The sequence below is a fragment of the Schistocerca nitens genome, chromosome 1 (assembly GCF_023898315.1).
Source record: "Schistocerca nitens isolate TAMUIC-IGC-003100 chromosome 1, iqSchNite1.1, whole genome shotgun sequence".
In the NCBI taxonomy this organism is placed as follows: domain Eukaryota; kingdom Metazoa; phylum Arthropoda; class Insecta; order Orthoptera; family Acrididae; genus Schistocerca; species Schistocerca nitens.
The window spans coordinates 45,952,517-46,240,874 of NC_064614.1; the positions used below are offsets into that span (position 1 = coordinate 45,952,517).

A 288,358-nucleotide genomic window follows, 5' to 3' on the forward strand; every position below is an offset into this window, starting at 1 on the left:
AAAAGACTTCCTGACACGTAAATCTATACTCAATGTTAACAAATTTCTCTTCTTCAGAAACGCCTTCCTTGCCATAGCCAGTCTACATTTTATATCCTCTCTACTTCGACCATCATCAGTTACTTTGCTCCCCATATAGCAAAATTCATTAACTACTTTAAGCGTCTCATTTACTAATCTAATACCCTCAGCATCACCAGATTTAATTCGAATACATTACATTAACCTCGTTTTGGTTTTCTTCATGTTCATCTTATATCGTCCTTTCAAGACCCTGTCCATTCCATTCAGCTGCTCTTCCAGGTCCTTTGCTGTCTCTGACAAAATTACAATGTCATCGTCGAACGTCAAAGGTTTAATTTCTTCTCCATGGATTTTGATTCCTACTCCAAATTTATCTTTTGTTTCCTTTACTGCTTGCTCAATATACAGATTGAATAACATCGGGGATAGGCTACAACCCTATCTCACTCCCTTCCCAACCACTGTTTCCCTTTCATGTCCCTCGACTCTTATAACTGCCATCTGGTTTCTGTACAAATTGTAAATAGCCTTCCGCCCCCTGTATTTTACCCCTGCCACCTTCATAGTTTGAAAGAGAGTATCTCGTAATATAAGTTAAAAGTAAATGCTAAGCGTAAGTGTAACCAATTCCATTTGCTCGGCGCCAAGGTTTGCCGTGATAATCCAGTGGACGGATGTGAAACGTATGGCGCTTTCGGTGCTCCACAATATGCTAATGGATACGCTCCGAAGTGCCGCCACAAGGGGAACCCATCCATTCAGCGCGGGAATGCAGTCGGCCGCTGTGTCGGCGGCAGAGGCTGCTGCAGGTCTGAATATGTCGAACAGGCGCGGCCGTCAGGAAACACACCGCTGCGCGGGGACCATCATCTATCACCGAGATGTATGCCGGCGCGCCGGGCCGCGCCGCGCTGGCGCAATCGCTATTACATGTAGCCCCAATAACGACGCGCCGAGCCGGCCGGCCATTAAAGCCCGCGGGGATGACGCCATTGTAACCGCAGCCGCGCTATCACGCGGCCGTAATGTCATTCTGTCGATAACACAGCGAATCAGGCGCGCGGGTCGGAAAGAAGCGGCTCACCTCGTCACAATTCGCGTAATAGAAATCGATCTGCCGCCAATGGCGCTGTTGACTGTGGCCACCTCGGAGCTCTGTTGTCCGCCATAGGACTTGTGGTATCCGATTCACTCGATCGCTCCGTTCAATGCACGTGAAAAAAGCAGTCATGTTTGCGACAACTGGTAACATGCGCAGATATTGTGGAGGTTTGTGTCACAACTCGCCGAACACACGGTCTCAAAGACTCAAGCCACTGTCGGAAGACGGAAAGGGGCGGCTGATATGCAGAGTAGAGAGTACGTATGCTGCTTTGAGCTACATTCTCCCAGGTAGCAGACAAGATAGAGCCATAATGAGATTTTCACTCTGCAGCGGAGCGTGCGCTGATATGAAACTTCCTGGCAGATTACAACTGTGTGCCGGACCGATACTCGAACTCGGGACCTTTTTCTTTCGCAGGCAAGTGCTCTACCATCTGAGCTACCCAAGCACGACTGACGCGTCCTCCTCACAGCTTTGCTTCTGCCAGTGTCTCGTCTCCTACCTTCCAGACTTCACAGAAGCTCTCCTGCGAACCTTGCAGAACTAGCACTCCTGGAAGAAACGATATTGCGGAGACATGGCTTAGCCACAGCCTAGGGGATGTTTCCGGAATGAGATTTTCACTCTGCAGCGGAGCGTGCGCTGATATGAAACTTCCTGGCAGATTAAAACTGTGTGCCGGACCGAGACTCGAACTCGGGACCTTTGCCTTTCGCGGGCAAGTGCTCTACCATCTGAGCTACCCAAGTACGACTCATGCCCCGTCCTCACAGCTTTACTTCTGCCAGTGTCTCGTCTCCTACCTTCCAAACTTCATAGAAGCTCTCCTGCGAACCTTGCAGAACTAGCACTCCTGGAAGACAGGCTATTGCGGAGACATGGCTTAGCCACAGCCTAGAGGATGTTTCCAGAATGAGATTTTCGCTCTGCAGCGGAGTGTGCGCTGATATGAAACTTCCTGGCAGATTAAAACTGTGTGCCGGACCTAGACTCGAACGCGAGACCTTTGCCTTTTTCAAGAAAGTACTCTACCATCTGAGCTACCCAAGTACGACTCATGCCCCGTCCTCACAGCTTTACTTCTGCCAGTGTCTCGTCTCCTACCTTCCAAACTTCATAGAAGCTCTCCTGCGAACCTTGCAGAACTAGCACTCCAGGAAGACAGGCTATTGCGGAGACATGGCTTAGCCACAGCCTAGAGGATGTTTCCAGAACGCGATTTTCACTCTGCAGCGGAGTGTGCGCTGATATGAAACTTCCTGGCAGATTAAAACTGTGTGCCGGACCGAGACTCGAACACGGGACCCTTTCCTTTCGCAGGCAAGTGCTCTACCATCTGAGCTACCTAAGCACGACTCACAGCCGATTCTCACAGCTTTACGCCTGCCAGTGTCGCGTCTTCTACCTTCCAAACATCGTAGAAGCTCTCCTGCGTACCTTGCAGAACTAGCACTCCTGGAAGAAAGGATATTGCGGAGACATGGCTTAGCCACAGCCTAGGGGATGTTTCATAATAGATTATGGCAAACAGTTTGTCAATCCGTGCGACAGAAACACTCACAGAACACCATTCTAGAGTTAAACCTGAGATCATGGAATGTAAGTGGATAAAGCCAGAGACGGAATTTTGCAGACGTTTTCTCGATGTGATGATGTCTGAGAACTATGTAGAAGCTTTGCTGGTGTAGTGTGGGTACGTACCCACGTCAAACTTAAGAGCGAGGTCTCATGCCGTCCTATGATACGAGAGAATTTCACAAACTAAGTGACACATTGTTCTACCTGACTACGTGACTTCTGTTGAATGCAGCACTATACTCCAAAGTGACAGATTTACATTAATCTATGTTTCAATATTATCATCAAGTCTCTGTAAATTGTGATAGGAACATTCTAAAATTCCTTCACTTCCCCGACAGTAGAAATCCACTCCTTGGTCATGGAGCCGTTGCGGAAGTGCTGTGTTGTGTGTGGCGCGTGCCCCCGGACTCCAACCGCGTGTTGATGTAGTCGACGCCGTAGAGCTGCTACTGCCACAGCTGTCGCGGCAGAGTAGAGACACGATGAGATATAACGTCAGTCCCCGTAGATTAACGGGAGAAAAAAACCTGAAAAACTTCCGAAAGGGCGTTCCTCGCGTAGTCGTTGTATCTCAATTACAAGTCCGCAGCGTTTCCACTTAGGCGAACTCGTATAATTGATGCTTTTTATTATTAATATTGTATTGTTAATTGCCCGGATTTGCATTAGTTATTAATTCTTCTCTCGTTCGCATACCACACACCACTGATTGCGAGGAAATATTTGAGTTAACAGTATTTTTCTTACGCTGTTGTCTCGTTGCTATGGAATTGTTGTGCTGGTATGCAGCGAGATCCAGAGATACTCTTTGATTCAGTCTTTGTAAGACTGCGTCGTAATACGAAAATATTTTAAAGTTCACTTCTCAACTAATGACGTGAATATTTTCACTTCAATGAAATAGTTTCTCATGAGTGGTCGTTGATTTAGTCATTTAGTCATTTAACGATGCAATCCACACCGGGTATCTAACTGGTAACGAAAACTTTATTGTTATTTTGCCACTAAATACTTATAACTCCCGCACCACACGCACACGGAATAGTTTAGTTAAGTCAGTCAGATTGAGTTATAGTTTCTTGGCAATTACCACAACTCAACACTTTAGCGTAATTGTTTTATCTTCATGATGTCGTGTACTTGGGTCGTGCTCGAGACTAATTGCGTGTATTCTTTCATAGGATGTTCACTTCTCCTTAAGGTCCAACTAATTTAAAGTCAAGTCCAATGTTCAATAATTCCGTTATTAGATTTCAATTAACCCGTAGTGCACGGTTAAATGAGTCTATCTGTTCCTGTCTCAGTTCATAAAATCAGTTTCTTAAGCAGTGAATCCCGTCACGCAACAAACACTTCTAAACTCGAAAACAATCTCGTTACGATTCGTAATCTCAATAATTCAGATCAGAACTGCTCTCGTACGTCTGAACTGGATGAGTTCTAGCAAGCGACTTCTTCTGTGGAAGAGCATTGTAGGCGCATTGAATTTCTTCGTTGCGCTTACAACTCTCTTCCACATAAAAGTTATCTCTGATGACATTACTTTGGACTTAACTTTTGAGATATTAATTTCACATTTGTCACATGGATATTTGTCCATTGCTGAAATACGATGTTTCTTCTTTCTCTTTCGCTTACAAATATGCTCAGTGGTGTACAATGTAGTCGTTGACAAAACCCGTTCCTGTTAGCTCATCAGCAAAGATGTCGTAACTGCCAAGATAGCTTTCCCTACTTCATGTTCTTTCTTTATTGACTTTAAGGTGGTCGTTGTGGCGTTACAGTGTGAACATCTTCGTAGTTGTACAATCTGTTTCCCCCTTGGTGTTTTTCAGCCTCCCGAAAAGATTGAAATCATAGGGTGCACGACATAGCCTTCTGGATCACGTTCAACTTGTTTGCAACATTTTGTTATAGGTTCCTTGCACACTGCGTTTTCTTTAATGCATACAGGAGTGACGAAGAAATGCTGTTCATGAACACAGAATTCAGATATTAATTTATTCTACATCTAATATCAGATAGTAAAAATAATATATAACTTTGTTGCTGTAGTTGCAGCTTCATTTGCTAACAGTAGATTTGAACGTAGAAATACACTATGTGACCAAAAGTATCCGGACACCTGGCTCAAAACAATATGAAGATGTGCTCGATCGTGTTGAAATATGCAATCGCCATCCCCGAATTGCTCTTCAACATTGGGAAGCAAGAAGGTGCTTAAAACATCAATATAGGCCTGTGCTGTGATAGTGCCACGCAAAACAAGAAGGGGTGCAAGCCCGCTCCAAGAAAAACAAGACGCTGGCAGATGACGTTCACCGGACATCCGCCGTAACCACACCCTGCAGTCGGATCGCCACATTGTGTACCGTGATTCGTCACTACACACAACATTTTTCCACTGCTCAACAGTTCAATGTTTACCCTCCTTACACCAAACGAGACGTCGTTTGCCATTTACCCTGCGTGATGTGTGGCTTATGAGCAGCCGCTCGACCACGAAATCCAAGTTTTATCACTTCCCCCCTAACTGTCATAGTACTTGCAGTGGACCCTGAGGCAGTTTGGAATTCCTGTGTGATGCTCTGGATAGATGTCTGCCTGTTACACATTACGACCCTCTTCAACTGTCGCCGGTCTCTGTCAGTCAACAGACTAGGTCGGCCTGTACGCTTTTGTGCTGTAGGTGCCCCTTCACGTTTCCACTTCTCTATGACATCGGAAACAGTGGATCTAGGGATGTTTAGGAGTGTGTAAATCTCGCGTAGAGATGTATGACACAAGTGACACACTATCACCTGACCACGTTCGAAGTCCGTGAATTCTGCGGAGATCCCCATTTTGCACTCTCATAATGCCTAATGACTACTGAGATCGTTGATATGGAATACCTGGCAGTAAGTGGCAACAAAATGCACCTAATATTAAAAACGTATGTTTTCGGTGGTGTTTGGACAGTTTTGGTCACATAGTGTATACACAGATACGGAAGATTTATAAATCTGTCACTCTTCCGTACAATATCCATTCAGTACATCACAAGCCCTGACCACTATGTAAGTCTATTAATGCTATTCAGTTGGCAAACTCACAAAATGGGGTCAGTACATGAACGTTAGAACTTAAGCACACCCGTCTCTGGACCTCCAGAGAGGGGATGCTTGCATCTCGTTTCTGTGACGTCATCGTTCGTGGCAGCGCCCTCTTGTGCCGCGGTGGCGGCTATAGGAAACGTGGCCGCGTAACTGGCGGCGCTCGTATTTGGAAGTGCGGCCAACCCGGTAGCGGACGATTCCGCACATTTCGCTGTGGGTGAACGCGATGTTGCATTTGGTACAAATATCGCCACAAGTGTAGAGTGAATCTGTGATCAATTTAGACGTTTTTCCCACAGGCATCATACTGTTCCGCGTACTTCATCTTTGGAGCGCGTTTCCAGCTGCCACGCTGTTTCGCTCCCACATTGTGATGCGCCTGTTATCCGTGCCGTAGTGGACCTGTGTCTGCAGGAAACCCTGGACGTGCACTCTCTTCTGACCATGCGACACTCTTGTTGAGCGATGGTCTTACCGTGGGACGATGTGTGTAACTTTGTTCTTGAAGTCCCTACGTGTAAGGACGCTGTAGCTCGAATTGAAAAGACAGATACTTGTAATTGTCACAGGATGACAGTATAATAGTGCACAAAAGTCTTCGAGATTAGGGAGTGGGATTCAGATCATGTTCACGTGGTACTCTATTCTGTTCTGATCTGTGAAAGTCATGCAGCAACAACTGTTATTGAGAGTAACTTCTGCCTACGATAAACAACAGCAGTGGCGGGACGTGGAGGTCAGGTGACTGGACTTTTATTGACATTTACCGTAGGGAGCCCTTATTTTCCCTTTGTCATCAGTATTCTGACTATTTTGATACGGACAGCCACGAATACCTCTCCTGCACCAACCTGTTCATCTCAGAGCACCACTTGCAGAAAACGTCCTCAGTTATGCGTATGTTTTCGGATAGGGTCCGCCTTTAGCAAAATACGATTTTGTTTTTTAACTCCAACATGTTTCACTGCAGTTGCAGCATCTTCAGAGGGCTGTTAAAGATAATAATGTTCTTTAATGTTTGTATACATGTAACTATTGGTTTTTGAATCGTAGATACAGATATTTAAAAAAACGCATAAAATTATGAATTCATACCTTTTTACCACATATTGTGGTTTTTCTGATGTACTGTGTTTCTACAGTGACTGTTTTGTTCCACAGTTTGTCAGCTGCAACCACTTACACCTTAAAGTAGATAAATTGTTGAAACCAAACTTACGATTTGAAAATTGTTATTTCTATGCCTGAAATTAATTAATTCTGTGTGTGTGTGTGTGTGTGTGTGTGTGTGTGTGTGTGTGTGTGTGTGTGTGTGCGTGTGTGTGTGCGTGTCTGTGTGCGTGTGTGAGAGAGAGAGAGAGAGAGAGAAGAGAGACAGATAGAGAGAGAAAGAGAGAATAGGTTTGAGGGTTTTTCATGATTATTATTACAAGTACATTTTTGTGTGGGAGTGTGTGGGAGAAAAAGAGAGAGAGAGAGACAGACAGACAGAGAGAAAGAGCGAGTGTGACAGTAGGTTTGAGGATTTTGTGTGTGTGTGTGTGTGTGTGTGTGTGTGTGTGTTTGTGTATGGGATGGGGGGTTGGGAGAGGGGTGAGAGCTCTATAGGTTTTCTTGTCTAATAATTCTTTGAGGGCAAAGAACAGAGTTCCATTGCAGAGAGCTGTATATTCATTTATCACTTGTTTTGCTTCCACTGTGACTTTTTGTATCTGATAATTTTCTTCAATTATTAGTTTTTGTGGGGGGCTGTTGTTGCAGTCGAGAATTTTCAAATCTGTATTGATGTTTGTTGGGTTATGTTTCTTGTCCATAAGGTGTTCAGCAAATGTGGAATGACAGCTGTTACTTTTTAATGCGCTTCTGTGTTCTGTGTATCTGGTATTAAAATTTCAGCTTGTTTGGCCTATATAAACTGATTTGCAGTCCTGACATGGTAGTCAGTCTGTGCGTGTTGGTTGAGCTTAGTTTTCTCTGTGTTGAGTAGTGTGTCCTGTAGGCTATTTTTACCACTTGTTTTTTGAGTATGTTGCCTATTCTGTGGACTGCTTTGTTGTTGTAGCTGAGAGTGAACCATTGAACCATTTGTTTGTCATTGTGGGTCTTTCTTGGTGTGTTTGTAAGTTCATGAGAAGGCGTTTGTTTTTGTATGTTGGATGTCCTTTTTAATTTTGTTTTAATTTTGTGGTTCAGTTTGTCTACAGTGTTTGTGTCATATCCATTCTCTACTGCTATTTGTCTATAATAATAATTTGTCTATAATAATAATAATAATGAAAAACCCTCAAACCTGCTCTCTCTCTCTCTCTCTCTCTCTCTCTCTCTCTCTCTCTCTCTCACACACACACACACACACACACACACACACACAAATGCACAGACACCTCTGAAAGATTCCAAATGACCGCCAGGAACACCTTCAACTGTTCCACTGTTAGCCATCTTGTTTTTACACCTTCAATTGTTCCACTGTCCGCCATGTTTGTTTTTACAGCTGGTAAACAGTGAAACAGTGACAGTGACAGTAACAGTGACAGCTCAGAATATGATGTTTGACAGTGATGAAGATGAGAATAAAGAAATGTAAGTGAAACATAATGTAAACACACACACACACACACTGGTGATCTCTCGGCCATTTTCTGTGTCACAACTTCCCATTTGCTTTCCTGAAAAACCTAGTCAGCATCCCTCTATAATGAGTGAGATGTTGAGCTCAGAAAGAAGAAGAGGCGTTAGTACTGTGCTATGCATAGCTTGGGGGTAAGTTTTTCTAGAAGAATAAAAAAGAAGGAAAAAAAGCGCAGTGTGAAAGTGTTATGTGGAATGCTAAATTTTTTATAATCATTATTATTATTTATTTCTATAACATGTTTTTTACCATACCCCTACTCAGTTTTATCTAAGTAATTCAATGTATAAAATGTATTGCACAACAGGTACTTTGTAAAATTGTTCAAATGGCTCTGAGCACTATGGGACTCAACTGCTGTGGTCATAAGTCCCCTAGAACTTGGAACTACTTAAACCTAACTAACCTAAGGACATCACACACATCCATGCCCTAGGCAGGATTCGAACCTGCGACCGTAGTGGTCGTGCGGTTCCAGACTGTAGCGCCTTTAACCGCTCGGCCACTCCGGCCGGCGGTACTTTATAGCTACCTTTTTAAATAAGTTTATTTTTACAGCTTCTTTAATCTCTTATGGTAATTTATTGTACAGTTTTATTCCTTGGTAGAAAATGCTGTTTTGAGTTTTATATTCATCTTTTGTTGGTAAATGTAAGCTGAGTCTAGCTCTTGTTCCATGGTCATGGACAGAGCTGTTTGTGCAATAATTGCCAATATTATTTTTGATGTATACAACTGACTGGTATTTATAAAAGAAGGGTTTGCTGTTGTAACGTAATATAACAGGACGTTAAGACCTTGATTTCAATGGACAGATAGCACTTTTTCTTTTTCAAAATGACAAAGGCGGCTTTATAGTGTGATAGGCTATTCTTCCAAAATATGTTGTAAAGTTCTCGCATTATCCGCTGGGATGCGAACGGTACTCATATACACTGAAGAGCATGCGGATATGCCTAACAGAATCATCCAGCTAGCATACTTCCTCACTGCTGCAATTTTAGAAGAAAAAAGGACTCCAACGGCCACAACGTGAATTTCACTACTCTCGTGTAACGGCTTCTCAGTTTACTTCTCGGTGAATAGGTGCCGTGCTACGCTTCTTTCTGAAAATAAACACATAACTGGTCCCTTGTATGTGCAATGTGTTCCAATTATCAATAGCTTACTTGCATCACCAACACAACACTCTCTCGTAATGATTTTCTTTCAGTTAAAGGTTATAATTGAATTTTAACGGAAGAGAAGCAGATTGCAATCTGATTAACGAAAGGGAGGAAATGATTGATTACTTATATATATATTTTTTCTGGTATCCAATTAATTATCGTTCACTCGTCATCTGCAATCTGTCGAAAAGTTTATCGATGCAAATTGCTCTTTCCTTCTTAAAATTTCACAGCAAAACCCTTTTCTGTGTCCATTATCTCACATACCATTTTCATTATCATTCCTGAAGAAGACATTACATTTCCTTTCTCCACCCAAAAAGTAAGAACGTACCTAATAATAAACAATTTTAATTTTACAACGCAGTATCAAAGAATAATTATCGTTTGTATAACTACACCTATGCCGAAAATTAAAAACAAACTCGCTGGCGCTGTTTAGTTGTCTCACTTCCTCACATGCAACATTTTTGTCTTCATTCTTCGCTTCTTTCTAATTCTCCTAATTCTCCACAGACAATGATTCTCTCTTTTTTCGTAGAATCCATATTTCCGTTATTTTGCGTCATGAAAACTAAAAAACAAAAATGAGCTGCTTATCTCTCCTTACTTACGCAATTTAAAAACATTTTACTCAACTGATATTTCACTTGTATGTTGTGAGAAATTATTTGCTTCTTCTTGGAGGCGAAAACCACACAGCTTGCAAACGAAAATCGCGTGAAAAAATACAGGGGGGGGGGGGGGGGGGGGGGAAGCGTTCCCTTACAAACTTTATGGGTAGGAGGCAAAAGAATATTCACAGTTTCTGTCCCGAAAGACTGTTACTGAAGTTATCCCGAGATGTACGCCATCTTTCTTAGAGTATATGACTGTTATCCTGTTTTGGCGTACCCATTGTATTACCCCTTCCTCAGTTAAACAAACCTGTCATCAATCGTACTGTCTTTCTTTTTGTATACGCTCGACGTCTCCTTTGAGTCCGGCCTGACACAGATCTCATACTCTTGAGAACTATTTCAGTACTGGTAGCACGGGTGTGCGGTCCCTTTATTAAATAAATTTCCCCTCCCCAGCACACGTCCCACGAACAGCGAACTATAATTTTTCATTTCGCGACTGCCCAAATTTGAATTTCTGTGCATCTACGTTCCTAAACGGTTACAAAGGTCAACCATTACCAGTTGTAGTTTAACCCTATGCCCCGTGGCCTAGGGGTAGCGTCTTTGATTCATAATCAAAACGTCTTCGGTCCCGGGTTCGATCCCCCCCCCCCCCCCCGCCACTGCCTAAATTTTGATAAATAATCAGCATTGGCAGCCGAAGACTTCCGGCATAAGAAGTCAGCCTCATTCTGCCAACGGCCTTGTCAAAGAGGGCGGAGGAGCGGATAGATGTTCAGGGCACTCTCTTGTCCTAGGGGTGGGAAATCGCCCCTAAAGGCGGAAGAATCAGCAATCATCAACGACATGAGGATGCAGAAGGCAATGGAAACCACTGCATTAAAGACACGTAATGTGTATCCACAGGACATGTGGCCTGTAACTGAAGAAGTGTCATGATGATCTCTCCATTGGCAAAAGATTCCGGAATAGTCCCCCATTCGAATCTCCGGAAGGGGACTGCCAAGGGGGAGGTTACCATGAGAAAAAGACTGAATAATCAACGAAAGGATAACGTTCTACGAGTCGGGGCGTGGAATGTCAGAAGCTTGAACGTGGTAGGGAAACTAGAAAATCTGAAAAGGGAAATGCAAAGGATCAATCTAGATATAGTAGGGGTCAGTGAAGTGAAGTGGAAGGAACACAAGGATTTCTGGTCAGACGAGTATCGGGTAATATCAACAGCAGCAGAAAATGGTATAACAGGATTCGTTATGAATATAGGTAGGGCAGAGGGTGTGTTACTGTGAACAGTTCAGTGACCGGGTTGTTCTAATTAGAATCGACAGCAGACCAACACCGACAACCATAGTTCAGGTATACATGCCGACGTCGCAAGCTGAAGATGAACAGATAGAGAAAGTGTATGAGGATATTGAAAGGGTAATGCAGTATGTAAAGGGGGACGAAAATCTAATAGTCATGGGCGACTGGAATGCAGTTGTAGGAGAAGGAGTAGAAGAGAAGGTTACAGGAGAATATGGGCTTGGGACGAGGAATGAAAGAGGAGAAAAACTAATTGAATTCAGTAACAAGTTTCAGCTAGTAATAGCGAATACCCTGTTCAAGAATCACAAGAGGAGGAGGTATACTTGGAAAAGGCCGGGAGATACGGGAAGATTTCAATTAGATTACATCATGGTCAGGCAGAGATTCCGAAATCAGATACTGGATTGTAAGGCGTACGCAGGAGCAGATATAGACTCAGATCACAATATAGTAGTGATGAAGAGTAGGCTGAATTTCAAGACATTAGTCAGGAAGAATCAATACGCAAAGAAGTGGGATACGGAAGTACTAAGGAATGACGAGATACGTTTGAAGTTCTCTAACGCTATAGATACAGCAATAAGGAATAGCGCAGTAGGCAGTACAGTTGAAGAGGAATGGACATCTCTAAAAAGGGCCATCACAGAAGTTGGGAAGGAAAACATAGGTACAAAGAAGGTAGCTGCGAAGAAACCATGGGTAACAGAAGAAATACTTCAGTTGATTGATGAAAGGAGGAAGTACAAACATGTTTCGGGAAAATCAGGAATACAGAAATACAAGTCGCTGAGGAATGAAATAAATAGGAAGTGCAGGGAAGCTAAGACGAAATGGCTGCAGGAAAAATGTGAAGACATCGAAAAAGATATGATTGTCGGAAGGACAGACTCAGCATACAGGAAAGTCAAAACAACCTTTGGTGACATTAAAAGCAACGGTGGTAACATTAAGAGTGCAACGGGATTTCCACTGTTAAATGCAGAGGAGAGAGCAGATAGGTGGAAAGAATACATTGAAAGCCTCTATAAGGGTGAAGATTTGTCTGATGTGATAGAAGAAGAAACAGGAGTCGATTTAGAAGAGATAGGGGATCCAGTATTAGATTCGGAATTTAAAAGAGCTTTGGAGGACTTACGGTCAAATAAGGCAGAAGGGATAGATAATATTCCATCAGAATTTCTAAAATAATTGGGGGAAGTGGCAACAAAACGACTATTCACGTTGGTGTGTAGAATATATGAGTCCGGCGACATACCATCTGCCTTTCGGAAAAGCATCATCCACACAATTCCGAAGACGGCAAGAGCTGACAAGTGCGAGAACTATCGCACAATCAGCTTAACAGCTCATGCATCGAAGCTGCTTACAAGAATAATATACAGAAGAATGGAAAAGAAAATTGAGAATGCGCTAGGTGACGATCAGTTTGGCTTTAGGAAAAGTAAAGGGACGAGAGAGGCAATTCTGACGTTACGGCTAATAATGGAAGCAAGGCTAAAGAAAAATCAAGACACTTTCATAGGATTTGTCGACCTAGAAAAAGCGTTCGACAATATAAAATGGTGCAAGCTGTTCGAGATTCTGAAAAAAGTACGGGTAAGCTATAGGGAGAGACGGGTCATATACAATATGTACAACAACCAAGAGGGAATAATAAGAGTGGACGATCAAGAACCAAGTGCTCGTATTAAGAAGGGTATAAGACAAGGCTGTAGCCTTTCGCCCCTACTCTTCAATCTGTACATTGAGGAAGCAATGATGGAAATAAAAGAAAGGTTCAGGAGTGGAATTAAAATACAAGGTGAAAGGATATCAATGATACGATTCGCTGATGACATGGCTATCCAGAGCGAAATTGAAGAAGAATTAAATGATCTGATGAACGGAATGAACAGTCTAATGAGTACACAGTATGGTTTGAGAGTAAATCGGAGAAAGACGAAGGTAATGAGAAGTAGTAGAAATGAGAACAGCGAGAAACTTAACATCAGGATTGATGGTCACGAAGTCAATGAAGTTAAGGAATTCTGCTACCTAGGCAGTAAAATAACCAATGACGGACGGAGCAAGGAGGACATCAAAAGCAGACTCGCTATGGCAAAAAAGGCATTTCTGGCCAAGAGAAGGTTACTAGTATCAAATACCGGCCTTAATTTGAGGAAGAAATTTCTGAGGATGTACGTCTGGAGTACAGCATTGTATGGTAGTGAAACATGGACTGTGGGAAAACCGGAACAGAAAGAGAATCGAAGCATTTGAGATGTGGCGCTATAGACGAATGTTGAAAATTAGGTGGACTGATAAGGTAAGGAATGAGGAGGTTCTACGCAGAATCGGAGAGGAAAGGAATATGTGGAAAACACTGATAAGGAGAAGGGACAGGATGATAGGACATCTGCTAAGACATGAGGGAATGACTTCCATGGTACTAGAGGGAGCTGTAGATGGTAAAAACTGAAGAGGAAGACAGATATTGGAATATGTCAAGCAAATAATTGAGGACGTAGGTTGCAAGTGCTACTCTGAGATGAAGAGGTTAGCACAGGAAAGGAATTAGTGGCGGGCCGCATCAAACCAGTCAGTAAACTGATGACCAATAAAAAGGTTGCCCATATAAAGTCTTACAAGGACAACAGAAGTTTAATATTCATTATTTCGTATAATCATAGACCAGATTTAAAACACTGTAATAATATAATGATTGAGAGGTATGATCTTAACACGATAAGACGAAATTACCTTTAGAAACGGTTGTTATGTCATGTGATAGCGTAACTTACGGCGCACAAATTACCAGACGTCAGGCACAACGTCTTTATCAAACTTTGGCTACTAACTCAATTCTTGACACACGTACCACTGAATGTACACTGCTGGCCATTAAAATTGCTACACCAAGAAGAAATGCAGATGATAAACGGGTATTCATTGGACAAATATATTATACTAGAACTGACATTTGATTACATTTTCACGCGATTTGAGCCGGCCGCGGTGGTCTCGCGGTTCTAGGCGCGCAGTCCGGAACCGTGGGACTGCTAAGGTCACAGGTTCGAATCCTGCCTCGGGCATGGATGTGTGTGATGTCCTTAGGTTAGTTAGGTTTAAGTAGTTCTAAGTTCTAGGGGACTGATAACCATAGCAGTTGAGTCCCATAGTGCTCAGAGCCATTTGAGCCACGCGATTTGGGTGCATAGATCCTGACAAATCAGTACCCAGAACAACCACCTCTGGCCGAAACAATAGCCTTGATACGACTGGGTATTGAGTCAAACAGAGCTTGGATGGCGTGTACAGGTACAGCTGCCCATGCAGCTTCAACACGATACCACAGTTCATCAAGAGTAGTGACTGGCGTATTGTGACGAGCCACTTGCTCGGCCACCATTGATGAAACGTTTTCAGTTGGTGAGAGATCTGGAGAATGTGCTGGCCAGAGCAGCAGTCTAACATTTTCTGTATCCAGAAAGGCCCGTACAGGACCTGCAACGTGCGGTCGTGCATGATCCCGATGAAATTTAGGGTTTCGCAGGGATCGTAGCACATCTGAAATGCAACGTCCACTTTTCAAAGTGCGGTCAATGCGAACAAGAGGTGACCGAGACGTGTAACCAATGCACCCCATACCATCACGCCGGGTGATACGCCAGTATGGAGATGACGAATACACGCTTCCAATGTGCGTACACCGCGATGTCGCCAAACACGGATTCGATCATCATGATGCTGTAAACAGAACCTGGATTCATCCGAAAAAATGACGTTTTGCCATTCGTGCACCCAGGTTCGTCGTTGAGTACACCATAGCAGGCACTCCTGTCTGTGAGGCAGCGTCAAGGGTAACCGCAGCCAAGGTCTCCGAGCTGATAGTCCATTCTGCTGGAAACGTCGTCGAACTATTCGTGCAGATGGTTGTTGTCTTGCAAATGTCCCCATATGTTGACTCAGGGATCGAGACGTGGCTACACGATCCGTAACAGTCATGCGGATAAGATGCCTGTCATCTCGACTGCTAGTGATACGAGGCCGTTGGGATCCAGCACGGCGTTCCGTATTACCCTCCTGAACCCACCCATTCCATATTCTGCTAACAGTCATTGGATCTCGAGCAACGCGAGCAGCAATGTCGCGATACGATAAACCGCAATAGCGATAGGCTACAGTCCGAGCTTCATCAAAATCGGAAACGTGATGGTACGCATTTCTCCTCCGTACACGAGGCATCACAACAACGTTTCGCCAGGCAAAGCCAGTCAACTGCTGTTTGTGTATGAGAAATCGGTTGGAAACTTTCCTCATGTCAGTACGTTGTAGGTGTCGCCACCGGTGAGAACTTTGTGTGAATGCTCTGAAAAGCTAATCATTTGCATATCACAGCATCTTCTTCCTGTCGGTTAATTTTCGCGTCTGTAGTACGTCACCTTCGTGGTGTAGCGATTTTAATGGCCAGTAGTGTACAATATACCTTTCGTGTCAACAGGTATGACAACAATTTTATAAGAAGGGCAGCCAAAGACGACCGGAATAAAACAAGGCAAGAAGGCAAGGAAGAGAAGTTTCTCCTAGTGCACTTAGCATATGTGAAGGGTGCCAGAGAACGATCACGCAACGTCCTCCGCTAATAAAGTTTCAAAGCGATTCCCCGCAGAAGCCTCAGGAGCCACAACACAATTGGTTTCAGTTATATGAATGTGTGATGTGTGTTCTCTCGGACATGTCCCAAAAGAATAGACACCACGCATTCATATAATTGATTCGCCTGGACGGCAATGGACCCACCTTCTTCAGTGCAGATGCACGTGTACGTCGGACCTCCTGCAGGGATCTCAGAGTAGCGAGCTTGGAGGAACTGAACGTCCCGGATGAAGCAGTGGTTAACGCACCTGCCTAGTAAGCAGGAGCATCCGGGTTTGAATCCCGATTCGGTACATATTTTCAATCGTCGTCACTGATTCCGCGTAATGTTCCGATGAAGCTGACATCAGTAATCCCTTTCCTTCACTATCTCCCCCCTCCAACCTCAACTTACATACAGTAGGTTCAAATGGTTCAAATGGCTCTGGGCACTATGGGACTTAACATCTATGGTCATCAGTCCCCTAGAACTTAGAACTACTTAAACCTAACTAATCTAAGGACACCACACACATCCATGCCCGAGGCAGGATTCGAACCTGCGACCGTAGGGGTCACGCGGTTCCAGACTGAAGCGCCTAGAACCCCACGGCCACACCGGCCGGCCATACAGTAGGTTTAGTCGAGGATGCAGTGAACAGCGCATGGGTAGCAGAACATGCACAGCTCAGTAATGGAAAAGACGGATAGTCAACGACCTCCGTCCTCTCCTCTTCCTTGCTTCATGACTATCTTATTGTATTCTAGGGCCAATATAGTTCTACATCTGTGACGTTTTGCCACCGATTGTCTGCAATAAAGAGGAACATCTTTACTGCTGCAAAATCCGTCTTCCCCTGACGAAGGCCGTTGTAATGAGTATGAAATGTCGATGAGTATGGCGGCGAACTTGTGAAGGGTCCTACTGTGTCTCGGCTACTTGCCAACCAGGCATACACGGGCACCCAGGCATCGTCTACCGCAACCAGGCAAGTGCATGCAGGCCAATCACCGACCCGCTCTCGCCTCGCAATTTTAGTTAATTTTTCGAACAAAAACCACTTAAACAAATACTATTTTAAAGTGTTTTATACAATGATGCTGTACTACAGCCAGAAGAATTTTAATCATTATGACACCGGTCACAGAAACCTACGAAGGTATGGGGCTCAGAACGCCTTTGTAACAAAGGACGCGACATTAGAGAAACCAGATGGTAATATTACACTGTCGGTGTGCATTTTCTGAGTGAGCCATACGCTTTATTCCAACTTTCCAGCTTTCAGATAAATTTTCGGACCAAGGCAAGTTTTTATCACTTCCTTGGGTAACTGCTTATTCAAGATCGGTATCAATGTAAAGATTAGTCGTCTTGCACTGGTTTGAAATAACCTGTCGACAACAAAAGTGTTCGACAAAGTGTCCAGAAAGGAAGTTTGATACATCCCTGTCCACTAAAAATGCCCAGAACGTCAATTTGATGTTCTTATGAAATACCAAAAAGTCCGTCACAGATGCAATATACTCCCATCGTCAACAATACCCAGCACAGCAATCTCTGCCGCGCGGGATTAGCTGAGCGGCCTATGGCGCTGCAGTCATGGATTGTAAGGCTGGTCCCGGCGGAGGTTCGAGTCCTCCCTCGGGCATGGGTGTGTGTGTTTGTCCTTAGGATAATTTAGGTTAAGTAGTGTGTATGCTTAGGGACTGATCACCTTAGCAGTTACGTCCCATAAGATTTCACACACATTTGAACATTTGAACAACAACTTCTGAGATGTCTCTCGTTCTAAACGAAAGCTTGTTAAAATTGTAATTACACGAGATGATTTGCATTTCCCGCTACGAAAATGTGTTTTCCACGTTTCCCCCAAAATTTCCTGTCAGCGACATTCCAACTGTGTTAAAATATTGATAATTAGTCGCACTTCATTACCTTATTTCCTATTAGACCCTTTTGATTATAGCCACTACAACCATCGCTTTACAGAACACGTCGATTTTCTTCCATCCTCGTCGGTATCCTGCCTGAGGGGTGGTCTTCACATGTAACTCTCCGTGCAGTCCTGCCATTTGCTACCTTCTTTTCCTCCTAATTGTTTCCTATCCTTATGCTATCCACTATCTGGTATCTGCTTCTTCTTCTTCTTCTTCTTCTTCTTCTTCTTCTTCTTCTTCTCCTTCTATTCAACGTTCCAATCCGAGCATGGATTAATAAAGAGTCTCTTCTCATCCAGGGTCCAAGTTAGCTGTGCTTCCTCTTCCTGATTAGCTTTAAAATTTCTCTCTCTGTCCCCATCTTCTCAGCACCTGATTTCTCACTTTTTCTTCAGTCTGTATAATCAATTGACAATGAACGATTTATATTTCATCTCTTGTGGCCCCACCGTCCCCTGCCAATTAAACAACAATAGTCAATCATCTTCCACCATTGTTTTTGTGAGTGCAGTGTGACTGTCTTTAGAAAGAAATTTCTCTCCTGGGATTGCGTTGGGTTGTTTGGGGGAAGAGACGAAACAGCGAGGTCATCGGTCTCATCGGATTAGGGAAGGATGGGGAAGGAAGTCGGCCGTGCCCGTTCAAAGGAACCATCCCGGGATTTGTCTGGAGCGATTTAGGGAAATCACGGTAAACCTAAATCAGGATGGCCGGACGCGGGATTGAACCGTCGTCCTCCCGAATGCGAGTCCAGTGTGCTAACCACTGCGCCACCTCGCTTGGTTCTCCTGGGAATCCCCGTCACTGCAATGTGAAGATGCAGATTAGTTGAGCTGGTTTCGAAGCATTAAGTACCTGTGCAGAATGTATGTAATGTGAATACACTCGTTAACGCAGAAAATCTGATGGCTAGCAAGACCTGTTCCACGCAACAAATTCGTGTTAATTTCTGAAGCAAATCTCTTCGCGTTCAGGCACTCTGCAGCTGATCGGAGGCAGAAGCTGTTGATCGCCGTTCCGTGCTCGATGGGGTGGAAGACCCTAGCTGCGTCCATTATTGAGGCGGACATAAGCGGCCGCCCAGCTGTTTGTCGGGGGCGGTGCGTGGGTGGCGCGAGTAGCGTGGGCGGCGGGGATGGCGGGGGCGGCGAAGACTGTCCCGTGCCTGCGTGCACCTGCCGCCCCCGCAACTCCCGACCTCTCCCCCTACACACGACGCTCTGCTGGGGCAGCGCTTCGCCAGGGCGGAAGCGGATTAATCAGGACAGGCGGTGCGACACAGTAGCGGTCCAAAGCTCTCTTCCGCCTGCAGTCCCGGGCATCACGGAACCACCGCACGGACTACAGCGCAGCGCTTCCGTGTCTGATGTTTCAACTCGACGGTGTTCTGCCTCCAGACATCTTTTTTCATAGCTAAAACGGGAAACATGGCGTTCACTGAATATGATGTATTCGGAGATGGTACGCCGTACGGTCCTGCCTTCTTTCATCTACATCTACATCTACATCTATACTCCGCAAGCCACCCACCGGTGTGCACTTTACGTGCCACTGTCATTACCTCCCTTTACTGTTCCAGTCGTGTATGGTTCGCGGGAAGAACGACTGCCGGAAATTCGTGATCTCCTCGGCAGTTATAAGTAGGGGGAAGCAATATATTCGATACCTCATCCAGAATCGCACCCTCTCGAAACCTGGACAGGAAGCTACACCGCGATGCAGAACGCCTCTCTTGCAGAGTCTGCCACTTGAGTCTGCTAAACATCTCCGTAACGCTATCACGCTTACCAAATAACCCTCTGACGAAACGCGCCGCTCTTCTTTGGATCTTCTCTATCTCCTCTGTCAACCCGAACCTGGTACGGATCCCACACTGATGAGCAATACTCAAGTATAGGTCGAACGAGTGTTTTGTAAGCCACGTCCTTTGTTGATGGACTACATTTCCTAAGGACTCTCCCAATGTATCTCAACCGGGCACCCGCCTTACCAACAATTAATTTTACATGATAATTCCACTTGAAATCGTTTCGTACGCATACTCCAAGATATTTTACAGAAGTAACACCTACTAGTGTTTGTTCCGCTATCATATAATCATATAATAAAGGATGCTTCTTTCTATGTATTCGCAAAACGTTACATTTGCCTATATTAAGGGTCAGTTGCCACTCCCTGCACCAAGTGCCTATCCGCTGCTGATTTTCCTGCATTTCGCTGCAATTTTCTAATGCTGCAACTTCTCTGTATACTACAGCATCATCCGCGAAAAGCCACACCGAACGTCCGACACTATCTACTAGGTCATTTATATATATTGTGAAAAGCAATGGTCCCATAACACTCCCCTGTGGCACGCCAGAGGTTACTTTAACGTCTGTAGACGTCTCTCCATTGATAACAACATGCTGTGTTCTATTTGCTAAAAACTCTTCAATCCAGCCACACAGCTGGTCTGATATTCCGTAGGCTCTTACCTTGTTTATCAGGCGACAGTGCGGAACTGTATCGAACGCCTTCCGGAAATCAAGGAAAATGGCATCTACGTGGGAGCCTGTATCTAATATTTTCTGGGTCTCATGAACAAATAAATTGAGTTGGGTCTCACACGATCGCTGTTTCCGGAATCCATGTTGATTCCTACAGAGTAGATTCTGGGTTTCCAGAAATGACATGATACGCGAGCAGAAAACATGTTCTAAAATTCTACAACAGATCGATGTCAGAGATATAGGCCCATAGATTTGCACGTCTGCTCGATGACCCTTCTTGAAGACTGGAACTACCTGTGCTCTTTTCCAATCATTTGGAACCTTCCGTTCCTCTAGAGACTTGCGGTACACGGCTGTTAGAAGGGGGGCAAGTTCTTTCGCGTACTCTGTGTAGAATCGAGTTGGTATCCCGTCAAGAGTGATGGCTGGGTGTTGTGTGATGTCCTTAGGTTAGTTAGGTTTAAGTAGTTCTAAGTTCTAGGGGACTGATGACCATAGATGTGAAGTCCCACAGTGCTCAGAGCCGTTATCCCGTCAAGTCCAGTGGACTTTCCTCTGTTGAGTGATTTCAGTTGCTTTTCTATTCCTTAGGCACTTATTTCGATGTCAGCCATTTTTTCATTGGAGCGAGGATTTAGAGAAGGAACTGCAGTGCAGTCTTCCTCTGTGAAACATCTTTGGAAAAAGGTGTTTAGTATTTCAGCTTTACGCGTGTCATCCTCTGTTTCAATGCCATTATCATCCCATAGTGTCTGGATATGCTGTTTGATCCACTTACTGATTTTACGTAAGACCAGAACTTCCTAGGATTTTCTGTCAAGTCGGTACATAGAATTTTACTTTAGAATTCACTGAACTCTTCACGCATAGCACTCTTTACGCTAATTTTGACATCGTTTAACTTCTGTTTGTCTGAGAGGTTTTGGCTGCGTTTAAATTTGCAGTGAAGCTCTCTTTACCTTTCGCAGTAGTTTCCTAACTTTGTTGTTGAAACACGGTGGGTTTTTCCCGTCCCTCGCAGTTTTACTCGGCACGTACCTGTCTAAAACGCATTTTACGATTGCCTTGAACTTTTTCCATAAACACTCAACATTGTCAGTGTCGGAACAGAAATTTTCGTTTTGATCTGTTAGGTAGTCTGAAATCTGCCTCCTATTACTCTTTCTAAACAGATAAACCTTCCTCCATTTTTTGTTTGTAGCATCTAAAATACAGTGAGCGACAAAAAATGGAAGCACTCGGAAAGGAGGTGGAAGCTTGATGTAAAATGGTTCAAATGGCTCTGAGCACTATGGGACTCAACATCTTAGGTCATAAGTCCCCTAGAACTTAGAACTACTTAAACCTAACTAACCTAAGGACATCACACACACCCATGCCCGAGGCAGGATTCGAACCTGCGACCGTAGCAGTCCCTCGGTTCCGGACTGCAGCGCCAGAACCGCTATACCACCGCGGCCGGCGCTTGATGTAAGTTCCAAGAGTTGAGAGGATATGTGATGTTATTTAAATGACTACACAATCGAGTCAAATTTACAAAGCACTTGGCAACCTGAGTCCACTAATCAGTATGACGCTGCACCACCTCTGGACTGGATGCAGGCACTCACTCAGTTGGGGATAGTGTCACAAAGTTGTTGTGTCCTCTCCTGAGATAAGCTGGCTCTCAACTGTTGTAAGTAGGGCTTGACATCTTGTACACTACACTGGCATGGAGTTGACATCGGAGCTGGTCCCATTCATGATCGAAGAGAGGTGGAAGGGTCTTGTTGGCCATAAAATACCTCATCACGAAGGAAACAGTTTATGAAGAGAGTTACCATGTATCGATGAACACGGTCCACCTCGGCACTGCTGCACGAGAGGTAAGTCATGAGGACACAAGATACTCATGGCACTTCAGTAGCTATTAGGTATGACCTGAAGGCATGCCATTTGCATCTCCACATCATGACGCCAATAGTAACACCACTGTGCCTCTTGTAATAGGATGACCGGAATGGATGACGTTGTCTGGGTTGTAGGGCGTGGCTGGGAAGGAGAAGGTGGCTGTTTTGAGCAATCTTCCTCTTTATTGTTGGTTCTTCCAATACATTTTGCAGTAGGTCAGCCCCACCGCTTGTGTTGTGGTGGAGACGTGCTGATGCGAGCAGCCCGGGGAACGCGACGCCATGCTCGGTCAGCGGCTGCGCAGGCAGTAGGAGTTTAGCAGCACGAGGCCCGGCGCAGCCCACCTCCTGCAGTCAAGGCGGCTCGTGACGACGCCGGGAGTCGCCGGTGCAGCAGCGGGCAACGCCCTTCACTGGCCGGTCCTCGGGGACAGCTTCACTGATGACGACGACGTAACAGCGTCCGAACGCCCAATCGGTCGAACCGATGCCGACGACCACCTCTGATGCCCTTAAATAGTGCAGACCGCTGCTGAATCCGCCGGTTACGCGGCGACGGGTTTATTAGAATGTTCTCGATGAGTTGGCTAACGCAATCGCGCACTGAAACACACTAAATCACAATTTCGCACCATATTTCCTAAAAATAACCCCTAGTCCTCTACATTCTCAAAAACTTCGCAAGAATCGAACCTGACATGGCCAATAATGGTGCATACCAGAATGGATAGGCTCTCAGGCAGACAAAGAACAATAGTTTTATTAACAGTAACATCCTCGTAAATAAACTTCACAGTTCTTTCTTGATGACAGAGAAGAGTTAAACACTTGAAAATAGCAATTAACACTTGTTGAAAATAAACACTCCCGATTGAATAAATCAATTCGGAATAGTCTGTCTTGATGATGATGATATTTGGTTTGTGGGGCGCTCAACTGTGCAGTCATCAGCGCCCGTACAAGGTCCCAATTTTTTCACAGGCTTCCTAGTAGACAAACAACGAGACCTTTAAAAAACAGTAACAGCCTCTTAAATAAAATTCATAGTACTTCCTCGATGCAAAGAAGAGTTAAACACTTGAAAATAACAATTAACTCTTGCTGAAAATAAACTCTTCCCATCAGATAAGTCAATTCCTAATAGTCTGTCTTGGTGATGATGATGTTTAGTTTGTGGGGCTCACAACTGTGCCGTCATCAGCGCCCGTACAAAGTCCCAATTTTTTCATAGTCGAATTTTTTTCACAGTTCAGTCTATCCACTGTCACGAATGACGAGGATCACGATGAAATGATGAGGGCACCACAAACACCGAGTCCCCAGGCAGAGAAAATCCCCAACCCGGCCAGGAATCGAACCCGGGACCCCGTGATCCAGAGGTAGCAACGCTACCCACTTTTTTTTTTTTTGTCTGGTAATGTTCGTCTGAGCGGATTAGACCACGAGCTGCGGACAGTCTGTCTTGGTGAATCAACAGTTCAAGGAAAAGTCCAGAAGATCTAAGTCCGAAGGACTATGCTGTAGAATGACCATCTCAGGATACAAATACTATACGAGTACTTAGCCATGATACTGCGTCCGGGATGCTCGACCGTTGAGACCAAATCATGATGGTGATGACGAGAACACTGGCGACTCCAATTTGCTATGCAGGAGGCATTCGCTGAGAGACGACCTGGCTGCACCTCGCCCTAAGATCTGGCCTGGAGCTGCACAGTGTTTCACGGAGAGACTTTGATTGAGGTACCGTGGCAGCGGTCAGCGCAGTTGCCCAGAGAGCTCACGACGTGGACTGGTTTGACGGCTGGGAACAAACTGCCTTTCGTTGGTTGTGCCCTGACGTAAAGACTGTCGCGGCGTACATACATGGCGTGACCTGTTTGATGGTCCGTAACATCGTGGAGGTGAATGGTGCCCGAGACTGAGGAGCCGTGGTTATGTTGTTGTTGTCCGAAAAACTAGCTAAAATTGCGAGGCGAGTGTAGATCGGCGTTTGGCTTGCATGTACTTGGCTGGTTGAGGCGGACAACGCCTGTAGCTAGACCACCCACTGGATACGGATGTATGCCTGGTTGCCCCTTCTAACAGCAGTGTACCGCAAGTCTCTAGAGGAACGGAAGGTTCCAAATGATTGAAAAAGAGCACAGGTAGTTCCAGTCTTCAAGGAGGGTCATCGAGCAGATGTGCAAATCTATGGGCCTATATCTCTGACATCGATGTGTTGTAGAATTGTAGAACATCTTTTCTGCTCGCGTAGCCGATACACAGTAGGACCATTCCCAAGGTCGCCGCCATACTCACCGACGGTCATTTGAGTTACTGGAGAACTGGGCATAGTGCGGCACCATTCATCAGGACTCCATGCTTCTCACTCATGGCGCCACTCCAAATGCAGTCCTTTCGGTCGCCGTGTTAACGACAGTCTAAGCATAAGACGGTTATTCTCTAGTCCAGCTGAAAAGGTTATTATCGACTAAAGTCTCTGTTATGTGCACGTGTTACGGAAAAACGTTACGAACTTATGCACATCCAAAAATAGCCATGATTGGCACGTCAAAAAACAGCCATGGTTCACAGCATTGCATGGTATATGAATATTATAAAATTGTGGTAAACACTCATGGCTCGCTATTCAGCGCCTTCGTTACCACACTATGAACAGTGCAAAATCTTTCCGATCTCGTTACCTTACAATATCCTGTGTGATCGTCTGTGCTATCCTGCCACATATGAATCCGAACACTGTTCGGGTAACTCACGATGAGTGAAGTATTGTATTGTATTGTATGGTAAATGGGGTCCTAGAAACGACGGAGAGGCTCCGTCCCCGCTGCAGCCGCAGTGGTCCACAACCCCACGACGACTACCGCAGTCCACTTCACCCCTCCGCCGCCCCACACCGAACCACTCTTGCAGGGTTATTGCACTTTTTGGCCCCCTGTGGACCCCCCCCTCCCCCCCCCCCCCAGGGAAAGACTCACACCAGACGAGTGTAACCCCTGTATTTGCGTGGTAGGGCAACGGTGGTTCAAATGGTTCAAATGGCTCTGAGCACTATGCGACTCAACTTCTGAGGTCATCAGTCGCCTAGAACTTAGAACTACTTAAGCCTAACTAACCTAAGCACATCACACACATCCATGCTCGAGGCAGGATTCGAACCTGCGACCCTAGCGGTCGCACGGTTCCAGACTGTAGCGCCTAGAACCGCTCCGCCACTCCGGCCGGCGAGGCAGATGGGAAACCGCCTAACAACCATCCACAGAGTGGTCGGCTTACCGGGCCTCGACACAAGTCCGCGGGGCTGACTCGTGCCGGGGACCAGGCGCACCTTCCCAATCCGGAAAGCCGTGCGTTAGACCGAACGGCTAACCTGGCGGGCTGAGTGAAGTATTAGAATCAAGTAATGTCTTCCCTAGACAGCCTATCAAGAGCACAAGTAAAAACTGCAAACAAGGGCAGTGCGCCTGTATGGTCTGGCATTATCGTGCTGAAGGGAAGGCTGCTCCATGTCTGGACGAACTCTTTGAATTCTTCCTTTCAGAAACTGGAGCGCAGCATGCTCTACCGAGCGAGGTGACGCAGTACCTACCACACTGGACTCGCATACTGGAGGACCACGGTTCAAACCCGCGTCCAGCCTTCCTGATTTAGGTTTTCCGTGATTTCCCTAAATGGGTTCAGGCAAATGCCGGGATGGTTCCTGTCAAAGGAACTTCCCTAATCCGATGGCACCTATGACCTCGCTGTCTGGTCCCGTTCACCCGAATCAACAAACCAGCACGCTCTTCCTCACACACGCAGAGTTAATTACGTCACGCACCGCCGTGTTACACTCTGTAGTTCGGAGCCCTCTAGCGACAGAGTGCAGCAACTTGCGTCAGCGAAGTGGTAAAGGCGACCCAGTAGAGCACATGGCATGTAATACCCCGACCGATATTTAGAACAAAAAAAAAATTCGGAGGCATTAGTTTTGAGCACACCGTCTTAGAAGCTTTTGAAATGTGGCGTTCTACAAAAATTTTGAAAATTAGACTGGTAGAGCGAATAACTAGTGAATAGGTACTGAATCGAATTGGGAAAGAAATTGTGGTATAATATGATTGGGTCGATTGTTCGGATGCATTCCGAGATATGAATGGTCATTTATGAACAGAAGGGAGTGTCGGGATGAAAATTGCAGCACGAGTCAAAGGTTTGAATACAGCGAATGTGTTTAAATGGATGTAGGTTTCAGGTGTTGCGAAGAGAGGAACAGACTCGCAGAGGATAGACTACACTACTGGCCATTAAAAATGATACACCAAGAAGAAATGCAGATGATAAACGGGTATTCATTGGACAAATATATTATACAAGAACTGACATGTGATTGCATTTTCACACAATTTGGGTGCATAGATCCTGAGAAATCAGTACCCAGAACAACCACCTCTGGCCGTAATAACGGCCTTGATACATCTGGGCATTGAGTCAAACAGAACTTGTATGGCGTGTACAAGTAAAGCTGCCCATGCAGCTTGAACACGGTACCACAGTTCTTCAAGAGTAGTGACTGGCGTATTGTGACAAGCCAGTTGCTCGGCCACCATTGACCAGACATTTTCAGTTGGTGAGAGATCTGGAGAATGTGCTGGCCAGGGCAGCAGTCGAACACTTTCTGTATCTAGAAAGGCCCGTAATGGACCTGCAACTTGCGGTCGTGCATTATCCTGCTGAAATGTAGGGTTTCGCAGGGATCGAATAAAGGGTAGAGCCACGGGTCGTAACACATCAGAAATGTAACGTCCACTGTTCAAAGTGCCGTCAGTGCCAACAAGAGGTGACCGAGACGTGTAACCAATGGCACCCCATACCATCACGCTGGGTGATACGCCACTATGGCGATGACGACTACACGCTTCCAATGTGCGTTCACCGCGATGTCGCCAAACACGGATGTGACCATCATGATGCTGTAAACAGAATCTGGATTCATCCGAAAAAATGACTTTTTGCCATTCGTGCACCCAGTTTCGTCGTTGAGTACACCATCGCAGGCACTCCTGTTTGTGATGCAGCTTCAAGGGTAACCGCAGCCATGGTCTCCGAGCCGATAGTCCGTGCTGCTGCAAACGTCGTTGAACTGTTCGTGCAGATGATTGTTGTCTGCAGACGTCCCCATCTGCTGACTCAGGGATCGAGACGTGACTGCACGATCCGTTACAGCCATGCGGATAAGATGCCTGTCATCTCGAATGCTAGTGGTACGAGGCCGTTCCAGCACGACGTTCCGTATTACCCTCCTGAACCCACCGATTCCATATTATGCTAACAGTCTTTGGATATCGACCAAAGCGAGCAGCAATGTCGCGATACGATAAACCGCAATCGCGATAGGCTACAATCTGACCTTTATCAAAGTCCGAATCGTGATGGTACGCATTTCTCCTCCTTACACGAGGCATCAAAACAACGTTTCACCAGGCAACGCCAATCAACTGCTGTTTGTGTATGAGAAATCGGTTGGAAACAATCCTCATGTCAGCACGTTGTAGCTGTCAGCATCAGCGCCAACCTTGTGTGAATGCTCTGAAAAGCTAATCATTTGCATGTCACAGCATCTTCTTCCTGTCGGTTAAATTTCGCGTCTGTAGCACGTCAACTTCGTGGTGCAGCAATTTTAATGGCCAGTAGTGTAGGATCGAGAACTACACCAAACAAGACTACGGATTGAGCAACGCAATAACTAAATGAGACAGTGAACCAAAAGGTGTGCAACAGCGTACTAAAAAATATTTTACTGCATTTCACACGTAGTCATATTATTTTGGTCAAACACAGAGCTCCTCACGGGCTGCATACAGCACGGTATTTCCAGACGCAGACGAGTTATTCCGCCCCCACGTTTGGCCACGCACGCAGCAGACACGGCTGAAGTTTGTGGCGGCCGGGATAGCCGCCTGTCCCGCCCCCACCCTCACCCCCGCATCCCACATGCCATTCTTGGACGCCGAACGGAACGCGCGCGACTTATCGATTGCCTGCTTTAAAGCGCTCGACTTCCACGCGATCCGTTACGTGCTCTCGCCTGCTACAGCGCTACCGTAAACACGGCAGGAATGTATCCGTAGTGAGACGTTCATTTGGAGGTCAAAGTAAATCTTCTACAGCAGTCATCGACGTCTAGTAGTTCCGAATTATTAGAAAACGGTTCTTCTTCATATCTAGACTAGAACTTGTTTCGGGCCTCTTCCTCTCTTCAGAACACCTGAAATCTACGTTCATTTAAACACGTTGGCTGTATTCAAGCCTTAGACTCGTGCAGCAGTTTTCACCCCGATACTCCCTACCATTCCCAAAATGATCATTCATGCTTCGGAATCCATACAAACAACATGCCTATCTACATATACATACGTAATTCACAAACTACCTAATGATGCATGGCGTAAGAGTACCCTTCCTGATGTGCTCGCTAATGGAACAAGAGGAAAACGAACCTCTATACTTCTCCGTAGGAGACCTAATTTCTCTTATCTTATCTTATCTTCGCGATGCCCACTCGAAGTGTATGTTGACGGCAGTAGTATCGTCTTACATTCAGCCAAAGATGCTGATTCTCCAAGTTTTCTCAGTAGTCTTTTGCAAGAACAACGTCGTCTCCCTTCCAGAGATTCCCATTTCACTTCGCGAAACATTTCCGTATTATTCGCGTTTTGATGGAACCTACCGGTAACAAATCTAGCAGCACATCACTGAATTGCTTCGAAGTCTTGCTTTAATCCGACCTAGTGCTCGATCAGAATTCAAGAATGAATCGCATTAGTGTTCCATAAACAACTCTCTTTACAGAAGAAATACACTTTCTTAGAATTCTCTACCTACCTTACATGCTCGTTCCATTTCATATCGATTGCAAAACACCGCCTAGATATTTAATCGACGTGACTTCGTCAGGCAGCACACAATGACGGTGCAGTCGAACATTACAGGAGAGTTCGTCATACACTACTGGCCATTAAAATTGCTACACCACGAAGATGATGTGCTACAGACGTGAAATTTAACCGACAGGAAGAAGATGCTATGATGTGCAAATGATTAGCTTTTCAGAGCATTCACACAAGGTTGGCGCCGGTGGCGGCACATACAACATGCTGACATGAGGAAAGTTTCCAACCGATTTCTCATACACAAACAGAAGTTGACCGGCGTTGCCTGGTCAAACGTTGTTATGATGCCTCGTGTAAGGAGGAAAAATGCGTACCATCACGTTTCCGACTTTGATAAAGGTCGGATTGTAGCCCATCGCGATTGTGGTTCATCGTATCGCGACATTGCTGTTCGCGTTGGTCGAGATCCAATGACTGTTAGCAGAATATGGAATCGGTGGGTTCAGGAGGGTAATACGGTACGCCGGGCTCGATCCCAACGGCCTCGTATTGAAACGTCCCCTTAGAAAAATTATACATGACTGTGCTTAAACTGACACACAATATTTTAGACGCAACGCAGTCTGACTTTCTAAAAAATCCCTACAAAAGAATGGCCCTGACAAACATTAACCTATACCTTTCACAAATCACTTACCTCACAAAAATCTTCGTTACTCGAACTACTGCAATACAGCGAGCGCCACTACTGCCAGCTAAGTAAAAGATTCAAACTACTGAAGGCACTAACTACTGATAGGTATAGTTAGCAAATGAAAGATTTTGATAGAGAACAAACAATTTATTTACCTCAATAGTGTTCAAAAGTCATAATATATATAGCAGTTCATGGCATACAGTCTTACAAATTTACTGTCTCTGTCCAAAACTCCGCCATCTCACTCCCCACATCCACTACTGCTGGCGGCTCACCTCCAACCGCGCAACGCTACGCGCTGTTAACAGCCAACAGCCCAACACTACAATAGCGAATATTACAACAATGCCACCCAGCCACAGACTGCCCACAGAACAGCCAGTGATTTTCATACAGAGCGCTACATGGCGTTACCAATATAAAAACCTAAACAGCCTACTTACATAGCCCCCATGCTCCCCACAAAAAATTTTACAAATTGTTTTGGGCAGTGGCCAACACAGATTTGAAAAAAAATTTTATAATTACAATAATAAAGATATCAAATGCACACACTTATTGATACAATGTTGGTCAAAAGCTAAAATTTTCTCACAGTCCATAAAGACAGTCCTGATTGTTCATCACAGTAAAATTGCAGTGTTTTTCTCAATGTCTGAGCAGTAAAAGAAAATGCACACGGAAGTAGTGGATTTCCAGTCAGTCTTGAAGAAGTAGTGTTGTCCTTCCAACGGAAAGACAGTGCTGACTCTCGACATGCAGACAGGTAATGGGCCACAACAGAGCAAACCCACCGCAGAGTCAGTCGAAGTTTTGAAGAATATTGGTAGGTAGGTCATCACAGAGCAGACCTACTGTAGTCCTGGTAGATAGTATGGTATTGGTGGGCCACCAGCGGTGCAGACCCACTGCAGTCCTGGTAGAGATTGTGGTATTGGTGGGCCACCATAGGTGCAGACCCACTGCAGTCCTTGTAGAAATAATGGTATTGGTGGGTCATCAAAGATGCAGACCCACTATAGTCCTTGTAGAGATGGCCAACAGCCATCTGTTGCGACTGTGCAGGTGCACAATCACCATCGAAGACTCTTGCGGAGAATACAGCAAGTCCATAAACCACCACTTGTGCAGTCACAAAGTTTTTGAATTGTTCTTAGAACCAGCAATGCTGTTAACCAGTCCCTTGCTGAATTATTAACATACGTGCAAGCACAAACAGTCCCAACTTCTCACATATTGTCCATATACTATGACCAACAGAAATGTGTGCAGTGAAATGTAACTTACAAGTTACTTAATTTGATGAACTGGTGTCAATTACAATTTTATAACATAAGAATACAATAACAAAGGTACAAAATACATCATTAAAGAACATAACAATACAGATAACATTTTTAGTAAAACAGGCTTTACAAAAGAATAGAAACAAACATGTACATCAGTGACATAAGTACATACATAAAAGATCAGAATAACTTTTGAAACATCAACTTCACACATGAGCAACAAAACAGAATAAATAATGTCTAAACATCTTTACAAAGTAAATAACACAGTATTAGAAAAATTCTACAACATATCTCTTATCAGATAAACACATAAAGACAGGAAAAACACAAATACACAAGAGTACACAAACACATACCAGAATAACACAGGAGGAAAGGACAGGGTTTGTTTTCAGTGTAACATTTGGTACCGCAGTCCAACCCAAAACTTCATTCCATAGATCTTTCGTCTTATTTCAACATTTGTTTCCACCAAAAAAATCCTATCCAAGCATGCTTTATGTATTTATATGTACACATATTTCTTACCTCATTATTTGTTTTCCATTATCTTACCTCAACATTTATTTCCAAGAAAATCCTACCTAAACCTATTGTCCCTAAACACTACTTTTTTGTTCATATCCTCTTTCAAAATACTTTTTTGGCCAAACCATTTCCTTATAGCTTCTCAATGCATTTCTTCCAATTCATCACAACTCGTTCTCTTATATAGCCTACCCCATCTTAAGCTAACTTAAATCTACTGAGCTCAGATGCTAAACTAAGGGACGAGGCAATGCAGCAGCACAAAACAATTAATACAAACAGCAATGAAAAAAAATTCAAATTGGCAAAGCAAGCAGCATAAATTAGCAAAGCAAATGCAATATTACAACTAATATAAGGCAATGCGCAGCAAACAAGAAAAATAAATCCGTAGTAAAACTGGCTTAACAGAGTAATACATAGTGAAATTCAGTAGCACTATGCCTGGCAAACAGCAGCAGCAAATGCAATAACTTATACCTAAATATGACAAAGCTCAAGCAGAAAGAATGTTACACTATAATGGCCATGTCTAATACCTATGTCACATCTTAACACTAGAGTGATGCATCACCTTTACTTACTGTACCAAAAATGTACCAAGTCATTGACAAAAATTATCTATGCACTTACCGTGAAGGGAAATGTCTTTTTGTGCTCCCTCGTTTTTTTTTGTTTTGGAAATGATCATTAAATTATTTATTTACTGGATCTGTAGGCATAAAATATCTATATTAGTACATCTATAAAATTTTATTTTAACCAATGCTGCAGTGCAGCTAGAAAATAGATATTAAACAAAATAGGCAAAGCAAGGCGTGAAACGTCATTCACTAGCCATATGGCATTTCATAATGCAGTAAACAATCTTTCAACTAGCAAGACAATAGATGTGAAACGCTTCACACCATTTCATGAGGCATTTTAGTAAATATCATAAATTACGAGCTCTACAGTGTAATCATGTTTTCAAGTTTGAGCGTGTCGTATTTGCGATGCTTTCCACAAAGAACTGTCAATAGCGAGGTTAACATCTCTTTTTTTCTCCACCTGTGCCTCTGAAAGGCACACACTAATGGCTTTTTTCCAGGCGTCTGTCGCGCAGCTGGGTGCCCATGACGCATTACGTGAAGGTGGTCACTTAACTTTCTTACCGAAATATTTACGACACCAGTTTCCGCTACAGTGACAGTCTCATATAAAAATATTTCATAAGTCAAGAATTTGCGTTACAAACCTGTAGAAACAAAATCCTATTGTTATAACAATGTCCAAAAAATTTTCGTCGGCATTGTAATACATTCACGCATTTACATACATTTCATAACTCTTAAAGCACGATTCTTGGTTTCCAACAACCTTTTTCACAAACCAGAGTCCCTAACCACTACTCATTATTCCTTACCTTTTTCATCGACACTTCTTCAATATTTTATGATAACAGATACGTAGCATAATCAAATAACTCATATAGCATCAGCTTATTGATCATAAACATACCGCAACAGCATAATACACATAGTCATCGTAATAATATCATAACACCTCAGTCAACTCTCAAAATCGTCGTAGCTTCCTCCAATAATTTCAAAACCTAAAAAAAAATTCTCTGCTCATGTCAAAAGTGTCATCTGCCTCAAACATACTTTAAAAATCATGATCCCATACCAAATACATCATTCAAAGATGTCATAGTATCACAATGGTTCTGAAAAAATATGAAGAGTTTACAAAGTACATACAAAATACAGTTTCTTAAGTGTGAAGTTATCCAACTGCGTAATTGTGTAAACATCTGTCACTGACATAGTAAAAAAAAATGTTTGTTTCTCTGTTAAATAATCAGGTAGCTGTGTAATTCTGTGTTGGAGAAATATGTAACCGATGTGTAAAGTTGTATAAGCAAATACCATATTAGCTAGGGCTCCTTGTGCTTGCCACACACATGGTACACAAAGTAAGCGTGTACCCCCCTGAGGATTAATGTAATTATACCCTCAGGTGTTACAGATTACAGCAATGGAATGAAATGTATCACGGAAAACTTTCTTTGTAATTCAAAAATCTTAAAAAATAAATGGTTTAAGTACAAAATTAATCACTCAAATGCGTGTCCTGTAGCGCTAAATGTGCGTCTAGCTGTAAGATAATTCTGTGGAAGTGCCGTAGTTATCGTCCTCTGTAAGCAAAGTTCTGCTGAAGTCAATGTACTTACCTCATCATAAACAAAAGTGAAATGCTTTGCGTATATATATCGTAGTTATTACGTACCTTACCATGATCAAGAAAGTACTATAATGTGACATATTGTTGTGCTACGAAAAAGGCTGTCTCATTGTAGCTATACCACAAAAGTTACTACTAAAATATTTTTTACTTTCCAGAATAATACAGAAGAACTGTGCAAATATAAAACAGATACACCGCAAAAGTAACAATGTAAATTGTCACTCATTAGTAGCATTGTGATAAAATGGTGTAGCTGTCACATAAACTAACCACTGTGTCATCTGGTATCTCACAGAAAGTACTTTAAACCCAGAATGTATTTTCAAGTAAACCAAAATGTTGCATTAAATTCTCATTAGCAGTACCAGTATGTGTCCTAAGTATGTAAGCCTGATAGTCATTACGTAATCGTGCAGCTAACAAGCAAGAATGTACAAATACAACACTGTGTCGTCTGTTCACTATAACAATGCATTCGTAATTTCTGTTTAAATATGTTCTCTTGGTTCTTGACTGGATATTTTTCAAACATTGTTGTATGTTAACAGTTTCTTAAGTCTGACAAAGCATACTAGATATGTAAAGTGAAAAGTTATATGGCAAAGACAAAGTTAAAAAGCAGATTATCTTTCAATAAACGGTTTTACATGTGAAATGTGGTGCAATTCTTTACTGCTCCTAGTACGCAGAGTTTCAACTTCAACGCAATTATCATGTGGTATACGTCAGATTCTGTAAGGTCCACTGTAAACTAGAAAGAATTTGTGGCTCAAGTGTTTCTTCTTATGTGACAATGAATGAGCTTTAATGAGAACTTTCTGACCAATGTATAATTTCTTTGCATTTGCTTTACCGTGTAGTTTTCTCCTTTTGTCTGCTGCAGATCTTATATTTTTAATAGCCAAATCAATTATGTCCTTGTGTCGAAGTTTACGTGTATTCGAGAAAGGTACAAGCTCTCTGATTCTGTTCGGTGGTTCTTCATTATTCAGTACAAGAGTAGGTGGTAAAGCAGTGGAGTCATGAGGCATTTCATTCAGCACATTTTGAAATAAGTGTAAATATCTGTCCCAATGCTGATGCTTTCTGTGACAATAAAGTCTGCCAAGCTTATTGATTTCTTTCATAATTCGTTCAGACGGGTTACAATGTGGTGAGTACAATGAAATAAACACAAGTTTGATTTTATGATTCCGAAGCATGCGTGACCAAACAGCAGATCTGAATTGCGGTCCGTTATCTGAAATGACTTTAGCAACGTGGCCAACTTCACGTAAGAAATTTTTAACAAAGGCGTTGGATACAGACCGTCCAGTGGTTTTACGTAACGGAGTGAAAGAAACAAATTTTGAAGTAAGTTCAACAGCGACTACAACGTACGAAAATCCATTAGATGTTCTGACAAGGGGTCCCAAGAGATCAACAGCAGCAAATTCTTTTAATTTAGAAGGAATGATAGGAAACAACGGAGCACGATGTGAGACAGTAGATGGTTTAGCCGTTTGACAAAGTTTAAATAGACAAGACTCTTCGAATTCTCTTTTCCATATTGTTAAAATAACAAGTCGTTCGAAGAATATGACAACATTTTCGTGGACCAAAATGTGCGTAGCTGAAATGAACGTACCAAATGAGCTTATTAACAAAATCGTCTGGAATGCAAAGTACCCATAGCTTGTCATCAACAGCGCCGCGTTTGAAGAGTATGTTGTTTCTAACCAGATAATAATGCCGAATCTGAGTGTGCGTCTTTTCATGCCATTTACTTTTCATGTCTTTCCAAATCGGATGTTTATCTTGCTCATGAGCAATCTCCTTTAAAGATGTGGTGATGAAGTTTTCAAAGGCGACTTTCTGAATGTAAAGAATACTGAAATTTTTCTCGAGGTTGCCTTCTGTGTTACTTTTCTCAAGCCCCGTCAGTGCGCATGACAGTGCGTCCGCAACAATGTTCTCCTTGCCGGGAATGTTGTCTATTGTGAAGTGGAATTCTTGCAGAAACAATGCCCAACGTTTTAACCTGCCATGATTTAATTTTGAAGACATAAGAAATTGTAATGCACGATGATCACTGTATACTTTTACGTGCTTACCAGAAAGAAAGAAACGGAATTTGTTAAATGCCCAAACGATAGCTAAAGCTTCTAATTCAGTAACGGAATAATTTTTTTCAGATTTTGTTAGCACTCGGCTAACAAAAGCAATGGTTTTCTGAACAGTAGTGTCATTTCCTGTGGTTTCTTGAAATAAATGGGCACCAAGACCGACTTTAGAAGAATCCGTGCTAAGGCAGAAATCTTGTGACAGATCTGGATGAGCTAGTATTGGCGCGTTAAGTAGCGATTCTTTCAAAGAATTGAATTCCAACTGTGCTTGTTCGTCCCAGCTCCAAATAGTATTTTTTCCAGTGAGAGAACAAAGTTTTGGTGTAACTAGAATTTTCATATTCAGAAAACGACGGTAAAAATTTACGAGACCTAGAAAACTGCGGACTTGTTTTTTGTGGATGGAACTGTAATGGTTCTGATTGCTTCTAACTTTTCAGGATTCGGCCGAATGCCTTCAGAAGAAATAATATTTCCCAAAAACCTCACCTGTAATTCCAGATTCTGCAAAAATACGTAACAAACTGTTGAGGATGCGATTATGTTGTTCCCATGAGGCTTCTGCTATTAGAATATCATCCACATATAAGGTGATGTGACGTTTTAAGAAATCAGGTAATATGGAATTTAGCCCGTGAATGAACGCTGCCGAAGAAATGTTCAAACCAAAAGGAAGTTTCCGAAATTGATAACAAACGCCGAAACACAGAAAAGCTGTGTATTTTCTACATTCTGGATGAAGTACAAATCTGATAAAAGCTGGATCTGAGATCGATAAAAGACAACATTTTTACACCATTACAATTTTGAAGAAGTTCTTCCATTGTTTGCGGCCTGTCTGTTTCAGGAATGATGATAGTACTGATTTGTCTCGAATTCAAGACAAGCCTGCTCGATCCATTTTTCTTCTCAACAACATGTAACGAATTGTTGTATGAGCTTACTGCAGGCTCAATAATGCCCTCCTCAAGCATAGATTGTATTTCTGTTCTAACACGGTCCCTATAATGTGCTGGAATTACGTATGGTCTAACACAAAATTTAGTATGTTCACGAACACGAAATTGGTATTGAAATCCCTTGATTGTTCCTGTTTTGTGAGTAAAAACTGTGGAATGTGCTTGTAAAATCTCAAAAAGGTCCTGCCTATCAGTGACGTTACAGTTGTCAATTGTTTGAATTTTATTCTGAAATAACTCATTAGTATCAAATATGTCGTCAATATTATCCCTGTGCCGGCCGAAGTGGCCGTGCGGTTAAAGGCGCTGCAGTCTGGAACCGCGAGACCGCTACGGTCGCAGGTTCGAATCCTGCCTCGGGCATGGATGTTTGTGATGTCCTTAGGTTAGTTAGGTTTAACTAGTTCTAAGTTCTAGGGGACTAATGACCTCAGCAGTTGAGTCCCATAGTGCTCAGAGCCATTTGAACCATTTTTTTATTATCCCTGTCAGTACTTGCAGAGTGATTGTTAGTGTCTAGTTCCGTCGAAAATTACGAACTGATGTCTGACAGGAGGTAAAGCCGATTAATTTCTTCGTCATGGTTTGAGAGCCAATCTTCAAATTTCAAAGCTACTGACTTACCTTCTTTCTCTAAACTTATTTCAGCATCGTGAAAGTTTAAGATTGCTTTGTATTCATTCAAAAAGTCTACCCCCAATATAATTTCCGTCGACAATAATGGAACAATAAGAAAGTTCATAGAGAAGCTGTGGCTTTGACAAAAGAATTCTAAGTTGGTTTGCTGGCGTACATCTACACTTTTTCCAAAGATTGCACCTTGTAATTTAATCCTACATAACGGAAGTGTGGGGCAATCGTTCGATTTGTTGCATTTGCTAAAGGCTCTTTCACTAATTACTGAAATGGGACTGCCAGAGTCAAGTACTGCCGTAAATTTTACGTCATTTACTGTAATGTGAATCACAGGATATGCAATGTTGTTATGTTTTACGTCGTGTTCCTGGAGTAAGACGTCCCTAATGTCTTCCATTTTTACGTAATTACTAACTACGGCAGCTGCGTCGTCAGTTTCAGAAGTACGTTTTGTGGCTGCCAGCGGTATGAGTCATTGCCTATTGCCTCTTTGTTGGCGCGAGTCGTTATTGGGATTTGGAGACCTAACTTCTACAAATTCACCTTGTCGAGAGGGCCCTGCCCTGTTTGAATTTCGCCAGTTCTGATGCAATTCAGGCCTGTCGTTACGATCATATCGTCTGTCGTCATGTCGGTAGATTCCAGTTTCTTTCTTGTCGGTCACGTGGTGGAGAATTTCTCCCGGAATCGTAACTGTGCGCTGGACCGTTACGTCTAAAGTTATTCTGTCTCCCTTGATAATAATTATTTTGGTTCCCATATTGTCTGTTTCTCTGGTTGTCTCTGTGACGGCCACTACTGCGGAGAGGTGATCTTTCCCTATAATTATTACTACTCTGCCAACGGTTATCATACGGGTGGGCCGGCCGCGGTGGTCTAGCGGTTCTAGGCGCTCAGTCCGGGACCGCGCGACTGCTGCGGTCGCAGGTTCGAATCCTGCCTTGGGCATGGGTGTATGTGATTTCCTTAGGTTAGTTAGGTTTAACTAGTTCTAAGTTCTAGGGGACTAATGACCTCAGGAGTTGAGTCCCATAGTGCTCAGAGCCATTTTTTATCATACGGGTGGTGTCTGTTTTGGTCACGATTTGTATTGTGAGAATAGCCTTGTCGTGTCCAGTTATTATTTATTTCATCGCGGAATTGCGACGGATGTGACCTGTAATTGTTGTGTTCATGTTTTCGCGTTCCGCGATTGTCAATGTCAATTTCTAATTCTTGTAAGAGTCCCTGAAAAGCTTCAATGTCGTCTTTGCAACGTCCTGCCAAAATAATATGTCGTAAATGTTCAGGTAATTTGATTAAGCAAATGCGGATGAGTTCTGAGGGCTGTATGGGTTTGACAGGTACTGATTATTGTGCAACATGTCTTCAAAATATTTCACAAGACTGGAAAATTCAGATTGTTCGAAATGTTTCATCATTAAGATGCTATGTTTTACTCGGTCTTGTTTAGCTTGAGACCAATATGCTGAGAGGAAGGCATGATAAAATTCTCCTTCACTGTGGCAATCGTGAATGACCGATCGCATTCTTACAGCTGGTTCATTCTCTAAATAGCCACACATAAATTCTAATCTGTGCTCTAATGACCAGTTGGGAGGAAAACAATGAGAGAATTGATGAAGCCACGCTTGTGGATGAATGTCGTTGCCGGAATTCTTAAATGTTTTGAATTTACGTGTAGTAATAAACAGCTTATAGTCAAAATTATCATGTCGGCGAGTCGCATATCGGTCATTGTTACGTCGTGTCGGCGGTTCCATCTCAAAATTCGGTGCACTTTGCCAATATCTTTCATAATTTCCGAAATGCCCTGTGTTATTATTTTGTGACTTTTCCGTATTTCTAAGTTCCTCTTCCCGTGTTGGAGCGCGAGTGTCCTCTGAAATATGTAATTCTTGTATTACTTGTGCCAACTGATCTTTTACTTCCTGAATTTCTGTTTTGTACTCTGTATTGATTTGATTTTGATTTTGTTTGAGTTTTCTAATTTGTTCATACTCTTCAGTGTCAGTGAAGGCTACAGGTCTTGTGTCATTCAGATCATCATCTACCTTCGTAGATAAATTATTTAGCTGATCCGAAAGTTCAACTACTTTCTCTGATAATGAACTAATTTCCTCCATGTGTCTTTCTGAACCAATTTTCAGAGTATCTACTGTGTCCTTTAAGTTTTCTTGAGTTTTTGCAAGTTGCGTAACCGAATCGGTAAATGCAACTGAGTCAATTTTAGCTTCCAAAGTCTCATGACTTTCATGAACAATAGTTTGCAGTTCTTTTATGGCTGCTTCGTGATTTTGTAATGCATTTTCATGCAGCGAAAAAATAGGTTGAAAATGCTCACAAATCTGTGTTTTACGTCATTACAGACTTTTTGCCATTTCGATTCAATGTTATGTAACTCAGTAGTTAAATCTTCACGTGTTTGTTCAAGTGTGGTGTCTAACTTTTGAAGCTTTTGCTGTGTTTGTCTCTGATTTTGTTCCATTGTGTCTAACTTTTGAAGCTTTTGCTGTGTTTGTCTCTGGTTTTGTTCCATTGTGTCTAACTTTTGAAGATTTTGTTCCATTATGTCTAACTTTTAAAGCTTTTGTCCCATTTGTTGCATTAATTGTAATAACAATGCACTGGTGTCTGAAACATGTTCCTCAGTGCTATTCGGCAATGCATTTGAACCGGCAATATTCGCAGTTTGAAAAGCAGAAAATGTGTCTTGACTTATTTGAGAAAACGGTGAGGACACAAAACCTGAATCTACAGTATTTGCAAGATTGTGTCCTGTCATTTCGGATTCCTGAGGCAAGCTGTTGCCGACCGATCGATCGATAATGCTTCCCTGTTCACTAATTGTTTCACTGTCCACACCATTATTTGCAGCCCGCTCCATTTCCCTATGCACAATTACCAAATTACTACTTTGAACATTAGTTAATTCATTACTCGGTGGCGCTAACACACTGCTTTCGTCTTCACTGTCATTTCTCAGTTTACCTTGTAGCCTAGTATTACGTTTTTCACACGCCATTATTGTCACAATAACACAGAAAAGCACAATTGGAAGAGTAAAATAACAAAACACATTAACATAGCACTGAAAATAATATCTAGTTAATTGCAAGCGCAGCTGCGAAATACTTGGTGCAAATCTACATGCGTGCCACAACTGTTTTAGTGTACAAGAATGAAAGACTGCAGCTACAAAGGAGATTCTCTCTACAATTACGTGCTAGCAATGAACAAAATCTACACTAATTACACAAACTACAAGAAAAAATCAGAAGATTCCAGTGAGGTACCCTCGGCTAAGGGTCGACATATGAAACGTCCCCTTAGAAAAATTATACATGACTGTGCTTAAACTGACACACAATATTTTAGGCGCAACGCAATCTGACTTTCTAAAAAATCCCTACAAAAGAATAGCCCTGACTAACATTAACCTATACCTTTCACAAATCACTTACCTCACAAAAATCTTCGTTACTCGAACTACTGCAATACAGCGAGCGCCACTACTGCCAGCTAAATAAAAGGTTCAAACTACTGAAGGCACTAACTACTGACAGGCATAGTTAGTAAATGAAAGATTTTGATAGAGAACAAACAATGTATTTACCTCAATAGTGTTCAAAAGTCATAACATATATATCAGTTCATGGCATCCAGTCTTACAAATTTACTGTCTCTGTCCAAAACTCCGTCATCTCACTTCCCACATCCACTACTGCTGGCGGCTCACCTCCAACTGCGCAACGCTACGCGCTGTTAACAGCCAACTGCCCAACACTACAATAGCGAATATTACAACTATGCCACAAAGCCACAGACTGCCCACAGCACTGCCAGTGATTTTCATACAGAGCGCTACATGGCGTTACCAATATAAAAACCTAAACAGCCTACTTACCGTATCACTAGCAGTCGAGATGACAAGCATCTTATCCGCATGGCTGTAACGGATCGTGCAGCCACGTCTCGATCCCTGAGTCAACAGATGGGGACGTTTGCAAGACAACAACCATCTGTACGAACAGTTCGACGACGTTTGCAGCAGCATGGACTATCAGCTCGGATACCACGGCTGCGGTTACCCTTGACGCTGCTTCATAGACAGGAGCGCCTGCGATGGTGTACTCAACGACAAACCTGCGTGCACGAATGGCAAAACGTCATTTTTTCGGATGAATCCAGGTTCTGTTTACAGCATCATGATGGCCGCATCCGTGTTTGGCGACATCACTGTGAACGCACATTGGAAGCGTGTATTCGTCATCGCCATACTGGCATATCACCCGGCGTGATGGTATGGGGTGTCATTGGTTACATGTCTCGGTTACCTCTTGTTCGCATTGACGCCACTTTGAACAGTGGACGTTACATTTCTGATGTGTTACGACCCGTGGCTCTACCCATCGTTCGATCCCTGTGAAACCCTACATTTCAGCAGGATAATTCACGACCGCATGTTGCAGGTCCTGTTCGGGCCTTTCTGGATACAGAAAATGTTTGACTGTTGTCCTGGTGGCACATTCTCCAGATTTCTCACCAATTGAAAAGTCTGGTCGATGTGGTGGAGCAACTTGCTCGTCGCAATACGCCAGTCACTACTCTTGATGAACTGTGGTATCGTGTTGAAGCTGCATGGGCAGCTGTACCTGTACACGCCATCCAGGCTCTGTTTGACTCAATGCCCAGGCGTATCAAGGCCGTTATTACGGCCAGAGGTGGTTGTCCTGGGTACTGGTTTCTCAGGATCTATGCACCCAAACTGCGTGAAAATGTAATCACATGTCAGTTCTAGTACAATATACACTCCTGGAAATTGAAATAAGAACACCGTGAATTCATTGTCCCAGGAAGGGGAAACTTTATTGACACATTCCTGGGGTCAGATACATCACATGATCACACTGACAGAACCACAGGCACATAGACACAGGCAACAGAGCATGCACAATGTCGGCACTAGTACAGTGTATATCCACCTTTCGCAGCAATGCAGGCTGCTATTCTCCCATGGAGACGATCGTAGAGATGCTGGATGTAGTCCTGTGGAACGGCTTGCCATGCCATTTCCATCTGGCGCCTCAGTTGGACCAGCGTTCGTGCTGGACGTGCAGACCGCGTGAGACGACGCTTCATCCAGTCCCAAACATGCTCAATGGGGGACAGATCCGGATCTTGCTGGCCAGGGTAGTTGACTTACACCTTCTAGAGCACGTTGGGTGGCACGGGATACATGCGGACGTGCATTGTCCTGTTGGAACAGCAAGTTCCCTTGCCGGTCTAGGAATGGTAGAACTGTTGAGTGCTACTTAAGTAAATAAATTAGTGAAATCAAAGTGAACTAGAAATTAGAATATAAATGAAAAAACTTGGTTTAGTTTAGAGAGTTACATACTCGCAAACAGCGGGCCGAACAGCAGAACAGAAGAAACAATGACCATGAAGTCAGCAACTTCCACATAAGCGGGCGCTGTCGATTCAGCCGTCAGGGCATCGCCCGACCGGCTCACGTGTTTCTCAGTTGTCGTATGTGAGCAAAGGCCCTCGCCTACATCCCAAGAGCCAATGACCGACGTTAAGAAGATTCTTCGAGAAGCTTGTCAACGTGACAGAAGAGGCAATGACCGGCTCACGTGTTTCTCAGCCGTCACGTGTGATCAAAGGCCCTCGCCTACATTCCAAGAGCCAATGACCGACGTTAAGAAGATTCTTCGAGAAGCTTTTCAACGTGACAGACGAGGCAATGACCGTGAAGTCGTTCACCTCCAGTAAACTGAAGTGAATAAATACGCAAGACGCAGTGGGCCAGACAGATGAAGCCGGAGACGGAGTCGAAGACGGAGACAGACGAAGACGGAGACGGGGGCGGAGACGAAGACGAAGACGAGAGACGAAGGAAGAAAAGAAGAGTAGCAGTAGTTTTCAGTCAGTTTCGGTGCTGAAGACCGTCATGCAAGAAGAGTCTGCATCATGCACAGACGAACCAAGCCCGCTGCTGTAATGGAATAGCAAGCAGCCGCCGTAGCGCCAGAAGACAGAAGTTAAAAGGTATTTGAAGTCTGGTTTTTACATACCCGGGTGACTCGTGAGGACGGGAAGGAGACGGCCTCACATCAGTAGTCACCTGTGAGCTGGGATGAAGACCTGACGGCCGAAGACTGGCAAGCGGGAGTCCGTGGTTCGAGTCCGCCACACTGGCCTTCCCCCGCCGTGCCGCTCCGCTGGTCGACGCACAACACACGCGGCCGCATAGAGAAGAGAAACACTGGGACGCGACACCCAAGATATCATCCGATGCACGATTTCGCTCGCAATAATTAAACGGGCCACCTCGCGCTGCGCTTCTCCAGTCAACTGAGCGAGACAGCGACACGAGATACACACCGCTACGCGTAATCAGACGCCGCCGCCGCCGCCGCCGCCGCCGCTGCCGCAGCAGAAGACTTCACAAACGACACAGCTGCCGCTCTCCGAACCAGAATATTCCGTAAGATACAGTTGTACAAATCTTCAATTTCTACCTGATGTTAAAGAACGCGGGACTTTGCAATATTTTGAACCCTCACGTGGACTCATTCACTTTCTCACTGGTCATGGACCCTATCCGACATATCTATGTCGGTTCGGGAAAAGGGCAACCCCCGAGTGTGACTGTGGCGCGGCGGAGGGAACTCCTGATCATGTGATTTTCGAGTGCCCTCTCTTCAACGACGTGGCGACTGCACTCAGAGACAGACTACCCTACAATGAGACATACAATCTACTAAGACAGGAAGACACTTTCCGTATCTTGAATGCGCTGGCGGAAGAGGTATCGCGAAAGGTCTTAATAGAATACTTGAGGGATCAAGAAGAATAGATATAGAACTCTCAACCAACCGATTATGACCTGGTCCCAGTCCCATACCGCCTGTGCGTGGAATGGCCGACTCCCTTCAGTTGGAAACCGCCACGCATAGGATCAGGGGGATGGGATCTTTTGCACCGATTACGACAAAGCACTGATTATGACGTAGGGTAAGCTAGTTGTAGTAGGACGTAATTAGAATATTAACATAGGAAGCTGCAGCGATTACTAACCTTGGCCGGCCCGGTGCCAGGGGCATGCTCCCCGGGGTTAGCTCGAGGAGCCTGGCCACTCCAAGTAGGTTTATATAATTGCTGGCACACCTGTGACGCTGCAGTTAGTAGTTATTTCTAGGTTAGAAGTAGGTAATAACTAAACTGCCCATTGTTGTTGTAGGAGACTAACCCACCTTAGGAATTAAATAGTAGCTCACTAACAAAAAATTGTAATCTAAGCTGCAAAAAATTCTTCAATCTATGTAACAATAAAAGGCCCACTAATCATGTAAGGAAGTGGGTCACATATGTATAATTACTATTGTATTATTGATATGTCAATAAAGATTTATTTTTTTTTTAAAAAAAAAAAAAAAAATCTTCAATAAAAGTTATCTTATGTAAAAATGATGTTTCATTCGACCTCATACCCGAGCCAAGGAAGAACCCACCCTGCCCACATGTTGTTAAGAGAGAAAAGTTAATTTATTTAATATTTTCACCCTGACAGAATGCTTTAGAATGCTCATCCTGACAATTGACTTGCATCAAAAGAGAAAACCCAGTTACATTTAGTGACAGAAGTGTCACATTTAGTAACACAATTGTTACATTTGATGTCAGAAGCCGTTAAAGTTGTTACATTTGGTGTCAGAGAAAAAACCCTTGGCTCAATATGAGGTGTGAATGACAGTCACTGAAGGTTCACAGTTAGTATTGTTTAATGTGTGAAAGTATAGAGGTTTGCACAGCAGTCGTAATATTTTCTTTATTTTGAAGGGTATTCTCTCTCATAATTTTATGAGTTTGTCGAAAATATTTAAACATCTTTTGAATTCAGTGTGGTAATATTGTGTAACTAATAGTTTGTAAAATGATGACACGAAATCGTACAAAGTCAGAGTCAGCACCACAAGCGGTTTCTACTGAGGAAGCTATTCAGATCTTAGTTAATCAGATAGAACAGCTTAAAAGTGATAATAATGCATTATTTAAACAGTTGAGTGAGGTTAGGCAAGCCAGTTCAATCCCTCCCACCCTAGATTCCTCAGCAGCAGCCTTAGTAACTCCTTTTTCAGGTAAACCTGGCGAGGACATAACAGCCTTTTTTGATGATTTAGTAGCAGCTGGAAATTTAGGATCATGGTCAGATGAACAGCTCTTACAAATGACAAAGTTAAGATTGACAGGAGAGGCTAAAGCACACGTCTTATACCATGAAGAATTACGGAATGCTCTAACATTTGAGGAATTGAAGAAAGGATTGCTTAAACGTTTTCAAAAACAGAACAGCTGTAGATTTTATAGGGAACAGTTAAACACTATCACTCAGAGGCAAAACGAGTCGTTAGAAAGTTTTGTAGATAGGATTAGAAAAGTTAATATTAACACCTATCAGTTGACAACTAGTGATGAAGCAAATAAAGTTATTTTACAAGAGGCAGAAAATAGAGCTCTGGATACATTTTTACGTGGGTTGCCTCCTGAAACGTCCCGTAGTGTCAGGGCAGAGTTTCCTAAAAATTTAGCGGAAGCTGTATCTGTGGCGACAGCTTTCGAAGAAATAGACATTGCCACCAGATACAAGGAGAAGCGAAATGTATTTTCAGCAGGAGTACGATGTTTTAGGTGCGATCGACAGGGACATATAGCAAAAAACTGCAGACAACCTCAATGCACTAATTGTCATAGAATAGGTCACACATTCAAGGAATGCAGGTCTAAGAAAGTGTTTGGAAATAGAAATCAGTTAAACTCAAACGGGAATGTCGGAGCCGCCGCCAGGCGTTCCCAATAAAATTTCATGCCATTAAGGCGAATGTGAAGGCGGAATGCTGGTTATCTGCTACCATACAGGATAAACAGGCAAGGATACTAGCGGATACAGGTGCAAACGTATCAATAGTAAGTAATGAATGTATTGGAGAAAAGAAATATGACCCTCCAAGGTATAGATTGAGTGGAGTAGGAGGAGGTACAGTGAAGTCATTAGGATGTACATCACTGATTTTCTATATTCACGGTGTACAATTTAAGGAAGATGTAGAGGTGGTAACAAAAGTAACTGACGGGTACGACGCGATCCTAGGACTGGATTTCCTGAATAAACATCACGCTAAAATCGACCTCAGACAGCAAACTGTCGAACTTAGCGGAATAGTGTTTCAGCTAGGTGACACCGCTGCAAAGGGCCCTCTGCCGCAAGATTTCCCTAACCGGAAGGCGAAATCAACTATACTGCGTGCAACGTCCTTGAAGGTTGATTCGCGGGATCAGATACCGTCTGGCTCAGGAAAACTTTTGTGGATGACCGTTGACCCCGAAGTACCTACAGATACAGTGTGTCTAATAGAGCCATTAGAGGAAAATGAGGAATTAGATATATCACATTGTTTTGTACGTAGAAGTGTTGTACGGGTTCAAGACGTTGAGGGAGAAAGAAAAGTACCGGTACATATTGACAATTTCGGAGTGGAGGACAAAGAGTTGCATAAGGGAATATTAGTAGCTACAGTCAGTACTTTTGAAGAAGAAGATTTCATTTGGTCAGATATTAATGATGGTCAGAAACCAAACGCCTATAAAACCGCATTACGCCAGAAGATTCAGCATTTGCAAGGAAAGGATAGAGACACGATAGAAGCAGTTTTAGTTGAGTTTCAAGATTTATTTAATGCAGAAGGTCCACTGCCAGCAACAGATATCACACAGCATAGGATCCCAACAGGAAATAGCCCCCCAGTTTATAGGAAGCCTTATAGAGTTTCGCATCACTTACAGCCAGTACTGGATGAATTTATAGAACAGCATCTAAAAGATGGAATTATAGAATATTCTGATTCGCCTTATAATTCAAATATCGTAATTATTCCAAAGAAGTCTCCCGACGGTACGAAACGATATAGATTTTGTTGTGACTACAGACACCTTAACAAACAAACTATCTCAGATGTTTATCCTCTTCCAAACATTACGGATATCATTGACAGTTTGGGTAACAGTAAATACTTTTCAACAATCGATCTACGTAGCGGATATCATCAATTGGAAGTTGCACCTGAAGATAGGCATAAAACAGCATTTTCTACCCCTGGAGGCCATTGGCAATTTAAAAGAATGCCTTTCGGTTTGAAAAATGCACCAGCAACTTTTCAAAGACTACTCGATGGAGTATTGCGAGGACTCAAAACTCAGCAATGTTGTGTATATCTAGACGATATTATTGTATTCTCCAAAGACATTAATGAACATGCTGTGCGTCTGCGTAATGTTTTTCAGAGACTTAGAAAAGCTAAATTAACATTAAATATGGAAAAATGTACTTTTGCATTGACAGAGGTTACATACCTAGGGCATGTCATTAGTGAAAAAGGAATTAAAACAGATCCTCGATTAATTTCGGCAGTTAAGGACTTCCCAACACCACAACGCGTTAAGGAGGTACAAAGTTTCATTGGTCTCGCATCGTACTACCGGAAATATGTTCAAAATTTCGCTGAAATTGCCCGACCCTTAACCCAATTATTGAAAAAGGGTGCAAAATTTCATTGGTCTGAAGATTGTGAATTAGCATTTCAAACCCTTAAAGATAAGTTAACACACAGTCCAGTATTAGCCTACCCAGATTATAATAAATAATTTATTTTATCCTGTGACGCAAGTGGTCATTCAGTAGGAGTTGTTTTGAGTCAGAATATTAATGGCGCGGAACACCCCATAGCCTACGCTTCGAGACAACTAACAACGGCAGAAAGAAATTATTCCACAACGGAGAAAGAATTGTTAAGTGTTATTTATGGTATCAAATACTTTAAATGCTACTTGTATGGCAGGAAATTCAAGGTTATTACAGACCACGCAGCTTTAAAATGGTTGCTTGGATTAAAGGATCCATCTAGTCGTCTTACGCGTTGGGCCCTATGTCTTTCCGAAATGGATTTCGAAGTTATCCATAAACCAGGCAAAAAACACACAAATGCAGATTGTCTAAGTCGGAAAATAGCACTTTTGGAAGCAACAGGCCGAGATACTGAGGACTGGAGAAAGGCACAAGATGAGGATACAGAATGCAAAAAATACGCAACTCAAAAACAATTTTGCTTTGAAGATGGTGTATTATGCCGTAAAACAAAACTTGGACCGCGAATTGTTGTTCCCCAACACCTTAGACAAGAAATAATGGCAGAGGCCCACGATCATATCCTTGCAGGACACGGTGGACAGCGGACAACCGAAAGACGTGTAGCAGAGCGATTTTGGTGGCAAACCAGAAAGCAGGATGTTGCGCAGTACGTTCGTAATTGCATTGCGTGCGCACAACGAGCAGAACTTTCTCGTTCAAAAATACCCTTACAGAGGCTCCCCGAAGCTTCATGTCCATTTCAAATCTGCGGAATCGATCTCTACGGGCCATTTCATAAAACACCTGCTGGTAATAAGTATGTTCTTACAATTATAGATCACTTTTCACGCTATCTAGCTATGGTGAGTCTCCCAGATCAGCAAGCAAATACAGTTGCCCAAGCTTTAGTTAACAACTGGATACTTAAATTTGGCGTACCTGAAGCTATTATCACAGATCAGGGATCTAATTTTATGTCTGAACTAATGAAACAGCTATGCCACTTGCTAAAAATACGTAAATTACGCACAACTCCGTTACACCCTCAGTGCAACGGGCGCACAGAAAGAGTTCATCGGACAGTTGGCAAGATGCTTAGTTATTATATTAACGAACAACATTCTAATTGGGATACGTATTTACCAATAATCGTGTCGGTATACAACGCCAAAACGCATGAAGCAACTGGCATGTCACCTTATGAAGTGGTCTATGGGAGAAAAATGCCGTCCCCTTTTGATGTAATCAGGCAGAAAAACGGAAAAGTCGGAGAAACAGTAAGAGATTTCAGTCGAATGATGAAGGATGTATGGAAAAAGGTTCAAAAATCTAATGCAAAGGCTTTGGAACGACAGGAAAGATTAGGTAATACCCAAGCTAAATATCCAAATTACAAAATAGGTCAGTGGGTTATGGTTTCAACTCCTTATATTGCGAGAGGAAAAACGAAGAAATTTGTAACAAACTACAGAGGTCCTTACCAAATTATTGAGATCACGTCACCAGTCAACGTTAAATTGCAACTGCCCACCCGAACTACCATTGTGCATGCAAGTCGTTTAAAACCTTTCAAGGGCGCTCCAGATGTAATTCCTTCAACAATAGTGTCTGCTTTTCCGAAGGGTGGAGGAAGTACCCGAAAAGGAAAAAGAGTGGCCACGCCAGCACAGCATACAGACATGGCACCATACAATCTTCGACCAAGAGTGCGAATGTCCTAGTGGAATCTTAGTAGACTGTAGTATACATATGTAAATAATTAATAAATGATAATGGTTTCTTTTTTAAGAAAGAAAAGTTGAACGTAGAAACATGTAGATCTTGTAGTTAACAATGTATTCCTTCATTTCTTTGTTTTTGTTTTTACGAGATTGGTAGGTTCATAACCATGTTGTTTGCTTTTTTCAGAAAACGCCATGCAAGCATTTCCTACACAAAACCTGTCCTACCTCAATGACTCCCTTGACAGTTCCCTTCTGAAGTCATTAGATATGTTCATAAACTCACAGCAAGGCAAAATTGATGCCAATGTTATGATGCAACATGTTTTAAAATTAAAAGGTGAACACAAAACTAAAATTATAATGCTAGGAACGGGTATATCTGGAACCTTTGTGTTGGTGTTTCTGCTTTGTACAGTTTTCTTTTATTTAAGACGAAAAAATGAGCCAAATAATAATATACCACTTCATCAAATCGCTGTTAATTGGATACCACACTCTTAACTGGCGTACTTCAGTAGTTACTTTTGAGCATTAGTGTATTAATTTTGTTTATTGTACTTCATTCTTTATTAAACAGACTCATGTTAAAATAAACAATACTATAGAATAAATATTCTTGCATTCGTATAGGGTAGATTAAACAGGTGTTGCTAGGTAACTTTCAAAGTGAATAATCTATTTTTGTTATTCATTGTCATAAAGATTTGTTACACTTATTACAACCATTTCTGTGTAAACTATGTGATTCATGAGCGTACATTGCTTTGTAAAGTGATAAAGTATTTTCAACATACTTAATGTGAAACGTGTGTAATATTCTAAGTCGAGAGTTTTCATTGCTTGTGTTAGTGCTTTTGCCGTGTGAAGAGTGGAGGAATGTTGAGTGGTAAATTCGAGGGCGAATTTCTCCGAAGGGTGGAGGAATGTTGAGTGCTACTTAAGTAAATAAATTAGTGAAATCAAAGTGAACTAGAAATTAGAATATAAATGAAAAAACTTGGTTTAGTTTAGAGAGTTACATACTCGCAAACAGCGGGCCGAACAGCAGAACAGAAGAAACAATGACCATGAAGTCAGCAACTTCCACATAAGCGGGCGCTGTCGATTCAGCCGTCAGGGCATCGCCCGACCGGCTCACGTGTTTCTCAGTTGTCGTATGTGAGCAAAGGCCCTCGCCTACATCCCAAGAGCCAATGACCGACGTTAAGAAGATTCTTCGAGAAGCTTGTCAACGTGACAGAAGAGGCAATGACCGGCTCACGTGTTTCTCAGCCGTCACGTGTGATCAAAGGCCCTCGCCTACATTCCAAGAGCCAATGACCGACGTTAAGAAGATTCTTCGAGAAGCTTTTCAACGTGACAGACGAGGCAATGACCGTGAAGTCGTTCACCTCCAGTAAACTGAAGTGAATAAATACGCAAGACGCAGTGGGCCAGACAGATGAAGCCGGAGACGGAGTCGAAGACGGAGACAGACGAAGACGGAGACGGGGGCGGAGACGAAGACGAAGACGAGAGACGAAGGAAGAAAAGAAGAGTAGCAGTAGTTTTCAGTCAGTTTCGGTGCTGAAGACCGTCACGCAAGAAGAGTCTGCATCATGCACAGACGAACCAAGCCCGCTGCTGTAATGGAATAGCAAGCAGCCGCCGTAGCGCCAGAAGACAGAAGTTAAAAGGTATTTGAAGTCTGGTTTTTACATACCCGGGTGACTCGTGAGGACGGGAAGGAGACGGCCTCACATCAGTAGTCACCTGTGAGCTGGGATGAAGACCTGACGGCCGAAGACTGGCAAGCGGGAGTCCGTGGTTCGAGTCCGCCACACTGGCCTTCCCCCGCCGTGCCGCTCCGCTGGTCGACGCACAACACACGCGGCCGCATAGAGAAGAGAAACACTGGGACGCGACACCCAAGATATCATCCGATGCACGATTTCGCTCGCAATAATTAAACGGGCCACCTCGCGCTGCGCTTCTCCAGTCAACTGAGCGAGACAGCGACACGAGATACACACCGCTACGCGTAATCAGACGCCGCCGCCGCCGCCGCCGCCGCCGCTGCCGCAGCAGAAGACTTCACAAACGACACAGCTGCCGCTCTCCGAACCAGAATATTCCGTAAGATACAGTTGTACAAATCTTCAATAAAAGTTATCTTATGTAAAAATGATGTTTCATTCGACCTCATACCCGAGCCAAGGAAGAACCCACCCTGCCCACATGTTGTTAAGAGAGAAAAGTTAATTTATTTAATATTTTCACCCTGACAGAATGCTTTAGAATGCTCATCCTGACAATTGACTTGCATCAAAAGAGAAAACCCAGTTACATTTAGTGACAGAAGTGTCACATTTAGTAACACAATTGTTACATTTGATGTCAGAAGCCGTTATAGTTGTTACAGAACGATGGGTTCGATGACGGTTTGGATGTACCGTGCACTATTCAGTGTCCCCTCGACGATCACCAGTGGTGTACGCCCAGTGTAGGAGATCGCTTCCCACACCATGATGCCGGGTGTTGGCCCTGTGTGCCTCGGTCGTATGCAGTCCTGATTGTGGCGCTCACCTGCACGGCGCCAAACACGCATACGACCATCATTGGCACCAAGGCAGAAGCGACTCTCATCGCTGAAGACGACACGTCTCCATTCGTCCCTCCATTCACGCCTGTCGCGACACCACTGGAGGCGGGCTGCACGATGTTGGGGCGTGAGCGGAAGACGGCCTAACGGTGTGCGGGACCGTAGCCCAGCTTCATGGAGACGGTTGCGAATGGTCCTCGCCGATACCCCAGGAGCAACAGTGTCCCTAATTTGCTGGGAAGTGGCGGTGCGGTCCCCTACGGCACTGCGTAGGATCCTACGGTCTTGGCGTGCATCCGTGCGTCGCTGCGGTCCGGTCCCAGGTCGACGGGCACGTGCACCTTCCGCCGACCACTGGCGACAACATCGATGTACTGTGGAGACCTCACGCCCCACGTGTTGAGCAATTCGGCGGTACGTCCACCCGGCCTCCCGCATGCCCACTATACGCCCTCGCTCAAAGTCCGTCAACTGCACATACGGTTCACGTCCACGCTGTCGCGGCATGCTACCAGTGTTAAAGACTGCGATGGAGCTCCGTATGCCACGGAAAACTGGCTGACACTGACGGCGGCGGTGTCCGGAGCAAGTATGGTGGGTCTGACACACCGGTGTCAATGTGTTCTTTTTTCCATTTCCAGGAGTGTATTTGTCCTACGAACATCCATTAATCATCTGCATTTCTTCTTGGTGCAGCAATTTTAATGGCCAGTAGTGTACTGATCTGCATTAAGCCACTTTACACATCTTGAGCAAGCTGCCATTCATCACACCAAATACAAATTCTTTCCATATCATCCTCTGTCTACTCTACAGTCGCTCAACGGTGACCGTTTACCGTACACCACAGCGTCATCAGTAATCAGTTGCTCAAAATGGTTCAAATGGCTCTGAGCACTATGGGACTCAACTGCTGAGGTCATTAGTCCCCTAGAACTTAGAACTAGTTAAACCTAACTAACCTAAGGACATCACAAACATCCATGCCCGAGGCAGGATTCGAACCTGCGACCGTAGCGGTCTTGCGGTTCCAGACTGCAGCGCCTTTAACCGCACGGCCACTTCGGCCGGCTAATCAGTTGCAAATTGGTGCTCACTCTGTTCGTCAAATCATTAAAATATATAGAGAACAACAACGGTCCTATCACATTTTCCTGGGGAACTCCATAATACATCTTCGAGTAACTTACGTATCTGAGGATGCTCTGGCCTTCGTAACAGTCTGCAATGTGACACTGCGCTAAAGAGCTTTCCGGAAATCTAGGAATATGGTATCTGTCCGTTGCTCTTCATCCATGTTTGGCAGGACATCTAACGAGAAAAATGCTAGCTGATTTTCGCACGAGCAATGCTTTCTAAATACACACATCAAAACAAGTTTTGCATCACTCCGGTTCCCAGAATTCCTGAAGATAGACGTTGACTGTGGATATTGTATCACAGACACAGTCCCTTTGACTGTTCAGAGATGTCACTAAACCCCCTCAAAGATGTAAACAACCTTGCATGAGCAGCGCCTATTAGACGGAGGGGGTACGACAGCTCTCAACAAGGGAAGTGTCCAGGCGTCTCGGAGTGAACCAAAGCGGTGTTGTTTGGACATGGAGGGGATGGAGTGAGACAGTAACCGTCGATGACATGCCTCGCATAGGCCGCCTAAGGGCTACTATTGCAGTGGATGACCGCTGCCTACGGATTACGGCTTGGAGGAATCCTGTCACCAACGCCACCATGTTGAATAATGCTTTTCGTGCAGCCACAGTACATCGTGTTATGACTCAAACTGTACACAATAGGATGCATGATGCGCAACTTCACTCCCGACGTCCATGGCGAGGTCCGTCTTTGCAACCACGACACCGTGCACCGGGGTACAGATAGGCCCAACAACAATTTGAATGGACCGCTCAGAATTGGCGTCACGTTCTCTTCACCGAGGCGGGCCGCTGTTGCCGAGCGGTTCTAGGCGCCTCAGTCCGGAACCGCGCTACTGCTACGGTCGCAGGTTCAGCCCTGCCTCGGGAATGGATGTGTGTAATGTCCTTAGGTTAGTTAGGTTTAAGTAGTTCTAAGTCAAGTGGACTGATGACCTCATATGTTAATTCCCATAGTGCTTAGAGCCATTTGAACAATTTTCTCTTCACCGATGAATGTCGCATATTCCTTCAACCAGACAGCCGTCGGAGACACGTTTGAAGGCAACCCGGTCAGGCCGAACGCCTTAGGCACACTGTCCAGCGAGTGAAGCAAGGTGAAGGTTCGCTGCTGTTTCGGGATGGCACTATGTGGGGCCGACATACGCCTCTGGTGGTCATGGTAGGCGCCATAATGGCTGTAAGACACGTGAATGCCATCCTGCCACCAATAGTGCAACCATATCGGCAGCATATTGACGAGGCATTCGTCTTCATGTACAACAATTCGCGCCCCCATCGTGCATATCTCGTAACAGACTTCCTTCAGGATAACGACGTCCCTCGACTAGAGTGGCCAGAATGTTTTCCAAACATGAACCCTATAGAACATTCCTGGGATAGTTTATGGACGACGTGGCCCACCAAACACTCTAAGGGATCTACTCCGAATCGCCGTTGAGGAGTGGGACAATCTGGACCAACAGTGCCTTGATGAACTTGTGGGTATCATGCCACGACGAATACAGGCATGCATCAATGCAAAGGACGTGCTACTGGGTGTTAGAGGTACTCATGTGTACAGCAATCTGGACCACCACCTCTGAAGGTCTCGCTGTCTTGTGGTACAACATAGAATGTATGGTTTTCATGAGCAATAAAAAGGGCGGAAATGATGTATATGTTGATCTCTATTCCAATTTTCTGTACAGGTTTCGGAACTCTCGGAACCGAGGTGATACACAACTTTTTTTGGTGTGTATATATGCCGATTTGCGAACAGGAGCTTTTCTGTGTCAAGGAAATTTATTATATTCGAACATAAAGTGTGCTCAATAATTCTGCGGCAAATCGACAGTAAGGATATGGGGCTGTAATTTTGCGGGTCCATTCACTTACCTGTCTTACACACAGGAATGACCCCAGTCGCTTCGGGGTTTCTGCCGGCCGACAGTTTCACGATAAATGCTGAAACGTCCCATTAGAAAAATTAATGAATTACTGTGCTGAATATGAAACGTCCCCTTAGAAAATTTAATGAATTACTGCGCTGTAAAAACTTTTCCATTATTTGATTTTCAAACAGCTGAGCAGAACTGAACGTACTCAGACATTTCGCTCTTTACCTATTCTGATCAACACTAAACTCACACAAATTTATTTTTAGCGCAACGCAATCTGACTTTCAATAATCCCTACAAAAGAATGGCCCAGACTAACATTAACCTATACCTTTCACAAATCACTTACCTCACAAAAATCTTCGTTACTCGAACTACTGCAATACAGCGAGCACCATTACTGCCAGCTGAATAAAAGATTCAAACTACTGAAGGCAGTAACTACTGATAGGCATAGTTAGCAAATGAAAGATTTTGATAGAGAACAAACAATGTATTTACCTTAATAGTGTTCAAATGTCGTAATATATATAGCAGTTCATGACATCCAGTCTCACAAATTTACTGTCTCTGATGGACACACGTCCAGATCATCCGCTCTCAAAACTCCGCCATCTCTCTCCCCACATCCACCACTGCCGGCGGCTCACCTCCAACTGTGCAACGCTACGCGCTGTTAACAGCCAACTGCCCAACGCTACAATAGTATATACTCCAACAATGCAAACCAATCACAGCCTTCACACAGCACAGTCAGTGATTTTCATATAGAGCGCTATGTGGCGTTACCAACATAAAAACCTAAACAGCCTTCTTACAATGCAAACTAAGTAAGGGGGCAACACGGAAGAGTCCTCTGTGTAAAACCGAACTGGGATTCCATGCCTACCTGGCGGCTTATTAGTTTTCAACTTTGAGTCGCTTCTGAACGCCATGATATTTCCATGTCATCCATGCTGCAGTCTGTTCGATGGTATCTTTTTACGACCCTACAGCATGAATGATTTCCTAAACAAGAAATTTAGAACTTCAGCTTTCCTTTTGCTGTCTTCTCTTGCCACACCAGACTGTTCGACGAGTGACGAAACAGTAACCTTCGACCCGCTTGATGATCTTACATAGGAACAGAATATTCTTAGGTTATCGAAAAGATCTTTCGCTAACGTATTGCAGTGGATGTTGTTGTATGCTTTGCCGGCCGGAGTGGCCGTGCGGTTCTAGGCGCTACAGTCTGGAACCGAGCGACCGCTACGGTCGCAGGTTCGAATCCTGCCTCGAGCATGGATGTGTGTGATGTTCTTAGGTTAGTTAGGTTTAATTAGTTCTAAGTTCTAGGCGACTGATGACCTCAGAAGTTAAGTGGCATAGTGCTCAGAGCCATTTTGTTGTATGCTTTGCTCATCTACCGTTTTATAAAGCACGAATTTCCTGAAAATTTTGCCTGTCGATATTGCCGCGTTGTTTTTTTTAACTAAGAGAGCAACAATTTCTGTTTCCTGTTGTTATTAAACCAGTGTCACTTTGCATTAATTTTAAAATTGTGAACTGTCATACTACAATGAAAGACTTCATCACAAGTCTTTGGACATACAACATATGACTATAAATGTCCCGGTACTAAGGATACAGTAGTCAAGTTCTCTGGTCTCCAGGTGGGTGTCAGTTACACTACGACGTTCCGACAAGTGTCGTAGTGGTGAAGATGATGAGCGTGACACTAGTCGAAACTCCATGGTATCTCAACCAAATCAACCAAGACCTTTCTATCAGCAGTACACCCCGAGAAAGTCTATATTCACATGGCAGACATTGGCTAACCTGGTTACAACATATATAAGGCATTGTAATGTCGTGGTTCAGGAGTTCTCTTAGCTGTCCGTTCATTAGAGAACGTTGCACAGTGGTACCGGAGAGATCCTGATGTTGGCTGAAAGGTTAAAACACGCCAGCCGGGCACGGCACACATGCGCTATGTTACTTAAACATCAGATTGTGATTGCCACTCCGTGCCATGTATAAATTCACAAGCAAGATATTCAGCAATAAGGGTCAGCTCACTGTAGGCGAATGTTATTCTGCAAGCTGGAGTGATTTTCGTCTGTGAATAGAATGTACCTCAATTATACAATGTTCAGTTTGAATTCTTGCGGCCTGCGCGCCAAGGAGACCTTCGCAGCCAGGTAAGGGATATGAGGCCAGCCAAGAACGTAATTCTGCAGCTGCTTGCTTCTAGCCAATAGGGCTGCCCAAATCATCAGCGAACCGCCGCCACATTTCATTCTTGGGGCGTAAATCAGGGCAGAAGTTGGGAACAATATGAAACAAGAGTCAGATACGAAATTTTCAGTCTGAGGCGGAGTGTGCGCTGATATGAAACTTCGTGGCAGATTAAAACTGTGTGCCGGAGCGAGACTCGAACTCAGAACCTTTGCCTTTCGCGAGCAAGTGCAGCTCTCGTCCTCTTATTTTTTATTTTTCGTCACCGCCCCCTTCAGTTACTGTCTGTCACGATCACGCAACACATTTTCGTCGGTGTTGTCACCTAGCGCATGATATTTCTCCGGTTTCGCTGAATGCGGAACAAGACTTCAATACGGTGCTCTCGGAGACGGAAGCCCAAACTATTTTTTTCTTTTAATCATCAGTCTTCTGACTGGTTTGATAATTCGATTCTCTTCTGTTCTGGTTCTCCATAGTCCATGTTTCATTACCATACGGTGCTTTGCTCAAAACTTACATTCTTAGAAATTTTTTCCGCAAATTATGGCCTACGTTTGATACTAGTAAACTTCTCATCGTCAGGAAAGTTCGTTTTTTCAGTGCTAGTCTACTTCTTATGTCCTCCTTGCCCCGTCTGTCATGCGGTATTTTGCTGCTTAGGTAGCAAAATTCCTTACCTTCGCCTATTTTGTGATTCCCCGTTCTGATGTTCTCGCTGTTCTTATTTCTGCTGCTTCTCATTACTATCGTCTTTCTTCAGTTTACCTTCAATCCATATTCTACTCATTAGACTGTTCCTTCCAATCAACAGATACTGTAATTAGTTTTCACTTTTAGGAAGATAGAAAAGTCATCCGCGAATCTTATTATTGACACAGTATGTGATCAAAAGTATCCGGACACTTGGCTGAAAATGACGTACAAGTTCGTGGCGTCCTCCATCGGTAATGATGCAATTAAGTATGATGTTGGCCAACCCTTTACCTTGATGACAACTTCCACTCTCGAAGGCATACGTTCAATCAAGTGCTGGAAGGTTTCTTGGGGAATGGCACTCCATTTTTCACGGAGTGCTGCACTGAGGAGAGGTATCGATGTCGGTCGGTGAGGCCTGGCACGAAATCGGCGTTCCAAAACATCCCAAAGATGTTCTATAGGGACGTTATTGTCGTGTAACCACTCCGCCACAGGCCGCGCATTACTAACAGGTGCCGGCCTTGGTGGCCGAGCGGTTCTAGGCGCTACAGTCTGGAACCGCGCGACCGCTATGGTCGCAGGTTCGAATCCTGCCTCGGGGATGGATGTGTGTGATGTCCTTAAGTTAGTTAGGTTTAAGTAGTTCTAAGTTCTAGGGGACTGATGACCTTAGACGTTAAGTCCCATAGTGCTCGGAGCCATTTTTGAACCATTAACAGGTGCTCGATTGTGTTGAAAGATGCAATCGCCATCCCCAAATTGCTCTTCAACAGTGGGAAGCAAGAAGGTGCTTAAAACATCGATGTTCAATGTAGGTCTGTGCTGTGTGATAGTGCCACACAAAACAACAAGAGGTGCAAGCCCCCTCCATGAAAAACACGACCACACCATAACACCACCGTCTCCGAATTTTACTGTTGGCACTACACACTGGCAGATGACGTTCACCGGGCATTCGCCATATCCACACCCTGCCATCGGATCGCCACATTGAGTACCGTGATTCGTCACTACACCCAACGTTTTTCCACTGTTCAGTCGTCCAATGTTTAAGCTCCTTACACCAAACGAGTCGTAGTTTGGGATTTACCGGCGTGATGTGTGGTTTATGAGCAGCCGCTTGACCATTAAATCCAAGTTGTCTCACCTCCCGCGTAAATTAAATAGTACTTGCAGGGACCCTGATGCTGTTTGGAATCCCTGTGTGATGGTCTGGATAGATATATGGCAATTACACACTACGACGCTCTTCAACCGTCGGCGGTCTCTGTCAGTCAACAGACGAGGTCAGCTTGTACGTATGTGTGCTGTATGTATCCTTTCACGTTTCCACTTCACTATTACGTCGGAAACAGTGGACCTAGGGATGTTTAGGAGTGTGGAAATCTCGCGTGCAAACATATGACTCAAATGACAGACAATCACCTGACCACGTTCGAAGTCCATGAGTTCCGCGTAGCGCCCCATTCTGCTCTCTCACGATGTCCAGTGACTACAGAGGTCGCTGATGTTGAGTACCTGGCAGTAGGTGGCAGCACAATGCACCTAATACGAAAAATCTATGTTTTGTTTCTGGGTGTCCGGATACTTTTGATCGCATAGTGTATCCTTTCACCTTGAATTTTAATTCCACTCTTGAACCTCTCTTTTATTTTTGCCATTGCTTCTTGAATGTGTAGATTGAACAGTAGGGGCGGAAGACTATACCCCTTTTAATCTGAGCACTTCGTTGTTGGTCTTCCTGTCTTATTGTTACCTGTTGGTGCTACATGTGCATCTACACAGATACTCAGCAAGCCACAGTACGACAATTAATCATTTCCTTTCCTGTTCCTCTCGCAAAAAAGAGGAAAACCGACAATCTATATGCCTCCGTATGAGATCTAATTTCTCGTAACATATCTGCATGGTCCTTACTTGCTTGGTGCAGGCAGTAGAATCGTTCTTCAGTCAGCTTCAAATGTCATTTCTCTAAATTTTCTCAGTAGCTTTCTTCAACAACATCTACATCTAGAACTACATGGTTACTCTGCAATTCACACTTAAGTGCCTGGCAGAGGGTTCATCGAACCATTTTCATACTACTTCTCTACCATTCCACTCTCGAATGGCGCGTGGGAAAAAGGAACATCTAAATCTTTCCGTTCGAGCTCTGATTTCTCTACATGGTTACTCTGCAATTCACACTTAAGTGCCTGGCAGAGGGTTCATCGAACCATTTTCATTCTACTTCTCCACCATTCCACTCTCGAATGGCGCGTGGGAAAAAGGAAAGTCGTGTTCCCTGCGGACATTCCTATTTGAGTTCCCGAACCGTATTGTACATTACCCCCGTTCCCTATTGCTTACTCCTATTTTTCTCAGATTTTTGAATAACTTCCACCATTTTACATAGTCGAACACTTTTTCCAGGTTGACAAACACTTGTCTTGATTTTCGTCTTGCTTCGATTCGCAACCGCAACGTCAGAACAGCCTCTATGGTCTCTTTTTGGCTTTCCTGGCGCCAGATTGATCATCATCCTTTCCAGTTTTCTGTATGTTACTCTTGTTAATAACTCGGACGCGTGAGCTGTTATGCTGATTGTGTGATGATTCTCGCACTTGTTGACGTATTATGTGGATGACGTTTTTCCAAAATCGCCAGTTTTATACATTCTAAATACTAACATCTTTAGTCGTTTTTGCATACTTTCTCTACTTATTTTAGAAATTTCTGTGGAATGTTATCCATCCCTTCTCCCTCATTTAATTTGAGTCGTTCTAAGCTCTTTTAAATTTTGGTTCTAATACCGGATACGCTATCTCTTCCATGTCGACTCCTGTTTCTTCTTCTATTATGTCACCAGACAATTCATCCCTCTCGTAGAGTCCTTCAGCGTACTCCCGACACCCATCTGCTCTCTCCTCTGCATTTAACAGTGAAATTACCCTTCCACTCATAATGTTATCACCCTTGCTTTTAATTTCATTGAAGGCTGTTTTGACTTTTCCATTTGCTGAGTCAGGACTTCCGATTTCTTCACATTCTTCATGCTATCATTTCACCTTAGCTTCCCTGCACGTTCTATTTATTTCATTTCTACGTGACTTGTATTTTTGTTTTCCTGAATTTCACTGAACGTTTTTACTTCCTTTCTTCGTCGATCAGCCGAAGCATTTCTTTTGTTACCTATGGTCTCTTCGCAGTTACCTTTACAGTGTCTACGTTTTTCTTTCCAACTTCTGTGATTTCTGTGTTTTGAGATGTCCATTCCACTTTTTCACTGAAGTGCCTACCGAACTAATTTTGACAACAAAATTAAAGGATCACTTTTGCGAAACCCCATAATTATTTCCCATTGCGAAGCACAATTTTTTTAAAGGTGCCTACAACCTTCCTCTGTTATGGTGAAAAAGCGTCATGCCCTGTGATGCTTCAAGCAACAAGGTGTCGACTCACGCGTAAAAAAGCCACAACTCAGAAGTCCATGTGAGTTGTAATGTAGGTTAACGATGTGCCAATGGCACCAAATTTCACCACAATTCTGCTCAACGCCACTGTGGACTCACGGGGTGGGAAGGTGGTCACCCCCTCTTCCCCCCCCCCCCCCCTGTAATGCACAATTCATCCTTTCTTTTGACGCCTGTGCGAGGGACGTTAGAGCCGCGACACCCATCGTTGCGAAAATATTTCTGACACACTGCCGTTCAGAATCGACACGAGAAGGCCTCAGAGCGTAGCATAAAGGTCGTCAACGAAACCATCCTGCCCTTTAGGGCGTTGATTCACACATATTTCGCGGTCGGAAACGATAGTTCGCAGTGCGATGATCAACAGAACGATGTTCTTTATAAATTTGGCCACTGCTGCCACCCCCTGGACGTTTCAGCCAAACACTATGCAAATTGCGGGGTTTCAACCCTACTGAACGTGATCTCGCTCCTTTGAAGGGTAGCATGACAGCAGTTTTCACTGTGCAGCACGGGGTGAAACCGCTCAAAACTATTCGACGAAATTTGAACGTGACCCTAAGCAGAAAAGTGTTTAATGCTTTTTCGTCCTTCGTTTTTCGCGCCCTCTTGTGGCGTGATCACGGAACGGTTCGACATTGACACAAGCGATGGCTAACTGAAAAGTAATGCTTCCACTTTCGTAACTCTTCAACAGTTGGCAGAATTGGTATGCGGCAGGTACTGGCTTGTTCCGTAGACTCTTCTCTACAGCTCCAGTTGGTGGGAAGCCTTAGCACTGAACGGTTCTGTTGCTACAGTGTAAAGTATGGAACCCTAAGCAAACGGTCGGTCAATGCGATTTAAGCAACGTGCAGTCATTGAATTCTTGACAGCAGAAGGCGTCACCCCAAAGGAGATTCGTCAGACAGAAAGTAGTTCATTGTACTTGTATTGATATGAAAAAGTACTGTGCTTCGTTGGGTGAGTAAGTTTAAAGATGTTGAGGCGGGAACATCTGACAAAGACTTGGACGTCCTGTGACAGCAACCAGCGAGTTTCACAAGCAGAATGTTGACAGATTAATTCAGGACGATCGTCGTATCACTCATAGAGAAATTGCAAGCACAATCGGCATTTCACAAGAGCGAGTGGGTCACATTATTGCTTTTCTTGGCTATCGGAAGATCCGTGCACGATTGGTACCTCGGATGCTGACTCCTGAAATGAAAGTGCACAGACTTGAAATTTGTCAGGAACTCCTCTCACGTTACGAGAATGAAGGTGACGCCTTTCTACATTCAACTGTGACAGGAGACGAAACGTGGGTACACCATTACGACCCGGAGGCGAAACGTCACTCTATGGAATATCGACACAAGGACTCGCTCCAGAAAAAGAAATTCAAGACGCAGCTCTCAGCTGGAAAAATCATGGCCACAGTGTTCTAGGATGTAGATGGTGTTATCCATGTTGAGTTCCTTGATCGTGGAACAACAATAAATTCAGAACGTTACACCACGACGCTGCGAACTCTGAAATCACGGCTAACAAGGGCCGGAAAGGAAAAGGGAAATGTTTTCCTGCAGCAAGACAATGACAGACTACACTCTTCACGTGCCACCACAGCAGAATTTCACCACCGAACGGCATCCTCAATACAGTCCAGATTTAGCACCGTCTGACTTCCACCTGTTCCCAATAATGAAAGACGATCTGCGGAGACATTATTATGCTTCTCATGAAGACGTTGAGAGAACTGTAAGAGTGTGGTTGCGGAACCAGAGTGTCAACTTCTTCCGTGACGACTTCAGAAAACTTGTACATCGTTGGCAGAAATGTATGCAATCGGCAGATGATTATATGGAAAAGTGAATATTGGTAATTAATGATCACATTCTAAGGATTAGTTCCGTGTTTCATTTATTAAAATACACTACTGGCCATTAAAATTTCTACACCAAGAAGAAATGCAGATGATAAACGGGTATTCATTGGACAAATATATTATACTAGAACAGACATGTGATTACATTTTCACGCAATTTGGGTGCATAGATCCTGAGAAATCAGTAACCAGAAGAACCACCTCTGGCCGTAATAAAGGCCTTGATACGCCTGGGCATTGAGTCAAACAGAGCTTGGATGGAGTGTATAGGCACAGCTGCCTATGCAGCATCAACACGATACCACAGTTCATCAAGAGTAGTGACTGGCGTATTGTGAGGAGCCAGTTGCTCGGCCACCATTGACCAGACGTTTTCAGTTGGTGAGAGATCTGGAGAATGTGCTGGCCAGGGCAGCAGTCGAATATTTTCTGTATCCAGAAAGGCCCGTACAGGACCTGCAACACGCGGTCGGACATTATCCTGCTGAAATGTATGGTTTCGCAGCCGTCAAATGAAAGATAGAGCCACGGGTCGTAACACATCTGAAATGTAACATCCACTGTTCAAAGTGCCCTCAATGCGAACAAGAGGTGACCGAGACGTGCAACCGATGGCACCCCATACCATCACGCCGGGTGATACGCCAGTATGGCGATGACGAATACACGCTTCCAATGTGCGTTCACCGCGACCATCATGATGCAATAAACAGAACCTGGATTCATCCGAAAATATGACGTTTTGCCATTCGTGCACCCGGGTTAGTCACTGAGTACACCATCGCAGGAGCTCCTGTCTGTGATGCAGCGTCAAGGGTAACCGCAGCCATGGTCTCCGTGCTGATAGTCCACGCTACTGCAAACGTCGTCGAACTGTTCGTGCAGATGGTTGTTGTCTTGCAAACGTCCCCATCTGTTGACTCAGGGATCGAGACGTGGCTGCGCGATCCGTTACAGCCATGCGGATAAGATGCCTGTCATCTCGACTGCTAGTGATACGAGGCCGTTGGGATCCAGCAGGGCGTTGCGTATTACCCTCCTGAACCCACCGATCCCATATTCTGGTAACAGTCATTGGATCTTGACCAACGCGAGCAGCAATGTCGCGATACGATAAACCGCAATCGCGATAGACTACAATCCGACCTTTATCAAAGTCCGAAACGTGATGGTACTCATTTCTCCTCCTTACACGAGGCATCACAACAACGTTTCACCAGGCAACGCTGGTCAACTGCTGTTTGTGTATGAGAAATCGGTTGGAAGCTTTCCTCGTGGCAGCACGTTGTAGGTGTCGCCACCGACGCCAACCTTGTGTGAATGCTCTGAAAAGCTAATCATTTGAATATCACAGCATCTTCTTCCTGTCGATTCGAGTTCGCGTCTGTAGCACGTCATCTTCGTGGTGTAGCAGTTTTAATGGCCAGTAGTGTATTCCCTTACAAACCCAGCTAGCGAAAGTGCAGGCATTACTGTTCAATTCAACCCTCATAAAATTATGATGTGTCCCACTAAGACCACCCACTTCGGCAACATCTTCAGTGCCGCCTTTGAACTTTTGCTTATCACGTTGAAAATGTACCCGCTAGAGGCTTCGAAAAACTAAATTCCGGTTTGAGGCCCATAGGACCGCGTGGTGCCATCCATCCACCATGCCATCCTGTGCCATACGCCGTCATTCGGATGCGGCATGGAGGGTATGGGGGTCAGTGCAACGCCCTTCCAGCAGTTGGCTTTTCCTCCAGACATTGGAGCCGCTATTTCACATTCACATACCTACAAAATTGGCATCACGAGGCTGTGTGGATCCTGTTCCAATCCTCGCAGAAAGGAAAAGTCCCTGGCAGTACCCGGAATTAAAAGTGGGTCCTCTGCATAGCAATTAGACACAGTGACCACTGAAATTTCTGAAAATATGTTGGTGTTGACCGGCCCAGGCGAGGCGTAAAGCTTTGTGTCGTTCAGTCACGAAGGGTACACGAGTGGGCCTTCGGCTCCGAAAGACCACATCGATGATGTTTCGTTGAATGTTTCACACGCTAACACTTGTTGATGGCCCAGCATTGAAATCTGTAGCAGTTCGCGGAAAGATTGCACTTCTGTCACGTTGAACGATTCTCTTCAGTCATCGTTGGTCCCGTTCCGGAAACAGCGATCGTGTGAGACCCAACTCGCTTTATTTGTTCATGAGACCCAGAAAATATTAGATACAGGCTCCCAGGTAGATGCTATTTTTCTTGACTTCCGGAAGGCGTTCGATACAGTTCCGCACTGTCGCCTGATAAACAAAGTAAGAGCCTACGGAATATCAGACCAGCTGTGTGGCTGGATTGAAGATTTTTTAGCAAACAGAACACAGCATGTTGTTATCAATGGAGAGACGTCTACAGACGTTAAAGTAACCTCTGGCGTGCCACAGGGGAGCGTTATGGGACCATTGCTTTTCACAATATATATAAATGACCTAGTAGATAGTGTCGGAAGTCCCATGCAGCTTTTCGCGGATGATGCTGTAGTATAAAGAGAAGTTGCAGCATTAGAAAATTGTAGCGAAATGCAGGAAGATCTGCAGCGGATAGGCACTTGGTGCAGGGAGTGGCAACTGACCCTTAACATAGACAAATGTAATGTATTGCCAATACATAGAAAGAAGGATCCTTTATTGTATGATTATATGATAGCGGAACAAACACTGGTAGCAGTTACTTCTGTAAAATATCTGGGAGTATGCGTGCGGAACGATTTGAAGTGGAATGATCATATAAAATTAATTGTTGGTAAGGCGGGTACCAGGTTGAGATTCATTGGGAGAGTCCTTAGAAAATGTAGTCCATCAACAAAGGAGGTGGCTTACAAAACACTCGTTCGACCTGTACTTGAGCATTGCTCATCAGTGTGGGATCCGTACCAGATCGGGTTGACGGAGGAGATAGAGAAGATCCAAAGAAGAGCGGCGCGTTTCGTCACAGGGTTATTTGGTAACCGTGATAGCGTTACGTAGATGTTTAACAAACTCAAGTGGCAGACTCTGCAAGAGAGGCGCTCTGCATCGCGGTGTAGCTTGCTCGACAGGTTTCGAGAGGGTGCGTTTCTGGATGAGGTATCGAATATATTGCTTCCCCCTACTTATACCTCCCGAGGAGATCACGAATGTAAAATTAGAGAGATTAGAGCGCGCACGGAGGCTTTCAGACAGTAGTTCTTCCCGCGAACCATACGCTACTGGAACAGGAAAGGGAGGTAATGACAGTGGCACGTAAAGTGCCCTCCGCCACACACCATTGGGTGGCTTGCGGAGTATAAATGTTGATGTAGATGTAGATGTAGATCTTTTCCCGGCCGCGGCAATGTCGGAGATTTGTTGTTTTACCGGTTTCCTAATATTCACGGTACACTCGTGAAATAGTCGTACGGGAAAATCCCCACTTCATCGATCCCTTGGAGAAGCTGTGTTCCATCGCTCGTGCGCCGACTATAACCCCACGTTAAGACTCACTTAAATCTTTATAACCTGTCATTGTAGCAGCAGTAACCGATCTAACAACTGCACCAGACACTTGTTGTCTTATATAGGCTTTACCAACCGCAGCACCGTATTCTGCCTGTTTACATATCTCTGTATTTTAACGGGCATGTCTATACCAGTTTCTTCGGCGCTTCAGTGTAGAATATACAAGGTAACAGATACTATTATACTGGCTGTCAAATAAAAGGTCAGCATTAACAAATCATCTAGCATAATTAAACATGGACAAACCCAAAGTAACGGGGCTGATGATGTGTTATTTCCTTTCGCCACATCGAAATTAAACACATACCCAGTTTGTAGTTGCCATACACCTCTTTATTACAAACACATGCTCTTAATGAAATTAACAGTAACAACGATTATAATAAAAAGCACCTGCCCTACAGAACCACCAGCAGGACTCAGATTAAAACATTAATCCATTTAAGTCCGATCGACACACATCTTTCAAAATTTACTCAACCAATTTTAACTAATTAAAACAACGTTCATAAAACCACCATTCATCAAATATAACTGACATAACTGACTCACACAAACCTTTTAACATGCTTCATGACTTACATAGAAACTGGCTTTCACATATCTAATATCAAATTCTAAAATTGTTTCCAACAACTAAGACAACTTCCATGAACTGATCTTAAGCAATTCTAACAAATTAAAAGCATTAACTGATTAATACACTCAACTAGGCCTCTTTAGTATTACTTACTGGTACGAGGTTGACAATTCATCCCCAGAATATAATAATAGCATATTAAATAGTCTTAGAATGGGCCGTTTCAATTTTACGTTGAAAATTAGTGATGGTCTCGAGCAGACCGGAAGGTTCAAACAGATACAGGAGATTCACGGACCAGAAGGTGAAGTAGAACTAGAAGCTTCCGGAAAACCACAACGCTTCACCGGAAAGACGGAATTGCAGGACACTAACAACGCAACCATAGACACCAATCCAGTTCCTTAAATTTCCCACTTCCACCGTGATACCCCGATCGGAGTTTGCTCGCGTAGACCACTGCTAATTATCTGAAACATAAACACATCGGCGGCAGACAACATTCTGGCGCATCAGATACACAAGACATATCTTCCCAACTGGTTATAAATAAACCTTTAATTACACACGGCACAAAATGAACCCAAGCAGAACTAACCTACGTGACTAATTGCCCAGTAACGGCTCTTACATTTTGAAGAGCCATTTCTCTAGAACAAACAAATAAAATAATAACATAGAAAAAGGGAACAGGGAAAATTATTTCGGCCATCTCGTGAACGCCAGGCACAGACTTACGCACTACTGGGTATGACCTCTAGCCACGCATTGAGCACGGCTTCACGTCTATTTGGTGTGCGTAGCTACCACTCCCTTAAATGCCGTCATCATATCAGGTGGCCAGAACAATTACAGTGACAAGTAACTGAAACAATCAAGAGAGTTTTCAGTGCACTCGGGTATTCAATTACACTGCTGGCCACCGTAAATGCAACACCAAGAAAAGAGGTAGCACAACAAAATTTATTTTGTAGATAACATGTTGACCAAGTATCAAATGATTACGTTTACAGACGTCTGTGACATGTGGTTCCTGCCAGAATCAGTAGCCAGAGTAACCGCCATTGTTGGAGATCACCGCTGCCACACGTCTCGGCATTGAGTCAAAGAGACGTTGGATGTGTTCCTGGGGTACAGCAGCCCAAGCATCTTCCACACGTTGCCAAAGATCATCTGGTGTGGCAGCTGGGGATGTAATCTGGGTCACTCGTTGAGCAACCGTGGACCACATGTTTTCTATCGGCGAAAGATCCGGAGAGCGAGCCGGCCAGGGAAGAAATTCAGTCTGGTTATTGACGAAGAACCTTTGGACAATGCGTGCCACGTGTGGTCGCGCATTATCCTGTTGAAATATGGCTGTGGCCGAGCCCTGAAGGTAAGGAAGGACAACTGGCTCCAGCACCTCGGATATGAAGCGCCGGCTATTTAAAGTACCGGCAATGCGTACTAGAGGCGTGCGAAAGTAATATCCAATACCGCCCCATACCATAATACCCGGTGCAAGATCAGTGTGGCGGTGCATAATGCAGCTGTCCAGCATGCTCTCTCCACGGTGTCTCCACACTCGAATCCGACCATCGTGGTGCTGCAGACAGAAGCGTGCCTCGTCAGTAAAGACAACGTCATTCCATTCTGCCGTCCACATCCGTCTGTCATCACACCATTGGCGACGGAGACGTCTGTGGTTCTGCGTCAATGGTAGACGAAGCAATGGACGTTTTGCGGACAGACCACTCTGCTGTAAACGGCGTCGAATGGTACGCGCAGACACTGGATGATGCGTTACAGGCGCAATGTGCTGTGCTATGGTTCGGGATGTCACTGAGCGATCCGTCACTGTCACGCGCACAATTTGCCTATCAGCACGTGCAGTGGTGCACCGAGGTGAATGCGATCGACCACGTCGGTCCGTCGTACCCTCCTGCATCCAACGGTCACATATCCACATTACCGTTGTTTGGTTTCGTCCAACACGACTAGCGATTTCTCTGTATGATAATCCACAATCTCGGTAAGCCACTATCCTTCCTCTGTCGAATTCGGATACTTGATCAAAAGATGTTCGCTTTTGTCTACGAGGCATAACTGATCGTCTTGTGAAACAACCACAAGGTAAACACACGTGCCGAACATACACTCGTCGAAATCGCCAAGCCTTAAATGGCGCTATGAGGTGGCGCCACAGGCGCGCGTGATGTGCGTCTGCGCTGAAATTCTAATCAGTTGCATATCTCATCGCTGCAAACTCATGGTGTAAATTTCACTTGCTTCGGATGCTTCCTTCAGGGTGTTGCATTTACGGTGGCCAGCAGTGTAGCATGAACACAACCCACCAAGGAACAATTCGAACACTCCAGTTCATTCACTTTGAGTAACATGTAACAGACGCGAAGGAAATCTGTTCTTCAACTTTCAAGGAAATCCCAATCACCGTGGGCAGCGGATCTGCATTGTAACGGCTAAACACACCTCAGCAGCTGGCCACGCTCCTCCGTCGTACCGACTCGGCCACTCCCCAAGCTGCATACATCCACAGCGCCACACCTCATTGTCGCCCACACAGCTGACACCCGAACTCAAGCCCTCAGCAGAGTAAAAATTTAAGTAACTAAGTAAACTACACTACTAGCCATTAAAATTGCTATACCAGAAGAAATGCAGATGATAAACGGGTATTGATTGGACAAATATATCATACTAGAACTGACATGTGATTACATTTTCACGCAATTTGGGTGCATAAATTCTGGGCAATCAGTACCCAGGACAACCACTTCTGGCCGTAATAACGGCCTTGATACGAGTAGGAGGATCAGTGGACAAAGTTCAAAACCATCGTACAATATGCGTTAGATGAGTATGTGCCAAGCAAGATCGTAAGAGATGGAAAAGAGCCACCGTGGTACAACAACCGAGTTACAAGACTGCTGCGGCAGCAAAGGGAACTTCACAGCAAACATAAACATAGCCAAAAACCTTGCAGACAAACAAAAATTACGCGAAGCGAAATGTAGTGTGAGGAGGGCTATGCGAGAGGCGTTCAATGAATTCGAAAGTAAAGTTCTATGTACTGACTTGGCAGAAAATCCTAAGAAATTTTGGTCTTATGTCAAAGAAGTAGGTGGATCAAAACAAAATGTCCAGACACTCTGTGACCAAAATGATACTGAAACAGAGGATGACAGACTAAAGGCCGAAATACTAAATGTCTTTTTCCAAAGCTGTTTCACAAAGGAAGACTGCACTGTAGTTCCTTCTCTAGATTGTCGCACAGATGACAAAATGGTAGATATCGAAATAGACGACAGAGGGATAGAGAAACAATTAAAATCGCTCAAAAGAGGAAAGCCGCTGGACCTGATGGACTACAAGTTCGATTTTACACAGAGTACGGGAAGGAACTTGCCCCCCTTCTTGCAACGGTGTACCGTAGGTCTCTACAAGAGCGTAGCGTTCCAAAGGATTGGAAAAGGGCACAGGTCATCCCCGTTTTCAAGAAGGGACGTCGAACAGATGTGCATAACTATAGACCTATATCTCTAACGTCGATCACGTATTATGTTCGAGTATAATGACTTTTCTGGAGACTAGAAATCTACTCTGTAGGAATCAGCATGGGTTTCGAAAAAGACGGTCGTGTGAAACTCAGCTCGCGCTATTCGTCCACGAGACTCAGAGGGCCATAAACACGGGTTCACAGGTAGATTCCTTGTTTCTTGACTTCCGCAAGGCGTTCGATACAGTTCCCCACAGTCGTTTGATGAACAAAGTAAGACCATATGGACTATCAGACCAATTGTGTGATTGGATTGAAGAGTTCCTAGATAACAGAACGCAGCCTGTCATTCTCAATGGAGAGAAGTCTTCCGAAGTAAGAGTGATTTCAGGTGTGCCGCAGGGGAGTGTCATAGGACCGTTGCTATTCACTATATGCATAAATGATCTTTTGGATGACATCGGAAGTTCACTGAGGCTTTTTGCAGATGATGCTGTGGTGTATCGAGAGGTTGTAACAATGGAAAATTGTACTGAAATGCAGGAGGATCTGCAGCGAATTGACGCATGGTGCAGGGAATGGCAATTGAATCTCAATGTAGACAAGTGTAATGTGCTGCGAATACATAGAAAGACAGATCCCTTATCATTTAGCTACAAAATAGCAGGTCAGCAACTAGAAGCAGTTAATTCCATAAATTATCTGGGAGTACGCATTAGGAGTGATTTAAAATGGAATGATCATATAAAGTTGATCGTCGGTAAAGCAGATGCCAGACTGAGATTCATTGGAAGAATCCTAAGGAAATGCAATCCGAAAACAAAGGAAGTATGTTACAGTACGCTTGTTCGCCCACTGCTTGAATACTGCTCAGTGGTGTGGGATCCGTACCAGATAGCGTTGATAGAAGAGATAGAGAAGATCCAACGGAGAGCAGCGCGCTTCGTTACATAATCATTTAGTAATCGCGAAAGCGTTACGGAGATGATAGATTAACTCCAGTGGAAGACTCTGTAAGAGAGACGCTTAGTAGCTCGGTACGGGTTTTTGTTGAAGTTTGGAAAACATACCTTCACCGAGGAATCAAGCAGTATATTGTTCCCTCCTACGTATATCTCGCGAAGAGACCATGAGCATAAAATCAGAGAGATTAGAGCCGACACAGAAGCATACCGACAATCCTTCTTTCCACAAACAATACGAGACTGGAATAGAAGGGAGAATCGATAGAGGTACTGAGGGGACCCTCCGCTTGCGGAGTATGGATGTAGATGTAGATGTAGATGTAGGCATTGAGGCAATCACAGCTTGGATGGCATGTACAGGTATAGCTGCCCATGCAGCTTCAACACGATACCACAGTTAATGAGGAGTAGTGACTGGCGTATTGTGACGAACCAGTTGCTCGCCCACCATTGACCAGACATTTTCAGTTGGTGAGAGATTTGAAGGATGTTCTGGCCATGGCAGCAGTCGAAGATTTTCTGTATCCAGAAAGGCCCGTAAAGGACCTGCAACATGCGGTCGTGCATTGTCCTGCTAAAATGTAGTGTCTCGCAGGGATCGAATGAAGGCTACACGACGGGTGATACGCCAGTATGGCGATGACGAATACACACTTCCAATGTGCGTTCACCGCGATGTCGCCAAACACGGATGCGATCATGATGATGCTGTAAACAGAACCTGGATTCATCCGAAAAAATGACGTTTTGCATTTCGTCCACCCAAGTCCGTCGTTGAGTACACCATCGCAGGCGCTCATGTCTGTGATGCAACATCAAGGGTAACCGCAGCCGTGGTCTTCGAGTTGATAGTCCATGCTGCTGCAAACGTCGTCGAACTGCTCGTGCAGATGGTTGTTGTCTGGCGAACGACCCCATTTGTTGATTCAGGGATCGAGACGTGGCTGCACGATCCGTTACAGCTATGCGGATAAGATGCCTGTCATCTTGACTGCTAGCGATACGAGGCCGTTGGGATCTAGCACGGCGTTCCGTATTACCCTCCTGAACGCACCGATTCCATATTCTGCTAACAGTCATTGGATTTCGACCAACGCGAGCAGCAATGTCGCGATACAAGAAACCGTAATCGCGACAGGGTACAATCCGATCTTTATCAAAGTCGGAAACATGGTGGTACGCATTTCTCCTCCTTACACGAGGCATCACAACAACTTTTCAGCAGGCAACGCCGGTCAGCTGCTGTTTGTGTATGAGAAATCGGTTGGAAACTTTCCTCATGTCAGCACGTTGTAGGTGTCGCCACCGGCGCCAACCTTGTGTGAATGTTCTGAAAAGCTAATCATTTGCATATCACAGCATCTTATTCCTGTCGGTTAAATTTCGCGTCTGTAGCATGTCATCTTCATGGTGTAGCAATTTTAATGGCCAGTAGCGTACTTCAGCAGAGTAGAAATTTAAGTAACGAAATGAATTAGAACACATATGGCCCTTTTAACCTTAGCTGCCAATAAAAGTTAAAGATACCAGAGCTTAAAAAACACGTTCTAGTAGTCTAATTAAGTTTTTAGCTATAAAAGTGAAATGAAAAAAAAAATTGTTACGAATACGAAACTTAGAAAAATAGTGCACATAAAACAAACGTCCGTTGAACAGCTGTTATAATAGATTCATTGTTCAACTTGGGCACGTCCTTATTACCTGGATGCTGGTTCACGTAAAAGGCATCGACCAAAAAATGGCCAACAGAATAAATCAGAACGGCTTACGCTGCAAGAACACTAAACGAAACTGTGTAGCGAAACAGTGGTTTTCACTTAACAGCATCATATTCACCGTTATTCTTGTATCGGGCTCAGCAGATTTTAGGACGAAGTATGTGGGCACGCCCACCAAGCGAGGCAGCAGGAAGCGAGGCTGGTCGAACTCCGGCTCGATGCCGCAAGAACAGAGGGAAGTGGCGACTCTCCAGCAGGCATTGGCACGCTCCCCACTGTAAACATCCGCCATCCAAATCCCACGAGAGGATGTCCACAGCAAGTGAGCCAAGGCCGCGATCTAGTAAGCTTCCTCCCAAGTTCCTCGATCCCCAGCCCCAGCGTGAGCTGCGCGTGCTCTTAAATACCGCTCGCTGGTGCTACAAGGGCACTAGCTCGTGAAACGTCAGAGAAACCTTAACTAAGCAATGAAACCAAAGAGCGTTCGCAAGCACAGGTATCGATATGACCGCCCACAGGTCAATCAGTTCTTCCAAAACTTAAATAAATTCTTCAATAACATTCAATAACAATAACTTCAAGAAGGCCTACGACTCAGTTGACAGACAAACACTATTCCAGATACTTTATGAATCAGGGATAGATGAAAACACCAGAAGACTTGCTGAACAAACGCTCACAGATACAACATCAAGAATTAAGTTTCAAGGCGAAATTTCTGAACCATTCAAAATCAAAACAGGAGTTCGACAAGGTCACGGACTGTCCCGAATTCTCTTTAACTTGGTTTTAGATAAAGTAGTAAAAACATGAGAAAACACATTAAAAAACAGAGGCACAAAGGGTATAAGCATGGGCCAAGGAAAGAACAAATTTGAAGTAAAATATTTAGCCTTTGCGGATGATATGGCATTGATAACTGAAAACCGAACAGATGCAACAGTTATGCTTGATATGTTACACGAGATTGCTGAAAAGACTGGGCTAAAAATATCCTACGAAGAAACCGAGTATATAGAACACAAACATAATACAGAAAAGTTTATGAAAACAAAGTATGGAAAAATTAAAAGAGTTGATAGATTCAAATACCTGGGGGAGTGGATCCAAGCCAATGGACTGGATATCACAACAAATAAAGAAAGAATAAAAAAGTTGGAATTTGCATATAAATTAACACAAAACTACTACAATAAGAAATCAATATCCATACAAGCAAAGATTAAACATTATAATTCAGTTATTAGGACACAAGCAACATATGGATCAGACTGCCTAACATTGGATAAGAAAGGCGAATTAAGAGAACTAGAAAAAAGAGAGAGAAAAATATTAAGAAAAATTCTAGTTCCTGAGAAAAACAAGGAAAATAGCTGGATTAAAAGGAGAAATGATCACAGATACAATGAGGAAGAGACGGCTAAAATTTTATGGACATTTAAAAAGAATGGAAGAAACACGGATTACAAAGAAAATTTTTAATTACGTTAGTAAGCTGAAAAACACTGTAGGATGGATAGAAGCAGTAAAGAAAGACGCCAACGAAATAGGTGTTACAGAAGAAATAATACGTGACAGGAATAACTTTAGGCTACTTATAGAAAACGCAAACTTCGAAGAAGATGCGCCAAAACCTCGACCCAAGAGAGTGTGGACAGATGAGCAGAGACGAGCAGTTGGCGAGAAAATGAAGAAGTACTGGGAAGAACGGAAGAAAAAGAAACACCATAAGTCTTAAGTTGTATGCCGTCCATAGCTGGCCAAATTCATAATAAAAAAAAAAGCTTTTTGATACAAGATATCCAAACGACACACAGACATATTGTTAATCTGAAAGATCTCACATCAGATCATAACTGACGACACGTCATAGGATCCACGATTTCGGTTAATATCATAAATGAAAAACACCGTCCTGATCACAGTTTATTTTGCTAACGAGTTGCTGTTGTGCAGTGTAGTGAATGCAGTGTCCACAAACTGCATCTAGCGTGCCAGACCTGAAGGTGAACTGCACAGCACACTGTGACCGGAAGTCGTTAAATTATACTACCTATAACTGTTAAAATTTCGCCACTGGGATTAATTTCTACATGAACTTTAGTTTCATTAGAAGAACTGTGATCAAGATGATGTTTTTTTCATTATGCTCGCGTTGGATAATGACAAAAAATAACTTTTGAACAAATGACTGAAGTATAGTATGAAAGGCACCCGATAATCAAAACAACGATATCAGAGTTGAAAATAGCAAGTAACTTTGCAAAAAGTCGCAAGTTGCCTTGTGGTGTGCAGCGGAGAATACTCTGTCGACTTTCCTGTTCCATGTATGTACGTCAGAGAAATGATTGTTGGTAAAGGTCTGTCTGATATCCAAATTCTTTAATTTTCTTAAGCCGTATGTCGGAGGAAGTAATATATTGCCCAACTCATCTTGCAAGGTGAGCTCTCGAAATGTCAACATTAACGCACATCACCTCTCTTGTAGCGTCTGCAACTAGAATCTTTTGAACTTCTCCGCAACTTTCTCCCGCCGAGTAAACAAAACCGTGACGAAACTCGCAGCTAATAGTTGCATTTTCTCTTATCTCCTCCCAAATCCGACTTGATAAGGATCCCAGACTCATGAACAGTACTCAAGAATCGATTGAACGAGTGTTTCATAAGATGGCTAGCCCTCTTAGTGGGAGACAACTACAATATTTCGAAAAGGTGATCCTTTAATTTTGTTGTGCAGTGTAGTTGCCTTTCCGTTACTGTACAGTTTTAAGTGTCTTTCTATTGTGCGATCGGTTATCTCAGTATATGCCATTTTGGCATTCGTTCAGTGACTGTTCAGGCTCACATGCGGTTCCTCTTCGTCCAATTATCTTGGCTCAAACTTGTCTAGCGGTTGAACCGCACGTGTCTCATTACACGCCCTAAATTAGACACTTGTGACCCTTTGGTTAAATTCTCTGCCTGATGACAAGTTTGCGAAATTGTATAAAACATACAACGTTAATATAACATATAACAACAGAAATAATAATATCGGGAGCTAAATTAACGACCCACAAATGATGTAGGCCAAACAGTTGCGATTTGGTTAGAATAATGTTTATTCAGAAAGCAAATTGATGATGAAAGTGGTCGTATTTAGAATTACTATTACACTAGAGCGCATATCCATTTGACAAAGTTCGATCAATCACAATATCATCGTCAATTACCAGTCCAATACTCAACTACGCCAAAAGTTACGAGTTCACAACAGGCGCGCCTGCTCACCGCTCAAAGACTAAGACCCGCAATACCACACAACGCGACATTTTCTAAGTCGTTGCACTTCCTAGCTACCTAAAGACCGAACGTCCGTTTTCTCGTCTCCACCAGCACTGTACCCTTTGGTGTCTTAGACCAGAACTCCACTGTTCGCTTTCGCGTCTGCACCAGCACTTTCCCTCTGCCCGTCCCCGGCCGCGTTTCCCACGCGCCGAATATCCTCGCTCAACTGACTAGGACAGTTGCCTCTCCTGAAGCCGTCCATCTGATTGGCTACAGCTTATTCCACATTATTTTACATTTTAACATATTTAAATAATCAAAGCTTGACCACTTTCACGATCTAAATAAAGTAACAATAATATCCAGTACACAACAAACATTAAATTCCTTCTTAGCTTTGAATGCCATGGCCTGTAGCCTCGCAGCAGTGTGCTTTCTGATAAATAAATAAAGAACAAAAGTAACTATTATGCACTAAACTTTAGAACAAATATTCTATTACCTAATGATTCAATAAGGTGTCATGCTGTCATCGTTCAATTTGTTTTGTGTGGAGGAAATGATGATCTAATGCTTAACTGAAAATATTGATAATTTAAATTTACTATATCTTTTAAACAAATAAAGTGACAGAGTTGATGTTTGCATCAGTTGTCATTTTAATGATGCACTTCTATATGAAATGTATAGTTAAGATCGACCAAAGCATTCAGATTTTATCAGTCAAGACTTTATTACAAAATTTGTTAATTTCACTTTAACAGTAAATCCTAAAATATTATAGATAAGATCAATATTCAAGTTTTATTGTGATCGGCATGAAAATTTATGAAGGATGGTAGATTAAAATTACTGTGGCTTCATTCCCTGAATTACTACAGAATTAAATAGGTTTCATAAATGTTTCCGTTTATGTCCGATCTTATGTCCGCCATATTTAACACTGCTACGTCTCCCTGGCCACAAACGGCTTCTACAGGGTTTCCCTGTGACGTAGATTCTCGTCTGTCTCATTCGCACACTACACCACTTAGGATTCATTTAGCACAATAGACGCTTGTGAATTTCCCATCTCGTGGAGAATCTGCGCTCTTTGTGGCACACGGTCCTGGACGACAGGGTTCGTTTCACAATACCTGAAGTCAGACTCTTTTGGCCAAACATTTAAATGAGGGCGAAATGCACGTTAACTTACAACTGAAAGGAGGAACCATACTACGATCTTCCACGGTGAAACGATGTCGGAAGACCGAATTCTGTATTTCGTCTTTCTCCCTGTCGTCTTCTGTCTCGGTGCCAATATGGTCACTAGGCGAGTGAACAGTGGATTTCGATCAGCTTACTAACTTTATGTTAGGTCAAATCTCATGATTATTACTCGGCTCGCTTGCCGAAATTTTACTCTGAAATTCGTTGACTGTTTTCAGATCGTTCTCCTCAAGCTAAATTTGGCTTCATAGAGCCTCTGTTTAATCTACCTATAAAAAGTAACGAAATTCTGGAAAAACGTAACATTCATTGCACCCCTGATGTCACGAATGGAAATTACTCCATAAGATAAATAAGAAATCACACGAACAGAAAGCTATTACTGCAAAAATAAGTAAACGTAATTTGGCTGTGCTAACAGGAAATCAAATTCTTACATTCAATAACATGAAAAGGCTATGAAGGCTCCCACTAAGAATTTTCAGAGGCTGATGACTAAGAAATACATAATTAGAGCTATCTCTTTTCAGAAAAAGACAAGAATATACTTACAGCAATGAATTCGAAGACGTCTGCTTTACGTGAACAGACTGAACAACACAAACCAGTAGTCATGGGTACCGTAAATCTATACACAAACATCACAACAGGTGAAACCATAGTTACTGTTAATGAAAATTTATTGTCCCATAAACGTATGTTCACCATCATAAAACTCATCGAAAAAGCGCAACATCACACAACTATTTTACGTTGAATAGAAAATATCATCATCAATATGATTGTCTCGCACTGAGAAACACCTCTACAGGGACAAATCCTAAAATTATTGTGAACCATATTAAAAAGTAATTATGTTTTGGAGAATACAGATTTAGGAGATACACCATTTACTGCAGGAGATAAGTCGACCACTTCATTATAACATTCAAAGGTGACACAACAATTATTGTAGATATAACTGAAAAGTAAATAGTATTACGAAAAGCATAGATTACTAGTCACCGTAAAGATGAGATGCTGAGTTGCGGACATGCACAATGAACAGACTGTTACAAATTTTGCTTAGCTTTAGTGGACTGATTCCGGTTGGAGATGTCGGAGGTAGCGGTCATGTCTACATGACGGTTACCCTCTTGTGAGAATGTGGATGTGTTGCTTTTTCTGAAAAAGACTTGCTGAAAGTTAAAAGTATAACAGTCTTTTCGTTGTGCCTTCTGCAACCCAAAGTGTGATCTTGTAGCCTTCCTAATCGACCTACTGGATTACGATACAATTGACCATGATCACGTATGCCTTATAAAATTTGACAGTGAGTAAGGCTGCTGCTACCGAAGGAAAATAATACGCATTAGTAGGAGTACCTCGTTATGACACGTGGTCATTGTCAGACTGCTGGTCATCTACAATCACTGCAGGTTGGGGACCAGTCCTACAAGAGAGTGCATGAATTCAAATACCTAGGGGCACATTTCACTGAGAACTCGTCATGTGAAGCAGAGATCAGTGCAAAAATATAAGCAGGAAACCGATCTTACCACAGCCTAGCACAACTGCTTCGGTCCAGATATCTCTCCAGACAGTTCAAGATTCGACTGTACACAACCCTGATCCAGCCTGTTGTTCTATATGGCTGTGAGACATGGAGTATCCGGAAACAGGCCTTCCATAAGCTCCTTCTTGTTGAGAGAAAAGTGCTTCGGAAGATCTTCGGTCCGGTTCTGGCTGCAGATACAGGGGAATGGAGGATCAGATGCAACCAAGAGCTTGAGGAACTATACCAGCAGCCCAACATAGCAGGAACTGTCAAAGCCAAACGGATGTAGTGGGCCGGCCATGTGGCCCGGATGGAGGATCATAGATGGCCTCGGAAGCTCCTGGATTTCACACCTACAGGAAAGAGACCGCCAGGGAGACCCAAGAAGCGTTGGAGGGATGGACTCCATGAAGATTTAAACCAAATGTCAATAGATGTGGTCGAATGGCGGATAGCACCAATGGACAGAATACAGTGGAGGAGGAAACTTGTAGATGCGTGCGGTCCACTGGGCCTGATCACGTAGTAGTAGTAGTAGTAGTAGTAGTAGTAGTAGTAGGATGAATGTTTACAACAGGCGCTTCAGAAGAAAGAATCTATTCTAAACCTAATCTAGACACTGATGATAATTTTGAATTGGGTAGAATATAGTGCAATCGCTCACGAGCCAAGCGGGGGGTGGGGGATGGTACCACGTAATATTTAATACTAATAATACTCATCATACACAAAAATACTGATTAGCTGAAAAGGAGGTAATTCCCACTAGAGGAATGAATCCCTAGAATCTTAACAAAGGTAATGGCAAAGAAATTTAAGCAAATAATCACTGGCGTGACAATAGAAGGTTGTCACGCTTTCCCACAACACAACAGTTCATGAGAAAATAAATGAACCAGAAAGCACTGAGTTTGCAATTACTTATTCTCAAATACTAAATTCTGAAAGTGAAGTTAAATGAAGTTACTGATTAAATAAATGTAACTAAAACTTTCTAATGTAAGAAAAAAGACTTTCAGTAACCTCAGTGACACGCAATGCAACATTCAGAAAAAGGCAAACAATTTACTTTTATTATTGAAAGATTTAATTGAATACACTTCAAACAAATGGGCAACTGACTTAACTTTTAATGTAAGAACAATAAAATCCATACCAAGCCAGCAGAAGTCACTAACTAACCTAAATACAGAATGAACGAAATTTTGCACTCTTAATTTGTACTGTATCTTTAGTTATTAGTTTCGCAATGAAGTTTTATATTACTTTAGGTACATAAAGTTAATACTCAAAACTGCAAAAAAGTTAACCCACTGTTATACAAAAAGAAAAATGAAGAGTTAATGAGGGAGAAAATTTAGACTGAAATTGTCCATTAGCAAACAAATAGAAACTGGTGGTAAATAGTTAATCAGTTTTTGTATTTTTACAACATTCGGTGATTGCATGGAAAGGAAAAGGACCCTGCTTGGTAATAATGTCTGAGGACAATGACAACACAGGTGCACTACAAGTTTCAAATATTGCACTTTATTATTCAAGTTATCACGCTTTGTGAAAGAAATGACATTGGGTAATGCCTCTAAAAGGTTAGATACATTTTTTTCATTTAACAGTCTTACGATGTTGTAGCCGACGACAGTGCTGGGCTGCCATTGTTGTTGCTGCTGCTGCTGCTGGTTGAGAAGCCCGAGACGTCTCCAGAGCCACGTATAATTATGGGACAGGCAACAGTTAGAATTGTAGCTTTCTCCGCCTATCCACCCTTATCGTGTTCTCAATACTCGCGGGTTAACGAATCAGACGCGCACACGCTGGCGCGAGCTTGGCTGCACACCTCGTCGGCGGGAGCGCCCAACAAACACTTCCGCACTCTTCCAGGACTCAGGCTGCACTCCTCGTCTCTGCTCGCAGCGGTACAGAGACCCTCCACACGTAGAGATAAACAATGGCACAGCTACTGCTATTTCGTCGTTGCTACCGACACATTAAAACAAAATTCCCGCGGCTGTTACCTAGCAATTTACTGTATTTACATTACAATTACAATCAATTACAAACAGTCAGAAATAAATACACTATTACATCCATTACACAGTAACTATAGTTTCTGTAATCAAGCTCACATATTCAGAATCAGAAGCACAGTACAAGTTATCAAAAGATATTAAACGGCGAAACATTTTGGATGATGTGAAAGTATTTCATCCGCATTTTCGGTGTCCTATGAGCCCCACATTCCATGAGTTTTTTCCTGAAGGCAAACAGTCAGAGAATGTTCGAAGAAAAACAAAAAGAAATGCAGATGCGTAAAAGCATTCAGTTTTGTCTACATAAACTTTGTTAATCACTCATTAAGCCTCTCAATAATAGTCATAATAATGTGTCGACATATAATTAGCACGATAACACTGTGTCATTAGAACTCAGGCCATTATAGTGTAGCATATTTTAAACAACAAAATTACATCTTTCAAAGAATCATTACGTTTCAAATGAAAAGTCCATGTCAGTAATGTACAAGAAAAAATAAACAACGTAGACAAAGATACACAAAAGAACGTGTAAAGATAAAAAACAAGATAAGAAATCACTATTTACTAGCTTTAATTTGCATCTTTTTTTCTGTTTGTTTGGAGATTTTTGATAAGGTTCTAAGGGACCAAACTGCGAAGGTCATCGGTCCCACACAGTTTATCATAAATATCATAATCACTAAGAGATTGCATTTCTCATTTTGAGAGTTTGTGTGTTTCAAGCAAACGTCCAGATAAAACTTAAATCTTTACAAAAAAAAAAGCCTTACAGTGGTCGTAATTAAAAGAAAAACGTCGTATTCCATACGCATATATACCCAGCGTCCTAAGTGCCCGCTGTAGCTCAAACCAGATTGGCACTGTTGTGTTTGCCACAGCGGCACTTTTTCAAATGGCTCTGAACACTATGGGACTTGACATCTGAGGCCGTCAGTCCCCTAGAATTTAGAGCTACTTAAACCTAACTAATTTTTTCTAAGGACATCACACACATCCATGCCCAAGGCAGGATTCGAACCTGCGAGCGTAGCGGTTGCGTGGTTCCAGATTGAAGCGCCTAGAACCGCTCGGCCACAGCGGCCTGCGGCACGTTTTATCTCTCTGATTGTGCAGTGGCGTTCCTGAACGTCCACCTACCTTGTATTCTATGAAAGCTTACATCCAAGTAATATCAAGGAGCTCTTATATTTCTATCACAGTGGATAATTCAACACTGTCCATATTCAGACACATACACAGAACTGAAACTTATACATTGTCTGAGTTCATCGGTATTCACTTGCATAATACTTGGAATAAAAGAACTTTTACAACATATTATTTACAAAATTACGTATGATACGTATACCAAACTGACATTTATACAAATTGGTCAAGGCTTGGGGTTTTGCTTTCATTCCAGTTGCTCTCAGAACATTTACTCTGCAAATCGTTGATGATCGTCTGGTCCAAGAAATAAATTTGGAATAAATTTTGAAAATTACAGTGATAATTAGATTTTTTTCTGGAAATTCTTTCTCAGATTAATCAGTTCCTGTTTGATACAACTTCAAATTAACAATGTTACGTACACTAACAGCTTGCCAGAATTAGGAAAAGCTAAACAGTAAGCTTTAGTGTGAGGTATACTGACAATCTTAATTGGTCCATTACAAACGAATTTAATTTTTGAAATCTTATTGTCAATCTCCCTCGGTTTCTCGTTCGCTTTCACGAGGACGAGGTCGCCAATTGCAAAATTAGCAAATCTTGCTTTCGCTTCATGACGCAGTAATCACGCCTCGGCTTTCTTTTTCATTACCTCTCGTAAACGTTCTTTCTTCACCTCAATGTCATTACTAACTTGCGGAGGGAAATCAATTATCTTTCCCACCAAACTCTTACCCTTAATGGTCCAATAGGATTTCCTGCTCAGTGAATCCTGTAGATTCGTGCGTCAAGCATTCATAATCTTTTCAAAATCGTTTACATATTTGCCCTTCGCCCTGCGATTGTAGTTACAATACGTTTGGCAAAGTCGCCCCAGCTCACGCATGTATCGTTCCACTGGATTTCCGGACGAGCAGGACGCCGAGATGTGTATCACTTCAACGACGTTGCTTTCCATACTGTCATTCCATAATTTGTAAGTAAACTGTGCCCCATCATCGGACAAAATCACTTTTAGTTTGCCGTTAGGCACAAAGTAATCATTTAGATTCCGCATACTGTAATATCCCATATTTCTGCCTAAACCAATCTCATCAGGCGAAGTAACGATGTGACTAGCTTGGCACTGACTACTCACATCACCACCGGTTTCATTAAAACTCACACTAATTTCGGTCTTATCTTTTGAAATGCACACCACTGTGTTATTGTTGCAGTCCATTACTGCGTGGTATTTCAATAACCAATCTAAGCCAATTATTATCTCGTTGCTCAAATCTGGCACGACGATAAATTCATGTTCAAATTGTTTCACTTGAATTGCGAAATAGACAGTTATTTGATGGGATATATGTTTGCTACTCACTCCAGTAGCACCAATTATTTTAACTCACTCCTGCTCTTTCCTTTAACAAATCAATTTTTTTTTACTTAGCTCTGCCCCGGTATCTATTAAAACTTGCATTTGTAGACTGTGCTTATCGACGGGCACTGTAATTTGTCTACACTTACCTGTGTCTAGTTCTTGGTTTTCCCATAACAAATCCTCCTCCACATCAAGGTTATTCCAGTAATATCAGCCCCATTCTGACACCGATAGCTGTTTAATTGTTTTTTTTTTAATTTTCTGTTTTTGGACATTCGTAATTTCTATCTCCCTGTTCTACGGTTGCTGGAGCTGTTTTGCCTCCAACACTGTAATCCTTTTTATCAATTTCATCGATTAACGAACCTTACATTACCAATAATTCGCTAATAGTCAAGTCCGGTAAATTTTCTTCAGAAAGATGGCTATCATGTTCCAAACTGCATGGAGAAATGTGCTCTGTTTCTGCTTCTCACGAAACCCATACCACTCTCGTCTGACTGTATAACCTCGGCCTTAACCTCGTAGGTGTAATCTATGTGGCAGTCAATTAGTCGTACACTGTCACCGTTGGAAAACTCGTCTTGCTTCGGTGTTCTTTAGCACCAGCGTCGATGTGGTTGGCTACTTCAATTAATACAACATTTGGAAAGCCTGCCTCTTCGGTACAGAGCTTTCCGTTTCTTCATAAACGCTAATTTCATGCGGGTTGATAAGACAACCGCTAATTTCATGCGGGTTGAGAAGCGTCTTATATTGTCCGCTCTCCGCATTAGCACACCTCCCATATAATCCTCCGTAATGCTTCGGTTAGTCGTATATCCGACCGAACTGACACAGCCACAATTTCTCGCGTTTGCCTGCATGATTTTTTTTTTTTTTCAGCAGTCTACTGACTGGTTTGATGCGGCCCGCCACGAATTCCTTTCCTGTGCTAACCTCTTCATCTCAGAGTAGCACTTGCAACCTACGTCCTCAATTATTTGCTTGACATATTCCAATATCTGTCTTCCTCTTCAGTTTTTACCATCTACAGCTCCCTCTAGTACCATGGAAGTCATTCCCTCATGTCTTAGCAGATGTCCTATCATCCTGTCCCTTCTCCTTATCAGTGTTTTCCACATATTCCTTTCCTCTCCGATTCTGCGTAGAACCTCCTCATTCCTTACCTTATCAGTCCACCTAATTTTCAACATTCGTCTATAGCGCCACATCTCAAATGCTTCGATTCTCTTCTGTTCCGGTTTTCCCACAGTCCATGTTTCACTACCATACAATGCTGTACTCCAGACGTACATCCTCAGAAATTTCTTCCTCAAATTAAGGCCGGTATTTGATATTAGTAGCCTTCTCTTGGCCAGAAATGCCTTTTTTGCCATAGCGAGTCTGCTTTTGATGTCCTCCTTGCTCCGTCCGTCATTGGTTATTTTACTGCCTAGGTAGCAGAATTCCTTAACTTCATTGACTTCGTGACCATCAATCCTGATGTTAAGTTTCTCGCTGTTCTCATTTCTACTACTTCTCATTACCTTCGTCTTTCTCCGATTTACTCTCAAACCATACTGTGTACTCATTAGACTGTTCATTCCGTTCATCAGATCATTTAATTCTTCTTCACTTTCACTCAGGATAGCAATGTCATCAGCGAATCGTATCATTGATATCCTTTCACCTTGTATTTTAATTCCACTCCTGAACCTTTCTTTTATTTCCATCATTGCTTCCTCGATGTACAGATTGAAGAGTAGGGGCGAAAGGCTACAGCCTTGTCTTACACCCTTCTTAATACGAGCACTTCGTTCTTGATCGTCCACTCTTATTATTCCCTCTTGGTTATTGTACATATTGAATATGATCCGTCTCTCCCTATAGCTTACCCTTACTTTTTTCAGAATCTCGAACAGCTTGCACCATTTTATATTGTCGAATGCTTTTTCCAGGTCGACAAATCCTATGAAAGTGTCTTGATTTTTCTTTAGCCTTGCTTCCATTATTAGCCGTAACGTCAGAATTGCCTCTCTCGTCCCTTTACTTTTCCTAAAACCAAACTGATCGTCACCTAACGCATTCTCAATTTTCTTTTCCATTCTTCTGTATATTATTCTTGTAAGCAGCTTCGATGCATGAGCTGTTAAGCTGATTGTGCGATAATTCTCGCACCTGTCAGCTCTTGCCGTCTTCGGAATTGTGTGGATGATGCTTTTCCGAAAGTCAGATGGTATGTCGCCAGACTCATACATTCTACATATCAACGTGAATAGTCGTTTTGTTGCCACTTCCCCCAATGATTTTAGAGATTCTGATGGAATGTTATCTATTCCTTCCGCCTTATTTGACCGTAAGTCCTCCAAAGCTCTTTTAAATTCCGATTCTAATACTGGATCCCCTATCTCTTCTAAATCGACTCCTGTTTCTTCTTCTATCACATCAGACAAATTTTCACCCTCATAGAGGCTTTCAATGTATTCTTTCCACCTATCTGCTCTCTCCTCTGCATTTAGCAGTGGAATTCCCGTTGCACTCTTAATGTTACCACCGTTGCCTTTAATGTCACCAAAGGTTGTTTTGACTTTCCTGTATGCTGAGTCTGTCCTTCCGATAATCATATCTTTTTCGATGTCTTCACATTTTTCCTGCAGCCATTTCGTCTTAGCTTCACTGCACTTCGTATTTATTTCATTCCTCAGCGACTTGTATTTCTGTATTCCTGATTTTCCCGGAACATGTTTGTACTTCCTCCTTTCATCAATCAACTGAAGTATTTCTTCTGTTACTCATGGTTTCTTCGCAGCTACCTTCTTTGTACCTATGTTTTCCTTCTCAACTTCTATGATGGCCCCTTTTAGAGATGTCCATTCCTCTTCAACTGTACTGCCTACTGCGCTATTCCTTATTGCTGCATCTATAGCGTTAGAGAACTTCAAACGTATCTCGTCATTCCTTAGTACTTCAGTATCCCACTTCTTTGCCTATTGATTCTTCCGCCTGAATGATAGAGGAAGTTTTATCTGATATCGGTTTCTTTAATTCTTCGAGGGAATCACACTGTACTGGAGCCTGGAGTACCATTGTTGTCGTTGATACAGGCGGCCCCATCTTCCTTGTTGACCCGTACCCTATTATCATCGTCTATCTTACTCATGTTGGCAGCTGTTCTTGATTCGAATTCTGGATTATTTACTTCGCCTTCTTTTGTGAAGACATTTCGGAAGGCTGTGTTTAGTAACTCCGCTTTGGCAGCACTGTCCTCGGTAGTATCTCCATTGCTATCGAGCAGAGAAGGCATTGATTGGATCTTGCCGCTAGCATACTTCACATACGACCAGAATCTCTTTGGATTTTCTGCCAGGTTTCGAGACAAAGTGTCGTTGTGGAAACTGTTATAAGCATCTCAAATTGAAGTCCACACTAAATTTCAAGCTTCTGTAAAAGACCACCAATCTTGGAGATTTTGCGTCTGTTTGAATTTGGCATGTTTTTTTTTCGTTCTTTCTGTGTTCTGACCCGTTTTGTGTACCAAGGAGGATAATCTAAGTCGTTTGTTAATTTATTTGGTATAAATCTCTCAAATTCTACCGATACTATTTCTTTGAATTCAAGCCACATCTGCTCTATACTTGTGTAAGATGGCAAGAACTATGCCCCTTACATGAAGTCATTAAAGATCACCTAACTCACGTTGAGCGAACAGTAGGGCTGAACAAAAAATGAGTGACAAGGCACAATGCATCTTGTAGAGGTTATAGTATGGACGTATTGGAATAATTAATGTCGGGTGATGGTTTTAAAGGAATTCACACGACATGAAAACTTTGTGGAAACGAGTCGATTTACTGGACGCTACTTTACCCCATGGTAACATTTAGAGTTGACCGTGGCCAGCTGGGGAACGGCGAAGGGAAGTGACAATAGGCAGCTTAGGGCGGCTCAAGCTCTGAAAAAGCGGAAACGTGGCGCGGCCTCCAGCCGCCTTAAGATGAGTGACAGTGAGTGGGTGGTTGACCCCGACTTCATGCTGGTGTACCAGGAAACAGACGGAGAACTTGTACACCTGTTGGTAAATGTCCGTCGTCCCGTTTTCTGTGAAACATGCAACAAAGCCGCGTAAAGCTACGGTGGAGCAGTCAACAGAGGTCAAAATATGCGTGTTCATGACTATAGCAACTTCACGCTGAATTAACAGTCCACAGAGCCTGAAGTAAATCAGGTGAAGAGCGACAGCATGAAATACGCCGGCCTCCGATAGGAATGTAGGACCAAGGAATTTGAAGTACTCTCCTGGGAGTCAGAATTATGGAAAACTTGGTGTTGGTGCAGATGCAACCTTGATGGGTGGCCTGGAGGGAGCTAAATAGAAGAAGTTGAGAGGAAGGGAAATTTTGTGGGAATTTGTTCACTTCCCGGAGCAGGCATTGGTCAGCTCTGGGAAGCGACGCATAATTAACGCGACTTGCGCTGCAATTGGCGTAAGTGATTTTGCTGGAGGGGAAACCGAGGCGAAGAGCGGACTGGCAGAAGTCTCAGTAGGGGTCTTTCGTTCCCAGCTTGCCTAGAGTGCAGACGTGGCGTTCTTGACTCAACTTGCCTGAGAAAGAGTGAGCATCTCTGCAATTTAGGACTTAGCAAAGGGAATGATTGACCTTGGAGATAGGAAGTTTTGGTTCAGCTATGTACTGAGCAAGATAGCTAGGAATGAATAGACAAGTGCAGCCTTGTAGCACCACGAGGTCGGCCGACGTCCACACAACGGCGCCGCTCCGCCACGCTGAATTCGGTGATATTGCGCCCTCTCCGGCCACTGATTAATTTGTTGGATCGCGTTGGCAAAGTTTCCACGAGGGTTTCATGGGCCGTGTATTGTAGAATTCTGCTCGCACTTCGCGTTACGCCTGGGTCAGTCGATAGGAATTACTTTTGATTTATCGTGCTTTACTCCACGCAGACGCAATTTATTACCACTGCCTGTTAGGAGAGTCATGTAATGTGATGATTGAAGGTCGTGAGTTAAAATAAATGTGTGCTAATCGACTGCATCTGTTTTCAATCAAGTAGTTGAAATCCCAAGTCACTTTCTTAATTAATTTTATGTTCAACATTTGCATCTGGTGTTCAATAGCTGAATATAACATCAATGTGCACCCCTTTTTCATTGTTGTTGTTGTTGTGGTCTTCAGTCCTGAGACTGGTTTGATGCAGCTCTCCATGCTACTCTATCCTGTGCAAGCTTCTTCATCTCCCAGTACCTACTGCAACCTACATCCTTCTGAATCTGCTTAGTGTATTGATCTCTTGGTCTCCCTCTACGATTTTTACCCTCCACGCTGCCCTCCAATGCTAAATTTGTGATCCCTTGATGCCTCAAAACATGTCCTACCAACCGATCCCTTCTTCTAGTCAAGTTGTGCCACAAACTTCTCTTCTCCCCAATCCTATTGAATACCTCCTCATTAGTTACGTGATCTACCCACCTTATCTTCAGCATTCTTCTGTAGCACCACATTTCGAAAGCTTCTATTCTCTTCTTGTCCAAACTAGTTATCGTCCATGTCTCACTTCCATACATGGCTACACTCCATACAAATACTTTCAGAAACGACTTCCTGACACCTAAATCTATACTCGATGTTAACAAATTTCTCTTCTTGAGAAACGCTTTCCTTGCCATTGCCAGTCTACATTTTATATCCTCTCTACTTCGACCATCATCGGTTATTTTACTCCCTAAATAGCAAAACTCCTTTACTACTTTAAGTGTCTCATTTCCTAATCTAATTCCCTCAGCATCACCCGACTTAATTTGACTACATTCCATTATCCTCGTTTTGCTTTTGTTGATGTTCATCTTATATCCTCCTTTCAAGACACTGTCCATTCCGTTCAACTGCTCTTCCAAGTCCTTTGCTGTCTCTGACAGAATTACAATGTCATCGGCGAACCTCAAAGTTTTTACTTCTTCTCCATGAATTTTAATACCTACTCCGAATTTTTCTTTTGTTTCCTTTACTGCTTGCTCAATATACAGATTGAATAACATGGGGGACAGGCTACAACCCTGTCTCACTCCCTTCCCAACCGCTGCTTCCCTTTGATGCCCCTCGACTCTTATAACTGCCATCTGGTTTCTGTACAAATTGTAAATAGCCTTTCGCTCCCTGTATTTTACCCCTGACACCTTCAGAATTTGAAAGAGAGTATTCCAGTCAACATTGTCAAAAGCTTTCTCTAAGTCTACAAATGCTAGAAACGTAGGTTTGCCTTTTCTTAATCTTTCTTCCAAGATAAGTCGTAAGGTCAGTATTGCCTCACGTGTTCCAACATTCCTACGGAATCCAAACTGATCTTCCCCGAGGTCAGCTTCTACCAGTTTTTCCATTCGTCTGTAAAGAATTCGCGTTAGTATTTTGCAGCTGTGACTTATTAAACTGATAGTTCGGTAATTTTCACATCTGTCAACACCTGCTTTCTTTGGGATTGGAATTATTATATTCTTCTTGAAGTCTGAGGGTATTTCGCCTGTCTCATACATCGTGCTCACCAGATGGTAGAGTTTTGTCATGACTGGCTCTCCCGAGGCCATCAGTAGTTCTAGTGGAATGTTGTCTACTCCCGGGGCCTTGTTTCGACTCAGGTCTTTCAGTGCTCTGTCAAACTCTTCACGCAGTATCTTATCTCCCATTTCGTCTTCATCTACATCCTCTTCCATTTCCATAATATTGTCCTCAAGTACATCTCCCTTGTATAAACCCTCTATATACTCCTTCCACCTTTCTACCTTCCCTTCTTTGCTTAGAACTGGGTTTCCATCTGAGCTCTTGATATTCATACAAGTGGTTCTCTTCTCTCCAAAGGTCTCTTTAATTTTCCTGTAGGCAGTATCTATCTTACCCCTAGTGAGACAAGCCTCTACATCCTTACATTTGTCCTCTAGCCATCCCTGCTTAGCCATTTTGCACTTCCTGTCGATCTCATTTTTGAGACGTTTGTATTCCTTTTTGCCTGCTTCATTTACTGCATTTTTATATTTTCTCCTTTCATCAATTAAATTCAATATTTCTTCTGTTACCCAAGGATTTCTATTAGCCCTAGTCTTTTTACCTACTTGATCGTCTGCTGCCTTCACCACTTCATCCCTCAGAGCTACCCATTCTTCTTCTACTGTATTTCTTTCCCCCATTCCTGTCAATTGTTCCCTTATGCTCTCCCTGAAACTCTCTACAACCTCTGGTTCTTTCAGTTTATCCAGGTCCCATCTCCTTAAATTCCCACCTTTTTGCAGTTTCTTCAGTTTCAATCTGCAGTTCATAACCAATAGATTGTGGTCAGAGTCCACATCTGCCCCAGGAAATGTCTTACAATTTAAAACCTGGTTCCTAAATCTCTGTCTTACCATTATATAATCTATCTGAAACCTGTCAGTATCTCCTGGCTTCTTCCATGTATACAGCCTCCTTTCATGATTCTTGAACCAAGTGTTAGCTATGATTAAGTTATGCTCTGTGCAAAATTCTACAAGGCGGCTTCCTCTTTCATTCCTTCCCCCCAATCCATATTCACCTACTATGTTTCCTTGTCTCCCTTTTCCTACTGACGAATTCCAGTCACCCATGACTATTAAATTTTCGTCTCCCTTCACTACCTGAATAATTTCTTTTATCTCGTCATACATTTCATCTATTTCTTCATCATCTGCAGAGCTAGTTGGCATATAAACTTGTACTACTGTAGTAGGCATGGGCTTTGTGTCTATCTTGGCAACAATAATGCGTTCACTATGCTGTTTGTAGTAGCTAACCCGCACTCCTATTTTTTTATTCATTATTAAACCTACTCCTGCATTAACCCTATTTGATTTTGTATTTATAACCCTGTAATCACCTGACCAAAAGTCTTGTTCCTCCTGCCACCGAACTTCACTAATTCCCACTATATCTAACTTTAACCTATCCATTTCCCTTTTTAAATTTTCTAACCTACCTGCCCGATTAAGTGATCTGACATTCCACGCTCCGATCCGTAGAACGCCAGTTTTCTTTCTCCTGATAACGACGTCCTCTTGAGTAGTCCCCGCCCGGAGATCCGAATGGGGGACTATTTTACCTCCGGAATATTTTACCCAAGAGGACGCCATCATCATTTAATCATACAGTAGAGCTGCATGTCCTCGGGAAAAATTACGGCTGTAGTTTCCCCTTGCTTTCAGCCGTTCGCAGTACCAGCACAGCAAGGCCGTTTTGGTTAATGTTACAAGGTCAGATCAGTCAATCATCCAGACTGTTGCCCCTGCAACTACTGAAAAGGCTGCTGCCCCTCTTCAGGAACCACATGTTTGTCTGGCCTCTCAACAGATACCCCTCCGTTGTGGTTGCACCTACGGTACGGCCATCTGTATCGCTGAGGCACGCAAGCCTCCCCACCAACGGCAAGGTCCATGGTTCATGGGGGGATCAATTCTGAATCAATTAATGTCAACGCTGTCACCACAGTTCAATCAGGAGTCACAGGGCCTTATTACTTCCTCTGCATTATCCGATATTGCGGCAGTTTTGCACTCTCTGTTGATCTTTTAGTCAATTACCTGGGGTGAACACACACCAAAACCAGATAAGTGACGGGTGGGGTGTTACACTTGTTTTGGTAATTTGGAAGGAATGGAGATTGTCTTTGAGGAAGGCATCAAGTGAATTTTTATCTGCTTTTTTGAATAGGTATATTTTTCGTTTATTTTTGGAGGATTTTGGATTTACAGTATTCAGTCTCGCTATGACAAACCTGTGTTCACTAATCCCCGTATCCGTTTTGATGCTCGTTATTAACTCAAGATTATTTGTTGCTAAGAGGTCATGTGTGTTTTCACAACCGTTTACTATTCACGTAGGCTAATGAACTAACGGCTCGAAATAATTTTCAGATAATGCGTTTAGCACAATTTCGGATGAATGCGTACCTCCGGATTAAACATGAATTTTCGCCAACATATCTAGGGTAAATTGAAGTCACCACCAACTATAATCGTATGAGTCGGGTACATGTTTGAAATCAAACTCAAGTTTTCTTTGAACGTTTCAGTAGCTGTATCATCTGAACTGAGAGGTCGATAGAAGGATCCAATTATTATTTTATGCCGGATCCCAACAATGAGCTCTGCCCATACTAACTCACAGGCACCATCTATCTTCATTTCGCGACGAGATAATCTACGAGTACTTCTAACATCAACAAACACGGCACCGCCAATCGCGTTTAGCCTATTCTTTCGCAACACCGTTATGTTCTTCGCTGTGCTTATCTCAGGCTTTAGCTAGCTTAATTTTCAACATCGTTCTATAGCACCACATCTCAGACACTTCAATTTCCCCTTTTTCAGTTTTTTTTTATAGTCAACACAACGCAATTTCGAACAACTTCATTCCACAGCTACTACAACACTGTTACTGATTGTGGTATCACTTTACCATGCACAAAACTGAAACAACTGTCTTTCTTGCTGGTTAGATGTAGGCCATTTATTGGAAACCAGTCAGTAATTTTATACTTTTGATTATTTTATTTATTGCTCATTATATTGTTGCAGTTCTCAAAAATGTTCAAATGTGTGTGAAATCTTATGGGACTTAACTGCTAAGGTCCTCAGTCCCTAAGCTTACACACTACTTAACCTAAATTATCCTAAGGACAAACACACACACCCATGCCCGAGAGAGGACTCGAACCTCCGCCGGGACCAGCCGCACAGTCCATGACTGCAGCGCCTGAGACCGCTCGGCTAATCCCGCGCGGCCTGTTGCAGTTCTATTGTCATCATTATGATGCTTGTATCATCAGCTAAGAGCATTGTTTCTCATTTACCATTGTAGTGCGTAACATCATTTATGTACAGCAGAAAATAGGTGGTCCAGAATCAAACTCCCTTGGAACACCCACAGAAATTTGTGCCAACTCGAAAGAAGAGTAATTATTGGCGCTGCATTAGTTATCTAACGCGACCGTTTGGTTCCCGTCACTTTAATAGGATGTGAACCACTTGCTCATTGGACCCTGGAAGCGAGATGGCCGTATCTACCTGGTCATCCGAATTTGATACGGGTTTCCCGCGCTGAGTTGTGTGCTGAGAGGGTCCCAAAACACTTGCGGTGGTCGAAGACTGAGGACGGCCAATTCGGTGGCGACCTCTCACCTTCGCCCCGGCAGCTGGTTCGTGACGGCGCGCCGGCTCCGGTTCGCACCGGCTTTTGTCTTGTGGGAGCCGCGGGGTCACGCGAGGTTACGGCCGGTGCCCACCGCTGGGCACGCGAGCGCCGGCTGAGCTCGCATTCTGCCTAATGAGGGCGGCCCACACGTGCGAGCTGAGCGGCAGAGGGCGCGCGATAGCGCCCCGAGACAGCCTGCCGCGAGGTCCGTGTCTCCGCGTGACTGCGTGGGTGGACGCTCGCGTGCGCCTCTGACTACATGTGGACTGTTTGGAATTTCAGTTACAAGCGCTATAGGTCGTTCTCACGACATTTCGTATCTAACTGAAACATTTCCATTTCAGGCCGTTTAAAGTAGCGGAAAGCGGGGCAAGATGGGGAAGCTAACTTTAAACCCTTACAAAAGGGACAAAAATAAACAAATTCAAGTAGGTTTGATTATCATTTGTTTACTTAACCATTGAATTACAATACCATGCAAAGAAACCTGCAAATGTCTGCCTCTTACACATTACGACGCTCTTCAATTGTCGGCGGTCTCTGTCAGTCAACAGACGAGGTCGGCCTGTACGCTTTTGTGCTGTACGTGTCCCTTCACGTTTCCACTTCACTATCACATCGGAAACAGTGGACCTAGGGATGTATAAGAGTGTGGAAAGCTCGCGTACAGACGTATGACAGAAGTGACAGCCTGACCACGTTCGAAGGGCGTGAGTTCCTCGGAGCGCCCCGTTCTGTTCTGTCACGATGTCTAATGCCTACTGAGGTTGGCGATATGAAATACCTGGCAGTAGGGGGCAGCACAACCCACCTACTATGGAAAACGTATGTTTTTAGGGGTGTCCGGATACTTTTGATCATACAGTGTACGTAAGGAGCAGTTAAACGAAAACAAAACAGATGGAAAACAGTGAGTAGCTATCTATTATTTCAAAAGTAATCGCCATAACTGTTAAAACCTTTGTAAGTAGGCTGTTTAGGTTTTTATGTTGGTAACGCCACGTAGCGCTCTATATGAAAATCACTGACTGTGCTTTGTGCAGTCTGTGGCTGGTTTGCATTTGTTGGAATTTGCTATTGTAGTGTTGGGCAGTTGGCTGTTAACAGCGCGTAGCGTTGCGCAGTTGGAGGTGAGCCGCCAGCGGTGGTGGATGTGGGAGAGAAATCGCGGAGTTTTGAGAGCGGATGATTCTGGCCGTGTGTCCATCAGAGACAGTAAATTTGTAAGACTGGATGTCATGAACTGCTACATATATTACGACTTTGGATCACTATTAAGGTAAATACGTTGTTTGTTCTCTATCAAAATCTTTCATTTACTAACTATGCCTATCAGTAGTTAGTGCCTTCAGTAGTTTGAATCTTTTATTTATCTGGCAGTACTGGCGCTCGCTGTATTGCAGTAGTTAGAGTAACGAAGATTTTTGTGAGGTAAGTGATTTGTGAAAGGTATAGGTTAATGTTACACAGGGCCATTCTTTTGTAGGGATTATTGAAAGTCAGATTGCGTTGCGCTAAACATATTGTGTGTCAGTTTAGTGTTGATCAGAATAGGTAAAGAGCAAAATGTCTGAGTACGTTCATTTTTGCTCAGCTGTTTGAAAATCAAATAGCGTAAGAGTTTTATCAGTACAGTAATTCATAAATTTTTCCAAGGGGACGTTTCACCTTTATCGTAGTGTCAGGCAAGACTGTCAATCTCTTAAAGGAAAAATGTCTGTTGTTGCATACGGTACTACGATCGTACCTACGCGTTGCCTCTTGGTGCGGAGCAAATCAACGGCCACATGTCTTTCTTCACGAGTCCAAAAGTTGTTGTTGTTGTGGTCTTCAGTCCTGAGACTGGTTTGATGCAGCTCTCCATGCTACTCTATCCTGTGCAAGCTTCTTCATCTCCCCGTACCTACTGCAACCTACATCCTTCTGAATCTGCTTAGTGTATTCATCTCTTGGTCTCCCCCTACTATTTTTACCCTCCACGCTGCCCTCCAATACTAAATTGGTGATCTCTTGATGCCTCAGAACATGTCCTACCAACCCATCCCTTCTTCTGGTCAAGTTATGCCACAAACTCCTCTTCTCCCCAATCCTATTCAGTACCTCCTCATTAGTTATGTGATCTACCCATCTAATCTTCAGCATTCTTCTGTAGCACCACATTTCGAAAGCTTCTATTCTCTTCTTGTCCAAACTATTTACCGTCCATGTTTCACTTCCATACATGGCTACACTCCATACAAATACTTTGAGAAAAGACTTCCTGACACTTAAATCTATACTCGATGTTAACAAATTTCTCTTCTTCAGAAACGCTTTCCTTGCCATTGCCAGTTTACATTTTATATCCTCTCTACTTCGACCATCATCAATTATTTTGCTCCCCAAATAGCAAAACTCCTTTACTACTTTAAGTGTCTCATTTCCTAATCTAATACCCTCAACATCACCCGACATAATTCGACTACATTCCATTATCCTCGATTTGCTTTTGTTGATGTTCATCTTATATCCTCCCTTCAAGACACCATCCATTCCGTTCAACTGCTCTTCCAAGTCCTTTGCTGTCTCTGACAGAATTACAATGTCATCGGCAAACCTCAAAGTTTTTATTTCTTCTCCATGGATTTTAATACCTACCCCGAATTTTTCTTTTGTTTCCTTTACTGCTTGCTCAATATACAGATTGAATAACATCGGGGAGAGGCTACAACCCTGTCTTACTCCCTTCCCAACCACTGCTTCCCTTTCATGTCCCTCGACTCTTATAACTGCCATCTGGTTTCTGTACAAATTGTAAATAGCCTTTCGCTCCCTGTATTTTACCCCTGCCACCTTTAGAATTTGAAAGAGAGTATTCCAGTTAACATTGTCAAAAGCTTTCTCTAAGTCTACAAATGCTAGAAACGTAGGTTTGCCTTACCTTAATCTTTCTTCTAAGGTAAGTCGTAAGGTCAGTATTGCCTCACGTGTTCTAGTATTTTGCAGCCGTGCCTTATTAAACTGATAGTTCGGTAATTTTCACATCTGTCAACACCTGCTTTCTTTGGGATTGGAATTATTATATTCTTCTTGAAGTCTGAGGGTATTTCGCCTGTTTCATACATCTTGCTCACCAGATGGTAGAGTTTTGTCAGGACTGGCTCTCCCAAGGCCGCCAGTAGTTCTAATGGAATGTTGTCTACTCCGGGGGCCTTGTTTCAATTCAGGTCTTTCAGTGCTCTGTCAAACTCTTCACGCAGTATCGTATTTCTCATTTCATCTTCATCTACATCCTCTTCCATTTCCATAATATTGTCCTCAAGTACATCGCCCTTGTATAGACCCTCTATATACTCCTTCCACCTTTCTGCTTTCCCTTCTTTGCTTAGAACTGGGCTTCCATCTGAGCTCTTGATGTTCATACAAGTGGTTCTCTTATCTCCAAAGATCTCTTTAATTTTCCTGTAGGCAGTATCTATCTTACCCCTAGTAAGATAAGCCTCTACATCCTTACATTTGTCCTCTAGCCATCCCTGCTTAGCCATTTTGCACTTCCTGTCGATCTCATTTTTGAGACGTTTGTATTCCTTTTTGCCTGCTTCATTTACTGCATTTTTATATTTTCTCCTTTCATCAATTAAATTCAATATTTCTTCTGTTACCCAAGGATATCTACTAGCCCTCGTCTTTTTACCTATTTGATTCTCTGCTGCCTTCACTACTTCATCCCTCAAAGCTACCCATTCTTCTTCTACTGTATTTCTTTCCCCCATTCCTGTCAATTGTTCCCTTATGCTCTCCCTGAAACTCTGTAAAACCTCTGGTTCTTTCAGTTTATCCAGGTCCCATCTCCTTAAATTCCCACCTTTTTGCAGTTTCTTCAGTTTTAATCTACTGGTCATAACCAATAGATTGTGGTCAGAGTCCACATCTGCCCCTGGAAATGTCTTACAATTTAAAACCTGGTTCCTAGATCTCTGTCTTAATATTATATAATCTATCTGATACCTTTTAGTATCTCCAGGGTTCTTCCATGTATACAACCTTCTATCATGATTCTTAAACCAAGTGTTAGCTATGATTAAGTTGTGCTCTGTGCAAAATTCTACCAAGCGGCTTCCTCTTTCAATTCTTAGCCCCAATCCATATTCACATACAACGTTTCCTTCTCTCCCTTTTCCTACACTCGAATTCCAGTCGCCCATGACTATTAAATTTTCGTCTCCCTTCACTATCTGAATAATTTCTTTTATTTCATCATACATTTCTTCAATTTCTTCGTCATCTGCAGAGCTAGTTGGCATATAAACTTGTACTACTGTAGTAGGTGTGGGCTTCGTATCTATCTTGGCCACAATAATGCGTTCACTGTGCTGTTTGTAGTAGCTTACCCGCGTTCCTATTTTCCTATTCATTATTAAACCTACTCCTGCATTACCCCTATTTGACTTTGTGTTTATAACCCTGTAGTCACCTGACCAGAAGTCTTGTTCCTCCTGCCACCGAACTTCACTAATTCCCACTATATCTAACTTTAACCTATCCATTTCCCTTTTTAAATTTTCTAACCTACCTGCCCGATTAAGGGACCTGACATTCCACGCTCCGATCCGTAGAACGCCAGTTTTCTTTCTCCTGATAACGACATCCTCACGAGTAGTCGCCGCCCGGATATCCGAATGGGGGACTATTTTACCTCCGGAATATTTTACCCAAGAGGACGCCTTCATCATTTAATCATACAGTAAAGCTACATGCCCTCGGGAAAAATTACGGCTGTAGTTTCCCCTTGCTTTCAGCCGTTCGCAGTACCACAACAGCAAGGCCGTTTTGGTTATTGTTACAAGGCCAGATCAGGCAATCATTCATACTGTTACCCTTGCAACTACTGAAAAGGCTGCTGCCCCTCTTCAGGAACCACACGTTTGTCTGGCCTCTCAACAGATACCCCTCCGTTGTGGTTGTACCTACGGTACGGCTATCTGTATCGCTGAGGCACGCAAGCCTCCCCACCAACGGCAAGGTCCATGGTTCATGGGGGGGCTCCAAAAGTATACAAATCGAATGGGGAGAGATCGGTACCTAATGGAGGATGTGCACCGTCATCCAGCGAAACTTTTGCAGCGTACTCAAAACAACTGTGGCAACATACGATCCTGCCATGTGGGATGTCGAGAGATTTGCTTAACTGGACGGCGGGTAGAGATCGGTAGTTGGATGTCTCCATACAGTGACAATTTTAGTGTCCAACAACAAAAGTGCCCAGTTGGCAACGTTGGTGTGCCGGACAGGGCAGTCTTAGAAGGACGTTATGCCGTTTTATTCACACGCTTGTCAGCGTCACGTACTCAGGCCATAGAAGGGCGTGAAAAAGGTGGGGAGAAAAAGCATAAACACAGTTTTCTACTTCCCATTACGTTCAGATTTCGTCGAATTGCTTCGAACAGTCCTTAATGGTTCCATCCTATATACAGAAGCAAAACTTGCGGTCACTCTACATTCCAAAGGTGTGATATCACGTTCAATAGCGTTACAGCCCCGCGATGTCCTTAGAGAAAGGTTGAATCGTCTGGAGGGTGTTAGCAGTGGCAAAAATTGTCAAGAAAGTCATTCTGTCGTGCATCGCACGGCAACTGGCCGTTTTCGAAAGTGAAATGTGTGAAAACGAGCGCCCGTAAGGAAGGGGTGGGTTGACTGACACCGTTTATGCAACGTTCTGAGACCGTCTCGTGTCGATCCTGAGCACCAGTGTATCTGAAATGAGTTCCTCGGCCACCTGTAAGAATCTCGCGTGATCGTAGAGGTGCCAAACGAAGGAGTGAAATGTGGGTTAGATGGGGTGTGACGCTCTTCCCATCGTGCGGCACGTCCACAGCGGCGTTGGAAGCACTATGGTGAAATTTGGTGCCAGTGTGACAGCATTAATCCACCTTACAGCTGACGCGAACTATTGAGCTGGAGCCATGTATGCGCAAGTGACAACACCTTGTTAGTTGAGGCGTCGTCGAGCCAGAGGGTGACATCGTAGGATGCCACGCTTTTGCGCCATTGCAGAGTAAGGTTGGAGGCACCCCAGCAAACTTAACCTTCTCAATGGGAGACAATTACGGGGAATTTCAAAACAGAGATCCTTTAATTTGTTTCGCAGTGTACTTTACTGATTGCAGAGACTTCCGACCCCTGTAGCTGAATGGTCAGCGAGACAGAATGTCAGTCCTAAGGGCACGGGATCGATTCCCGGCTGTGTCGGAGATTTTCTCCGCTCTGGGACTGGGTGTTGTGTCGTCCTAATCATCATCATTTCATCCCCACTGTAACACCATAACTCTAATGCTCTAGTGATTTATTTTGCTTTTGTTTCATTTTATGTTACATCGTTGAGTTTCTGTAAATGTTGTTTGACTGAATCGATAACACGAAATTGTATACTCCTTTCTTTGAAAAAACTTTGATGTCATGTTTTGATTCTATGCAGTGTAGTATATCTGTCATTTAAATTCTTTGTGCCAATGGGAGGGAGACAAAACTGAAACGTCCCCTTTAAACAATAATACACGTGACTGTGCTTAACCTGACGCACAATATCTTTAGCGCAACGCAATCTGACTTTCAATAATCTCTACAAGAGAATGGCCCTGACTAACATTAACCTGTACTTTTCACAAATCACTTACCTCACAAAAATCTTGGTTACTCCCACTACTGCAATACAGCTAGCGCCACTACTGCTAGCTAAATAAAAGATTCAAACTATGGAAGGCACTAACTACTGATAGGGATAGTTAGCAAATGAAAGATATTAATAGAGAACAAACAATGTATTTACCTTGATATCATATATATATATATATATATATATATATATATATATATATATATATATATATATATATATATATATATATATATATATATATATATATAGCAGTTCATGACAAATTTCAAAACTCCGCCATCTCTCTCCCCACATCCACCACTGCTGGCGGCTCACCTCCAACTGCACAACGCTACGCGCTGTTCACAGCCAGCTGCCTAACACTACAATGGCGAGTATTACAACAATGCAAAGCAGCCACAGACTGCACACAGCACAGCCGGTGATTTTCATACAGAGGTGGCGTTACCAATAAAAAAAACCTAAACAGCCTACTTACATAGCCCCCATGCTCCCCACAAAAAATTTTACAAATTGGTTTGGGCAGTGGCCAATACAGATTTGAAAAAAATTTTCATAATTACAATAACAAAGAAATCCAATGCACACACTTATTGATACAATGTTGGTCAAAAGCGAAAATTTTCTCACAGTCCATAAAGACAGTCCTGATCGTTCATCACAGTAAAATAGCAGTGTTTTTCTCAAAGTCTGAGCAGTAAAAGAAAATGCACACGGAAGTAGGGGATTTCCATGCAATCTTGAAGAAGTAGCGTTGTCCTTCCAACGGAAAGACAGTGCTGACTCTCGACATGCAGACAGGTCATGGGCCACAACAGAGCAAACCCACAGCGGAGTCAGTCGAAGTTGTGAAGAGTATTGGTGGGTAGGTCATCACAGAGCAGACCCACTGCAATCCTGGTAGAGATTACGGTATTGGTGGGCCACCAGAGGCGCAGACCCACTGCAGTCCTTGTAGAAATAATGGTATTGGTGGATCATCAGATGTAGACCCACTGTAGTCCTTGTAGAGATCGCCAGCAGCCATTTGTTGTGACTATGCAGGTGCACAATCACCATTGAAGAGTCTTGCGGACAATATAGCAAGTCCATAAACCACCACTTGTGCACTCACAAAGTTTTTGGAATTGTCCTTAGAACCAGCAATGCTGTTATCCAGTCCCTTGCTGAATTATTAACACACGTGCAAACACTAACAGTCCCTACTTCTCACATATTTTCCATATACTATGACCAACAGAAATGTGTGCAGTGAAATGAATGCTTACAAGTTACTTAGTTTGATAAACTGGTGTCAATTACAATTTTATAACATGAGAATACAATTACAAAGTTACAAAATACATCATTAAAAACATAATAATACAGATAACATTTGTAGTAATATGGGCTTTACAAAAGAATAGAAATAACATATACATCAGTGTTACAAAAATAATGACATAAGTACATACATAAAGATCAGAATAAATTTTGAAACATCAACTTCACACATGAGCATTAAAACAAAACAGAATAAATAATGTCTAAACATCTTTACAAAGAAAATAACATATTATTAATGCAAATTATATTTGAGGATAACAGTATTCCTCATCATAGTGAATGTAGCTTAGTATTAGAAGAGAAAAAAATTCTATGAAACAGTACATAGAGACAGGAAGAAAACAAATACACATGGGTACACAAACACATAGTGGGATAACACAAAAGGAAAGGACAGGGTTTCTTTTACTGCAGTATTTTGCAAACAAAACTTTCTTTACTTCTCGGAGATCTCCCTTCGTTCCTCATTATTTCCAAAAAGTCCTATCTATACCTGCTTTCTGTATTCGATTCATATTTCTTTCAAAATAATTATTTCTCAGTGCACAATACTCATTTTTGCCAAATCTGTTTCATATAACCTCCAAAGCATTCTTTCCCTATTCTCCATAGTTAGGTTCTTATATAGTCTACCCCCTCTTAAGCTAACTTAAATCTACTGAGCTCAGATATTAAACTAAGGGACGAGGCAATGCAGCAGCATAAAACAATTAACACAAACAACAATGATAAAAAATAGAAAAGGCAAAGCAAGCAGCATAAATTAGCAAAGCAAATGCAATATTACAACTAATATAAGGCAATGAGCAGCAAACAAGAAAAATAAATCTGGCTTAGCAGAGTAACACAAATTAAAATTCAGTAGCACTATGCCTGGCAAACAGCATAACTTATACCTAAACATGACAAAGTTCAAGCAGAAAAAGTATTACACTAAAAATGGCCATGTCTAATACCTATGTCACATCTTAACACTAGAGTGATGCATCACAATTTATTCTACAAAAGAAATTAACAAGTACTTGAAAAGAAAACTATGATTGCAGTTCCTGTGAAGGTAAATGTCTTTTTGTGCTCCCTCATTTTTTTAAAAAAAATATTATTTACTCGATCTGTAGACAGAAAATATTTATATTAGTACATCTATAACATTTTATTTTAACCAATGCTGCAGATAGAAACTAGATATCAAATGAAATAAGCAATTACGCAAACCAAAGCATAAAAATATCATTCAATAGTCATGTGACATTTCATAAGTTAGTAGACATTCTCTCAACTCTCGTAGAAAGACGCTTGTCATAATCAGGTGTGCAGATGTAAAAATATTTCTCGTCATTTCATTAGGCATTTCTGTAAATATCATAAATTAAGAGCTCCACAGTGTCACATATGTTTTCAAGTTCGACCGTGTCGTTTTTGCGATGCTCTCTACAAAGGAACGTCAATAGCGAGGATAATGGCCTCCCTTTTTTTTTCTACCTGTGCCGCTGAAAAGGGCTCGCAATAATGGCTTTTTCTCAAGGCGGCTGGCACACCTGGCCACTCACAACGAATTACGTCACGGTCACTTACCTTTCATACCGAAATATTTACGACAGCAGTTTTCGCTACAGTGACAGTCTCATATAAAAAAAATTCACAGGTTGAGAATTTGGTCACAAATGTGTAGAAACAAAATCTTATGAATATAACAGTGTCCAAAAAATTTTCGCCGGCATTGTGATACATTCACGCATTTACACACACTTCATAATTCTAAAATACGATTCTTGGTTTCCAACATCCTTTTCCACAAAGCAGAGTCCCTAATTCATTACTCCTTACCTTATTACACATATACATATTCGTCGACACTTCTTCAATATTTCCTCATAACAGACATGTAGCATAATCAAATTCCACATATAGCATCAGCTTCTTGACCATAAACATACCTCAGCAGCATAATACACATAGTCGTCGTAAAAATAACATCATAACACCTCAGTCAACTCTCAAAATCGTCGTACCTTCCTCCAATAATTTCAAAACCTAAAAAAAAATTCTCTGCTCATGTCAAAAGTGTCATCTACCTCAAATGTACTTTAAAATCATGCTCCCTTACCAACTACATCATTCAAAGCTCTCATAGTATCACAATGGTTCCGAAAAAATATGAACAGTTCACAAAGTACAGACAAAATGCAATTTCACAAGTGTGAAGTTATTCAACTGTGTAATTACGTAAACATCTGTCACTAATGCAGTAAAAAAAAATGTTTATCTCTCAGTTAAATGATGAGATAGCTGTGTAATTTGTGTGTTAGAGAAATATGGTACCGATGTGTAAAGTTGTATAAGCAAATACCATATTAGCTAGGGCTCCTTGTGCGTGCCAAACACATGATACACAAAGTAGGTGTGTACCCCCCTGAGGATTAATGTAATTATACCCCCAGGTGTTACAGATTATAGCAATGGAATGAAATGTATCACGGAAAACCCTTGTATCATTGCACTTCAAATATCTTAAAAAAATAAATGTTTTAAGTACAAAATTAATCACTCAAATATGTGTCCTGTAGCGCTAAACTGTGCGTCATGTTGTAAGATAATCTCTGTGGAAGTCTCGTAGTTATCGTCCTCCAAAAGCTAAGTTCTGCAGAAGTCAATGTACTTACCTCATGATAAACAAAAGTGAAATGCTTTGTGTATAGATATCGTAGTTATTACGCTTATTGTTGTGATGAAGAAAGTACTGTACTGTAACGTATTGTTGTACCACGAAAAAGGCTGTCTCATTGTTGCTATACCACAAGAGTTACTACTAAAACATGTTTTTCTTTCCAGAAGAATTCAGAAAGCTGTGCAGATATAAAACAGATACACCGCAAAAGCAACATTGTAAATTGTCACTCATTAGTAGCGTCGTGATAAAATCGTGTAGCTGTCACATAAACTAACCACTGTGTCATCTGGTATCTCACACCGTGCGGTTAAAGGCGCTGCAGTCTGGAACCACAAGACCGCTACGGTCGCAGGTTCGAATCCTGCCTCGGGCATGGATGTTTGTGATGTCCTTAGGTTAGTTAGGTTTAACTAGTTCTAAGTTCTAGGGGACTAATGACCTCAGCTGTTGAGTCCCATAGTGCTCAGAGCCATTTGAACCATTTTTTTGGTATCTCACAGAAAGTACTTTAAATCCAGAATGTATTTTCAAGTAAACGAAAATGTTGCATTAAAATCTCATTAGCAGTACTGGTAAACGTTCTAAGTATGTGAGCCTTATAGTCGTTATGTAATCGTGCAACTAACAAGCAAGAATGTACACACACAATAACACTGTGTCGTCTGTTCACAATAACAGTGCATTCGTAATTTCTGTTTAAATAAGTTCTCTTGGTTCTTGACTGGATATTTGACTTCAAACATTGTTGCATGTTAACAGTTTCTTAAGTCTGACAAAGCTTACTAGCAATGTAAAGTAAAAAGTTATATGGCAAAGACAAAGTTAGAAAGCAGATAATCATTCAATAAGCGGTTTTATATGTGAAATGAGGTGCAATCTTTTACTCTTCATAGTACTCAGACTTTCAACTGAAAAGCAATTGTCATGTTTTATACGTCGGTAAGGAATGCTAAATCTTTTCTCAAGGTTAGCGTCTGTGTTATTTTAATCTGAGCCAGCCGGCGCAGGTGGCTGCCTGCGGTGCGAGTCATTGTCTGTTCCTTTATTGGCGCACGTCGTTATTGGGATTAGGAGACCTAGCTTCTACAAATTCACGTTGTCGAAAGTGCCCTGCTCTGTTTGAATCCCGCCAGTTCTGATGGAATTCAGGTCTGTCGTTACGATCATATCGTCTGTCGTCATGTCGGTAGATTCCATAGTTTCTTTCTTGTCGGTCAAGTGGTGGAGAATTTCTCCCTGAATTTTCATTGCACGGTGGACCGTTGCGTCTGAAGTTATTCTGTCTCCCGTGATAATAATAGTTCTGGTTACCATATTGTCTGTTTCTATGATTGTCTCCGTCATATTCATTACTTCGGAAATGCTATCTTTCCCTGTAACTATTACTCTGCCAGTGTTTGTCATATGGGTGGTGTCTGTTTTGGTCACGATTTACGTTGTAAGAATAGCCTTGTCGTGTCCAGTTATTGTTTCTGTCGTCACGGAATTGTGACGTATGTGACCTGTAGTGATTGTTTTCCTGTTTTCGCATCCGGCGACTGTCTGTGTCAATTTCTAATTCTTGTAGGAGTCCCTGAAAAGCTTCAGTGTCGTCTTTGCAACGTCCTGCTAAAATAATATGTCGTAAATGTTCAGGCAATTTGATTAAGCAAATGCGGATGAGTTCTGAGGGGCTGTACGGGTTTGACAGGTACTGATTCTTGTGCAACATGTCTTCAAAATATTTCACAAGACTGGAAAATTCAGATTGTTCAAAACGTTTCATTATGATGCTATGTTTTACTCGGTCTTGTGTAGCTTGAGACCAATATGCTGAGAGGAAGTCATGATAAAAATCTCCTTCATTGTGACAATCGTGAATGACCGATCGCATTCTTACAGCTGGTTCATTCTCCAAGTAGCCACACATAAATTCTAATCTGCGCTCTAATGACCAGTTGGGAGGAAAACAATGAGAGAATTGATGGAGCCATGCTTGTGGATGAATGTCGTTGCCAGAATTCTTAAATGTTTTGAATTTACGTGTAGTAATGAACAGCTTATAGTCAAAGTCATCATGTCGGCGAGTCGCATATCGGTCATTGTTACGTCGTTTCGGCGGTTCCATTTCAAAATTCGGTGCACCTTGCCAATTTCTTTCATAATTTCCGAAGTGTCCTGTGTTATTATTTTGTGGTTGTTCCGTATTTCTATGTCCCTCTTCCCGTGTTGGAGCGCGAGTGTCCTCTGAAATACGTAATTCTTGTATTACCTGTGTCAGCTGATCTTGTACTTCCCGGATTTCTACTTGGTGTTGCGTATTAATTTGATTCAGATTTTGTTTCAGTTTCCTAATTTGTTCGCTCTCTTCTGTGTCATTAAAGACTACCGGTTTTGTGTCATTCAGATTATCATCTACCTTCGTAGATAAATTATTTAGCTGATCCGAAAGTTCAACTACTTTCTCTGATAATGTACTAATTTCCTCCATGTGTCTTTCTACTGTCTCCTTTAAGTTATCCTGGGTTTTTGCAAGTTGCGTAACCGAATCGGTAGATGCAACTGAGTCAATTTTAGCTTGCAAGGTCTCATGATTTTCATGAACAATAATTTGCAGTTCTTTTATGGCTGCTTCGTGATTCTGTAATGCATTTTCATGCCGCGAAAAAATAGGTTGAAAATGCTCACAAATTTGTGTTTTTACATCATTACAGACTTTTTGACATTTCGATTCAATGTTATGTAACTCGGTAGTTAAATCTTCACGTGTTTGTTCAAGCTTATTTTCCACTGAGTCTAACTTTTGAAGCTTTTGTTCCAATGTGTCTAATTTTTGAAGCTTTTGCTGTGTTTGTCTCTGATTTTGTTCCACTGTGTCTAACTTTGGAAGATTTTGTTCCATTGTGTCTAACTTTTGAAGCTTTTGTTGTGTTTGTCCCATTTGTTGTATTAATTGTAATAACAATGCACTGGTGTCTGGATCATGTTCCTCAGTGCTTTTCGGCAGTGAATTTGCACCGGAAACATTCACATTTTGACAAGCAGAAAATGTGTCTTGACTTATTTGAGAAAACGGTGAGGATCCAAAACCTGAATCTACAGTATTTGCGAAATTGTGTCCTGTCATTTCGGATTCCTGAGGCGAGCTGTTGCCGACCGACCGATCGATAATGCTTCCCTGCTCACTAATTGTTTCACTGTCTACGCCATTGTTTGCCGCCCGCTCCATTTCCCTATGCACAATTACCAAATTATTACTTTGAACATCAGTTAATTCATTACTCGGTGGCGCTAACACACTGCTTTCGTTTTCACTGTCATTTCGCAGTTTACTTTGGAGCCTAGTGTTACGTTTTTCACACGTCATTATTGTCACAATATTTCACACGATAACACAGGAAAGCACAATTTGAAGAGCAAAAATAAGAGAACACATTAACAAAGCACTGAAAATAATATCTAGTTAATTGCAGCTGCGAAATACTTGGTGCAAATCTACATGCGTGCCACACCTGTTTTACTGTACAACAATGAAAGACTGCAACTACAAAGGAGATTCTCTCTACAATTACGCGCTAGCAATAAACAAAATCTACACTAATTACACAAACTACAAGAAAAAATCAGAAGATTCCAGTGAGGTATCCTCGGCTAAGGGTCGACATATGAAACGTCCCCTTTAAACAATAATACACTTGTTTGTGCTTAACCTGACGCACAATATCTTTAGCGCAACGCAATCTAACTTTCAATAATCTCTACAAGAGAATGGCCCTGACTAACATTAACCTGTACTTTTCACAATCACTTACCTCACAAAAATCTTGGTTACTCCCACTACTACAATACAGCTAGCGCCACTACTGCTAGCTAAATAAAAGATTCAAACTATGGAAGGCACTAACTACTGATAGGGATAGTTAGCAAATGAAAGATATTAATAGAGAACAAACAATGTATTTACCTTGATATCATATATATATATATATATATATATATATATATATATATATATATATAGCAGTTCATGCCAAATTTCAAAACTCCGCCATCTCTCTCCCCACATCCACCACTGCTGGCGGCTCACCTCCAACTGCACAACGCTACGCGCTGTTCACAGCCAGCTGCCTAACACTACAATGGCGAGTATTACAACAATGCAAAGCAGCCACAGACTGCACACAGCACAGCCGGTGATTTTCATACAGAGGTGGCGTTACCAATAAAAAAACGTAAACAGCCTACTTACAAAACTTACTGTATATATTTTGAATTTGTTTAAATAATTTTTTATAGAAATGTCAAAATGTTCTGTTTTATTTAAAATGTTTGTTTGCTGTTACGTAAAATGCTGACCTTCACTTAGGGTTCTTAGTTAGTTTGCATGTAAAAGTTCTTGTGGTTCCCATCAGGAACGGAACTGTGTAGCGCGCGCAAATTGTGGTTGGTCTAGGTAGAAAAGGTGGAACCAAGAGTCAGTCGGGGACGAGCTACCAAACTGTGCACTGCCCATGTAAAAGTTGTATATCGTGCTGGTTCCGAGAGAGGTTTTTCCTGCCGCTTACCAATGCCTCGGATGGATGGATAAATAGCTGGAACTATTCTGGAATTGGTATCTATCATCGCCACCAAGAAGGGACAGAGTCCAACAATTCTGCCTGCAAATCCACCTACCAACATGCAGTTGCCACCACATTGTGCAATTACTATAATGTACAATAATGTACAGTGAAGGATCAGCTCATTGGATATTTTAGTGTGCACAAATATAAGGTAACTTATAACTGAATTCATGTACGTACCTACATTGATTTTTTCCCTATCACAACACCTCTCAGGTTCCTCTCCATTTGACCTATGATTACCGAGTGTCCTAGTTTGTGGAAAAAATGAAAGCCTCAAAGCCAAATAGTTAATTAAATAATGTTGTTTGATCTTTGGTAAGAAGGGAGTATTCAGATTTACCGTGGATTTAATGAAATTGTGGGAGGTAGTAAATGTAGCTTTGTGAAAGCCTCCCAGTGATGGAAACAGTTCAGTTTAAAGTTTTGTGGAGTTTCAAAGTCACCTATTTAATCATTTACTTGAAAGTAGAAGACTGTGGTAATAAAGACAATTTGCTGTTTCTTTTAAAGATTAAAAGTTCTTCAAACTGAGGCTTATAAGTTTTGCTTAGTTAATGATCATAGTGCTTCCTGTAGTAAATTTTAAAAGGTGAGTAAGTTTCTTGCAAATTTGTCAATATTGCGTTTCACCGTAGTAAAAGTGGAAAACTGCAATAGTGGAAAGTTATACATTCATACATTCATGTTTGCTAACTGTTTGTCTCTCTTGTGTATTGGAAGTGCATATCAATAGTATAACAGGATCCACAGTTTGTCTATTGTGTTAATGCTAGGTAACAAGTAATGGGAAGACCACTATTTATGAAAACAATAATTTCTTTATTCAAAAGACAGTGAGAAGTAACCTGTTAGTGAATTCCAATTAGCTTTCATTTTAAATAGTAAAGTATTTAACTGAGAGAGACTTAACCTGTGACCAGCTCATAGTTTTGCAGAGAACTACATTTATAATTTTATGTTAACTAGGAAAGTGTTTGAAAAATAATACTTAACCTATGTCCAATTTATGATTCTGCAGTGAATATTAATAGTAATGTTACAAAACTTATTCGGTTTGAATAAGCCCTGAAAGTAATAGTGTGTTCCGTTATCTGTAATATTTTTGCAAATAGTTTGTGCTGCTCTAGCTATTAGTTTCAATCTTAACGTTGACATATGCAGGTGTCAGAGAGTTCATTGCACTCGCGTGTGGTAAAGTATAGGTTGTGTTTGTCCGTTAAAGTTACTAATAACTATTTTCTTGAACAACAATGTTAATCATTCTCTTGCCTAATTAGGCTGGCAACCGTTTTCTTTATCCTTTAAACAGTGTGGATAGGTTAAATATTATTTATTACTGTTTAAATACACTCCTGGAAACGGAAAAAAGAACACATTGACACCGGTGTGTCAGACCCACCATACTTGCTCCGGACACTGCGAGAGGGCTGTACAAGTAATGATCACACGCACGGCACAGCGGAGACACCAGGAACCGCGGTGTTGGCCGTCGAATGGCGCTAGCTGCGCAGCATTTGTGCACCGCCGCCGTCAGTGTCAGCCAGTTTGCCGTGGCATACGGAGCTCCATCGCAGTCTTTAACACTGGTAGCATGCCGCGACAGCGTGGACGTGAACCGTATGTGCAGTTGACGGACTTTGAGCGAGGGCGTATAGTGGGCATGCGGGAGGCCGGGTGGACGTACCGCCGAATTGCTCAACACGTGGGGCGTGAGGTCTCCACAGTACATCGATGTTGTCGCCAGTGGTCGGCGGAAGGTGCACGTGCCCGTCGACCTGGGACCGGACCGCAGCGACGCACGGATGCACGCCAAGACCGTAGGATCCTACGCAGTGCCGTAGGGGACCGCACCGCCACTTCCCAGCAAATTAGGGACACCGTTGCTCCTGGGGTATCGGCGAGGACCATTCGCAACCGTCTCCATGAAGCTGGGCTACGGTCCCGCACACCGTTAGGCCGTCTTCCGCTCACGCCCCAACATCGTGCAGCCCGCCTCCAGTGGTGTCGCGACAGGCGTGAATGGAGGGACGAATGGAGACGTGTCGTCTTCAGCGATGAGAGTCGCTTCTGCCTTGGTGCCAATGATGGTCGTATGCGTGTTTGGCGCCGTGCAAGTGAGCGCCACAATCAGGACTGCATACGACCCAGGCACACAGGGCCAACACCCGGCATCATGGTGTGGGGAGCGATCTCCTACACTGGCCGTACACCACTGGTGATCGTCGAGGGGACACTGAATAGTGCACGGTACATCCAAACCGTCATCGAACCCATCGTTCTACCATTCCTAGACCGGCAAGGGAACTTGCTGTTCCAACAGGACAATGCACGTCTGCATGTATCCCGTGCCACCCAACGTGCTCTAGAAGGTGTAAGTCAACTACCCTGGCCAGCAAGATCTCCGGAACTGTCGCCCATTGAGCATGTTTGGGACTGGATGAAGCGTCGTCTCACGCGGTCTGCACGTCCAGCACGAACGCTGGTCCAACTGAGGCGCCAGGTGGAAATGGCATGGCAAGCCGTTCCACAGGACTACATCCAGCATCTGTACGATCGTCTCCATGGGAGAATAGCAGCCTGCATTGCTGCGAAAGGTGGATATACACTGTACTAGTGCCGACATTGTGCATGCTCTGTTGCCTGTGTCTATGTGCCTGTGGTTCTGTCAGTGTGATCATGTGATGTATCTGACCCCAGGAATGTGTCAATAAAGTTTCCCCTTCCTGGGACAATGAATTCACGGTGTTCTTATTTCAATTTCCAGGAGTGTATTTACATATTTCTGACTTTAGCTTCCGATACGCCACTTCCGTTAGGTATATGACGGCCAACATAACAAAATTCCTCTCAGACACTGCTCTGTTGCTTTACACCATAATTACTCTAACAAAATAGTTCTATTTTACAAACTGCCTCCAGCTTCGAGGTTATGGTATAGCTGTAGCGGACGGTAGTGTTATATCATCGACGCGCAAGTCGCCGAAGTGGCGTCAAATCGAAAGACTAGCACCCGGCGAACGGTCTATCCGACGAGAGGCCTTAGCCACACGACATTTACATTTATTGCAAAGACTTTGAGCTTCTTCATGGAAGAATCAAACACATATTAGTAAGAGCCACTCAGGATACGGCATATTTAGTGAACGCCCCCAACAGTAATTTTCATAGCGTCGAACCACAAATGAAGGGGATCCTTCAGGGCAGAGGGAGTAAATCCAGCCAGAAAGCTGTGGTAATTAACACAGACTCTGTGGCAGCCGGCGAGAGAGAGGCATTCGGGCCGCTTCAGAGAATATTCGACTGGACCGCTCGAACTGAATGTGAAACTGTGGGTAGAGAGAGAGAGATATTGACGCTGTACAATAACCACTTAGCGCGCTGGTCGTGTGTTGACGCAGACTGGCCATGAGGATGCCCGGGGCATGATGAGTGTGGGACACGCGCGTGTTTAATGAGAGCGCTCTGCGCGAACGCTTATCATAATGAGCGTTCCCGCATTTACAGAGCTCTAACGCGCATTTCTGCTGTCTCTCGACCATTCTCTAATGCAGTTTCCTCAGACCCCAGCAAAACGTTCTACACAGATCATACCTATATGAATATGGAATTCATCGAAGCCTTATTCCAACTTAAATATCACTGGATCCACTAATGCAGTTACATATTGTGCTCCGTAAGTCCCACCATCAAAGGCAATCCACAGGGGTGTGAAATAAAAACAAGTTTAAATCAATAGAGGCAAGCAGTCATGAGGAACTACTTCCAGAGGAGGTGTCGACAGTTGTCTACCAGGTTCTTTCAGTAAATAATGCCCCAGTTATTAATTTTCTGTCTTTTTAAATCCAGGAATAGATACGTAGCAAAACTCATCTTAAGTGCTTCACATCTGATGTTTACTCTCACTTGTATGTAATTTCGAACAATTACGATAGGTGGCACAGCCGTCACTAACCGACAAATAAGCGTGTCGTAAAGAATTCTTCACATGGCTCTGAATACTATGGGACTTAACATCTGAGGTCATCAGTCCCCTAGAACTTAGAACTACGTAAACCTAAATAACCTAAGGACATCTCACACATCCATGCCCCAGGCAGGATTCGAACCTGCGACCGTAGCAGTCGCGCGGTGCCGGACTGAAGCGCCTAGAACCGCTCGGCCACAGCGGCCCGCATGAATTCTTCGTTGCGGTAAAAGAAACAACGTTAACAACCGCAAATGATTTTGTGCAGTATGGTAATGATGTAGTTGATAGAAGTACTGTCGTGCGATGTGTAAATAAAGTGCAAAAAACCGCGGAACTCCTTGAATCTCGATGTTCGGGAAATCCCGTAACAGCCATTGCTCCTGACATGATAAATCGCACGGGTGTCATTATTCGTGCAGGCCTTCATATCTCAACAGTTGGCTATACATCAATCGGTGATTGTTGGATGTGAGTGTATAGTGACGGAAACTCTGTATATTCAAACATGTACTCCACATGGATTCTACGAATGCTCTAAACGGCCCACAACATTCGAACAAAAGCTATTTCACCTGAACTATGAATCACTTTGAGGCCAATGGACAGTCCTTTCTGTTATGGATCGTTGCAAGTAACAAAACCTGAGCGCATCACTTTGACCCGAAAATAAAAATACAGCACAAAAAAAATCGATCCTTCAGCTAACAATGTCGTGATGACAGTTTTTCTTGGATGGCGATGCTGTCTTTCGCGTGGATGTGTTATCAATCATTATTTCAGAGGCATATGTGAAAACCCTAAATACAAGGTGATTCAAAAAGAATACCACAACTTTAAAAATGTGTATTTAATGAAAGAAACATAATATAACCTTCTGTTATACATCATTACAAAGAGTATTTAAAAAGGTTTTTTTTCACTCAAAAACAAGTTCAGAGATGTTCAATATGGCCCCCTCCAGACACACGAGCAATATCAACCCGATACTCCAACTCGTTCCACACTCTCTGTAGCATATCAGGCGTAACAGTTTGGATAGCTTCTGTTATTTCTCGTTTCAAATCATCAATGGTGGCTGGGAGAGGTGGCCGAAACACCATATCCTTAACATACCCCCCATAAGAAAAAATCGCAGGGGGTAAGATCAGGGCTATTTGGAGGCCAGTGATGAAGTGCTCTGTCACGGGCTGCCTGGCGGCCGATCCATCGCCTCGGGTAGTTGACGTTCAGGTTTCATAAGTAACCTTTTTCGTAGGACTCTCCATACAGTTGATTGTGGAATTTGCAGCTCTCTGCTAGCTCTGCGAGTCGATTTTCCTGGGCTGCGAACAAATGCTTGCTGGATGCGTGCTACATTTTCATCACCCCTTCTCGGCCGTCCAGAACTTTTCCCTTTGCACAAACACCCATTCTCTGTAAACTGTTTATACCAACGTTTAATACACCATACTTCGTTCGAAATGAACGCTGAACAACTGTCGTTGATTCACTTCTGTCGTACTCAATAACATAAAAAGCTTTCGGTTGAGCGGTCGCCATCTTAGCATCAACTGACGCTGACGCCTAGTCAACAGCGCCTCAAGCGAACAAATGTACAACTAAATGAAATTTTATAGCTCCCTTAATTCGCCGACAGATAGTGCTTAGCTCTGCCTTTTGTCGTTGCAGAGTTTTAAATTCCTAGAGTTGTGGTATTCTTTTTGAATCACCCTGTATACTGAAGAACCGTTTCCGCCGTGGTCGGTCTCACAAGAATTTACAAGAAATCTGCTACAACACGAAAATGCAGCCTCACACACAAATCTCAGAACCCGTGACGACGTCACGAAACTTGTTTTGACATCACTGCCTCATCCAACCTAAGGCCCAAGCCTGTCGCACTCTGACTTACACCTGTTTCGGTCACTTTGAAGATGTCTAGAGCGTAATTCATGAAATGAAAACATGGCCACGAGCACAGGGCGAGAGCTTTTGCGGACAGGAAATATATTCTGTTTCAGAAAGCGAACGGGCGTGGGACCATAGAACGTAATGGTGACTATGTAAAAAAGTAGTACACCTAAAATAAATTACGTATTTTATGTATTACAGACATTCTGATCAGCCCGCGATTTACGGGTTGTAATGTTTGGAGAAATACTTCAGAGCCAAGATCGCATTTACACATTTATTTTGAATCGATGAGCAGTTCCAACAGTGCTTCGCTGTCATCTTCGGGTCTCCAATACAACATAGACATACATTGCATTTGTAAACATATTTCCTTTACCAGTAGTAACGAAATACATAAGTATTATATTTTACATGTAGATAAATACCTCATCTATTTCAAACTTATGCCACATATTTTTCTGACATTGATGAAAATTTAAGTAGTTTGGAAATGCAAGCTCTACGAGCAGTTAGGTCACAACCAATCAGCATCACGTTGCCATGTTACTTTTGCCGATTACGTGCGTCCACACACTTGCTCGTCTTGAACAGAGCTGGGTCCGGCTCTGTGAAACGCCAGCTACATCTTACGCCCGCTAGGTGGCAGCGTGGTAACGGATGTTAATGTTTCCATTTACATCAGTTAAATCGTGCAGTTCACTTATCCGAAATTTGTACAGCATTTAAAGTAGTCAAAATCTGAAGTTAAAGAAAATTACGGACATTTTATAAAGATTATACATTAGCAATAGCTAATAATAAGCAAGGTTTCATAAAGATGGAACTTCTGTAGGTAAGTAATATACTGCTACAATTTTTTTTATTTTGCAATGTAGATATCATATTTATAGGGTCTAAAAGCAATCAAACAAAAGTTTTTAAAACTTGTTTTTAAATTTTAATTTCTTCTTACTTTTATTTTTAAATGGACGTTTCCTGGACAATTCATCCATTTACGTGTAAGGTATTTTAATGCGACATCATCATTTTTTTTGCTGCGCTATTTAGCGTAGCAAAATTACAAACTACTAACGTAGACACATCAGCGTGTAATCACATCATCCTGCCATAATATTTCAGTTCATACCACATAAAATTATTCAATGAACAAGTTCCAAGTCTACATGTCACATAACGTCTAGAAGACATCATACATCTATTAAAAAATTTTCCGTAATATGACCTTACCATAGAATTTAACATGACTCTCAAATTTTCTCATTTAACTGTATGTTTATTTTTTAAAAACTTCCAAACTTCATAGATAAAAACCTCTTTCAAACATGAGGTAGTCCGAATACGGTACGCTAATTTTCCCTGTAACTAAGAAGTGTCAAAAATTTCCAGACCAATACAAACATCAACAAACTAGTACTAACTTTATAATGAAATATTTTATTTATGCAGCATATGAATTCCTGTGAAGAAACCGAGTGAAATGGCGCAGTGATTAGCACACTGGTCTCGTATTCGGGAGGACGACGGTTCAAACCCGCGTCCGGCTATCCTGATTCAGGTTTTCAGTGATTTTCCTAAATTACTTCAGGCAAATGCCAGGATGATTCCTTTGAAAGGGCACTGCCGGCTTCCTTCCCCATCCTTCCCCAATCCTATGGGACCGATGAAAAACATGGTTCAAATGGCTCTGAGCACTATGGGACTTAACTTCTAAGGTCATCAGTCCCCTAGAACTTAGAACTACTTAAACCTAACTAACCTAAGGACAACACACACATCCATACCCGAGGTAAAATTCGAACCTGCGACCGTAGCGGTCGCGCGGTTCCGGACTGTAGCGCCTAGAACCGCTGGGCCACACCGGCCGGCGGGACCGATGACCTCGCTGTTTCGTCCCGTCCCTCAAATCAACCAACCAACCCGTGAAGAATATTATTCTCAAATATCATGTCAACCAATATCTATGTGAAAATTACTAAATTTACAATGTGATTGTCAAACAGCTATAGGTGATATTGTCACCTAAGGCAATGACAAGGACTCTGTGGCTTATTATATAGCACGGGTCCTCTATGGTTGAGACGCAACTATAATTTGTAAATATTCGTCTAGGTGTAGCTTACAAATTACAGCTTGCAGCGTACTGCTATCCAACATACTGCAATGCAAGTTTAATGACCAGCAGTAAGCAGTGTGTCCTATATGTGCTCAAATGCTGTTCAGCTAAGTTATATTCTCCATAGATTAGTAGCATTTCTACCTTCTCGTCCTTCATGTACGTTGTACTCAAATGAATCTTTAGCTGAACACGGTTGACTTGACTGATCTGAGTATCTGCTGTGTTTACATTTGACTGCTGTCAAATCCAGCAAATGGGTGCCCTGCGTTATCCGGGATAACCGCACCGTACAGAACAAAAGAATCAAAGTCATTTTTGTGTTTTTAAGAATGACACGTTTACGCGAGTGGTACACAGTCATACGTTTAGGTTCAAATCTTGAGGACTGGTAGTGGATTACAGAATTAAAAATATAAGAGACGTACTGCTGTTCTTATGTTTGTGATGAACAAAAATACAAGAAATGCTATCATGCTAGCCAATATCCCCTGACACATAATTTTATTTTTCTGCGAGAGGGAAAGGGTTCTATTCTTTCTGTTTCTGAGTCCTCAGTCTCCTGAATGGTTTGATGCGATCCGCCACGAATTCCTCGCGTGTGCCAATCTCTTCATCTCAGAGTAACCTTGCAACCTACGTCCTCGGTTAATTTCTGGATGTATTCCAATCTCTGTCTTCCTCTACAGTTTTACCCTCTACAGCCCCCTATAGTACCATGGAAGTTATTCTGTGATGCCTTAACAAATATCCAACAACCCTGTGCCGTCTTCTTGTCAGTGTTTTCCATATCTTCCTTTCGTCGTCGATTCTGCGGAGAATCTCCTCATTCCTTACCTTATCAGTCCATCTAACTTTCAACATTCTTCTGTAGCACGGTCTCTCTTCTGTACCGGTTTTCCCGCAGTCCACGTTTCACTACCATACAATTCTGTGCTCCAAACGTCCACCCTCAGAAATTTCTTCCTTAAATTAAGGCCTGTGTTCGATACCAGTAGACTTCTCTTCGCCAGGAATTCCCATTTTGCCAGTGTTAATCTGCCTGTGATGTCTTTTCTGCTCCGTCTATCAATGGTTATTTTCCTGCCTAGGTTGCAGATTTCTTTAACATCATCTACAGCTTGATCACTAATTCTGATGTTTAGATTCTCGCTGTTCTAATTTCTGCTATTTCTCATTAATTTCGTCTTTCATCGTTTTACTCGCAATAGATATTCTGTACTGATGAGACTGTTGAATGCATTAAGCAGATCCTGTTATTCTTCTTCAGCTTTACTGAAGATAGCAATGTCATCAGCTTTCTCCACCTCGACAAATTCTATGAACGTTTCTTCTATTATCAACCGCAACGTCATAACTGCCTCTCTGGTACCTTTACCTTTCCTAAAGCCAAAGTGATCGTCATCTATCAGATCGTCAGTTTCCTTTTCCATTCTTGTGTGTATTATTCTTGTCAGCAACTTGGATGCATGAACTGTTAAGCTGATTGTGCGATAATTCTCGTACTTGTCGGCTCTTGCAATCTTCGGAATTGTGTGGATGATGTTTTTCCGAATGTCAGATGGTATGTTGCGAGACTCATACATTCTACGCGCCATCATGAATAGTCGTTTTGTTGCCACTTCCCACAGTGATTTTAGAAATTCGCATGGAATGTCATCTATCCCTTCAACCTTATTCGATCTTAAGTCTTCCAAAGATCTTCGTAATAGTGATTCTAATACTGGATCCCCAATCTCTTCTACATTGACTCCTGTCTCTTATTATACGAGTATCACGTCATCAGATAAATCTTCCCCCTCACAGAGACGTTTCACCTTTTTGCTCTCTCCTCTACATTTAACAGTGGAATTCTCATTGCATTCTTAATGTTACCACTCCTACTTTTGTTGAGACTTTATCTAAATGCTGAGTCAGTCCCTCCGACAATGAATTCTTTTAGATTTCTTCACATTTTTCATGCAGCCATTTCGCCTTACCTTCCATTCAATTACGATGTATTTCATACCTAAGTGATTGGTGTTTCTGTATTCCCAAATTTCCCCGAACATTTTTGTAATTCCTCCTTTCATCGATCAACTGAAGTATTTCTTGTGTTACGCATTGTTTCTACGCAGTTACCTTTTTTGTAGCTGTGTTTTTCATTCCAGCTTCTGTGATTGTCCTCTGTAGAGATGTCCATTCCTCTTCAACAGAACTGCCTACTCAGCTATTCATCATCGCAATATCTACCGCCATAGAGAACATCAAGCGTATCTGCTCATTCCTTAGTACTTACGTGTCCCACTTCTTTGGACACTGATTCTTCGCAACTAGTCTCCTAAACCTCAGCCTACCCTTCTTCACAACTAAATTCTGATCTGAGTATTTTCCTGTATCTCCTGGCCTTGAACAGAGTATTGGCTATTACTAGCTGAAAATTATTGCAGAACTCAGTTAGTCTCCTCGTCTCTCAAAAAAGGGCAAAAAGCCCTTACTCTCATGTAACCCTTTCTTCTGTTCTTTCCCCTACAAGCCGGCCGCGGTGGTCTAGCGGTTCTAGGCGCGCAGTCCGGAACCGGGCGACTGCTACGGTCGCAGGTTCGAATCCTGCCTCGGGCATGGATGTGTGTGATGTCCTTAGGTTAGTTAGGTTTAGGTAGTTCTAAGTTCTAGGGGACTGATGACCACAGATGTTAAGTCCCATAGTGCTCAGAACCATTTGAACCATTTTCCCCTACAATAAAATTCCAGTCCACCCATGATTGTCTCCCTTTATGTACTGAATTTCCTGTTCATTATCCGCAAATGCTTTCTCTGTCTCTTCATCTTCGGTTTGCAACGTCGGCGTGTATACCTAAACTATCGTCAGTGCTGGAGTGCTGTCGATGCTAATGAGAACAAACCTGTCACTTAGCTGTTCATAGTAACTCACTCTCTGTCCTACCTTAACATTCATACGAACCCTGCTCCCGTTATACCATTTTCTGCTGCTGATGATATTGCCTTGTACTCATCTAACTAGAAATCGTTTCTTCTTTCAGTTTGACTTCATTGACGACCACTGTACCTAGACTTAGTCTTAGCATTTCCCTTTTCAAATTTTCTAGATTCCGTACCACGCTCGAACTTCTGACATTCCATGCCCTGACACGTAGTACGTTATCTTTTCTATTCAATCTTTTTCTCATGATCACCTCCTTCTTGACGATCCTATCCAGGAGATCCGAATGTGGGACTATTCCAGAATCTTTTGCCGCTATATAGATTAAGACTATCTGTCCTGTACCCACACATTATGTGTTTTTAATGCATTATGCATTCCATCGCGCTGTACACTTCCAGAACGTCTAATCTCAGCATCGACGTCTTTTACCCATAAGAGAGACGTCTCACCGGGCCGATTGAGCGAAACACTATCAGAGATGCGCCCACAAGTAGCGTCAGACACAAGAAGGAGGGCAACTGCATCAGACGCAGGTGGGGCAAAGCTGGTGTCCGTAGGTGGATGCTAGTTGCGGGTGGAGGCGGAGAGAGACGTCGCATCATCCGGTGCCCAGGCTTCGGACAGCACATCATCATGAGGAGGGTCGTCATCCTGCACACACGGAAGCAGTCATCAGAAGGCATACGGAGCTGCCTCTCCCGTTTCCTCAGCGACCGTTGCTGCCTAGCATGTTCCGTGTTGGATGGCGGAAGGCTGTAGTCCAACACGCGTCCAGACAGTTTAAAGCGGAGGTCGATATAGGTCCATGATGAACAACCATGGGGTCGAAACAGACGTCCTGTAGCTGCTGACGGCCGTCGTCCGTAGGTAGTGTTGCTTCAGAGTGGCCTCGGCAGGAAGCCCTTCTGGGTTGCGTTGAGAGGCACCCACATGCCTTACTCATACTGTGGCATCAAGCAGTCAGGCCTGCAAGATGAGTGGTCTGCCAAGCGAGTGGATTCATTCTTATTTATCGAGTAACATGAACTCTAGTACTCACACTTAAGTTACAAGTTATCCTCCTATATGATTAATACGCAACAGAAACACGCATCTGACTATCAGTAATTTACAGAACTCTGACTGTACACTACGCACTGGCAATACCACATTTTCTTTTTGTCTTTTATTTAACGGCTTTTGTCAACACGTGGCCACCGCACTGAATATGAATGGCACACACATTATAAATTCGGGACATTATGACAACATACAATTCGAAGGAAAAGTCCACCAATCTTTTTCTTTTAACTATCTTATTTATTCCGATAAATTCCCTTACCTAAACACACAAATTCTATAACCTACAACAATAACACATGAGAAATTCCGCCCAGTGGGCATGGCTTTACATTGGTGAATCTCTATATTATGGTCTCGTAATTATTTAACGCTACAGTGCACTTTCTGGATAGGATGGTGGATCTTTTATTATTTCACACACTTCGACACGACACGACACGACACGACACGACACGACGACATGAAATACAAAACACTAAATAGTCACAACATTATCCCTTTCAGCTTTCCCACTTCAATTAGTGTTTATCCCAGTTTCACACGACACTGCCCCACTTTGTAATTCTTCTTTCCTACTATGAACTCTGGAGATATTTGCACGTCTTCCTGTGCAATGCAAGCCAAGTGGCGTTGCTGGATAGACGGCCGACTCACCTTGCTTCTCTCTCAGAGTTTGAATCTAGCGTCACACGGAATCATATCACGCAAAGTAATATTAAGAACGTATTCATCACACACGCGAGTCCTCAACTGATACCATGGACGAGTACTTCTCTTTATCTTTTGTCTAATACACAGTTTGAGACTCACACAGTACTCACCACGTGGAAGTACTCGTCTCTAATTTCAAGTCCTGCACACGCCATTTCTTAAATATTTCAACTTATGGTACACACGCTATTTCTTAAATATTTCAACTTATTGTACACACGCTAGTAATTCAGCTTAACTTAAGCACACGGAAGTATTTCAACTTATTGCTACACGTGGTTTCATTGTGACCGTTGGTCACTTCCCAAGATTACTACAATCCCATTAATATTACCTGCCTGACATTTAATTCTCCCCACAAAAGTTCCTGAAATAGAGAAATTATTATTTCAAACTACTCTTAAATATTCCACATGCATCCCATGTCTCCACTCTTTTGTCTTTACGGAGCACAACTAAAACAGGTCTTAAAAGCACAAGATCCAGCGGCAGAGTGCTGAAACATGGCCGTTCTCCAGGTCCTCTCGCACCTTTGCTGAAGTGGGGGAGCACCTTGCTACCGTATTGGTCAGCCACATTTCAGGCGCTCAAAGCTCAGGTAAATTTCATCTCTTTGGTCCCACCAAAGGTGGCCAAAGGATCGTCTCAAAGATGATCATATATTCACATTCACTATCTGCGGTTAGCAGATGACCATACATTCATTCATTTCACAGATCTCACCAAACTGGATGTAGGGATTTACTTTGTGGGAGTGCACATGTGATCAATTAAATAAATAAATTGTCATTCTTTCCCACACTGGTATCCAGCTTCGCTGTATTAATTGAAATTGAGTTATTTTACAAAAAAAATGTGTTGTTCTAACAAAAATAATGAAGTATGTTGTACGTATTTTCAATGTCGGGCGGTACTTTACCCTTTCACCACCGGCTACCCATGCAGAAAAAAATGGCACGGTACTATCCTTGCAATGCGAGTGTAGTTCCGAACATTTTTTTAAGAAAACTGTATTAGAACAAACGTAGCAATTCATCAAAATAACCAGGAGGAGACCTTAGTCCCTGGTGACCTCAAATGGACGACCAAATGCTGTTGTTGTTGTTGTTGTGGTCTTCAGTCCTGAGACTGGTTTGATAAAGCTCTCCATGCTACTCTATCCTGTGCAAGCTTCTTCATCTCCCAGTACCTACTGCAACCTACATCCTTCTCAATCTGCTTAGTGTATTGATCTCTTGGTCTCCCTCTACGATTTTTACCCTCCATGCTGCCCTCCAATGCTAAATTTGTGAGCCCTTGATGCCTCAAAACATGTCCTACCAACCGATCCCTTCTTCTAGTCAAGTTGTGCTACAAACTTCTCTTCTCCCCAATCCTATTCAATACCTCCTCATTAGTTACGTGATTTACCCACCTTATCTTCGGCATTCTTCTGTAGCTGCACATTTCGAAAGCTTCTATTCTCTTCTTGTCCAAACTGGTTATCGTCCATGTTTCACTTCCATACATGGCAACACTCCATACAAATACTTTCAGAAACGACTTCCTGACACTTAAATCTATACTCGATGTTAACAAATTTCGCTTCTTCTGAAACGATTTCCTTGCCATTGCCAGTCTACATTTTATATCCTCTCTACTTCGACCATCATCAGTTATTTTACTCCCTAAATAGCAAAACTCCTTTACTACTTTAAGTGTCTCATTTCCTAATCTAATCCCCTCAGCATCACCCGATTTAATTTGACTACATTCCATTATCCTCGTTTTGCTTTTGTTAATGTTCACCTTATATCCTCCTTTCAAGACACTGTCCATTCCGTTCAACTGCTCTTCCAAGTCCTTTGCTGTCTCTGACAGAATTACAATGTCATCGGCGAACCTCAAAGTTTTTACTTCTTCTCCATGAATTTTAATACCTACTCCGAATTTTTCTTTTGTTTCCTTTACTGCTTGCTCAATATACAGATTGAATAACATCGGGGAGAGGCTACAACCCTGTCTCACTCCCTTCCCAACCACTGCTTCCCTTTCATGCCCCTCGACTCTTATAACTGCCATCTGGTTTCTGTACAAATTGTAAATAGCCTTTCGCTCCCTGTATTTTACCCCTGCCACCTTCAGAATTTGAAAGAGAGTATTCCAGTTAACGTTGTCAAAAGCTTTCTCTAAGTCTACAATTGCTAGAAACGTAGGTTTGCTTTTTCTAATCTTTCTTCTAAGATAAGTCGTAAGGTTACTATTGCCTCACGTGTTCCAACATTTCTACGGAATCCAAACTGATCTTCCCCGAGGTCCGCTTCTACCAGTTTTTCCATTCGTCTGTAAAGACTTATTAAACTGATAGTTCGGTAATTTTCACATCTGACAACACATGCTTTCTTTGGTATTGGAATTATTATATTCTTCTTGAAGTCTGAGGGTATTTCGCCTGTCTCATACATCTTGCTCTCCAGATGGTAGAGTTTTGTCATGACTGGCTCTCCCAAGGCCATCAGTAGTTCTAATGGAATGTTGTCTACTCCCGGGGCCTTGTTTCAACTCAGGTCTTTCAGTGCTCTGTCAAACTCTTCACGCAGTATCTTATCTCCCATTTCATCTTCATCTACATCCTCTTCCATTTCCATAATATTGTCCTCAAGTACATCGCCATTGTATAAACCCTCTATATACTCCTTCCACCTTTCTGCCTTCCCTTCTTTGCTTAGAACTGGGTTGCCATCTGAGCTCTTGATATTCATACAAGTGGTTCTCTTCTCTCCAAAGGTCTCTTTAATTTTCCTGTAGGCAGTATCTATCTTACGCCTAGTGAGACAAGCCTCTACATCCTTACATTTGTCCTCTAGCCATCCCTGCTTAGCCATTTTGCACTTTCTGGCGATCTCATTTTTGAGACGTTTGTATTCCTTTTTGCCTGCTTCATTTACTGCATTTTTATATTTTCTCCTTTCATCAATTAAATTCAATATTTCTTCTGTTACCCAAGGATTTCTATTAGCCCTCGTCTTTTTACCTACTTGATCCTCTGCTGCCTTCACTACTTCATCCCTCAGAGCTACCCATTCTTCTTCTACCGTATTTCTTTCCGCCATTCCTGTCAATTGTTCCCTAACGCTCTCCCTGAAACTCTCTACAACCTCTGGTTCTTTCAGTTTATCCAGGTCCCATCTCCTTAAATTCCCACCTTTTTGCAGTTTCTTCAGTTTCAATCTGCAGTTCATAACCAATAGATTGTGGTCAGAATCCACATCTGCCCCTGGAAATGTCTTACAATTTAAAACCTGGTTCCTAAATCTCTGTCTTACCATTATATAATCTATCTGATACCTATGAGTATCTCCAGGATTCTTCCAGGTATACAACCTTCTTTTATGATTCTTGAACCAAGTGTTAGCTATGATTAAGTTATGCTCTGTGCAAAATTCTACAAGGCGGCTTCCTCTTTCATTTCTTCCCCCCAATCCATATTCACCTACTATGTTTCCTTCTCTCCCTTTTCCTACTGACGAATTCCAGTCACCCAAGACTATTAAATTTTCGTCTCCCTTCACTACCTGAATAATTTCTTTTATCTCGTCATACATTTCATCAATTTCTTCAACATCTACAGAGCTAGTTGGCATATAAACTTGTACTACTGTTGTAGGCATGGGCTTTATGTCTATCTTGGCCACAATAGTGCGCTCACTATGCTGTTTGTAGTAGCTAACCCGCACTCCTATTTTTTATTCATTATTAAACCTACTCCTGCATTACCCCTATTTGATTTTGTATTTATAACCCTGTAATCACCTGACCAAAAGTCTTGTTCCTCCTGCCACCGAACTTCACTAATTCCCACTATATCTAACTTTAACCTATTCATTTCCCTTTTTAAATTTTCTAACCTACCTGCCCGATTAAGGGATCTGACATTCCACTCTCCGATCCGTAGAATGCCAGTTTTCTTTCTCCTGATAACGACGTCCTCTTGAGTAGTCCCCGCCCGGAGATCCGAATGGGGGACTATTTTACCTCCGGAATATTTTACCCAAGAGGACGCCATCATCATTTAATCATACAGTAAAGCTTCATGTCCTCGGGAAAAATTACAGCTGTAGTTTCCCCTTGCTTTCAGCCGTTCGCAGTACCAGCACAGCAAGGCCGTTTTGGTTAATGTTACAAGGCCATATCAGTCAATCATCCAGACTGTTGCCCCTGCAACTACTGAAAAGGCTGCTGCCCCTCTTCAGGAACCACATGTTGTCTGGCCTCTCAACAGATACCCCTCCATTGTGGTTGCACCTACGGTACGGCCATCTGTATCGCTGAGGCACGCAAGCCTCCCCACAAACAGCAAGGTCCATGGTTCATGGGGGAAGCAAATGCTGTTACTTTACCAAATTATTGACACTGTTGTTGCATTATTGTACTCTCCACATTCCGGAGTAACGTACACATACATATTTACAACAATCCAAATGACAAATAAAACATCATATCATACAAATAAAAAATAATGGTGAGATAAAAATTTGCTTAGTTACCGGGATCTCCGTTATTTTTAGGAGTAATCCAAACTTCACTAATTCTATGACAAATAAGAAAAATACTAATTGTACTCATGAAATTTTAAATAGGTCACCGTCCAAACACAGAACAAGTAATCTGACATTCCTAAATTGCGTTGTAATAATCTTTACACGGCAATGTCTAAATACAAAACAAAATCAACAAAAGAAAAAAATTTCGTACACTAGTTACACGTAGAAGTCAGGCTCCATATCAGTACTCTAAAATATACATCAAACCTACAGAGAAATAAAACTGAGAAGAAAAACAATGAAATATACCACAAGTTGCATACTGGTTACGTAATATAGTTCATCTAAGACATCATGTCATACCTAATTAACTATCATCACTTAAGCAATTGCCACAACTACTCGACTGTGAGTTTAACCTTATCCTTGTCGACCAGTACAAATACCTGCTGCTGAGCTAGTCAGTCCATCAACTTTGATCAATACACGCCGTAAATAGTTTAGCAATAAGTGCCTGAATACACCAGTAGCTCTCGTATCTTACACTACTGCTCATTTCTCTGTTGTTACACATTTGGACGACAAGAACTTGCAGTTCGATTAGCCTTCATTACACTTTAATGTGAAATATCACCACTGTGATAATGAAAATAAGTGGCTTCAGTCAACACACCAACAAGATCATTACTGTCCACGACATCAAAAGGCATCAATTAATTCCGATACTTGTTGTGCAGTGCAAACTCTTGTCCCCCGTGACAACCTTACTGACCAATGCAACAAGAGCCGCTACATTAGTATTACGCCACCGGCTAATAATTAAAGCATCATTGTACCAAATATTCTAATAAACATGCTACGTGAACTTGATAACCCAGAACAAACAAAAAACAAACACTAACTATTCTAAACACAAATGTTAATGAAATACAATTACACTTGCTGTCCCTTCAGGAATGAAACATATAAAAAAACATTTACACAATTACAATTACATTATTCCCTATCTTGCGAGTCACACGGAAACATTTCATTCTGTGATTTTCTTGGGGTCAAAAAGTTGCTGATAGTTTTCCTAGAAACACTGTCTCGGTGTCAAAGCTCTCCCGTGGTTACCCGGACGAAAGTCTTTAAGTCACTCAAATCGGCATTTTGAACACGCACTGAACAGTAAACTGTATCTCACATTAAACACAAATGTCATAGTCACTCTCAGAGTACCATCCACACGAATCTGGTCGTCCAAAAATGGCCATACAGCTACTATTACCCACGGTTCTGTCCTTTCAGTTCATGGTGTAATTAAAAGTCGTAAGTTCCAACAAACAGCACTTATTCCCACACCAATTAAATGGTTCAAATGGCTCTGAGCACTATGGGACTCAACATCTTAGGTTATAAGTCCCCTAGAACTTAGAACTACTTAAACCTAACTAACCTAAGGACATCACACAGACCCATTCCCGAGGCAGGATTCGAACCTGCGACCGTAGCAGTCCCGCGGTTCCGGACTGCAGCGCCAGAACCGCATAAACCACCGCGGCCGGCACACCAATTAAAGAAATGTCTCCTACTACAAATGCAAATGTCAATGTCCCACTTTAGTTTCTTGCGTTCATACAATAATTAGTCACCAAACGACAACTGTCCTCTTTAAGTATACCAAGCGTCCCACATGCAATTCACAAAGCAAACTTAACAAGTCACTGCCAAAAGTTTATGGATCCCACCGTTCAGTGGTCAAGACAAAACAAAACAATCGTCCTGTCTGCTAAAGACAAAATCTTTTCCACCACTCACGACATGGTAACACCAGTCTTTCACTTTCCACCTTATGGAGACATATGAGCAGTCATCTTGCTTCACGGCTCCACAGTCCAGTACTAGTTAATAGTTGCTCGTAACAAATTCCCGCCGGACTCTGCCGCGTGTCGTTCAATCTGCCGTCGCTCAACCGTTGAGCAGAAGAAACAACCCGCTGTTGCCTCCGCGGGATACTTTCCCCTGTCGTAAGGGTGGCAGAATTTATGAATGGCCAGTGGTACGTGCGTGTCGCCCCAGGCAGTTGACCTGCTGTAGCTGGCGCGTGGAGTGTACCCCGACCGGCAGTGGAGTGGGGAGTGCCGCTGCTCTGTCGCCCGTCACCATGGCGACGTCAGCTCGGCCCCGCTAGCGGTATGGGCGCGTTCTGCGTAGCATCTCAGCGCTATGACACCCAGTCAGTCAGACCCTTCCATGCATCTCGCAACATTACGAGACAAAAGGATATTCTTACAGTATTTAAATACTCATTGATTACATGTATGATCTATTAGATACATTGGTAATAAAAGAATCTTTGTTCTAAATAACATAAAATTATACACCCTAGTTTTCTACACATACCACATCTTCATTTATCCCTTTTCTATATACAGCCCACACTTGTGCTATTGATTGTACCTGTCGTCCCTCATACAAAACATGAAAGTGTAAAAAAAAACAAAAGGAATAATAAACAATCTATACAGCTCATAATTACAATATCAAATAGTAGACTACTCTAACATCCTATCACAGTGAAAATACACTCCTGGAAATGGAAAAAAGAACACATTGACACCGGTGTGTCAGACCCACCATACTTGCTCCGGAAACTGCGAGAGGGCTGTACAAGCAATGATCACACGCACGGCACAGCGGACACACCAGGAACCGCGGTGTTGGCCGTCGAATGGCGCTAGCTGCGCAGCATTTGTGCACCGCCGCCGTCAGTGTCAGCCAGTTTGCCGTGGCATACGGAGCTCCATCGCAGTCTTTAACACTGGTAGCATGCCGCGACAGCGTGGACGTGAACCGTATGTGCAGTTGACGGACTTTGAGCGAGGGCGTATAGTGGGCATGCGGGAGGCCGGGTGGACGTACCGCCGAATTGCTCAACACGTGGGGCGTGAGGTCTCCACAGTACATCGATGTTGTCGCCAGTGGTCGGCAGAAGGTGCACATGCCCGTCGACCTGGGACCGGACCGCAGCGACGCACGGATGCACGCCAAGACCGTAGGATCCTACGCAGTGCCGTAGGGGACCGCACCGCCACTTCCCAGCAAATTAGGGACACTGTTGCTCCTGGGATATCGGCGAGGACCATTCGCAACCGTCTCCATGAAGCTGGGCTACGGTCCCGCACACCGTTAGGCCGTCTTCCGCTCACGCCCCATCATCGTGCAGCCCGCCTCCAGTGGTGTCGCGACAGGCGTGAATGGAGGGACGAATGGAGACGTGTCGTCTTCAGCGATGAGAGTCGCTTCTGCCTTGGTGCCAATGATGGTCGTATGCGTGTTTGGCGCCGTGCAGGTGAGCGCCACAATCAGGACTGCATACGACCGAGGCACACAGGGCCAACACCCGGCATCATGGTGTGGGGAGCGATCTCCTACACTGGCCGTACACCACTGGTGATCGTCGAGGGGACACTGAATAGTGCACGGTACATCCAAACCGTCATCGAACCCATCGTTCTACCATTCCTAGACCGGCAAGGGAACTTGCTGTTCCAACAGGACAATGCACGTCCGCATGTATCCCGTGCCACCCAACGTGCTCTAGAAGGTGTAAGTCAACTACCCTGGCCAGCAAGATCTCCGGATCTGTCCCCCATTGAGCATGTTTGGGACTGGATGAAGCGTCGTCTCACGCGGTCTGCACGTCCAGCACGAACGCTGGTCCAACTGAGGCGCCAGGTGGAAATGGCAGGGCAAGCCGTTCCACAGGACTACATCCAGCATCTCTACGATCGTCTCCATGGGAGAATAGCAGCCTGCATTGCTGCGAAATGTGGATATACACTGTACTAGTGCCGACATTGTGCATGCTCTGTTGCCTGTGTCTATGTGCCTGTGGTTCTGTCAGTGTGATCATGTGATGTATCTGACCCCAGGAATGTGTAAATAAAGTTTCCCCTTCCTGGGACAATGAATTCACGGTGTTCTTATTTCAATTTCCAGGAGTGTATTAGAAACTGTTGATTCTAAAACTACAATATACAGTGAACCTTTGTGCTTGTGACAGTCTGAAATTAATACCCCTTGAAAGTGTTCTAACAAAAAAATAAGAAATAATCTACACAGCTCACAATTACCTAGCACATGTTATTAAATAGTAAACTACTTTACCATCCTAACACAATAAACATTTTAGAAACTGATGACTCTAAATCTACAACATACAATGCACCTTTGTGCTTGTGACAGACTGAAATTAAAATCTCTTTATATATTTTACCTTTTTATTATTTATAACAACATTTCTAGGACATGTATGAACCATGCACATGATGTCAGATCCTGACCTGCCATCGAGGTTCATCCAAATCAAACAATAAAACACAATAATGTTTTAGTTACGGATCGGTAGCATCCCCTTTACAGGAGTGTGCGCATTGATCACACTACTCTACGACTCTCACTCACCAGACATCACATTTTCCTTCTCATTCAATCCATTAATACACTAACAGAATAGGTCGAGAAGTCAGCTAACCTTAACACCACCACACTCACGACAACATACCATACCTTTGCTCCCTTATACTCAACCACATAACACATGAAGCTGCTTCGGAGATAGCTTTCCAGTCTCTGAATTCGTCCTTTCACTCTGGCACCTCTCTCCATCGGCTTACCTCCGCATTCACTTTACCGATTATTCATCCTGCTAAATATCAACTTAGAATTGCGATATTTCATCTAAGAACAAAAGTACACAAATTATTCATCCTGCAATATAACTGTACACATTCTTAGTACCGTTTTGATTAGTTATACTGGTACCAGGCTTCAACAACAACAACAACAACAAAAATTATTTTTGTCACATAGCAACTGTTATGGTAAGAATTAGATTTACACTTATATTACATCTTACGTCAGTATTCCACAACGTTCACCATCTGGATCTCATACTCCCTTTATGTCCTTTCACATTGTGCAGTTGTCCTCATCTCTTCATTCGTATTTCGGCTCTCCGTCCGTCCATTACTCCATCATTTCCTGGTCTTCCTTCGCCATTGGCATCAATCTCTATTGCAGCATACACAGGCCTCTCTGTAACATACAGCTAAGACATCTCCACATTATTAATTCTACTCACCTTTATTTACCACTGTTTCATCACGTCGAATCTCTATTTATTAATCACACTGTTTCACGTCGCTTCTCTCCTTAAATATGACCTTTATCCACTACTATTTATCACGTCGCTTCTCTATCTACCATCTTTATCCACTCATTAATCATCATGTCGTTTCTGCTTGATCCTTATTCATATGACAAAAAATTCGTTGTTCTGACAAAAATAATGAAGTATGTTGTACGTATTTTCAATGTCGGGCGGTACTGTACCCTTTCAGCGTAAGAGGTAACGCAGTGGACGCCGCTGGTTGATCGACATGATATCTGAACGAGCCTATGATCGAGACGTTCACAACGGACATGACCTTCCCGATTACAGCCTGAATCAGTACACGGCTGGCGATCATACATGATGACAGCCCTGCAGCCGGTAATAACCAAGTAAGATGGCACGGGTTTTCTCAGTTGACTTTTTGTCTGATGGACACCACTGAGGACACGGTAGGTTTCGAACGTCTTCCACGTTTCAGCAAAGTGACTGAAGAAGCTGCCGTGAGGTTGAAAGATGGCCATCACAACATCGTACGGCATCTCGAACTGGAGATCGAAACCCCTGAAAGTTCGGAGGCCAAAACCAGCGAGGTCAACCACGACAGACCGTAAATGGCCCCCAGAATATGGGAACTTGAAATCGTTAGCATTGCGCCGCACAACGCCGGCGCATACCTCTTCATTCGCCAGCTGTCTGTACACAGTGGTACTAAGGATCGAAAAATTAATCCCGAGAACATCTTGCGGCGGGAGAGGCATATCATCCAGTGTAAACCGTTCTACTTCATTCGCTCTTGGTCGTTCATGATCCAAAGAAAAATTTAATTTAATCGTGGCATGGCGATAGGAAAACGCCATGATGGTCGACGAATTTCAACACGAAGACAAGCCGATACACGCAGTAAACAAACGCTCGCGCGCTCGCAAGCGACACAACAGACGACACCATTGCCGAAGGCAGAATTCCATAGACCATTGTTCCTATTTATTAGTGTTGGTCAAGATAAATGAGACAGCCTACATATTCAGATACAATTGTGTATACTCTGATGAGCCAAAACATTATGACCACCAGCTTATTAACTCGTTTGTCCTTCTTTGGAATGAAATACTCCACTGATTCTGCAAATCTGGGATCCGACAGTTTTTTTGTAGGTTTTTGGAGATGTGTGGCATTAGACATCTACACAGGTCATCAAATTCGCATAAACAACGGACCGATAATTTACGTACACGGCGTTCGATACAGTTCCGCACTGTCGCCTGATAAACAAAGTAAGAGCCTACGGAATATCAGACCAGCTGTGTGGCTGGATTGAAGAGTTTTTAGCAAACAGAACACAGCATGTTGTTATCAATGGAGAGACGTCTACAGACGTTAAAGTAACCTCTGGCGTGCCACAGGGGAGTGTTATGGGACCATTGCTTTTCACAATGTATATAAATGACCTAGTAGATAGTGTCGGAAGTTCCATGCGGCTTTTCGCGGATGATGCTGTAGTATACAGAGAAGTTGCAGCGTTAGAAAATTGTAGCGAAATGCAGGAAGATCTGCAGCGGATAGGCACTTGGTGCAGGGAGTGGCAACTGTCCCTTAACATAGACAAATGTAATGTGTTGCGAATACATAGAGAGAAGGATCCTTTATTGTATGATTATATGATAGCGGAACAAACACTGGTAGCAGTTACTTCTGTAAAATATCTGGGAGTATGCGTGCGGAACGATTTGAAGTGGAATGATCATATAAAATTAATTGTTGGTAAGGCGGGTACCAGGTTGGGAGAGTGCTTAGAAAATGTAGTCCATCAACAAAGGAAGTGGCTTACAAAACACTCGTTCGACCTATACTTGAGTATTGCTCATCAGTGTGGGATCCGTACCAGATCGGGTTGACGGAGGAGATAGAGAAGATCCAAAGAAGAGCGGCGCGTTTCGTCACAGGGTTATTTGGTAACCGTGATAGCGTTACGGAGATGTTTAATAAACTCAAGTGGCAGACTCTGCAAGAGAGGCGCTCTGCATCGCGGTGTAGCTTGCTCGCCAGGTTTCGAGAGGGTGCGTTTCTGGATGAGGTATCGAATATATTGCTTCCCCCTACTTATACCACCCGAGGAGATCACGAATGTAAAATTAGAGAGATTAGAGCGCGCACGGAGCCTTTCAGACAGTCGTTCTTCCCGCGAACCATACGCGACTGGAACAGAAAAGGGAGGTAATGACAGTGGCACGTAAAGTGCCCTCCGCCACACACCGTTGGGTGGCTTGCGGAGTATAAATGTAGATGTAGATGTAGATGATAGCGCCCGACAGCGACCCAGATGGGTTCTATAGGATTTACGTCAGGCGACTTCGGTCGCCGAGTCACCAACCTGAGTTTACCATAACGCTGCTCAATCCACTGCTGCACGGTCCTGGCTCCGAAGCACGGACAATTATACTGCTGAAAGATGATACCGTGCCGGCCGATGTGACCGAGCGGTTCTAGGCGCTTCAGTCCGGAACCGCGCTGATGCTACAGTCGCAGGTTGGAATCCTGCCCCGGGCATGGATGTGTGTGATGTCCTTAGGTTAATTAGGTTTAAGTAGTTCTAAGTCTAGGGGACTGATGGCCTCAGATGTTAGGTCCCACAGTGCTTAGAGCCATTTTTTTGATAATATCGTTGCCCGGGAAGACATCAAACATGAAGGGATGCAACTGATTCACAGCTGTCTTCGATTACTACCATATGTCCCATGCAAAGCGCAGGAGAATGTCTCCCATACCATAATACTGCTCCCACTAGCCTGTCTCTGAGGCACGCTGCACGTTTCGAGTCGCCGTTCATCTCGATGACTGCGTTTGTGGAAATTTGGAAATTTGTGTTAAGTTCCTATGGGACCAAACAGCTGAGGTCATCGGTTCTTAGGCTTACACACTACTTAATCTAACTTGAACTAACCTACGCTAACGACAACACACACACCCATGCCCGAGGGAGACTCGAACCTCCGACGGTGAGAGCTGCACACGAACCGTGGCAAGGCGCCTGAGACCGCGTGGCTACCCCGCGCGGCACGGCGCTTGTATGAGACGATGAAACATGTACGTTTGAAGTAACGTAACTGGCAGTAGCCTGCAACACATTTGTTAGAATGGGACTGGCATGCAAACGTGTATTTTATCTCGTCGCATACACACTTTGCCCTGTACTAAACTTTTCTAACAGCGAGAATGTAAACTGTCATTAACTTTAAACCGATCCAAAACTACATGAACCTACATAACACAAAAACTAAATCTCTTGCAACACTATTGATTTGAAATTGGTCCTAGTAACAAAACAGAATTTGATCAACTTGAAAATAATGGTCCCTGTGGCTAATGAATGCTATGCCTGAAATAATACAATTTCTTACCTTTATCTGCGCAATGATAGCGCTCCTCGCACTGCTCTCTGCTGGTACTTTAAATTGTATAGTTAGTATACAGCTACTGTGCAAGGCTGTTGCTTAGTATACCTTTTAATTAAATCGAATATGACAAACAAAAAATGGCTCTGAGCACTATGGGACTCAACATCTGAGGTCATCAGTCCCCTAGAACTTAGAACTACTTAAACCTAACTAACCTAAGGACATCACACACATCCATGCCCGAGGCAGGATTCGAACCTGCGACCGTAGCGGTAGCGCGGTTCCAGACTGAAGCGCCTAGAACCGCTCGGCCACACCGGGCGGCTGACTGAGACAATAACTTCTTGAGTAAAATAGTTAATCAAAAACGACATGGATCTGGGAACTGGTATTGATTTGTGTTAAGTAACAATATGGTACTAACTTTAAAACTCGTATTTTGACTCTTTGAAAATTAATAATACTCACAATTAACACACAATAAACCTATTATACATTAACAATTTGCTTTACAAAATCATTGGATGTGAGTGTTATACATTGTCTCAAACATTTACGAATTAGCTCATTGCACTGGTAACAAAACAACTTTCTTTACCTTAAGCATTTCCAGTATGGTATCTTGCAAATAAAAATCATTACTGTTCATATCGAGTAAGTATATTTCCAGCACACAACAGATACAACATGTCTTTATACTTGAGAGTCCTCCATACATCTCTCTATCTAAAGGTTACTCTCACATATACAACTTGATACAGCGATCGCCGTTGAGCGACGACGCTACTACACATCGATACTACGAGGGCCGTTCAGAAAGTAACCTCCGGTTGATTTAAAAAAATACACCAAGTTAAATAAAAATATTTTAATATATACATCTTACAACTACATCTTTGCACTATTTTTCTACATAGTCTCCATAGCGATTGAGGCACTTATCGTATCTCTTCACAAGCTTTGAAATTCCTTCTGCATAAAAATCACCCGCTTGTGCCTGGAGCCAGCCTGTGACCGCATCTTTGAGCTCTTCGTCGTCATCAAACCGCTGTTACCCGAGCCATTTCTTCAAATGCATGAAGAGGTGATAATCACTTGGCGCCAGGTCTGGGCTGTAAGGTGGATGGTTGATAACGTCCCACTTGAAGGACTCAAGAAGGGCCGTTGTTCTGCGAGCAGAGTGAGGACGGGCGTTATCGTGCAAAAAAACGATACCGGAAGTCAGCATACCACGGCGTTTGTTCTGTATAGCCCGTCGTAACTTTTTTATTGTTTCACAGTACACGTCTTGATTAATGGTCGTACCACGTTCCATGAATTCAACCAACAACACCCCTTTGGCATCCCAAAACACCGTTGCCATCAGTTTTCTGGCAGAAAAATCTTGCGAGGCTTTTCTTGGTTTGGTAGGCGAATTTGAATGTGCCCACATCTTTGATTGTTCTTTTGTCTCAGGGTTCACGTACTTAATCCAGGTTTCGTCACCGGTCACGATTCTGTTTAACAATGGTTCTCCTTCGTCCTCATAACGTGACAGAAAGTCTAATGCAGAGCCCATTCTTTGAGTTTTGTGGTGGTCGGTAAGAATTTTGGGCACCCATCGTGCACAGAACTTACGGTAACCCAATCTTGCTGTCACTATCTCGTACAAGAGAGTCTTAGAAATCTGTGGAAAACCAGTAGACAACTCCGACATTGAGAAACGTCGATTTTCACGAACTTTTGCATCAACTGTCTGAACGAGTTCGTCAGTCACCAATGATGGTCTACCACTCCTCTCTTCATCATGAACGTTTTCTCGTCCACTTTTAAATAAACATACCCATTCACGGACAACTCCTTCACTCATAACTCTTGGTCCGTACATGGCACAAAGCTCACGATGAATAGCTGCTGCAGAATATCCTTTGGCTGTAAAAAACCTTATGACAGCACGCACTTCACATTTGGCGGGGTTTTCTATTGCAGCACACATTTCAAACTGCCACAAAAACTAAACTAGCGCAGGTACGACGTTCACTCGACCACGGCTTGATGCCGACTGACCTGTTGAGTGCGTGAACGCACAGATGGCGTCGCTACTCCCCCCACAACCCGCACTGTGACCAATCGGAGGTTACTTTCTGAACCGCCCTCGTACATTTGACCATCTCTGGTTTGATACAAAATTTTACCGTGTGTATATAACTTTCAAAGACCGTCGAAAAAGTGCAGCAAAAATGTGATACACCCGAAGAGCCGACACGTTTCTATTGATCGAGGGTCGGGCCCGATGGTCCTGTGCCTACTGCAATCGTAATTGACGATGTCGTTGGGTCAATATGTGAACAACTATATGCGGTCTGTTGCGGAGCCCCATGTTCACTAATGTACTATGAAAGATGTGCTCCGAAACACTTGGGCGTGCACCAGAATTATGCTCTTTCGGCAGAGATGCCACAGATAACCGTCTATCCTACTTTAGAGAGCAAACAAGTCTCCGAACCCCATGTTCTAGTGAAGGGTCAAACCATTTAGCGCCTACTGGTCTTCTACCTCTTCCCGTGTATGCTCAAGACAGTAACACGTGAACATTCGACCAGATTCGCCCTTTCCAAGATACTCGAGCACAGGCTATACGTAATAATAATCTGCCGTTTGTCAAAGTAGCTTATCTCAATGGATTTCCTCATTTCCAGCCCACATCTTCGCTAGCATGATCCCCCTTCCGTGTCTGCTCTGCTTACACACTTTTGGTACCGCATCACATGCCTGCAACGTCCGGAAGGGGTACCCAACGTCGCAGTGGGCAGTGGGCAGTGGTCATAATGTTTTAGCTCGTCAGTGTATATTCAGGTGCATTTGTATTACTCAGTACAACATATCCAGCTGAAGTCAATGGCATCTCGTAACCACACATTCTCAATTCTCACAACTGGCCCTTATATGGACCCTTGTTTACTGGAGCTTTTTACAGGGTGTTTCAAAAATGACCGGTATATTTGAAACGGCAATAAAAACTAAACGAGCAGCGATAGAAATACACCGTTTGTTGCAATATGCTTGAGACAACAGTACATTTTCAGGCAGACAAACTTTCGAAATTACAGTAGTTACAATTATCAACAACAGATGGCGCTGCGGTCTGGGAAACTCTATAGTACGATATTTTCCACATATCCACCATGCGTGGCAATAATATGGCGTAGTCTCTGAATGAAATTACCCGAAACCTTTGACAACGTGTCTGGCGGAATGGCTTCACATGCAGATGAGATGTACTGCTTCAGCTGTTCAATTGTTTCTGAATTCTGGCGGTACACCTGGTCTTTCAAGTGTCCCCACAGAAAGAAGTCACAGGGGTTCATGTCTGGCGAATAGGGAGGCCAATCCACGCCACCTCCTGTATGTTTCGGATAGCCCAAAGCAATCACACGATCATCGAAATATTCATTCAGGAAATTAAAGACGTCGGCCGTGCGATGTGGCCGGGCACCATCTTGCATAAACCACGAGGTGTTCGCAGTGTCGTCTAAGGCAGTTTGTACCGCCACAAATTCACGAAGAATGTCCAGATAGCGTGATGCAGTAATCGTTTCGGATCTGAAAAATGGGCCAATGATTCCTTTGGAAGAAATGGCGGCCCAGACCAGTACTTTTTGAGGATGCAGTGACGATGGGACTGCAACATGGGGCTTTTCGGTTCCCCATATGCGCCAGTTCTGTTTATTGACGAAGCCGTCCAGGTAAAAATAAGTTTCGTCAGTAAACCAAATGCTGCCCACATGCATATCGCCGTCATCAATCCTGTGCACTATATCGTTAGCAAATGTCTCTCGTGCAGCAATGGTAGCGGCGCTGAGGGGTTGCCGCATTTGAATTTTGTATGGATAGAGGTGTAAACTCTGGCGCATGAGACGATACGGGGACGTTGGCGTCATTTGGACCGCAGCTGCAACACGGCGAACGGAAACCCGAGGCCGCTGTTGGATCACCTGCTGCACTAGCTGCGCATTGCCCTCTGTGGTTGCCGTACGCGGTCGCCCTACCTTTCCAGCACGTTCATCCGTCACGTTCCCAGTCCGTTGAAATTTTTCAAACAGATCCTTTATTGTATCGCTTTTCGGTCCTTTGGTTACATTAAACCTCCGTTGAAAACTTCGTCTTGTTGCAACAACACTGTGTTCTAGGCGGTGGAATTCCAACACCAGAAAAATCCTCCATTCTAAGGAATAAAACATGTTGTCTACAGCACACTTGCACATTGTGAACAGCACACGCTTACAGCAGGAAGACGACGTACAGAATGGCGCACCCACAGACTGCGTTGTCTTCTATATATTTCACATCACTTGCAGCGCCATCTGTTGTTGAAAATTGTAACTACTGTAATTTCGAAAGTTTTTCTGCCTGAAAATGTACTGTTGTCCCAAGCATATTGCAACAAACGGTGTATTTCTATCGCTGCTCGTTTAGTTTTATTGCCGTTTCAAATATACCGGTCATTTTTGAAACACCCTGTATATTATTCTATTATAGTATAATTTCGCTCAGATCAGTGTCCGTTGTTAATTATGACACACCCAGTATATACCTTTCTATGTAAGTTTGCAAAATCCTGCACGTGCTGAACGTAAAACCCGACTCATAAAACTTAATTCAAAAATGGTTCAAATGGCTCTGAGCACTATGGGACTCAACTGCTGAGGTCATTAGTCCCCTAGAACTTAGAACTAGTTAAACCTAACTAACCTAAGGACATCACACACATCCATGCCCGAGGCAGGATTCGAACCTGCGACCGTAGCGGTCTCGCGGTTCCAGACTGCAGCGCCAGAACCGCGCGGCCACTTCGGCCGGCTAAAACTTAATTGTGAGACAGATACCCAACGTAAGACTCCAAGCTAAATTACTCCATGCAGACGGACTGATAATCTATGAGGGTTTATAACACTCCTCTCTGCTGTTATTACTGCACCATAACCTCAATGCCAGAAACAGATTGTGACATAAAACTATTTTGTAAAAGCAATTATAGTACAAATCAACAGAGCTGTGTTACCCTCTGAGAGGAATTTTGTTAAATTTACCGTGTTGTACCTAACGGAAGTGGCTTATCGGAAATGAAAGAACAGAATTACGTAAATATTTGAACAGTACCAAACAAAATTTTGCCTATCTGCACTGTTCAACAGATAAAGAAAACGGCCGCCAGCCTAACTAGGCAAGAGAAAGATTAACATTCTCGTTCAAGAAAGTAGGTATAAGTAACTATAATGGACAAACACAACCTAGACTTGGCCACACGCGAGTGTAATGAACTCTGACACACATATATTTTAAGATTGAAGCTAACAACTGGAGCAGCGCAAACTATCTGCTAAATTATAAGAGATACCGAAACACCCTATTACTTTCAGGCTTACATAAAGTGAATGGTCTTTATAATATTACTATTAACTTGCACCTCTAATATACAAGTTACACAAACACATAGCAAACATGAATATATATAAAGTTTCACAACTGCAGCTTTCTCACTTTTACTACAGCGAAACACAATAACGACCAAATTTCAAGAAACTGACTCACCTTTTTAGGATTTATTACAGACAATAATGTGATTATTTGCCTTATAAGCCTCAGTCTTAAGAACTTTTAATATAGAAGTTAGCAACAGCACTTTAAATAGCAGTTTTAATAGGAAAGTTATTTTGAGCAAATAATATTTACTTTAACTGCACTATATTGCCACATTAACTTTAACTTTATTTTGTCCAATAGGCATTAACTAGCAAACTGAGTTTTAACGTACTTTCAGTAAGAATACTCGGTAATCACTTTAGTTCAAGCGGAAAGGACCCTGATAGGTGTTATGATGAGGAGAAAAGTCAAGGTAGGTACATAAATTCAGATATGAATTACCTTATATTTCAGCACAATAACACATCCATTTCGCTGATCCTTCACTGTACATCATTATAGTGTTATGTTGCAATGATTGCGCAATGTGATGGCCACAGCATGTTGGTAGGTGGAATTCCAGGCAGAATTGCTGGACTCTGTCATTTCTTGGTGGCGAAGATAGATACAAATTCCAGAATAGCCCAGCTATTTATCCATCCATCCGAGGCATTGGGAAATAACAGAAAAGCCTCTCTCGAAACCAGCACTATGCAACTTTTACACGGCAGTGCACGGACTCGTAGCTCATCTCTGACTGCTGGCTCGTCCCTGACTCGTAGCTCGCCTCCGACTGACTATCAGTTCCACCTTTGCCACCTAGGCCAACCACAATTTGCGCGCGCTACACAGTTCCGTTCCCGAGGGGAACCACTACAACTTTTACATATAGAATAACTAAGAGCCCTAAGTGAAGGTCAGCAGTTTACATAAGAGCAAACAAACACATTAAATAAAACAGAACATTTTCACATATTGACACTTCTACAAAAAATTATTCACACAGAATTACAATTATATACAGTAAGATTTGTTCCCTCCAAATGGGACAAAGAATTTTAAATTACAGATACACTACTTTGCATAGAATCAAATCACGACATCAAAGGCTTGACAAAGAAAAGAGCACACAATTTTATGTTATCGATTCAAACACATTTACAGACGATCAACAATGTAACATTAAATAAAGCAAAAAAAAAATAAATAAATAAATAAATCCATACAGCATAAGATCTGTGGTGTTACACATGCCCCATGTTTCGTTGAAGTTTCCTGAAATGGATACTTCAAGGAAACATCTATAACACCTAAGTGGTGTTGGCTGCAAAAAAAAATAATTTATTCCATCCAACTTTAGTTGGGACATAAAAAAATACATATTACAGACATACAGCATATACACTAAGAAATTTTATACTTTTTTCTAAAAACATTTTCAAAAATGAGACATTTACACTCATTTTCATTTTCAGACTGGTTTAAGGAAACTAATTTTGCATCGTTATACAAGTTATCATTGAGCATGTTCATTTCATACACATACAGTTCAAATAAAATACAAAACATTACACAAAATAATCTACATATTAATAGAAAAGGTATAGCCTTCAAATAAAATTAAAAAAAGTTAAACACACATACAATAGCACAGAACATTTTAACTTAACAAAGCAGAAATTTGTCTTTCAATATTTTTAAAGGAATGTAAATATCCAGACGCACAAGCATGTTAATGATCACAGTACATTTTGCAAGGTTCAGCAATTATTGGAATGTAAAAAAAAATTCATTTTGCATCCACACATGTACCAATATTTACACAAAACAGCTATGAGAACTTTTTCCAACTGACTCTTTAAATACAAAAGTAACTTTTCAAGGTTTTCTCAAAGCAATTAACTTTAAAGCTGCTCTTCATTAATAGCAGTCCAAAATGTTTGTTGCACAAAAACACATTAACCTATTCAGATCTATCTTTAATCATCACTGCTGTATTTTTAAAACAATGCAGTCCAAAACAAAACATCTACATTCATTTGAATAAGAATCCATACATATTTTGTAATAACTTTTCACTGACTTCAGAAAAATAGTCAGTTCATAACACATTGACCAATAAACCTAACTAAGTTCACTGCTTGCCTCAGCACTAGCAGCCCATGTTACACATTCTGCCTCTCATTGGCTTGGCAGTCTTTGTCTACATTTAGGCACAAAAACACAATTTAAATTAAAAACACTAAAGAAAACACATTTTTAAATAGACACACTGCCCCATCCTCTATGTTTGGCAGTTCATGACCACTTTTCAGCTCCTTGCCCCACAATGGCAAGTCCTTTGGCTACTGCCCACATAGCATATATGGTAGTCCTCAACTTCAGGACTACAGCATTTTTATTGTTTTGTCTTGTTTTGCTGCCCAACAACATACTTTTGAGCAGTTTATTGTCATCATCTTTGTGTTTTTCATCATTATGTCACATCTTTGGTAACATTTGCATTAATGGTACAAAATATAAAACCTGCAACTTTGAAACAGTAATTAGACACTGGCAACAAAACCATTTCTTTTCAAATGACAACATCAGGTAACATACTCATCATTCATTAAGAAAATTTTAAATGACATTTTTGGTACAATGAAAATGTTCAGGAGTTATTTGAGAGTCCCAGATTTATGGTTTTTCTCCCCACTTTCTTACTCAGTAATATTTCTTTTAAAGTCAGTAACAAGTTTAACTACACATTTAGGTCATCAGATATATCAAGCTCAGAACTATAATTTTACATCCTACTGTGAGTTCTGCCCACTTTGGGTGGCATTAGATACATACCTCTCTAATCTATATCATGCACACTAGTCAGGTTTATCCCCTCAGTCTTAAACACACAACATTTTTCATCACCTTTCTTACCCATTTCTGTACAACCATCTTTAGACATTAATCATATTAGATTATTCACTTTAAACATTACCTTTATTCACACCTGCATTTTTCTGCATAGAAACATTTATTCATTTACTTTAACTGCATGTTCCTATTCCCTTTTTCTGTACCCACTATACTTTCATTATTCTTGGTCATTTTCTAGTGTACCCATATTATTTATCCATTACTCTTCTTAAAACAGTTATCTTTAGTCATATTACACAAGGAAAAATTCAGCATTATTAAAATTTTTATCATCATTCAAATTCACTAAAAAATTTAAATAAATATATATATATAGGTTTGGGAACTTTAAAATAACTTTGTTCTGGAGTTTGTGCCACGATTGTAACAAATTGCTTTAAACTTGAAATTCACACTAATTGAAAGTTATTGTAAAGCAAAATTTACATACTCTAAAACATGATTCAATATATAAAAAAAATAATAAAAAAAAGGGAAGAAAGAAAGAAGATAGTCAAAGTTCCGAATGAGGAAGGGGAAGGTTGCCAACATGAAAAGAAACGGAAGTAATGCTGGCAATGACTCGGGTCCCTGGTGCTCGTCAGGCACCTGACAATGCAAAGAGTGCATTGTCCCCTGAGGGTTTAATAACCCTCATCTGAGGACATGTACCTTTAAGTGAACAACATAGTGCAAACATAAGCCCTTTCTGGTCTTTAAGTACATTAGAAATAAATTATTATCCGGTGGAGTTCTTTGCACTTTCATAAAGTAACCATAATCATCATTGTTCACAAAGTTCTCAGGTTTGCTACACTACATGCCCCTATCCTCATAATTAGGCTGGCAACAATAAGTATTCAATTGAAAATAAACAGCTCCTAAGCAAAGTCAAACAGTACACTACAATAAATAAACAACCTGTCCCAGGCCTCAAGGTCAACAAAACAATAACTCACTTTCAGATAACACTCAGATACAATAATAATACTAAAGTCATGCATTATATTAACAAAATATATACACACATCCTGCCCCCAGTCTCTTTATTAACAAAGGCAGTCTTTTATGGTTCAAAAACATTGACTTAAATCTGGTGGCTTTTTAGGCCTCCTATCTTCTACATCTTTCACTATGCTATTCAGATCTTGCCAACGTTTTGTTTCATCTGGTGGCTTTTTAGGTCTTGGGCTTTCAAAGTCTTTAGCAAGGTACAACATCTCTTGTTCTGCTATTATTTTATCGGGAGGCTCGTTTTGTTCCTGTAATTCACACTCCTTCAAAACATTGGTTAAAGCTTGCCCCAGTATAGTATCATCTGGAAGTTCCTGCAAATTATGCCCCTGTGTTACATTAATGAATAATTCATTCGGTTTTGGCCCAGTTCTACTTTCTGTATCTTTCTTTGGAAAAATGTCACTAATTTTCTCATACCCTCTTTCAGTAAATGTATATTCACTTTCGTTTACACCTAAAAATTCATCTTCACTAGAGTCATCACTACTCTCTTCCTCACCATCAGATTCACTTAAGTACGGTACTTTTGAACAATAGGGAAAGTTAGTATATTCATTTTCGTCTGTATTTGCGTACCTTTCATCATCTGAACTATCACTGATTTCATTTTCGTCATCAGATTCGAGCAGGAAAGCAACTTTTAGACAGTGGAGCAGATTATCACTAGATGTTTCAGCTACTTCGTTTTTCGACTCATTTTCTACACAATGCACATCATTTGGACACGCAGGCACTTCAGTTGTATTATTTTGAACAATTTCAGCCTTAGTTTCGTACATAGTATACTCGTCATATACATTAATAACCTTCGTTTCACTGATTCCTTTACTATCAGTTTCAGATAATCGTGCGAAATCCCTACCAGACCCTTCTGCATCAGAGCCACAAAACACGTTTCCATCAACAATAATTTCACCTGCACTGTTTATAATGTCATGTTTACTAACGTCCTCCTTTACATCCCTTTCACCTATCATTAGCTGTGCACACGTCTTTTGCGTGGCATATTTCATCATAACCTCCCCCACATCTACATCTTTGACCTCATACACATCATTAACAGTACAAATATCTTCCTTTTCACTCGCATTTTCTGGCTCACTTTCATTATTTAATAATACCTTTTCACACGATTCTGACCTTGAAAGATCATCATTGAATGACATATCAATTTTTTCGATAATGCTATTGCATTGCATTTCGATTTGTTTACTTTGTGCTGCCAATAGTGTAGATGTATTATCATAGTACGCTGTCAATTGTTGTCCCCGTGCTGCGATTAGCTGTCTTTGTTCTACATATTGTTGCCCCAGTGCTGTAATTTGTGCAGACAACATTTTTAACAAATCATTCACATCTGGTGTCTTTTCACTTTTGGTTTCAGCTGCATTTTCGTGTTCAGATCCTACACCCCTCTCAGTTTCTGGTGATTCGAACATATCCCGTGATTCATTAGCATAGCCATAGTCTTTAGCAACATCGTCTGTTTCATCCTGTTTAGCGTGTGCAATGTTCGTAGCTTGGATCGGTTTGTTTACGTCCGCCTGTACTCGCATGTCGCGCGTCGTGCCATCTGTTAGTGTGCTGCCTGAACTACTCTCGATTGCATTCTGCTCTCGCGTATTTATATTCATTTCTAGTTCCCTGTCCATTTTAGCTATTACTAAGTACTGATACTTTTAATTTTCAATTTAAGCTGAACTTTCACTATCCGTTCTGTCAACTAATGTACAGGTTCGTGCCGCTGGACGTTTTATGTTCACTCTGTGTTTGCAAAATGCTAACTACTTATAATTTTTTTCCGTCTGTAGGTGCAATTGAACAACGTCCTGTCACGGTCGCCACTTATAACACTACAGCAGCATATTTACGTAGCTTATTCAATGAAATACCAAGTTTGGTTTAGTACATAGGATGCCACAACAGAACAATTAGTCCTGTCACGGTCGCCACGTATAACACTCCTCTCTGCTGTTATTACTGCACCATAACCTCAATGCCAGAAACAGATTGTGACATAAAACTATTTTGTAAAAGCAATTATAGTACAAATCAACAGAGCTGTGTTACCCTCTGAGAGGAATTTTGTTAAATTTACCGTGTTGTACCTAACGGAAGTGGCTTATCGGAAATGAAAGAACAGAATTACGTAAATATTTGAACAGTACCAAACAAAATTTTGCCTATCTGCACTGTTCAACAGATAAAGAAAACGGCCGCCAGCCTAACTAGGCAAGAGAAAGATTAACATTCTCGTTCAAGAAAGTAGGTATAAGTAACTATAATGGACAAACACAACCTAGACTTGGCCACACGCGAGTGTAATGAACTCTGACACACATATATTTTAAGATTGAAGCTAACAACTGGAGCAGCGCAAACTATCTGCTAAATTATAAGAGATACCGAAACACCCTATTACTTTCAGGCTTACATAAAGTGAATGGTCTTTATAATATTACTATTAACTTGCACCTCTAATATACAAGATACACAAACACATAGCAAACATGAATATATATAAAGTTTCACAACTGCAGCTTTCTCACTTTTACTACAGCGAAACACAATAATGACCAAATTTCAAGAAACTGACTCACCTTTTTAGGATTTATTACAGACAATAATGTGATTATTTGCCTTATAAGCCTCAGTCTTAAGAACTTTTAATATAGAAGTTAGCAACAGCACTTTAAATAGCAGTTTTAATAGGAAAGTTATTTTGAGCAAATAATATTTACTTTGACAAACTGCCTATTGGCTTCTGTCTCGGGTCCTTCGGCCGACGTTCATCTAATGAACCCGAGACAGAAGCCAATAGGCAGTTTGTCAACAAGTGGCCACGAAAGCCTCAACAATTTTGTAATATTTACTTTAACTGCACTATATTGCCACATTAACTTTAACTTTATTTTGTCCAATAGGCATTAACTAGCAAACTGAGTTTTAACGTACTTTCAGTAAGAATACTCGGTAATCACTTTAGTTCAAGCGGAAAGGACCCTGATAGGTGTTATGATGAGGAGAAAAGTCAAGGTAGGTACATAAATTCAGATATGAATTACCTTATATTTCAGCACAATAACACATCCATTTCGCTGATCCTTCACTGTACATCATTATAGTGTTATGTTGCAATGATTGCGCAATGTGATGGCCACAGCATGTTGGTAGGTGGAATTCCAGGCAGAATTGCTGGACTCTGTCATTTCTTGGTGGCGAAGATAGATACAAATTCCAGAATAGCCCAGCTATTTATCCATCCATCCGAGGCATTGGGAAATAACAGAAAAGCCTCTCTCGAAACCAGCACTATGCAACTTTTACACGGCAGTGCACGGACTCGTAGCTCATCTCTGACTGCTGGCTCGTCCCTGACTCGTAGCTCGCCTCCGACTGACTATCAGTTCCACCTTTGCCACCTAGGCCAACCACAATTTGCGCGCGCTACACAGTTCCGTTCCCGAGGGGAACCACTACAACTTTTACATATAGAATAACTAAGAGCCCTAAGTGAAGGTCAGCAGTTTACATAAGAGCAAACAAACACATTAAATAAAACAGAACATTTTCACATATTGACACTTCTACAAAAAATTATTCACACAGAATTACAATTATATACAGTAAGATTTGTTCCCTCCAAATGGGACAAAGAATTTTAAATTACAGATACACTACTTTGCATAGAATCAAATCACGACATCAAAGGCTTGACAAAGAAAAGAGTACACAATTTTATGTTATCGATTCAAACACATTTACAGACGATCAACAATGTAACATTAAATAAAGCAAAAAAAAAAAAAAAAAAAAAATAAATCCATACAGCATAAGAGCTGTGGTGTTACAGGTTGACTGAAAAGTAATGCCTCCACCTTCGTAACTCTTTAACAGTAGGCAGCCTTGGTATGAGGTAGGCACTAGCTTTTTCCGCACCCTCTTCTCTACAGCTCCAGTTGGCGGGAAGCCTTAGCATTGAACGGTTGTGTTGTTACAGTGTGAAGTATGGAACACTGCGCAGACAGTTGGTAAATGCGATTTAAGCAACGTGCAGTCATCGAATTCTTGACAGCAGAAGGTGTCACCCCAAAGGAGGTTCATCAGAGAATGAAAGCAGTTTATGGTGATTGTATGGTATTGATATGAGTACTGAGCGTCGTTGGTCGAGGTACTTTAAAGATGTTGAGGCGGGAACAATTGGTTGAAATGGCTCTAAGCACTATGGGACTTAACATCCGAGGTCATCAGTCCCCTATAACTAGAACTACTTTAACCTAACTAACATAAGGACATCACATACATCCATGCCCGAGGCAGGATTTGAACCTGCTACCGTAGCAGTAGCGTGGTTCCGGACTAAAGCAGCTAGAACCGCTCGGCACAGCGGCCGGCTGAGGCGGGAACATCTGACCTGCGTGACAAACAAAGAGTAGGGCGTCCTGTGACAGCAACCACCGAGTTTCACAAGCAGAATGTTGACAGATTGATTCAGGACGATCGTCGTATCAGTCGGAGAGAAATTACAAGCACAATCAGCATTTCACAAGAACCTGTGGGTGACATTATTGCTTTGCTTGGCTTTCGGAACATCTGTGCACTGGTGGGTACCCCGTACGCTGACTCCTTGGAATGAAAGCACACAGACTTGAAATTTGCCAGGAACTCCTCTAACTTTACGAGAATGAAGGTGACTCCTTTTTCCATTCAGTTGTGACAGGAGACGAAACGTGGGTACACCATTACGACCCGGAGACGAAATGGCAGTCTATGGAATATCGACACAAAGACTCGCTTCAGAAAAAGAAATTCAAGACGCAGCCCTCAGCTGGAAAAATCATGGCCACAATGTTCTACGACGCAGATGGTGTTATCCATGCTGATTTCCTTGATCGTGGAGCGACAGTAAATTCAGAGCTTTACATCACAACGCTGTGTATTCCGAAATGACGGCTGACAAAGGTCCGAAAGAAAAAGGGAAATGTTTTCTGCAGCATGACAATGGCAAACCACACACTTCACGTGCCACCGCAGAAGAACTTCAGAGACTGAATCTCACCACCGTACAGTATCCTCCATACAGTCCAGATTTAGCACCGTCTGACTTCCATCGCTTCCCGATAATGAAAGACGATCTTCGGCGACATCATTATGCTTCTGATGAAGACATTGAGAGAACTGTGACACTGTGGTTGCGGAAACAAAGTGTCGACTTCTTCAGAAAACTTGTTCATCGTTGGCAGAAATGTAACGAACTGGCTGGTGATTATGTGGAAAAGTGAATATTGGTAATTAAAGATCACATTCTAAGGATTATTTCTGCGTTTGATTTATTAAAATATTCCCATCCAAGCCCAATTAACGAAGGTGGAGGCACTGCTTTTCATTCAACCGTCGTACATCTACATCTACATCTACATGGATAGTCTGCAAATCACGCTTAAGTGCCTGGCATAGGACCTATCGAACCATCTTCAATAATTCTTTATTATTCCCATCTCGACCAACGCGGGAAGAAACGATCACCTACCTCTGATTTTCCTCAGTTTATTATGATGATCGTTTCTCCCTATGTAGGTCGGCGTCATCAAAATATTTTCGCATTCGGTGGAGAAAGTTGCTGATTTAAATTTAGTGAGAAGATTCCGCCGCAATTAAAAACGCCTTCTTATTAATGATATCCACCCCAAATCCTGTATCATGTCAGTGACACTCTCTCCCATATTCCGCAATAATACAAAAATGCTGCTCTTCTTTGAAATTTCTCGGTGTACTCCGTCAAACCTATCTGGTAAGAATACCAGACCGCTCAGCACCACTCCAAAAGAGGACGGACAAGCGAAGTATAGGGTATCTCTTTAGTAGCACTCTTACATTTTCTATGTGTTCTGTCAATAAGACACTGACTTGGTTTGCCTTCTGCAAATATTTTATGTGTTGTTCCAATAATCGTAAAGAAATAATAGGACCCTAGCTACGAATCCTACACTGAGGTGACAAAAGTCACGGAATGCCTCCTAATATCGTCTCAGTCCACCTTTGGTCCAGTGTAGTGCAGTAATTCAACGTGTCTTGGACTCAATAAGTCGTTGGAAATAATGAGTCATGCTGCCTCTATAGACGTCCATAATGGCGAAAATTTTGCCGATGCAGAAAGTTTTCCACGAACTGACCTGTCGATTGTCCCGCACAAATATTCGAGGGGTTCATATCTGGCGATCTGAGTGGCTAAATCATTCGCTCGAATTGTCCAGAATGTTCTGAAACCCAATCGTAAACAATTCTGACCTGGTGACATGGTATATTGTCATCCATAAAAATTCCATCGTTTTTTGTGGACATGAAATCCATGAATGGCTGCAAATAGTCTCAGTTGGTTCAGTTGGACCAGAAGACCCAGTCCAATCCAAGTAAACACAGACCACACCATTATGGAGCGACCACCAGCTTGTTGACAACTTGGGTCCATGGCTTCGTGGGGTCTGTGCCTCACTCCAATCCTACCATCAGCTTTTACCAACTGAAATCGGGACAGATGTGACCAGGCCATGGCTTTCCAGTCGTCTATAGTCCATTCTTTACAGACGCATGGAAAAACTAGTAGAAGCCGACCTCGGGGAAGATCAGTTTGGATTCCGTAGAAATACTGGAACACGTGAGGCAATACTGACCTTACGACTTATCTTAGAAGAAAGATTAAGGAAAGGCAAACATACGTTTCTAGCATTTGTAGACTTAGAGAAAGCTTTTGACAATGTTGACTGGAATACTCTCTTTCAAATTCTAAAGGTGGCAGGGGTAAAATACAGGGAGCGAAAGGCTATTTACAATTTGTACAGAAACCAGATGGCAGTTATAAGAGTTGAGGGGCATGAAAGGGAAGCAGTGGTTGTGAAAGGAGTGAGAAAGGGTTGTAGCCTCTCCCCGATGTTATTCAATCTGTATATTGAGCAAGCAATAAAGGAAAGAAAAGAAAAATTCGGAGTAGGTATTAAAATTCATGGAGAAGAAGTAAAAACTTTGAGGTTCGCCGATGACATTGTAATTCTGTCAGAGACAGCAAAGGACTTGGAAGAGCTGTTGAACGGAATGGATAGTGTCTTGAAAGGAGGATATAAGATGGACATCAACAAAAGCAAAACGAGGATAATGGACTGTAGTCGAATTAAGTCGGCTGATGTTGAGAGTATTAGATTAGGAAATGAGACACTTAAAGTAGTAAAGGAGTTTTGCTATTTGGGGAGCAAAATAACTGATGATGGTCGAAGTAGAGTGGATATAAAATGTAGACTGGCAATGGCAAGGAAAGCGTTTCTGAAGAAGAGAAATTTGTTAACATCGAGTATAGATTTAAGTGTCAGGAAGTCATTTCTGAAAGTATTTGTATGGAGTGTAGCCATGTATGGAAGTGAAACATGGACGGTAAATAGTTTGGCCAAGAAGAGAATAGAAGCTTTCGAAATGTGGTGCTACAGAAGAATGCTGAAGGTTAGATGGGTAGATCACATAACTAATGAGGAGGTACTGGATTGGGGAGAAGAGGAGTTTGTGGCACAACTTGACCAGAAGAAGGGATCGGTTGGTAGGACATGTTCTGAGGCATCAAGGGATCACCAATTTAGTATTGGAGGGCAGCGTGGAGGGTAAAAATCGTAGAGGGAGACCAAGAGATGAATACACTAAGCAGATTCAGAAGGATGTAGGTTGCAGTAGGTACTGGGAGATGAAGAAGCTTGCACAGGATAGATTAGCATGGAGAGCTGCATCAAACCAGTCTCAGGACTGAAGACCACAACAACAACAAATAGTCCAACGGATATGGCCAGCAGCCCAGGGGAGGTGTCGTACTCTTAGCAAAGGCACTCACATCGGTCTTCTGCTGCCGTAGCCCATTAATGCCAAATTTCGCCGCACTGTCCTAACGGATACGTTCGTCTAACGCCCCATGTTGATTTTTGCGGTTATTTCACGCAGTTTTGCTTGTCTGTTAGCACTGACAACTCTACGCATACTCCACTGCTCTCGGTCGTTAACTGAACGGTGAGAGGTAATGCCTCAAATTTAGTGTTCTTGGCCCACTATTGAAACTGTGTATCTCAAAATACCGAATTCCCAAACGATTTCCAAAATTGAATGCCACCTTCAGTCTTGCCCCAACTACCATTCCGCGTTCAAAGTCTGTTAATGCCTGTAATGTGGCCATAATCACGTCTGAAACCTTTTACATGAATATCCTGAGTACAGATGATAGCTCCGCGAACGCACCATCTCTTTGTACCTTGTCTGAGACATACTACAGCCATCTGTGTATGTGCACATCGCTGACCCATGACTTTTGTCACCTCTGTGTAAAGTGTGGAACTGCCTACTACCAAAATGGAAGTATATGAGTTCCTAACAAATACTCGATCTGAATGAACATTTTAATTTACTCAAAGAACCACAAATACAGAAACGCTCTGACTACCTGACGGTGAGCAAAGTTAAAAAAATACAAAACTGTGCCATGAGCTTCAGACAAAGTGAATCTTCTGTCTGGCAAAGTCACTTCGAAAGTCTGAAATGAGGCCCTCTGACGCAGTTGGAGCACTGAAATAACTCACGATTTTATTACTGGTAGATTACAGTAACCATTTGTCTCCGTGTTATACTAGGTGGACGTGGGACAGTTAATTGCAATAGTCAGACTGAGCTCTGAGCAGCGATTGTGCTAATGTCCCAGTGTTTCTGAAATACAACACCAGGACCACACTTCCGAAGATTCGAACTCTGGACCCCCAGTCGGCTGCTCCAGTGGAGACTGCAGTCTTCAGAGATGTGTTCGGTACGAAGACCCGTTTAGTATTCAGCTTTCTCTTATCAGAATAGAACGATCTGCTGTTTCCTTCCCGCTAAGAATACATGACCATCAATCGGTTTACAACCACTCTCTGCTCGCCAATGGCGTAATACCTTCTTCAGCAAAATATCCCGCCAAAAAGTGCGGCATTGTAAAAGCCCAATGGCTTCTCTATCCTCCCCTCTTCTGTAAAAAGCATCCCTCTATGTGATCTGGCCTGATGATGTCACGTGAATTTTACCAACTGGCGTTTTCACATTCAGCAGCTAGTATCGCTTCACGGGTCCTGTGAAAGTTTAAAAAAAAACTATATCCCAGGTTAGCTAGACTTTTTATGGTTCTTGGAAAGCTGCAGATTCTAATATCCTGAAGGCACAGTTCTTAACGTGGCAGAGCTCGAGCTTCCTGCTGACACAAGTTCTTTCGCCCATCCCAAAGCTCTGCTTGTTCGGCCAATACAAAAGCTGCAATCAAACCAGGGGCTGCCCGACGTGCAGTTTTCATCCTGACAACACTCCCGTCGATACCTGTGTCGAAGTTCAGCTCTGTTACTGTGGACGCCCGTGTCCCAACTGCTTATCAGGCACTGCTTTTTTTCTGTCAACTCCTGCAATGTCTGTCCTGAGTCCATCGTGCATACGATTCCGAAAGTCTCTCAAAAAAGCGAAGAATAGACCCCCACCAGGTTAAGTGTGAAAACGCTATTTAAGACAAGAAGTTACCAAGAAGATAGTACACACAGTAACTGCAGTCATATTTGCTCCTTAAAGCTATTTTCGTTATATCTTGACATCTTTTCATCCTCTAGTTGAACACAATTGTTATACTGAATGAAAAGAGACGAGCCAAATAGCTTGCCGCCTTTGAAGTTAGAATGTAACATGATAGGTAACGAAATAGCTTCGTCGCCGTGTTTGGCTGCCTCAACTTTAAAATACTGTGGTTGAATATCTAGGGACATAAAGGCGTCACACTGGCTGTAAATGGAAAGTGGAGAGGAGGAAAGGGATGGTGGGAGAGGGTGGGAGGAGGAGGGGTAAGCCCTTGAAGCTACCTTACGGTATTACTGGCATGTAACACACAATTAGATAAAATGACCTGTTGTTTGTTGTTGTCCACCTCCATAGTTGAGTCATCGATGTAGCTAAATTTATTTTTATTTATTTATTTATTTATTTATTGTTCCGTGGGACCACATTAAGGAGAAGTCTCCATGGTCATGAAACGAGTCAATACATGAAGTTATAACCATACAAGAGGCCTGGGTTCAGTCCCCTGCAAGGTTGGCTATTTTCTCCGCACAGGGACTGGCTGTTCTGTTTCCTCATCACTATGTCATCATCATCAACGCGCAAGTTTTCAAAGTGGCGTCAAATAAAAAGGCTTGCACCAGGCAGCCGAACTTCCTGAAAGGGGATTCCCAGTAAAATATGCCATATGCACATTTTACATTGTTAGCTGTTGAAGCTCCCGAAACTTTGTTACTTTCGACTATTAAATTTTTTTATTTATAAAATCCACGTTTTCAGTTTAAGCTTTCAGCCATTTTCAAGTAGAGCTCAGGGACAATTTCATTCATTAGCACGTCTGAAAATTCAAAAAACCACTAATTTTTCTCCTTGGCCTGTTGGAAATGGAGAAAGGCCGAAACTGCAATTATGTATTCTGTAGTTAAATTATTTTAACGGTCAAAGACAGCACAATGCATTTAAAACATTGTATATGACTGTGAACCCTACAAAATAAAAATTTATTTCTATATATTAATAAAATAGGAGAACATACTGACTGTTTCTGTATATTTGCCATTTTTGTTCCAATATTTTGTAAATCTGAAGGCAGTGGAAAATGGACGAATCCAGTAGCCACCTATATTAAATCACAACTGTGACTGAAATAATCAGCCATGAGAACTGACATACCGCTGGAGGTTCGAGTCCTCGCTCGGGCATGGGTGGGAGTGTTGTGCTTAGCGTTAAGTTAGTTTAAGTAGTGTGTAAGTCTAGGGACCGATGACCTCAGCAGTTTGGTGCCTTAGGAATTCACACACATTTGAACATTTGACACAACGCACAACTGAGGCATGTAACTTTACAAATAATTTAACAATTTATTATGACAAGAGCACCTAACTGCCACAAATATTAATATTATACGTTTTGACCACTTACTGAAATCTTCAAAATTAATCTACTGACATTTTTGTTACGTTATATAAACTAATGTTATGTATATTTTCAACAGCTTAAAATGGTGTAAAATATGTCAACAAAATATGCATCATGTAGTCACTTGGTAAAAGAGTCTTTGTTATTTTAATAGTTAGGTGATCTTGACATAATAAGTGATCATGCAGTCGGCTACAGTTTCCAACAACCGCTGTGTCTCTCCATAGATTCTGTGTCTTACATAATTTATATTACTAATGGATTCAAACATTTGCCTAGTCACCCTGTACAGTTGCCCATATAACGGCTTCCAGGGGCAACAAAAGGTTAATTTTCCATGTTTCATATAATTATTGACCAAATTTAAAAGTTAAAAGTGCTATCATAATCTACTCATCAAGATATATAATAATAATAAGTTCCACATTTAAAAATTGTGTTTATCTCTTGAGGGAAAGTAATTTACGGTGCACATGTACCTGGATAATATTCATCCAGTATTTGAGAACGAGAACTGTTAGCGACTTCCAGCAATGTTAAAACAAAATTTCAAACCCTTTCTAAACTTTTCTGCACTTACATACTTTGCGTCACACGTTTAATACATTAACTCGTTTGTAAAGTAATCATAAGTTTGAAGGTAATGTACATGGTGATTCAAAAAGAATACCACAACTTTAGGAATTTAAAACTCTGCAACGACAAAAGGCAGAGCTAAGCACTATCTGTCGGCGAATTAAGGGAGCTATAAAGTTTCATTTAGTTGTACATTTGTTCGCTTGAGGCGCTGTTGACTAGGCGTCAGCGTCAGTTGATGCTAAGATGGCGACCGCTCAACAGAAAGCTTTTTGTGTTATTGAGTACGGCAGAAGTGAATCGACGACAGTTGTTCAGCGTGCATTTCGAACGAAGTATGGTGTTAAACCTCCTGATAGGTGGTGTATTAAACGTTGGTACAAACAGTTTACAGAGAATGGGTGTTTGTGCAAAGGGAAAAGTTCTGGACGGCCGCCAGGCAGCCCGTGACAGAGCACTTCATCACTGGCCTCCAAGAAGCCCTGATCTTACCCCATGCGATTTTTTCTTATGGGGGTATGTTAAGGATATGGTGTTTCGGCCACCTCTCCCAGCCACCATTGATGATTTGAAACGAGAAATAACAGCAGCTATCCAAACTGTTACGCCTGATATGCTACAGAGAGTGTGGAACGAGTTGGAGTATCGGGTTGATATTGCTCGTGTGTCTGGAGAGGGCCATATTGAACATCTCTGAACTTGTTTTTGAGTGAAAAAAAACCTTTTTAAATACTCTTTGTAATGATGTATAACAGAAGGTTATATTATGTTTCTTTCATTAAATACACATTTTTAAAGTTGTGGTATTCTTTTTGAATCACCCTGTATATTAACTATGGCGGCTCGCTCAGACTTGATTTTTCACCGAAAAGAGAATCTTTGGTCGGCCGACGTTTGCGGAAGCCAGGTGGCGCTCAGGGAGCGAGGCGATGTGGCTCACGAGAAGGAAGTTAGGTGGGGTTGATGGAGTGGAGCCGGGGGTCTTGCGAGGGAGTTTGTGAAGGCCTGCGCTGCAGCATCCAGCTCGGCAGTTGCTACCAGTGTTGTTTTGGACCTGGCAGTGCATTGTTGTCGTCACACCCCTTGAGCTGGACCCGTGGATTCGTCGTACGTCGCCTTACTTGCAAGATTTTATTTTCGTAGGTTTTTCCTCTTGCTGTTTCTGCCCGAACTTGAAACGAATGAAGATGAACAAGCTGCGACATTGTCAACAATAAAACAGTGCCCGGACATAGAATACATTTCCTTTACTTTACGTCTATGGTCACTAGCTTTTTGTCAACAGATTACCGGTTTCCGTCTATAATGACCATCTTCAGATCTGCAGCATAATATGGGAAAAACGTAAATACATTATCAGATTGCTTACAGCTTAAAACAATAAAATAGACCATAATGAAAAGTACTACTGACATACATACACATTTGTGCGCTTTAAGTATCAAGAGGCATACCTGATTTATAAAAACAATGTCCTATTGTACTGCAGCCATAGTGGCATCGTCAAATGTTAAGTGCAAAATTAGCACCAGCATCGTCAAATATATATAAATAACAACATATACAAGAGTCATCTTGTCAGCATCACTACTGTTCAAAACAAACTGCCGTGCAGTAGCCACAAGATGCTTGTGTTGTAAGTTCACCAGATGTGGCTACTTTAGGCATAAACGAGTCTTCAATGAATAATTGAACAACGTAAAATAAAGGGAGGATACAATCGGTAAAGTCTGTAATGGACGTATAAGGCATAAGAGACATTACAGTAATAAAAAGGGATGAAATAGAACAAGACAAAAGCTAAATTGTTAAAAAGACGGAGAGATAAGAGGCAGTAATTGACATATGCTCAAGTGCCAACATTATAGATAGTGAGATAAATAATAAATTGCTTACATAGTGCACAGAATAATATAAAAACTATAAAACAAATAGCTAAAGAAGCCAAACTGAAAGACAATATACTGCCATACGTAATCAGCGCCCTTTGTTATCCCTAACGCCAGAATAACTCATGGGCGCGAAGTGGTTAAAGGAACGTGACCGCCAAAGGGTCTCTCGTACTCTGCGGCATTCGAATGAAGATTATTATTTTGGAAGTTGAGGTATTACAGGTCTTTACTCTGTCAGTCCATACAATCTTAATTACGATTAGCGCCTTGCTGCTTGGGCGAAACTGTAATATTTATGTGTATAATGTGCATAAGGGACTGATGGTTATTTTAGCATGTTTTTGTGTTGTCCACTGAGCCCACTAAGTCTAAGGTGTGACCTGCGTGACTTTGCGGTTCTGCTTGTTGATGTCCAGGACGTGTTATTTACCTGCCTGCTTGCTGGCGGGAGAGACGCAAACTGTAAGCCGGTAGCGATTTTCGCTTCACCCGTTTTTTAAACCGCTAAAATGCTAATCAGTGGTGGACGCCCTTAGGGCCCTTGCTTGTTTGTAGTATTCCATGTAATGAATTGACGTATTACTTTTGTTGTAGTAAAATACCCTTTATATTTATTCATACTTGTTGTGTTGTCTAGGGAGAAAAATGTTTCAAGAGTATGAAAGGTAACTCTAGTGTGACTATTTAATTGATTCTTGGCAAAATTTAGTGTACTAACAAGGGAACCTCCCCATCGCACCCTCCTCAGATTTAGTTATAAATTAACACAGTGGATAGGCCTTGAAAAACTAAACACAGATCAATCGAGAAAACAGGAAGAAGTTGTGTGGAACTATGAAAAAATAAGCAAAATATACAAACTGAGTAGTCCATGTGCAAGATATGTAACATCAAGGACGACTTAAGCTGAGGAGCGCCGTGGTCCCGTGGTTAGAGTGAGCAACTGCGGAACGAGAGGTCCTTGGTTCGAGTCCTCCCTCGAGTGAAAATTTTACTTTCTTTATTTTCGCAAAGTTACGATCTGTCCGTTCATTCATTGATATCTCTGTTCACTGTAATAAGTTTAGTGTCTGTGTTTTGCGACCGCACCGCAAAACCGTGCGATTAGTAGACGAAAGGACGTGCCTCTCCAATAGCAACCGAAAACATTTGATCGCAAGGTCATTGATCAACCGATTCCTCCACAGGAAAACACGTCTGATATATTATTTACGACACTGGTGACGGCATGTGCGTCACATGACAGGAATATGTTGTCGACCCGCCTAACTTGCACACTTGGCGAATCGATAAAAAGATTCTTCTACCTTGCCCGATTTAGGTTTTCTTGAGGATGTGATAATCACTCCCAAAAAAGTGATGAAAACATAAGAGTTTGTCACATAAACTGCAACAAATGAATGCAACAGCTTCACAGTCGCACAGTTTTCCCTGTGCTCTGTCAAAACATATTTTTTTTTTTTTACGTTTTCAAATGTTTCCGTGCGTAGACCGTCAAATCCTGCATATGTATAAGCAAATCTGAACATGTCCTGGAATTTTGGAGAGCGAAGTTGATTATGTGTGAGTGCCTGAACTTTGATAATTACCAGAAAATGAAAAATTATACTTTTCGCTCGAGAGAAGATTTGAACCAAGGACCTCTCGTTCCGCAGCTGCTCACGCTAACCACGGGACCACGGCGCTCTTCCGCTGACATTCTCCTTGATGTTGCCAACCTTGGACATGGACTACTCAGTTTGTATATTTTGCTTATTTTTTTCATAGTTCCACACAACTTCTTCCTGATTTCTCGACTGATCTGTGTTCAGTTTTTCAAGGCCTATCACTGTGCCAACTTATAACTAAATCTTGAGGGGGGTGCGATGGGGAGGTTCCCTTGTAAGAACATTTATTTTTTCAAACCAGACATAAATTATGCTAAACAAGTTGTAGATTGAATTCCCTAAACAACTAAAAGATGCTTTAAAACTTCCCTGGGTGCATCCTGGCTGGCAAAGACAGATTAACTACGTGATCAGTGAGTCAAGTACTCTGGCCCAAAAAATTTCGATAACGCAAGCTGAATTGATCTGAAACTGAGCAGACTTTGACTGGTCATATCTACTGAAGTTTCTCTACATAGGCGCAGCTGAGAGCAAGTGGCGATTGAGATCTGTACGCCGTGACAATGCCGGAGCGACAGTACATTAACCTGTTTACTTCGTGCAGCCACGTGACTTTTATCTGGCGAGATGTGTGCGGCGGAGGAGGTGAGACGTGGAGGCGGCACCTGTGAATCGATCGCAAAAATGTCACGGTCCAGCGATCAGGCAGACGGATCACAGTTTACTCTCTACCAGAGCCCTGAAATCACCGTAGATTTCAGTGTGTGACACACCCATACGCTGGTCGTACCAAGGACCGATTTGGCTCACTTATACGACAGAGAGAACAAGCATACAAAACGTCAAGGCTGGTAAACCAGAAAACGAATAAATGTGCCCTCGGCAAACGAGTAGTCTGAGACGTTTGAAGTCACACTGTCAAACAGTAAGAACTTTACCACTGACTCCCCAGTCTAAACTATTCGCAAGTGCACTCAGTCTCAGGACAGGTCCCAAGTACCAACCACACATGCCAGAGCGTTGACCAGAAGTGCTTACCAGACCAGAGTCCCGCTCCTGAGATCTTCGCACCTCTCCAGAAAAGTAAATTCCATTTACCTGCAAAGTGCACCAATAACACTGCCTTCACCCTGTCTTGAGCCAATCACAAGGCTCTAGAGGCGTTAAATCTCCCCTCCCACACAACAGCACAAACTCATGTCGAACCAGAGCAAGAGTTAAGAAACCTGTGTCTCTCAAAAAAAATTAACCGCCAGTTACTGGCTTTTTAAAGTTTTTGCGGAGGGGGAAGTGTTGATTTTTCCCAAAGTCATGTCTCTTCCCACGGCAACAAGCAAACAGATACAATCTCAAAGATCTTAAATCGTCTGTGCCTTGGAGCTTGTTAGTCCAAGCTATGAGGTGTAGTAAAGGTTCTATCTCTAAATGTGTCTCAGAGACGCCGGAGTTTTTCTTATCCAACTAAGGTTACTGAGGGAAGTTGTTCAATGGCCTATTTACACTATTGGCAAAGATGAAAACATGTGGTTTTTATTATGTGTGTCTCTGCACACAATGCTCAGTTTACGACTCCACTGTGTAGATGCATTCCTTTAGACCATCGCCCTAGGCCAGGCTTCTGCTGACGCCACAGCAGGTATCACGGCATTGTTCTGCTGGAGACCTGTCTTCACGAGGGGCTGCCCTGTCTACACTTTACCGCTGTGGACCTGTCTGGCAAGATTTACTAAGGGATGGGCTCACCGCCAATTGCTTTCAACTCCCAACAAGCCATTTCTACGAGCTAGGAATTTCAAAAATACCTCATGCTTTTAGTCCCCTACCAGGCTCCATCAATATCAGGACGTTAACTTTCTAGTCTCGCTCAAGGTGCGTCAGGTTGTAATGAAATCTTTAATAATTCTCGATATGCGAAAAATAGGTGAGAGAGTAACTTGTCCTTGCCCAAAAAGTGTTTAACAGGCCTTATATCTGATAGTCGGCGCTTCCTACTAAGGTGACTAAATTGGGGCGCCCTTGTATTTCAGTCGATAATTTACGACTTTGTCAGTCTCACATGTAAATCGTAAGCACGAAGACTTGCTTAAGGTTATTGTGCCCAGGCTGTAGTTCAGTGCCTTGTTTTTCCTCACTATGTGGGTAATGTGAAGACCTGGTATTTGTATCTTAACTAATAAGGTTTTCTGTATCTCAGTTGGGCCTGCCACATTTGTTATTTAAGTTCAGCTGGGCCCTTCCAGCTGCAGGAGCTAGCTCTGCTCCCTTTGGAACGTTGGGTCGGTTCCACGGGCTTCCTGGTTTTCTGCAAAGATAAAATACACATTGGAAACGATAGCTGGTGTGCGTAATGGCAGCAAGGGGTTCTGTGCCTTTACATAGAGGTTGTTTCTCTGAGTGTCTCTGTGTGCGGATCCCATAACAAGTTAAGTTTATTGTGTACACTTTTGCCTCCACAACTTTGAGATTTGATCTAATAGTTGTATCTGTTATATCTGCCAGATTCTGACGTGTCTCCTGTTATAGTGTATCAGTGAAAGAAATTGGCCAGATTCTTAATTCCTTTAAAAGTAAAATTTTAATACTGAATTATTTAAAAAAATTTCTTGCTGGCAAGTTTGTCCACTTAATTATTCTCAAAGCCTTTTTGCATTTTCTATAATTAATTGCTTTTTTTAAGAACATCGTATTCGATATGGACTGCGGAGATTATTTATTTCACTATCGCAGTTTCGGCCTCTGGGCCATTTTCGACGGGTACTGCAAAAGATTTTGGTTCAACACATATAAGGATTCAAAATTCTTCGACATGTATACATCCCATCGGCAAAAATACGCCCTTTCATTGCAGAAATACAGTAACATCAGACGAGTGGGAAGCTCTGTACGACTCGAAAAGGCCCAAAGGCCGAAATTACAATAGTGAAATAAATAATTTCTGCAGTAAACGCCGAATATGATGTCCTTTAATAAATTGTATATGACTGCGAACCTAGACCATGAGAAGTTAATTACTTATTCGTTTTTTGGAGGGACACCTATTTACTGAATTAATGTTGGATGATTAAGAAATTTTGGAAGTAAATGCTTTTCATCTTAGGGCCATGATCAAGGCAATAATTTCGTTTTATACTATTTGTAGGTTTTAGTCTCTCTAGAGAAATGTTGTGCCATAATTAGAAGATTATTTGTCATGTTTCTTGTTAGTTTTATAGAAAAATATTGCGTAAATTAAAATTTTATCTTTTTGCCAGATGTGGGTCAGTTAACAATTTTAGTAGGCCTTTTCAATTTCCTTAATAATTAGTTTCTCTTGTTAAATGATGGCACTTGTTACTTTTGTAATAAATACATGGTTGTATATTATGACAAAAACACACACAACACTGGTGTAATATTCTACAATATTTATTATTTGCTCCTCGAACCGGTTTTAGTTTGTTACAGCTTCACCAGGCACAAAGATAAGTATGTGCTGTAACGAAATTTTGTTGGATAAAAGGTTTTAAACTGTGCTTGGTCAGAGTGTCTCCATTTCCAGAGATGAAAATGTTAATGTTAGAATTAGCAATAAAACAAAAGGGATTATTTCAGCGGAAATACTATCTAAGATTATTTAACTGAGATAAACGCCGACCGGTGTGGCCGTGCGGTTCTAGGCGCTTCAGTCTGGAACCGCGTGACCGCTACGGTCGCAGGTTCGAATCTTGCCTCGGGCATGGATGTGTGTGATGTCCTTAGGTTAGTTAGGTTTAATTAGTTCTAAGTTCTAGGGGACTGATGACCACAGATGTTAAGTCCCATGGTGCTCAGAGCCATTTGAACCATTTGAGATAAACCGTGACATAGTAACTATTGCACTATAGACAAATTGCAACGTTTGTATGTAGAAGAAAATAGTTGAACAATAAACTTTGGTGACATATTCCAAAGATGTCGCTGAACAAAAGGCAAGATTATTTTGTTCAGCCACATCAGCTTCGAATGTTTATTGTTCAAAATTTCTTCTACAGGTAACTGTTGTATATTGCCTATAGTTTATTAGTTATTGTATCATATTTTATTTAAGTTACATAATCTTACATGGCATTTACATTGAAATAGTCCCTCTTGTTTTATTCCCAATTGTAACATTAACAGATTTCATCTCTGGAAATGGAGATAGTCTGTCCAAGCACAAGCTAAATTCTTTGATCCAACAAAATTTCACTGCACCACATGCTTATCTTTGTATCTGATGATGGCTCTAACAATACCAATACTTGCAAAGTAGGTTAGAAATCAGATTAATAATGTTTCTCACGCAGCATATGTTGGATTTATCGGGCAACAACAAAGTTATTGACTGGGGATGGTATCGTCAGAATGGAAATAATGAAGTCACTGTAAAAAAGTCATTAATTTTGGCACGTTTCTTGAATGGATTCCCACGTAGATTTCGTCGAAGTTGTTATGGCTCATCTTATTGATTCTAGGGTGATTCCACTTTGAAGGTCCAGATCTGTATTTTAGCAATATTTGAAGACCTAACAAATGAGTTTTTCAGGAAATTCTTAATGTTCAAACAATCCCAGATCATAACAATGGTATGGTAGAAATAATTTTTGACTTCGTGTTCACGATCCACATTTTTATTAAACTTATTGTAAATTCATATACACTTCTTCTTAATCGTCACATCATCAAGAAAACAGTTTTGTATCAATCTTCATATATTTAATTTTCACTTTAACCAAACACAAGACTTGACTGTTCTTTTACAAAGCGAAATAACAACTTAACTTCTGCAAAGTGAAACAAAGACTGCTCTGTGCGCATTCGCGCCAAAACGGTTACAAGTAAGTCAAAGGTTATGACAGTCTCACAGAAATGAATACACACAAGAGCCATATCACTGTAATACATCGATACATCGGAGTACCTATACATCTATATGGCTGTGAGACATGGAGTATCCGGAAACAGGACTTCCATAAGCTCCTTGTTTTTGAGAGAAAAGTGCTTCAGAAGATCTTCGGTCAGAGTCTGGATGCAGATACATGGGAATGGAGGATCAGATACAACCAAGAGCTTGAGGAACTATACCAGCAGCCCAACATAGCAGGAACTGTCAAAGCCAAACGAATTCAGTGGGCCGGCCCTGTGGCTCGGATGGAGGGTCACAGATGGCCTCGGAAGCTCCTGGATTTCACACCCTCAGGAAAGAGACCGCCAGGGAGACCCAAGAAGCGTTGGAGGTATGGACTCCATGAAGATTTAAACCAAGTGTCAATAGATGTGGACGAATGGCGGATAGCAGAAATGGACAGAACACAGTGGAGGAGGAAACTTGTAGATGCGTGCGGTTCACTGGGCCTGATCACGTAGTAGTAGTAGTAGTAGTAGTAGTAGTAAAATATTGCACCAGTGTTGTGTATGTTTCGTTCATAATATATTAAATTTTCTACCAAGAACCGATGGAACAGTCAATCATACAACATGTTTGTACTTTTATCTAACGGTGAATGTTGTTGGAGAGAAAACCCCTTTCCATTTGGGTCCATTCCCGGAAATCGTAAGGACGTTGAAGCCCGTATCAGTACACATAGAAGTTCGAGTCTTTAAGGAATCGGAGGTTCTGCTGGCCTCTGTTCTAACTGAACAGCCTTTGCGGAAATGGTGTTCTTCTCGACCAGCAGGTGTTCTGTGGGAAGCGGTTCTTCCCCTCAGTACACTGTAGCCGGCCTGTAACGACTGGGCTGGGAGAGTGCCTACCCGAGAGTAATCTTAGGTGGCCCCTGCGGCTCAGGTAGTTTGGCGAGGCTGCGATCGATGTGAGAGCGGCCGTAATCAGGTATTATTAATGCCAGCGCCCGGCAGGCAGCGGCCGCGCGCCAGCAGGCTGCACCGCCACCGCCGCCGCCGCCGCCTCCGCCGCCTCCGACGCCGGCAGCGTCTTGGGCGCGCCGCGCCTCTGTGTCTGGTATCGACCGGGGCTTAGGCGTCCTCCTGCTGCCGCTGCCGGCGGGTGGGCAACTGTTGCAGTATTGATTTGACCCGGCGCGGCGGCGGCGGCGGCGGCGGGGGCGGCGCGCCAACACATCGCGGCGGACACACGCGCCCGCGCCCAAAACACAGCCGGGCCGGCCCTGCCGCCCCCTCCGCGCTTAATAGAGCCCGCCCGCTCCGCCCCCACCTGCCGGCGGCGACCTTTCACCTTAGGGCAGCGGCGCGCGCTCTGCGCATCTGCAGTCACAGATACTCGGCCCCCCCGCTGATTACGGCCGCTTTGATCTCGCCGCAGGGGCCGGCTGCCCATATTGACGTCAATCGGCGTTCCGGCGCAATCAGATTCGGCCACCTCCTGCGATGTCTACACAGGCGTACAGCGGCCCGACATGTGTTCCGGCTTGGAGGGGTTCTTCGAGGACGTTGACTCGGATGTCTTATTCGCACGAAGTAATGGCCGCTGTCGACAGGGGATCTCAAGTTGATTCCGTATTTCTAATTTTCCGGAAAGCTTTAGACACAGTTCCTCACAAGCGACTTCTAATCGAGCTGCGGGCCTATGGGGTATCGTCTCAGTTGTGCGACTGGATTCGTGATTTCCTGTCAGGAAGGTCGCAGTTCGTAGTAATAGACGGCAAATCATCGAGTAAAACTGAAGTGATATCAGGTGTTCCCCAGGGAAGCGTCCTGGGACCTCTGCTGTTCCTGATCTATATAAATGACCTGGGTGACAATCTGAGCAGATCTCTTAGGTTGTTCGCAGATGATGCTGTAATTTACCGTCTAGTAAGGTCATCCGAAGACCAGTATCAGTTGCAAAGCGATTTAGAAAAGATTCCTGTATGGTGTGGTAGGTGGCAGTTGACGCTAAATAACGAAAAGTGTGAGGTGATCCACATGAGTTCCAACAGAAATCAGTTGGAATTCGATTACTCGATAAACAGTACAATTCTCAAGGCTGTCAATTCAACTAAGTACCTGGGTGTTAAAATTACGAGCAACTTCAGCTGGAAAGACCACATAGATGATATTGTCGGGAAGGCGAGGCAAAGGTTGCGTTTCATTGGCGGGACACTTAGAAGATGCAACAAGTCCACTAAAGAGACAGCTTATACTACACTCGTTCGTCCTCTGTTAGAATATTGCTGCGCGGTGTGGGATCCTTACCAGGTGGGATTGACGGAGGACATCGAAAGGGTGCAAAAAAGGGCAGCTCGTTTTGTATTATCACGTAATAGGGGAGAGAGTGTGGCAGATATGATACGCGAGTTGGGATGGAAGTCATTAAAGCAAAGACGTTTTTCGTCGCGGCGAGATCTATTTACGAAATTTCAGTCACCAACTTTCTCTTCCGAATGCGAAAATGTTTTGTTGAGCCGAACCTACATAGGTAGGAATGATCGTCAAAATAAAATAAGAGAAATCAGAGCTCGAACAGAAAGATTTAGGTGTTCGTTTTTCCCGCGCGCTCTTCGGGAGTGGAATGGTAGAGAAATAGTATGTTTGTGGTTCGATGAACCCTCTGTCAAGCACTTAAATGTCAATTGCAGAGTAATCATGTAAATGTAGATGTAGAAGTAAAAAAGTATGAGCAGTGGCACCGCAAGACTGAATGCCACCTGATGGCATTGCAGCCATGTGGTGCGGTAAGTATACAGGGTGTCCCAGAAACTTTACGACGAACGTTGAAGGGATAGAATCTAAAGTAATGAATTAACATGCTGCTACAACTGATCAGCCGTCTGTCGTTCAGCACCACGGCACAAGACGGTGACAGAGATTTTCCCCACTTATGGAGAGTGTCTGCATCTTCCATCGCCCGTTCGGATGTGGTTTAGAGTAGTTCTAACTGCCCAAAGCTGATCAGAACTTGCGTACTTTTTCCTGGGTTTTCTGAAGGACATTTTTGTCGCCAATAACGTTTCTATTCATCGATGTAGTTGAATTCGTTTTCACTAAGAATCCTGCCCATGATAAGAGTGCGATGTCGTGCTTTCAATCGTTTTTGCTCCACAGCCAATACGACAGTCAATATTTCAACGTCGGCATTGGCAAAAATCTTCTGGTATTCACTTAGAAGCTTCTGCATCAGAAGGCGGAATGTGACTCAAGATAGGCAACCAGTATGTGGGAGCAGGTCGTATTGACCCACACACAATCTAAATCTATCTTCCCCTCGATTTGACTTAATAGGAGCAACGTACCATCGTGCTTACGGGGCGGCAACTCACGTACGATCGTCAGTCAAGAATGCACGTACATGCCCTCCATCTGGTCTCAGTGACATCCACGAAGTTACAATAAATACTGAAGAACTAACAAGGACTTGTTGAATCCATAACACAGAAACACTGGTGAACTGCGTACGAAAGACTGTAGAACCCAGTGTATTGTCCACGACGGCGAGTCTTCATCAGAGGCAAGGGTATCGATAGGAATGCTCCAGGGAAGTGTGATTGGACCGCTGTTATTTTCTATACACATAAATGATTTGGTGGACAGGGTGGACAGCAGCCTGCGGTTGTTTGCTGATAATGCTGTGGTGTCCGATAAGGTGTCGAAGTTGAGTGACTGTAAGAGAATACAAGACGATTTAGACAAAATATGTAGTTGGCGTAATGAATAGCAGCTCGCTCTAAATGTAGAAAAGTAAGTTACTGTGGATAAGTAGAAAAACAATCCCATAATGTTCGGTTCAAATGGCTCTGAGCACTATGGGACTTAACATCTTTGGTCATCAGTCCCCTAGAACTTAGAACTACTTAAACCTAACTAACCTAAGGACACCACACACATCCATGCCCGAGGCAGGATTTGAACCTGCGAACGTAGCGGTCGCGCAGTTCCAGAGTGAAGCGCCTAGAACCGCTCGGCCACACTGGCCGGCCATAATGTTCGGATACAACATTAGTAGCGTCGAATAAATATCTAAGCCTAAAGTTGCAATGCGATATGAAATGGAGCGAGCATGTAAGAATCGTTTAGGAAAGGCAACTAGACAACTTTGGTTTATTAGGGAAGTGTTGTCTATCTGTAAAGGAGACCTCATATGGCACGCTAGAGCGAACTATTCATCAGTCATGCACGAATGTTTGGAATCCGTATGATGTCGGTTTAAAGATTTTGACTGGTACATTCGAGCAACATGCAAGTGTTACGGAGACTCTTCAGGAACTCAAATGGGAATCCCTGGAGGGAGAGTGGAGGGAGGGCGACATTCTTTTCGACCAACACTATTCATGAAATTTACAGCACTGGTATTTGAAGCTGACTGCAGAACGATTCTACTGCGTCCAATATACATCAGAAAAAGTTTCCATCACATTAGTTCCGAGAGTTCCGGAACCTGTACAGAAAGCTGGAATAGAGATCAACATAAACACCATTTCAAACTTTGACAAACTATACAAAGTTTACCTGACATTGTCTATCGGCATTAGCCCAGTGTAATAATAATATAAATTGGTTCAACAACATTTGCATCAATTACAAAAATATATATCTTTTTCAGTTACGAATGACATTTTAAAATTTATAGAAAAATTTATTAGATAATGTTTACAGAATGCGAAGAAAAAGGGACAGATAACACATTTGTATCACAGTGTTGTAAACGCACAACACAAAACAAAGAGAAGAACACAAAGGGTTCGGCAATATGCTAAGAGCAGTTTCTTACGTTATCAGGTATTACGGGCCCGGCTTCGACCGGTATGTTATAAAACCATAGTTCTAAACATCCCCCTCTCACTCCCCACCACCACCTAAAACTGACAGTTAAAGTTCATGTACTGTACCAAAACTTGCTGTTTTGGTCTTCAGTCCAAAGATAAGCTTGCTACAGTAGTCAACGATGCTCTCTATTCTGTGAGCCTCCTCATCTCTGCCTAACTGCTGCCTGCTACAGCCATTTGAATCTGCTTACTGCATTCAAGCCCTGATCTTCCTCTATAATTTTATTCCCCACACTTCCTTCTATTCCCAGTTTGGTGGTGCCTCAGGAGGTGGCCTATCAGCCGTTTCCTTCTTTGAGCAAAGCTGTGCTATGAATTTGTTTTCTCTACAAATCGTTTTAGCATACGTTCCTTAGTTATCCGATATACCTGTCTAATATTCAGCATTGTCCTGTAGCACCACATTTCAGAAGTATTTATTCTCTTCTTCATAATGAAATTTCCTCGCTGCAGCGGAGTATGCGTTGATGTGATACACCCTGGCAGGTTAAAACTGTGTGCTGGACCTTAGTGTTCATTGCACCACCAGCTGACGTACCCAAGCACGACTCTTGACCCATCCTCACAGCTTCACTTCTTTTCTGAGCTGCTAATTGTCCACATCTCGCTACTGTACAACGCTAAACTTCAGATTAATTTCTCCAGAAAAGGCATCCTGACATTTAAATTTTATTCGATGTTGACAAGCTTATCTTGCAGTTGCGAGTCTATATTTTATATCCGTTCTACTTGGACAGTCGTCATTTATTCTTTACCTGTATAGCGAAGTACTTTTTTCTACTTTGACGTCTCCTGTCCTAACATAAGTCCCTCAGCATCACTTTATTTGTCTGTTCTGCATTCCGCTACCTTAGCCTCATTTTTGTTGATATTCATCTTACAATCTCTCTTCCAGACGGTATCCACTCCGTCCAACTGATGCTTTAAGTTCTTTGTCGTGTCTGATAGAATTACAATGTCATCGACAAATTCTAAGTGCTTACATTTCTTCTCACTGAACTTCAATTCCCATTTCATTTTTCCCATTAGTTTCCTTCATTGTCTGCTCATGATGTCTGGGACGGGCTACAGCGCTGGGTCACTCCCTTCTCAACTTCTCCTTCCAATTCATGTCCTTCGTCTCTTGTAATTGCGGTATGCTTCCCGTACAAGTTGAAGATAGGCTTTCACTCCCTGAATTTTGTCCTTATCACATTTGCAATTTCAACAACACTTTCTCTAAATTTACAAATTCGGTAAAGGTTGGTTTACTTTTCTGTAGCCGGCCGGTGTGGCCGTGCGGTTCTAAGCGCGTCAGTTTGGAACCGCGTGACCGCTACGGTCGCAGGTTCGAATCCTGTCTCGGGCATGGATGTGTGTGATGTCCTTAGGTTAGTTAGGTTTAAGTAGTTCTAAGTTCTAGGGGACTGATGACCTCAGTAGTTAAGTCCCATAGTGCTCAGAGCCATTTGAACCATTTTGAACTTTTCTGTATTGATAAAGTTGTAAGGACACGAGAGACTGAACTAGCATTCACTACGGGCTACCTGAGTGAGTCTGGGGAAGCCGGAAGCTTGTCATAAGAATTCCGGAGCCACCTAGCCGCTTCAGTTCGCTGCAATAAGGGGTGGCACGCCCAGTAGCAAGAGCATGCACGTTTGGCACCGCTAAAGCGGAAGATTTGTCACGGCGCCAAATTTCGTTGCTTGCAGAAGCGTCCCTTAGTGACCAGAAGGGCCGTTGGAAATTTCTACGAGTTGATGGGAAAAGGCGTGGCATTAACCGGAATCACCGCTGAAGTCCAACAGAGACAACACAAAAAAACAATAACCAATCGTTGGTGGTGTTGCACAGAAACACTAACTATGGAGCAACAGACTCACACGATGACCACATGAAATGCTGTCTTCGGTAATTGGAGAAGGAAGTGCAGAATAGTGTCTCATTTGGAAACCAAATTATAATTCGACTTTTTTGAGTGGATTGTTAAGCTGATTACAGAATCGGAGAAGGAAGTACGGAATAGTGTCTCATTTGGAAACCAAATTATAATTCGACTTTTTTTAGTGGATTGTGACGCTGATCACAGGAAGGGATACATAGTGTGTCGTAAAATTCGCTGATCAGACTGACACATACTACGACGGAGCCAACAAGAAATATGATTCGTTAAGCAACCAAGTGTCGGAAACGGATACTAAGTTATCGCTAAGCATGCGTAAGTACGCCCGCAGCGAAGGAGATAAACAAAAATTACGTTCTTGCAATTTCGTTGTACCGAAGCTGATGGGCGGATCAATACCCATGCATAGCAGTTATTTCAGATAATGAGAAGAATATATAGCATACATGTGGGGCAATATCGTGGACGACCATTTGCTTGGGCGCTACATGTGGCCTGCACGACTCAGGTGGCCAATGAAGAGATGTTTCTTGCAAGAGCACCTGCCGATGTTAATGAAAGACATACCCCTGTTATCAGAGGGAGGATGTGGTTCGAGCACGATGGGGTTTCAGCACACTTTGCAGAACCCGTTGGTGCAGCGTTACCCCGTATTTTCGTCAATCAATGGATCGACATGGGACGATCTACTCATTTGCGTGTAAGGTGCCCAGACCTTTCCCCGTTAGTCTTCTTCCCCATTAAACTTCTTTCTCTGACATTACGTGAAACCCAAAGTGTGCTCTACTCTAACAAGGGAACCTCCCCATCGCACTCCCCTCAGATTTAGTTATAAGTTGGCACAGTGGATAGACCTTGAAAAACTGAACACAGATCAATTGAGAAAACAGGAAGAAGTTGTGTGGAACTGTGAAAAAATAAGCAAAATATACAAACTGAGTAGTTCATGGGAAGATATGCATCATCAAGGACACAGGGAGTGCGGGGGCGCCGTGGTCTCGTGGTAACGTCAGCAGCTGCGGAACGAAAGGTCCTTGGTTCAAGTCTTCCCTCGAGTGAAAATTTCAATTTATTTATTTTCGCAAAGTTATGATCTGCCCGTTCGTTCATTGACGTCTCTGTTCAGTGTAATAAGTTTAGTGTCTGTGTTTTGCGACCGCACCGCAAAACCGTGCGATTAGTAGACGAAAGGACGTGCCTCTCCAATGGGAACCGAAAACATTGGATCGCAAGGTCATAGGTCAACGGATTCCTCCACAGGAAAACACATCTGATATATTCTATACGACACTGGTGACGGCATGTGCGTCACATGACAGGAATATGTTGTCGACCCACCTAACTTGTACACTTGGCGAATGGGTAAAAAGATTCTTCTACCTTGCCCGATTTAGGTTTTCTTGTAGTTGTGGTAATCACTCCCAAAAAAGTGATGAAAACATAAGAGTTTGTCACATAAACTGAAAATAAAAAGTTAAACTTTTCACTCGATGGAAGATTTGAACGAAGGACCTTTCGTTCCGCAGCTGCTCACGTTACCACGAGACCACGGCGCTCCTGCACACCCTGCACACACATGGTTTGCTACTGAGAATCCTTGCATGTTTTTCAACTGATCAGAGCGTGACGTGCAGGCGGCGACATGAGGCTAAAGAGATACTTGCACGAAACATTGGAAGTTCATAGTCTGGATGAATGTGCTGGCGGCGAAGGTCACAGATGTACGGAAGGTTACCGTTCGTTTCTGGGGTCACTGACCGCATAAGCAGAATTTTAAAGAAAAATGATGTTGCATATCTTCCCATGAACTACTCAGTTTGTATATTTTGCTTATTTTTTCACAGTTCCACACAACGTCTTCCTGTTTTCTCAATTGATCTGTGTTCAGTTTTTCAAGGTCTATCCACTGTGCCAACTTATAACTAAATCTGAGGGGGGTGCGATGGGGAGGTTCCCTTGTAAGTAATTAGTTCCAAAGATTCTTGCAGCTGCCACACACATACAGAATCCTAACACAGTATGTCCTGTACATCGATATACTCTGGACCGAAATAAACGTTGCTCGTTTTGAACATTTCTTTGAACACAGATCAGAACAATAAAGGACTGAAACACATTTAACATTTCTTTGTTCTGTCACACCCAGTGACCTCAGGGATAGTCTTTACTCTCGCAACATGCAGTTCCAACATTGGTCTGCTTACAGAAATATATTTGTTGTTGTCTCTTTATCATATCTGTTAGTTGGGGCATTAAATTTTTGAGCACTCTATACAGTAGTACTGAAACTAAACTGGTGATTTTATTCTGGCGACAAAAGGCAAACTACACTGTTGTTGGGTATTCAGTCGTAGTAAAACAAAAATTGTTTTTTCTTACAGTTTATAGCCATGTAATAGTCGTTTAATGCTTTGTTGCATGAGAGCTTCGCTTGCTATAATTTGGCAACATAAAACTGCATCATGCAATTTGTAGTCTTGTATGTAGAATCCCATTGTCTACATGTTGAAAGTGTGTTCATAGGGCCGGCGGGTGTGGCCGAGCGGTTCTAGGCGCTTCAGTCTGGAACCGCACGATCGCTACGGTCGCAGGTTCGAATCCTGTCTCGGGTATCGATGTGTGTGTTGTCCTTAGGTTAGTTAGGTTTAAGTAGTTCTAAGTTCTAGGGGACTGATGAGCTCAGATGTTAAGTCCCACAGTGCTCAGAGCCATTTCAGCCATTTTGTCTTGATAGGTAGCCGGCCGGTGTGGCCGAGCGGTTCTAGGCGCTACAGTCTGGAACCGCGCTACCGCTACGGTCGCAGGTTCGAATCCTGTCTCGGGCATGAATGCGGGTGATGTCCTTAGGTTAGTTAGGTTTAAGTAGTTCTAAGTTCTAGGGGACTGATGACCTCAGAAGTTAAGTCCCATAGTGTTCAGAGGCATTTGAACCATTTGTCTTGATAGGTGTCTATGCCCGAAGTGACAGTTACCAGCGAATGCCAAAAATAGGCTCTGTTCTACCTTATCACGCAGGGGAAACCTGGTTGAATGCATCACATTCGCCTCGGTGACATCACTGCTAATAAGAAACCCACAAATGTATTCATTTTTGAGTTACTAAATATTATTAATGATCGAAATTATCGACATGGATTGATAATATACATTTTCATCAGTTTTCAATCATGTTAGACAGATTGGTGAATATTAAAGTGAGCACAATATTTTGCCTATTTCTCACTCTTAGTACTCGCCCCTTTTTACATCCTCTACATTGTTTTTATACTCGTCAGGTTTCATCTGATGATGATGATGAAGTCCTTATACTCCGTGACAGAGAGTAGGGGAACGATGCGGGAGACCCGTACCGCCGTGGTTTGCCATTGCTTTCCTCCGACCGTAATGGGGATGAATGATGACGAAGACGACACAACACCCAGTCATCTCGAGGCAGGTGAAAATCCCCGACCCCGCCGGGAATCGAACCCAGGACCCCGTGTTCGGGAAGCGAGAGTGCTACCGCGAGACCACGAGCTGCGGTCATAAGTTTCATCTATATCATGCAAACATTTCCAGCCAAATCCAAACACCCAAATATCATTATCTCTTTAATTAAAATCTTCTGGGTTATTAGGCCGCGTCATGTTTCTTCTAAAATGTTCGACGTTTCGACCCTTCTGCTGGGATCTTCCTCAGGATCTTTTGGTGTCCACTACTGCTAGAACACTGTCAGAGACGAGTGTCGCGTCCACTTATAAAGGGGGAGTTCTCTGGCGTTCGTGCTGGAGTAGTGATAGTATTGTTTAAAATTCATATGGCTACCATTGGTGGGCCATAGTCATAGGATAATGCAGAAAAAGGGGCTTTGGTAGCTCATCTCCTGTGGATTCCATTGGCGGTCATCGTCATTGCAGAGAAAGGCACAATTCCACACTTATGCTGGAGAAGGGTTATTGGTTGAAATGCCTGCTACCGCTGTTGGTTGGTCGTCAGCAGTGGCTAGGTTCGAAAAGGACAGAGCAAGAGGGGGGGGGGGAATGTTTATCCAAAATATTATTGTCCGCCTAGGTGAACAGCGGCGCGTTGTTTATGCCGCTCACACACCCCGACCGCGTATTTATTTCCTTGATGGCGGGGAGCCACGATGCCGGAAGCCTATAGCCGTCCTCTCTATTGAAATTAGATGCATTCTTAGACATTTCAACCGCTTCTCTGACCTTTCTTCTATAAATGTTTGTTTCTTTAGCCAGTACACGTACGTTATTAAAATCTATGTCAGAGCCACAATTCTCGTGATGTTCCGCTACTACCGATTTTGTACTTTGTTTTAGCCGCATGTGCCGTTCGTGTTCCTTAATGCTTTCTTTAACAGTTCTTCCCGTTTCGCCTACATACACTTTGCCGCAGCCACATGACACTTGATAGACGCCGGCATTGAGGAGGTAATCGGGTGCATCCGTTTTCCGTCGGAAAAAGGCTTTTATTTTGTTTTGACTAAAGAAAGATGTCTGAATACCATTTTTCTTTAAAATTCTGCTTATGCGGTCAGTGACCCCAGAAACGAACGGTAACCTTCCGTACATCTGTGACCTTCGCCGCCAGCACATTCATCCAGACTATGAACTTCCAATGTTTCGTGCAAGTATCTCTTTAGCCTCATGTCGCCGCCTGCACGTCACGCTCTGATCAGTTGAAAAACATGCAAGGATTCTCAGTAGCAAACCATGTGTGTGTCACCTGTTAGTCTGACAAGCACAATACACTTCCGAGCGATTTTTTTCTTCATGGTACTTTTGTAGCCAACGAGTTGAGGCAAAACATGCACTGTATCTCTGTAAGAGATACAGAAGCGAGCGCGTGTGCTAGGGCTTATAGTCCACGCAAAATGCCATAGCCGATAGATGTACAGTCGATAGGGCACGAGTGGGGAGAGCAGGAGAGGTGGGGGCCACAGACAGGAGATGTAGGGGAAATTCCGAGTGCCGGAGGGGAAGTGCCGCTCTAAACTAAAGCCTTCGCTCACATTTTTGTAAATATTAAGAGGAGCCCCTCCACACACACAATTACAGGTCGACCAATCAAAAAGATTTGTCACCCTGATTTGATTAGTATCTACAATGAATTCCACTGAAAATGCAGCGATTTATTTTCATTTGCCTTGTTAAACATTTGTAACATTCAGAGAAGTGTCGAGTGGCGAATTCTGAGTACAACTTACACATTTCTCTGGTTGCCATTTTAAAATATGCTTCCTTAGCCAAAACACACTGGAGTATTGCGAGAGAATTCTGAAACAGTGGTTTACTAAGTTTACTATGTGGGGAACTCAGGCTGGCTCTGAGCACTATGGGACTTAACATCTGTGGTCATCAGTCCCCTAGAACTTAGAACTACTTAAACCAACTAACCTAAGGACATCACACACATCCATGCCCAAGGCAGGATCCGAACCTGTGACCATAGCTTGGGAAACTCAGGAAAAGTAAGGTCAGTAGCTTATTAAAAAGCATGTCCTCAGTACAAAATAAACGTATATTGTGTTCTCTTATATTGTTCCAAAACCCATAGCGTTTCTCGTGTCACCACTTATCGAGGGCCGCTGAAAGTTACATTATTTCATCGAATAAGTTTGTAGTTAGTGAATTAACACGGTAAATAATGAAGTTTTACATACTAACTATTTAGTAAAATACTCCCCTTTTTGAGTGCAATCATTTGCCAAAATCTCATTTCGATATCTCAAATCGTTTATGATAAACAGAAGCGCAAAAGACACTGGTATAGGCATGCGTACTCAAATACAGAGATATGTAACCAGGAAGAACACAGCACTGCGGTCGGCAACGCCTATATGAGACGACAAGGGTCTGGCGCAGGGCAATGCGACACCCCATACGTCCAGAATTGCTACAGAGTGGCTCCAGGGACACTCTTCTGAGTTTATTCTGCCTCGGGCATGCATGTGTGTCATGTCCTTAGGTTAGTTAGGTTTACGTAGTTCTACGTTCTAGGGGACTGATGACCACAGCAGTTAAATCCCACAGTGCTCAGAGCCATTTGAACCATTTTTGAATGATGAGATAAATGAGTGAGGCAAAATATACGATCCTAAGAAAAAAATAAAGAGACTACAAACTAAAAATTGTTCAGGATATGTAAATGTATGTCACAATTAAAAGTTACAAATCTCAACTTGCTCCGAGCAATATTTTGTCAAAATCGACGTTTTTACGAAAAATTGAAGGCGTTAAATCTTAGATTCAGAAGGATGAAAATTCGTATGTAGCCTCCGTTTGATATAAAAACATTAAATACGTGTCACCGATATGCTACCTCTATCAATTTTCAAGCTAAAAACCAGACTTGGAACGAAAACATCCTCATTCGTGATAGATTAAGTATCATTTGTGTTTGTAATATAAAGTTCTAATTACATCACTCGATTCCATTGTAATACAGCTGCACCAAGTTTCAAGACTGTATTGTAAATAACAATGCTTACAAGGAAGCGTAAAGAGGTAGTTCAGAGGTCATGTTCTACTGTCGATTCCGTTCTAAAAATTCTAGCCGGCGAAGTGTAAATGCAATCGAGCTAATACTTTCTCAGTAACTGAAGCAAACGTAACTCTATTTATATAAAAATGAAGAAGATTCAAATTTTTAAACGATAGAGCTGAGACCCAGGACAAGGATCGGGATTAATTTAAGGAAAACGCATATAAAGGTGGCCTAACTTGATGCTTCATTTACCATTACTAAACAAATATTTTTATTAATAACAATTCTATCAGAAGCCAACTAACAATTACTAATATTCTTCCCAAATTCATACAAACAGTTAAGGTTTTTAATTAATACCACAGTGCATGAGGACGTTTGTATTATACGTAAAATTACAGATGGTACTCTTAGAACATGACAACTATGCAATAGAATAGTGACCCGATTGTAAACAGTTACTTGATAAAATAAACCTTTGGCGGCACTCTGAACACACGATTGGCATCATGACTGTGGGCTAACCCCACAAGGACTTGAAAATAAGTTCAACAAATGTTAAATAAAAGACCTTAAACTGTTTGCATCTCTACTCCAACAGTAAGCTCCAGGCCTATTCCAACGCAATAAGCTAAACACAATACATATAATGTTGGTGTCCAAGGTCCATTAGCCACTCACCACTAGGAGGTACACAATCACGTTAAATTTTCCTTTTGCTAGCAATACTAGGGAGTGTAAAGCAAATGACGACACTTTGGTGCCATAAGACAATGTGAAACTTCTTAATAAAGATTTTTTACTGAAACTGCTGAGAGAAATTGAACGCAAGTGTCACTTTGCTAATCTTTATCATTTGAACACTGACTTACAGAATTTACCCTGACAAACAGAACTAAAACTTTTCTTATTCATTAATTACAATATTCAACGGTAACGCTATCCGACTGCTTTGAAATTAACTCAAAAGAATGTCCCTGAATTAGAAAAAATCCTAACAATAACCCATACATTTCATAAGTCACTTACCTCACAGGAAATCTTCATTACACGAACTACAGCAATGCTGCAAACACCAATACAGCTAAATAAAATATTGTAAGTACTGTAGGCTCTAACGAGTAATAGGCGTGTGTTAGCAAAGGAAAGATTTTTTTGCAGAGCAAACAATGTATTTAGCAGATTTTACCTTAATTAAGTGAAAACCAGTTCAAAAAATTATATAATCACCAGTAATAAATCTCCATGATGGATACACATTCAGACCGTCCGCTCACGCTAATACTGCCAACCTCCAACACTGCTAATTATTAACCTCTAACCTCCATCACTGCTGAATACTCACTCCCAACTTCCATCACTACTGGCTGTTCGCCTCCTACTGCGAGACCGACCAGCAACAGAGTCTCCTACACAGTGCACACAGCGCAGTCAGAGTTATTAATGCAGAGCGCTAGCGCTGCCCACATACAAACACATAAACAGGCTACTTACAAATGTTATCCTGCTCCCACATAGACAAGATACGGCCACACTGAGCAGACGCTACCCAAGTGTAAAAACCGAAGCAAGCAATAATACTTCACTGGTTAGCCACAAGGCCGTTACACTTAAATTTAACAAACTACCGGGCTCATAAAACAATACTAAAATGATAATGACAACTAAACCCTTACTTTTTCTAAAGAAATCAAGAAATTCATTGCTCAGTTTGCCCAAAGGTTTTCATCACACTCCGACAACGGCTTTAAAATAACAGGAACACTGAGTAAATTATTTCCCCAAAATCACTAAAGCCAAACGAAACTTCCTGGCACATTAAAACTGTGTGCCCGACCGAGACTCGAACTCGGGACCTTTGCCTTTCGCGGGCAAGTGCTCTACCATCTGAGCTACCGAAGCACGACTCACGCCCGGTCCTCACAGCTCTACTTCTGCCAGTATCTCCTCTCCTACCTTCCAAAATTTACAGAAGCTCTCCTGCGCAGGAGAGCTTCTGTAAATTTTGGAAGGTAGGAGAGGAGATACTGGCAGAAGTAGAGCTGTGAGGACCGGGCGTGAGTCGTGCTTCGGTAGCTCAGATGGTAGAGCACTTGCCTGCGAAAGGCAAAGGTCCCGAGTTCGAGTCTCGGTCGGGCACACAGTTTTAATCTGCCAGGAAGTTTCATATCAGCGCACACTCCGCTGCAGAGTGAAAATCTCATTCTGGGCACTAAAGCCAAGTCCTAATCCAGTGACACCTCCGCCGTGCCACGATACCAAAAGAATAACAACAAACTAGTGAACTTGAAGCTGGAACGGGAGATTCGCAGAAGCGCGTGTGACCAATCAACACCTAGGCCTCTTGCAATGACGGGAAAGCAGCCGAAGCTAAAGGAAAACGCGTCCCTGACCCGGACCAGCAGAACAGCAACGCGCCAACCAGTGCCGATACAAGGCTGTCAACATATACCAAACAACAAACAGAAAATAAGTTTGATAGAAATTAACATACACAGCTACACTTAAACGCGCAATTAAAGATTGCGTTCAAGTAAACCAACAATTGAAACTTGAGTATAGGAGCGACCTGTTCATAAACATTACAAGTTAACCTTCCTAGCAATAACAAGAATCAATGTACAATGCAATTTAAAAGAATAATCACATAATAATCAAACAAGATCAAGGTTTACCTTTACTGGGGCCTCTTAGGGACTAATAGACACTGTAATTTGAATACGCGCCAAATGGCAGATGGCCGGTTACAATGTACACCTACAACCCGAAGGGCTCCTCAGCACGGAGGAAGAGAGTGTGCACGCACGCACACATGACCCACATGTGCATAGCTTTACGCCGAGCGCATACAACTTGAGTTACAGGCCAAATCCAATAACTCGCCCCAGAAAGGACCATAAGGTCTACAGCAAACAGAAATTACAATGAGTAGTTTCAAACACTCAAGGATAACAAACAACGATTTCGAGTACCAGATTAACATAGCAAAATACTAGCTTGGCGCTTACAGAAACCTCCAGATTGACACACACACAGCCACAGAAAGGGGTCACTGAAAGGCACAAAGGAACCGGATTCATGACCAAGTCACACCGGGGCAGAATTAACGAAGTACAGTACTTACTAAACAGTCTTCATACGTAATTTCAAACAACTGTCAAGGGGGTCAATAGCTTGAGGACTCCAGGTAGGCACCGGATAATACTGCACTCCTGTTCGTAGACGCTAACAAGTTGTTCAGTACATCTCGACGTATTTAGCACACCACACCTAACTGATGCACTTCGAAACCAGGTTGGTGAAGAACTCTGTTTCCTCCAGCGACATTTGAAGACCCACTTTGACTGCATGTTTTCTGAGGCAGCTTACCTGCACTGTTGCCATTTCAAGAGAATCAACAATCAGTGCCATGTGGTCTGATTATTGTTTTAATGCATGTATGTTGGCTTAATGGGAAGAATAAACTTATTGAAGGCATTCTAAAACATCTGGCAACCAGTTGTTAATCCCGACATAGTCGGCAGTTGCTTTAATTAAATGGATGCTTATTAATCCATTAACGTGAATTACATCTCACAGGAAAAATATACCCAGACGTTAGAGGACGCTATGTTATTTTGAGACAACGAAACAGTGGTCTGAAAAGATAGTTTCAGGCAGTGCGAAATCTTCAGTGACTACTGTAGGTAACGAATGTGTTCATGTTCCGCAACAAATAAAACTCTCCTATTCGTTCGAACAGGCCTCGAAAGGCCCAACGATTCTGGCCGGCAGCCGTGTCGTCCTCAAAGGCGTCAGTAGATACTGTGGAGGGGCACGGGGTCAGCACACCGATCTCCCGGCCGTTGTCAGTTTTCGTGACTTGCGTCACTACTTGCCAGTCAAGTGCCTCATAAACCAGCCTCACAAGGGCTGATCGCATCCAACTTGGCAAAAGGGCTCGGCGGACCCGGGCCGTCACCCATCTGAGTGCTAGCCGAGTCTGACAACACTTAATTTCATATATATGAAGATGGTATCTTCACATGTAGTTAAGGCTAACCGGCCATTGACCTTCTTCTGTGCTGGATGCACACGCATTGCCCGAACTCTTATGGGACTCGGTAAGATTGTCTGCCACCAGTAATGAGTGTAATGGGCAGGGCCACTACGAATGTAGTATGTGGACATTAAGTTGGGAATGTGGGTCTCACGGGGAGCGTGCAAGGGATAAATCCCTCCAGTCGCACTATCCTCTGTGCCATCGGTGACTCAGATGGATAGAGCGTCTGCCATGTAAGCAGGAGATCCCAGTTTCGAGTCCCGGTCGGGCCACACATTTTCAACTGTCCCCGTCGATGTATATCAACACCTGTCGGCAGTTTAGGGTCTTGATTTAATTATCATTTCACCCTTAACTTCGTTGATCTGACTGGAACCGGTGTTACCAGTGCGGCGACGTAACAAACAGCTGTCTACCTAATCGTAGTTGGTGGCTTTATTTCGAATAACAACATTCATCTACATTTACATTGTCCAGAAGCGACCTTGTGATTGGTGGAGGAGCGCACTTTCGGCCCCACAATCATTTCGCCCTAAACTCTTCTATTCGCGAATCGTGAGTGGGAAAAAAATTCTGTCATTCCGTGAGATGTATGTCGAGGGAAGAAATTACGTGTCACACTCTCCTTCGAACGTAATCCCTTGTGGTTTAGACACTAAATAATTTCACTGTAGCACAAGCGGCACTCTCGCAGCGTTTACCGCTGAAGTTTTGTGATTTCCTCTGTAACGTTCACACGCTTACTTCCCTATATCCTCTCCTAACCCTAGCTGATAGGGGACCTGACAGACGAATAATACTCAAGAAGCGGTCGATAGACGATTTTGTTGGCCACTTCTTTCACTGCTCGTTAGGAATCTTCCAGTGTCATATATGTACATACATCTACATCTATACTCACAAACCGATGTGCAGTGCTTGGCAGAAGGTAGGTCCCATTGCACCAGATATTAAGTCTTTTTCCCACTCAGTTCACATACGGAATGGTAGAATGACTGCTTAAACGACTCAGTGCGCGCTGTAATTTGGATTCTTCCCGCCAGACTGGCCTCTGCTTTCTCTGCTACTAGTCACTTGTGGTAGCTCAGCTTTAAATCACTCCGGACGGATATTCCCAGAAATTTTACTGTCGTTAAGATTCCAGTAATTTACCAAAGATAATGTGATCGAACAGTGGTGGATAGTTCCGCCAATTTGTGTGCAAGGCGCTACATTCAGGTTGAGGGTCTGTTGCCGACCCCGCAACATGCGTCGATTTTTGAAGGTCATTCCGAATTTTACAGTAGATTCTTCTTCTTTTCGTTGCATGGTAACATACACGAATACAATCAACAATCCTCTTGCATTATGCACCAGATCATTTATTACAATAATTGCGTACGACATTCTTTTTGCAGTACTTGCGTAGTGGTTTTTACTTCTGATGATATCGCCCCTTCGCGTCGGGACCGACGTTTGTTAGGATGTTCTGAATCTAAACAGACGTCTGACCGGACTTTGGGTAGACCTGCATTTTCTTCAAAAAAGCGGTTGTGCCGTACTGTACTCGGTGCCTTACTGTTGTCAAGGAACACAGACTGAACACGGGCGCCGATTTCTACGAACGTCTGGATCTTATGACGGTACAAGTCTTTATTTTTCCATCAGTCCTGTAACTGGTTTGAAGTAACAGACCTCGCCCTCCTCTCCCATACCAACCTCTTCATCTCTCAATAGCACTTTGTGACAGTACCCAACCGTTATTGGTTTCAAACAGTATCCCATATGAGCAAAACAGTTGCGTCTTTACCTGTCATTACTCGTACTTTAGGCATTTGGACTACGCACGACTCTGTTTAAAAAAGTAGTCATAGGGGCGAGCCGCGCACGTCTGCTTTATACCCCACTGGTTTGATGTAACAGACCTCGCCCTCCTCTCCCATACCAACCTCTTCATCTCACAATAGCACTTTGTGACAGTACCCAACCGTTACTGGTTTCAAACAGTATCCCATATGAGCAAAACAGTTGCGTCTTTACCTATCATTACTCGTACTTTAGGCATTTGGGCTACGCACGACTCTGTTTAAAAAAGTAGTCATAAGGGCGAGCCGCGCACGTTTGCTTTATACCCCACTGGTTTGATGTAACAGACCTCGCCCTCCTCTCCCATACCAACCTCTTCATCTCACAATAGCACTTTGTGACAGTACCCACCCGTTACTGGTTTCAAACAGTATCCCATATGAGCAAAACAGTTGCGTCTTTACCTGTCATTACTCGTACTTTAGGCATTTGGGCTACGCACGACTCTGTTTAAAAAAAGTAGTCATAGGGGCGAGCCGCGCACGTCTGCTTTATACCCCACTGGTTTGATGTAACAGACCTCGCCCTCCTCTCCCATACCAACCTCTTCATCTCACAATAGCACTTTGTGACAGTACCCAACCGTTACTGGTTTCAAACAGTATCCCATATGAGCAAAACAGTTGCGTCTTTACCTGTCATTACTCGTACTTTAGGCATTTGGGCTACGCACGACTCTGTTTAAAAAAGTAGTCATAGGGGCGAGCCGCGCACGTCTGCTTTATACCCCACAGCTAATTTTCTGCAAATAATAAAACTCTCTTGCCGAACAGGCTATGAAGGCCGAAAGGTACCTACCGGCCACCGTGTCATCCTCAGCCCACAGGCGTCACTGGATGCGGATATGGAGGGGCATGTGGTCAGCACACCGCTCTCTCTGCCGTATGTCAGTTTCCGAGACCGGAGCCGCTACTTCTCAATGAAGTAGCCCCCCAGTTTGCGTCACAAGGGCTGAGGGCACCCCGTTTGCCAACAGCGCTCGGCAGACGGAATGGTCACCCAACCAAATGCTAGCCCAGCCAGACAGTCCTTAACTTCGGTGATCTGACGGAACCGGTGTTACCACTGCGGCAAGGCCGTTGGCTGCTGCAAATAAAAGCCTGGCTAGAACTGCGAGTTAATAAAACACACACAAAAACAAAAGTTAAATAAAAATAAAAGTTTAATGGATAATTTAGTAACAAAGGTTCTATTCTAACGTATTTAATTGATGTAGACGACAGAGAATTATGTTGAATAATGTTTATTCAAGAAAGGATATCTCAAATTAAAGTAAAGTAGTCCTACGATATTCACTTAAAATACAGACACAAGATACCCTTATCAAATTCAGTAAAGTTACACAGAGAGAGTTATGAGAATGGTAGCAAAATCCCCAAACTAAATAGTCATGAAAGATACAGGAAAACTAAGTCAATTCTCTAATCCCAATACATGAAATATTTACCAGCTCGAAAGAGCCCAGAGTTCAAGACGGTGATTTACAAGTTATCTCATGCTAATCAAAGAATAGTAACTCGTACTCTGTCCGTCCTCAGTTCCATAATATAAGCTGAAAAAGTTAGAGTCCTACTTCGTAGAACATTCAGATCTCTCGAAATACGCAAGTCCCTTCAGAAGTTAAAATATGGTAGAAGCCACTCACCGCCCATCAAAAGCCACACAATACCAAGTGCAGGTCTGCCTCGTTCCAGTAAGAACATTCAGATGTCCAAAACAACTCCCTCTTCACTTGAAAAAGTGTCCCTCTCCAATTGACGGGTGTTCTGTTCCACTACTGTCTGCTTTTCCATTGGTTGAAGGCTGTCCCAACCAAAAACGCATTGTTCTTATGTTCTACAGACATCATCTGATTCAACTTGACCAGTTCCTGGCGTAAGCTAATATACACTCCTGGAAATTGAAATAAGAACACCGTGAATTCATTGTCCCAGGAAGGGGAAACTTTTTTGACACATTCCTGGGGTCAGATACATCACATGATCACACTGACAGAACCACAGGCACATAGACACAGGCAACAGAGCAAGCACAATGTCGGCACTAGTACAGTGTATATCCACCTTTCGCAGCAATGCAGGCTGCTATTCTCCCATGGAGACGATCGTAGAGATGCTGGATGTAGTCCTGTGGAACGGCTTGCCATGCCATTTCCACCTGGCGCCTCAGTTGGACCAGCGTTCGTGCTGGACGTGCAGACCGCGTGAGACGACGCTTCATCCAGTCCCAAACATGCTCAATGGGGCACAGATCCGGAGATCTTGCTGGCCAGGGTAGTTGACTTACACGTTCTAGAGCATGTTGGGTGGCACGGGATACATGCGGACGTGCATTGTCCTGTTGGAACAGCAAGTTCCCTTGCCGGTCTAGGAATGGTAGAACGATGGGTTCGATGACGGTTTGGATGTACCGTGCACTATTCAGTGTCCCCTCGACGATCACCAGTGGTGTACGGCCAGTGTAGGAGATCGCTCCCCACACCATGATGCCGGGTGTTGGCCCTGTGTGCCTCGGTCGTATGCAGTCCTGATTGTGGCGCTCACCTGCACGGCGCCAAACACGCATACGACCATCATTGGCACCAAGGCAGAAGCGACTCTCATCGCTGAAGACGACACGTCTCCATTCGTCCCTCCATTCACGCCTGTCGCGACACCACTGGAGGCGGGCTGCACGATGTTGGGGCGTGAGCGGAAGACGGCCTAACGGTGTGCGGGACCGTAGCCCAGCTTCATGGAGACGGTTGCGAATGGTCCTCGCCGATACTCCAGGAGCAACAGTGTCCCTAATTTGCTGGGAAGTGGCGGTGCGGTCCCCTACGGCACTGCGTAGGATCCTACGGTCTTGGCGTGCATCCGTGCGTCGCTGCGGTCCGGTCCCAGGTCGACGGGCACGTGCACCTTCCGCCGACCACTGGCGACAACATCGATGTACTGCGGAGACCTCACGCCCCACGTGTTGAGCAATTCGGCGGTACGTCCACCCGGCCTCCCGCATGCCCACTATACGCCCTCGCTCAAAGTCCGTCAACTGCACATACGGTTCACGTCCACGCTGTCGCGGCATGCTACCAGTGTTAAAGACTGCGATGGAGCTCCGTATGCCACGGCAAACTGGCTGACACTGACGGCGGCGGTGCACAAATGCTGCGCAGCTAGCGCCATTCGACGGCCAACACCGCGGTTCCTGGTGTGTCCGCTGTGCCGTGCGTGTGATCATTGCTTGTACAGCCCTCTCGCAGTGTCCGGAGCAAGTATGGTGGGTCTGACACACCGGTGTCAGTGTGTTCTTTTTTCCATTTCCAGGAGTGTATAATGGCAACAGTAAAGTGAAGTGTACAGCCAACTGCAACGGGGATGGCGCTCATAGGAGTTGAGGTGCAGGCATAAGCTTCGTCTCCATTGGAGTTTACACTTTCTATGGTGGGTAATCATAGTCTCAAGGTAGCGACAGTATAGGTAGCAGAGGTGGCCAGTTGTACTGCTGTGGTGCCAACAGAGGAAAGACATGGTGACCGGGCCACCTGTTGTCCTTACGAAGTCGTGGAGGACAGTGGAGGCCTCCTCTGATGACTGCGGCATCAGCTGGTCTAACTGGAGCCCTGGGCCACAAGAAACAAAAAAAGACTTTCGTCTTTGATGAGCAATGAACAAGCTGTGTCTCCATCCTGACCTAAATTGTGTTTTGATTAGTAGGAGTCCAGCCGAGGGAGCAGGAAGTCCAACAGATGGCACTGGCAACAACTGTGCAAAATCTCGGTCGGGATGAGTCTAATGATGGGATGGATCTGCAAGTGGCCAAGATGCTTCTCAAGAAGTCGTAGTTTTTTTATCTGCTTCTGTTCCGTTTGTAACGTAAGACTGAACGGACCATTCAATACATAAAGGGAGATAAAAATCTAATAGTGATGGGAGACTGGAATGCGGTTGTTGGAGAGGGAGTAGAAGATAGTGTTATGGGAGAGTATCGGTTTGGTAGTAAGAACGAGAGAGGAGAAAGGTTAAGTGGATTCTGCAATAAATATCAGGTAGTAACAGAGAACACTCCGTTCAAGAATCACAAGAGGAGGAAGTATACTTGGTAAGCCGGCCGCGGTGGCCGTGCGGTTCTAGGTGCTTCAGTCCGGAATCTCGTGACTGCTACGGTCGCAGGTTCGAATCCTGCCTCGGGCATGGGTGTGTGTAATGTCCTTGCGTTAGTTACGTTTACGTAGTTCTACGTTCTAGGGGACTGATGACCTCGAGATTTTTAAGTCCCATAGTGCTCAGAGCCATTTGAACCATTTTTTAAACTTGGTAAAGCCGGGAGATACGGGAAGATTTCAGTTAGATTACGTCATAGTAAAGCAGAGATTTCGAAATTACAAACTGGATTTTGAGTCTTACCCAGGAGCACATGTAGACTCGGATCACAATTTAATAATGATGAAGAGTGGGCTGAAGTTTAAGAGACTAATCAGGAAGAATCAGTGCACAAGGAAACGGGACACGGAAGTACTAAGGAATGAAGAGATAGGCTTGAAATTCTCTTAGGCTATAGACACTGCGATTGTGCATAGCTCAGTTGGCAGTTCAGTTGAAGAAGAATGGACATCTGTGAAAAGGTCAGTCACAGAAGCTGGAAAGAAAACCGTAGGTATAGGAAAGGTAACTGCGAAGAAACGATGGATAACTTCAGTTGATCGACGAAAGAAGGAAGCATAAAAGTGTAAAGGGAAATACAGAAATACCAGTCACTAAGAAACGAAATAAACAGGAAGTGCAGGGAAGCTAGGCCGAAATAGCTGCATGAAAAATACGAACAAATCGAAAAACAAATGATTGACGGAAGGACTGACTTAGCATAAAGGAAAGTTAAAACAACATTCGGTGAAAATACCACAAGCAAGAGCAGCAGAGTGCATTGGGAATTCCACGGTTACATGCAGAGGAGAGAGCGGATGGATCGAAAGAGCACACTGAAGGCCTCTACGAAGGGGTGACTTGTCCGATGACGTGGTAGAAGAAGGAACAGTGGTCGACAGGGAAGAGGTAGGGGTTCCAGTATAACAATCAGAATTAAAGGGCGTTTGGACGACTTAAGGTCAAATAAGGTAGAAGAGATATATAACATTCCATCGGAGTTTCTCCACTCATTGAGGGTTCAATTGGTTCAAATGGCTCTGAGCACTATGGGACTCAACTGCTGAGGTCATTAGTCCCCTAGAACTTAGAACTAGTTAAACCTAACTAACCTAAGGACATCACAAACATCCATGCCCGAGGCAGGATTCGAACCTGCGACCGTAGCGGTCTTGCGGTTCCAGACTGCAGCGCCTTTAACCGCACGGCCACTTCGGCCGGCTCTCATTGAGGGAAGTGGCAACAAAACGACCATTCACGTTTGGGTGTAAAATGTATATCTATGGGGTCGTACCATTTGACGTTCGGAAAAAGTTATCCACACAATTCCGAAGATAGTAAAAGCTGACAGCTCATGCATCCAAGCTACAGACAGGAATAATATACAGAAGAGTGAAAAAGAAAATTAAGAATCTGCTAGATGACAATCAGTTTGGCTTCAGGAAAGGTGAAGACAGCAGAGAGGCAATTCTGACATCGCGGTTGATGGAAACAAGATTGAAGAAAAATCAAGATATGCTCATAGTATTTGTCCACCTGGAAATGACGATCTACAATGTAAAATAGTGTAATATGTTCGAAATTATCAAAAAAATGGGTGTAAACTAAAGGAAAAGACGAATAATATACAATGTGTACAAGAAACAAGAGCGAACAATAAGAGTGGAATAACAAGAACGAAGTGCTGGGATTGAAAAAGGTGTAAGACAGAGATGTAGCATTTCTCCCCTATTGTTCAATCTATACATAAAAGAAACAGTGAAGGGAATAAAAGAAAGGTCCAAGAATGGGATTAAAATTCAGGGTGAAATGATACTAGTCATAGCATTCGCTGATGACATAGCCACCCTCAGTGAAAGTTAAGAAGAATTACAGGATGTGTCGAATGGAATCGACAGTGTAATGAGTACAGAATATGGATAACGTGTAACCTGAAAAAAAAACAAAGGCAATGAGAAGTAGCAGAAACGAGAACAGCGATAAATCTAACATCAGAATTGTGGATCACCTGGCTGGCAAAATAATCCATGACCAACGGAACAAGAAGGACGTAAAAAGCAGACTAGCTCTGTCAAGAACGGAATACCAGGCGAAGAGAAGTCTGCTAGTATCTTACGAAAGTCTTAATTTGGGGAAGATATTTCTGAGAATGTACGTTCTGAGCACAGCATTGTTTGTTTGTGAGACATGGGCTGAGGAAAACCGAAACAGAAGAGAATCGAAGCCTTTGACATAGCGTGTTTCAGAAGAATTAGGTGGACTGATAAGGTAAGGAACGAGGAAGTTCTGAAAATGTGCATTACAGGGTAGATAAGCCAATATTTAACGTCTTATTTTTCAGGAACCTCATTGTACATTATGGTCGGATTGGCTTCATTCACCAAATCATGTAATTTCCAAATAAATCTGCGGAAAAAGTCTATTTTGGTAAGACAGTTGGTCAGCTGATAACGATAAGTCCGCACTACTTGTCTTTTGCTGTTTTCCGAAACATACGCCCGTGTAACAATTATCTTACGGTTTGCTTATTTGCTATTTCTGCCTATCGTCTATTATTTGGTGGGTTGTTGCTGTTGTTTGCTTTCCTATAACTCCAGTAATTAAGCGTTTATTTTGCACTGGTGTTTGATATTTCTGTTGCATACGATTTAACGACACTGACTTCTAAGTTCCGCTTTAGTAATTCTAAGAAACACCGTCAAGAGATGGCGTCTAATAAAAAACTAACTCGAATGCTTGGTCGGCCATTACGCCTTAAGGCTCTCTGTGTTTTTCCTTAAGACCTTTCAAAATGGCGTCAGTCCCGGCGCACCTTCGCCAACTGTAAATTTGTTGCATGGCTGTCGGCCGTTAATTCAGTTATCCTGCATCTTCGGTAAAAGATATTAAAGTTCCTTGTAGTGAAATCCTGAATCCCGTTCACTGTATATTGGTCAGAGGTGCCGTAAACAGGTCTTTACGCATCGTGCTCCTGAATGAAAATTGCTTGTAAAATTGTATTACGTGATAAGACTTATCCACGATAGATATTTCTCACTGGTCCTTACACCCTTTTTGCAGTTGGTATGTATAATTATTTGCTAGATCATTCGATGTTCTTGTCCTGTAGTTTTCTGTTAACAACTCTTAGTGCAACTACCTAACACTTCAAACTATTTTGGCTCTGACGTGGGAGACGTTTATCATCAGGCCTCAAGCCATTTGTGTAGATGCTAATTATAGTGGTATGCTTGACAAAGTTGCACAAACTCTCCTTCCAGTCTGCCTGCCCGTATCTTTGCCGCAACCATTTAAGCATCCCAACCTGTCGCGACGGAGACGCAAGAGTACATACTCTCTATGATCAAAAGTATCCGGACATCAGGCTGAAAATCCCTTATAAGTTCGTGACGCCCTCCATCGATAATGCTGGAATTCAATATGGCGTTGGCCACCCTTAGCCTTCATGACAGCTTCCACTCACGCAGGCATACGTTCCATCAGGTGCTGGAATGTTTCTTGGGGTATGGCAGCCCATTCTTCACGGAGTGCTGCACTGTGGAGAGGTATCGATGTCGGTCGGTGAGGCCTGGCACTAATCGGCGTTCCAAAACATCCCAAAGGTGTTTTATAGGATTCAGGTCAGGACTCTTTGCAGGCGAGTCCATTACAGCGATGTTATTGTCGTGTAACCACTCCACCACAGGCCGTGCATTATGAACAGGTGCTCGATCGTGTTGAAAGATGCAATCACCATCCCCGAATCGCTCTTCAACAGTGGGAAGCAAAAAGGTGCTTAAAACATCAGTGTAGGCCTGTGCTGTGACAGTGACACGCGAAACAACAAGGGATGCAAGCCCTCTCCATGAAAAGCAAACCAGACCATAATATCACTGTCTCCGAATTTTAGTGTTGGCACTACACACACTGGCAGATTACGTTCACAGGGCACTCGCCATACCCACACCCTGCCATCGGATAGTCACATTGTGTAGCGTGATTCGTCACTCCACACAACGTTTTTCCACTGTTCACTCGTCCAGCGTTTATGCTCCTTACACCAAGCGAGGCGTCGTTTGGCATTTACCGGCGTGATGTGTAGCTTATCAGCGGTCGCTCGTCCATGAAATCCGAGTTTTCCCACCTTCCGCCTAACTGTCATAGTATCATAGTACTTGCAGTGGATCCTGATTTAATTTGGAATTCCTGTGTGATGGTCTGGATAGATGTCTGTCTATTACCCATTACGACCCTCTTCAACTGTCGGCGGTCTCTGTCAGTCAACAGACGAGGTCGGCCTGTACGCTCTTGTGCTGTACGTGTCCCTTCACGTTTCCACATCGGAAACAGTGGACCTACGGATGTTAGGAGTGTGAAAATCTCGCGTACAGACGTATGACACAAGTGACACCCAATCACCTGACCACGTTCGAAGTCCGTGAGTTCCGCGGAGTGGCATATTCTGCTCTCTCCCGATGTCTAATGACTACTGAGGTCGCTGATATGGAGTACCTGACAGTAGGAGGCAGCACAATATACCAAATACGAAAAACGTATATTTTTGGGGGTGTCCGGATATTTTTCATCGCAGAATTTAAGGAGATGGGATCTGGACAAACTAATTAAACCAGAGGTTGCACAGAGTTTCAGGGAGAGCATAAGGGAACAATTGTCACAAATGGGGGAAAGAAATACAGTAGAAGAAGAATGGGTAGCTCTGAGGGATGAAGTAGTGAAGGCAGCAGAGGATCAAGTAGGTAAAAAGACGAGGGCTAGTAGAAATCCGTGGGTAACAGAAGAAATATTGAATTTAATTGATGAAAGGAGAAAATATAAAAATGCAGTAAATGAAGGAGGCAAAAAGAAATACAAACATCTCAAAAATGAGATCGACAGGAAGTGCAAAATGGCTAAGCAGGGATGGCTAGAGGACAAATATAAGGATGTAGAGGCTTGTCTCACTAGGGGTAAGATAGATACTGCCTACAGGAATATTAAAGAGACCTTTGGAGAAAAGAGAACCACTTGTAAGAATATCAAGAGCTCAGATGGAAGCCCAGTTCTAAGCAAAGAAGGGAAAGCAGAAAGGTGGAAGGAGTATATAGAGGGTCTATACAAGGGCGACGTACTTGAGGACAATATTCTGGAAATGGAAGAGAATGTAGATGAAGACGAAATGGGAGATATGATACTGCGTGAAGAGTTTGACAGAGCACTGAAAGACCTGAGTCGAAACAAGGCCCCCGGAGTAGACAACATTCCATTAGAACTATTGACAGCCTTGGGAGAGTCAGTCCTGACAAAACTCTACCATATGGTGAGCAAGATATATGAGACAGGTGAAATACCCTCAGACTTCAAGAAGAATATAATAATTCCAATCCCAAAGAAAGCAGGTGTTGACAGATGTGAAAATTACCGAACAATCAGTTTAATAAGCCACAGATGCAAAATACTAACGCGAATTCTTTACAGACGAATGGAAAAACTGGTAGAAGCTGACCTCGGGGAAGATCAGTTTGGATTCCGTAGAAATATTGGAACACGTGAGGCAATACTGACCTTACGACTTATCTTAGAAGAAAGATTAAGGAAAGGCAAACCTACGTTTCTAGCATTTGTAGACTTAGAGAAAGCTTTTGGCAATGTTAACTGGAATACTCTCCTTCAAATTCTAAAGGTGGCAGGGGTAAAATACAGGGAGCGAAAGGTTATTTACAATTTGTACTGAAACCAGATGGCAGTTATAAGAGTCAAGGGACATGAAAGGGAAGCAGCGGTTGGGAAGGGAATGAGACAGGGTTGTAGCATCTCCGCGATGTTATTCAATCTGTATATTGAGCAAGCAGTAAAGGAAACAAAAGAAAAATTCGGAGTAGGTATTAAAATCCATGGAGAAGAAATAAAAACTTTCAGGTTCGCCGATGCCATTGAAATTCTGTCAGAGACAGCAAAGGACTTGGAAGAGCAGTTGAATGGAATGGACAGTGTCTTGAAAGGAGGATATAAGATGAACATCAACAAAAGCAAAACGAGGATAATGGAATGTAGTCGAATTAAGTCGGGTGATGCTGAGGGAATTAGATTAGGAAATGAGACACTTAAAGTAGTAAAGGAGTTTTGCTATTTGGGGAGCAAAATAACTGATGATGGTCGAAGTAGAGAGGATATAAAATGTAGACTGTCAATGGCAAGAAAAACGTTTCTGAAGAAGAGAAATTTGTTAACATCGAGCATAGATTTAAGTGTCAGGAAGTCGTTTCTGAAAGTATTTGTATGGACGATAAATAGTTTGGACAAGAAGAGAATAGAAACTTTCGAAATGTGGTGCTACATAGGAATGCTGAAGATGAGACGGGTAGATCACGTAACTAATGAGGAGGTATTGAATAGAATTGGGGAGAAGAGGATTTTGTGGCACAACTTGATCAGAAGGAGAGACAGGTGGGTAGGACATGTTCTGAGGCATCAAGGGATCACAAAGTTAACATTGGAGGGCAGCGTGGAGGGTAAAAGTCGTAGAGAGAGACCAAGAGATAAATACACTAAGCAGATTCAGAAGGACGTAGGTTGCAGTAAGTACTGGGAGATGAAGAAGCTTGCACAGGATAGAGTAGCATGGAGAGCTTCATCAAACCAGTCTCAGGACTGAAGACCACAACAACAACAACAGTGTACGTAAGTAGCAGTCAAATGAAAACGAGACAGATGGAAAACAGTGAGTCGCTATTTTGATCACATAGTGTGTGCAGATGAGCTTGGGTTTCCGCAAGCCTGACAAACTTCAAGGGAGCCGTTGAGCCTGCGACACCTAACAAAAGGTTGCGCTATCAGTCCAACTTGACTAGCCAGGTTTATGTTTCCGTAAGCAGATTCACTGCAGCTCATTAATAATAATGGCGGGAGCAGCAAAGTGAACAAACCAAACTTAAAGAACACTGAAGAGAAAATAAGAATTGTGGAATATATACCAGTCACGAAACAGAGACCAAGTCCAGCAGGGGAAAGGTTTTCGTGTACTTGAGGCAGCTTCGAAGAAAAAGGTAGGTCTCTCGCAGTGCAAATGGTGTAAAAATTACTAAACATTCATTCGGGAACCTCGCATGTGTTAAGACATGTTTGTAAATTTGACCAGCAGTTTTCTCAGTCCATTAAGATTTTGAAAGTGGACAAATACTTAGTGACTGCCAATGTAGATATGTTTGCTAATGATTTGAGGCCATTTAGCAGTATATAAGCTTTCTAAATTTAGAGCAAACGTTGAATGTAATAGGAAAAAAATACGACTCGATGAATTTAAAAAACCATTTTTTGGCGGTATGCGACGTTGTGGGAAGAAAGCTTACGATGAAAAAAAAGCGTCCTCTTTGAGATACGTTGTTTTTAGGTCAACATAAAATGAAAAATGAACCTCCTCTTTACTAAAATGCATTTCAGTAATTTAGAATGAACTATTTAGCAACGAACCCGCAAGACACATCCCGGAAAAGTTGTTAAAATTGGTGTAACTATGGTCATATTTGGCTGAAACAGGATAAGTTTACATGGACTAGACTTCCAAAACTTTATTTCATTTGGCGTTGTAATGTAATAGACATCTTCAGCTTCTTTTATGCACACAATCACGAATTTCAGAGATAGTTCTGCTTACTACAGAGAGCATGTATTAGATGACCTGATGATGGTTCGAATTGAGAATAGCCAGTAGTAGTCGAAAGAGGGTGAAGTTGCAGAGAAAAGCGATCATATCGAAAAAAATTCAGAAATACACAGAAAACGAAAAAGAGGACAAATAAAATCCACAGTTTTCTGGTCTCCATTAACCCTAAATGAATACGTATTTCATTGAGCCTCGATACTCAAACAAATACTTTTAACAACTTTCTAACAATTACAATGAAAACGTACAGAATAAGAATAAACTGTTCTGTAGCGTAGCACAGCGGCAATACGGGCGTGCAGGCTTCCTTTAGCCTTTTTCGGTTGGGCTTAGCTTGGTTTGGATGTAAGTAAAGCAGCCTGCCTATTCAGCTGATAACGTCCGTCAGCTCACCCCTGATTAATAGGCAAGCATGGGCAAGTTAAAAGCGGAATGTGTACACCTCTGATGTTTGATCTTATGATGTTTTTGAATTGTCTGTTAACGAGCAACGCAGTCGGCAAATTAATAATTTGGTGGCAACTCCTTAGTGTTTGAATTATTTTGATAACATAATGTTGGCCCGCCAACGGAAGCGATGATTGTTGCTTGGAGTCCACGTACTGTATTTAATTGTGCATTTACTCACCGTAAAGAGTTTAATTTCTTTGTAACAGTAAACTTCTGTGCAAGTATACTTTGTTTTGTGGTACCAGTACCTTTCCAGTCCCAAACAGCTCCCTAACGGTTCAGTTTGAAATTGATTGGCGATCCGCTTATGAATTGATTCAAAGATTTTCGTCGTTCAACGGAATGAGCGATTTGAGACTCGGAAGAAAGAAGCAGTAGCTCGTCAGACCTGAAATGTATCCTTCGGGGCTAGAGAACCTAGGGCCTGCTGCTGCAACTATGCCGCACTTAACATTCTGAAGGAAACGTTTCAAAAGGTACTCCAAAACTGTCTATAAATCATGGGAATATTTTTAATTTCATAACTTGCTGTTGTATGCAACTTTTCTCTGTCATGAAAAGAATAGAAAGCAAGGAAAGATCAGTTCCTGAGAACTCAACACTAACGCAGACAACACCCTGCCAAGATATACAGGAGTATTTACATCTACATCTACATTGACACTCCGCAAGCTACCGTATGGTGCGTGGTGGAGGGTACCGTGTACCAATACTGGTCATTTCCTTTCCTGTTACACTCGCAAATAGAGCGAGGGCAAAACGACTATGTATATGCCTCCGCATTAATCTTAATTTCTCGTATGTTATCTTCGTGGTCCTTACGCGCAGTGTATTTTGGCAGCAGTAGAATCGTTCGGCAGTCAGCTACAAATGCCGATTCTCTAAATTTTATTAATAGTAGTTCTCGAAAACAAAGTCGCCTTGCCTCTAGGGATTCCCATTTGAGTTTCCGAAGCATCTACGTAACACGTGTTGTTCGAACCTACCAGTAACAAATCTAACAAACCTCCTCTGAGCAGAATGAGATTTTCACTCTGCAGCGGAGTGTGCGCTGATATGATACTTCCTGGCAGATTAAAACTGTGTGCCGGACCGAGACTCGAACTCGGGACCTTTGCCTTTCGCGGGCAAGTGCTCCACCAACTGAGCTACCCAAGCACGACTCACGCCCCCTCCTCACAGCTTTACTTCCGCCAGTACCTCGTCTCCTACTGAAACGTCCCCTTTGAAAAATTTGTACAAGACTGTGCTTAACCTGACGCACAATATTTTTAGCGCAACACAATCTGACTTTCAAAATTCCCTACAAAAGAATGGCCCTGACTAACATTAAACTATACCTTTCACAAATCACTTACCTCACAAAAATCTTCGCTGCTCAAGCTACTGCAATACAGCGAGCGCCACTACTGCCAGCTAAATAAAAGATTCAAACTATGGAAGGCACTAACTACTGATAGGGATAGTTAGCAAATGAAAAATATTAATAGAGAACAAAGAATGTATTTACCTTGATATCATCATATATATATAGCAGTTCATGACAAATTACAAAACTCCGCCATCTCTCTCCCCACATCCACCACTGCTGGCGGCTCACCTCCAACTGCCCAACGCTATGCGCTGTTCACAGCCAGCTGCCTAACACTACAATGGCGAGTATTACAACAATGCAAAGCAGCCACAGACTGCACACCGCACAGCCAGTGATTTTCTATACAGAGGTGGCGTTACCAATAAAAAAACCTAAACAGCCTACTTACATAGCCCCCATGCTCCCCACAAAAAATTTTACAAATTGGTTTGGGCAGTGCCCAATACAGATTTGAAAAAATTTTTCATAAATACAATAACAAAGAAATCAAATGCACACACTTATTGATACAATGTTGGTCAAAAGCTAAAATTTTCCCACAGTCCATAAAGACAGTCCTAATCGTTCATCACAGTAAAATATCAGTCTTTTTCTCAAAGTCTGAGCAGTAAAAGAAAATGCACACGGAAGTAGTGGATTTCCATGCAGTATTGAAGAAGTATTGTTGTCCTTCCAACGAAAAGACAGTGCTGACTCTACATGCAGACAGGTAATGGGCCACAACAGAGTAAACCCACAGTGGAGTCAGTCGAAATTTTGAAGAGTATTGGTGGGTAGGTCATCACAGAGCAGACCCACTGTAGTCCAAGGGGACGTTTCACTACCTTCCAAACTTTACAGAAGCTCTCCTGCGAACCTTGCAGAACTAGCACTCCTGAAAGAAGTAGAGCTATGAGGACGGGGCGTGAGTCGTGCTTGGGTAGCTCAGTTGGTAGAGCACTTGCCCGCGAAAGGCAAAGGTGCCGAGTTGGTCCGGTACACAGTTTTAATCTGTCAGGAAGTTTCATATCTTCGCTTGTTGTGTTTGCGAAATTACCGCAAAACTACAAACATGCAGAAACAGACACTTGTCAGCGAACAAAGCACCTCTCCGAGTGTTTACCTAAAGTTACATGTGCTCCGTTTGAGCAACATAGGTGACACAGCAAATGTCGATACGGGTGGAAGAACACGTGTGAGCAGTTCTTTGCTGCCAGGGAAGGTGCAGCGACAGCAATCCGTTGAGGAAATGCGTTCGATGGATTGGCTATTTGCTGGCGGAAGTAATCCGAAGCGTTAAAACGGAGCGGCTGATTTCTCTACGTGTACAAACACGTCTGCCCACTAGTAGTGCACTGTGCAACTACACCACAGCGCGTACAACGAGTCGAAACATACAGAGATACTGTCTCTATCCACTGATATGTATCACCTTCCTTTATGTAGCTCTCACGCAGCTGTCTTCGAAGCACTGAGGGTGCTTGTCGCTAACCATGTATTTACGCTCTTCGTAAGAAAAGAAACCTAGACCGAGTTATTGAATACAAAATTTCCTTCTTGTCTTTTGACATACTATCATACATGAAAAGTGTTCGCTGTCATGTGAGTCGTACCACTCGCCACCCTTCCCTTCTTTGTATTCCATTGGAAGGTACCACTGAAAGTCGCTTTTCATGTAAATTATCGTTTGTAATTCCTAGTTTACCTTCAATTAGCCTAGCTGATTACCTTCTGCTATTTGTTTTATTGTATATTTCATAGCTGGGAGAAGTATTCCGTGGGGAACCATCACATTACGGAATTTTATTTTCGTTCTTCATGTCAGCAATGTGTCTTATGCCTTTTCCATAATCCCTACAATGAGTGAGCTCTGCAATGTGTGGACATGTCTGTAATTGGATGAACGCTGAGCCAGTAGTAATAAGGGCAGTTTCCTTACTTCTTTTTGTAGTATCTTGCGAAATTTTCGTTAAATTTTGTTCAAACGTGAGTTGTGGCCTGATGTAACAGAGGGCAACAGATGTCACGTTCTTTTTGAAAGGAGCCATCCGAATGGTCAAGAAAAGTAACGCATGGTATCTTGGAAATTTACATCAAACTCTGTTGAACAATTTGTCCAGTATACTGGTCCGAATGGAGATCAACAGTTTTTGTCTTCGTGTTAGCACCCTCCCGATGTGGTTAAGCTCCTGGCGTCTCCTGAGCAATCTGAGGATTGGTCGGTCACTTCTGAACGACGTTTAACGAGGTTCCTAAAATTTCTTAGCCAGGCTCTTTTCCTGGCTTCGGCGAGGTGAGTGGATCGTGCTCTTAGGAGCGCACGTAGTAAGTTCAGTTTTGGTTGGAATCCGCCATGTTTCTCGCTTTTCGCTCTAGGTGATCAACATGTTTACTAAAAATTTAGCAGCCAAGAGAATTAATGCTCTTCGGTAGCGTGTAAAGTGATTAATTACTTAGTTACGTTCCTCGCCTGTGTGATTATGCCTTCTGGATCAAATCGCGATCCTAACAATCATAAATGCTTCTCTCATTGGGTAGAACGAATACTTGGATCAATATCCAGTTGTGCATGTGTCGAATTTTGTTAGTTTTACTGTATTGTTAGCGGTTTGATTTTGATGTTAGTGTCTACTCACAATAGGACCATACTTATGCATCCTGATAAGTCTTCTCATCAGAATGAATACCTGAAAAACAGAGATGGGGTTTATGGGTCTGAATTCATCGGAATTACTACAACTTTAGTCGATATGGTCAGCTTAGCTACTTGTTTCCTTTACCTCCATCTGTAATAATAGTACATGCTTATACTCGAATCGCGTGTACCCTCTTCCCGTATCGTATTAGCTGTTAGTGCCGTTGGGTGTTTGCAAGTTTGAGTTTCTTCCATTCCCAAGAGCTTTCATATCTTGATGTCTTGTATCAAGAACCCTTGATGACATAAAAATGTTAAGAGTATGCATTATAAATCCACGCTCCTCCCCAGCCTTAAGGAAGCATATCAATAAATTCGACTTCTTTTAATATGAGATGAATGGGTTGGGAAAGGAAATCTTACGAGTTAATAAATACGGAATGTAAGACACTTTTCGCCTTCCCTCCATGTGCTCCCTGCCATTTTCCCACTTCTTTCATGAAATTACTGGTAGAAAGAGTCCTGCATGTAAAACGTGTAATAAATGTTTGATGAAACCCATTGCCTGAATCTTTATTACCAGTTCTGTGTCATTCACCAGCTATGGCTGGGCAGCCGGCGTCTTGCTGAAGTCTCAACATTGGTTTTCCTTCCGTTTTTAAAATAATTTATTGGGCCAAATATAAGGAAATTGAAACTTCCTGGCAGATTAAAAAGGTGAGCCGGACCGCGTCACGAACTCGGGACCACTGCCGTTCGCGTGCAAGTGCTCTCCCGACTGAGTTACCCACGACACAACATAGCTCTGAGCACTGCTCGTGAGTCGTGCTTGGCTAGCTCAGTCGGTAGAAAACTTGCCCGCGAAAGGCAATGGTCCCGAGCTCGAGTCTCGCTGCGTCACACAGTTTAAATTTTCCGGGAATTTTGGTATCAGCGCACAGAGTGAAAATTACATTCTATAAGTAAATTTTCACATAGACTTCAGATGACATTTCACACGGTGGAACAGGGATACAGAAAGGTTTTGTCTACTGATAACTAGGATCATTAATACCGTAGGATCAGCAGGGTTTAAATACAAAAAAGAAGAGGCTCCTGCCATGATAGGTGGTCTCAAATGCAATAAGATATCCCTTTTACCATCCGAGCCCTTTATATTTACACAGAAGCTTCTCCTTGCTCCAAAGGTTTCTTTGATTTTCCCATGGTCGTACATGCTTCTTAGCCCTACATTTCTAATCTAGCCCTTCCTACTTTCCCATTTTGCATTTTCTGTCAATTTCATTTTTAGATGATCTTATGTTATTTATTATATGCTCATATTTTCTCCTTTTGACAGCTACATTCAGTATATATGACTATATATTAGCTATTGCACTTTTGTTGTTTCTTCTTTCGTCGCTAAAATTCAACATATTTTCTTATCCAAGTGTTTTTACTGTTACTTCATCTTCTTCCTTATTTGAACCTCTTTTGACCTCACTGTTTCATCTTTCAAAGCTATCCATTCGTCTTCTACCTTATTTTTTCATCCGTTTCAGTCAATATAATCTAATAATTTCTTTAAAACTCTCAACAAACTCTGATTGCTGCAATTTATCCATGCCCCATCTCCTTAACTTCCTATAAATCTCCAGTTTCTTCAGTTTTGATCTGCACTTCATAACCAATAAGTTATATGTTGAGCCCTCATCTGCACCACTTTTGTTCTGCAGGTTTAGAAATCTGTTTTACCACTCTGTAATTTATCAGTGACCTTCCTGCGTCTGCAAGTCTCTTCTACGTATATTGCCTTCTTTCATGATTCTCTAATCAAGTGTTAGCAATGACTAAATTATGCTCTTTGTAAATTTATACCACACAACTTCCCCTTTCGTACTTTATGTTTTTCTGCTACTTATCTCCCTGTTCCTTTTACTGCTATCGAAAGCCAATCCCCTGTAACAATTTAATATTTGTCACCCTTAATTACGTGAATATTTTTTACCTCATTACACATTATGTCAACCTACTCATCATCTGCAAGCTAGTAGTCATATAAATTGTACTACTTTAGTAAATGTTGGTTTTGTCTCTATCTTGGTTATTATAATGCTGGTCATTCCGGTTTTCTCATGTTTGATTTTGTGTGGATAGCCCGTTACTCACCTACGAGAAGTCATGTCAGATTTTATGTTGATAATACTGTAATGACCTGACGAGAAGTCCATTCTTCCTACCATCACACTCGGGTGATTCCCATTATATCTATCTTCAACATATGCGTTTCTCTTTTCCAACTCTCTAACCTACTTCCACGACTAAAGAATGTAACATTCCACGCTTCCAGCTATCCTGATTTAGATTTTCCATGATTTCCCTAAATCGCTTTAGGCAGGTACCGGGATGGTTTCTTTGAAAAGGCATGGCCGACTTCCTTCCCCATCCTTCCCTATTCCGATGTGACCAATGACCTCGCTGGTTGGTCCCCTTCTCGAAATCAACCAACCAAGCATTCCACACTCCAACCCAAAGAACGCCTGTGTCGTCTGTTCTCATTACAACACCGTTCTGTGTAGGCTAAGTCCGGACGCCAGAATGGAATAATATTTTCCTCTGGAATATTTATTCCACGAGGTTGCCATCATAATTAAACCACATAGTAGAGCTGCATGGAGAAATCGATACACGCATCTCTTACGTGTGAACGAATGATAACAAACTACGAGGGTTGTACGGAAAGTAAGGAACGATCGGTCGCGAAATGGAAACCACAGTGAAAATCATTTTACATTTCACATTTAGCTACACCTTCCAGGTATTTCTCTACATAGTCGCCGGTCCCACTTAGACATTTGTCGGAGCGCGTATACCAAATTTCCAACACCATCGTCATTGAAGGCAGCCGCCTGTGCTTTCCGATAGTTCTCTAAGCTGATTTATAACGCATAGCCTGCGCCCAAGTGTCTTCGTATCCAGCGTTTCATGTGAACAGAGATGATACTCAGGACGAGCCAATTAGGGCTATGTTGTGGGTGATCGAACACTTCCCATCGAAAAGGCTGCAGGAACGTCTTCACTGTCCCTGCAGAATGCGGTTGAGAATTGCCATGAAGAATCAAGTGCGTGGCAGTTGTGTTAGATGGGCTGCATTCATTAAGTCGAAGCCTCTCAGCAGGCCCTCCTACTTGGTGGGGGACATTGCTGTTCTAGGCACTTTTACTCGCTCATAGTGCGCTCACAACTGAAAAGAGGATCTTGATGATCGATGGGCATACTAAAGACACTGCCTAAAACGTCTGTGAAAAGCCTCGTCGGCTTTCCATAGGTTTCCATTTCGCGACCGATCGTTCCTCACTTTCCAAATAGCCCTCGTAGCTCCGCCAATGCACTGTCCTTTTATACCTTGTTACGCTATGCTACCTCCAGCTGTCTATCGGCATACCGCTAAGCCATGACTTTTGTCACTTCAGTGTGTTTTTATGTACCTTTTATCATATTAGGAGTACATGCTATTCGCATTGACTACTGCTACCTTCTTCGCCACGTAGACTCCAAATGAGGCTGATTAGCTGTCCAGTAAACTGTGCATAATTCACGAGTGTCAATGCTGATGTAAATCCACATACTGACCACAATGCATGGTGATTGTTTAAAAGCTACCAAAGTGTGAATTCGTTGCATATCTGCTACAGCTACAAGATGTCATATAATGTCACGACACTCATATTAGAAATGTCTCTTCAAATAAAGCTACCGTTAAAGTTTCCATTGTTGTCATTCGGCAGTGATCTACTGGTCTCCTTTAAATGTTTTGAGTTCTTGTAAATGTTTCGCTGACCCAGAAATCATAATAAGAAAACGTGTATACTTTTACCGAAATCTGTTTACTCTGCAACTTTTTTTATATACGTGAATCTTAACTTCACGTGTGTCACGTTTTCTCGAACTGCTTGCAGGACTTCGGATGCACGTCGGTCTTACGTCAACTATATGCACATGTAAGTTTAGAGTGTTTCGAGGTGTATGCTTTTGTGTGTGTTTACAGTTGTAGGTCTTCATTTCAGAATTGGAGTTTTCGTACAGCATTTACATTTGTTTTAAACTTGCAGAACTTCAGTGTCCGTCATTAGCTTGGCCACTGAAAGGGGAAAGGACAGCATTTTTCCTCATTGTTCAAACGTTCATAGACAACGGAACATACAAATTTGGCAGTTCATACATGACAGTAGTGTGTCACTCTTCACGGTTCGGTGGGTAAATTTGCACCACTTTTCAATCAAGTAACACATTTAATTATATATCGTTACATTTAGCAACAGATTAAAGTCAAACTGAAGGTATCAGCGTAATATAACACCTGTGTAACTAAAACAATTTCACAGAGGGCAAAGATTGTTTAGCCAGGGAGCATTCGAGACGACGATGGTTCAAACTCGCGCCTGGCCATCCAGATGTAGAGTCTCCCTGATTCCCCCAAGTCGCTCGAGGCAAGTGCTGGGATGGTTCCTTTGAAAGGGCACGTCCGACTTCCTTCCCCGTCCTTCCGTAATCCGATGAGACCGATGACCTCACAGTAGTTTGGTCTCTTCCCCGAAACAACCCCCCCCCCCCCCCGCCCCAATCTTGAAATAATCTGAACTTCTGCTCCACTCCCAATGACCTCGGTGTCAACGGACGTTAAATCCAATCTTCCTTCCTTCCTTCGTTCTTCCAAATGATTTCACATTCACAGAGCACTTAAAGCAGCCCAACTATCATCCCACGAAAATAGGACAAGGCATGAAAATCATCCGTACAAACAGCCACAGAAAATGGTTATCCCAACATAGGTAAACCACCACATTCTGAAAGCTATTGCTATCGCTGAATCTGAGAAAAGAAATGAAGCAGTAAGAAAAGATCAGTGATACCACAAAAACGCACAGCCAATAGCTGGCAATAATATCCAATAGTTGACTATAACATTGAATAGTTGGCAACAACATTCAAGCAACACATGAAGGAAACTTGTCTTCGTATTCTCACTGATATGTGAGTGTTAATTCGAAAAGCTGCAAGTAGAACACCAACCTTAAAACCAGCAATGTGTGCACTCATGTAGAAGTACAGTGCCTCTATGTCTAACAGAATCCTGTATACATAAATTATATTTCTGGACGCTGATGATGCCTCGCAAAAGATAAAGGCTCAATACTTCTGGCATGATACAATTCGGTTTTATTCAGTTGCATATAGGCGGACCTAACGTGACAATTATGAACATAGTTATTATGAATGAAAGACACAACACTGGTGTAATATTCTACAATATCTATTATTAGTTACATGAACCGGTTTTCAGCTGTTACGCAATCATCAGGTACAAAGATAAGTATGTGGTGCAATGAAATTTGGTTGGATCAAAGATTTTAATATAGTGCGTGTACAGAGTATCTCCATTTCCAGAAATGTAAAATGTTAGTATTAGGGAGTTTCTCAGAGTAAATGCGATGACATTATTTCAATAAGATATAGTAAACCACCTTAACTAATGACTATAGACAAATTACAACGGTTACACATAGAAGAAAATAACTGAGCCATAAACTTTGGTGACATATAAATACTATATATAGATGTAGATATAGATACACTATAGATAGTAAGATGTTTGCCCATGACATTGTAATTCTGTCAGAGACAGCAAAGGACTTGGAAGAGCAGTTGAACGGAATGTACAGTGTCTTGAAAGGAGGATATAAGATGAACATCAACAAAAGCAAAAAGAGGAGAATGGAATGTAGTCGAATTAAGTCAGGTGATGCTGAGGGAATAAGATTAGGAAATGAGACACTTAAAGTAGTAAAGGAGTTTTCCTATTTGGGGAGCAAAATAACTGATGATGGTCGAAGTAGAGAGGATATAAAATGTAGACTGGCAATGGCAAGGAAAGCGTTTCTGAAGAAGAGAAATTTGTTAACATCGAGCATAGATTTATGTGTCAGGAAGTCGTCTCTCAAAGTATTTGTATGGAGTGTAGCCATGTATGGAAGTGAAACATGGACGATAAATAGTTTGGACCAGAAGAGAATAGAAGCTTTGGAAATGTGGTGCAACAGAAGAATGTTGAAGATTAGGCGGGTAGATCACGTAACTAATGAGGAGGTATTGAATAGAATTGAGGAGAAGAGGATTTTGTGGCACAACTTGACAAGAAGAAGGGACCGTTTGGTAGGACATATTCTGAGACATCAAGGGATCACAAATTTAGCATTGGAGCGCAGCGTGGAGGGTAAAAATTGTAGAGGGAGACCAAGAGATGAATACACTAAGTAGATTCGGAAGGATGTAGGTTGCAGTAGGTACTGGGAGATGAAGGAGCTTGCACAGGATAGAGTAGCATGGAGAGCTGCATCAAACCAGTCTCAGGACTGAGGACCACAACAATAACATAGTAATTTACTATCTGTAACTTACGACCTGTTAAAGACAAGATTATTTTGTTCAGCCACATACTAAATTAAAGATAGTTAATTACTATCTATAGTAAACACTATCTACAGTAATACACCATCTGTGATTTAGGACCTGTTAAAGACAAGATTATTTTGTTCAAATACATGCTAAAATACAGATAGTAAATTACTATCTATAGTAATTACTATCTACAGTGATATACTATCCGTAATTTAGGAGCTATTAAAAACAAGATTATTTTGTTCAACCAAATCTTCATTCTTCAGTTATTTTCTTCTGTGTGTAGCAGTTGTAATTTTCCTATAGTCGTTAGTTAATATGTTACATTTTATCTTATTTAAATAATGTCATCGCTTTTACACTGAAATAGTCCCTAATACTAACATTAACATTTTGCATTTCTGGAAATGGAGATACTCTGTACATGCACTAGGTTAAAATTTTGATCCAACGAATTTTCACTGGACCACATACTTATCTTTGTACCTGACGACGGCGTAACATACCAAAACCGAATCTTCTAAGAAGGAATAAACATTGTAGAATATTACACCAGAGTTGCTTGTTTCATTCGTAATGTATAAAATATTCTGCAAAGAACAGACGGTACAGTCAATCAAAGCAACATAATAATTACTCGAAAATGAGTACGACAGAACGAAAGATACCGATCTAACGATAACTGTTAAATACAGGGAGGATTGACTGCATTATAGAACGTATGTTGTCGTCAGTACGAACAGAGCGTTTCTGCTGCCTGTGGAGGAGTACATACGAGAGCCGCGAGATCCGCAGTGCCACAAAGGCACAGTGTTTAGAGGGAGCGCGCGGTGGTTTCTGCGGCGTTCGAGAGTCGATGGCGCAGGCCCACCATCAGCGACGCCATCAATTTGCATTCGGTATTAAAAGCTCCAGCCGTGCGCCGTCGGCCCCTTAATGAGAGCAGTACGTCATCCGTGGGGGACTCAGCACTTTGTACGCACTCAGCTCCCTGCCTTTGTGTTGGCTCGCACTCCGCTAAGAGTCTGTGTCTGCATCCATTCCTTCAAGAATGCCAGTCTGGTAGCCATGTTCAAGTCTCCAGAGTTCTTTCAAACGTCCTTAAAAGATTTGACCCGAGTCTTGAGACGTATCAGCAGTCGTCATCCTGCTATGGTTCATTACTTCTTGCTCAGTTAGCAGTCCTTTGTGAAATTTCCAATTAGAACCTACAAATTGAGGTTATATTACTTTCAATAACAAAACTGTTTTTTAAATAGTTTAAGAACATATCCAGTACTTCATTTCTATGTAATTTTCTCAGGAATGAAGTACCCAATTAATATGGTGCATAAACAAAGATTTATTAAGTGTTATATATCAACATGTTACTCATGGCAACACAACAGTATCAACTCATCTAAGGATTTGCACAGCAACATCGATTTCATTACATACATATAAAAATGTGAAATTGTAATTTATGGATTCCTTTATACTCTCCTGCAATGTTCATATTTTATTACTGACTCAAAGACTTAACCCAGGCATTCCAATCATCCATTTTCACTGGTAGACCCTTAGTAAAAATGTCTGCTGCTTGATCTTTTGCTAGTTGATTTTGTTCTCACTAACTGCCGAACATACTGGCGACATGTTTCAACATGTTTAGAGCGTTCGTAGAATCCTCTACCTTTTATGTAGCCTCTACTCCCCTCATGGACATAAACGACAAACTCCAGGATTTCACTAACAAAATTACCAAACTATATGAAAATATGCTCCAATAAAGACCAGAAAAGTAAAAAGGAAACCAGCATCTTGGTTGACTGATGAACTAAAACAGCTCATGAATCTCAGATACGCTGCACATCGAGCATACAAGATACACCCTACATCTGAAAATCGTACTGTATACAAGCAGAAACGATACATAGTCAGTCAAGCGGTGAGAAACGCTATGCTCAGGCATGCCCGTACATTAGCTGACAATAGATGTAGACCAGCTATCCTGTGGAAAAAAAAATCTCCGTAGTCTCGGTTTAAGCAAAATAAAAGTCGCAGAAAATTCCACGGTCCCAGCTGAAGAACTAAACCGATTCTTCACATTACCTACAACCACAATTGAACCGCAAAAAAAAAAAAAAAAAAAAAAAAAAACAGAGAATCATTGATTACTTCATGGGTATGAACGACTGTAGCAAAGAAAAATTCTGTCTACAGCACGTCACTTGCAATAATGTCAAGAAAGCCATAATGCAGATTAGATCAGCATCTACTGGACATGATGGAATCACTATAAGATGGTAAAACTTATTATTGATCAACTACTGCCCTCTATAACAGACATTTTCAACGATTCATTAATCACAAGTGTTTTCCCTGAGGCCTGGAAACTGGGACAAATTAAGCCACTGCCTAAAAAGGACATCGCCACAGCACCCTCTGACTACCGCCCGATCTGCCTTCTTCCTGCACTATCAAAGGCCTTAGAATATATAGTCCATGAGCAGCTCACCAACTACCTAACTACTAACAACCTACTAGACGAATACCAATCAGGTTTCCGTAAACATCGAAGCACAACACCCGCACCGATAAAGGTGACAGGTTACCTGCAACTTGCCATGGACAGACAAGAAGCGACTATCATTTGCTTCTTAGATTTCAGCAAATCATTTGATACTGTCGACTTCGACATCTTACTATCCAAACTTAGCGGTCTAAATTTCTCACCAAATGCAGTGCAATGGTTTCGCTCATACATAACGTCTCGTCAGCAACGCGTCCTGTCCGGGAATATAAAGTCACAATGGCGGCAAGTAGTGTCAGGCGTTCCCCAAGGCTCAGTATTAGGTCCTATACTCTTCTCTCTGTATGTCAATGATGTGTTATCGGTTCGGACCTATTGCAAATATCATATGTATGCTGATGACCTTCAGTTGTATCTAAGTGCGAAACCAAGCAATCTTAAGAAAGCTATTGAAAATTTCAATACTGACCTCGATGCACTATCAAAATGTGCACAGGACATAGGACTAAAACTAAACCCATCTGAAACCCAAGCGGTACTTGTTGGTCACTCTAAGCTCATAAGCCCAAAACATTGGGAATCCGTACCATCTCTTATCCTAAATGTGACAACTATTAACTTCTCTCCCTCAGCAAAGAGTTTGGGAGTAATAATAGATGAAAATCTAAATTGGACAGAGCACGTAACTGCAGTGTGCAAAAAAGCATCATATCCTACAAAAATATAAAAAACTCTTCCCTTTCGATCCGAAAAAGAATTGAGTACAAACGCTTATACTCCCAATCATTGACTACAGCGATATTATCCTACAAGGCCTCTCTCAGGAAAATTCGCGATGTCTGGAACTGGTCATGAATGCCTGCGTCCGATGTATCTGTGACGTTCGACTTTTTGACCCGATTTCACCAGGATATGAAAAATTGTCCTGGCTGCGTGCAGACAAACGCAGAGATTTCCATACACTCGGTCTCATCTACTGCCTCATAAATGTACACTGTCCCTCATATCCCTCCTCGTCCTTAACGCTTATGTCGGAACAACATGACAGAAACACACGTTCCCATCACAATAAAATCCTTTCTGTTACACTGCATCGCTCAGTCACCTTCTCCATGTCCTTTACAGCAGCGGGAACCCGACTTTGGAATAACCTCCCTCGTTTTGTTAGAGAACTTAAAAACATGTCCGGGTTCAAAAAACAGTTAATGGCGTATCTACATAAGCAACAGTAATGCCTTCCTCTGTACATGAATGCACTTCACCTCATTACTTCCCTCTTTCCCCCTCCTTAAATCTCCCTTCCCCAAAACTCGTTTCTCTACCTCGTGATGACTGGGTGTTGTGTGATGTTCTTAGGTTAGTTAGGTTTAAGTAGTTCTAAGTTCTAGGGGACTGATGACCATAGATGTTAAGTCCCATAGTGCTCAGAGCCAGCCCAAAACTCGCTATACTAGTAAACATCTACTTTACACACCAAGATATTAATGTACATCTGCACAAATATTCATTGCTATTGCCAATTTTTCTTATGTTCATCATTATTATTTGATTTTGTTTTTTTTACTGTTATTATTATTGCTTTTATCATAATTAGTATGTATAGCACCTGTTGTAAAAATACTGCCAGCATTTACTTTATTAGTTCTTATTCATTACTCTTTATTCATATTGTCACTAGAGTAATCTAATTTTCTTATTTAAACTATTGTCATGATGCAACTCTGATGTGTGAAATGCTGCATGTGTGGAACACTGGTCCGATATAAGAGAGGGCCTGATGGCCCTAATCTGATCAGGTTAAATAAATAAATATACTTTATCAATATGAAATTTAGAAATTGAACTTTCTTCAATAATTTTTTCTTTCAGTAAACGATTCAGACACGCAAATAATGAAAACCATAGTTGCTACCCACCATATAGCGGAGATTCTGAGTCGCAGACAGACACAACAAAAAGACTATCACACTATTAGCTTTTGGCCAACAAGGCCTTTATCAAAATTAGACAACATACACATACGCATAAGCTCACGTAAACGCAACTCACACACACACATGACCAGATCCTCTGGCAGCTTCTTTGTTTCCTTGGCGGGCAGAGTGCCGTTTGTTTACGCTTGACTTCACTTGCTTTCGTAATTGTATCTGCGAAATAAAGAGTTAGATCAAACCGAAGTTTTAGCTGTATTTAAGTGGTGACCCTGTAAACCAATGATAACGAGAAGTAGTATGCACAGGCGATCGAGATTACACACTCCAGGGGCTTTACAGAAGGAGACGCAATTACTAAGCCTCCAGGACGAGGTACAGAAGAAACATGCCGAATTAAATTGATATTAGAGTTGCAGACTACTCCAACGACAAGCACACGCGAGCCAGTAGACAATACCTACACAATGAAAAGCAAGCAACAGGTTTCAAATGGCTCTGAGCACTATGGGACTCAACTGCTGTGGTCATAAGTCCCCTAGAACTTAGAACTACTTAAACCTAACTAACCTAAGGACAGCACACAACACCCAGCCATCACGAGGCAGAGGAAATCCCTGACCCCGCCGGGAATCGAACCCGGGAACCCGGGCGTGGGAAGCGAGAACGCTACCGCACGACCACGAGATGCGGGCAAGCAACAGGTGAATGTACGGATACCGGATACCGGAAAAATCAGAACTCTGGTTCGCGATGATCGACGAGCACTGGAAGTTCTCAATGACAGTGAATGTGCTTGATGCCAGAGCGACAGCCACGGGAGCGGACATCATACGCTGTGTGACGGTACGTCACATAAATATTGACATTTTTATCGGTTGTAAACCGTAGTCAACGTATTTTATGAATATAATTAGTATAAAAGGTACACTTAACGTTCTTGAAACAACTGATACGCAGCGATAATTTAAGAGAAGCATCTTTATTTAATGTCTATGAAAATCAAAAAGGATCAAGAGAGACGCGATTGTACGGCCGAGGAAGAAGGACGTACTTTATGGTACACACACTGTTTTGTTTCGCGATACGGAAGGCAGCCATTGAGCGACTACACATTTTTTATGTGAGTTATTCTGTATTATACTAAAATAAACTTGTTATTGTTATCACAAAATGAATTTCCTTGTAGTAGTTGTCACCTCAAATGCTCGCAGGGGTTAATTAATTTTAATAAGCATTTTTTCAGTAATTTTCGCTGCGAGAAGCTCATCTTCCGATGCAGCCTCTGGTCGGCCATTACGCGCCGAAGTATTAATTTATTTTTCAAAGCGTTAACAGTAACTCAAAATGCGAGAGATTTCGTTGTAAGAAGCGTTGTACATTGCAACAGATAATTAATTTACGTTGAAGTTCATTTTTTAAATTATACAGATTCCATGAGTCCAGTAAGTTTTATCTTGGCCGCTCCACGGCAACAATCGAAATTATCTCGAGCCTTGCTTTGGAATCAATAAATAGAAATTAACAAAATTACATTCAATTCAGTTAACGGCAACTTTATTTTAGTCATCACGTTCAAAATCTAAAGTTGGTACATGAATAACAGCGGCCCTTTAAGAACCCGTTTTATATTTGCTTATGCACGTAAGTAAAAGTGATAAGAAAAAAAATATCCTTGAGAGAAAGAATCATGCTCTAAGAAAAGAAAAATTCATGCTGATAAATTGTAACAAGTGGCACCGACGTCACAGCTGACTTATAGCCGAACAACCACATCTCTAAACTCTAAACTCCGTCCGAACAGACCTTGGAAGGCCCAGCGGTATCGACCGGCCGCCGTGTCGACCTCAGCCCACAGGCGTCACCGGATGCGGATATAGAGGGGCATGTGGTCAGCACACCGACTCCCCGTCTGTGTGTCAGTTTACGAGACCGGAGCCGCTACTTCTCAATCAAGTAGCTCCTCACAAGGGCTGAGTGCACCGCGCTTGCCAACAGCGCTTGACAGACCGGATGGTCATCCATCCAAGTGCTAGCCAAGCCCGGCAGCGCTTAACTTCGGTGATTTGACTGGAACCGGTGTTACCACTGCGGCAAGGCCGTTGGCAGAACAACCACATACAACGTTAAAAAAGTAAAAAAATAAAATAAAAAAAACATCTTAGTTAGCAGAATGCACTGAGTCAACGCAAGCAGCAAGATCTCAAGGAGGAACACATGGGTGATAGGACGCCGTCGGATTATCGGTGACATCTTCGAGAGGTAAAATGCCGAATCAAAACACCTTCATCCGTCTAAGTTTTCACTTGTTATTTTATTTGAGGAACGAGTTTCATTTTCAGGCCCCCTGGCGGTCGTATAGGAAGAACTTCACCCACAAAATTACCGACCCATCATCCTTCTGAGGTCGCTCAGTAAGATTGTTCAGAAGGTGATTCTCAAACGCATCACTAGGCACTGCATAACAAATAACTCTTACGGGTCGTTGAACATATAACACATGGCTTCAACATAAACAAAGCTACAGGGGCGGTGTTCCTGGACATCGAAAAGGCTTTCGACCGTCTATGGTACAACGGCCTCATTCGCAAACTCAGCGACGCGGGATTCCCCGACGGGCTGGTGCGTCTCATGCACTCACACCTCACAGACAGGAGTTTCAACACCGACGTGCAGGGAAAACAATCAACACGACACGGCATACACGCGGGAGTACCCCAGGGGAGCATCCTAGGGCCCCTACTGTTTAACCTCTACATAAACGATCTCTCAACCATACTCAACACAACGATGGCAATCTACGCGGATGACACAGCCATTCTCGCGCAAGATTGGAAACCATCAAACATTACGTCACGCCTACAGACTGCACTCAGAGTGGCTGAGCCTTGGTTGGAGAAATGGTGTGTTAGAGTAAACGTCGACAAGTGCGAAGCCGTTCTGTTCACTAGAAGACCGAAGCAACTGCGCAAACACCGATACTGCAGACCAATAACTCTACATGCACGCCCAATACGTTTCCGTGAGAAAGTCAAATACCTCGGTGTCTGGCTGGACCGGAAATTACTCTGGGGGGACCACGTACAACACATGACCAATCGAGCTAGCGCGAGGCTCAAACAGCTCTGGTTCAAATGGTTCAAATGGCTCTGAGCACTATGGGACTTAACATCTATGGTCATCAGTCCCCTAGAACTTAGAACTACTTAAACCTAATTAACCTAAGGACATCACACAACACCCAGTCATCACGAGGCAGAGAAAATCAAACAGCTCTACCCTATGCTCAACAGGCGTAGCACACTGAACAGAAGGGTGTCGAGGTCCATGTACATGACACTTATCCGACCCCTGATGCCGTACGCAGCTCCTGTCTGGGGATACGCTGCGCCTACACGCCTGCGCCGTCTGCAGCTCATACAAAACAAAGTACTCAAAATCATAAGCAACGCTCCACGATACACACGCATCGCGGACCTTCACCGGGAATACCGACTTGAGACTCTCACGGAGGTAATCCACAAACTCACCACAAGACTATACAGAAACTCCAGACATTCGCAGAACCCGTTTATTCTGAATCTGGGGAACTACGACCACAACCATAGATGGAAACATAAAAGACCAAAAGACATACTTGTAAGGACCTAACATCTATGGCCAAGCACACGCAAACACAACGGCACAGGTGAGCCCCTGTTAATCAGACGCCATTACTGGATATCCAGCTGGAATACACTGCCGAATAACTGGCGCCACGCAGGGAAGCCGTACCCCACTCTGCATGCAGACAAGCTCCGCACACCCCCCACACAGTGAGACAATCTATGGCCGATCTCCCACTACTGTATAACGATCTTGATTGTTCCAGGAATGTAGCGGCTGCAGCAACTAGGATACATCGCCATCGCTTGCCACGGTAATGATGTATGATACCCATACAAACAAATCCAACCTTGCATGAACTATCACAGCTAGTAAGCCACTACTGCTCTTGCTACCTATCTCACTGTCGCAGAGGTTTTTTTTCCCATGGCACGAGCCTTGGCACTTTTTTCCCTCTGCTCTTCAAATCGCTACCCTCACTCGCGTTTCGTCCACTATCTATCACCTGATGGACCGTGTTAATGCGTAGTCTTACCCAGACGCACGGATAACATCACAGCCCAGCATCCAGCTATCCACTTACTAGATAATTAACATGTTTACGGAGGTGACAGTAGAACTTTGGGTTTGGTCACCGCGTTGGTGCGGGAGTGGAGGGGCCCCATCTCTATACCGCTGCTCCAGTCAAAATAGGGTTCAACATTCAATTATTGGAATCAGTAGACTTCTTCTTGACACAGCGATTTGTCAGGCAGGGTAAAAGTAGGGACTGTAACCTGAGGGAACGACGACACCCATGTCGTATTGGAGATAGCTGACAGAGTTAACAATTAAGGAAGGAAACATATCACAAATGGTGGCAGGAATACAGAAAATTCAACAGCGAGGCGTTGCCAAAAACTGCAAGAGCTCGCAGAGCAAGTTACAGCGTTACAATAGCAGTTATCACAAGAGTTGCAAAATGAGAAAAGCGTGCACGGAAAGAATTACAGAAAGAGCGACAAGGCTAACCATCGATGTCAACAAGGACAAATGGGTTGTCACTAAAAGCGTTTTAGGGATAGAGCTACGAGATATTCGAAGCCATGCACGTACCGAGACGACAGCGGCCGCCAGCAGATAGCGTGGCGGGCACCAACATTCGAGTAGAGCGCTTGTGACAAAGAAGCGGCGGCGATGGGGACTACAGATGTGTGAAAAATGTTAAAAATTTCCTTACCCCTTCCAGAAGGCTCTATATCAGGGACGTTAAATTAAACCGCTTTTACCTATTGGATTCTGGATAGGATATCGGTGTACTATCTTTTACAGACTATCGAGAAGTGAAAGACATTTCATTAATGCAATTAACTGCAGTAAATAGATCCGCTATAGCTACTCACGGCACGTGCACGATAGAGGTGAATTTAGGGTTCGAGAGCGACCGGTGCTGGACTTTCTTTCTGGCAGATGTTTTAGAAGCATTATTAGGTTCATATTTTCTTTATGACATGAAAATTGTGATAGACATCAGTAACGCACAGACTGAAAAAATCAGGAGATTCTTACTGGCATACTGGGACAAGACACTGACCTCATCGACAAGTATAAATACGGAGTGGTGTCACATGTCGAAAGGGCCAAAAATGTGATAAGGACGCCCGCAGTCTACACCACGTCCGGTCAATCAGTCCATCAACGATCTCGCAGGTTAGCACCTGGTCAGTTCATAGCGCCGAAAGCAGAATCTGAGGCATTACTGATGGCAGGTGTGATACGTAGGTCGGATTCCCCATGGGCGTTATCTATACATCTGGTGAAAAAAACAAGACCTGTCTGGAAGGCCATGCGGAGATCAGGTACCATACCAGACCGTTACCCAGTACCTAACATTCGTAAATTCACAAACGAGTTGCGAGGGTGGGGGGAATCTTTACATTATTGATTACTAAAAACTTTATGATCAGATGCTGGTAGCGGGAGAAGATATATTGAAGCCGGCAGTCACAGCGCCATTTGGTTTATACGATTACGTCAGAATGCTTTTTTGGGTTGAAACAGGAAATGCAAATATGGCAGCGATTTACGAGTATAGCTGAAGCACAAAGAGGGCTGAAAGGGTGTTTTGTCTATCTTGACGATATTTTCTGTGTCATCGGCGTCAGAACAACTACACGAGGAGCAGATTAAAAGATATCACGAGATAGTAACGGGCGTACCGGGACAAGACAATGACCTCACCGACAAGTACAAGCTGGGTTTGAACGTATTGACGAATATGTTACAGCAGTCAATGACGCAAGGCACGTAATGGTTTTGGGTTATGAAGTTTCAGTACGGAATACTCCCGCTCGGGGATAAGAAAGCGATAATCGAGGAGATTACTCGACCACTAACTTAGGAGATTCCTGGCTAGTCAGTTTCTATCGACAGCAACTGCCAAAAGCAGCGGATGTACAGGCACTGTTAACAGACGTTATTGCAGGGAGACATGCGAACGAGAATGTTCAAATGTGTGTGAATTCCCAAGGGACCAAACTGCTGAGGTCATCGGTCACTAGACTTACACACTACTTAAACTAACTTATGCTATGAACAACATACACACACACACCCATGCCCGAGGCCTCGAACCTCCGGCGAGAGGGGCCGCGCAATCCGTTACATAGCGCCTCAAACCGCGCGGCCACTCCGCGCGGTAATGCGAACGGCAAACTCCCATTACAGTGGAATGCGGACATGGACTGGGCGTTTCAACATGTAAGGTCAGACTTACGAAAAGCGATACTAATAGCTCACTATCTCACCTGGTACCGCAGGCAAGTCTATCCGTAGGAGCAGACGTAGGAGAAGACGTCAGCCAGCGAGTATTGGGAGCAGCACTACATCAGCGTGTAAATGGGCAATGGCAGCCATTGTCTCACATAAACTTACAGTACCGCAAATGAAGTGCAACGTTTATGATAGGGAACTGTCGGCACTCCACGAAGCGATCATGTATTTACGCCAGTATGTAGAGGCAAGAGCATTTGCTGTGTACACCGACCATAAGCCGATAAGCTTTGCATTCAATGACTGTTCTCCCCGCCAGTTACACCAGCTGGAACATATTCGTCAGTTGACAACAAATGTCAGACACATACAAGGCGCCGAAAATATAGTCGTCGATTTCCTGTCGAGGACTGAGACAGTTTCGCAGACTACGTACTGTGAAAAATTGGCAGCAGCACAAACGCACGACTCGCAGCTACAAGTTTATAAGCAGGACTTTACGACAGGCCTTCAGCTGAAATTAGTACAACCAGCGGCACGAGTGTAAATATGGTGCTACCGAAGGACAGACCCGGGTCTTTCGTTCCAGTGGAGCTACAGAAAGTTGCTTTTGTCACCAACCACGAGTTGAATCACCCATACATCAGCGCAAGTATAAAGCTTATGACAGAGCGTTTCGTCTGGTCAAGCATAAAGAAAGATTGCCGCAGTTGGATGAGGGGATGCATTCCATGCCAAAGACGTAAGATTGGACGACACGTACACAAAGCTATTGGAGAGTTTCCGCTAACTTCGAAGAGGTTCTGACTCATGCACTTAGATACTGTGGGTCCATTACCACTTTCTGAAGAGTACAGGTGCTTAGTGACGGGAGTAGATCGTTATACATGACGGGCAGAAGCATCATAATTGATATACACTTTAGCAGAGACATTGTCGAGAGTATTTTTGTCGCCATGGATTACGCGTTTCGGATGTCTGCTTTATTTGATGACAGATCAAGGGTGACAATTCAGATCCACGCTGTTCCTAAAATGGGTCAAACTAGGAGGATTCGACACTACTTACTAATGCATATCACCAGCGAGCAACGGTGTGGCTGAGCGGTGGCATAGGGCACTAAAGGTAGACTTGATGTATTATAAATACAGCTGGACGTCGGCGTTGCCGTTGGTGCTGCAACCCTCAGAACCGCATGTAATCCAGAAACAGGATCCTCCATCTCTGAACTAGTTTATGAAAGAGACTGAGAATAACGGCATAATTCTCCCAATATACCAATGTCAATGATTCGCACTCCCTGCCATAATCCTCACATGTTCGTTCCCGCTCATATCGCTTTGCAGCGTTACGCCTAGATATTTAAACGACGTGATTGTATCAAGCAGGACGCTACTAATGCTGCATCCGAACACTAGGGGTTTGTTTTTCCTACTTATCCGCATTAATTTACATTTTGCTATACTTAGAGATAACTGTCATTCGTCACACCGGTTCCAGTGAGATCACCGAAGTTAAGCGCTGTTGGGCGTGGCCGGCACTTGGATGGGTGACCATCCAGCCGCCATGCGCTGTTGCCATTTTTCGGGGTGCACTCAGCCTCGTGATGCCAATTGAGGAGCTACTCGACCGAATAGTAGCGGCTTCGGTCACGAATACCATCATAACGACCGGGAGAGCGGTGTGCTGGCCCCACGCCCCTCCTATCCGTATCCTCCTCTGAGGATGACACGACGGTCGAATGGTCGCAGTAGGCCACTCGTGGTCTGAAGACGGAGTGTCATTCGTCAAACCAACTGTAATTTTTGTCTAAATCATCTTGTATCCTAGTACAGTCGTATCCTCCTAGTCACTCAACTTCGACATCTTGCCGTACACCACATTATCATCAGCAAACAACCGCATATTGCTGCCCAATTTATCCACCATATCATTTATGTACGTAGAAAATAATGGCGGTCCTATCGCACTTTCCTCTGGCATTCCTGACGATTTCGTACTGCACAAGTAATTTCTAAGATACTTAGTTAGTATCAAATCAGAAGTACTTTCAGTTTCTGCTTCCCCGACTTTCCGACGGACCACGTTTCTCTTACACACAATGAAGTACTCGTTCAGTAACTTCCATATTTCTATAGAACTAAGTGATACCAGTACTTCTCTTTTGTTGAAGAACGCTTTTTTTAATTATCCGGCACAATTGCACTAATTTCTGACGAATGACTTATTTAGGGCAGCATTTGCATTATTATATCGTGAAATGCAGGCTGTGATTCAGTCCCATCACTGCAAAACCATGTTGTCAACGTTGAGAAGGTCGCGCGGGATTAACCGCGCGGTCTGGGCCGCTGCAGTCATGGACTGTGCGGCTGGTCCCGGCGGAGGTTCGAGTCCTCCCTCGGGCATGGGTGTGTGTGTTTGCCCTTAGGATAATTTAGGTTAAGTAGTGTGTAAGCTTAGGGACTGACGACCTTAGCCGTTAAGTCCCATAGGATTTCACAAATATTTTTGAACGTTGAGAACGCTCTGCGTTTTGTGATGAGAGAATGGCACTTACTGGCGGAAACAGGTCATTCCGTTATAGATAAAAGCGATTGTGCCGGATAATCAATTATTTTCAAAACAAACTGTCACTGTGGCCTCCTTCTCGACATAAATGTACTTTTTTCCAAAAAATTTTCTTCACCTGTGTCTGTGTTCCTCTGTTTCGGACATACTGTGTAATGTTGCTTCCTAGATGGGGGAATTTTTTTCCTCCAATTTCAATGTTAAGCCAATCGTCCTATCCGCTATAAACTAAGTGGAGTGGTAAGATAGGAAGTGAGGTCCTCCACTGAAATGTTGAGGAAAGTAAAATGTGTAAAGCACTAACAAGATGATAGGAGATGCAATAAGAAACCGGGGAGTGGGTTCTTCTACTTATCATATAAAAAATCTGTCGGAGGATCAGCCGCAGCTGAGAACTATAGTATAGACTGAATATATCGCTTCAATTGTAAGGTTAAATTTTTGAATGCTTAGACCATGACCAATATCGGGCTATTACATGCCCATCGTCAGGTGTTATACTGAAAGTAAACAAGAGACCGAAGCTAACAAAAACTTTTTACGCACTAGTACACGTGAGAAAATGAAAGAGGTACCATACAACATTTTAGGGAACAGCTGGGTGCGGTAACTCAATACCAAATTAGCACTAAACAACACAGCGGACGATTTCCTGAGTGAAGAAGTAGGGAGTGAACACCGGAACACTTACATTTTGAGCTACGACCCCGAGGTCCGCGCTGGAGAGTATAGGAGGCGGTGTTCAACCAGTGAGCGCAGAGCACGGAATAACCGTCCGCGAAGGAGGAAGCAAACTGATAAGATACCGGGTGATCAAAAAGTCAGTATAAATTTGAAAACTTAATAAACCACGGAATAATGCAGATAGGGAGGTAAAAATTGACACACACGCTTGGAATGACATGGGGTTTTATTAGAACAAAAAAACACCCCATATTGCTAGACGCGTGAAAGATCTCTTGCGCGCGTCGTTTGGTGATGCTCGTGTGCTCAGCCGCCACTTTCGTCATGCTTGGCCTTCCAGGTCCCCAGACCTCAGTCAGTGCGATTATTGGCTTTGGGGTTACCTGAAGTCGCAAGTGTATCGTGATCGACCGACATCTCTAGGGATGCTGAAAGACAACATCCGACGCCAATGCCTCACCATATCTCCGGACATGTTTTACAGTGCTGTTCACAACATTATTCCTCGACTGCAGCTATTGTGAGGAATGATGGTGGACATATTGAGCATTTCCTGTAAAGAACATCATCTTTGCTTTGTCTTACTTCGTTATGCTAATTATTGCTATTCTGATCAGATGAAGTGCCATCTGTCGGACATTTTTTGAACGTTTGCATTTTTTTGGTTCTAATAAAACCCCATGTCATTCCAAGCATATCTACATTATCCCGTGATTTATTCAGTTTTCAAATTTATACTGACTTTTTGATCATCCGGTACATTGGAAATAGTATTGTCATCTGTTGAAGGGAAGAATAATGGGAGACCAGCTTTCACAATTTGAATTAGTGATTTACAGGCAAAAGGAAAAAGCATTACGAAAAAGTTGGATGAAAAGCGTTAAGAGTACATCATGAGTGGTAAAGAAACATACTGAAACAGGGGGCTGTATGAACCGCAGTAATACTCCCAGCTGGGAGCCGGCGACTTGAAGCTTATTTATAAAACCGTAAAACTAAATAATTTCTTTTTCTTTCCTTTTCCACGGGCAGCATGCAGATGTTAATTTTGTGTGGAAGCATAAGGTGCTATGGAATGACGTGCCCTAGGCCATAGTCATGAGCTAAGATACGCCTTTCCTATTTAAAAAGAAAAAAATTTAAAAAATCTTAGTATTAAGCGAAATGGGAGGTAGCTAAACCTTCAATTCCTAACTGTCAAAAAGCCCTATACTATCTAACAGCTAGCAGCAGTAGGAACAAAGGGACACATTTACAGTCGGATCAATACAGCAAGGTAATAAACTTAACTAAAAGCCGGCGATCCAACAAGTGTCGCTAAAGATAAAGCGTAAGACGGTGAAATTTTACATGATGTATGACAGGCATATTTTAATTTACTGAGGACACACATAATAACTCATAATAACGCCCTGTAGTCATAGTTAATTAATTCTATTAAAAGAGGACGCTATACAGCTGTTCTAGAGAGAAACCGGGTGGACCTTGGGCATGCAGTAGCCCGAAACAGGTAGTGGTCTAAGCACTGAAAAATAAAGAACCATGCAATTGAAGCGGTGTTTTCAATCTCTAATACAACAAATAATTGAGAACGGGTGTAGGTGTCGCTAGGACGTGGAGAAGTTGGTAAAGGAGAGGAAATAGCACCCTGGCGCACAGTATCAGGCAAAGGACTGGAGAAGCCAAAAAGGACGTCTTCCGAGCAACAGGCAAGGGGTAAGCTCAACAGACGAGTTGTTAGTCACACCCCTGGAACAAGAGATCCGTAATGTATGTGGTGTAGAGGCGACTAAACGCTCATGATCCCCCACCGCTGACGTAAGTCATGGCACTAGAGTTGTGTGTGCGTACCAGATTGTATGGAATCAGCGCAGAACGTTGGACCAGCATGGAGACATGACAAAACTGAAGGAAGATGCTATAGTGTTTGTCGTGCCTGGCGTATCACGGAAGTCAATAGGGGCCGACACCGCCCTGCAACACACTTCTGCCAGGCGGGCTGCAGCAAGCATAGCCCCTGCAGCTCGACGACAGCACAGTTCGGCGAACCAAGAAATTTTCATCTCGGTGTGCAGAGGGCCCTCGCGCACACCAGACACGAAAACAGGTGGTGCGCGCAACTGCCACCGGGGTCGCTCCAGGTGCGGACTAGTTTCCTACATCCGCTGTGTCACGCGTGGCCAGTCGAATGCAGATATACCTCCGCCATGCGTCTGTTTATGACCAGACCGGCCCCCATGCCTTTAGTTCCGTAGCAGACAGTCAACGGATGCCTTCTGCTACGGACCCAGCAACGCTCCCGACCGCGCACCACCGCCACTTCCGCCTCCAGTGTGTAATGGTACTTGAATTACGTAACCATTACGGCACCTCAACTCAACCTCTCGATACCAGAAATATTCTACTGTGTTTCTGTAAAGTAGTTGACATATTTCTCAGACAACATTCAGGATTGATTTCATTAATGCAGAGGTACTTTGATACATCGATATGTTTGTATTGCAATGATATTATCCTTATGAGTATTTTTTCTTTTGTCACTATGATCTTTGACGTACTTGTAACTCTTGATTTTTGGGCGCGTAAGCGGTTATTAGAGAGACGGACCATGAGAAGGTCACGTCTTGGACGTCATGTGGGAAAGACGCATATTGTAGTTAGCTTATAAAATGTGAACATTAACAGTGAGGAAGAAGTTTTCAAGTATATTTTGTATTGTGAAGTGATGTTTTGTGTGTTTCGTGATATTGCAACAAAAGCAATAAAAAGGAAGTGTAACTTAAATTCGGAGTGCTGATTATTTTTTTACATCACCATTGTGCTAACTTTCAAAGGTCTAATCATCAAGAATGATTTGTGAAACACATCTATAAAACTTTTGAATATAGCAGAATAAAACCTAGGCCTCTTTGCATCCGAGCTTGGAATCATTATCACCTAGATTTTCGACGATTGAGCCATGATTTTACAACGAGACCAGCGTGGGGAACAGGAAAAGATGAGTGCCTAGTTTATTCATTATTACACGAAATGACTTTATTAACTGTGCTCTAATGACACCTGCTACATAATAACTTTGTTGTTGCCCGAAAATGCAGTATTTAGCAGCGTGAGCAACACCACAATCATTATTAAATTTTGACCTTTGTTGTGGTAGGGTTGTTAGAACGTGGGTGCTCTTGCCGGGATAGGCAGCACCAAATATTCAAAAACTAACTGTATATGTGTTTCAGGAAAAGTACACAGTGAATCTGTTATGAAAAATATCGACAAAAATCTGACAATCAATATTAAGGAGACAACCACAGGAAGAAAAATGGACGCAAAAAACAATGGGACAACAAAGGATTTAAAATAAACACTACGACTGGATTCCGACGGAGAAGACTTCAGCTATAAGTTAAGTAAAAATTCTAACGAATTTTGTAATTTGGTATTGTCATTTCTAGTGGTTCATTTTTTGTTAACAGCTAATAATGGATAAAATTAATGCAGGGGACGAAATAGTGGGGGAGGATCAGAAACTTGATAGGTTAGAATTAATTATGCAGCTTTTGAGTAAGCAAAATGAAAATATAAATAATTTAAAATCTGAAATGAGAGCTGAAATTGACGAAAGGTTAGGGGAAAATTTGAATAAGCAATTAAATGTAATAAAAACTGAGTTAACCGAGGTCTAAAATACACATAAGGATAATATCATTGCAATACAAACATATCGATGTATCAAAGTACCTCTACATTAATGAAATCAAATCTGAATGTTGTCTCAGAAATATGTCAACTACTTTACAGAAACACAGTAGAATATTGCTGGTATCGAGAGGTTGAGTTGAGGTGCCGTAATGGTTACGTAATTCAAGTACCATTACAAGTGGACAGTATTAAGTTCAGCTACTTACTCGCGGAAACTGTTAGTATTATTCGTTACCGTCAGACTCTTCTGGCGAGACTGAAGGGACTTTGAAATTATTCCTGTCTTTTCTGGGCTTTAAGTTTCATTGCGTTCAGACATACGTCTCCCTGTGGGAACTTAAGTTTCATTCCGTTCAGACTTACGCGTCCCTGTGGGAGCGCGGACTTAAAGAGATCTCCGAGTGTCAAGTCTAGTGGGAGGACTGTATCACAGTATGGAGAATATCTGGGTGTTCAAGTGATACAAGGACTGTGTTATCAAGCATTCAATGAACTCTCCTTTTAGTTGAAGATTTACTTTCAGGTTATCGACACTTTTACACGTTGTATCTGTTGAGCTTCAGTGTCAACCTAAGAAGACCATTTGCGTTGAGGGAAATTATTTTGTTGCTAAATAGAGACAGAACTTTCTTCTTATGCTTTCTTGCGGCTATGTTCCGAGCATAGAAACTTCAGTCTCCGTGACAACACGCTAAATGAAGAAAGACGCCAAGGAATAAAGGACCTTGGCTGTCAGTGGACACTGATTGAAATCAATGGGTAAGGTTGAAAATTTGTGCCGGACACTGAATGAAGTTCCCTGATATGTTGATTTATCAACACGGGCTGTCCAACGTGTCAACAGCGATGGCATATCACTAGCAGCCATGTAACATGCCGTAAAAACAGTGTAACTATCTATCGCTTGCTCCTTGTCCCGCGGTGACGCAGGGTCGGCCATGGTTAACCGGCTTTGGCATTTTAATGTTAAGGGGTGGCCGGATGCCCTTCCCGCCGCCACCCCTTACCCCCTGGGGCGGAATTAGTGTACCCCAGCTGTCGGCGTCTAGTGTAAATCGGTAAATAGCGTGAATGTGTTTCAGATGTCTGCGAGTCGTGTAACTGACGCGGGACGTGGGAACCAGCCCGGTATTCGCCTAGTAGGATGTGGAAAACCGCCTAAAAACCACATACAGGCTGTCCGGTACACCGGCCGTCGTTCTTAATCCGCCCGGCGGATTCAATCAAAGTCCGGCGCGCCTACCGGAGTCCAGGAAGCAGCGCGTTAGTGCTCTCGTCTACCCTGGCGGGTGCGCAAAAACGGTGTAACATTCTTTAAAAATGATAATGAGAAAACTTTACGATTACGTTGAATGAATGTCTGATCTGTGGAATGAGTACTGAACTCGAATAGTCGCTTTGAGTGTTGTAAATGCAAATGGTGTGCTTACTCTATGTTATTATTACCAGAATTTTACACCAATCGATTGGGCAATGCAACTCCCAATACCTATAATGAAATACACTCACTGAAAAATATATTCAGCCGCTTAGGCACTGAATCATCTGGCCCTGTTCAAAACTGATAACTTTGGTCCCTGTGCACATAGCAGCGGTGGAAGCGCTATATTTTGGTCTCTCATAAAAAAAAAAAAAAATTATGCTAACTACAGGCTCAGCAGTGTACAATGCTGCCCATAATACTTTGAAATGCACATGAAATTCTTTTGGCTGATAAACGATAACATTTAAGACAATCCAACTTCTTCGAAAAATATATGACATGGACTGGGAGGCGGTACTGATTATGGTGAATTTCTAACACTCAGTTTTTGTAGCAAAATTATGCTTCAAGTTAAGTTTGTCTTTTCAAAAACATCTGACAGTTTAAGTTACATTATTCACTATTGATTCACAAACAATGAGATTTAAACATCAGGTATTATCTAACTTCATTAATCCAACATAAATGCAAATCATCAAATTACACATAGCTCTGTTAACAAATCATAAAATGAAATATCTAACTAACCTTTTCATCAAAACCGTTTACGTACATTCTGGGGTTACTCAATAATTACAAATTATCAGCCAATTCATCTATATTAACGCTAGCAAAAACAGAAATTATAATTATTGAACATCTTCACCTTATTTGCCTGAAGACTTCTGCTTCCATGTTCAACAATATTTACATACCTATATTACTGCAACTCTTGGTGGCTTCACACAGCACACCACAAAAACTACCTACTCCATCGTCTTTCCCTCACAGACACCTACCTACAACTGAGCGCCCAGCGCACAGTCAGCGATCAGCATTATCGAGCCTATCAGAGATAGTCATCGTTTATAGTATACTAGTTTCATTTTAATTTATTACTATTCTTATCTTATTCTGGTGCCGCAAACAAGTGTGACCCAGTATATTCCTTTCAACAGTGATAAAAAATGCCCTAAGAGACAGGAACTGGAAACGAGTGTTACATTTTGTCAATGACAGTCGCTTTCAACCACTTCACGTTGCTCAGTGATGGAAGACATCATACATAATAACACCTTCAGAGTCCCAGAAGACCGAAACCATGATTTCACTGGCTCAGGATCCGGTTTGGAACTATTTCTTCGGAGAATAGATAGTGCGGTACCACTCCATGGATTGCCGTTTCGTTTCCGGTTCTACGTGATGAACCCATCCCCTGTGTCGATGTTCTTCAAAAAATTGCCACGATCAGTCTCGGAACACACAAGCATTTCCAGACAGATGGGCCCGCATCTCGTGGTCGTGCGGTAGCGTTCTCGCTTCCCACGCCCGGGTTCCCGGGTTCGATTCCCGGCGGGGTCAGGGATTTTCTCTGCCTCGTGATGGCTGGGTGTTGTGTGCTGTCCTTAGGTTAGTTAGGTTTAAGTAGTTCTAAGTTCTAGGGGACTGATGACCATAGATGTTAAGTCCCATAGTACTCAGAGCCATTTGAACCATTTGAGCCAGACAGATGGTCCTTCGTTGCTCTTTATGATCTTCTGATAGGCGGCGAGGATCCCAGTGGACACACGAATTTGAGGATCCCAACTGGTGGGCCAGTGTGTCATCACTACCAACAAAGACGTCAAGTTCAGCAGCGAGCTGTTTGTGATCCGTAGATCCCCTCAAAAGAGAGTCAGACGTTCCAACATTTCAGGCGGCCACAGGGGAGACCGGCAGGGTTTGTACGACCTTGATGCCATGATGACAGACGACTCGTCCAACGACTCACCGTGCTTTTGTTCACTTCCATACCGCCGTAGACATTTTGCAAGTGCCTATGAATATCTACAATGCTCTGATTTTCCACCAAAAGAAACTCAATGACAGAAATCTCGCCGAATTAAGGCCACTATGGAGGCTAGAGAAGACGTTACACGGAATTGGCTCGGTGCTTCCAGGACGTTTTTTCCCCCGGTGTGTTCATTTGCAGCCTTCCCGCTGCGTGGTAAATTTGTGGCTTTTTTTTATATCTTGCGCAGACAGCAAATGGTTCAAATGGCTCTGAGCACTATGGGACTCAACTGCTGAGGTCATTAGTCCCCTAGAACTTAGAACTAGTTAAACCTAACTAACCTAAGGACATCACAAACATCCATGCCCGAGGCAGGATTCGAACCTGCGACCGTAGCGGTCTTGCGGTTCCAGACTGCAGCGCCTTTAACCGCACGGCCACTTCGGCCGCGCAGACAGCATTTTCGAATAATTCTACAGTGATAACGAACTCAACCTGAGCAGCATAACCGTATAATGGAAGATGTCTTACTTGCAGTTGTTTTCATTCAACTTGGAGGCCGCAGTGAAGACCTACGGCTGACTCTCGCGCGTTTGACGCGGCCGCAGCAGACGTGTGGGGAGCGACTTATTTCTGTCGCGGCATCTCGGTCAAGATCGCAGCCCAGCTATCCTTGCCATCGTCTCGCAGCTGCTACCACAGTCGCTTGTTTTTCTCCCACAGTAGCCGCGATAACACCGAAGCCGGCTGACGGCTCCGCAAACTCTCCCGTCGTTCTCATCAGCTGTACCAGTGTCCAAGACGCGCAGTCTCGACACTGCTGCTCATCTTCTTGATACACTGAGACAGCCAGTGGACCCGAAAGATGGCGCTGTTGAATACGATCGCCGATTAATGCAAATAGTATTGTTTACATTGAAATACGAGGGTTGGAATTTTAATAGTGGCAATTATTTGTTTACAGCTCGTACAAAATAGATACGTGTTTCAGAGTTTTACTGACCTTCAGAGTAGTCACCAGCATTGTGTATAACCCGTTGCCAGCGATGTGGAAGTCGTAGGATACTCTTAGCAGTGCCAGTTGTGTTGACAGTTCGAGCAGTGCGGTCTATTGCCCGACGAATTTGTAGCAGTTCTGAAGCGAATGCCGTGAAGTGTTTCCTTCAGTTTAGAGATCGAGTTGCACTCACGAGGGCTTAAGTCAGGGGAGTGCAGTAGGTGGTATAGCACTTAGCAGCTCCATCAGTCAAAAATCATTAATAGCTTGCACTGTACGTGCTTGAGCACTGTTCTGAAAAATGATGGTCAGGTCCTGCAGAAAGTGTCATCACTTCTGTCTCTAAGCTGGTCGTAGGTTGTGTTCCAAAAATGAACAGCATAGAGACAGAAGTGATGACACTCCTACTTCGAACATCTTGCACTGTTTTACACTGTCGAGGGCTTTTTCCAGGTCGACAAATCAGATGAGCATGTACTGATTTTTTTTCATTCGCGCTTCAGTTACTAAGCACAACGTCAGAACTGCTTGTCTGATGCCGTTACCTTTCCTAAAACCAAACTGATCGTCATCTAACATATCCTCAATTTTTTCCATTCTTCTGTATGTTATTCTTGTTAGAAGCTTAGATGCACATTCTCTTAAGCTGAATGTGTGATAGTTCTGGCACTTACCTGCCGTTATTATCCTATTGTGTGGATGATATTTTTCCGAAAGTGTCGTGTTATGTAGCCAGTCTCGTAGGTTCAAAACACCAACGTGAACAGTCAAATGGTTCAAATGGCTCTGAGCACTATGGGACTCAACTGCTGAGGTTATTAGTCCCCTAGAACTTAGAACTAGCTAAACCTAACTAACCTAAGGACATCACAAACATCCATGCCCGAGGCAGGATTCGAACCTGCGACCGTAGCGGTCTTGCGGTTCCAGACTGCAGCGCCTTTAACCGCACGGCCACTTCGGCCGGCCGTGAACAGTCGTTAGGTTGTCAGTTCCCGAAATGCTATTGTAAATTCCGGTAGAATGTTGTTTCTCCCTTCTGCCTTATTTGATCTCAGGTCTTTCAGAGCACTTTTAAATTCTCACTCTGGAGTCCCTATCTCTTCCATATCGATTCCACCTTCTTCTTCTGTCACATCATCGGGCAATTCCTCTCCTTCATAGATGCCTTCAGTCTATTCTTTCCATCTGTCCACTCTCTCCTTTGCGTTTAGCAGTGGAATTCCCCTTGCTTCTCAATGTTACCACCTTTGCTAGTCTGTTGTCTCTTTCTAAATACCTCGTAACTATAGATAATAGACTCTCAGTAAGATTCATTTCTGTGAATGTAACGATTCTTTGACTATTTTTGTTCTCTAAAACACACAGTTTTTTGTTTTTAATTCATTACGTGTTCAAGTAACTGGTTATAATAGAAAAATTTAGCAATATTACAAATGGCTACTTTGAGAGGACTTTCGGTATTGATGCCTCGTTCGATGCCCTCTCGGAGGTCTACAAATACCGTTCAGTCCCGATGGCATGAAGTACCGAGAAATGCAGTACAGAGAAAATTCCATTTCCAGTATCGTCTGTCAGTAATTGCTGTATAGCATGTATCAGTGCTGAATATCGACATTTTAATAACTTCGTATAACAGTGATAATAACAAATACATGAACTATATCTTACTTACGTGTTTTCTTACAATTGGTGTAACAGGACAGAAGCATGTTGGACCTCTTCTCCTAGCGGTGGGTTTTATGCTTTTCGTTTAAAATATTTTCGACAGTAGTGGACGTACCATGGCAAGACATACGAGGGGGGACCCAAAAGCAACTGGAATTGGGCTGTGGTGGGGAGGAAGAGTGGGGGAATCCGTTGTTTCACCAGGTTTCCGTTACGGTCACGCCACCTGAGTCAGTGTGCGACGTTGTGTCGGTGTGAGTGCATCCGTTCGCCTGGAAGAGTTTTAGTAAAACAACTTTTTCCATTTCGACGAAAACGTGATGGCAAATTGTCGAGAGCAACGCGCGGCTGTTAAATTTTGTTTCCTGTTGGGGAAATCGGCCGCGAAAACTATTGTGATGCTTAAGACTGCTTATGGGGATGCTGCCCTAACTAAAACCACAGTCCACGAGTGGGTTTCACGTTTTAAAAATGGATAGATGTCAATTGAAGACCAGCCACCTTCAGGACGCCCCTCAACATCAAGGAGAGACGAAAAGTCCACAAAATCAATGCCCTCGTTCGTGAAGACCGTCGCCGAACCATTGATCAAATCTGTGAGATGTCTGGAATCTCACGAAGTTCAGTTCAGAGATTTTATCAGAAGATTTGCACATGAGATGGGTTGCAGCGAGCGGTTCTAGGCGCTTCAGTCCGGATACGCGCGACTGCTACGGTCCCAGGTTCGAATCCTGCCTCGGGCATGGACGTGTGTGATGTCCTTAGGTTTAAGTAGTTCTAAGTTCTAGGGGAGTGATGACCTAAGATGTTAAGTCCCATAGTTCTCAGAGCCTTTTTTTTTTTTTTTGCAGCCAAATTTGTCCGACGCTTTCTCACAGACGAGCAAAGGGAGCATTGACTTCAGGCATGTTTTGAGCTTCAAAACCAGCTCAAAGAGAACCCCGAAATTTTTTTCCAAGGTGATTACGGGTGATGAATCGTGGTGCTACGGATACGATCCCAAAACAAAGCAACAATCAAGGCAGTGGAAGACAAGTGACTCTCCTTGTCTCAAAAGAGCTCACCAAGTGAAGTCAAACATCAAGACAACGCTCATTTGTTTCTTCGATTGCAGAGGTGCTGTGCACTCGAAGTTCATTCCCCCAGATCAAACTGTCAACCAGGGAGTTCTACTTGGAGGTTTTGAAAAGACTGAGGGGGAGTATCCGGAGGAAAAGGATAGACTTCAGGCGCACAGGCGACTGTTTCTTCTAACATGACAATGCGCTGGCCAAAAACGCCCTTTCGGCATGATACCGATTGTCCCCCCCCCCACACACACACACACACACACTCACCGGATCTAGCCCCCTGTGATTTAATTTTGCTCCCCAGACTCAAAAGGGACATGAATGGAAAGCATTTTGCCGCTGTGGAGGAGATAAAACAAAAATCGCTGGAAGGCATAAAGAACATCCCGGTAAGTGAGTTTAAAAACTGTTTTGAAAAATGGAGGAACCGTCTGAAGAAGTGCGGTGTGGTCAATGGAGAACACTTTGAAGGTGATAAAAAAAATTTTTTTTTGGGTCCCCCCTCGTAATGCACCAAGAAACATTGTCGAACATGATCGTTTTGGTGTGGGGAGTAAATAATGTTGCGTGGGCGTACTGGCCTCCAAATCTCTGAACACCGCGCACTCACCAGTCAGCGTTATTGTGACATGTGTTCCGTCTTCAGCATGGTCTCTTGTCCATGGTGATCTCATACCCTATGAAGAACCTTGTACCTCCTTTTCCGATGTCCATGGACCATCATAAACCGCGTTGATGTTAGTGTAATCATTGTATCTGAATTAAAGTGTCATTACCGTTGGTCTCATTGCGTATTTCTTTCAGTTACCTTCTGTACTATGCTGTAGCAGTTCTTTCTGTGCAAATTTCATCGAGCTACGATACGCGGCAGTGAGACATCATGTGGATGTTTTTTTCGCCCTTGGGTTTTGGACACCATTTTACTTACGTTCGTCAGAAAATTTTCCACGTTGTCTACCGTACCCCGATATATTTATTCGTCGTGGACATATTTGGAGTAGCTTGGCTTAACTACCTGACTGGATATTTAAGATTTGCAATAATCGTTAGAGATAGAAAAACGGGGCTTTACCGTAATTCTTTCCTATATGAAAACTGGTATAAACCAAGTCTGTGCGTTAAGGCAGCACGAAGTATGACGGGAGCAAAAATAGAACTGCCAGAGGTAGCAGAAAGAAATAATTAGCAGTATTCAGAGCAGAGAAGTCTCGCAGCTGTTGGTCTATTCGCGATCTAGTCACGGCCGTGCGGCCGCGGTGAGATATGAAACGTTCGCAGGAGGGTGTTTGAGCAATTTGTCTCGCCTCTGAAACTCGCTTTCGTCTCACACCGCTAGGACACGCCGTATATTTCATCTGTGGTGACGGACCGCAGTGCTGCCCCGCAGCGGCACAACTGTCAAGCTGCGGAAGATGAGACCCCACTCATCGCGGCGCCATACTGCGGGAGGGAGCGATGGCCAAGAATCTCCATCTCAAAACAGCCGGCTCTTACTTCACACCGGTAAGATGGGTAATTTGGGAAATTCTGACATCTTCACGGTGGACGTTCTACAACACCTCGTGCACATCAAAAGCTATTTCGTCAGTTTCCGAATTAATCTCCTTCTCCAGCATTCCAATATGGACGATTTTTAAAACATCGATAGATTACCTTTCGAGTCATCTCACGGTGTAGTCATCTTTTAGTGTCTGAGTATTTGCTGCCCTCGTAATATCCCTACCTCAATAAAGCAATTAAAAAACGTTTCTTTTCCTTCGCGAGGACACTGCAAAATAATGTAAACCATTAAGAAAAGCAATGTACTTCCATGTTTACGGCAGGTTCACAAAATGTAAAAAAGTCTACTTAACTTCAAGATGGCACCAGTTCATTTAGGGGGCTGTGTCCCAATAATTCTAACAATCAGGTCCTGGCTTCTATTTCGACATGTGTAAAGCAGTAATTCGTTTTCCAAATATGCGGTTTTATTTTCATCATACGTAAACCAAACCACAATCATAATCACAGTTCAATAACACGAAAGATACTAAGTCAGGCGGAGTATTGAAACTTGAGAATGGTTTAATTGCCTTTCTCAAAGCCACCATCTCCAAAAAGTTTTGCGTTTTGTTAAACCTTTGAACACAAAACACCTCTACCCGAGTCTAAAACAAAGGTACCGTGCAATGACAGTATAAACGATACTAATAATTCTCGAAGCTTCCAGAATGTTCTGTGAGTCAAAATTTTGTTTGTATAACTTGCGTTTTCATATTATAATTCAATTTTAATTTAATAAGCGTTGATCAAGAGTGTCAGCTCCTTTGAGGATTGACAGCTGATGTTAAAGATTTGCGATAGTGAAAACATTCTTAGTACTGTTAACTGCATGTTGTAATGAAACGTCGATAGAGTATCGATAATATCACAAAACAAATGCAAATAGTAATGTTTATTTTGTCTGATATTACAAATTACGAGGTAAAACAACAATAAATGATTTACTTTTATTAGCGTTTGCTTTCATGTATTTACAAACGAATCTACGTAGTGTAGTACTTCAGTATTTTTAGATATCATATATAAACGATAAATTATATTTTTGACAAATTTGCTCCCACGGACTAGAAAACATAGTAAACATCTGAATGAAGATGGTATCTGTTCCCGAAAGAACAGATGCCACTGATGACCGTGCAGCTTCTCTAGAATGAAGTGATACTTAAATCTAAACCCTCAGCTGCCAACAGGTGTTGTTGATATACGTCAATGGGGACAGCTGTTCCCACTCATGTATATCAACAACACCTGTCGACAGGTAAGGGTTTCGATTTAATTATCTTTTCATAGTAAACATCCACAGTGATAGATATCATATTTTACAAACAAAAATGTGTTCAAATTAGGTCACAGTCTGGGTGGTATGGTAAATTTCTGTAACCGATAAAAGCTATGTCAGGTCTTGATTTATCACATCTTTCGATATCGTTTTCGTCATATTCTAGTCTTTTCCCTCATCCCCCCTCCCCCCCCTGCCCCCCATTTTATCCTGAGCCGTTTGACATTCACTACTGGATAAGGTTAACTCTAGACTTCTCCATGTTCTAAAGTCTTCAGACAAGCAATCCCGATTTCTTGCCACATGAGATCAGAGAATGAATGCTATCTCCTTCCATATTCTGACGAAGTACGTCTCCTTGTACGGATATTGGTGGTGGGCATTTAAATCTCGTAAGAAAGCGGACCGGCCGATTATGAACGTAGCTGGCAACATGTGTCTGCCGTCCACTGACACTGTATTGCTTCAAAGCCTGGTTGCCGTTCTCCACTGAGGGAGAAACTCTTACCTTGGTTAACAAGATTCGTCGACACTCGTATCTCGTTTGCTTCCTTAATAATTTGGTCGCAGGAACTATTAGCTGAGCAGGTAGCAGACATCTTTTCGAAATGAAACATGTGCTTTCCCGGTAAGCTGTGCGCTGATAATGCGGATTTATTTTCCAACACGAGTCTTACGTTGCGTGTACGCGCACTGCACTGTAGGGAGACACAGCACTGCGTTTGTGCGACGTTCGATTTTTCCACATTGGCACGGAATGTGGTATACATCCTAGCTGTCCCAAGTCCGAGGTTTCCTGCACTCTGCCCATTAGCTTTCGTATTTTTGCATGTGGTCGAAATACGGGTTTCATATCTTTGCAGGAGCTCGGCCATATCTCGCGAAAGCTACACTAACGTACGGAAGGAACGCAATCTTCTGTTCCCTTTCATTGCTTTCTCCTTCCATTGCGCCGCAAAATGCTGTTCTTGCTGCTGGTGGGGAAAAATTAAGATACCTTTCTCGGCTATTGCAAGGGGCCACAAGAGCGTGCCAGATGAAAGCTGAGCGAAATATTGCATCGTAGGCTAGTTGCCGATATACACTGATTGACGGTTTCAAAACAGTAGAGAAATTGTTGTACAGTAATAATCACAAGCAATGTTAGACGACATGACAATAGTACATACGTAATAGAGGTGGAGTGGTATATTTATAACGAAAAATGGTACATTTTTCACCACATTATGATGATGATGATTTTTTGTGGGGCGCTCAACTGCGCAGTCATCAGCGCCCGTACAAAGTCCCAATTTTCACACAGTCCGATTTTTACACAATCCAGTCCACTGACACGAATGATGAAGATGATGATGAAATTATGAGGACAACACAAACACCCAGTCTCCGGGCAGAGAAATTCCCCAACCCGGCCAGGAATCGAACCCAGGACCCTTCACCATAAGAATGCAGAATAATAGGTATAAACAACTTTCTTCTTTGACACAGTTCATACTCCCAAAATAAACGCCAATATCGGCATCCTCAGTAAAGTCTATGCCCTCTGCGGACACGAATACACATTTGGTACCTGTTATTCATTCTGGCTACCATACTGCTGTGGATGTTTTCCCACCCCTCTGTCAAGGCGATTTTCAGTTGTTGCACGGTTCGGAGAGGGCGTTGAGAAACACGTCTTCCAAGAGCATCCCAGACATGCTGAATAGGGTTTAGGTCCGGGCAGTACGCAAGTCATTCCATACCTACAATGGCTTCACTTTCCAGTCTGTTCCACACCTCAGCGGTTATTTGAGTGTGGGGTTTGTCGCCCATAAACAGAAAGGCAGCACCTACCGTAGCCCTAAACAGACGGACATCATCTTGAACAATCTCCCCGCAAAACCGCTGTGCTATAATGTATCTCAAGCAAAGATACGCAGCAGTGTTCGGCCAGTGTTTATAATGCCTGCTCACACCACACGTTCTGTGATACAACAAGTGTTGCACTCTCTCTCCACACTAACTGGTAGCCAGTCTCACTTGCAACAGCGTAGCGAAATTCGTCGGAGAACATCACTCTGGACCACTATCGTTGACTCAAATCAAAATGGCTCTGAGCACTATGGGACTTAACTTCTTAGGTCATCAGTCCCCTAGAACTTAGAACTACTTAAACCAAACTAACCTAAGGACATCACACACATCCATGCCCGAGGCAGGATTCGAACCTGCGACCGTAGCGGTCGCGCGGTTCCAGACTGTAGCGCCTAGAACCGCTCGGCCACCCCGGCCGGCTGACTCCAATCAACACGCTCCCTACATCCTAGAGTTCTATCTCGAAGATGGTGTGACTGAAGTGGGATGCATTTAACATGCTTCCGAGAGTACAAACCACCCTGATGTAATTGCTACGAAATGGTTATGACACACATGTGTACCGTTAGCGGTTGCAAGGTATGCAGCGATCTTCTTAGGGGTGGAATGTCTGTTCCTTCCAACCATTGGGGATACGTATCAATCGTCTTGCGGTCCACTGATCCGTCTACGATCACAGGCCTGCTCTCGCGTAGCATTTCCACCTTCAGCGGCCTTTTTAATCGTGAGTTGACACTTTTGGACACACGCATTACTGTGGCCACATTTAGTGACACTTTGACCGGCTTACAGCCGCCCAACTGCTTCTCCATGATCGCAAGCTGTCAAATTACGTCTTGCAGACTTGTTGCCATTCCATTCGGAATGTCGCACTAATCAGTTCCACAACAATCTTCGTCAAAAATCGTAAACTGTCCAATGTATACAGAGCGCTCGCACTCAGACTTCCCCGTAGTTAACAAGTCCCGCCCTGCACGTTTCCTTTGACTACCGTTGGTCAGGTGTTCCGTAGGAGCTGTTGGTTGTTCCATAGCAACTGGTAATTGTTTCTTAGCAGGTGTCAGTTGTTCCTTAGCAACTGTCAAGCTGTGTACCGAGAACTGCGCTACGACACCAGCAGGCTACTACACAGCAGGTCGCAGAGTGGAAATATCAACACAGCAGGGAGGCAGCTACGTTGGTCCGGTTACTTCATATCCGAGGCACGGACTTTTTGTGGCTTACGTGACTAGTATTGACGCAGCAGTAAAAGTAGTACGCATCAAATTAGTATAAATAAACCTCATGTTAGTCAAAGATATCGTAATCTGTCGGCCACCAGTCTCGACTAGGGACCTCCGTTGTTCAAAAAATGTTCAAATGTGTGTGAAATTTTATGGGACTTAACTGCTAAGGTCATCAGTCCCTAAGCTTACACACTACTTAAACTAAACACACACCCATGCCCAATGGAGGACTCGAACCTCCGCCGGGACCAGCCGCACAGTCCATGACTGTAGCGCCTACGACCGCTCGGCTAATCCCGCGCGGCCCTCCCTTGTTCCTTACGTTTGACAGACTTCCAGTCTCCGAATCTACGACTCTACTTGGCTTAGCCAGTCATCTTCTTCGGACTCTGCTGCTGGCGACAAGTCTGATGCCTTGAACGTAGCGCTCTGAGACCGGTGGGCCACACAGAGCGCCCGCGTCATCTGCTGCAGCCGTCCACGCTGAAGGTCTGTGGTTCTCGTCCAGGGACGTGCAGCCATTCATTTTCTATTCCCTGTGTAAGATAACTTCTTGCTGCCCGACTCTGCTTTGGATAGACTCTGCTGTTGCGAGTTGCCACTTCCATGCAGGGTCACCAGTCACCAGCATGGTCATGCCCACCTCGACTGTCCTTACCCGATGCTGCTAATGGGCTTCAATCAGGGCGATTGACGCAGAGTTCCTGTCTTACTGGGTCAGCGGCCTTGCAGTTTCCTTAGCGTCTGCTTCCTGACTGCAGTGCCTTCCTCGACTGGGTGCGCGCTATTTATATCCCGTGGGAACTCTCATCCCAGAGGAAACTCAACAACACATGTGCTTTGAGTAATAAATGAGTCCATCCCATCAGGATGGAAAGTTTTGTTAAGTTCGCCAAGCACTTAGTAAGTTATTCACATTGCTTGGAGAAACGACCAAGTCTGCTTCTTCTGGACAGTCACGATTCCTATCTCTCAGCAGAAGCAATGGACTACTTCAGTGCCACCCTTGTTACCATGTTGTAATTCCCTCTTCACTGCAGCCGTAAGCTGCAACATTTACATTGCTGTGTGTACGTGCCCCTCAAAAAGCAAATAAACACGGATTGTGATGCTTTGGTGTGCACAAATTAAAGATCTATAAAAATTTACTGTATCTCGTCACATTTGGCTATAGCTGCTCCGCTGAAGTTAATACCAGTCGATTTTATGGTAGGTTTTAAAGTTTAGTGTGTTTGCCCACTGAATCCTTACTCGAATTTTATGGCATCCTACTTTAGTGACAGGCCAGCTGCTGCCACACGAAATATTGAAAGCATCAACAATCCCAAACAGACTTCAGACTTGCCAATACTGTCGACTGTTCATAGTCTTAATGCAGAACCATATAAAGCGTCAAATCCTTATACACCAACGCAGCCTAGCACTTCCGAAGAGGCTGTTCCTTCGACTTCCACTCAAACGTTACCTATCGTTTACAAAGAAAATGTCCTTTTTACATTAAAACCAACGTCGCCTATACCAGAAGAAGTTAGGCTTTTTGAGGGGGCGGCACGTTGGAAGCAAACACGGTTTGGAAAGAAGAAAAAGGAAGTAGTCTATACCGGCTGATACTCAAGTTGAAAACCAAATGAAAAATTAAAACTATTTGTCTAAAAGGAGGAAATTGCAAAAGGAATTACGTAAAAGGGCCGTGAAAAAATAAAAGCCGTTACTAGCCAGGAACTTGTTTGGATCTTATTCTTCAAATGTAAAAGGCATTAAAATATCAAAGCCTAAAAAAAGTACAAAATGCTAACACTCAAGTAATAGAGAAGATGAAACTTATTTACGCATTTATTGCTTTGAACATTACGCCAAATCTAAGGCAAAAGGACAGTGGGTGTGGTACACTAAATAGAAGAAATGGGTGCATAAATGCTGCAGCAGAGGGGATGTTATAGTTTTGTTTGTCTTCATTGTGATTCAGACTATGACGACTTTTGTTACAAAAAATCTGTCTTCGTAAAATTGCTAAGTGACAGTTTCGTAAAATCATTATGTGGCATTTGTTTACTACATCCAGTTGCTTTCTCTATCCTATTATCATTATGCATTTTTAGTTTACATTAAAAAATACATACTCAGTGACAATCAAGATTTATTACCTGTGTTTTACAATTTAAAATTTAGCTGGAAAATTTGCCCCTTTACATTTTTAGTAGGCTGGAAAACTTTCTCCCGCATGGGGCACATTTTCAAATTCAGCACGACCAGACTTAATCATTTTCTGTCAAAAACTATATTTAGTTTTTTGAAAAGTTATGGTAATTTATAGATGAAGATATAGGAAATACAGTGATATACTGTTTACCTCAAAAAAGGTAAAAGTAAAAAATACAAAAATGAAATTATAAAATGTGGAAAAACTTTCCCTGGTTTCCCCAACAGATGGAAGATGAACCAAGGAAGTTGCTGTCTGGGTTCAGGAGAGAAGAAAAACCAAGAAAACGACCTAATTGACAGTGAGTAAGCTCTCTGACTTCAGGCCACAAGTGGCCCATTGGGACCATCCGAGCCCCGTGTCATCCTCTGATGAGAACGGGGATAGGAGCATACCGCTCTCCCGGTAGTTATGATGGTTTTCTTTGATCGGAGCCGCTACTATTCGGTCGAGTAGCTCCTCAACTGGCATCGTGAGACCGGATGGTCGCCCATCCAAGTGCCGGCCACTCCCGACGGTGAGTAAAAGAAATTAGAAAACTGGCAGGACCAACATGGACCCATATTTGACAGCATATTTTCTTTACGTTTCACCAGTCTGTGGTATCATTCGAAATTGTCCACAGAGGCTCAAAAATGGTTCAAATGGCTCTGAGCACTATGGGACTTAATATCTGAGGTCATCAGTCCCATAGAAATTAAAACTACTTAAACCTGACTAACCTAAGGGCATCACGCACATCCATGCCCAAGGCAGGATTCGAACCTGCGACCGTAGCGGTCGCGCGGTTCGAGACTGAAGCGCCTACAACCGCTCGGCGACACCGGCCAGCTCCACAGAGGCGAGTCAAAATCAGCTGACTGTGTGAAAGCTGCAGACGTCTGTCTAATAATTATGGCAAAATAAAAGAAACTTTTCATAATTTACTAATCCAGTTAGCCGAGCAGTCCAACGCACGGCGTTGTGGAGCGGAAAGGAGGGCCAAGTCCCCTGCATGAGTCAGCCTGGCGGACTTGTGTCGAGGGCCGGTGAGCCGGCCAGTCTGTGGATGGTTTTTAGGCGGTTTTCCATCTGCCTCGGCGAATTCGGGCTGGTTTCCCTTATTCCACCTCAGTTACACTATGTCTGCCACTGCTGCGCAAACAAGTTCTCCACATACGCTTTCACCACCATTACTCTGACACACAAACATTGGGGATACACTCGTCTAGTGTGAGACGTTCCCTGGGGGGGAGGGGGTGGTCCACCGGGGGCCGAACCGCACAATAACCCTGGGTTCGGTGTGGGGCGGCGGAGGGGTGAAGTGGACTGCGTTAGTCGTCGTGGGGTTGTGGACCACTGCGGCTGCGGCGGGGACGGAGCCTCTCCATCGTTTCTAGGTCCCCGGTCAATATACAACATACAATGTATTTAGGACACCTTAAAAAACTTTTAAGCAATTTATAAATCCATGTGTCTCTCCGACTTACGTACTGAAGAAAGGAAGGAAGATTAAGGCTTAACGCCTCATCTATGATGAGGTTATTAGAGATAGATCACAGGCTCGGATTGCGAAGGGATGGGAAAGAAAATCGGCCGTCCTCTTTCAAATGTATGATGTCGGTATTTGCCAGAAATATTTTTCGGAAAATGACGAAAAACTGAACCCTTGCAGTACAAAGGGAGGAGAGCGGTTACTTTTTGACCATCTTTCGACAATATTGTAATCCCAGTTACTTTATACTTTAACATTTTGAAAAATTTCTTACTGATTTTGATGAATTCTTCTACCAGTTTCCATATATGTTTTAAATTTTTTGGTTAAACTCATCCAAAAAATTTAAATCTGACCAGTAGATGTCACTTTCCCCAATGAATGTCGTACTCAACGTTTTCATGTTCAGTGCCTAACTTACACATCAGTATCTTTTTAATAAGTATCTTGTTAGTAAAAGGCAACAACAATGAACAAAATTAGCATTTTTAAGTATTTTTGTGTTGGTCATAAAGTACCCACCCCTCCCCTGGTACTACATGTTTTTGAGAATGCGTTGACTTTGCTAAGAGTGAGCTAAAAGATATTTTCGGGTTCTGGACCCTAGTTACACATCAGTATTAGTGAAGTAAACAACAGTAACGAATTTTTTAAATTTTTTACCGTGGGCGTCAAATGCCCATCCCCCCCCCTGACCCCCTATTGGGAATGCGTGTTATAGAAAATACTTTGGTATTACCAGGGCTAATTCTGAATGGTTGTATGGAGATCTCCTGAGTCGAAGTCCAATGTCTTACCACTGCACCACATGACCCGCTTTTCGTACCGAACATCGTTATCACATACGAAACATACATGTTGTGCCAACACTAAGTGAGGAGGTGGAGTTTGCAGGAAACCCTCCCCACCGTTCCAGGCCTTATTCACCTTGTACCGGTTTCTGTGGTACGCAGAGGTTGCAGTTCCCACTCTTTGGATTTCGCCCTGCAGGCGCCCGGGAATAATTGCAGAAATTTTATTTGCGGCATTGTTTAAAATATAATGTCTCTCTTCTCAAGCTATGCTGGACTCAAAGGACGCACGTCAATGGGCAGAGACATATTTCCTTTTGTACTCAGTAGGTTGAGAGCACCGCTTTTTCTCATTGTTGTTCTTGTGCGCTGGGTATAATAGTTCAGTGAATAGCTCTATCTGCAGTGATTTAAGGGCATTTTATTTGCATAAAACAGAAATGAGTGGAGCAATTCGTTTACAGTACTCTGGAGCGACTAAAGCTGCGGAAATTATTTGCAGAATGCATCTGCAGTGTGGTGAGCGCTGTCTTAGCAATCGAGCAGATAAATCGCTTTAAAAGTGGACGTCAGGTGTCTGCAGTCTGCGACGAGGAGCGTTAGAGTAAGTGATCCCCATTGCAAACGATGTGGAACAAAGAGAGAGCTGAGCGAATGATTCTCGACGATCGTGGAGCCAGAAATGATAACGCTGTAAACGGGTTGAACTCTAGCCACGGTCCAGCTCTGGAGTCTCTAAATTATGGCACAGTGTGTGCTAGACGAATATCAGTCAACCGACAAACACAAATCTAGAAAGCACACATAAGGCGTTTTGAAGGGGAAAGAGAAGACTTTCTCGGTTGCATATTAAGAGCTGATGAGATTCATCAGTAAGTAGTAGTGCATGGCGTGTAAACATCTACCTTTGTCTACAGGAAAAGAAGGTCAAAGGCCAAGCTTCTAAAAGTTGATCATAATAGTTTTTTTGCCGAAACAAAGATACACAGCTGTTTTATTACACTCGTAAAGGTCTAACGATGAGAGTAGCTGTGAGATCTGAAGTCCGAAATGACAACGAAGGGAAGTGGCAAGTTTTGAAAATGTGTGATTTTGCTTCAAGATCATGTCCGCCCTCATATGTATTGTGTTCCAGTGAAAGATCAGCTGTATGAACCCGAGTTTTCACCTCACGCCGAGGTTGCCGAGCTGGTGCTAGAGTGTATGCGTAAGTGCCACGAAAAATTTTCCAGGAGGGAATTATGAGGCTTATTAAATTGATCGTCGCCATCGAGATTGTAGGAGATACTGTCGAGAAATGTTGTTACTTTCAATGTTGATGCCCCAACAAAAAGTTTCGTTTAAAATTTCGCCTCTTTTACCCCGGTACTATTGCTACAGCCAGTGCCACCGTCGGTTGCCCCTCACACACAGCTGGGCGCTGATTCGCTCGCGGGCAGACCGCCGCGGCCACTACGCTGACCTCTGACCTTTGCTCGCGCCGTCCACCGCCAGGGCAGCCAGAGAGCGCAGTGCTGGGATGAGCTGCAGGTAGCCGCTCTGCCCCTGCGTGCCACAGGTCTCCACACTCCATCACGTACATTAACCTCCTGCCGCGGCCACGCTGTTCTCAGCGTTTTTCTCTGTGTAAACAATTTGTTAAAAGGTAATTTACACCAGTGTTCTAGATGGTACGAAGTCGCATTTATAACCCAAACTACGAAATGAGTTCTGGAAATTTAACTGTCACCAATCCATTACTGTAACGCAATTAACGAAACCGTATCACCATAATTTGTGTAATTTGGCCGCAGTTGTGAAACTGGGGCACATTTCTTTAAATGGTTCTGTAACTCGAGAGTTAAATGTGGCAGTACGTTAATATACTCACTACATTTCTTGTTATACGTAACTCCATACGCAAGAAGTCTACATTGCTATGCTTAAACTTAGGGACGAGATAGAGCAAGTAACATAATATATTAACTACAGGGTGGAAATTCATGAAAGGGCTGGAGCATATTGCCAGATGTCTCACAGCAGAGCATGGTGTCACTGCAGTGCAAATGAGGCTGGCCCCACAACACGAGACAGTTGAAGGAACGGGAAACGACTGTGTATGTCAAGCTAGGGCGCACTGTGTCATGTTCTTGATTACATCTTGGCCCGCAGACAACACCTGGATGACTTCACACGGGGAAGAATCATCGGTAAAATGGAAGAAGGACGAAGTGCGACGTGTGTAGTCCAGGATTCTAGTATTACAAACAGTATTGTTTCACTTGTATGGAAAGAGCTCCGAAACACAAGTACTGCTACCTGAAGGAGAGAATGTGGTCGAGTACTGTCAACTACAGCAACAAATGTCCGGTAAATTGTGCAACAAGTTGAAGGGACCCAAGTCAGACAGTGGGTACACGCTTGCAATCACACTTAACAAGATTTAAAGGCATGAAATTCCACTCTCCACAATGGCACTGCGACTGCATGGGGATGGTCTCTTTGTCTTCCGTTGACACCCGCACATCCGCGTCACCGTTTACGGTGGGACTGAACCATCAAGAAGTGACGTCGTGTGCTCTTCTCGGATGAGAGCAGATTCAGTGTGAGTAGTGATGTTGGAGGAATCTTTATATAACGAGAAGTGAGAAATCTAAATGCACCCAAGAACCTTGTCGTACTTGATTATTTTTGTGATCCAGGTGTTGAGGCTTGGAGAGGCATTATGTCATGTGGGCCAACTGACCTCCAATTTTGTTAACATGGTAGACTCACCTGTCAACGCATTGTGAAATTGTTCTCCGTCCCCAGTGGCTTCTTTTCAGGGGTTATTTCTGTTATGGTGACCAGGGGCACCAACAGCAACCCACACGGCGGTTACCATGTGTGGGTCAAAGTGGACGACGCTCGCGCGATTCGTAGCAGCCACGCGAGAACATGAAGTATAAACAGAAGTATAGATGAGAGCTACGGAAAACCGGACACCTCTCCAAGCACCAGTAAGAGGTTGCTGGTTGCACCACAGAACCATGCCTCGTGACCGGATACAGGCACGAGTGACTAGGAGGCAGCATGTCCCCTCCTGAAGAGTAACTATTTAAGCCAAACCACAGACCACTGCCGAAACTTCTCACCCTGATTGAAGGGTCCACGAAAATATTCGTCCCCAGTAATGGCCCCTAGATCTACCTAGACAAAAACCTTGTAGTTTTTATATACAACGCCAACAGAGTCAGTAACGAGAAACCAGAACTGGAAGTTTTAAGCGACAGATAGGAAGTGGACATACTGTTTCTGACAGGGACGCACCCGCGTTCTACCCAGTCATACAAACTTAAGAGCGTGATAGGGTATCAGAGAAATCGGCCCAATGAGGAGGGAGGGGAGGGTAGGCCATCTTCATCAACAAAAACATAACGCATGTTCCAGTCTCCCGCCGTTTATTTCTCTTGAGGCTACGGCGGTAAATATCTCGACTTCTTATGGCGTTACTCAAGTCCAAACCGACACTTCGAAAAACAAGATTTTACATCCATATTCGACGCCTTCGGCAAGGTCCTCCCCTGTGGGGTCCTTGATGCCAAACACTATGCCCAACGTAACAACCCTCGAGGCGAGAGACTGCATGAACAAGAGGAATGCCTGGAGCCAGTCATTGTTGGAACTGAAGATCCAACACACATTCCAACTAACAGTATACAGACCCGATCTCGTCAATGTAGCCATGCTCAAGAATACCTGAACTGATCTCCAGGTCACCACCGTTGAGAAATTACCATTCGATCGCAACCCTGTCGTCGGCTGCACTAGCGAGGCACTACGTCACGTCCGTCAGCCAGCATCCACTATTACCAACTGGCAACAGTTCAGCTCCTGGCTGAATAACAGTGTTCAGTTGACAGAAGACGTATCAACCAAAGCATCTATCGATGAGCCATTTCAACCCTGACTGTCAAGATCCAGATAGTGTTTCTGTAAGTTTCGGTCAGAACGACACATACTCTAAACAAGTACGAAACCTTTTCCTCGCTGTTGCAGGACGTCAAGTCTCTCAAAAATAAACACCGCAGGCAGTGGCAAAGATTCTGTAACCCCAAAGACTCCAGGGAAAAGAATAGATTGGCACGCGAACCCCACTTTAGAGCTGTTGAATATGGAAAGGAAGTATGGAAAGACGAAGACCCTCATATTTCAGTCTCGCAATGAGTGGCGCCTTGTCCGATGATTATTGCAACCTCGACAACCAGAGCTATCCATCCGAGGCCCAAACGGTCGATGCTATAATCCTCTGGGCAAGGCAGAAGTTTTTGCACCAACAGGCGCATGTTAGACCTGGATGATGGTGACGACTTTGTGGCCTGAACTAAACATCAAGCACATGCATTCCGAGGGGAAGTTACACTACTATAACGAGACCCTTCTACCTGATCAGAAATACGACAGATCATCGTCCACTTTGGGAATCATTCAGCCACAGGTCCAGACGGAACTACCGCTCAACAGCATAAGCATCTTCTGAGAAAGCCAACTGTGCTCTTAGCGCGTATCTGTAATAACTGTATGCTGCAATAATATTTCCCGAATGCATGGGAGATTGCCTGAGAGGTCCCAACACCAAAGCCAGGTAAGGACTTAATACGCCGGGAAACTACCGTCCAATAAGTTTAGTCTCGACCCTCTCCAAGAACCTCGAGAGGCTACTATTTAAGAGATTTCGGTAACCCATCCTCGATAACGATATTATATGTCCAGAGCAGTTTGCTTTTCAACCTTCATTGTCTGCATAACTATAACTCGCCCGGTTGTAACGTACCTATAACAAATATATAACTTATGTTCGTCTGTGAAAATGGACTCGATAAGCAACCTGAGCTATCAGTAATCGGAATCTAACCTCTACGACACTGTGCGCGTGTTGTATGAGTGTCAGTTTCCGTTTCGATAAGCTATATGACCGACACACATTGAATATGAAAAATTCCGGGAACAAATGAACATGTAACAATGAATACTAAGCTATCTGACTGCGTTTGTGAATAAATATTTTCAAGTGATACAGAATCTGACTTGTGCAACGGAATTTATAAGTACTGAATTAGAGTACATGACATGTTATGGTGTGTCCGGTCTCTATTTTGGCACTACGTTTTGCACTCACCTCTTTAGATGACTGCATTTCTCCAAGGCGTGTCCAGCAGTTCGCAGCAGCATGCAGCATCAGCGACTAAAGCGTACTGTTACTAAGAATGAATTTAATAAAAAGGAGTTTGGTTGGGTCCTGTTAACTACTAAATAATTTGTAAGAATGGATTTTATAAATTCAGTCTATTTAAAAACTTGAGAAATCATCATGACCAATAACAGTTTGCCAAGTATTAATAATGGCGAAATGCCTGACAATGACATAAGTATCAACGATGGCTGAGTGCCAGATTAACAAAGTATTTCAAAGTTACATTAACATTTAATAACCACAGCATATTTATGAATGGAATGTGAAGAATAAATATTATTATTTGGAGGATAAGGAGGTTTCTTTAACTGACTTTAACTGACTGACGAGTCAGTCAGGCAGCAGTAGCCGACATGACAGACGCAGCAACAGATAAGTAAACCGCTTTTGTGACATTTACGAGTTCCTAACCAGGAGCGAATTTTATTATACCATCTGTGTACTTTAATAGTTTAGTTTCTTGAGTTTCTGGATGTAAATTTAAAATATAATAGCCACAATTCTCGCGTTTTCCTTTGCATCAGAAAGTAATCCGATTTTGTGACATATTACAAGTTCCTTATCAGGGGGAAATTATTTAGTTTCACCTGAGTGCTTCGGTAGTTCGGTTCTTGAATATCTGCGTTTTTATCAGGGGCTACAGTAAAATTGGGCAGCATGTGCCGATAGTCCGTTTATCTGCATAGTTTAGTTTTCCACAGTCTTTAGTATGGTCAGGGACTGCAATTGTTGTGTGTGGATGCGATCCGCGTTGGTGACACGTCGCTCTCAGCTTCAGGCTGTGATGGCTTCGGTTACACAGCTTGAGGCTGTAGTGGATGGGCACCACTGTTGTGGGCCGGCCGTGGGGATCCAACGGACGTCCAGCGCGTCAGAGTCCTCCGATCGGTCCTCACCAGTGGCCAACCCAGTTACTGCTCGCACTGAGACTGACCTCTCACTTGTGGTAGAGTGGAAGGTCGCCCTGGGGCGAAGCAGACGGCGAAAGACTTCCCAGGCGGCCGCACGTAAGGCCTCCCCAGTTTGTCTGACAAACAGGTTCCAGGTGCTGTCTGTGGCTCACACTGTCGCTGAGCCAGATGCTGTCGCCTGTCCTGTTTCAGAGGAAACCACTCAGCCTGCAAGACCCAGGGAATCTCAGAGGGTGGGATTATTGGTAGTTGGGAGCTCCAACGTTTGGCGCGTTATGGAGCCCCTTAGGGACTTGGCTGACAAAGAGGGTGAGATAACCAATGTGCACTCCGTGTGCATACCGGTTGGAGTCATTCCAGATGTGGAAAGAGTCCTCCCAGATGCCATGGAGAGCACAGGGTGCAGCCAACTGCAGGTGGTTGCTCACGTCGGTAACAATGATGTATGTCGCTTTCGATCAGAAGAAATTCTCTCTGGTTTCGAGTGGCTAACAGAAGTGGTAAAGGCTGGCAGTCTTGCTTGCAAGATGAAAGCAGAGCTGATAATTTGCAGCTTAGTCGACAGGACCGATTGCAGACTTCTGGTATAGAGCCGAGTGGAGGGTCTGAATCAGAAGCTCAGACAGTTCTGCGACCGTGTAGGCTGCAGATTCCTCGACTTGCGCAAAATGGTGGTTGGGTTTCGGGTTCCGCTGAAAAGGTCAGGTGTCCACTATACGCAGGAGGCTGCTACAAGGGTATCAGGGGCTGTGTGGCATGGACTGGGCAGTTTTTTAGGTTAGAGGGTCTCGGGAAAACACAAGAAGGGTTTCAGTCACAAAGGGTTCAGGCTGAACTCAGGAAGAACATAGATACAGGAACCATTGATATGACAGTTGTAAATTGTCGTAGTTGTGTTGGGAAAGTACCAGAGCTCCAAGCGCTAGTAGAATGCACTGATGCTCAAATCGTTATAGGCACTGGAAGCTGGCTGAAGCCGGATATAAGCTCAGCCGAAATTTTTCCGAAGAATCTAACAGTGTTCCGGAAAGACAGGCAACACTTAGCGAAAATGCGACACAGCGTTATCGTCAAATAAATTTGCAGTGTGCGTTGCCACTAATTTACTGGGATAACAATTTTCAGTGTACGATGCAATGGATTCCCATGCTTTCAGCAGTTCTCTTATTGCTCCAGAAGACTGCCGCTTTGGTGTTACTCCCTCCTCCTCCTCCTCCTCCTCCTCTGAAGAACTCGTCTTCACAATTTCCTGCTGTGAAACACACTGAAACTCCATAAGCTGTTCGGTGGTCATTTCTAGGCTGTGATCTTCCACGGACTCATTGATATCATTGTTATCTACTGCAACTCTATAAGCTCTTCGGTGGTCATTTCTCGGCTGTGATCTTCCACAGACTCATTGATATCATTGTTATCCACTTCTAGTCGCATGCTCTTGGTCAAAGACAAAATTTCGTTGTCTACAGGCTCCACAGGTACTGATTCATATGCCTCAGGGTCACATTCGAGGACGCACTCCAAGCAGGAGTGAGGGTTCTATTGGTAAACCCTTCACACGCCTTTTCGATCATCTTGACTGAAGCAACGATCTTGAAATGATATTTCCAATACTTCCTGCGAGTGAGACTGGTAACTTCAGTCAACTCCGAGCAATGCTCGAAGGGCTCTTTATTGTATAGCTTCTTAAAGTTAGAAATAATCTGCTGGTCCATAGGCTGGAGTAACGGAGTGGTGTTGGGAAACAGAAATTTAATTTTGATAAATTGAAATTCTTCAAGGAGGTGGCCTTGTAGGCCTGGAGAATGGACAGGTGCGTTGTCCAAACAAGGGAGACATGCCAGGATGAGATTTTTCACTCTGCAGCGGAGTGTGCGCTGACATGAAGTTTCAAGCGAGACATGGTGTGGCAGATTCATCTTAAATAAATACTTTTTCACCAAAGGACCAAACGCTTCATTAATCCAATCACAAAAAAGATCACGTGTCGCCCGACCAATCTTCTTGGACCTCCACATCACATTTAATCTGCTCTTCTGGACTTGACACTTCCTGAGGGCTCGTGGAGTTTCTGAATGGTGGACAAGCAGCGGTTTAATTTTCATATCGCCGCTTGCATTGGCACAGAATAGCAGTATGTGAAGGTCTTTTATTGGCTTCTGACGGAGCAGTGGATTCTTCTCTGCTGTTACAAAGGTACGCTTTGTCATCTTTTTCCAGAATAGACCCGTCTCGTCACAATTAAAAACCTTTCGCGACAGACAACCTCAGAATCTGCGAGTATCCTGAAGTTGCTGAATTTCTCTGCTGCTTTCGTGTCGGAGCTGACTGCTTCGCCGTGCCACACACCGCTGTGGATGCCGGTTCTTCTCGTAAACTTTTTGACCCAAACACGGCTTCCCTTAAATACACTCCTGGAAATTGAAATAAGAACACCGTGAATTCATTGTCCCAGGAAGGGGAAACTTTATTGACACATTCCTGGAGTCAGATACATCACATGATCACACTGACAGAACCACAGGCACATAGACACACTAGTACAGTGTATATCCACCTTTCGCAGCAATGCAGGCTGCTATTCTCCCTTGGAGACGATCGTAGAGATGCTGGATGTAGTCCTGTGGAACGGCTTGCCATGCCATTTCCACCTGGCGCCTCAGTTGGACCAGCGTTCGTGCTGGACGTGCAGACCGCGTGAGACGACGCTTCATCCAGTCCCAAACATGCTCAATGGGGGACAGATCCGGAGATCTTGCTGGCCAGGGTAGTTGACTTACACCTTCTAGAGCACGTTGGGTGGCACGGGATACATGCGGACGTGCATTGTCCTGTTGCAACAGCAAGTTCCCTTGCCGGTCTAGGAATGGTAGAACGATGGGTTCGATGACGGTTTGGATGTAGCGTGCACTATTGAGTGTCCCCTCGACGATCACCAGTGGTGTACGGCCAGTGTAGGAGATCGCTCCCCACTCCATGATGCCGGGTGTTGGCCCTGTGTGCCTCGGTCGTATGCAGTCCTGATTGTGGCGCTCACCTGCACGGCGCCAAACACGCATACGACCATCATTGGCACCAAGGCAGAAGCGACTCTCATCGCTGAAGACGACACGTCTCCATTCGTCCCTCCATTCACGCCTGTCGCGACACCACTGGAGGCGGGCTGCACGATGTTGGGGCGTGAGCGGAAGACGGCCTAACGGTGTGCGGGACCGTAGCCCACCTTCATGGAGACGGTTGCGAATGGTCCTCGCCGATACCCCAGGAGCAACAGTGTCCCTAATTTGCTGGGAAGTGGCGGTGCGGTCCCCTACGGCACTGCGTAGGATCCTACGGTCTTGGCGTGCATCCGTGCGTCGCTGCGGTCCGGTCCCAGGTCGACGGGCACGTGCACCTTCCGCCGACCACTGGCGACAACATCGATGTACTGTGGAGACCTCACGCCCCACGTGTTGAGCAATTCGGCGGTACGTCCACCCGGCCTCCCGCATGCCCACTATACGCCCTCGCTCAAAGTCCGTCAACTGCACATACGGTTCACGTCCACGCTGTCGCGGCATGCTACCAGTGTTAACGACTGCGATGGAGCTCCGTATGCCACGGCAAACTGGCTGACACTGACGGCGGCGGTGCACAAATGCTGCGCAGCTAGCGCCATTCGACGGCCAACACCACGGTTCCTGGTGTGTCCGCTGTGCCGTGCGTGTGATCATTGCTTGTACAGCCCTCTCGCAGTGTCCGGAGCAAGTATGGTGGGTCTGACACACCGGTGTCAATGTGTTTTTTTTTTTCCATTTCCAGGAGTGTACTTCTTCGGCCGCTGATGATCCGGGCGTTTTCTTAACGAGGTCGGCGAAAATCATTCTTGCCTTCTCACAAATGATGTTCTCGTTAAGAGTCGCCTTGCAATTGCTTTTGGTTGATCCATATAAAGAGCAACCTTTCGACATCGTCCGGAATACGAAACTGTTGTTTAGATACTCTTCTTACTCCCTTTGAAGCATCTACCTCCTTACTCTTGTCTTTGTTCTTGAGGATACTTCGAATAACTGATGTAGACTGATTGTATATCTGTGCTAAATCGGTAACGTTTTTCAGTGATTTTACGTTTCATTTCTAAACTCATTTTCTTTCTCTTATGGTCGTCTTCTTGTGGCTTTATCTTCGGGGATATTTCTGCGAAGGTTATTAAAATCTGGACAGAAAAAAAAAAAACAGTGTGTGAACACAAGTTTAGAAAAATCTCTGATCACATTGTTCATATGCCAAAGCCGATAACGAAAGATGTTCATATTGTTGAACGTTTCCCTGCCGCACGTGAACCGCTGGTGACGTCACACTAAATCGTCGTCACTCGTTATGCGAAAGATTGCTCATTAAGCGAGTCATTTTTAAAACTTTTTTTTTCTCGTTATGCGAATTACACGTTATGGGAGGTGCCTGTTATGCGAGGTTCCACTGCAGGGATTATAATATAATTGAGCTCACTGGAAAAAAACGTTAATCATCTCTTAAACGATCTCTCGGGTCATTTGGAGCTCTGTAAATGATGTAGAACTGGTACCAGACAGTCATGTGAGCGTCCAAAGGTGACATAAGTCATAGTAGTCAAGAGATTGTGTGTGTGTGTGTGTGTGCGTGTGTGTGTGTGTGTGTGTGTGTGTGTGTGCGTGTGTGTGTGTGTGCGTGCGTGAGTGTGTGCCCTGGTCAGTTGTACGGAATGAGTACAGTAGGATAGGTCAACGTGGAGACGTAACAGAATGACACAAAGAAGCAGTCGGGCTTGGTTGTGGCCATGACTGTACCGTGAATGAAATTGCCCCATTTATTGATGTGTCAGAGATGACTGTGCAGTGTGTCTGCAAGGAACGCCGGACAGCTCGCGCAGGATACGGTGGCCGATGTGCAGTCCAAATCGCTGGGCGAGCTCATTCGCTTGTTTGGAAATGGAGACTGATCCGTGTTTTCCACCTTTCGACGCGTCAGCGATTACAGAATCGAGGTATCCACACTGCAATCTTTCTCAAACGACTTTACAGAAACTATTCGGTAAAAAAGATTCATTTTTGCTTTGCTGATAACTTTAGATGTCAGTTTCATGACGATGTGCCCATCATTTCGTCAATAGTCACAGTTATTGTTATACAGGTTGGAGCAGAGGAAACGCATGGTTTTCACTATTGAATGACTGGGACACGGTTTGATAAAAATAATAAAAACAAGCATTAAGTGATTGATTTTTTAATGCAGTTTTGAAATATACATATTTTAATTAGGTTCGAAAAATAATGTCTTGGAGATGACGTCCTTCTTGCTGGATACAAATCTGGATCCTGTCCCGAAAGTTACGCATGGCTCTCTCCAACATTTCATTCAGCATTCAATTTCCTGATGAACGGAATTCTTCAGTTCATCGATTGTGAGAGGCGTGTGCATGTAGACTTTTGATTTTAAATATCCCCACAAAAAGAAGCCACATATCGACAAATTAGGTGAGCGACGGGACCAGTAAACATCACCATATCTCGAAATAACGTGTCCTGGGAACATTTGTCGAACCACTTCCATGGATGCTCTCGCCCTGTGAGCTGTGGCGCCGTCCTGCTGAAACCATATTTCTCTCACGTTCACTTGACGCCTTTCAAGTTCTGGACGAAGAAAGTTGTTTAACATTTTAACGTAGCGCACTGATGTCATAGTAACTGCAGTGTCCTTCTCTTCAAAAAAAAATAGGGTCCAACTATCCCTATCTTTGAAATGCAGCACCACACTGTTACTTTTAAACTGTGGAGAGGTCTTTGGTGTGATTCATGTGGGTTCTCCGGTGCCCAATACCGACAATTTTGAACATTGACGTAACCGTTTACATGAAAATGTACTTCACCACTCATGAAGACAGTATCATCTGCATCTCCCGTAAAAATTTCGTCCATTACACGACAGAACTCTCTGTGCTGCACAAAATCCCCTTCACTAAGCTGCTGGACGATCATTATCTTGTACAGGTGAAACTTAAGATCATCATGTAAGATGCGGTGAAGCGAACGACGTGACATACCCAGCGCTACAGCCTGTCGTCTAGCCGATCGTTTCGGACTAACAATAACTGCCGTTCTCACTCGGTCTACATTTTCCGGGAACGAACTGAATGGGGAAGACCAGGTGGTTTTTTTCATCACAGATCCAGTGCTTCTAAACGCTGCAACCCATCGGAGTACAGTATTTCGATCAGGCACTGCACCTCGACGTCCAACTCTAAAATTCTGACGGAAAAGACGTTTCACTGTGACTACGGAATCATTGTTTCTAAAGTACTACTCGACAATGAACACATGATACTCTACGCTCCAACGCTCCATAGCGACTGAAACTGCATTGTATGGGCAGTCTGCCAACATTCATTCAAGGTCAATACCCCCTCACGTCGCCGCTACTAGTGGTTCAAAAAACAAGCGTTTCGCCGGCCGGCGTGGCCGAGCGGTTAAAGGCGCTTACAGTCTGGAACCGCACGACCGCTACGGTCGCAGGTTCGAATCCTGCCTCGGGCATGGATGTATGTGATATCCTTAGGTTAGTTAGGTTTAAGTAGTTCTAAGTTCTAGGGGACTTATGACCACAGCAGTTGAGTCCTATAGTGCTCAGAGGCATTTGGACCATTTTTGAACAAGCGTTTCCTCTGCTTCACCCTGTATTTAAACGAAAGACACTGCGCGGTTTCGGAAAAGCGCACAATGAAAAATAGGGGTCGCTCTGATTTTGCATTTTATGCATATTATATAATATGTTTTTGCATATGAAAGTCAGTTAACATACGAAATTTTTCTTTAGACTTGGGTAAAGGTATCTATCTGTCAGCAATCTCGAGAAAATTGACTGATGTAGCACACTCATTTGCGATTGCGCTGCGCCAGCGATAAAGCCAGAGTGAAGTATCCACAACATCCGTTATATTTCATAAACGGTTTCAGATATCGAAATGAGATTTTGGCAAATGGCAGCTTAGAAAGGGGAGAGTATTTTGCCATATCGTTATTATATAAACCTTCATTACCTACCGTGTTATCCTAATAACTACAGACTTTTTGGCGAAAGAATGTAATTTTCGAGAGCCATCGAAGCTTCACAAGATATGTGAGGATATTACAGATGTTTTTGTACAGAGGATGTGCTTTTTCATAAGCTACTGACTTCACTTTTCCTCATTTAATAAACTTAATAAACTACTGTTTCAGAATTCTCTCGCAAATGTGTCTGCACAACATTTTAATGAGGTGAGACAGTGTAAGCTCCGCTGTGTTTTAGCGAAAGAAGAAAAATGGCAACTAGAGAAATTTGCAGGTTTTATTCAAAATTAGCCCACTCTTGTCGCTTCTCTGAAAGTTACAAATAGTTAACAACCCAAGTGAAAATAAATCGCTGTATATTCAGCGGAATTCTTTTTAGACACTAACGAAAGCAGAGGTGGACAGTAGATCTTTTTGAATGGTCACCATGCAGCTGTGGGCGTGGAAGGGCCCCACTTAATACTTGCAAAAAATGTCAGCTTAGGCTTCAGTTTACATCTTCATCTACATCTACAACTACATAGAGACTCTGCAAATCACAGTTAAGTGCCTGGCAGAGGGTTCATCGAACCACCTTCACAATTCTCTATTATTCCAATCTCCTATAGCGCGCGGAAAGAATGAACACCTATATCTTTCCGTACAAGTTCTGATTTCCCTCATTTTATCGTGTTGATCGATCCTCTCTATCTAGGTCGGTGTCAACAAAATATTTTCGCATTCGGAGGAGAAAGTTGGTGATTGGAATTTCGTGAGGAGATTCCGTCGCAACGAAAAACGCCTTTCATTTAATGATGTCCAGCCCAAATCGTGTATCATTTCTGTGACACTCTCTCCCATAATTCGCGATAATACAAAACGTGCTGCCTTTCTTTGAGCTTTTTCGATGTACTCCGTCAGTCCTATCTAGAAAGGCTCCCACACCGCGCAGCAGTATTCTAAAAGAGGACGTACAAGCGTAGTGTAGGCAGTCTCCTTAGTAGGTCTGTTACATTTTCTAAGTGTCCTGCCAATAAAACGCAGTCTTTGGTTAGCCTTCCCCACAACATTTTCTGTGTGCTCCTTCCAGTTTAGAACGGCACTTCTCCTCCAGCACTCGACATTTCTCTTACAGCGCTCTGAGCGTCCCTCCAACACCGCCACTCTACCCAGGCTTCCCCAGGCGACTATGCATCTAGCGGCCACGGCATTTTGCGCGCACTTCACCACTCGCAATTACAAAAGACGGCATAACAACAGCAACCAGGTACAAGAGTCACTCCTTGTCAATGCCATTGGGTTTCATATTCGACGGGAATAGCCGTTGTCAATGAATTCAGATCCATCTCAACCTGTTTCCAGGACAAAATTGCGAATGGAAGGGCACGCTATGGACATTTTAAACAGGAAACCACGCAAAAAGGTAGGGGAGACCGGGGCCAGTGGGCATAGGTAAGTTGTCACACTGCGTCTTTTTTCTACCGCTATAAGGACTGAGCGCTAGGATGGCAACAGTCAAACTCACAAACGACGTTGTACCTTCCATTGTGATTTGTCTGATGAGAACTCCCAGAGAAGAAGGACTTCATGTTTTGTTTTTCAGACGGGTGAGTATTTTTTTTTCACTCTAAGTTTTTGTTATTCCGTTGAGCTCTAGAATATGTCTGGAAATTTTAAGCAGCTGTGATCGGTAAAGGGGGTAATAATAATTATATTCAAGAACTGAACTGCTTCGTTAAGCTTTTTTTGTAGCAGTGAGGCATCCATTTTGTCTAAAATGTGTTGTTGGGGTAAGCTGGCATCTTGGCTTAGGAGCTTTGGCATAGACCACATGGCGTAGGCTAAGTTACCCCTCACTCACATTTTTTTGACGTAGGTATCTGCTGACCCTTTTTAACTACTTTATGATGCATTTCGTTGAAGCTTTGCCATGAGGAATTACAAGAGAAAGGCGGAACGAGCAAAGTATTGCTCAGAACGTAAAGAATGCCGTACGTGCTCAGAGTATCTACAAAAGAAGCCCAGCCGCCACAGTAGAAGAATTCAACATCCCTGTACAGAGCTTAGCTAGGTATTGACAAAAAGCGAGATAATGTGATGCTTTCACTAATGAAGTCACTGATGTTCTACGTGGATATAAAACTCCTAGGAAGGTATGTATCAACCAAGTGAAATAACATTTTTAAAAAATAGTTATGTAAGCTTTTCCCTCTGGGCCTATTGAACTCCACGGCCATATATCTAGCTACTACACGTGCCTGTCATAATATCAGCTTCGCAACTGATGGCATACTTCGTATTTTGTGTTATAAGTTTTCCCTCTTGAACAGGAATATCTGTTAAGTCTATACCTCAAGAAAGTCTCAGATATTTATTTCGACTTAAGCCTGAAGGAGGTTAGAAAATTTGTTTTTCAATACGCCACAAGAAATGAAGATTCCAGGTATGTGGAATATGTATGAAACGGGGATCGCAATTGTACAGAAATCAGACAGAGTGGTAGCACGGAAAGGTTTTGAAACAAATTGCAAGGATAACCTCTGCTGAAAGAGGCACTCTCGTAACTCTAGCAACATGTGTATCAGCTGGAGACAATGCTATCCCTTCATCCTTCATATTCTCTACAGCAAAATACAAACCACATTTTGTTCGAGATTCTCCAGTTGGCTCTGACGGTGATGCCAACAAATCAGGTTAGATGGCAGAAGAAAATTTTATTAAGTTCTCCAAGCAGTTCCTTCGCTATTCTAGAAGTTCGAAGGATCGCCCAAAACTTCTACTGCTTGACAACCACGATACTCATTTGTCTACTGAAGCACTTGATTTATTGAAAGAAAGTGGAGTGGTTGTCCTATCATTTCCTCCATACTAAAGACATAAATTGCTGCCTCTGGACCGGAATGTGTTTGGGCCACTTAAAAAATATATCAGCACTGCTTGCGATGCTTAAATAAGTAATCATCCTGGCCAAACGATGTCAATTTATGACATATGTAGCATCGTGAGCACAGCTTTTCCGCATGCAACATGCCAATCCAGTATCGCCGCAAGGTTTAGAGTAAGCGGGATTTGCCCTTTCAGTCCTGACATCTTTCTACCATCATCTGTCACCAATCGCCCGCCTCCTGATCGTGTCCAGACTGTGAATTCCGACTTTGTAACTAAAAAATGCTTCAAATGGCTCTGAGCACTATGGGTCTTAACATCTATGGTTATCAGTCCCCTAGAACTTAGAACTACTTAAACCTAAGTAACCTAAGGACATTACACAACACCCAGTCATCACGAGGTAGAGAAAATCCCTGACCCCGCCGGGAATCGAACCCGGGAACCCGGGCACGGGAAGCGGGAACGACTTTGTAACTGATCTGCCTCCTCAATATATTCCTTCCGTCTCGTCTTCCACTGATCTACCTACTCCAAGCACAACATCATCGTCCCGAATTGAAGCACCAGGAGAAATCCGCCCTTTTCCAAAAGCAGGCCCACGAAAACTGTAACAGTGGCGGGAAAAGAAGACACACTGCTATCTTGACAGACGCTCCTACAAAAAATGTACCGGCAGAAAGTAAGCAAATGTCTATTAGTAGGCCTATCTTAGAGAAGACGGGAAAAAGGGCTGAAACTAAAAAGAAAAAAGAGGAAGGGGAAAGGTTCTCGGGGAAATGATTCAGAAATGACGGAATCTGAAGACAAAACGTCAGATATAATGAGCTATGCTGATTCTGCGGATAGCCGCGATTTCTTACTAAGTACAGACGCAGAAGAGGAATATGAGCCCACGTCTTCTCCATTTCGAGGATGTCCACCAACACCGACTACTAAAGAGAACAGCATGAATGAAGTTCAAGAAGACGAAGTGTAATGAACGTCTGTATCCTGGAAAGATATTGGAAATTGATGGTGATGAAATATTTGTTTCCGCAGTGGTGAAAGAAAAGAAATTTTGAAGATGGCCTGACGCTCCTGACCCGATTTGGTATAACAGAAGCAAAATTGTGCCAAAACTAAAATCACGCCGGCCGGAGTGGCCGTGCGGTTGTAGGCGCTACAGTCTGGAACAGAGCGACCGCTACGAAATGGCTCTGAGCACTATGCGACTTAACTTCTGAGGTCATCAGTCGCCTAGAACTTAGAACTAATGAAACCTAACTAACCTAAGGACATCACACACATCCATGCCCGAGGCAGGATTCGAACCTGCGACCGTAGCGGTCACGCGACGACCGCTACGGTCGCAGGTTCGAATCCTGCCTCGGGCATGGATGTGTGTGATGTCCTTAGGTTAGTTAGGTTTAATCAGTTCTGAGTTCTAGGCGACTGATGACCTCAGAAGTTAAGTCGCATAGTGCTCGGAGCCATTTGAATTTTTGAACTAAAACCACCAGTTCAAGTGAGTAATTGAGCTACTTTCTTGATAGACATGAATTTGTGATTCTATAATTTCGTTGGTATTTTTTATTTTTTCATCACGTAATTTCCCTATGTGCATCTAGCGACTTAATAATATGTCAATATTGTTGCCATTTTGACAGACACTAATACAAAATGTACTAGCAATTGAAAGATCTAAAAGTAAGAAAGTGTCAACACTATTTGTCCTTCACACTGTATTGAAATAAAAGTGTCGTAACAAACTACCTATTAGCCGGCCGCTGTGGCCGAGCGGTTCTAGGCGCTTCAGTCCGGAACCGCGCTGCTGCTACGGTTACAGGTTCGAATCATGCCTCGGGCATGGATGTGTGTGATGTCCTTAGGTTTAAGTAGATCTAACTCTAGGGGACTGATGACCTCAGGTGTTAAGTCCCATAGTGCTTAGAGCCATTGTTTTGAAACTGACTATTGGCTTCTGTCTCGGATTCTTCGGCCGACGTTCGACTGATGATTTTACTGACGTTTCGCCAGTTGTAGAAATACAAAAACACGGGAATAGCTTCAACAAGAAAGTAGGAAGCATTAAGGTAAACGGATCCTGGCTTCCCGTACTGCAGCGGACGACCGTCGCAGGTAGCAAGAGAAGAACCGCACCGGAAATGACTGCGGAGAAGCCTCCTGGTCGTGTCCAGACTGTGAATTCCGACTTTGTAACTAAAAAATGGTTCAAATGGCTCTGTGCACTATGGGACTTAACTTCTGCTGTCATCAGTCCCCTAGAACTTAGAACTACTTAAACCTAACTAACCTAAGCACATCACAACCATCCATGCCCAAGGCAGGATTCGAACCTGCGACCGCAGCAGTCGCGCGGTTCCAGACTGTAGCGCCTAGAACCGCTCGGCCACTCCGGCCGGCTGAAACATAACAGCGCAGGAGTAGCAGAAGATGTGCGTACTGCACAGGTCCACACAGTGATGCTTGTCAGAGGGCAAATCAACAAACTTGTATTCATTGCACATATGGTAACAGTAGCTCAGCCGGCCGAAGTGGCCGAGCGGTTGCAGGCGCTTCAGTCTGCAACCATGCGACAGTTACGGTCGCACGTTCGAATTTTACCTCGGGCATGGATGTGTGTGATGTCCTTAGGTTAGTTAGGTTTAAGTAGTTCTAAGTTCTATGGGATTGATGACCTCAGATGTTTGGTCCCATAGTGCTCAGAGCCATTTGAGCCAATTTGAACCATTTGAACAGTAGCCCATCTCGAAACTGCCCAATATATCTCAAACACAGGGAAAGTAACAAAAGTACGTCAATAATATTACCTTCAGAGAAGCAGCAGCTACATTTAAAAACAGGCCTTATGCGACTTCAGTTACTTCTAACCTCAACCATTACGAGACAGGGTGCAGAATTCCCGCCCTCTTCCGACTCAGAAGCGGCTCAATGCAAATATCAGCAGCGCCACCTGCGATCCGCAGCGACCACTCCATGACACAACAAGAGAGTCGCAGATGTCAGGGACGATGTCCCTAGTGGATTCTCAGCCCCCTCCTCTTGTCCAGTATGCCCTGTTGGGCACCACCTGTAACCAGAATGAGATTTTCACTCTGCAGCGGAGTGTGCGCTGATATGAAACTTCCTGGCAGATTAAAACTGTGTGCCCGACCGAGACTCGAACTCGAGACCTTTGCCTTTCGCGGGCAAGTGCTCTACCATCTGAGCTACCGAAGCACGACTCAAGCCCGGTACTCACAGCTTTACTTCTGCCAGTACCTCGTTCCTACCTTCCAAACTATACAGAAGCTCTCCTGGTCGGGCACACAGTTTTAATCTGCCAGGAAGTTTCACCACCTGTAACGTTTAAATGCTGTGGAACAAACAAGGCCATATCAAAGCATGCTGCCCCGGGACTGATTGGAAGAACCAGATTCCACCCTCCCTCTTGTTCCATTGGGTCCCAGCTCCTATTCACCACAATATCGCAGACCCAGCCCACAGAGCGCTGTTGGAAATTATCTCACCAATAACATTTTAAGTACAATTATGGCTGTGATGAATGATATATTGCACCAGCAGGCTACTAATGGGCCCCCTCCAGTGCTACAAACAGATCTGATCCACATGTTCCAAAATATGTCCACGCAATTCCTTACACTCCCAAATTGATTATAAAATTATCCAACGTAACCCAAGATCGTACAAGACGAACAGAAACAGCCCTCGATATTTTCTGCTTGAAACAAACGTACATATCATTGAAACATGATTCAAACCAAACGACACGTTCGTGCTGCCGGGCTGCTCTGACATTATAGAAGATAGAGATGATGGCTACGGCTGTGCGGCGTTGCGGGTAAAACATGATATCCACTTTTCTGTTGTCAATACTGGCAATCAAGCATGATACATTGCTAATGGTGTGCATCCACCTGCGGATCAAGAAAGACCATCCGAATTTGCCCTCAGCCAACAAACTGCCTAACGACAGACTCTCCAGACAACAGTTAACAACAATGACTCCATTGGGCAACCTCACCTGGTACTAGGTGACTTTAACGGCCACGCTGTGGAGTTGCAGAAATGCTAACGCAATGGGAAAACTACTTACGGATGCACTGAATGATGGCTCACTAACACGATCAGTCAAACCAAAAATAAGTACACTTTGACATTACCTTCCTTCCATTGTCTACTGGAACAACATGGGATGTCTTAGAGGCTACTTTAGGCTCGGATCATTTGTCAACTCAAATCGAAATAAATGCAACGCCCAGGGAGACTGTCAAACACGTTGTAATCCGGAAATGGAACACAAACAAAGCCAATTGGAGCCCAAATGAAACACTCTTGGAGGAGCACCTCGAATCAATCATGGAAGCTAAGGATCCCAAAGAAAATATTCAAATACGAGAAAAGAAAACCGTGGCAAAATTTCTGCACTGCCATCTGTAATAAAACAACGATGAAATGCAATAAGGAATATAAACCACGTACATGCACACCTCCACCATCTGACTAACTTTTAGAATCGTTATTATGTACGATAGCACCACCTGATGTAATAGACGACAGTGTTGTTACACAATCCTTTAGGCCGGAATAACTCCAGACTGCGCACTACCAAGGGAAGGGCGCTGCATCGGGCCCGAATTATACTGACTACTAAATGCAACGACACGTCCCACACAAAGAGAAACTGCTGCTACTCAAAATTTACAATGTCTTATGAACTCAAAAGATCAAAGTAGACTCACTGTAAACAAATCGGGAAAAAGCTATGATAATCACGAGTCTTATCGGCCTATCACATTACTATCGTGTTTGGCGAAAGTACTGGAAAGGATTATTAAGCGGCGCTTAGCATGATGTTGTGAAAACAAGAGACTATTGCCGAAAAAACAACTTGAGTTTCAAAAAGGAAATGGGTCTACTGAAGTCCTTCTATGGTAAGTTACTGACATAGACTTAAATTTCTGTTGGAATAATTATATGACAGTTGCGTTAAGGGGCTCCGGAAAGGCTCAAAATCATGAAAAGTTCAATTTTTACTTTTTTGCGTTTTCTGAATCTGCAGACTATTACCTTTTAATAGATATATAATTTATTCAATTCCGAAGATTACAACTATTTTTAAATTTTTTTTTTTGAAATGTGTTCTACATGGGCGTGACCCACTGTGGCGCTGTTAAACTGCTGTCAAATGGTGTTATTCAAATGGCTCTGAGCACTATGGGACTCAACTGCTGAGGTTATTAGTCCCCTAGAACTTAGAACTAGTTAAACCTAACTAACCTAAGGACATCACAAACATCCATGCCCGAGGCAGGATTCGAACCTGCGACCGTAGCGGTCTTGCGGTTCCAGACTGCAGCGCCTTTAACCGCACGGCCACTTCGGCCGGCAAATGGTGTTATTATTAACGTCCGTGTTCATCAGGTACATTTTAGTGATGTGAGATAAAGTATGTGTTGTGGCTAACCTGTGATGGTTCAATATATATCGCTGGTGTGATTGTCGATTGTTTCATGTTTATTTACTCTGTCGTTATCTCGAAAATATTCGTAATTAATTCTGTTTCTTGAGTCTCTGTTTTGTTGAAGTGTAATAATGAGTAAAAGTAAAGTTATTAGAAATCCTCTGAAGGCTTTTAAGAAAAGGAGAAATGTTGGAAAGCCAAAGGTATGTGTTATTACTGTAAACAATAAAGACGATGAAAATCCCCAACATAGCTTGTGTCCCAAAGAAGAAGACAGTTGGTGTAAATATAACAAAGGATTGCTAACTGGTGAAGTGTACACTCATAAGCATAGTCTGCCTCATGCAATAATGGAGGTGACAAAACCTATTTTCAGAGACTTAGCAGCACCTGAACTGTTGAAAAAGTGTATTCACGGAAAAACTCAAAACCCCAATGAAAGTGTAAATAGTGTTATATGGTCGAGAATCCCCAAGACTGTATTTGTTGGAATAGAAACACTTCACTTTGGTGTGTATGATGCTGTTGCGACTTTCAATTATGGCAATATTGTAAGGTGCAAGGTATTTAGAAATATGGGAATGAAAATAGGTTCTAACATGGTACGAGCGATGCTTGCTTTAGACAAGGAACGCCTTCGGGCTGCAGACAGGGCTGTAAAGAGTCTAGAAATACAAGCAAGAGTAAACAGGAGGAGGAACAAGAGGAAGTTGGAGGAGGAGTTTGCAGAGGATGAAGATAATCCATCCTATGGACCTGGAATGCACTAAAAAGTTAATCCAATCTTTGTCGCTCGATTCCCAAAACTTTTATTTTCTCATACTAATTACATGTTTTCTAAGGATCTTCCAAACATATTTGTTTCAAACTTTCAGTAAATGTTACATAGTACCTTCTGCATAATTTAAAACAGCCTTTTTCCAAAAAACTGTATATTTTTGAATATATAAATAAAAAATTGCAAAAAAATGTTGTGAATTTTCATTACAATTGAAAAAAAATCATCTTCAATAACCGAACTAAAATTTTGTAAAATCCCTGTGTTAAGTTGTAGCCCATATTCCAATAAATAATCTGTAAAAAGTTCAACTTCCTACCTCAAATACTTTGTGAGGAAAGATGTAATTTATAAGCGTTATTTTAACATTGCAAGTATAGGGCGTTCCGGAGCCCCTTAAAACTGGAGGAACTTCAGATTCCAAAACCACTCATACATAATATTATAAGCTTCCTGAGCAATAGGAAAACAACTATTTTCCAACGCGGAACAACACTGGGACCCAAAGTAACTACCGGAAGACTACCGCACATCATTCTTGGCTCCCTTATTATTCAATCGCTAAACTGCAGACCCTCATGACCTCTTTGCCAATGAGATCCACATATTACAATACGCAGACGATGTATGCATCTACTTCGAAGACAGTACAATCATCAGAAAATGTATACCTCTCTCATACGTCCGCATGAGCGGTGTACAGAAAGTGACTTTGGAATCTCTGATAGTGAGTCTACTTTTATGATCCTTACGCGCCATAGGATTCCAATTACCCAAATAACGCAGTTGGGACATCATACTTTTCCAGTTGCGGAAACAGCACGATATCTTGGAAAGGTTGTTATCGAGCATATATTAAGATGGGCTCCCCATTATCCGACATACCGTCACTAGATGTAAAAAACTTGGCAATCTCATCAGAGCTACGACTGGAGTATGTCTCCCTACTAACGACACCCTTTGACTGCGGGCACATGTGCTACGGATCAGCATCAGACAGCACGCTCCAAATACTTCTCACTGTGCAGTACAAATCCTTGCGCATAGTTAGTGTCACGTTCTTGTCAACCCCAACGTAACGTATTACCGGCTGAAGCGAATCAACCAATACTAAATTTTGGACGAACATTCTTTTGCAAGAAATTCCTCCTGTGGCACCATTTCGGCGAATATGAGTGCCTTGAAGAAAAACTGTGGAAATTCTACCGTGTGTATGGAAGATAAGTTTTTGGAAATTTGTGGTAAGTTCTACGGGACCAAATTGCTCAGGTCATCGGTGCCTAAGCTTGCTCACTACTTAATCTAACTTAAACTTAGGCTAAGGTCAGCACACACACCCATGTCCAAGGGAGGACTCGAACCTACGACGGCGGGGGCGGGGGAAGCCGCGCGAACCGTTACAAGGCGCCCTAGACCACGCGGCCATTGGATAAGTAATCAACATCCATTGATCGCGGCTGAATATATGTACAGGCAATAAGTCACAATGTGTGGAAAAGACGTCTTCTATGGCATTACAAGACGCCATACGAAATGTCTACTCTGCAGATTCATGCGAGGATCAGTTTAACGCTTCAGAACCAGAGCCCAGCTAACGCAACGGCAATGGACTTCTAGCCTCACAATCACGATGCATGCATGGCGTATACAGGTGGGAGGAGGAGGAGGAAGAGGAGGAGATTAGTGTTTAACATCCCATCTGCAACGAGATCATTAGAGACGGATTAAAAGCTCAGATTAGGGAAGAATGGATAAGGAAAGCGGCAATGCCTTTCCAAAATGGCTCTAAGCACTATAGGACTTAACATCTGAGGTCATCAGTCCCCTAGACTTAGAACTACTTAAACCTAAGGACATCACACACATCCATGCCCGAGGCAGGATTCGAACCTGCGACTGTAGCAGCAGCGCGGTTCCAGACTGAAGTGCTTAAAACCGCTCGGCCTTTCGAAGGAACCATCCCGGCATTTGGTTTAAGTGATTTAGAGAAATAATGGAAACCCTCAATCAGGATGGCAGGACACATATTTGAACCGTCGTCCTCCCCGAATGTGAGTCCAGTGTGGTAACCACAGCTCTACCCCGCTCGGTTATACAGATAGGTCCAAGTCTAATGAAGGCAATGGTAGTGCTCATTGGACACCACAAAGCAAACGACGAAGGTCTATACGAGCTACATCCACACTCCACTTTTATATGAACAGAGCTAATTGCCGTTTTGGAAGTCCTGATATCCCCACAGATGTCCACAGCAGACACAACAGTTGTGATCTCTGTTAGCATGTCACCCCTCGAATTGATTAGAAACCATCATAATACCAGAATGAAATTTTCACTCTGCAGCGGAGTGTGCGCTAATATGATTCTTCCTGGCACATTAAAACTGTGTGCCGGACCGAGACTCAAACTCGGGACCTTTGCCTTTCGCGGGCAAGTGCTCTACCATCTGAGCTACCCAAGCACGACTCACGCCCCGCCCTCACAGCTTCACTTCTGCCAGTACTTCGTCTCCCAATTTCCAAACTTTACAGAAGTAGGAGACGAGGTACTGGCAGAAGTGAAGGTGTGAGGGCAGGGCATGAGTCGTGCTTGGGTAGCTCAGTTGGTAGAGCACTTGCCCGCGAAAGGGAAAGGTCCCGAGTTCGAGTCTCGGTCCGGCACACAGTTTTAAGCTGCTAGGAAGTTTCACCATCATAATAGTTCTGCCAACCCCATATTTGCAGCAATTATCGACGTTGTGTTTCAGGTGCAGAGGTAATGTCGCAACATCGTGATGGCACGTCTGAAAAGCCACTCTGACATACCTGGAAATGAACAAGTACAAGTCATAGCAAAAGAAACATCTCTAGTTGGAGCTTTTAAATATGAGAAACTCCCTCTCACAAATATGATACCCATGCTCAGAAAGCGGTTCTCATCGGATTGGCAAGAGGAATGGTCGAGTACATCTAAAATCAAAGGCAACCATTACGCGGTAATTTACCCCATGATTCCAAGGGTTCCACTGTATAAGAAGATACAAACATCGAGGAGTTACAGCACGACTGAAATTTAATCATTGGAGGCTCAACAAACACTCCTATCGGCTCAATCTAAGCGCCACCCCTCTATGTTTTCGGAGAGGAAGAGAATTCGAAACCACATATTCCTGCAATGTCCTCGAAACACGTGTCACATAAATATGCTTGCATGTAATCTGCGAGCTCTTGGTCATCAGTTCCCAAGTGACCCCCAAACCTTCTGAGCTTCTAACGACATAGCAATGTATAAAATTCTATACTAGTTCAACAGTGTTAACATCCCGATATAGCCTCTCCCCCCCCCCCCCCCCACCGTGCTGCCACTCCAACGGTCTTCGTAATGAGAATGCCAGGGAAAGAGCAATTCACAATAACTGACTATATTCGTATGTGCTATTCAGTAGGATGTGAAACGCTTCGCCAATAAATGTATGTCAATATGTACCTGCCATATTGGTCTATCTATACGTATGGCTGTAATATCCAAAACTGGTTCTTGTATACTATTCTCATATTCTGTCTAGATGGTGCTTTTAGACTTGCACAGATACTGAGTTCTCTAAGCACAAATTTTGAAACCATTGCTACAGTCCATACAAAAGAAGATTTTATTATTCGTCTAGACACATGGTCATTAATATGGTACAGTCTGGGACCGAGCGACCGCTACGGTCGCAGGTTCGAATCCTGCCTCGGGCATGGATGTGTGTGATGTCCTTAGGTTGGTTAGGTTTAATTAGTTCTAAGTTCTAGGCGACTGATGCCCTCAGAAGTTAAGTCGGATAGTGCTCAGAGCTATTTGAACCATTAATATGGATTGAATCTGGAGTATCCCAAATGTGTACTAGCGCGATTTTCATTTCTTATTCCGTTACCAGTAGGATACATTTTCGTCTTGTTTACTCATTTCAGTATACATTGGATGTAATCTTTGTTTTATGTAGGAATATATCATTTGCTAAGCCTGTGTAACTTCGTACCAGGCTACGACTTGAAATTATGTACACTATGATTTATCAAAACCAACTGCTGTGTAACATTTCCAGTGCCTGTATAGGCATGTTCAGAAAGCCATTAAATAAAGAAGAAACGATGATGACATCCGTGTTCACAGGTCTGAGCATACACATTCCTGCTTGGGAACCTATTGCACCTCTACTGGCCCGCTAAATTCCCCGATCTTAATGCTAAAGGAAATGTGAGGTGCTATTTGGAACATCACTTGAAACGTATAAACCAGCTTCCCCCTTTTTGGTAGCTACGTTGTACCTAATAATCAATAAGTGGCTTTAGCCATAGATGGCATACCTGAAGAACCTTACTTGTCATATTGACGCCATTATCAATGCAAAAGGCATTATTGCACCTTTCAGCGTGATGTCTCATGCGGGATGGGGTTGACTAACTCTTTGTCTAGTCTGCTTGCATGTCTAAACTGAATGCTAATCCACTTCTCTTTTGATAACAAGTTATTTCCATATAAAATATAAAATTTCCGTAAGTATTTTTGTACAAGTTCCCAAGACGAGAGGCAGAGGGGAGAGAGACGTAATAAAGATAACATCGTTCGTTACATACGGAAATACCTTTGGCTGATTTTAATTTTGATGAAACTCCATGTAGTCTGTAATTAGTCACTTTTGCCAGGTCCCAGGTTCGATTCTCGGCCGGGTTGGGGATTTTCTCTGACCGGGGACTGCGTGTTTTTGTTGTCCTCATCAATTCATCATCATCATTTGTGAGAGTTACCAGATTGGATTATGACAAGAAAATCGACTGTGTAAAAATGGGACTTTGTATGGGCGCTGATGCCCGCGCAGTTGAGCGCCCCACAAACCAAACATCATCATCATCATCATCACTTTCGCCAAGAGGGCTGTGACAGACTTCCACTGAGAAATCACGCGCTCATAAGAGCAGTAAGAGCCTCTGACACTGAGCTCAACATTATCAACGTGTGAAGCGTAAATTATGTTCTGTTATTGTGGTCGGCATTGTTAGCGATAACTTGGTATTTAAGTGCAGAATAACATCTTAGCACCTATTATCTAATTACTACAAATTCTTAGTATCAGAATTGAATAATTTCATGCCACAAAAAATACTCATATTTCAAATATGTAGGCTATCCCGATCGTTTAAACTAAATACAGTGAGTAACTGCCTTCACTCCTTGAAATTTAACGTTACTCATCAGATTACCTATGGTCCCTGCAGACCACCAACTTACAGAATGTGCACAATAGACATTTTGCTCACCTGCAAAATTTCACACTAGAATATGGCCGAGGTATGAGGTTACAATCCCAATCTCTATCATGATGTCAGGCAGGGGCAATTAAATTTCTTCTACCGGTACATTTAAGATAATATCTGATAACACACTCGCAGCTCGGAAATAAAACTTAAACAGCCATGTTAGTCAAGCTTATAATAACATTTCATAAAATAATTAACATGAGCAGCAGCATACAAACATTCAAAACGCGGAGACAACCACACATAACAGTTAACTGACAACAGAAAGTTTTTGATAAAAGTAAGTGCTTATAAGATGTAATGTACCACATCCCGACCACCCATGCAGTCCAACGTTTGAAGTAAATTTAACGCAGAAAACACCAGCGTCAACTCTTGCCCGGTAAACAACTCTTACAAATGGGCCGTGTACAGTTCACACACGACACCCACATTTACAATAATTCCCATCATACGACTGACTGTAATGCATAACTAGTGCACTGATAGTGACTATAGCGAGTCCGGAGTGGTGCCGCCTGCGAGTAGTGTTTTAACTAGTTGTACGAGAAAACACCATGAGTCAGGAAACAATGCCCAGTGTCACCCCGACAGATCCAAGTCCGAGAACTGTGAAGAGAGAACGCGCCACAAACACAATCTGCAATTAAGAAGCCACACTTAGCGATTAGTTTGGATTCCGTAGAAATGTTGGAACACGTGAGCAATACTAACCTTACGACTTATCTTAGAAGAAAGATTAAGAAAAGGCAAACCTACGTTTCTAGCATTTGTAGACTTAGAGAAAGCTTTTGACAACGTTAACTGGAATACTCTCTTTCAAATTCTGAAGGTGGCAGGGGTAAAATACAGGGAGCGAAAGGCTATTTACAATTTGTACAGAAACCAGATGGCAGTTATAAGAGTCGAGGGGCATGAAAGGGAAGCAGTGGTTGGGAAGGGAGTGAGACAGGGTTGTAGCTTATTCTCGATGTTATTCAATCTGTGTATTGAGCAAGCAGTAAAGGAAACAAAAGAAAAATTCGGAGAAGGTATTAAAATTCATGGAGAAGAAGTAAAAACTTTGAGGTTCGCTGATGACATTGTAATTCTGTCAGAGACAGCAAAGGACTTGGAAGAGCAATTGAACGGAATGGACAGTGTCTTGATAGGAGGATATAAGATGAACATCAACAAAAGCAAAACTAGGATAATGGAATGTAGTCAAATTAAATCGGGTGATGCTGAGGGAATTAGATTAGGAAATGAGACACTTAAAGTAGTAAAGGAGTTTTGCTATTTAGGGAGCAAAATAACCGATGATGGTCGAAGTAGAGAGGATATAAAATGTAGACTGGCAATGGTAAGGAAAGCGTTTCTGAAGAAGAGAAATTTGTTAACATCGAGTATAGATTTAAGTGTCAGGAAGTCGTTTCTGAAAGTATTTGTATGGAGTGTAGCCATGTATGGAAGTGAAACATGGACGATAACCAGTTTGGACAAGAGGAGAATAGAAGCTTTCGAAATGTGGTGCTACAGAAGAATGCTGAAGATAAGGTGGGTAGATCACGTAACTAATGAGGAGGTATTGAATAGGATTGGGGAGAAGAGAAGTTTGTGGCACAACTTGACTAGAAGAAGCGATCGGTTGGTAGGACATGTTTTGAGGCATCAAGGGATCACAAATTTAGCATTGGAGGGCAGCGTGGAGGGTAAAAATCGTAGAGGGAGACCAAGAGATCAATACACTAAGCAGATTCAGAAGGATGTAGGTTGCAGTAGGTACTGGGAGATGAAGAAGGTTGCACAGGATAGAGTAGCATGGAGAGCTGCATCAAACCAGTCTCAGGACTGAAGACCACAACAACAACAACAGTTAGAGATTAGCTATCATGTAGCAAATGCATTCCATATGTGACTCAGTGCAGTGCATCCATCCACAATAAGTTCCCTCCTAATAATTCGACTACTCTCAAGTTCATAAACCAAATTTGTCATTGAGATTCTTGGTTTCGTGTACCCACTCCGAATTTCAGAGTAGATGAAAAGAAACGACTTCCTGCAGCCAGTAACACCACTAAATCGCCCACCCCCTCCCTCTGCTTCCCGTGTAGCATAATTGCATAACGGCTCTCTTAGCAGTCTCCCAGTAGACGCCTGCAGCAGTCAGTTTGCTATTCCAGAGACAACCTGCCGCTCGCTTCAGGCTACCTCCTCGGCTTCGCGACGCATGAGGCGCCACGACTCAGAAGCAAAGATCTCTGACGGCTAGCGACGACGAAAATGTGTCCTGCAGCGGCACGGTTCGCAATTTGCACGATCGGAGGAATACGGAATCATTCAGCAGGTGCGAAAGCTTCACATAGAGGCACAACATACTCTACAAGAGACGTTCTGCAGCACTGTGTGGGTCAGTGATAAAATTCAGAGAGCTTACCTTCCTAGAATAATCAAACAATACATTATTTCTTCCCACACATACTTCCTGAAAAGACCATGAGCGTAAAATTAGAGAGATTCTACCTCAGACAGAGGCTAACCAGCAACAGTTCTTTCTAGAGAGCTTTCGCACCTATAACGACAGTGGTACAAAAAGTACCCTCTGCTGAACACCATAAGGAGGCCAACGGATTGCGATCGCTAGACTTGATTGCTATAATTTTTTTTTTCTTATCGATGAAGTCGTAGGTGCATGAAACCCCAGCAGAAACCGAAGAGAAACTGTCTGTAAGGGTAACAGCTTCTTGTCTCACTGTACAACTGAGAACGGAAATATTTTACGCACTAAATATTTTTTGACACATTCACAGGAAAACTTTTAGAGTATTCCCCGGTACTGGCACTATCGGCCATCATCAGAGCAATAGAAAGCAGGATCACTTTGTCGCCAAGTAATGCTCTGTCAGCCAATCTGACGCTGTCTTCTGTCACTCTGATGATAGCCGACCGTGGCCAGTACCCGTCAACAGCACAAAACATTCCCTGTCATTGTGTCAAAATATTATTAAATTTCGCGATCCCCAGCACAGAATGTCTCGGCTTTTAAGGAGATGTTGTGCGACATGGATTGAAATTGCCATTCGTCATTCTGCACAGCCTTAGTTGTTGCTATAAGGCGTAAATTGTTTACTTTCTGACGTTACTTTCCTGTAACAAGGTACTCACTTTAGAACTACCATTTGTGTATCCTGCCTTTGCAGCTGACGTCATTAACGAATACCTCTGCGGCAGCCCTCGAGTCGCAGTAGTGCCGGTTCAAATGCTGGAGGTGGAAATTTTTCACTGCAGTATTTGGCCGACAAGGGGACGGGAGGTGGTGTCGTAAGGACTACGATCACCAGTCTTTGTCGCAATGACCTGGGTTAAGTTCCAAACCTTTCTGTAGTGTCTCCCGAAGTGAAGGCATATGACGGCAGCCTCCTTGTTGCTATTCGAGAGGAACAGGCTATGTGCCAGCACCAGTTTTCCCCCTCTCCCTTCCCTTCTTTCATAACAACATAAACGGTACACAGGCTCGCCACAGTCGCCCACAAGACCTGTATAACAGTCAGAGTAAGGCAACGGCGAACGACCCACATTAGGACTAGTGCGGCTAAATATATCGACGTGCTATTTTCGCTAACTCATAGTGGTCAATGACGCAAATTTTCCCACGTGCAGAAGTAATTTTTAACGTTTATTCACTCATGCTCATAAATTAAGGATAATTGCAGAATGTGGTGCCACACCATGTAGCACTACACAAAACGCGCTAATAGCATACGCACATAGGGAACACACACGACACAGATCTGTAAGTCCACGGTATTGGTGATTAGTTGAGAAAACCGTCTGAAACACATGTGCTACAAAACGCCACTGTTTCCTGCGCATGTACCCCGATAATATGGGATATGATCACCATGCACACGTACACAGGCCGCACCAAGGGTTGGCATACTCTGGATCAGTTGGTCGAGCAGCTGCTGGGGTATAGCCTCCCATTCTTGCACCAGTGCCTGTTGGAGCTCCTGAAGTGTCCTAGGGGTTTGAATAAGTGCAGCGATACGTCGACCGAGAGCATCACAGACTTGCTCGATGGGGTTTAGGTCTGGAGAACAGGCAGGCCACTCCATTCCCCTGATATCTTATGCTTCCAGGTACTCCTCCACGATGGCAGCTCCGTAGGGCCGTGCGTTATCATCCATCAGAAGGAAGGAGGGACCCACTGCACCCCTGAAAAGGCGGACATACTGGTGCGAAATGACGTCCCGATACACCTGACCTGTTACAGTTCCTCTGTCAAAGACATGCAGGGGTGTACGTGCACCAATCATAATCGCACCACACACCATCAAACCACGACCTGGTTTCTGGTTCACACCAGATGAAAACCCGGCGAGAATCACTGTTCAGACTATATCTGGACTCGTCCGTGAACATAACCTGGGACCACTGTTCCAATGACCATGTATTGTGTTCTTGACGTCAGGCTTTACGGGCTCTCCTGTGACCAGCAGTCAGTGGAATGCACCTTGCAGGTCTCCGGGCGAATAAACCATGTCTGTTCAGTCGTCTGTAGACTGTGTGTCTGTAGACAGCTGTTCCAGTGGCTGTGGTAAGGTCCCGAGCGAGGCTACCTGCAGTACTTCGTGGCCGTCTGCGGGCACTGATGGTGAGATATCGGTCTTGCTGTAGTGTTGTACACTGTGGACGTCCCGTACTGTAGCGCCTGGACACGTTTCCTGTCCGCTGGAATCGTTGCCATAATCTTGTGATCACACTTTGTGGCACACGAAGGGCCCCTGGTACAACGTGGTGTGTTTGACCAGCGTCCATTCGCCCTAGTATTCTACCCCTCATAACGCCATTTTCAACACACAGTCACCATTCAAAAAAGGTTCAAAAGGCTCTGAGCACTATGGGACTCAACATCTTAGGTCATAAGTCCCCTAGAACTTAGAACTACTTAAACCTAACTAACCTAAGGACATCACACACACCCATGCCCGAGGCAGGATTCGAACCTGCGACCGTAGCAGTCCCGCGGTTCCGGACTGCAGCGCCAGAACCGCACGGCCACCGCAGCCGGCCACAGTCACCATTAGGACGTCTGAAAACGTCTGCACACTTACTCGCTGCACCGTACTCTGACATGCACCAACACACCTCTGCGTATGTGGAATGCTGCCAGCGCCACCGTGCGACGACCGCAGGTCAAATGCACCGCATGGTCATACCCCGAGGTGATTTAAACCCGCAAACCGCCCACCAGAGCGTTGTTTCACCACGTATCAGCATTATCCTTAATTTACGAGCATGAGTGTAGTTGCCGAATGGCGGCAACCACTTTTTTCCTTACAGGAACTACATACACTAAGGTGCCGAAGTCGTGCGATAGCGGTATGCACTTATACAGATGTATGGCATACAAGGGGTATGAAAGGCCAGTGCATTGGCCGAGTGGTCATTTGTACTCAGGTAATTCATATAAAAATGTTTCCGACTTGATTATGGATGCACGACGGGAATTAAGAGACTTTGAACGCGGCATAGCAATTTTAGATGTTTGGGACATTCCATTTCGGAAATCGTTAGGTAATCCATTTCAGTGTCAGCAGTGTGCCGAGAATAGCACGTTTCAGGCTTTACCTCTCACCACGGACGACGCAGTGGCCAACGGTCTTTCCTTAACGACCAAGAACAGCAGCGTTTGCGCAGAGTTGTCAGTGCTAACAGAGAAGTGACACTGCGTGAAATAACCACAGAAACCAATGTGGGACGTACGACGAACATATCTAAAATGACAGTGCAACGAAATCTGGCGTTAATGGACTATGGTAGCAGACGACCGACGCGAGTGGATTTGCTGATAGCACGACATTGCCTGCGGCGCCTCTCCTGGCGTTGTGACCAAATCGGTGGGGCCCGAGACTATTGGAAAACCGTGTCCTGGTCACATGCGTTTCGATTTCAGTTGGTAAGAGATGATGGCAGGGTTCGAGTGTGGCGCAGCTCCCACGAATCCACGGACCCAAGTTGTCAATAAAGCACTGAGCATGCTATTGCTGGCTCCGTAATGGTGCGGGCTGGGTTTACATGGAATGGACTGACACCTCTGGTCCAATTGCACGACCATTGACTGGAAATGGTTATATTCTGATACTTGTAGACCATTCATGGACTTCATGTTCCAAAACAACAAAGTCCTTTCACCAGGCCACATTTGTTCGCGACTGGTTTGAAAAACATTCTGGACAATTAGAGCGAATGATTCGGCCATGCAGATCACCCGACAAGACTCCCGTCGAAAATTGGGTCAAAATGGTCAAACGGCTCTGAGCACTATGGGACTTCACTGCTGAGGTCATCAGTCCGATAGAACTTAGAACTACTTAAACCTAACTAACCTAAGAACATTCACACACATCCATGCCCGAGGCAGGATTCGAACCTGCGACCGTAGTGGTCGCGCGATTCCAGACTGTAGATTAGATTAGATTAGATTAATACTAGTTACATGGATCATGAATACGATATTTCGTAATGATGTGGAACGAGTCGAATTTTCCAATACATGACATAATTAGGTTAATTTAACAACATACTTAAGTTAATATAACAACTTTATTTTTTGTGTTTTTTGTTTTTCTTTATTTTTATTTTTTTATTTTTTTTTATTTTTTTAATATTTTTGTTTTGTTTTTCTTTTTTTCTTAATTTATATCTAAAAATTCCTCTATGGAGTGGAAGGAGTTGTCATTCTGAAATTCTTTTAATTTCTTCTTAAATACTTGTTGGTTATCTGTCAGACTTTTGATACTATTTGGTAAGTGACCGAAGACTTAAGTGCCAGTATAATTCACCCCTTTCTGTGCCAAAGTTAGATTTAATCTTGAATAGTGAAGATCATCCTTTCTCCTAGTATTGTAGTTATGCACACTGCTATCACTTTTGAATTGGGTTTGGTTGTTAATAACAAATTTCATAAGAGAGTATATATACTGAGAAGCTACTGTGAATATCTCTAGATCCTTAAATAAATGTCTGCAGGATGATCTTGGGTCGACTCCAGCTATTATTCTGATTACACACTTTTGTGCAATAAATACTTTATTCCTCAGTGACGAATTACACCAAAATATGATGCCATATGAATGCAATGAGTGAAAATAGGCGTAGTAAGCTAATTTACTAAGATGTTTACCACCAAAATTTGCAATGACCCTTATTGCATAAGTAGCTGAACTCAAACGTTTCAGCAGATCATCAATGTGTTTCTTCCAATTTAATCTCTCATCAATGGACACACCTAAAAATTTGGAATATTCTACCTTAGCTATATGCTTCTGATTAAGGTCTATATTTATTAATGGCGTCATACCATTCACTGTACGGAACTGTATGTACTGTGTCTTATCAAAATTCAGTGAGAGTCCGTTTACAAGGAACCACTTAGTAATTTTCTGAAAGACAGTATTGACAATTTCATCAGTTAATTCTTGTTTGTCAGGTGTGATTACTATACTTGTGTCATCAGCAAAGAGAACTAACTTTGCCTCTTCATGAATATAGAATGGCAAGTCATTAATATAGCGCCTAGAACCGCTTGGCCACTCCGGCCGGCCGTCGAAAATTCATGAGATATAATGGAGAGGTCAGTTCGTGGACAAAATCCTGCACGGACAACACTTTCGCAATTATGGACGGCTATAGAGGCAGCATGGGTCAATATTTGTGCATAGGACCTCCAACGACTTGTTAAGTGCACGCCACGTCTATTTGCTGCACTACGCCGGGAAAAAGGAGGCTCGATCCTATAACAGTTGGTTTTGCTACCTTGTATTGTATGTTAACCGGGGACCTAGAATCGACGGAGAGGCCCCGTCGCGGCCGCAGCCGCAGTGGCCCACAACCCGACGACGACTACTGCACTACACTTCACCCCCCCGCCGCCCCACACCGAACCCATGGTTATTGTGCGGTTCGGCCCCCGGTGGATTCCCCAGGGAATGTCTCACACCAGACGAGTGTAACCCCTATGTTTGCGTGGTAGAGTAATGGTGGTGTACGCGTACGTGGAGAACTTGTTTGCGCAGCAATCGCCGACATAGTGTAGCTGGGGCGGAATAAGGGGAACCAGCCCGCATTTCCCGAGGCAGATGGAAAACCGCGTAAAAACCATCCACAGACTGGCCGGTTCCTCGGACCTCGACACAAATCCGCCGGGCGGATTCGTGCCGGGGACCAGGCGCTCCTTCCGCCCGGAAATCCGTGCGTTAGACCGCACGGCCAACCGGGCGGGCAACTTTTGCTACCTTAGTGTACTTTTATCTGTGCCAATGGAAGAAGCATTCAAAGAGGAATACAAAGAAATACCTTTGTGAAATAGGGACAACGTAACTGCAAGGCAAATCAGTGTCCCACCGTCACAATAAGACGTTCAACAAACGTCTGCCCTAATCTACCAAATGTAATCAAAACATAACTCATGCACGATTCGTTTTAGCCCGCATCTCGTGGTCGTGCGGTAGCGTTCTCGCTTCCCACGCCCGGGTTCCCGGGTTCGATTCCCGGCGGGGTCAGGGATTTTCTCTACCTCGTGATGGCTGGGTGTTGAGTGCTGTCCTTAGGTTAGTTAGGTTTAAGTAGTTCTAAGTTCTAGGGGACTTATGACCACAGCAGTTGAGTCCCATAGTGCTCAGAGCCATTTGAACCACGATTCGTTTATTCACCTATACATTTAAAGTCTAGCAGACCATGCTCTGCTGTTTTAGTGATCAGACATCTTATTTATGAAGTTGTTCCACGTTTCACAATGCACAAGACAGTCAAACAGTGGGTATGGATTCAGTTTATGGCTAATGTCTAAAGCAGCTGTGTGGCTGAACACTGAAAGGCACCTACATCGTATCATGCCCTCTGGACCTATCTTTACGAACATTAAGAAACGAGTCCAGAAAAATGAAAGTATGAAGGAAAATATGCCAGCGAAAAAGCACAGCAACTGAAGAGAGAAATGAAATTAACAACTAACATGTTAGCCCCCCCCATGAACCATGGACCTTGCCGTTGGTGGGGAGGCTTGCGTGCCTCAGCGATACAGATGGCCGCACCGTAGGTGCAACCACAACGGAGGGGTATCTGTTGAGAGGCCAGACAAACATGTGGTTCCTGAAGAGGGGCAGCAGCCTTTTCAGTAGTTGCAGGGGCAACAGTCTGGATGATTGACTGATCTGGCCTTGTAACATTAACCAAAACGGCCTTGCTGTGCTGGTACTGCGAACGGCTGAAAGCAAGGGGAAACTACAGCCGTAATTTTTCCCGAGGACATGCAGCTCTACTGTATGATTAAATGATGATGGCGTCCTCTTGGGTAAAATATTCCGGAGGTAAAATAGTCCCCCATTCGGATCTCCGGGCGGGGACTACTCAAGAGGATGTCGTTATCAGGAGAAAGAAAACTGGCGTTCTACGGATCGGAGCGTGGAATGTCAGATCACTTAATCGGGCAGGTAGGTTAGAAAATTTAAAAAGGGAAATGGATAGGTTAAAGTTAGATATAGTGGGAATTAGTGAAGTTCGGTGGCAGGAGGAACAAGACTTTTGGTCAGGTGATTACAGGGTTATAAATACAAAATCAAATAGGGGTAATGCAGGAGTAGGTTTAATAATGAATAAAAAAATAGGAGTGCGGGTTAGCTACTACAAACAGCATAGTGAACGCATTATTGTGGCCAAGATAGACACAAAGCCCATGCCTACTACAGTAGTACAAGTTTATATGCCAACTAGCTCTGCAGATGATGAAGAAATAGATGAAATGTATGACGAGATAAAAGAAATTATTCAGGTAGTGAAGGGAGACGAAAATTTAATAGTCATGGGTGACTGGAATTCGTCAGTAGGAAAAGGGAGAGAAGGAAACATAGTAGGTGAATATGGATTGGGGGGAAGGAATGAAAGAGGAAGCCGCCTTGTAGAATTTTGCACAGAGCATAACTTAATCATAGCTAACACTTGGTTCAAGAATCATGAAAGGAGGCTGTATACATGGAAGAAGCCAGGAGATACTGACAGGTTTCAGATAGATTATATAATGGTAAGACAGAGATTTAGGAACCAGGTTTTAAATTGTAAGACATTTCCTGGGGCAGATGTGGATTCTGACCACAATCTATTGGTTATGAACTGCAGATTGAAACTGAAGAAACTGCAAAAAGGTGGGAATTTAAGGAGATGGGACCTGGATAAACTGAAAGAACCAGAGGTTGTAGAGAGTTTCAGGGAGAGCATAAGGGAACAATTGATAGGAATGGGGGAAAGAAATACAGTAGAAGAAGAATGGGTAGCTCTGAGGGATGAAGTGGTGAAGGCAGCAGACGATCAAGTAGGTAAAAAGACGAGGGCTAATAGAAATCCTTGGGTAACAGAAGAAATATTGAATTTAATTGATGAAAGGAGAAAATATAAAAATGCAGTAAATGAAGCAGGCAAAAAGGAATACAAACGTCTCAAAAATGAGATCGACAGGAAGTGCAAAATGGCTAAGCAGGGATGGCTAGAGGACAAATGTAAGGATGTAGAGGCTTGTCTCACTAGGGGTAAGATAGATACTGCCTACAGGAAAATTAAAGAGACCTTTGGAGAGAAGAGAACCACTTGTATGAATATCAAGAGCTCAGATGGAAACCCAGTTCTAAGCAAAGAAGGGAAGGTAGAAAGGTGGAAGGAGTATATAGAGGGTTTATACAAGGGAGATGTACTTGAGGACAATATTATGGAAATGGAAGAGGATGTAGATGAAGACGAAATGGGAGATATGATACTGCGTGAAGAGTTTGACAGAGCACTGAAAGACCTGAGTCGAAACAACGCGCCGGGAGTAGACAACATTCCACTAGAACTACTGATGGCCTCGGGAGAGCCAGTCATGACAAAACTCTACCATCTGGTGAGCACGATGTATGAGACAGGCGAAATACCCTCAGACTTCAAGAAGAATATAATAATTCCAATCCCAAGAAAGCAGGTGTTGACAGATGTGAAAATTACCGAACTATCAGTTTAATAAGTCACAGCTGCAAAATACTAACGCGAATTCTTTACAGACGAATGGAAAAACTGGTAGAAGCTGACCTCGGGGAAGATCAGTTTGGATTCCGTAGGAATGTTGGAACACGTGAGGCAATACTGACCTTACGACTTATCTTGGAAGAAAGATTAAGAAAAGGCAAACCTACGTTTCTAGCATTTGTAGACTTAGAGAAAGCTTTTGACAATGTTGACTGGAATACTCTCTTTCAAATTCTGAAGGTAGCAGGGGTAACATACAGGGAGCGAAAGGCTATTTACAATTTGTACAGAAACCAGATGGCAGCTATAAGAGTCGAGGGGCATGAAAGGGAAGCAGTAGTTGGGAAAGGAGTGAGACAGGGTTGTAGCCTCTCCCCGATGTTATTCAATCTGTATATTGAGCAAGCAGTAAAGGAAACAAAAGAAAAATTCGGAGTAGGTATTAAAATTCATGGAGAAGAAGTAAAAACTTTGAGGTTCGCCGATGACATTGTAATTCTGTCAGAGACAGCAAAGGACTTGGAAGAGCAGTTGAACGGAATGGACAGTGTCTTGAAAGGAGGATATAAGATGAACATCAACAAAAGCAAAACGAGGATAATGGAATGTAGTCAAATTAAGTCGGGTGATGCTGAGGGAATTAGATTAGGAAATGAGACACTTAAAGTAGTAAAGGAGTTTTGCTATTTAGGGAGTAAAATAACCGATGATGGTCGAAGTAGAGAGGATATAAAATGTAGACTGGCAATGGCAAGGAAAGCGTTTCTCAAGAAGAGAAATTTGTTAACATCGAGTATAGATTTAGGTGTCAGGAAGTCGTTTCTGAAAGTATTTGTATGGAGTGTAGCCATGTATGGAAGTGAGACATGGACGATAACTAGTTTGGACAAGAAGAGAATAGAAGCTTTCGAAATGTGGTGCTACAGAAGAATGCTGAAGATAAGGTGGGTAGATCACGTAACTAATGAGGAGGTATTGAATAGGATTGGAGAGAAGAGGAGTTTGTGGCACAACTTGACTAGAAGAAGGGATCGGTTGGTAGGACATGTTTTGAGGCATCAAGGGATCACAAATTTAGCATTGGAGGGCAGCGTGGAGGGTAAAAATCGTAGAGGGAGACCAAGAGATCAATAAACTAAGCAGATTCAGAAGGATGTAGGTTGCAGTAGGTACTGGGAGATGAAGAAGCTTGCACAGGATAGAGTAGCATGGAGAGCTGCATCAAACCAGTCTCAGGACTGAAGACCACAACAACAACAACAACAACATGTTAGCAGCGTTACACGAAATCCAAATGTTACTAGGAAGCGATTAGAATGTGCGAGTGTGATCAGCGAAAAGCTGATTTGAACATTTGAACGCATTTCATTTTCTATACATTTCGCTGTATGAACAGCTTAATGCAGGTTGGTTCAAATGGCTCTGAGCACTATGGGACTCAACATCTGAGGTCATAAGTCCCCTAGAACTTAGAACTACTTAAACCTACCTAACCTAAGGACATCACACACACCCATGCCCGAGGCAGGATTCGAACCTGCGACCGTAGCAGTCCCGCGGTTCCGGACTGCAGCGCCACCGCGGCCGGCAGCTTAATGCAGGGCTTCCCAACCTTTTCAGCTGGCGGACCCCTTCTTGAGTCGAAAATCCATGGCTGACCCCTCGTCAGTCAAGAGCACAGTAACTTTAAATGTCAGAGCGAAACCTATGGGAACTAAAAGCTTCTTAATGCAAGTGCCATGTTCCCAATGACCCCGACTCCCCCCCCCTCCCCCCGAAGTATCAATAGTCTTTGGTTTAGAGATGAATGAAAACAACTTCAAATTAACGAGCCAGTTGAATTCCCACTGTATCCAGACACTTACTAGTGGATTTACTCCCTTTGTTCAACACACTATAGCCTGATTAAAATTACTTTGTAATTGACATTTCACACGTTGGAGCTGCCTTCCTCCAAGAGCAATCAACGTCACGTCCAAACCGTTCGCTGTTGACAAGCTGCCGCTTATGATCTGTTCACTTCCACTGTTTGGCTACTGTTGTGTAAGGAGCATGCATATTTTGTAACAGTCGTGTGGGTGTGTGTGTGTGTGTGTGTGTGTGTGTGTGTGTGTGTGGGTGGGTGGGTGGGTGTGTGTGCTTTTTCGTGAAATCCGAAGAAAAATGTCAAATGTTCGTAAAGTCTATGGGACTTTAATCATTCTGTACGATGAAACAGTAAAAAATTACGTGGGCAGGATTTGAATCCGTACTGCCTGCTTGGTAGAAGTGCCGTAGCCGCTGCGCTATGCTCGTTTGATTCAAACAAAACCAACGTTGTGGGTATAGCAGATACGCATGAAACTTCAAAATCGATTTTCGCGGCAACCACTGGCCGTCGCATGAAAAGCCGCTAGCTAGCCAGCTCCTCCGGTCACGTCCCTCTACAGCATACCAAATACTCATCGAAATTCGCGATTAACAGGCTGACGCTCTCCTTTTAAGTCGGAGCGGCGACTATGTAGAGAAACAGCTGAAAGGTGTAGCTAAATGTCGCAGATAAAACATATTTTATTTTCCCTGTGGTTTCCTTTTCACGACCGATCGAAGTTAAAAAAAACAACCCTCGGATAGAAGCTAAAAATTGCTTCTCCTCGTTATCCTCCATAATGTATCGAAAACGCACCTCGACATTCGTCTAGTTAGACATCCAACGCCTAGCGATGACGACGGAGGAAAATAGCGAAAGCTTGTATCCTCACTCTAACATGACTAAGAAAATATTACCTAATGTCTTTGTCAAGTTCGCCCATTAAAAACTACACACTTTTGTACGACTATTGTGAGTTGCATAACTTAGGCGGGAAACTTTCAAAACTAAGAGTGAAATTCAGGATAATGTTTTCTTTTGTGTCCACGAAAATGTGAGAAATTAGGTGCTACGTTTGAACTGTATAAAGCTTATGAATGTCCTTGCTCTGATGATTGATCCAAAAAAGTATTGCACTCGGTTGAAATTTCGCTCTGTAACGTCACCTGGTTGCTGCCTGATTTACCCAGACGTACACCGATGTCTTAGATACCTCTGAGCTGACAAGATCACTGCTAAGAGGCTTAGCTGTCAACCGTTCGCTGTAATCTGCTGTCTCAAAGGGCCCAGTTACAAGCTGTGCTGCTGCATAGAGTTCGCAGTGTCTGTATTAGAATTTCGTGTGTACAGAATACACGGAGGCCCCCAGGGACGCCCGTGTAAATTATGGATTAGTGACTCACTGAAATATCACATCAAGCGCGAACTGACGTTTTGCCTAGTCCTGTAAGAAAGAAGAAGAAGACAAAGTAAAATAACCTAGGCAGAGTTTCGAAATAAAATTTTAATGAAGACAATAGTTCGAGAGGTAAGGTGAGTAAAACAGCTTTCTGTCAGATTGTACAGGTAAAATGTCTAGGAATGAGAAATCAATTAAGGCAATTCCCTAGGTGGGAGTAGAAGCACGATAGTGAAACAAAACAGAAGCTACGACAAGAACGATATAATGCACAGCTAGCTCCAGTGCTATTAAGATGATTTCGTCATAAAGTGAACTGAAATATAATGCGATGGAAAACAGAACACATGTGTGAACTATAATGGTTATTTGTGGAGCTGCTGAACTTTTTCCTTGGCGTTCATTTTTTGCAGGAGAGGAGGGGGGGGGGGGGTCAGTGTACGTCTTCTGACCGGTTTGATGCCACTCGCCACGACTTTGTATAGTGTGCCAACTTCATATCTGAGTAGCACTTACACCCAACATCTTCAATTATTTGTTCGATGTGTTCCAGTCCCTGTCCTCTCCCACAGTTTTTGCCATCTAAGGCAGTAGTAGGAAGTTGCTGATACAGGGCCAGGGATATGATAGACAGGCAACCTGCACAAGCCCTCTGACGTACTTCCCTGGGACAGTATACGCTGATTAGACACACGATACGAACTTTGAGGTTCGCCGATGACATTGTAATTCTGTCAGAGACAGCAAAGGACTTGGAAGAGCAGTTGAACGTAATGGATGGTGTCTTGAAGGGAGGATATAAGATGAACATCAACAAAAGCAAAACGAGGATAATGGAATGTAGTCGAATTAAGTCGGGTGATGTTGAGGGTATTAGATTAGGAAATGAGACACTTAAAGTAGTAAAAGAGATTTGCTATTTGGGGAGCAAAATAACCGATGATGGTCGAAGTAGAGAGGATATAAAATGTAGACTGGCAATGGCAAGGAAAGCGTTTCTGAAGAAGAGAAATTTGTTAACATCGAGTATAGATTTAAGTGTCAGGAAGTCATTTCTGAAAGTATTTGTATGGAGTGTAGCCATGTATGGAAGTGAAACGTGGACGGTAAATAGTTTGGACAAGAAGAGAATAGAAGCTTTCGAAATGTGGTGCTACAGAAGAATGCTGAAGATTAGATGGGTAGATCACATAACTAATGAGGAGGTACTGAATAGGATTGGGGAGAAGAGGAGTTTGTCGCACAACTTGACCAGAAGAAGGGATCGGTTGGTAGGACATGTTCTGAGGCATCAAGGGATCACCTATTTAGTATTGGAGGGCATCGTGGAGGGTAAAAATCGTTGGGGGAGACCAAGAGATGAATACACTAAGCAGATTCAGAAGGATGTAGGTTGCAGTAGGTACTGGGAGATGAAGAAGCTTGCACAGGATAGAGTAGCATGGAGAGCTGCATCAAACCAGTCTCAGGACTGAAGACCACAACAACAACAACAACGACCACTGACCTATTATCCACACAGACCCGTCCAGCCACTCGCAGCGTCACCTGGCGAGGAATGGCTGCTAGTCAGTCACATACACAGTGCATATAGTTTCAGTGAGCGTGATGTCCGTGTGTAGCATGGAGAAGGCGCGCAATCTATTTGAGTTCGACGGAGGACGGATTGTGATAGCCCAGAGGCTTGGCAGGACCATTTCAGAAACTGCACAACTTGTCTGTGTTTCCGAGAAGTGCTGCGGTGAGTTTCGTCAGCACGTGGCGAAACCAAGGCGAAACCACATCCAGACGTCTTGGGGTTGGGCGGCCAACCCTCATTACAGATGTCGGACTTCGTGGGCTGCGCAGACTGGTAAAAAAGGCCAGGGGGAGAACTGTGGCGGAACTAACGCCAGACCTTAATGCTGGGAAGAGTACACGTCTGTCTGAACAAACAATAAATCGAATACTTCTAACGATGGGCCTCCACAGCCGACGACCCATGCAGGTGCCAATCCACATCTACAACTACGACTGAAATGTGCACATGACCATGGGCACAGGACTTCGCCACAGAGCCAGGGTGTTGCATGGTCTGATGAATCCGGGTACCTTCATCATCATGGGGCCGATGGGAGGGTGCCAGTGCATCATCTTTCAGGGGATAGCTCTTTGACATCTGCACTGCGGGCGGAGACAAGCTGGTGGAGGCTACATTATACTCTGGTGAACATTGACATGGGCATCCACGGGTTCAGTGGACCTCATGCAAGACACCATGACGGCTAAGGAGTATCATACACTGGTTACAGACCACATACACCCCTTCGTGATGATCATGTTTCCCAATGGCAGTGGCACATTTCAACAAAATAATGCGCCATGTCCCAGGAGTGTGATGGAGTTCCTCGAGGAACACAGTGGCGAGTTCTGTTGATGTGCTGGCCCCCAACTAGCCAGATCTGGACCCAGTCGGACACATCTGGGATGGGATTGAATGGGGCCTCAGATCTCATCGCCCCATCCCAGAAATTTACGGGAATTAGGTGACTTACGTGAGAAGATGTGGTACCAACTCCCTCCAGCGACCTAACAACGCCTCATTGTTTCCATGTTGTTCCATCGCTGCAGATGTGTGCCAAACGTGGACATACAGGCTATTAGATAGGTGGTGATAATGTTATGGCTCATCAGTGTGTTTATAGTTAGGTCGCAAGCTGTACCGATGACGCCACGCAACGGTACCAGATTTCATCCCATGCCCCAATCCCTGGTCCCCTGACGTCAGGGATGAAGTAGATCAATGAATACTGAAACAGCCTACACTTACGTTGCAGTGTGAACAGGTGCAGACAGAGGATCTCCCCCATTTCTCTGGCATCACATTGGAAGTATATCATTTGCGCTACATATTAAGTTGAAGATGGTGGACCTAGCGCAATCGTTCTGTTTAATTAAAAAATTCTGAACTCACAACTCACTGACACAGTATGTAGGGTTGCCAGGTCACTTTGCTACGTTTAGAATCCGTGAGCCCTCTAGACCTAAGTTTAGGCGTAATCCTGTGACCTAATATGTTTAAACCACTTCTGACCTACTATATTTAAACAACTTCCACCACCCCAGTTGCCCTAAATTTAAATGACTGTAAAACCACTTGTGTGTCCCACATCATTATTATTTAAACATTTGCGATGCCACGGTTTCTGGGACGGGATAGGGACATTTATTTACTTCTTTAAACAATTACAAAAACTGCCAGGGTCTCGACAGATGACAATGGAGGGATGGTTGGTTATCGCACTGCAGCTGTAGGTTGTGCATATCCGTAGAGCAGCCTCACCCAGGTGCCCTCGAGTGCATGACATCATACAACACACTACTAGTGAGGCACTTACAAACCATCTTCCTGAAATGTGGCAGCCTGCCAGAGCAAAGCAGTAAAATTCAACTTAACAATGTTGTCAGACTGCTGTTAATGAAGTGTAAATGCGTGTCTTCTGGTAGGGAAGTTGTTGTTACGTCTGCCACAGACGGCCCCTGCCACTCAGACTACACTCAAGACACCCCTGTGTGCCATATAACATACACAAGCACTTGCAGGCGCAACCAAGAGGAAAACAATTCTTCAAAACAAACAGAACTTGCTAGAAACTAATGCGAACCTTTTTCTGCAGAGGTCGCCTCATAGATACAGGGAAAGTTGGAGTACTCCGCCAGCCTCTACCGGCTTTATAAGGCCAGCACAGCAGGAGTACAGCCCGTTCCTCGCCGAGCTAGGACCAGCTCCAATGGACCTCACTGATGCTCTTGATGGCTGATCGTCTACAAGTTATTTGTTTTTGTGTGTATATAATGATTGTTCGAGAAGTGTAGTTGAGTTTCAATAAACGACATTACACTGAGTGTTCTACAATACTGAGTATTCTCTAGATGTGACTGCACTTTATATGGTCTAATGACAGACAGCAATCTCTATTACGGGGTCGTAGACAATTATTTGAAAAACATGGCAGGGTTGACATACAAAGAAAAGGAGTGACTAGAATTTAGCAATACTAGTTTACACTACTGGGAAAAAATTAGTACACAGTTTTAGAGGTTTCCTGTTCACTGAGGATTTATTATTGCACCAGCGCATATGAGGTACATGAAATGTTTACTTACAGATCAATATCAAATGTGGTTCCAAGCTACGAGGTGTGAACCCATGCTGAAACTTCCATATTAGTAGATGGTGCAGCCTCCCCGGGCGGCAATGCAGTCACTGCCTATGGCATCCAATCGATCATACAGATGGTGAATACTG

General features: G+C 43.1%; 1 protein-coding gene across 1 annotated transcript; it reads right to left on the bottom strand.

The window, feature by feature from the left end:
* Positions 1–19,133: 19,133 nt before the first annotated feature.
* On the bottom strand, positions 19,134–166,820 carry LOC126191593 (uncharacterized). The gene is made up of 2 exons (XM_049934391.1): positions 166,431–166,820; positions 19,134–19,298 (listed from the first exon to the last, which is right to left on the bottom strand). Exons 1-2 carry the CDS (start codon positions 166,818–166,820, stop codon positions 19,134–19,136), a joined length of 555 nt encoding a protein of 184 aa, XP_049790348.1.
* Between the last annotated feature and the right edge of the window lie 121,538 nt (positions 166,821–288,358).

What these genes read in the sequence shown, in the direction of transcription:
- LOC126191593 (XM_049934391.1), bottom strand. Translation starts at nt 166,820, where the DNA reads ATGGGCAGCCGGCCCCTGCGGCGAGATCAAAGCGGCCGTAATCAGCGG. An exon ending in CGGCGTCGGAGGCGGCGGAG is followed by an intron (nt 19,299 to 166,430) that starts GCGGCGGCGGCG and finishes CGTCGTGTGTAG; the next exon opens with GGGGAGAGGTCGGGAGTTGC.